This window comes from Sycon ciliatum, chromosome 1 (genome assembly GCF_964019385.1).
Source record: "Sycon ciliatum chromosome 1, ocSycCili1.1, whole genome shotgun sequence".
NCBI lineage: Eukaryota > Metazoa > Porifera > Calcarea > Leucosolenida > Sycettidae > Sycon > Sycon ciliatum.
Window position 1 is genome coordinate 13,292,300 of NC_088643.1, and position 237,500 is coordinate 13,529,799.

General features: G+C 49.0%; 17 protein-coding genes and 3 long non-coding RNA genes across 22 annotated transcripts in view; 10 read left to right on the forward strand and 10 right to left on the reverse strand.

The window, feature by feature from the left end:
* The window catches only part of LOC135814102 (lutropin-choriogonadotropic hormone receptor-like), a 23,305-nt gene extending 6,322 nt beyond the window's left edge, over positions 1 to 16,983 (forward strand). Inside the window, exons 5-12 of the mRNA XM_065327168.1 lie at positions 1,501 to 1,572; positions 2,083 to 2,154; positions 5,634 to 5,705; positions 5,936 to 6,007; positions 8,551 to 8,734; positions 10,098 to 10,274; positions 13,856 to 15,393; positions 15,808 to 16,983. Of these exons, the coding sequence (XP_065183240.1) occupies positions 1,501 to 1,572; positions 2,083 to 2,154; positions 5,634 to 5,705; positions 5,936 to 6,007; positions 8,551 to 8,734; positions 10,098 to 10,274; positions 13,856 to 15,393; positions 15,808 to 16,180 (2,560 nt within the window). The 3' untranslated portion in view covers positions 16,181 to 16,983. The remainder of the gene's footprint in view (positions 1 to 1,500; positions 1,573 to 2,082; positions 2,155 to 5,633; positions 5,706 to 5,935; positions 6,008 to 8,550; positions 8,735 to 10,097; positions 10,275 to 13,855; positions 15,394 to 15,807) is intronic.
* A 27,048-nt stretch (positions 16,984 to 44,031) lies between these two features.
* LOC135814111 (uncharacterized) lies at positions 44,032 to 47,506 on the reverse strand. Its single transcript, XR_010553152.1, has 2 exons — positions 45,807 to 47,506; positions 44,032 to 44,772 (listed from the first exon to the last, which is right to left on the reverse strand). It is a non-coding gene; the product is annotated as an uncharacterized LOC135814111 (long non-coding RNA).
* Positions 47,507 to 50,692: 3,186 nt separating this feature from the next.
* On the reverse strand, positions 50,693 to 57,988 carry LOC135806863 (actin-related protein 2/3 complex subunit 1A-like). The gene is made up of 3 exons (XM_065321037.1): positions 57,721 to 57,988; positions 57,565 to 57,630; positions 50,693 to 51,370 (listed from the first exon to the last, which is right to left on the reverse strand). The coding sequence occupies exons 1-3, from the start codon at positions 57,874 to 57,876 to the stop codon at positions 51,155 to 51,157; spliced, it is 438 nt and encodes a 145-aa protein (XP_065177109.1). The 5' UTR covers positions 57,877 to 57,988; the 3' UTR covers positions 50,693 to 51,154.
* A 265-nt stretch (positions 57,989 to 58,253) lies between these two features.
* Positions 58,254 to 74,671, forward strand: LOC135814129 (uncharacterized). Of its 2 annotated transcripts, XR_010553160.1 has the most exons (3): positions 58,254 to 59,918; positions 66,263 to 66,503; positions 73,987 to 74,671. XR_010553160.1 is itself a non-coding variant. In XM_065327196.1 (2 exons), exons 1-2 carry the CDS (start codon positions 58,438 to 58,440, stop codon positions 66,315 to 66,317), a joined length of 1,536 nt encoding a protein of 511 aa, XP_065183268.1. In that variant the 5' UTR covers positions 58,254 to 58,437; the 3' UTR covers positions 66,318 to 67,930. The 2 variants fall into 2 exon arrangements, 1 of the variants encoding a protein (XP_065183268.1); XM_065327196.1 differs by lacking the exon at positions 73,987 to 74,671 and having other exon boundaries at positions 66,263 to 67,930.
* Positions 74,672 to 79,483: 4,812 nt separating this feature from the next.
* On the forward strand, positions 79,484 to 86,366 carry LOC135814139 (ferrochelatase, mitochondrial-like). Its single transcript, XM_065327211.1, has 11 exons — positions 79,484 to 79,644; positions 79,746 to 79,863; positions 80,716 to 80,835; positions 81,505 to 81,653; positions 82,358 to 82,430; positions 82,670 to 82,835; positions 83,122 to 83,220; positions 83,805 to 83,912; positions 84,322 to 84,486; positions 85,160 to 85,219; positions 85,481 to 86,366. Exons 1-11 carry the CDS (start codon positions 79,632 to 79,634, stop codon positions 85,604 to 85,606), a joined length of 1,197 nt encoding a protein of 398 aa, XP_065183283.1. The 5' UTR covers positions 79,484 to 79,631; the 3' UTR covers positions 85,607 to 86,366.
* Positions 86,367 to 86,727: 361 nt separating this feature from the next.
* Positions 86,728 to 100,788, reverse strand: LOC135814148 (transmembrane protein 42-like). The gene is made up of 3 exons (XM_065327223.1): positions 100,563 to 100,788; positions 87,949 to 88,095; positions 86,728 to 87,179 (listed from the first exon to the last, which is right to left on the reverse strand). The coding sequence occupies exons 1-3, from the start codon at positions 100,761 to 100,763 to the stop codon at positions 87,033 to 87,035; spliced, it is 495 nt and encodes a 164-aa protein (XP_065183295.1). The 5' UTR covers positions 100,764 to 100,788; the 3' UTR covers positions 86,728 to 87,032.
* LOC135814118 (E3 ubiquitin-protein ligase BRE1A-like) lies at positions 94,721 to 97,544 on the forward strand. Its single transcript, XM_065327186.1, has one exon. It carries the CDS (start codon positions 94,840 to 94,842, stop codon positions 97,408 to 97,410), a length of 2,571 nt encoding a protein of 856 aa, XP_065183258.1. The 5' UTR covers positions 94,721 to 94,839; the 3' UTR covers positions 97,411 to 97,544.
* An 800-nt stretch (positions 100,789 to 101,588) lies between the features above and the next one.
* On the reverse strand, positions 101,589 to 117,530 carry LOC135814155 (kinesin-like protein KIF20B). The gene is made up of 10 exons (XM_065327235.1): positions 117,102 to 117,530; positions 115,067 to 115,151; positions 114,473 to 114,641; positions 113,425 to 113,504; positions 112,785 to 112,872; positions 112,196 to 112,287; positions 111,092 to 111,160; positions 107,101 to 107,219; positions 103,659 to 103,746; positions 101,589 to 102,886 (listed from the first exon to the last, which is right to left on the reverse strand). Exons 1-10 carry the CDS (start codon positions 117,224 to 117,226, stop codon positions 102,530 to 102,532), a joined length of 1,272 nt encoding a protein of 423 aa, XP_065183307.1. The 5' UTR covers positions 117,227 to 117,530; the 3' UTR covers positions 101,589 to 102,529.
* Positions 117,531 to 117,928: 398 nt separating this feature from the next.
* LOC135814166 (60S ribosome subunit biogenesis protein NIP7 homolog) lies at positions 117,929 to 121,259 on the forward strand. Its single transcript, XM_065327247.1, has 5 exons — positions 117,929 to 118,123; positions 118,227 to 118,313; positions 119,293 to 119,431; positions 119,961 to 120,101; positions 120,651 to 121,259. Exons 1-5 carry the CDS (start codon positions 118,068 to 118,070, stop codon positions 120,768 to 120,770), a joined length of 543 nt encoding a protein of 180 aa, XP_065183319.1. The 5' UTR covers positions 117,929 to 118,067; the 3' UTR covers positions 120,771 to 121,259.
* A 1,662-nt stretch (positions 121,260 to 122,921) lies between these two features.
* LOC135814184 (grainyhead-like protein 2 homolog) lies at positions 122,922 to 139,272 on the reverse strand. 2 transcript variants are annotated; one of them, XM_065327277.1, is made up of 16 exons: positions 138,732 to 139,272; positions 137,647 to 137,932; positions 136,165 to 136,226; positions 135,029 to 135,105; positions 134,235 to 134,305; positions 133,631 to 133,742; positions 132,895 to 132,983; positions 132,386 to 132,442; positions 131,646 to 131,753; positions 128,390 to 128,465; positions 127,679 to 127,992; positions 126,916 to 127,014; positions 126,417 to 126,495; positions 124,831 to 124,937; positions 124,314 to 124,378; positions 122,922 to 123,928 (listed from the first exon to the last, which is right to left on the reverse strand). In XM_065327277.1, exons 1-16 carry the CDS (start codon positions 138,905 to 138,907, stop codon positions 123,811 to 123,813), a joined length of 1,896 nt encoding a protein of 631 aa, XP_065183349.1. In that variant the 5' UTR covers positions 138,908 to 139,272; the 3' UTR covers positions 122,922 to 123,810. The 2 variants fall into 2 exon arrangements, with proteins under 2 accessions (XP_065183349.1, XP_065183342.1); XM_065327270.1 differs by having other exon boundaries at positions 126,916 to 127,017.
* A 136-nt stretch (positions 139,273 to 139,408) lies between these two features.
* LOC135814217 (uncharacterized) lies at positions 139,409 to 148,273 on the forward strand. The gene is made up of 4 exons (XR_010553164.1): positions 139,409 to 140,175; positions 142,658 to 142,741; positions 146,494 to 146,600; positions 147,723 to 148,273. It is a non-coding gene; the product is annotated as an uncharacterized LOC135814217 (long non-coding RNA).
* Positions 148,274 to 152,059: 3,786 nt separating this feature from the next.
* On the forward strand, positions 152,060 to 159,336 carry LOC135814207 (histone deacetylase complex subunit SAP30L-like). Its single transcript, XM_065327299.1, has 4 exons — positions 152,060 to 152,333; positions 154,267 to 154,330; positions 156,896 to 156,994; positions 158,225 to 159,336. Exons 1-4 carry the CDS (start codon positions 152,269 to 152,271, stop codon positions 158,342 to 158,344), a joined length of 348 nt encoding a protein of 115 aa, XP_065183371.1. The 5' UTR covers positions 152,060 to 152,268; the 3' UTR covers positions 158,345 to 159,336.
* LOC135814200 (high mobility group protein B3-like) lies at positions 152,175 to 153,504 on the reverse strand. Its single transcript, XM_065327289.1, has 2 exons — positions 153,000 to 153,504; positions 152,175 to 152,785 (listed from the first exon to the last, which is right to left on the reverse strand). The coding sequence occupies exons 1-2, from the start codon at positions 153,311 to 153,313 to the stop codon at positions 152,560 to 152,562; spliced, it is 540 nt and encodes a 179-aa protein (XP_065183361.1). The 5' UTR covers positions 153,314 to 153,504; the 3' UTR covers positions 152,175 to 152,559.
* A 176-nt stretch (positions 159,337 to 159,512) lies between the features above and the next one.
* Positions 159,513 to 184,353, reverse strand: LOC135814174 (microtubule-associated protein futsch-like). The gene is made up of 24 exons (XM_065327259.1): positions 183,945 to 184,353; positions 182,216 to 182,276; positions 181,485 to 181,577; positions 180,924 to 180,977; positions 180,389 to 180,468; positions 179,591 to 179,692; positions 178,991 to 179,137; positions 178,311 to 178,387; positions 177,559 to 177,683; positions 176,889 to 176,947; positions 176,480 to 176,542; positions 175,728 to 175,829; positions 174,731 to 174,779; positions 174,211 to 174,351; positions 171,833 to 173,596; positions 168,944 to 169,030; positions 167,703 to 167,858; positions 167,298 to 167,453; positions 166,791 to 166,876; positions 164,164 to 164,284; positions 163,504 to 163,572; positions 162,073 to 162,203; positions 161,355 to 161,495; positions 159,513 to 160,877 (listed from the first exon to the last, which is right to left on the reverse strand). The coding sequence occupies exons 1-24, from the start codon at positions 184,064 to 184,066 to the stop codon at positions 160,817 to 160,819; spliced, it is 4,047 nt and encodes a 1,348-aa protein (XP_065183331.1). The 5' UTR covers positions 184,067 to 184,353; the 3' UTR covers positions 159,513 to 160,816.
* Positions 184,354 to 185,848: 1,495 nt separating this feature from the next.
* Positions 185,849 to 188,189, reverse strand: LOC135814233 (mitotic spindle assembly checkpoint protein MAD2B-like). The gene has a single exon (XM_065327329.1). The coding sequence runs from the start codon at positions 187,782 to 187,784 to the stop codon at positions 187,089 to 187,091; it is 696 nt and encodes a 231-aa protein (XP_065183401.1). The 5' UTR covers positions 187,785 to 188,189; the 3' UTR covers positions 185,849 to 187,088.
* A 92-nt stretch (positions 188,190 to 188,281) lies between these two features.
* On the forward strand, positions 188,282 to 207,992 carry LOC135814224 (histidine--tRNA ligase-like). The gene is made up of 15 exons (XM_065327318.1): positions 188,282 to 188,594; positions 191,233 to 191,319; positions 191,658 to 191,777; positions 192,866 to 192,961; positions 193,828 to 193,953; positions 194,537 to 194,644; positions 195,165 to 195,263; positions 195,892 to 195,985; positions 196,624 to 196,751; positions 197,669 to 197,741; positions 198,234 to 198,404; positions 198,978 to 199,045; positions 200,157 to 200,234; positions 206,350 to 206,628; positions 207,654 to 207,992. Exons 1-15 carry the CDS (start codon positions 188,346 to 188,348, stop codon positions 207,711 to 207,713), a joined length of 1,836 nt encoding a protein of 611 aa, XP_065183390.1. The 5' UTR covers positions 188,282 to 188,345; the 3' UTR covers positions 207,714 to 207,992.
* Positions 207,993 to 209,616: 1,624 nt separating this feature from the next.
* On the forward strand, positions 209,617 to 211,382 carry LOC135814245 (uncharacterized). Its single transcript, XR_010553165.1, has 2 exons — positions 209,617 to 210,177; positions 210,855 to 211,382. It is a non-coding gene; the product is annotated as an uncharacterized LOC135814245 (long non-coding RNA).
* A 3,368-nt stretch (positions 211,383 to 214,750) lies between these two features.
* LOC135814252 (cotranscriptional regulator ARB2A-like) lies at positions 214,751 to 217,251 on the forward strand. The gene has a single exon (XM_065327349.1). The coding sequence runs from the start codon at positions 215,011 to 215,013 to the stop codon at positions 216,862 to 216,864; it is 1,854 nt and encodes a 617-aa protein (XP_065183421.1). The 5' UTR covers positions 214,751 to 215,010; the 3' UTR covers positions 216,865 to 217,251.
* A 1,874-nt stretch (positions 217,252 to 219,125) lies between these two features.
* LOC135814259 (D-aminoacyl-tRNA deacylase-like) lies at positions 219,126 to 226,026 on the reverse strand. Its single transcript, XM_065327361.1, has 6 exons — positions 225,695 to 226,026; positions 223,841 to 223,931; positions 223,305 to 223,407; positions 222,298 to 222,430; positions 221,514 to 221,602; positions 219,126 to 219,868 (listed from the first exon to the last, which is right to left on the reverse strand). Exons 1-6 carry the CDS (start codon positions 225,735 to 225,737, stop codon positions 219,677 to 219,679), a joined length of 651 nt encoding a protein of 216 aa, XP_065183433.1. The 5' UTR covers positions 225,738 to 226,026; the 3' UTR covers positions 219,126 to 219,676.
* A 650-nt stretch (positions 226,027 to 226,676) lies between these two features.
* On the reverse strand, positions 226,677 to 233,209 carry LOC135814269 (uncharacterized). The gene is made up of 4 exons (XM_065327372.1): positions 232,626 to 233,209; positions 229,592 to 229,818; positions 228,941 to 229,039; positions 226,677 to 227,373 (listed from the first exon to the last, which is right to left on the reverse strand). Exons 1-4 carry the CDS (start codon positions 232,801 to 232,803, stop codon positions 227,191 to 227,193), a joined length of 687 nt encoding a protein of 228 aa, XP_065183444.1. The 5' UTR covers positions 232,804 to 233,209; the 3' UTR covers positions 226,677 to 227,190.
* Positions 233,210 to 237,500: the final 4,291 nt, after the last annotated feature.

The window sequence follows — 237,500 nt, forward strand, 5'->3', positions numbered from 1 at the left end:
CGACGGCCGTGAGATGGAATGGAAGCCTCGACTTGCGCTGCCATATCCTTTCCTGAACATTTCGGCTCTCGCCCGAAGCCAAACATTTTCAGTTCAGGCTCTGAGCTTTCAAGCTCGTCTGATACGTTGGAATTGCTCATGGTGAGGACGTCTTCGTCAGAACTATTCCTTTCAAATACTGAAAATAAACCTGTACCTCTGAGCTTTTTTTATTTTTTATTCTAAGCAATACATGGCTGGGGTAGCCAATGACCACTTTGCGTGGCGATTGAAGGGTTTTAAATTAGAGCCAACCACGGCTATAAACAAGGAAAAGAGTAAGAAGTCAAAAAGAAAAGGAAAAGAAGAAAGAAGCAAATAATATTATGGACTAAAATTGTGGTCTACTGGTAAAACAAGGCGTTCCTGAATGCTGTTAACCCTTTGTGGACGCACTGTACGAGTTTCGATCTAATAATAATATTATAATAAGATCGAAACTTGAAACGCGAATTTTTCTGGGCGCACCGCACGTTTTCGGCGATATTTTTTACGCAAATCGAAAGACGAAATCCATATCTTTCCAATGGTGCTAAATTCGCCGGGGTCCCTAGTCAAAATGTTGACCAAATCGGCCGCGCAAGAAAAAAAATTGAGAGCTTGCGCGAGCATGCAGAACTAAAATTTCAGTACGAGTACTGTCATGGCACGACGATGCGGACGATGCCATCGGCATGATTCTGAACTGGAACTCTGACGAGGACAGTTCTGGCGACCCACTTGACGAGTCTGATGACGACGAGTTCGAAGTGGACAGTGATAGTGATGATGATATCCCAGAAATTCAAGAAAACAATTTATCTGATGGATTTGCTGGTACTGCTAGTAGCGAGAGCGGCGGCGAGGATGATGTTGGACAGCTTATCCTATCTACTTTCCGAAAATGTATGGTGTTGTATTGGCTAATGTACACCGATTTCGAGTTATTACTGATTTTCGCATGTGGCTTCTTTCCTGTACAAGTTTGGTAGTCCATAAAGGGTTAAAGTAGAAAGGCCCTTTGTCTCCTGGTGCAGCAAAAGCCAATGCAAATAGCCATTGAAAACGGGGGAGTGTAGCAATGCAGAAGAGCGGGTTAGAGGAAGGGAGAGTTGGTTCCTAGTGGAGCTATCTCGCTTGGCCCAAGCAGGCTAGTCTCAGTGACGTAGAAGGGCGTTTTGGGGTGTGTCGCGGCCGCATGTCGTCATGGCGCGTCCCCCGAAAGCACAATTTCAACCGAAAATATCTCAGGAACGCTTGGTCAGATCGAAGTGGGACCTTCACCATTGGACTCAGCGTCCGATACTCTACGGACCATGAAGTTTTGATTTTTGGGTGAAGTTCCCCTTTAATGTCAAGGGAGTTCGTTAACTTGCAATGTCCATGTTCGTTTACCCTTCGGTCAAAAACCACTTCACCTAACCCACTTTTAAGCGTTTGTGCCATGCGCATGTTTATTCCATTTTGTTTTCTTCGTTTCAGGTCTCTCACAAACACGTATCTGCCTTCACGGCATCTGCCCAATGTGAGCGGGCTTCGGTACCTTCAAGAGCTGTGAGTATACGAGACCCAGACACAGTGCATAGGTTGAGTCTCAGTGCGGTGTTCCCTAGAGGCAGTATGGCTGTCATTCCAGAAGCAGATGAATGAAGATGTGTGCTGGTGGTAGATATTCCAGAAGCAAATGAATGAAGATGTGTGCTGGTGGTAGATATTCCAGAAGCAGATGAATGAAGATGTGTGCTGGTGGTAGATATTCCAGAAGCAAATGAATGAAGATGTGTGCTGGTGGTAGATATTCCAGAAGCAGATGAATGAAGATGTGTGCTGGTGGTAGATATTCCAGAAGCAAATGAATGAAGATGTGTGCTGGTGGTAGATATTCCAGAAGCAGATGAATGAAGACACTGTGCACATGTACTAGTGGTAGATATTCCAGAGGCAGATGAATGAAGATGCTGTGTACTTATGATAGATAAACCAGAACCAGATGAATGAAGATGCTGTAAAAGCCTTGCCTCGTCGTCTGATGCTGTTGGTGCATGTCTTGTTCATTGCATGCAGGGTGGCAACAAATTCTGGCATCACCAAGATTGCGCCGGGAACGTTCCTCAACATGCCCAGCCTGAAGAGAATGTATGTAACAGGTGGAATAGCCTTGATGGTCTGCTGAGAAGGGGAGGAGAACTTGAACTAAAGGGGGGGGGGGCACACATGTCTAGCATATGGTTGAGCGGACTACTGTACCGATGTGCCCTCCCCCCCCCCCCCCCCCCCCCCCCAGTATCCCCTTTCTATGCCCTGGGCTATGCCAGCAGTCCCTTGCCCGCACAACAACCCTGGGTACCGTATTTTCAGGAGTATAAGCCGCACCCAGTTTTTTTCTGCATCATCATCATAATCTCTTACTGTTCTCAGCTTCTATTAAAGGGGAAGTTAAGGCAAAAATTAAAATTTCACCAGTTGTAGTCTTCGGGGTGCTGAGTCGAATGGTCTTGGTCCGAGAAAGCTGAGACGCTCCCTTCCTACTTGAATCCCAATCGAACTCGCGTACTTCCACCGAAACTGGGTGACTGCACCCTACTAGATGGGGATTTGTATGCAAAATGTCACTAAAAGCGCCGTTTAGTTCCTATAAAAGCACGGATGACCGCAGTTGGCCCATATGTTGTAGTCTTTTGGACGCTGAGTCGACTGGTTTTGGTCCGAATAGGCTGCGATGCAGCGTTCCTCCTTTATTCCCAATCGAACATGGTTGAACAAGTGGTCACGTGCTCCTGGGTGCCCAAATCACCTGGTCACCACGCCAGCAGGCGACAACTTTCACACCAAGGTTCAACTCGAGTTCAACTCGAGTGACAGGACTGCACCCAAAAAAGGTCAAACAGGCTAGTAAGTTGTACCCTGCAGGCACGGTGACCAGCTGACTGGTGTACGCAGGCGCACGTGACCGCTTGTTCAACCATGTTCGATTGGGAATAAAGGAGGAACGCTGCATCGCAGCCTTTTCGGACCAAAACCAGTCGACTCAGCGTCCAAAAGACTACAACATAATTATGGGCCAATCGCGGTCATCCGTGCTTTTATAAGAACGAAACGGCGCTTTTAGTGACATTTTGTATACAAATCCCCATCTAGTAGGGCGCAGTCACCCAGTTTCGGTGGAAGTGCGCGAGTTCGATTGGGATTCAAGTAGGAAGGGAGCGTCTCAGCTTTCTTGGACCAAGACCATTCGACTCAGCACCCCGAAGACTACAACTGGTGAAATTTTAATTTTTGCCTGAACTTCCCCTTTAACCCTTTCACTGCCAGCTGACCACTCAAGGTGACAAGGCGCTCCCTGCCAGGCTGTCAGCTGAGCTGTACACCCCCTCCCTGCCAGGCACTTTTTACCTCCAGGTCGAAAAATCGAAAGGCCAACTTCTCATGGATTTTTTGGTACTTTTTGTACGGAATATCGCTTTCTAAAGTATACATCGTAGGTAGACAACTCATAAAGGAAGCAATTGCCGTCGAAAAAAATCGCAAAATCCGAAGTACAAACGTGCTGCGCGCTCTAGCGCCAGCCGCTGTGCAAAAATGCATGTCATGTCATGCGAAAGTGCGCCGTGCGCCGCATGCGCTACATACACTATGTACACGACCGGCCCGGACACTCGCGAAGTAAAGTTAGTTGTTGTTTTGGAGAGAGAAGCAGATCCTTAGGGGCCGTCCGCAAATATCGAACGTTTTTCACCAAACGAATTATTTTAGTTTAGACCCAACCCCTCCCTCCCTCCCCCTCAGAACGTAAAAAAAGTTTGACATATGCATGCATAATACAACAAAAGTTGCAAGTGTGTAACTGCTCCTATGTACATGTACATGTATCAACGTTTTCTGAAACGAAATTGGTCAACCCCCTCCCACCCCATAACGAAATTATTTCGTTTCGTGAAAAAAGTTCGATAATTGTGGACGACCCCTTATTTTTTGTTAGCTGGGATTGAAAGATCTGCCAGTGGACCGGAGAGCTACAACACTGGAAGCAGAAGAGATGGCGTGCGGAATGTTCTCTGTCTTCGTGGCAACAGGACTTCAGTTGCGAGAGACTTTCGTCCTGTTGTTGCGGACGAAATTCTTGTTGCTGCCACCAGAAAACTCGGAGAACGAAACGATCGTAAGTCGTTTGGTGAAGCGGATCGTGTCGGTGAACAGCTGCGGAATGTTCTGCCGCCATGGTGGTCGTTTGTTCTCCCGATTAGCAGCAGTCCGAATACATTTCGACTTCGGAGAGTGAAGCGCTTCCCGGTTCCGTTGACAAGCGCGGCGTTCGCGGGTGTAATGCACTTTCGCATCAGCTTGCAGTAGATCGGCAGGTACTGAGCCAGAGGTAGGTGTCGTTGTAGCTGACATATTGTAGTGTCTCTTGACTGTGCTGGTCGCCATTGTAACGTGGTAGGCCTTAGAAAATTTTAGTTCTGGACTCAGTGAGCGCCGCCAGCGCTGTTTCCGCCAAGTTTGCAGTGAATGCGTTCGTGAGGAATCCGTCGTGTGGTTGTCTCTACCCGTGACTCCAACCGCCTATCGCAATGGATAGCCGCCTGGAGTCTTGGGCAATAGCTAGGCGTCAAGTCTGAACCAAATGTCGTGCTCCTTGCAATGAAAGTTGACGGGAAAGAGAAAAAAACTGGCACCGACTCAGCAAGGTGGAAGTGCGCCCCGTGAGAACCGATTTCTTCCGCGCCGCTCGGCTAAAAATCAGATGCGCATTTTCAACGACGCTGGTTTGATTTTTTTCAAATGGCAACCTATGTTTCTGGCAGCGTATTTCGATGGGTATGGACCTCTTCTAGGGCCTAGTGGCCATCTACCACGGCTAAACATCTCCAATATTCAAAAATAGCGGCCCAAACTGGGTGAAGTCTGCCTGTCGACAAAAGTCGACGGTGGCACTGGGGACTGCATGTTTGCTTGTCGACTTTCGTCGACAGTGGCACTCAGAGTGCATGAATGCGCTGTCGACTTTCGTCGACAGTGGCAGTGAAAGGGTTAAGTACGTTTCTGGGAGATTTGGGATGGTTTGTACGGGGCAGACATTGCCCTTTACCCGACCGTATGAATCTAGCATCTGGACCGCAGAGAAACTCTAATCATGTGAGATCGATAATAGTACAGTCAGACCTCGCTTATCCGGTCCTCTTTTATCCGGATCCCTCGCCATCCGGAAGAAAATAGTTGGTTACATATTTACAGCACACGTGACGCATCCAACTTAAACGGTGTTCGGTTATCCGGTTCCCTCGCCTATCCGGATATTTTTGTGGAATACAGATGTGTGCAATTAAGCGAGGTCTGACTGTAGTCACTTGGGCACTCAGTGGTGAAGGCAACACACCGAGCGAAGTACCCATAGCTCGAAGACCAGAGTTGCGTACGTACGCTTGGGGCTAGGGACTCTTGCTGCTATCTGAATCATTTGTCTGTGGTGAAAGGAATCTCAGCTATGCAAAAAGTGCAGCTATTTGAGGTCATCGGTGCAGGGGGGGGGGGGGGGAGGGGGGGGGGGAGTTATTACATGTGCTGTGTAGCCGTTGTACTGATATGTGGTTTGCTGCCTTTTTGGTCTGTCCCAGTGATCTGTCGGACAATTCCCTCACCCATCTCGACCCGGACGCATTCGAGGGCGCGTGTGATCTTCTGACACTGTAAGTTCGGGGTAACGTAATAGTGACTGTCGTGCGGCGAGGTCTTGCTCGGGTCTGGTGCAGTGTCACTGTGTGCTGCACAGTTAACATCATGTCACTCGTCCCACGGTTCGCTCCAGGGGAATTGCTCAGAGATATATTGAGGCTGCGTCGGATAGAACAATGTCTTCTCTGTCTCACATGCACACACACACACGCACACACACATGCTCTGTTTTCTTGGTCTGCAGGACTCTGAACAATAACCGGATATCATCCATTGACCCGTATGCCTTCGCTCATCTGGATGATCTAGATAGCTTGTAAGTTCAACTTTTTCTTCTTCTTTCTTTTTCCAGTCTTCGCTGGGTTGGACAGCCAGAATTCGTTAGCATTTCGCGCCCCTTACTAGCAAAACTCTGAATAGCAGAGCTGGTTTGGATTTGCAGTGTCTTCTGTAGTATGTGTGTTCACTAACTTCACTTGGGCCGTAGTGTACTTCGATGAATCTGCAAAAAGGCTAAATACATCTCCTGAAATGACAAATCCGTTGATCCCCGAGCTGCAGAGAGTGCTCAATCTCCTGAAATGACAAATCCATTGATCCCCGAGCTGCAGAGAGTGCTCAATCTCCTGAAATGACAAATCCGTTGATCCCCGAGCTGCAGAGAGTGCTCAATCTCCTGAAATGACAAATCCGTTGATCCCCGAGCTGCAGAGAGTGCTCAATCTCCTGAAATGACAAATCCGTTGATCCCCAAGCTGCAGAGAGTGCTCAATCTCCTGAAATGACAAATCCGTTGATCCCCGAGCTGCAGAGAGTGCTCAATCTCCTGAAATGACAAATCCGTTGATCCCCGAGCTGCAGAGAGTGCTCAATCTCCTGAAATGACAAATCCGTTGATCCCCGAGCTGCAGAGAGTGCTCAATCTCCTGAAATGATTAATTGATTGTCATGCACAGCTACATGTAACAAGTTAAATGTCTTCATGGGTTTTTCATTTGACCCGACGAGACCACACGACGCTTGCAGACCACAGCATGAACAGTTCACCAGCCACACTCCACGAAAGCAAGTAGTATTGTAGTATTCAGTGTCTGCTCCAGCGCCGGGTGAGCCGGGTAATCCACCCGGTTGGGCGGCGCTTGGACCCGGTTGAAAATATAGTACCAGGTCACCTGTGACTCGGTTGGTACTTTACACTTTCGAACTTTGAAAGAACTGACCACATGGCTTGTATGTGTCAGATACTTCTTCTTTCGTAGTTTTCTAATTCCTGCCCTCTCTTTTCTAAATGCGGCTTATCCATTCGCCGTTATATCATTGAACCTAGTTCCCGTTTATTGTCCGAATTAAAATAAACCAACCAACCAGTTATGTGCCTCGGCTGGTGAGACAGCGTACATGTGTACCCGGCTACGACCCGGTTGAAATGGTTGCGCCAGGTACACGTGTACCCGGCTGTCCTACAATCCTAGAGCAGACACTGGTATTACTCCTGACAAGTCTTGTTTCGTTCTATAAAGATGACGGGGAACTCATCAGAGGAGAAGCAGTTGTTGAAACAAAGAATTATTAAATGTCTTCCTTGACTATGCCATGGTGGACAGGGAACAGGGTTTTTTTCCCCCCAGACAGGTTGCCTTCGTACCAAGGTCACCGGGATGTTTAAGTATGGTTTGGAGCGTGATGTAACCAGATTCGACACCAGGTGGTCTTTTATAATTATCAGATGTTGGTCATGGAGGCAGGCTTACTGCAAAAAAGTTAAAAACCGATATTTAATAAAGGTTTCTTCTTCAGAGTTTTCCCTTTTTGGTCCCTCAGGCATATGGATATTTAAAAATAAGAATATAAAAAAGCTTTCAAAGGATCAGTCAGGGAAGTGAACTGCCCGAAAAGAGAAAAAAAACGCCAGATCCACCAGGACTCGAACCCGGGACCTTGCTTGTCATGAGCAATGCTCAAACTATCTGAGCTATGGGACCAGACCGAACCTAGAAGGTGCTAACAAGTTTTTCACTCCAAATGCCGCTCACAACACGTGCCACACGTACTGATGGCACATGATCTTGTTCCCTCCCCAGTGGACCAAACGTCGGTCAGTTGCTGGAACGTACTACCAGTGGTGAAAGAAAGTGATTATTGGGAGAACTTCAAATTTCAAAGGATCTCTAAGAAAAGATTTTTTTTCTCTTTTCAGGCGGTTCACTTCCCCAACTGATCCTTTGAAATTTGAAGTTCTCCCAATCCTATAAAAAAAGGTTTTTCTCCTTTGCCAGCAGCTGTGTATTTGCCGTTCATTAGTGGTGAAACGAATATACCGAATATTCGGATATTCGTTCGGTTTGTCACATTCGAACGAATATTTCTCATGGCGAATATTCGCTAACCGGGTATGCAGAGTTTACCAGGCGACTTCAAACTTCCGTAACTTCGCGAATACTTGACCGAACCACTTCATCGAAAGTTCCATCGGCATTAGAAAACTCTCAGCTGTCGTCTCGAAGCAACCCGGACGCGATCCGAGGTCCTGGAATGGAGTTATGGCGGTCGAACGAAAATCACGTCTTGAGCAGTTTTTTGAGCGTGTAAAATGCACTTCAGCTGGGGATTTTGTGAAAATTGACCTAAAAATGATGGAGAAATATGTCCCCGCGTTTGTCATGCCTAATAATAGTGGCAATATCCAATAAAATGACTGAGAGGAGGGTGTGTGATGTCATCCGTGTTAACGAAAGAATATTCGTTCGTTCGTTCGTTAAGCCAAAGAATATTCGGCTACTGGGTTTTGATATTCGTTTCACCACTACCGTTCATACTTCTGTCATGATCTGCTGCTCGTGCTGTTGTTGGTGTGCATAGATTTCTGTCTGGCAACCCGTTCACAGAGCTCCCCGACAGCCTGATCGGGTTTGAAAACTTGCGCATGCTGGAGCTTCGAGAAACGCCGGACCTGAAGGTGCTGCCGAAGAAGCTCTACCAGCTTCGGCACCTCGAAGCAGCGAGTATGTACTACGAGTCGCACTGCTGTCTCTTCAACAAGCCTGTGAGTGTGTGGATAATGTTCTGTGTAGGCCGGCCCGCACAGAGAGTATGTGCATTAGCTGAAGCATTTGCGGCATTGTGCATGTTTCTAAGCTGGGCAAGCAGTATGCCGTGAATATCGAGCGTTGGTGCTTCAGCGAGTCATTCGTCGGATATTTCCATGCTCAAATTCTCATTCCATCCTAGTGTTGACAAGGCAGTCATGCACACGGCAGTGTGGAATGCAAAGCAGCGGAGTTTGTAGCGTGTTTGGGGAACGCTTTGCCGCAGCGTTCTCGAACCAAACCCATTCCATTGCGCTCCCTGAAGACTAAGTTACATTCGATATTTTCTTGCCAGTCACTATCAACCCACCTCAAGTTCATACTGCTAGGTCAGTGTACATTAACAGCAAGCATTCCCGCAGCACTAGGTCTGACTGATAAATTGTCACAACAGCATGGAGTGCACTCGGGTGACCCGCAGTCGGAGTATTACTGCCTCCTTGAGTGGACCACCAGTTTTGGAGAACGTAATTTACAGGGTCTACTGGTATTGAGTAGGGGTGAAACGGTTCCATGTTTTTCATGTTCGGGCACCCGGATGCCAGCATTGTTTCCCACGGTTCGGGTATCGGTTCCATGCACTCTTTTCTCCAGACCGACAACATGCGTTCGCGACAATTATTTTTTAGAAAAAAACATTTTTACGAGCAAGAATGAGACATCGGAGAGTCCAAGTGCGAAGAAGATAATGACCAGAGAACTCTTTGGAAGAGTGGGGATCGTAAGGTAACACACTTTAAATCTTGAGTAGACTTGACATGTACATGTATTTGTACAAGAACGAGATTTTTCGAGTTTCGGTTCGAAATTTGACGGAACGGGTACCCGATTCTTTTCAGCTGGTGGTTCCAAAACCGGTTCCTTACCCGAACCGTTTCACCCCTAGTATTGAGCCTTGGCCCAGGAGCGCTGCGCCATAGCACTTTCCAATGGAATGGTCTTCAATGCATTTGGAATATTATCAGGGCGTAGTGCTGTCAGCACTAGAATGCTGCATGAGTGCAACTGGGGATATTCGCGGAACACTGCATCGGAGCCTGAACTCCATGCCCAGAAATCTGCAAGTTCTGACGTTTCAGCTGATCTGCCAGATGGGTTACTGGCCGTGAACAAGAACGCCTGTTGACGTGCCTTTTTCCGAGTTTATGCTCTCGTTCAGTGTTGATGTGCCCTTTTCTTTATAATTATATAGAAGAAATCACATGGAAACGAGTTATGAAGCAACTATCCACGGCTGTAACAAGATAATAAGCAGTCGGAAAGTGCGATAACAGGGTATTTATTGGCTCCGTATCCTTTTTCTTTGTGCTCTCGTTTCAGTTTGACGAGGAGAACAATGACATCGCCAGGAACCTGACGGCCTACCAAGTATACACTCAGAACGACTGCAGGTCGTACACGCAGACGACCGTTCCGCCGACGGTGGGACGCAACGCCACCGCCGCCACCACCACGGCCGCGGGGCCGGTCACCACCGAGGAAAACCTGTTCTGTCAGGTCAGTCACAAACCCACTACATGCCGTAAAGTACCGCTGATCCGCCCCCTCTCTAATTCCCGCCCCCTTTCGATTTTCTACCTGTGAAGCGACTTCGGCGTATACACCAAAATACGAAGTTGAACCGACGCATGCACTGCTGTACACAATATGTGCCAATTATTATTATTATTATTATACGCATTCCCGCGGCAGCGTCAACCAAGCAGTTATGCTTGATCCACACGTTCGCTTATGCTGGACATTGAAACAAAGCAGATGTAGACAGCTCCTAGAGAATGGGGCTCTACAAAACCAATGATCGAAGTTAGTCCTTCAGTAACATGGAGCGTCATAAAATTGGTCTCATTGGAAAAATGTCATCACTATTGTCTCCTCATGTAGCATCATGGTCAATGGGTGGCCAGATAATTATACGTATGAGTTTGAGTTGCCAGATAATTATTAAAAGATTCAAATAGTAATATTATTATAGAATGGTTGTTATGAGTTTATAAGGGTGCCATGGCTGTTTCTACTTGTGACGAGGGTGTGCACAAACACTCTTCACCAGCGCGTTCCATGCTGTACGGTCCACAGCAATCCGCTCCAGACGGCGCAAGTCCTCAACACTCCGCAGGTGCCCATTGTTCGACTGGGACAGATCGGTGTGGAGCTTTATTGGTAGTGTCACCCTCGGCCTCCCACGGTACCTCCCCTCGGGTGCCTGAAAGTATTGCTCCATGCTCAATCGTGCTGGCGTGTCCTTACCCAGGCGAAGCACATGCCCGAATAAACTCCAGCGTGAATTTCGGATCAAGTCCGACACCGGCTCCACTCCACATCGGGCATACAACGCCAAATTACTAATCTTTTGTGGCCATGTGATGCCGAGAAGTGACCTGAGTTGCCTTCTATGGAAAGCGTCCAGGGAGCGTTCGCTAGCAACCGTCAGGCCCCAGGTGCCTGAATTATAGAGAAGTATCGGCATGATAAAGGCGCAGTACAACCTCATACGCAGAGGCTCTCGGATCAGTCCTCGGCGCTTCCAAAGAGACCACATGGATCGGAAGGCAGCCTCGGCCAATTGCCTGCGACGTGTCACATCCTCAATGTCGCCCAGGAGTGAGCCCAGCTTTCGGGATGTCCTCCAGCGCTCGTCAATTCTGTCTACAGATCGACCCAGCTCTGTCCACTCAGTTTTGGTGTTGTTGACTCTCAGGGCCCACTGCCCGAGAGTGTGGTCTATGACCGGTTCGAGCTCTGTGAGCCATTGACGACTAAGGCTTATGAAATCAGTGTCATCTGCGTAGACAAGCTCAAATGGAATGTTGATGCTTTGATCCATTGGCGGTCTGTTTCGTGCCACCTGGGTGCTCCTCAGATCTCTCAGTGCTGCCTCTAAGTATATAACAAACAACACCGGGGAGAGAGAATCACCCTGCGGGGTGCCAATTGTAGTTTCAAGGGACTCTGATACTGCCCTGCCGATGCGTACCTGCAGAGTTGTGTTGGTCAACAGCACTCTAACCAGCCGAACATCATCCTCCGTCAGGAAAGACTCGAGAACTGTCAACAGTTTGTCACGATGTATACAGTCGAATGCTTTGGACATGTCGATTCCAAGAATGGTCATTTCCCGCCGATAATGCTGACATGTTGCTGCAAACCATCTGTGGCTCCAAACAAGGTCCGCTGTAGATCGGCCTGCTCTGAAACCACTCTGCGTCGGAGACAAGTACTCACCGACTTTCGACGATATTCTTCGCAATGTAATAATGGAGAGCGTTTTGCGTAATGATGTAAGGAGGACAATAGGGCGCAGATTTCCAGGTGGTCCAACCGTCTTTCCTGGTTTCTGCAACGGTACCAGTGTGCCACATCCCAGGTCAAGGTGCTGGTGAGTTGTAAACATGCTGTTGAACAGACAGGCAATGTGAGGTGCTAGGTTTTCTCTTCCATATTTCAAGAGTTCGCCTGGGACTCCATCTGGGCCAGGGGACCTTCCATTATTCAGTTTTTTCAGTGCGTTGGAGACCTCAGCAGATGAGATTTGTCTTTGGAGGCTTCTTGGGCGATCGGTGAATGGCTCGACGCCTGCATCCACATTCCCACGAAACTGGTCATGGAAGTGGCTCCGGACCGCAGATGCCGCCTCCTGGTCATCGGCTATGAAGCGACCCTTCTGGTCATGTACAATGGGCTTTCGGCTTGGCTTTCTGGTCATCAACTGGACTGCTTTGAACATCCGTGCTCCATTCTTCAACCTCTCGACTTCCGCTGCTCTCTCTTGCATAATTTTCTCTGCATTGTCGTGCCAATCCAGGATGAAAGTGTGCACAATCCAGCACACCGAGTCTGATCCTCTACGTTGTTGTACATCGTACTGCACTTGACAGCCTTGATCTAATTCCCGCCCCCTGCCGAAAACCCAGCTGGGAAGCGACATGGCGTGGGGGGGGGGGGGGATCAACGGTGCTTTACGTTACTGCGAATACTGTTAAAAAAAAGTAAATTATCGTTTCCATTCCCCGAAGGGAACTCTAGGCGGTCGCTATTAAAACACCCGGTCAAGCCTACTGCCAATAGTCTGTCCCCGGGGAAAATTGCGGAAAAAAATCGCAAAAAAACACGGGGAAAAACGCGGCATAATATGGCATAATTTGCTGTGAATTTGCGGTAAATATGCGGTAAATATGCGGTGAATGCGGCAATTTTCAGTGAGTATGTAGTGAAATCAATCAGCTACAAGTCTCTGGTGTAATCACTCGTCATATTTGAGTAAAAGGCCGGCACCGTGAGACGTTGCTGACTGAACAGTGCACTGTGTGTACGTGTAATGCAACAAAAAAAGTTCAAAAAACGCGGGAAAATCGCGGAAAACGCGGTCTTTTACAAAATCGCAAAAAAAACGCGGAAAAAAACGCGGCCGCGGAATCGCAATTTTCCCCGGGGACAGAATAGTAGGGGTGAAGCGAACAATACAAAAAGACTTTTAAGTGAATGGGGACCCATCGAAGGCTGGCGTCGTCCAGGTTTTACAGTATTCAGTTGCTACGTTTCTTGAGTTCAATGTCGATGCGTAGCTCCAGACGTTCACCAGGCCCCGTGGTGTGCATAGAATGAACGGAAACTTGAGAGCCTGGGGAGAACACACAGTATGTGTACTTGGCATCACACAGACATGTTGAGGCACTGGGTTCCCTTGATGTTGGAATTCTGTGTTAATCCGGTAACAGTTATCAGTCCAGAAGTGGATGCGCCTCGAACTATACTGTACAAGCAGAAATATTCGTCTGAAATTGAATTTCGTCTTTTTCGTTATCTTCAAAATATCGCTATTTGGTCGTCCACTGGTGGCAAGGAATGTTCAACTTGGGAATCCGAGTCTGTTGCCTATATCTCCAGATACGGGGTATTTTATAGCATTTGCTGCTTGGGAGCTTTTAGTGGTGAAATGTGGGTTCAACGTGGGTTCAGTGTTTGAGATGACTAGCCTCGAACCCCCAGGTCGCTTCCAGAAGAAGTGATTGCTCAGCGCAGGTATTTATTGTAGTTCTGCGTTCTGTGTTCTGTGTGTGTGTTTCTGTTTGCTGGGCTAGCTGGCACCTTTTCACCCTCATTGTCAGAACCTAGGACGACGGCGGAAGCGCAGGGACGCGGACGGCTTTCAGCCGGCGTGTCACGACCGGAACAGCGACGGCGATGACCTGACCGGCCTGCGCGTCGTACTCGACCCGGTGGAGCTGTGCCGGCAGCTGGAGGAGGCGCGCTCCATCCTGGGCGAGATCACCAACAAGACGACGTGGACGCAGGTGTACCAGGCGCTGTTCCCGCCGACGCCCAGCCCACCGCCGGGCAATGTCAGCGACGTCCTGGTGGGCAGAAGGCTGGTCAACTGCACACCGGTGCCCGACGCAGCGTTCACGCCGTGCGACAACCTGATGACCTGGGTGTGGCTGCGCGTGCTGGTCTGGTGCGTGTTCATCTTCGGCTTCGTCGTCAACCTGTTCGTCTTCCTGGTCATCGCTTTCAGCACCAAGCGCTGGGACACGTACCGCGAGCTCACGCTGCACCTGGTGATCGGCGACCTGTGCATCGCTCTCTTCCTGGGCGTGCTGGCCGCTGCCGACCTGTCCACCAAGGACGATTACGCGCAGCAGGCGCTCGGCTGGCAGAAGAGCGCCGGCTGCAAGGTGGCCGGCTTCATGTCCGTCGTCGGCTCGCAGGTCATCATGACCACGCTGATCGTCATCACCTGCGAGCGCTTCTTCAAAATCACGCAGCACCGCAAGCTCAAGCTGCAGTACGTGCGCCTGCTGCTCTACCTGGGCTGGCTGTATGCCGTAGCGTCGGCCACCCTGCCACTGTTCGGCTTCAGCGACTACTCCACCGTGGCGACGTGCATGCCGTTTGAGGCCTCCTCTCTGCGGAGCGAGGTGTTCCTGAGCTTAGTGCTGTCACTGAACGTCATCATGTGCATCGTCATCGTGGTGTTGTATACGAAAGTCACCGTCTCCACGTACCTGAACAGCCGGCGGTTCTTCACGCACACGCGCAACAAGCAGTTCCAGGAGCACCAGTTCCGCACGCTGAAGCGCAGCGCACCGCTGGTGCTGAGCACGCTGACCTGCGTCATCCCCATCGCCGTCATCGGCCTCATGTCCGTCTTCCAGCAGGCGGCGCAGATCGACAACCGCTGGTCCAAGGTCGTGCTCGTCATCATCTACCCCATCAACTGCCTGGCCAATCCGATACTCTACGGCTTTGGCCGCAAGTCCATGTTCTACGACCACATGTTCGATTTCCTGCACCGGCGACTGGGCTTGTGCGGGAAGAAGTTCCACCACCGGCGCTCCATGGTCTTCTTCCACAGCCCGAGCAACAGCCGGCGCGGCAGCATCGACAGCACCACCAGCAGCATGTCGGCACTGCGCCGCGGTCTCAGCATGCCCATGGCCATGATAACACCGCGCACCGCCGGCCTCCCGGCACCGTTCCGACGCTCGTCCTCCGACAGTGCCATACAGCCGCACAGCGCGGCCATAGCTGCACTCCGCGGCGGTCCAGTCCCCGGCCACGGTGCAAGGACACCGGATCGCGATAGTGCCTACAGTAGCAGCAGCGGCAACTCAGACCGGTAGGTTAGGGCCCGTTACAAGTACCGGTAGTGGTGCATTGATTTCTAGGCATTTCCTCCTTCGTGTTGCTGTCCCTCAGGCGTTTCAGATCCTGCATGGGGAGAATTTTCTGGAATTACGAGTGTGTGTGCATGCATGTGTTGAGGTTTGTGTCCGTATACTAGCAGTGTGTGATGTGCACATGTGGGTATAGATTAGATGTGAGGTACATCAGCTAGTAGATCCTAATCAAATCATATGCTGCAGCCAGGCGTAGTGGGATTGTCTAAGACCATGGCTGAGAAACTCAGAAGGTACCGGGTTCAAGTCCTGCTTGGCAGCGGAAGGATTTTCCAACCGTGCTGCGACCCGCAGCTAATTAAATTGGAATCTGTGGCCTGGCATACGCCGTTACTGTTGTTGCTTTCCTGCAGGCTGGGGCGCTGCTTCCCGTGCATAGCGTCACGTGAGCGTCGGCGCTCTACGCGCGAGGAGACGGACCTGGCCGAGCAGTTTGCCATGCAGTTCGCCGCCTCCATGTACGGCGGGGGCGCCCGGCCGTCCACCGACACGCAGCTGACCACGGTGACCAGCCGCAGCGCGCTGCACTACCACAGCAGCACGGGCAGCGCCAGCAGTGACCAGGAGGAGAATGGTGACGTGGGCCATGCCGCTCCCAGTGCTGGTGGTGGTCATGAGTTTGGACGTCAGCTCTCGAGTCCGCCGGTGGAACGGCTGCCTGTCGTAAAAGAGTACGAAGGGTACGTGGTCGATCCAACAGTGCAGCAGATTGAATCTAGCTTATAGCACATGCAACTACTAGAGAGTTTATTGACAAGGCTAGCTGTTAGTATCGTTATTGTCACTAGGCTGTGCTTGACCCAATTAGAAGCTTTTGTTCACTTTTCCCTTTGCCTTTCCCTGAATTGCGGCCTAGTCTACAGGAGTAGTAGTGCAGGTACCGACGCTTCTGCTTCAAGTCAATTGAGCCGATCTATCACCTATCGCTTATCGCAAACTAGTATTGTTTGTCCCTTCCTGTCCTCTATAAGACCATGATTTATATCCGTTACGTTGATGCGCCGATAAACGATTCCTGGCAACAGATAGGCGACCCTGCCCTGCATATATTTTCGAACAGAGTGTTCTTGAGAGATAGCGAATGGATGTAATCTAAAGACTATTGACTATCTAATAGAACTATATCTGTAAGCGCGGATGCTAAGATCCGGGGCTATCGGCGGACTAGCACACCTAGGAATGATAGCGTGGATTGCGCAACTCTTAGGTAACAGCCGCTGTACAATGCGCCCATGGACGCACTGGCCGCGAAGTGCTCGCGCTCCCCAGTTTTCTCTCAATTATCTCTGATTCTTCTGCACTGTTGGTGCAAAGAGCAATCCCTTTCCTCGCCGTACACCCATTCTATTTCCCTTGATATCAACCTGACATCTGCATAGTATAATTATGAGAGAAATATGTTTTTGTACATGTATTTACAGAAAATCTTACATCACTATTTTACCTTCACTATTGAGGAGAAATATTTTTTTCGAATGGAACTACAATGTTGAGAGAGCTCAATGAAAAAATTAGATTGCTTTTTTTTTCGAGAATTGTGCTCTGTCGGCGACGTGTCTTGCGTCGGTGTGGCTGTGGTGTTTGGCTGCGTGAGCTGCTTCCTATGAGACACGTCCATGTACATAATGGTGCTTGACAGTGACGTCAGAAGTCAATAAAATTATACTCCGGCTCTTATCAAGAGTGCATAACCCCCAAGAGTGTGCAACTCCCTGCTGTCCCGACAGAAATTCAAGTTCCAGTTGATGTCATTCTTGTGATGCAGTGCTCCTCGCACAAGTGAGTTACGATGTGTGTACGGGTGTCAAGTTTGTCAACGCATCACACGTGTTTCCTCGAACTAATTTGTACAGGATAAGAATGGTATTCTGTCCCCGGGGAAAATTGCGGAAAAAAATCGCAAAAAAAGCGGGAAAAACGCGGCATAATATGGCATAATTTGCGGTAAATATGCGGTGAATAATATTGATGTGCGGCAATTTTCAGTGAGTATGTAGTGAAATCAATCAGCTACAAGTCTCTGGTGTAAGCACTCGTCATATTTGAGTAAAAACCCGCCACGATGAGACGTTGCTGACCGAACAGTGCACTGTGTGTACGTGTAGTGCAACAAAAAAGTTCAAAAAACGCGGAAAACGCGGTCTTTTAAAAAGTCGCAAAAAACGCCGGAAAAAACGCGGCCGCGGAATCGCAATTTTCCCCGGGGACAGGGTATTTGCCCAAGCACAGGTCCAGAATACGTATGATAATACACGTACAATGCACATTGCATCATAAAAAAAATGTTTTTAAAAATGATGTCAACTATTTGAAATTCTGTGGGGCCAGCACCCATAGTGGAGTTGCACTTTCTTGGCGGTTATGTACTGTAGTACTAGCAATCTTGTGCTCTATTAAAAATAGTCCCGGACTCCGATCGTAGTGATCGAAGACGAAGTATGGCATCTGGTGCCGGGTAGCCGCCACCAGATCATCTGGTGCCGCGTAGCCGCCGGCCTTCATGGCCCATTCCGGGTGTGACTACTGAGTTTCTGTCACTGACTCGCTGTGTGTGACTAGTTGAGCAGCGGGTCCCTAGTTGGCATAGCCGGGCTCAGTCCACATACACGCCAACCTGGAGGCTCGAGTTCCCTGGACAAAAAGGCTAAATTCCCTTGATTTTGACCACTTTCCCTGGGCATCATTTTTTTTAGTGTATCCATCATTAGCAGGACGTACTTTCATCAGTGACTGCTGCTCAAGCAAAAAGAGGATGTCATTGCATTGAGCTGTAACTCAAGTCGCAACTCCTGTTTTGAGTTGTTTTTCTTCTCTCTTTTTCTTTCCCTACTACTGAGCCTTATGCACAGATATACAGCATTCCCTCACTAGTGGGACCATTGTTATTAGGCTAGGGCCTGTTTTGGACTTCCCACTCTAAATAAAGAATACAAACAACAAACAAACAACTGCACAAGTAAAATTTCTGTTGACTACCGGTATACCGGCAATCCGTTGCAGTTCCACAAGGTTTCTTCTGTCTACTACAGTTGCGCTCACTGAAATCCGACCCAACGTGCAAAGCTGGCGCCCTCAACTTCCACGGCCCTTGACGCCCTCGAAATGGAATGAATGCGGCTGGGCGTACACATGTACACAAGTCATACAATGATGTAATCGGAACTGGTCTAGGGCGTCGGATTTCAGTGAGCGCAACTGTACGTGCTGCTACATGTACGTTCTGTGTGTACTTACAACGGATCTACACGTTCAAGGAAACACTGAAAAAGGAGAAAAAACTGTAAACATCGTTTTCAAATGTTCCATCTCAATCCCTGGACTTTTCACAGGATACCCTACAGCCGACCAAGGGTCTCGGCATCACAGCTGCACATGTGCACCAAAGGAAACAAAATGGGGAGTGGAAGGGCGGGGAGGGGAGCAGGAGAGCAAGAACTCTAACTAAGGGTAGGAAAGAGAGGAGGGGGGGGGGGGGGGGGGGGGTAGGAAACCAGGAAACTTGTTATTCCAAGATATGAGTGCAAACTAGTACGCAAACAAGTACAAATATAGCAGTATCAAGATCATGATGCTGAGGCGAAAGTAGAGGCTGATTGCCGTGCACATTTGACGAAAGATTAGAGTGAGAATGGAGGAGAGTTAGAGAGAGATAAAGACAGATGGATTGGGAGTTTGATGAGAAGGGAGTGCTCCGAGAACATTACAGGGTCGTACTGGCAGTAGCCTAGGGGCGATGTCCGTGGCCAATGACCAACCCGACCGTTTCAGGTAGCGGTAGGTCAGACCCTTGAACTGCTGCATCCCTTTGGCAGACGGTGCATCGCGGAGGAGAGTGGCTGGCAGTTCATTCCAGGCTTCGATGAGGCACTCCGGGAAAGAGCGCAGCGCAACATTGCACGATCTAGCAGGTAGGGCTGTCTGGAGTTGAAGCTCGTGCGCAAGGTTGGCTGCCGAGCGGCGACATGTGGCAGGCGCGATGGCGGGTGCGATGGCTCTGGCTGGGCGTGTCGCTGCAAGAGCTGGTGGGCTTGTCGAATGCTCCTGCTATGTCTACAGCCAGCACGCGGACTGCGCCACCACGGTTGACTTCGGAGACCCAGGAGTGGTTGAGAGACGTGAGAAGGTCAGATGTGCTGAGCCCCTGCCGGAAGCCGTACTGGTGGATGGACAGAGCCTTTTCATGCTCAAGATGATTGATTATGGCAGTGTTGACAATCTTCTCCATGACTTTGGAGACAACAGATAACAAGGACACAGGTCGGTAGTTCTTAACAGCAGAATGAGATTGATTCTTGTGGATCGGGACCACACGGGCTACTTTCCAGAGAGAGGGCTGGACATGGCACCGAAAACAGAGTGAGAACAGCTTGGCAAGTGGTGCAGCCAAAACTTTTGAGCACTGCTTCAGAACTCTGGCAGGGATGCCATCGGGTCCGGTAGCCTTGGTTGGATCCAGCTGGCGGAGCTGGCGCTGGACTGTCGCTTCCCGAAATCGGACAGTTGTCAGGGCAGATGTACACCTAGGAGGAAGGTCAGGAAGGTCGGAGTGCTGTAGATCTTGATCACCCAGACTGCATTTGCTCGCAAAGAATTCTCCAAAGCAAGTAGCCTTTTCCTGGTTGGTGACATATTCTCTGCCCTGGGCATTGCGTAGGACAGGGATAGACGAGCTGCGGCCTGAGCCTGCAGCTTGTTTCAGGAGTGACCACCATTGCTTGTTTCGCAGTGATCCATGTTTGAGCCAATCTCGGATGCGGGCAGATTCTGCCTGCTTTGCGAGACGAAGGCAATTGGCAGAGGCTCGGACTTTGGCATTGTAGTCAATGAGTTGCTGGTGGCAGGTGGGGTGTCTCCTGAGACGGTTCCATGCATTCTTCTTTGCCTGGGTAGCGGCTGAGCATTCCGGCGTCCACCAGGATGGATCTGTTGGTTTCGTCGAAAGTTCTTTGTGTGGGATGAAGCGATTCATGCCTTCCATGACAACAGCAGTTACTGATCTGCAGGACGCCTCGGGGTCTTCTGATATATCCCAGTTTGCTGTTGAGTAGAAGTGCCGAAGCCGGCCCCAGTCTGCCTGAGCATACCTCCAAACGCGCCGTTTAGTCGGTGGTTCGCGGAGTGGGGTGGCATCAAAAGTGGCCACAACGGTGGCATGGTCTGATGCTCCAATGGGGTCCAGTACATTTACCACCACTGAGGTCTCCGAGAAGTCGCTGAGTATGAGGTCCAGGGTGTTCTCACCACGTGTCGGTTGAGTAACGTGCTGGTGGAGCCCGTGGAACGCAGAGAGTTCTTCCATGTATTCACCAGCCGGTGTAGTCTTCGTGCTGCATAGCCAGCTTTCATTATGAACATTAAAAATCCCCCGCTATCACGACGCTGTTCCCAAGGGATCGAGCTTGATCCATGACCGAGTCAAGATACTCAAGCAGAGAGACATCTTGTCCAGGGCACGAACCGGGTCGGTACACTGCACATACAACTACTTTCTGGCCATTGTCCAGGTGCAGGCGAAGCCAGATGACCTCATGGCCATGGCAGTTGATGTCACTCAGGTGGTCAAAGGAGAGGGAGTCCCGGACCCAGACTGCAACTCCGCCACCTTGAGCAGATTGGTCAAGTCGGAGGGGTGGGTGGAAGCCCGGCATGGAGGAGTCAGATAGTGAGGCTTTCTCCGGGGTGAATTTAGTCTCTGTTACGATGGCGATGTCAGATCTGCTCCGTGCAACAGCATGCTGGAAGGCTCCAAACTTTGACAGCAGCCCAAACGCATTTGTCAGTAGGAGCTTCGTTACTGGGTATGTCCTTGCGCAGCTGGTGTTCATTGGTGTTTGCGTGGCTGAATCGCTCCAGCTGAGGCAGCCTCTGCCTCACTGTCCCTATCGCCTCTGCTGCCCACGTTGCCGGCGCCAGATGCACCAGATGAGCTGTCACCCTGCGGCCGTTTGCGGTGTCGCCAGGCTCGAGCGTAAAGCGGTCGTGGCCAGAAGTTCGCAGCAGTGACTGTTTCTAAGCCAGTGGCGTCGAGCGTCGGGCTGAGACTTTCCCGTCTTCCGTGGTGTGCATGCTGCACTCATGGACCTTGACGGATTTGGCCACGGCCACAGATCGCTGCTGAGTGAACTCTGTCACTCGCTCCTCTGTGCAATCCGCGTGCAGATTTCCCACATACACGACTGCCTTCCTTGTTTGGTGGGGTTCTTTGGATACTAGTTTCCACGATTCATCAGCGATTGGGTCGAACGATGTTTTCTTGGGCTTGACTGGGGGGCGCCCAACAGTCTGAAAACTTTCGTCTTCCTCGCTCGAGATCTCACGATCACTGCCAGTGTCATCCACGTGTACGCGTTTGAAAGCGCTACGGTGTTCTCCTGCTGCTGCACCAGTGCACTTGGTGACCTGGTCTCTTCGCGTACGGGTACGAGATCCCTTCCGCCTCGCGAAAGGCTAAAGGGACAAGCTTATCTATTTTTGCGGATTTTCTTTCATAAAAAATAAACGTCACAGGCTGCTCTTCGGAGGTGTCCGCGTCCCAGCGGTCCGGGCAAGCGACCGAATCTTAGTGGGACACTTGGCCGTGGCCTTTGTACTGGAATCTGTGGGAGAGCCTTTCCAGGGACTACACACCTGGGTACCCGGGTACCGGGTATGGCTCCTTTTTTGTTCCTTTCCTTTTTTATTATATTTGTTTTTGCTGAGAAAGAAACGTTGCTGGATGGAAAGCTTTCTGTTCCCGCCATGCGCCAGGGCCTTTGCTCTAGTAAAACCTTGCTGGCTGATAATGGTCATTGCTCGTGATGTCAACTTAGAAGGTGACGGGAAGCTGGGTTTCTTGCCATTTTCCTACGACCTGCAGAGATGAGGAGCAAGTGAGGCGTTGGATTAATGCCAATAATGGTGTTTATGGCCCGGACGACGCCAGCGGTTTTCACTTGTCAGGAGGACAGCCAAGTTGGAGCAGGCAGTTGACAGATTATTAACTTTGAGCATTTATAGCAGAGTGGGTGGCTTGCCAAAGAGAATCGTCTCAGTACCTCATGGTTACTAGTATCTGACAAATGTCTCTTATTGCTAGTCTGCACTAGAGCATTAGCAGAATTGATCATGTCACAAGTAGTGTCAAGACTTGATGTCCTACGATTATACTCAGATCATGTTGCTACTTCACAGGAATATTCGTCCTGCCACTGTACACTCTTCCAGAATTGCATGCAGAAGTCACATGCCTGTCACAGTGTGCAAGGGACAACGCGTTTGCACTGCTTACGGATTCAAGCGGATGGAGTGCAGACCAGATAAGAAGACATAATCCGGCTATTCAAATAGCTTGGGCTGCTATTAATTGGCTAGACTCCTGGAAACATGGACAAGAATCTAAACCAGTCCACGGAAACAATATCACGCCACACAGGAAGCTAAATGGCAAACCAATCAAGTTCTTTGGTAATGAAGCCGTTCACCAACATTGTCCGGTTGCATGGCTTGTGTCACTCAAACAAGACCAATGGACCTAAAAGATACGCTGTTGATCAACCACAACTCCAATACCACGGAGCAGTGTCTTCTATACAGATCCAATTAGATATTCAAGTATAATTATGAGTGGAAGTTGCTGGTATAGTCTCTCCTAATGACCGCGTATTTGGCATAATGTTCTCTATACTGCACTCTAGAGCTACTTACCTTTTCCGGCATTGAACTCAGGCAGTGACCACTCACCCGCAGAATGAGCCAATTGACACAGAAGCTAAGTACCATGTGCATCCGTCGCAAGAGAAACATGCAAGGAGCAATGTTCAGATGGTCCAGGCATCTGGCCAATTAATTATGGCAGTCCAAGCTAGTTGAATATCCGGATCACTTTCTCTCATCTGGTCTACACTCCATCCGCTTGCATCCATAAGCAATGCAAACGCGTTGTCCATTGCACACTGTGACAGGCATGTGACTTCTGCATGCAATTCTGGGAGAGCGCACAGTGGCAGGACGAATATTCCCGTGAAGTTGCAACATGATCTGAGCATAATCGTAGGACATCAAGTCTTGTAACTACTTGTGACATGATCAATTCTGCTAATGCTCTAATGCAGACTAGCAATAAGAGGCATTTGTCAGATACTAGTAACCATGAGGTGCTGAGACGATCTGCTATAAATGCTCAAATAATCTGTCATCTGCCTGCTCCAACTTGGCTGTCCTCCTGACAAGTGAAAACTGCTGGCGTCTTCAGGGCCATAAACACCATTATTGGCATTAATCCAACGCCTCCCTAGGCTAGGCCCTTGCTCCTCATCTCTGGAGCTTCTAACTCTGGTCTGGCACAACGAAAAACTAAACTTGATACTTGGAGCTCTTAGTTCAAGCTACATTTTCAGAGTCAGGAAGTTTCAAATGGCAAGAAACCCAGCTTCTCTTCACCATTGGCATCACGAGCAATGACCATTATCAGCCAGCAATGTTACTAGAGCAAATGCCAAAGGCGCTGGCGTGAACAGAAAGCTTTTCATGCAGCAACGTCTCAGCAAAAACAAATTAATAAAAAGGAAAGGAACAAAAAAGGAGCAACACCGGTCACCAGGGATTTGTCCATACCCGGTACCCAGGTGTGTAGTCCCTGGAAAGGCTCTCTCACAGATTCCAGTACAAAGCCAAAGGCCACGGACAAGTGTCCCACTGAGATGCGGTCGCTTGCCCGGACCGCTGGGACGCGGACACCTCCGAAGAGCAGCCTGTGACGTTTATTTTTTATGAAAGAAAATCCGCAAAAATAGATAAGCTTGTCCCTTTCTGTTAAAGGGGAAGTATACCCTAAAATCAAATTTTCACCAGTTGTAGTCTTCGGGGTGCTGAGTCGAATGGTCTTGGTCCGAGGAAGCTGAGACGCTCCCTTCCTACTTGAATCCCAATCGAACTCGCGCACTTCCACCGAAACTGGGTGACTGCGCCCTACTAGATGGGGATTTGTATGCAAAATGTCACTAAAAGCGCCATTTCGTCCTTATAAAAGCACGGATGACCGCGATTGGCCCATATGTTGTAGTCTTTTGGACGCTGAGTCGACTGGTTTTGGTCCGAAAAGGCTGCGATGGAGCGTTCCTCTTTTATTCCCAATCGAACATGGTTGAACAAGCGGTCACGTGCTCCTGCGTACACCAGTCACCTGGTCACCGTGCCTGCAGGGTACAACTTACTAGCCTGTTTGACCTTTTTTGGGTGCAGTCCTGTCACTCGAGTTGAACTCGAGTTGAACCTTGGTGTGAAAGTTGTCGCCTGCTGGCGCGGTGACCAGGTGATTTGGGCACCTAGGAGCACGTGACCACTTGTTCAACCATGTTCGATTGGGAATAAAGGAGGAACGCTGCATCGCAGCCTTTTCGGACCAAAACCAGTCGACTCAGCGTCCAAAAGACTACAACATATGGGCCAATCGCGGTCATCCGTGCTTTTATAAGAACGAAATGGCGCTTTTAGTGACATTTTGCATACAAATCCCCATCTAGTAGGGCGCAGTCACCCAGTTTCGGTGGAAGTGCGCGAGTTCGATTGGGATTCAAGTAGGAAGGGAGCGTCTCAGCTTCCTCGGACCAAGACCATTCGACTCAGCACCCAGAAGACTACAACTGGTGAAAATTTGATTTTAGGGTATACTTCCCCTTTAAGTTTAGTCCTACCCTTCCGCCTCGTCGTACTCTGGGGCTGTTGTTCAGCCGGAGGAGAGGTAACACTTGCGTTGCAATGGCGGACTCCTTCATGGCGACAACCTCCTCTTTCAATCCTGTTATCTGCATGACCAGTTCGTCAATCCGGTTTTGAGACGGACCTCCCGGTTTGCAGATTCCGACACGAGCGCTGACAGCGTCTTGACCATTTCAAAGACGGACGATTCAATTTCAGGGATGGAGCTCAAAAGTTTTATTTCCGATTCCGTCAGGCTGCGAGTGGCAGTTCTGGCCGGCATAGCTACCTGTGTCTACCTACTACAGGTCAGACCTCGCTATAACGTAATCTCTGGGGGATGGGAGAAATTATGTTATAGCGAGGTTTATGTTATAGTGAGTTGGGCACACCAATATGCAATATGTATGTCAGAATGACACTCGAGCACTATGGACTACTACAAAAAACTGTACCAGAAAACAATCACAAAACACGATGCAGGTGTGTCTGTCATGTATCTCTTTATTTGGCTTGGGTGCACACGGGAAACACGTTCCAGTCACTCATACTCGGCCAGTACCGCTGTTCATCCAGCCCTTGCCGCTATCGCGGCGCGGGCTGGATTCCGCGGTACTGCCCTCGTACTCGTGCAGGAACCTGTACTTACGAGCATCGTTTTGAGAACTAGCAATGCTCCAGCATTGTACCCGGATTTGGAGCCAAAACAAGCATTAGGGCCCAAAAGTGTCATTTTCTCACTTCATGAGTGTGCATTAGGCCACCCTTTCTTTTTTCGTTGTTTAACGTCCGCGCCCGCGTACCTTTTTGCCTCAGACCGGAAAAAAAACAAGAAAGTAGTAGTACAGGTCTACTCTCCATATAACGTAATCTCTGGGACCACGCAAACATTATGTTATATCGAGAGGTATGTTATGTAGAAAACCGTGTGTAAAATACAAGATGCATCTCAAAATGAAGGGTATTACAAGGCGGGTTCAACCGTGCATATACATATACACACTGTACCACCATCGACATCAGATACCATCAATGCTGCAGAATATATGCACAATAGGACTAAACTGGCTAGCTATGGCTACAGCTTGATTGTACTGCGCACGTGAATTTACGTTGTATCGAGAGTAGAGTGTACACGTCGGGGACTGCGCCGTAGGGTGCGTTATGCCGAGGTTTACTGAGTACGTTATGTAGGACTACATTTTGTACCCTGGCCTAAAGTTTGCTAGCTACAGCTACCGCTTGATCATACTTTAGAGGGTTTGGAAACGTGCCTCTAATCACGCGTACAGCAGACAATGTTCTTTTAACAATTAACTCCCAGTATCGAGTCAGCGAGAATCGGTATATTGCTCACAGGAAATGGCAAGGAGATAGTCCAACGAAGGAAGAATTCTACGTGCAGAGACAAACCACAAACTACTGCCAGAAGTCCAGAAGTGGAAAAAGCAAGAAGAAGAAAGCCTGAGCCGACTTTCAATGCCCGAGCTAGATCCTCGTAAAGGATACTTGGTGGAACAACAACAAAACACATGTATACAAATATGGTAGAGTACATAAGCATGTAGCAGAGTTCGCAGGAAGTGGTACATCTGCGCAACGTTCCGAGGGTCATGCGTAGCATGGTACTCTACGTAGCCGACAATGGCAACATGATAAAGGCTACATCCTGTAAACAAAATGTTGCCGCGCAGAAGCTTGAGAAATGTACAAAATTACGAAATCGCGGAACGAAAGATAAATCGCAAGAAATCCGTGCAGGCACTACAGATACTCCCCCGCCAGTGTACAAGCAGTAGCGGGACACGATAAGAAAGGGAAAGACACGGAAAAGGAAAAGCCGAGAAAACATTAAACAGAAAAATGAACGCGCCGAACAAATGGTTTAGCAGCAGCAGAAAGGGGAGTGCCAGGAACAGCAATGGAAGAAGCAACCGCAGCACTGAGACTGGCAGCTCCATACGCGGGTTTCACGCGGTCAATGGAGATGGTGTCCTCTCGACCATTCAACTCAACCACCAGAGACTTGGCCGAACGGGAAAGAACACGATGAGGACCGGTATATGGAGCTTGGAGTGGCTGACGGTGTCCATCAACGCGGACGTAAACATGAGTGCATGTGGAGAGGTCAGCACTGACAAAAGGGACCGGTCGGGCCTGAAGGCGAGTGTCAACCTGAGCTGGTCGGATAGAAGACATCGTGTCCCGAAGACGCGCAACATATTCAGCAGTAGGCACCCAGTCGTCGTTGGGAGTGGGAGCGAGGAAGTCGCCTGGGAGACGGAGCGTTGAACCATAAACGAGCTCGGCAGAGCTGCAGCCAAGATCAGTCCGGAGAGATGACCGGATACCGAGGAGAACGAGAGGCAGTGCAGCGACCCACGGGTGCGGCTGTGGTTGCGCTTTGATGGCGGCCTTCAGTTGGCGGTGGAAGCGCTCGACTAAGCCGTTAGCCTGCGGATGATAGGCAGTAGTACGACAGCGATTAGTACCAAGAAGATGCATTAGCTGCTGGAAGAGAGCCGATTCGAAATACGAACCACGGTCAGTCGTGATGACAGACGGCACGCCAAAACGAGCAACCCATGTCGACACGAATGCCATGGCAGTGGTCTCTGCGGTAGCATCGGTAATGGGCACGGCTTCGGACCAACGGGTGAAGCGATCGACACAGGTCAATAAGTAGCGGAAGCCCTTGCAAGCCGGTAGCGGGCCGACCAAATCAATGTGAATATGGGCGAACCGTTGATCCGGAGGAAGGAAACGGGCGAGTGGGCTCCGTGTATGGCGGTGAACCTTGGTCCGTTGGCACTCGGGGCAAGTACGAACCCAGTGCTGGATATCACGCTGCATGTGTGGCCAAATGTAACGCTGAGCAATCAGGCGGCGGCTGGCTTTGATGCCGGGATGTGAGAGCCCATGCAGGGAGTCGAACACCTGGCGACGGAAGGCCACAGGCACGTACGGACGTGGTGTGCCAGTTGAAGTGTCACACACCACTGGACGGCTGGACTCGGGAACGGTGACATCCTGGAATTGCAGAGTGGTATCTGAAGCAGAACGGAGACGCTGTAGGTCAAGGTCCGTGGTTTGCGCAGCAGTGAACGCGTCATAGTCCAGTGGCCGGACGAAGAGGGAGTCCACTGAGATGGAACGGGACAGAGCATCAGCAACACAGTTTTCGGTGCCGGAGATGTGCCGTAGATCAGTGGTGAATTCGCTGATGTAAGCCAAGTGCCGGCATTCGCGGGGTGAGCGCGTTGGCGAATGTACCCGTATCGCATAGATCAAGGGCTTGTGGTCCGTGAGGATGAAGAACTCCCGACCCTCGAGACAATGCCGAAAGTGCCGAACGGCATGATACATCGCGAGCAGCTCACGCCCGAAGGTGCTGTACCGCGTCTCAGCAGGCTGGAGAATACGGCTGGAGAATGCTAGGGGCTGCCATGTGTCGTCTACCTGTTGTTGGAGGACGGCGCCAATGGCAACATCCGATGCGTCAACGGCAAGGCTGAGGGGAGCATCAGCAACGGGATGAATGAGTAGCGTCGCCTGTGCTACAGCGTCCTTGGTGGCCTGAAAGGCGAAGAGTGCCTCAGGAGAGAAGCTGAGTGCAGCGTTGGCGGGCTTGGCCGAGCGAAGTAGCAAGCAGAGAGGTTGAGTCAGCGCTGCGCAGTGTGGGACAAATCGTCTGTAGAAGTTCACAAAGCCGAGGAACCTCCGGAGGACTTGGTCAAGGAAGCGCTGAAAACTCTGTGCCGCATTACGCAGGCCGAATGGCATCCGAAGGTACTCGAACAGGCCGAATGGCGTTGTGATGGCAGTTTTCGCGATGTCGTTAGGATGAACGGGCACTTGATGGTATGCCTTGACCAGGTCGAGCTTGCTGAAGACCGTGCAGCCAGCAAGGTTAGCGGCGAAATCGTGAAGGTGGGGAATCGGGTAGCGATCAGGCTCAGTGACGGCGTTCAGGGCGCGATAATCGCCACAGGGGCGCCAATCTCCGGACTTCTTCTGAACCATGTGCAGAGGAGAAGCCCAAGGACTAGATGACGGCTGGATGATACCCTGTTGGAGCAGAACGTCAAACTCAGCGCGAGCAGCTGTGAGCTAGGGGCTGCCATGTGTCGTCTACCTGTTGTTGGAGGACGGCGCCAATGGCAACATCCGATGCGTCAACGGCAAGGCTGAGGGGAGCATCAGCAACGGGATGAATGAGTAGCGTCGCCTGTGCTACAGCGTCCTTGGTGGCCTGAAAGGCGAAGAGTGCCTCAGGAGAGAAGCTGAGTGCAGCGTTGGCGGGCTTGGCCGAGCGAAGTAGCAAGCAGAGAGGTTGAGTCAGCGCTGCGCAGTGTGGGACAAATCGTCTGTAGAAGTTCACAAAGCCGAGGAACCTCCGGAGTTGACGAACAGAGGTAGGCTGCTCAAATGCTTGAATAGCAGCAACACGATCGGGCAGCGGAGCGATGCCAGCCGGAGAGACATGATGCCCGAGGAAGTTGAGACTCGACTTGGCAAACTCACACTTGTGCGGCTGAATGAACAGGCCGTGCTCTGAGAGACGCTGAAATAGCTTTCGGAGATGAACACGATGTTCGTCGAGAGAATGACTGGCGATTAGGAGATCGTCAATGTAGCCGTAAACGAACGGCAAACCGCGGAGGACTTGGTCAAGGAAGCGCTGAAAACTCTGTGCCGCATTACGCAGGCCGAATGGCATCCGAAGGTACTCGAACAGGCCGAATGGCGTTGTGATGGCAGTTTTCGCGATGTCGTTAGGATGAACGGGCACTTGATGGTATGCCTTGACCAGGTCGAGCTTGCTGAAGACCGTGCAGCCAGCAAGGTTAGCGGCGAAATCGTGAAGGTGGGGAATCGGGTAGCGATCAGGCTCAGTGACGGCGTTCAGGGCGCGATAATCGCCACAGGGGCGCCAATCTCCGGACTTCTTCTGAACCATGTGCAGAGGAGAAGCCCAAGGACTAGATGACGGCTGGATGATACCCTGTTGGAGCAGAACGTCAAACTCAGCGCGAGCAGCTGTGAGCTTGGCTGGTGACAGACGACGGGGGCGAGCAAACTGAGGTGGGCCGTGGGTGGTAATCACATGCTGAATGCTGTGCTTTACGGAGCCCAGAGCAATATTGGCCTGTGGCAGCAACTCAGGAAAGTCACGTAGAACAGCAGTGCCCAGAGAGTCAGTAGCAGGCGTAGCGAGGACAGGACTGATGGCCACAGTAGAGTCAAGGAGACCAGCAGAGGAAAGTTTGGTCCGGGAATCATGCAGACAACGATGCTCCAGGTCGACATGTAGGCCGTGGTGGGCTAGGAAGTCTGTCCCCAGGATAGGCGAGGTGACGTCTGCAACGACGAAAGTCCACGTGAAGTTACGTCGGAGGCCGAGCGTGAGCGAAAGCGAACGTTCACCAAAGGTGCGAATAGGTGTGCCATTAGCAGCCTGGAGCTGCACCACCGATGGCGGGCTGGGCTTGTCACTAGCACGGGGTGGGATGACACTCACTGCCGCACCCGTGTCAATCAGGTACGACAGGGTCGTGGCGGGATCGCGGATGAACAGCAGACGGCCGGGAGCAATGGATGAGCCAGGGGTGATGGCCGCCTTCACTGCCTGGCTTCCCTGTTTTCCGACTGGGAATCCGTCTGCCATGTGCACCCCGGTCTGCAGTTGCGGGCGCGAGTGCCGAACTTGTCATGGTAAAAACACAAGCCGTCCCGTCTTGGGCTACCACTCCGAGATGCAGAGCGCTAGACGACCGCGAACGTGACAGGCGGTCAACGGCGGCAGTGAGCGCAGCAACTTGTGCGCGCAACTCGCTCATATCATCACTAGCCGCGGTGGCAGGCACTGGGGCGGAAGCCGGCATATTGGCAACTGTGGCTGGCCTGACCGAGGGAGGAGACACCTCCATAATGCGGTCCGCCATCTCCGCAACTTGAGCCAGCGGTAGTGTGGCGGTCGAGGAGGCCAACACCATCTGGATGCCGGATGGCAAACGCTGAATGAAGAGCTCCCGAAGTAAGTTTGCATCCATTGGTGCGTTGCTCAACAATTGCTGCATGCGGCGCAGCAGCTGGCTGGGTGTCCGGTCGCCCAGCTCCTCCTGCGTCAGTAGCTGGCGTAGACGCTGCCGCTGGGAGGTCTCCGTGCGACGGATCAGAGTCGCCTTCAACGCGTCGTAGCACTGTTGAGCCGGTGGAGACAGGATGAGGTCACGGACCTCGACAGCGACCTCGGGCTCTAGGGCGCCGACGACATACTCGAACCGGGTGGTTTGCCGTGTAATGGCTCGTGTGGCGAAAACTGCCTCCACCTGTGCGAACCACAGGGCAGGGTCCTTGGACCAGAAAGGCGGCAGCTTGAGGCTCACAGCATTCGTTGGAGCCAGTAGAGCGCTGGCCGTAGGTGGTCGCGATGCAGCACGATGACTGGCAAGTAATGCGGCACTCGACGGAGCGGGGGTCTGCAGGGCCACAGATGGGGCGGCACTAGTGGCAGCAGACGGAGTGTTGCCGGTGGCGGGCGCTGGCTGGAATAACGGCGACGAACTAACGTCCAGCGGTATAGACATTGTGAAACAGACTCGACGAAGGCTCGGGAGACTGAAGAACGTTCAGGGTCACCAATTTAGAGGGTTTGGAAACGTGCCTCTAATCACGCGTACAGCAGACAATGTTCTTTTAACAATTAACTCCCAGTATCGAGTCAGCGAGAATCGGTATATTGCTCACAGGAAATGGCAAGGAGATAGTCCAACGAAGGAAGAATTCTACGTGCAGAGACAAACCACAAACTACTGCCAGAAGTCCAGAAGTGGAAAAAGCAAGAAGAAGAAAGCCTGAGCCGACTTTCAATGCCCGAGCTAGATCCTCGTAAAGGATACTTGGTGGAACAACAACAAAACACATGTATACAAATATGGTAGAGTACATAAGCATGTAGCAGAGTTCGCAGGAAGTGGTACATCTGCGCAACGTTCCGAGGGTCATGCGTAGCATGGTACTCTACGTAGCCGACAATGGCAACATGATAAAGGCTACATCCTGTAAACAAAATGTTGCCGCGCAGAAGCTTGAGAAATGTACAAAATTACGAAATCGCGGAACGAAAGATAAATCGCAAGAAATCCGTGCAGGCACTACAATACCATGCACGTGAATTTATGTTGTATCGAGAGTGTGCACGTCGGGGACCGCAGTAGCGTGTGTTATGTCGAGGTTTATGTTATGTAGGATTATGTTGTGTAGAACAAATTTTGTATGGGAGTGATGCTGTTTCGGCGCGGGATTTGATTTTTTTATGTACTAAGGTTTATGTACAAGTGAGAGTTGTTATATCGAGAGCAGACCTGTACCAATAATTTGCGAAGTTGTAAATACATGATTGTGTAGTTTCACAGTGTGCCGATCATGACCTTAAACTTATAATCTTGCCTCCCGGGCCGCGGGCATGCCTTTGTCTTGTGTTCTTTTTCTTTTTTTTGTTGGCTTTTAAATATCGTACGGTGTGTGTCCTAGTAAAAATCCAGATGTAATGAATTCATGACATGCTAACTCCATGCTATGTACCTGTTTTGTTGGATTCATCAGGCATGTGCTCCAATGTACCATCAAAGAGTGTTGTTCTATGCCTGCAAGTGCCGTTAGACCCAGAAATATTGTATACCACATGCTTTACTGGTCAAAATGTTTGATTGGGGTTTCCAGTTTTTGGAATGGTCTTTTGGTTTTTTTCCGCCCTCCCGCGTACCTTTTCGCGAAAAAAAGGACGTTAAACAATTAACAAAGGGTGGCCTTACTGAATAAAACAGGAGCTCTACAATGTAACGTAGATTCTACACACTGTACTTTGTACGTACCAGCGGCTTTTGGCAGTTTTGCTTTAAAAACGTTAGCCTGCGACTTCGCAACATGCGTCTCTTGTCAACTTGAGTCTTGTTGCGAATCTTAGTGGCAGCTGCTAGGTATAGACGTACCACGTTGATGCCATCATGGGAAACGGAAAGAAACCTTGTCTTTCCTATTCACAGAGTCATGCAGTGCTGGCTTGCTTGCACCATGAGTACATCAAATGGAAATGTGTTGGAAGTCTCTGATTCTTCGGAGGAAGAGAGTGAGGAAGATGAGTACGAGACAGAGGAGGTGTTGTGTATAGACTATCTGTTGTGTTTCATTGGTCTGTGTGGCCGAGTGACTCCCGCTTCTCATTCATGATGTTTGGCCTGTTCTCATCTCAAGTGTAGCTACCCCTTTGCTGTGCGGTTTTATTGGTGATTGTAATATCATGCACGTGCCTGCTCTTTTCAGTTTCCCGCCGTTGTAGGCAGCGCATGCGTAACAGCTGATTTACATTTTTTGCTGTGACTTTTTGTAGGACAGGGAAGCTCTTGTGTTGGGTTTTTGTTGGAACAAGAAGAAGTTTTTGTCTATGTTGAATATTTGTGCGCTCCTTTGATCTTGTGAGAGTTGGGTCATTTTGGGCCATGCACGCAATTCGAAACATTACTGGCACCTCCGACGGGATGCGTGCATTTTGAAGACATGGACGACGAAGAAACCACTACTGTCGCGGGGAGTGGAGAGCTGTCTGGCGAGCATGGGCAGGACACCGAAGCTGACGCTCCGGAGACCAGCTCGCAGGCACCTCCAGCCCAAAGTGTGACTTACGACTATGTAAAGTTTCGTGCCTCCCTGCGGAGAAGACTGACCAACCTGCTGAAGGTATTGAACACGGAGTATGGGAAGTCGTCGCCGAGTGCGAGGTACCTCAAAAAGTACCTGGCTGACGCCGAAGGAATAGTAAAACAAATCGAAGAAGTGGTCGAGGACCACAGGAATCAATTGCGAGACGATGCAGATTTTGAAGGATTGGAGAAGTTGGAAAAGTGGTTTGAGAAGTTGAACGAGGATTGTTCTCCGCTGGCAGAAGTTAGTTCGCTCCTTGAGTCAGGAGTTTTGGAGTCAGCCAGTCAGCCCAGTGGCGATGGTGACTTGTCAGCGCAGCCTCTAGAGGAAGAGCTAGAGGGCGAAGATTTCGCCCACAGCGCGCCACGTAGTGCTGATGACGGAGGAACGGAGTTTTCTGGAGACCCTGGTGTCAGTTCCAGCCTGAGAGCTTGTAGTGATGATGATGCATCAGTAGTGACTATGTATAGTACTGGTATGTATCACAGTGGCGTCACTGACGGATGCAGCACTGCTGTTCCCTGGCAAACGCCTGCTGCCGCTGCTGCTGATCAAAGGGATCATGCCATTCATGGAGCTGCTCAAGATGATGGGACAGTGGGTGATTACCCTGATAGCAGGCTTAGGGCCAGAGGTGCACTAGCACTTAGAGGCAGTCCAGGAATGCAAGGCAGGGGCAGCAGCGCTGATACTAGCTCTGGAACTCGATCCTCGTTGCAACCTCCAGGTCACGCTGTGCATGCAGCTACATTCACAACTGCTAGTGTTACTCAGAGTAGTGTGCTTGTGGGACAGCCTCAACATCATCAACACTCCGCTACTCAAGTGTCTAGTGCTGCCTACGTTGCTAGTGCAGGTAGTGGTACTGGTACACCTGGAGTCGTAGTGAACAGAGTTGTGAGTGGAGCACCCAGTCAAACTCAAGGGCAGGGTGGTGGAGCATTCAGAGCGAGAGCAATGCCTTCTGTACAGCAACGTCCTCACGCCAAGCCTGTTACTGCATTTTCATCTTCAGTTCTTCCACCACTACCCTCAGCTCACGCAGCTAAGACTGCATTTCCATCTCCAAGACGCAGTGTTGCACCAAGAGCTTACCGGCCTTCTGCACAGGCAGCCGCGCCTAGTGCTCACAGTCAATATCAGACTCAGTATGCACAGCCTGCTGCTCCACACATCAGTCCATATGGGCATTCTTGGTTGAAGCCAATAGAAGTGCCGAAGTTCAGTGGAAAAGGGCGCGATTACATCCAATGGCGGCAGAGGTTCTTGCAAGTAGCCGACTCATCTTTGCCTGAGGAGTACCAAATGGCTCGCCTTCGCGAGGCCGTTGCTGGCGGAGAAGCCGCTATCCTCATTGAAGACCTTCTGGACGGCCCCGGAGCATATGACGCCGCGTGGGCGGAGCTGGAGTCTTGGTTTGGTGGCACAGATCGACACTTGGAGCAACAAATCCGAGATCTGCTCAACCATCCCCGAGTCACTAACGAAAGGGACGTGGAGGGTCTGCAGCAGTATGCGGTCAAGCTACGCAGCCTAATCGCCAACATGAAGCTGTGCGGCTCTGAACCGGGCCCTGAGCTGTGCATCATTGCTACCGAAAAGGTGCCGAGGACAACGCTCATCAGGTATTTTGAGAGGCACGGAGACGGTAACACCGACATCAAGGTGTTTGCCACCTGGCTACTAGAAAAGGTGAAGACGGCAAAGTATGCCAATGACCGTACCGAGCAGCCAGACCGTCAACCCTCCCATGGAAAAAGGCATCATGAAGCTGTTCAGCGCCCCGTGCAGCAACGGTCTTTCATAGGCACTGAAGCCACGGCGCCAAAAAGGCCTCAAGAAGCTCCGATCAAGACGTCTGGCCACTCAAAGACACAGCAGCAAGCACGACAGAGGTGCCGCAAGTGTAGTGGTCCGCATCAGCTCGCTAACTGCAATGAGTTCAAGGCACTCTCAACGTCGAGACGTAACGAGCTGGTTCGTCTACTGAATTTGTGTCTCTGCTGCCTAAGGGAAGGTCACTGGGCGCGTGACTGCAATGCTGCTTCCGGTTGCCCTCACTGCCGTGGTAAGCACCACTCGCTTCTGCACGAGTCAAAGCCATCACTGCCCTCCAGTAAGGCAGCTGCGTCCACCAGTCCGGCTGCGAGTGAAAACACGGCGCATGCAACAGCAGCTACAGACGACTCCAATGCTGGGCTAACATCCTTTATGGTCACGCAGGCAGAAGTCAGAGGTGGTACAGCGAAGGCTACAGCCAACGTCCTCCTGGACTCAGGATCCTCGTGCAGCTATGTCTCAGAGCGTCTGGCTAGGCGTCTCCGTCTAGGGGGGAGCAGGAAGAAAGTGTCGGTCGGCGTTATCGGTGGTGGCGCAATTAACGACACTCTCCAAGTGGTGACGCTAGCGGTCCAGCATGATGGTGGTGACAAGGCTACGGAGCTTGAGGCATATGTCCTGCCCAGAGTAACGACGGATCTGCGATTGGTGAACTGGAAGGAGATTCAGGACAACTGGGCACATCTTCGTGACGTATCGTTCAAGACAGCAGGAGACAATCACCTCGACTTGCTGATTGGCTTGAACTCACCAGTGCTTCACCGTGCGGATGAGGAACGTCATGGAGGCGATGGTGACCCTATTGCTCGGAAGACTCCTCTCGGATGGGTCTGTTTTGGGCCAGTACTATGTCCATCCACACCGACGCATTCGACGTTCCATGCGGTGACCACTGCTGGTACCAATTTGGACCACCTGGTGAGTCGTTTCTGGGATCTTGAAGCGGTTGGAATGTTACCAAAGTCAGACCAGTACTTGACTCCGGACGAGCAGCAAGCGGTGACTTCAACTCAGCGAACCCTGAACTACAAGGACGGTCGGTTTGAAGTCGGAATCCCCTGGAAGGACGGCGCCAAGCAGCCTGATGTCACGAGCAACAAGGTGCTGGCTGAGAACCGACTCCGCGCACTCATGCGATCGCTGCAGCGACGGCCAGGTATGCTGCCAAGGTATGCGAAGGTCCTGGAAGACTACCTGCAGAAGTCCTACATCCGGAAACTGACAACTGAGGAAGTTGAACAATGCGGCTCATCACAGTGTTATCTGCCGCATTTCGCTGTTATACGGGAGGATAAGGCAACGACTAAAGTCCGCGTTGTTTTTGATGCTGCCGCCAGAGCAAATAATGTTGCTGTGAACGACTTGATGTTGGCTGGACCGAAACTGCAGGCCGACCTCGTGAAGCTCCTGATTCGCTTCTGCCTTGAGCCTATCGCACTGATGGGCGATGTTTCGGAGATGTTTCTCCAGGTGTCCCTTTCCCCAGAAGACCGAAGATACCACCGGTTCCTATGGCAGCCTGGCGAAACAGTTGAGACGTACGAATTCATGCGGCTGGTCTTCGGGATCAAGGCGTCACCCTATTTAGCTGGACGAGCCTTGCAAGCTACTGCCGAGCGCTTTGGAGACCAGTATGATCCTATTGCCAGCGACATTGTGCGGGACTCCTTCTATGTCGATGATCTTCTCAAGTCGCTACGTGACGTACAGCAGGCGATTCTTGCTCGAGTGGAGACTCAGGCCCTCTTGAAGCGTGGCGGGTTCACGCTACGTAAGTGGCTAAGCAACAGCCCAGAGGTCATGGCGTCTATTCCTGCTGAGGAGCGGGCCGCGGCAGAGTCCAGGTCAATTGCAGAGAGCCCCTCGCATCCTGAGGTGTCCCAGAAAGCCTTAGGTGTGAAGTGGATGGTCAAGGGGGACTACTTCACGTTCCACTACAAGGGATCATCTCCGACAGTGTTTACGAAGCGGTCAGTCTTGAGCCGCATGGCAACATTGTTCGACCCAAGGGGTCAGCTGTCGCCATTCACCATAAGGGCCAAGATAATGTTCCAAGAGTTATGTCTCTCTGGAATCGGCTGGGACGACACGCTGCCAGATGCTCATCTTGCTTCATGGAGCCGGTGGTTTAGTGAGTTCGACACTCTTTCTCACCTCAAGATCCGTCGCTGTTTCAAGGGAGATGATTGGGTCAACGACATCACCGTCCATGTGTTCACGGACGCTTCCGCATTGGCATATGCCGCAGCAGCTTATGTGCGAGTGGCGGAGAGTGATGGCGGAGCACGTGTCACGTTGATCATGGCAAAGGCGCGGCCGGCTCCCATCAAGCGGCGAACGATCCCTCAGCTTGAGCTGCAGGGTGCAGTACTCGGTGCACGCCTGGGTCAGTACGTCAGTGGAGCGGTTGGTGTTGGAACAGATGACGTCAACTATTGGACAGACTCGATGAACGTCCTCTACTGGGTTCGCTCGCTCAGTAGAAAGTTTAAGGTTGACGTCGGCAACCGCATTTCAGAAATCCAGCGTCTTTCGCGTCCTGCGCAGTGGCAGCATGTTCCCGGAAAGGAGAATCCCGCTGATCTTCCTACTCGTGGACTCTCTGCCCAGCAACTCGTGGAACGGGGAACGTGGTGGTCTGGGCCTCGATTCCTCTCCTTCGGTGCTGACCAGTGGCCAAAGAAAATGATTGCCGTGCCCTCCGTCCTTCCATGCATGCAAGTATCCAAGGTAGCTACTGCCATGGTCAGCCTACATGCAGTTGAGTGTCATCCTGCTGAGACTCGACTGGACCCCGGGAACTACTCTGCGTGGCCTCATCTCCTACGTGTAACAGCCTGGTGTCGCCGGTTTATCCACTGCCTCAGGTCAGCCCGCGCTGGAGAACAAGCTTATACCAGCACGGGGGAGGCCCCCGTGGTTGAAGTGGACTTGGGCAGCCAATGTTCTTCTCTTAATGTGCCGGAGCTTTCAGCAGCAGAGGTTGACAGTGCTGAGCAGTATTGGGTGGCGCGATCACAGAGAGACCAGTACCCAGACGTGTACCACACTCTGATGAACGGCAAGGAACTACCATCCTCATCACCTCTTGTCAAGCTGCGGCCGTTCCTGGACAGCAGCGCTGAAGTCCCGGTGTTACGAGTTGGCGGGAGACTGAGGACGGCTCATCATCTGGCCAGTGAGTTTCGGTGTCCCTTGATATTACCTCAGAAGCATCGGGTGACGGAATTGGTCATTGCAGAAGAAGATCGGCAATGCTCACACTCGATTGGTACCAACCACCTGCTATCGAAGCTAGCTGACAAGTTCTGGATCGTAAAGGGGAGACAGACGGTAAAGCGGTATCGTCAGGCCTGTGTCGGCTGTAAACGTTTGTGGAACAAGCCGTACTCACCAGCGATGGGTCCGCTACCCAATTTCAGAACCGAAGGTCAGCTACTCGCCTTCTCCCGTACAGCAGTCGACTTTGCTGGGCCGTTTTACGTAAAACGTGGCCGCGGACGTGTCCAGGAAAAGCGGTATGCAGCGATCTTCACATGCCTGCAAACCAGGGCTTGCCATTTCGAGGTAGTGTACTCCTTAGACACGGACGGTTTTAAAATGGCCCTGGTACGCTTCACCAAGCGCCGTGGAACCCCAACCATGATCCTCTCAGATAATGGGACGAATTTCGTCGGGACAGAGCGGGAGTTGCGTGAAGCTGTACAAAGTCTTGGTACTGGTGATGTCTCAGCAGCGTTGGCAGCCCAAGGGACACAGTGGGTTTTTAACCCCCCGAGGGCGCCTCACACTGGTGGTGTGTTTGAGCGGGTCGTTCGCTCATTGAAACAAGTACTGCAGACAGTCTTGTATAAAGCGGATCTTACCGATGAGGAACTGCATACTGCTCTTGTTCAGGCGGAAGGGTTACTCAACTCTAGGCCACTAACTGCGGTTTCTACTGATGCCGCGGACCCTCAGCCATTGACGCCTCACCATTTTCTGGTGGGACACGCTCGAGTCACGAGTCCACTGGAGGTACAGGCAGAGTTGGCTGAGCGAGCTCATCCTCATCGGCGTTTCGACATCATCCAGCATTTACTGAAGGTAGTTTGGAGGCGCTGGAAGAGAGAGGTTGTCTCACGGTTGAACCTGACTACCAAGTGGCAACGTGCTCAGAGGTCAGCTCAGGTTGGAGATGTTCTGCTATGCCTCGACGACCATCTTCCACGAGCAAAGTGGCCATTGGGAAGAGTGGAAGCCGTCTACCCAGGCAAGGACGGAGCGACACGTGTGGTGGATGTCAACATCCGGGGAAAAGTCTACCGTCGGCATGTTCGCTACCTTGTGCCTCTGGAAGTGGAGCCGTCGAGTGACCGAGTTAACAGCTTGGAGTCGGTCGTGAAGATGCGTGACCTGTGAAGTGAAACTCATCGCCCCGAGCTAAGTACTGAGTAACTGATTCTAATACCGAAGACGTTGGCTGATCAGTGATAATGAAATAAAATATCTGCTAGCCATATTTCATGCTGTGTGGTACTGTTAGAGCTATGGGTGATAGGAATCATGTTATGCGTGTTACAGCACGAGTGGGTTGCAAATGTCTTCGATAGTTTCGGTACTGATGAGCTAATTCTATCGGAGGAAGTACACATTATGCTCTTTTGTTTTTCCTGGCAAGATGCTGGTGTGGCATATACTTGTTTTTGCCTTTTGTTTTTCGTTGTTTTTGTTTTTTTTGCTCTTCTGGGTGTATGTAGTTTTCGCTCCCCTGCTATTTGCATGTTTGCTCAAGGGGGAGGAATGTTGTGTATAGACTATCTGTTGTGTTTCATTGGTCTGTGTGGCCGAGTGACTCCCGCTTCTCATTCATGATGTTTGGCCTGTTCTCATCTCAAGTGTAGCTACCCCTTTGCTGTGCGGTTTTATTGGTGATTGTAATATCATGCACGTGCCTGCTCTTTTCAGTTTCCCGCCGTTGTAGGCAGCGCATGCGTAACAGCTGATTTACATTTTTTGCTGTGACTTTTTGTAGGACAGGGAAGCTCTTGTGTTGGGTTTTTGTTGGAACAAGAAGAAGTTTTTGTCTATGTTGAATATTTGTGCGCTCCTTTGATCTTGTGAGAGTTGGGTCATTTTGGGCCATGCACGCAATTCGAAACAGGAGGATAATAAGAAAGACGAGAACGAGGCAGAGGTGGAGGATGAGCCCGGTGAGGCATCACGACTGCCCAAAGCCAAAGGAGCAAGCATATCGAGGGTTAGATCACTTATATTGTACTTTTTCATACCACACAATATACTAAATTTCCAAAATAGCATTCCGTATGCACCCTCAAAGTACTTTGAAGACTGTCGACGTAGGGTTCTGATTTACTGTTATTCACTGCTAGTTCATGATAGCAACTTCAGTTCCACATCATTTTGAAATAGCATCACCATATAATCTACTTTCAAAGTACTAGGTACTTCCAATAGCAGTATTCCGTGCAGTGTGACTTACATTATGACACAATGCCATATGAGTGGTTCACATTGCCTTTTCAACTAGCATTACAAGTCCAAATTAGCATTCTAACGAGCATTATATGACCGAATAACTAGCAATGCTAAAAGCATTTTGAGCTGAAATAACTAGCATTACCCGCCGAGGCCTACCTACAGCATCGTTCTACCATGTTGAACGGTGTTGGTCGTTTTGCTCTTATTCCACGATCATGGAGAGCACCATACGATGCGATCACACCACGTGGAAAACATGTAGAAAACAGTACATGGGTTCTTTAAAAAATCTGCAACTCCAGCCCGGGCTGGAGCGAGCCAGCCAGCCCGCAGTGAGTTTATATGCGCTGAACACACGCCAGCCCGTTGTGAGTATGCAGCAAACACACTACGACTGTAGTGTGCTGCCCCGGGCTGAAACGCAGGGCTGCAAGCCATACTCAGGTTATAAACCTAAAAACTTTTTTTTCTCACACAATAATCTTCTGCTGATTTCTTTTCGCGCTGTGGCACATGCTTGGTGTGTTGTATCACCTCGTTTCTTATTCCTGTTTTTCACATTTTTAGCTGTCCATATCAAAGTATTTTGCAAGTAGTTCCCCTTCCATTTTAATGTAAATCATGCATGTCGACAAATAAACAGTGCTCACTGCACGTCCTTCTTGTTGCTGTACAAAAAGCTTCATAGATTTTCAAGACAATATCGGGAATCCTCTTTATAACTTCCCTCAAAAGGTAAAAGTACCTATTTTGTAGTGTGAACGCAGTGTCGACACCATAATAATACAACTCTGGCCCGGGCTGGTCTGTTTATATGTGCTTTTTCTGGCCCGCCTAGCCGGGATCCCGGGTGCCTCGAGGCGGGTCCCGCCTCGCCGGGCCAGCCCGCTTGCCATGTTAACGCACCGGTGCACCAAAGGTTTTGTGTGGATTTGTGTACAACCCCGAGATCCCGTTGCAGGCGGGCTGGCCCGCCTGTCGACCAGCCCGGGCTGGAGCTGCACATAATCACCCCCTAAGGCTGTGTTTACATGAGAAATTTCAACCCGGGTCGAGTTCAGCCCGGGTTGAAAGTCTGTACGATAGACAAAAGAGGTGAGCGTTTACATGAAGACAGTTGACCCGGGTCAAATACTGATATGCCGCCAAAAGTCCACTTCTAGAGTCCTGTATGGTCACGTGAATCCGTTCGCGCGAAATTTGCAGTGCTGTTGAAACCTGGCGCGAGATACGCACAGAAGTACGTTTGTACGATTTTCTTGACCCGGGTTGATTTCAACCCTCCCCTTGGGGGGAGGGTTGAAATCAACCCGGGGCGAAATTTCAACCCGGGGCGAAATTTCAACCCGGGTCAAGCGCAGTGCGTCATGTAAACGCGCCATTCACTTTGTGCACATGGGGGGTTGAAATCTGACCCGGGTCGAACTCAACCCGGGTTGAAACGCTTCATGTAAACACAGCCTTAGACAGTCGCAGCCTCGCAGGTACTCCATATCGGGATCTAGTAGAGTACTTGAGGGTACGCTACAGTGCATGACACATCTAGATATGGCATGAATCATCAAAGGGATACCGTAACGGATAGTCTAGATCTATAAAGAGAAGAGTACAAAATTAATAAGAGAACAGGCATGCGCAATGGGTACACACATATACAAGACAACACTACACTCATGTCCGCATATTTCCCCCTTTTTTATTTTCCCAGTACAGTAGATATTGGTTATAACGTGCCCTTCTGATTTTTCACATGTTATCACTATGGCGCGTTCAGACTACCGTGAATCCCGTCAAACCGTGCATGCCGATAAACCGTGAAGGACATTCACACTACCGAACAAACTAACGTTACCGTGAAGTTTTCAGCTCTAACCGCGGCACTGACGGGATTTTCCCTTTTTTCCCAGCGCGCATGCAGCCTGAGCACTTTTTTACTGCCGGTAAAAGTTTACTGCCGCTGCAGCCGCGCCAGTAAAACTTTCCCACCGGTAACGTGCCGGTAATGTCACGTGATCAAATCACCTTGGCGACTTTCCCAATCGGTCACTTTTTATCGGTAGTCTGAACCAGGGAGTAGTACAATACCACTACTCCCTGGTCTTAACGCGCCCTAACCGGTATATCACTACAGGCGATTTTCAACTGCGCTCGTCATACATACACATTATCCATATAAAAATCGCTCTGTGAGCGGTTCTGAAAAACCTTTACTGGTGCTGCCCCGTCGTAAAAGTAAGAAATTAGAACTGGAGCATTTTCCCCCCAAATGCGAACAGATCCACCTAAATCGCGAATGACGGGACCCGAACGCACCAGTAGCACGAGGTCGGGAGGGCACAGGATCACAGCAATTATCATAGGGTGACACCACCACTACTATAGTGCAGTACATTGCACATTGTATCAGTGGCAGTGTATTGCTAGTACACGTACAATTATCGACGACCATGGCCAACGTCCCCATCTTCATCCACAGCTAGGAACCTCGTGCTACTGGTGCGTTCGGGTCCCGTCATTCGCGATTTAGGTGGATCTGTTCGCATTTGGGGGGAAAATGCTCCAGTTCTAATTTCTTACTTTTACGACGGGGCAGCACCAGTAAAGGTTTTTCAGAACCGCTCACAGAGCGATTTTTATATGGATAATTTCAGTTCTTTTTCCGTTCCCTCCCCACCCCAACCCCGAAGGTGAACATGATGAGCACGCGCGCGATGTACTGTATGTAGCCATGCGACTGCAATAACACACTGATACATACCAGCCCTCCCCACCTCGCTACCCCGCACACAGATACACAAACACGCGGGTGCACACGGCACACGCATGTGACCACGCACACATACGCACGTGCACACGACACAAACAGGAAATTCTTCATGTATAATGCCATGCAAAGCAGTGGTCACCGTACTTCAGGAAGTCAGATGTGAAACAAAATAATTCAACTACAGTCAACTTCGATAATAACGACTGCGGATATAACGACAATTCGCGAATAACGACAGAATTTCCATGTCCAGAGCAAAGTCCCATCCAACTGTAATACAATCATATAATGGGACTTCGGGTATAACGACACTTCGCAAATAAGGACACTTTTCTGATGCCCCGCCGAGTGTCGTTATACGTGAAGTTGACTGTACAATGTGTAGACAAGCTGACGGCTAAAGCACAACATAGCAAACATGACATTTGCTCAAGGATTGCAGTTTGCAGACCACGCCATGGAAGCAGCAAATACAGAATGTAATATCATACAAAGTGACAAGCAAGGAAGTGGCCACCATACACCAGAAACTTGCAGAAAGTCACATATCCAACAGATAGAGAAGTGAACAGCAATCTGGTACAGCCCACACAAGACAAAGCTGACCTGATACTCGTCCCAGGATCGTAAGTGGCAGATCCTTTTCAATGCATAACATGCAGGTGTACGTTACACGCATGGACAAAATCTGACCGTGTCGCCAGCACACAATGTCATCACAAGTATACCCCACAACTTACACACATGCACAGTAGAAGCACAATGAAAGCAATGGAAAAGTACGAGTGTGGTTGCTGAAGCATCTTCACACTTCAAATTCAGACTTCAATGTGGTCGTCACAGGATGATATACCTGCAAGATACAAGTGATGCAGAAAGAAAGCAGAAGGTCATGAGGCAGGCTATGAGACACCACAAACGGGTCACCTACATGTATGTTCAGGGCTAGTGCACTCACATGCAGAATTATCATATTCGAGCATTTCCCAAACTGAGAAGTGCAATGAAATCCACTTGCATGCAGAGGAGCAATTTTGCAGTGTGATGCGTAATTTGACACGATCTGCGATGCTGCGTGCGATGCAAACTCGCGCAAAATATCATTCACGGAATGACTGCAAGAGGTCAGTGATGCAACAAGAACCTGCGTTTGTCACCATGGCACTCGCATAGCCGGTACAACTGGTAAAAATGTGCAAGCAATTCATGAGTCTTTCGTCTCGCCTCCTCAGATAACCACTGCAAGGCTGCGACGACAACCTTCGGCCTGACAATGTGCTTCCAGACAATCTTCGCAAGATTTTTAGACAAGGTGCTTCCAGACAATCTTCGCACTGGTTGGTACACAGTTCACTATGATGTTTGTATTGTCAGCACACAAGTCATGCATGAGATGCGGGTTGTCGTCAAATGGCAATGGAAGGTGGAGTATTTTGTTCGTGGCACCTCACTCGCTTTGAATGCGGTCGACTGCCATGCTTTGTGTCTAGCTTGTAACATGTCTGGAAGGGTTCCACTTTTTGAATGAGTAATTTTTCGAATGAATTTAGTCGCGACAAGCACTGGGGTACAGGGTGAAGGTGCAAGTCATTGAGAACGCAAGATGGCGGCATGCTGTCTTTCTTCACGTACAGTTTGCAAACCCTGCAAATGAACATGGCGTCTGTAGCGTGCGACTGTACACCATTAACTATTGGCAAGACATACACACACACCTTAAACGTAACGAACTACAAGAATAGAGTGAGTACAATGCGCTGTCGACCTGATAACGTGTTGGAAGATAACAGGTATACCGTCCCACCGTAGGTCTACCCTTCATCATTCCTCATTCACCATCGCGCGATATCATGGCACACACTGGCAACATATCAAGGGATGCCTTACCGTCGCCTATAGGGGACGTCTTCGCAGCAATGTTTTTCGTCCTGCGCATACAGTCCGCCGACGCGACAGAGTTTACGGGCCCGTTCCAGTTGTAGAAGACATTCGATTCATCGGGCCAGTGCCGCAACAGGGCCGTGGGCACACAGGGGCAGAGGAAAGACATTGTGAGTGGACAATAAATATGCAGTGGCAAGTGCCATGAATGTCAAGTTCTCATTTCTAATTGAGCTATTACTTACAGTCCTGCCATTGCTCGCTCGTCCTGATTCCTCCTCGTTCGTCTGTGTCCACTTCTGCCGTTCTCCTCCCCGTCACAGCGTCAGGCGGACGGGACAGCGTTTACGGGGCCGTTCCAGTTGCAGAAGACATTCATCAATGGCACTTTGCGGTACGGGGGTACCGGAAGGAGTTCGCACCATGTCTCCAAAGGCCTAGAACGGACGTCTCTGCAGCAATATTTTTCGTCCTGCGCATTCAGCCCGCCGACGCGACAGCGTTTACGGGGTCGTTCCACTTGCAAAAGACATTCATCGATCATCAATGGCACTTTGCGGTACGGGGGTGCCGGAAGGAGTTCCCACGATGTCTCCAAAGGCCTAGAGCGGACATCTTTGCAGCAATTATTTTTGCCCTGCGCATTCAGTCCGCCTACGCGACAGCGTTTCCGGGGCGTTCCAGGTGCAGAAGACATTCATCAATGGCACTTTGCGGTACGGGGTACGGAAAGGGGCCTCCTCGTTCCACTTCGTCGACTTCTGCAGTTCTCCTTCCCGTCAGGGGTACCGAAAGGGGCCTCCTCGTTCGTCTTCGTCGACTTCTGCATTGCACATTGGCACAAAGCAGACCGCTGACGGGGTCACGTGTCAACAAAGTAACAACAAAGTATCGACAACGTGTCGACCACGTGTATAGCGGTACACTCAGCGGTACACTAATTCTAGTTTGCTTTAGTTCTGCAGTAGAATTATACTAGGAACTGTTGCTTCTGTACATGCACCCTAGTCCCAGGTCATCACCAGTATCGTTTCCTAACACTTTCCACTCCTGCCACCCATTGCAGTGGGAGCAAGGAGTCTTCTGTAAATCTACTTAGTAAGTTTCGGCCTGTGAAGTACTTCACCTGCTGCTTTCGTCCGTCAGTATCCGCTGCACATTGCCAACGCCTTGATCTCCGCTTCTGGCAACTCTATTTTTATGTATATTTTTTATCTCGTAGTGTGTAGTTCTTTTTGTTGGGCTGATAGAAGGGCTATGCCAGGATCATGGGCTTTTCGGCTACATTCGGCTCTCTTTTTATATCCAACTGTTTTTGTTGCAGCCGACTCCAGTGCATCCCTCACACCTCCGAAACGTGCCTCAGCTGAAACAGTTCCCTGCTGCGTTTGTTGCGTTGCCAGTGATTTGTCTACCTCCTCCTGGAATTGACAACAGACCTGGGGGTTCTGAGTAAACATCGAGGTGTTGAAGCTACGCTTAGTTGTCTGGTTTCCCTTCCGCCAGATTGGAAATAACGCACGAAGCTGCAGTGTGGCAATGACTATTCTGTGATCCGTTGGTGTCTCGCAGCCTGCATAGCTACGTGCATTACACAGCAGTGGCTTGTGTTGCGTACGGCAAAGAACAAAATCGATCTGGTTGTAGACAGGTTGTGGGCCAACTTCTCCACTCCCAGGTCGCCGCCAACCTGTCCATGTAGTGCGGTGGCTCTGGCGGTGTTGAAAAGCTGTGTTGGCCAAGAAGGCATCATTTTCAATTGACCATTCCAACATGTGTTGTCCGTTATCATTTCTGGCGCCTCTGCTGAAGGAGCCTAGCCATTTACTTTCATCAGCTCTCTTACGAATTCCAACTTTGCTGTTGAAGTCTCCAGCGATGAAGCATAGAACTCCGCTTCTCGTTGTATCTTTCCATACAGTCGACAAGGCGCTGTAGAACTCCTCTCTCAGCGATGGGTTCTCTTCACAGGAAACAGCGGTAGGGCCATATGCACTTATGACACGTACCGTGTTGTGAGTTGGTTTACAATTACTATTATTTTTGTTGCAAGGGAAAACAAATTCCGCAACACCAATTCTCTCACCAACGCTCCAGTATCTTGACAGGAACGGGTCAAGACGAGGAGCGACGACAATGCCTACTCCTCGCTGATATCCATGGTCCTGAGCGAACGTTATGAGCCGGTACCCCAGCGGTAACACGGTACAATTTGCTTCACAATTTTTTGTTTCTTGGACTGCACAAACATCAACTCGATACCGCTTCAGGTCTCGTTCGAGCGAGTGCCTCTTCCATGGCGCAGTGAGTCCTCGTACGTTGAACGTAGCGACACTAAACTCATTGTTTAGCCCAAACCGTTGTGCAGACTGTTGTGGAAGATCCGAGCAGGAACCTCCATCCATGGCCGTCACCCCATGGTCCAAAAACACATTAGTGGCAAGGAGTATCCATGCAGCAGCCCTCATTAGTGATAGTAACCAGTACACAATCGTGTAAAGTAAAACTCCAGTACAACATATCCCCAATGAATACGCTATAACATATGTGTGTACGCTATAGTAGAGGTACCATATATCCAAGGGCATATGAGTGGTACAGTCTGATGAAGGATGCCACAAAACAGTGCAATTTATATATCAAGGTATGAAGTATCCAGGATACTTCACCGTTTATACTCAAGTTTCACTGTACTTACCACTAGCACAAAAAATGAAGCTCCCATCCTCTCTACTGTTCTCTAGTGTGGCAGACAGCATTCCTGTTGCGGATTTCTGGAAATCTACAACCAACCTAATGAGGGAGTCAGCCAAAGAGGTTGTTGGACACATGAGACGCTCAAATCGTGGCACTCTGATAAAAGAAAGTGCGGAAATTCAAGAACTATCCCGAGAGCAAAGTCGGCTCAGGGTTCTGATAGACTCTGGGCCAAGCAACGCAGCAGAGCTAAGGAAAGCAAGAAATCAAGTTCTCCATAAAATCAGAAACACCCAGCTTTCAGAAGCCAATGATCGCCTCGACAAAATTGCTGAACAAATCGATAACGCTCCTGATTCGGTGAAGATGTTTCAGGCGGCGAAGGCCCTGAAACGGAAGTCTGCAGATAGTTCGGTGAAGGTTGAGTCTACCGACGGTGAAGTTGTTGCCCAGAGCCAGGAAAAAGCGGACATAATCGCGGCGCACTTTCGACAGCAGTTCTATTCTGCGCTGATATCAACAGCCGAACGCCCAACGCCCCATAAGTTGGAGGTTCCAGTGGCCATTGCTGAGGTGAGCCGAGCCCTTCAGCGGTTGAAGAACCAAAAGGCCTGTGGAGAGGACCTGGTACATGGAGAGCTGCTGAAATATGGCGCAGAATATACCGGTCCTATAGTTGCAGATCTCCTGAATACCAGCATCACCCGAGGCCTAGACTTCTCGAGCGTCGTCGGCCCAGGCGTCCTAATCCCGTTGGCCAAACCAAACAAACCCCGCGGACCACTCACGAGTTTGAGACCGATAGTCCTACTCAATACAATAGGGAAAGTATTCTCACTCGTGATACTGGCACGGATATCAACAGCAGTGTCAGAATTTCTGGGACCCACCTCGTCGGGATTTCGAGCTGCAAGGGGAACGAGTGATGTCGTGTTCACCCAACGTTGGTTATCGGCCAAGTCACAGAGGTACGTGTGGGAGTGTCATGCCTTGGGGCTAGACATGTCAAAGGCATTTGACACCATCAACAGAGCCAAGCTCCTGGATGTTATGAGCTCGTTCCTTGGCCGCGATGAAGTCCACATGATACAGCATCTTCTGTATGGCACCACCATATCTGTTCGTATGTGCAGCTCCACTTCCAAGGCATTCCATACCACCATCGGCACGCCCCAGGGGGACAGTCTAAGTCCCGTGCTGTTCGTCTGTTACCTTGAAGCCGCCCTGCAAGAATGTCGCCCAAGACTCCCACAGCGACCTATAACTGATGGAGGCATCCCTCCAGAAACCGGGTACGCTGATGACATAACGTTCCACTCTACCAGTAAACCTTGGCTCGAGGAATCATTACCCATCATATCCTCGACACTGCAGTCTTGGAACCTAAAAGTAAATGAGCAAAAAACGGAATGGGTGCACTTTACGTCAGGCGATTCATCCTGGCGGAGCATCAGGCAGCTTGGCTCTCTTATGGGGGGCGCTGAGGATATCGACAGGCGGATTTCGCTGGCATCCCAGGCATACGGTAGTATGTTCAGCCTCTGGCTGCGGCGCAAGCATGTGTCAGAAAGGTCCAGGCTCAAGCTGTACAGCTCGCTTGTGCTGCCTGTCCTCCTTTACAACTGTGAGACTTGGGGAGTAACCCAGGCAGTCTTTCAGCGACTGGACTGTTTTCACCGCCGACAGCTCAGAAACCTGGTGGGAGTGCGATATCCAGACAGAATTACGAATGATGATCTGTATTCCAGATGTGACTCGCAGCCACTGTCGGAGCTTGTTGCCAAGCGACGCCGTAGCCTCACTGGCCATGTGCTGAGGATGAGTGAGCAGTCACCCCCTTGCGATGTCCTGCTATTTTCAAGCGGGGTCACGTGGACGAAGGGGCCGTCCCGCGGCTACTCTCCCTACCACCGTCATGAAGGACCTGGCAGGGCACGACATTCCTTTGAAGAATGCCAGCGACCTAGAAGGAGTGCGAGCATTTGCTGCAGACAAGTCGAAATGGAGATCAGACATTGTTTATGGATGAGTTTTTTGTTGACTGAAGACAGAAGCGGACTTGGCTTAATTTCAGTGTATTCTCATGCATTGTTCTTTGGCCTTTGTATGCGTGCTGTGGTATTATTATTATTATTATTATTATTATTATACTACTAGCACCCCCCCCCCCCCCCCCTCTCCATCCACCAACACAACACATCTCATGAAAATCACTGAATAGCATGGGATATGGTCAACAACATACTAAGTACATGTATGGGTGAGTGATTGAGCTACACAGCTATATACAGGCTGCCACCGACACAAAATCCGTAACCATTGAGCCCTGGTGGAAAACACAAAGAGCAGCATTTCGCAATGGCACGATGGTGCTGCTGCTGCTGCTGTGCTTGACCCCGGGAAGTGTGGCCAGACACACAGGAAGTGAGTTTCTAGCTTTCAGAGAACAGGCAGTGCCAGGCGGGCGGCACTCACTCTCCTTTTACAGACGCTGACAGGCTGTTGGATATTGCCATGCACTTGCTTTGCCTGCTGATTTAGTAAGTACATAACTAACCTAAGTAACTACTCTAGCTACTCTAGTGTTCACTCTGCATATCACAGCATCCAAAATACGTTGCATCACTTTGCAACAACTGTGGCTAGCAGTACAAGCATTAGGCTATTTTATCATGATAAGTACACACAGTACCGGTTGAGGGAGTTGAAAAGGGAAGAGACAGTACATGCTCGAAGCATGGTGTCCTGAGCACGCTTTGCTTACCATTTGGTGACCACTTGACACAGGTAGCGGCACGGTTGATACGCAGCAACACCAACATTGGCTTCCAGGTGCCATCGTCCTGCTGGGTCCACACGTAGGCATTACGATCCTGTCGAGGAGGACACAGAGGGAGAAATTGAGGAGTTAGCAAAGAGAGGCTGCCATGCATGTGAAAGAAAGAGAGACCGGCTCCTGTTCATGTCGTATGATGATCATGTACATGTACAAACAGGCTCGTAGTCTTCAATTGAGCACAAATTACCAGGCCGTACCAAGCGGCATTTCCACGGCCACCATCGTCCTTGAGGCCTGGAAAGCTACACCTGCCTGCAACCGAAAATGATTTGCTCACAGTCATACATTTACAGAGGCTTGGGTACTGATATCTTGTAGGCTGCATGCCTCCTGGGTAGTGGGCACATTCTTATGCTCTGTGTGACATCCGTGGGCCAGGAAATCAACTGCTAGTGTGGCCAACACTTGTCTCCGACAAAGCCAGGACACTGAGAGCCCAGTCAGTGACCGCTTCTGCTGCTGGATCAACGAGCGCAGCTCTTCCTGATAAACTGCCACCGGCACGATTGCGGATTGGTAGGTTGAACTTACCACTGAACTCGACTCTCCTAGTACAGCTAACATGTGTCGTTTATGCACTCAGCCATCCATGCTTCCCGACTCGGACGCTGGAAAGTTCGGTTTCACCCTACGCACTTCATGTCTTGAAGTTGAACGGACCGCAACGGCATATTTACAGGTCCGACCAACGAAAGCTCTTCTAAATCTTCTTCACTTCGTCCTCAGTTCGAACGAACTCAGCTCATTGCATACGGCTGTGTAGTGGAATGATGGCAAAGCCCCTGTGACCAGGTGACCCAACCCAAGCGGCCACACAACCAAGACGTTTTATTTAGCTTACATTTGTCACTACAAGGAAAAAAGAGAACTAACCAAAAGCCATGATCTCGGAACTACTAGTAGTAGTAGTACTTCACTTGACCTAAACCGGAACTAAATCGTACTCGCACGGTACGCAGCGCAGACTGCACGTACAGCAGAACATAACCATGATAACGCGACGCAGCTTGGAAAGCCAGCTAGCTAGCTATGTATGAAACAACGGACCGCAAGCATGACAGCGGGAAATGCAAAGGCCAGTCGGCAACAGGACACAATGACGATTTATGCTATTGGGTATCATTCATGGCTAGACCTAACACTGTATGCACGTGACATGTCGCCAAGCTATTGTTCTAACCAGAGGAGTAATTGTCACCTTCAGCAGCATGGATCTAAGAGTAAGACTAAGACTGTATTCATCATCACACCTCCACCAGGTGACAAGTCTCTTTACGAGCAAGGACCGGAATACACTCGAAACGCTGTGAAAGGAAAAACCTATAGTATTTAGGAACACAACCTAGAATAATAGAACCACAGAACAAATGAACTACTGCACACCATCAGCTCCACACTCACGGAGCATACCTCCTTGGGGCTCTCAATGTATCTCGATTCCGGAGGCTTCGTCCAACTGGCTGATCATCTTCAGCAATCGGCAGGTCAAAGGCAATGGGCAGTTCGCCATTGCTGCTAGAACTGGCCTCCACCTGGTCGACTTCCGTTGACTCTGACTCAGCCTCGCCTGGATCCATCTTCAACAGATCAACATTCACGATCTTCGTGCCACCGCGACCGTGCGCAACGACGACCGTTGAGGATGCCACCACTGCCTCGACCACCCAACCACGCTCGTAGGGAGGCTGGCGCTTCTGCCGTCGGTCTTGGCGTCGCAACAGTACTGGATCTCCGGGCTGATAGGGACAGGCGACGCGAGATCTCGATTCATCAATGGAGTCAGCTTGCGATAACTGGCCGTCTAAATAATCCCACACCCGGGCCGTCTGCATCTTCAGCTTGTCCACCCAAGCGCTCTCAGATAGCTCGCTGCCGGACCTCTCCACCACCAGGCGCTTCGGCTTCCAGCCATACATCGCCTCGGCCGGGCTGATACGAGTGACACTATGCGGGCGTACACAGTACTTGAATAGCAGCAGATCAAGAGCCGCTTTCCAATCATCCTCTTCCTCCAACACCTTCCGAATCAAAGTGAGGAGCGTACGATTGAACCGCTCTACCGTGCCTTGACTCTGCGGGTGACGAACTGCACCATGCTGCACTCGAACCCCAAACGCCGCAAACAAAGCCGACACGATAGCGTTGACAAACTCGGTGCCGTTGTCGCAGCGCACAATCTCTGGTGGGCCCCACCGGGCACAGATGGACAGAAAGGCATCAGCAACACTTCGTGCATCGTGCCGGGGCAATGGAACGACTTCAGCCCATTTGGTAAATGCGTCCACACACACCAGGACGCAGTGGAACCTGCCATCACGACTGCCGCCGAGCTCCATGGTGTCGATGAACACGGTGTTCCACGGACCAGATGGCATGGCAGACCTCGTAGCTGGAACACTCTCGCCACGCTGCGGACTGGCAACAGCACAGGCCTGACACTTGCCAACAAAGTCCTGGCACTTTGCTGCCATTGAGGGAAAGAAGCACCGGCATTGCAGAAACCGCCAGGTTCCCTCCCAACCGGCGTGTCCAGTCTGAAGATGGGCTGCGCGCAACACTCTCTCCTCCAGAGACTCTGGGACTACTGGAATGACTTCTTCTTCACCAGTCGGCACCTTGAAGCTCCTCATCAGGACACCGTCGGCAACACAGAGTTGATTCTGGATCTTCTTGTAGCCAGCAGCGACAACTTCCTGTTCAGCTGTCTTCGCTGCAATCACCGCTGTGATGGCCGCATCACCTTCCTGTTCGCTGGCTATCTCTTGGAGCGACACAGGGCCAAGAGCAGATGGATCGATGCAGGCACCAGACACGCCGACGTCGAACTCGCCGACGCCTGACTGACCTTTCCAGTACTGGACGAGCTTCTCGGGAACTCTAGTCAGCTCGTCTGCCTTGTTGCTGGCAGATGGAACCCACTCCAGATCAACGCTGAGGTCAGCCGCTTTGATCAAGTCATCGATGATTTGGAGTCGCCGGTGAACCACCACCTTGTTCAGCCCACTGACTTTGATTCGCTTCAAGTGGCCGAAAAGCGAGCTCAGCCAGCCATGAACGGTCTTGGAGTCGGTCAAGACCTTCACCTTGCGCACATTCCACTCAACCGCCAAACTCAGGCCCTTGATGACCGCCTCGAGCTCTGATAGGTTGATGTGGCGCGTGTCGTTCTTCAGTCTCAGCCAGCATTGGTCCTCTACCACTCGGCCGTCGACTTCCAGGGCCACGCCATAGGCGATACTCGAGGCATCACACCAGATCTTCCAGGAGTGTTCCTCGCCGCTTGGGACGCTCCAAGCACCATGAACTGGGTCTTCCTTCAGCACTCGAGCCATGACGTCACGACACAACACCTGCAACTCTTCTGGAACCGGCTCATCCCATGCATCAGTCAGACAGGCCAAACGACGGAGCCAGCTTGACATCGGCCGCAGCCAGCGACACACAGGATAATGCGCCGTCAGGGCGCCACACCAGCGAAAGATGCTACGCTTCGTCAGCACAGCAGGAATATCAATGGATGTCGGGTCACGACGATCCCATCGCAGCTGGTCTCCCTCAGCATCAATCTTCAGGCCAAGCACGCACGCCTCCTCAAGCTTCACAGGCGGCTTCGTTGGTAGACCATACCGTTGCAGAGAGGCAGCCAGCTCCTTGGTCTGATGGCGTGGTGTCAGGATGTCATCCACATAGTTGTCAGTTGCCGGAAAGTCCTTCGTAACCCACCGGACAATAGCATCCATGACTTTTGGTGCGATTGAAAGGCCGAATCCCATGCACTGCATGACAAACTTCTGACCTTTCCAAGCCACCACCTGAAACCGCTGCAAGGCAGGCTGTACACGCACGTTCAGGAAGGCTTTCCGAATATCCAGGATATCCATAGCATCGCCGCACTGGCGCCATTTCCGAAGCTTCTCTTCACATGCTGGTGCATCCAGGCCCGGATGAGACACAATGAGACTGTTCAGCGCGCGATAATCCAGACAGGGGCGGACCGGAGTGGACACTTTGTGCTCTTGACACACTGCCAGCAGAGGCAAAACACCGCCAATCTCGCCGTGCGAGCCTTCGTCATAAGGAACTAGCCATCCTTGATCAATCCAGTTTTGGACCTCGGTGACGAACTTCACCTCCTGATCATCCGATAATCCTTGGCGGGAATACTCGCCGATGCCTGTACCGATAGGTGAACTTGGAGCAGTTCCGTCGCACCATTTCCAAGTGACTTCCCAGAAGCCTTTCTCGGGGTCGAACATCACTTCACAGTCACTCATCTCCAACGTGACCTTGTCTCCATCCTGTCGGACCTGAACGTGGCGTGGCAAGTGCTCTTCATTGCTGATCATACTCTCGACTGCAGCCACGACTGGCCTCGTTCCGAACACAGCACCAGTTAGCCGGCCGTTACTCTCTGAATACTCCAGAGCAACACCACCGGCCGATGAGATCACATCAAGACCAATCAGCATGTCAGAGCGAACCACGTCCAGAGAATCAACTACCAGAAACTTGGCCTTGATTTTCGGCAGGTACACATTGTTGTCATCACGGGAGACAGTCAGCTCCACAGTGCCAGTGATATCGAGTGAGTTGCCGTTAATAGCCGTGATCATGTCCTCACCCGACGGCTTGCAGACAGGCACAGACAGTGTACGCACCGCAGCAGAAGACACTAGGGAGCGACTCGAGCAAGAGTCAATGGCTGCCTTCAGCCTGGTCTGCTCTCCATTGACCGACACGAAGACTTTCGGCAGGCCACCACGACGCCTGGCAACGAGGGCAAGACATGCATCATCTTCGCACTCTGCAGCAGCGACATCTGGTGATACTGCAAATGCATTGGCACCTGCACCAGGAGTCCTGCCACTCACTTGTCCTTCGGATTTGGCCTCAGGACAGTGCCTCTTGATGTGACCAAATCGCTTACATCTGAAACACTGCACCTTCTTCTTCTTGGGGCAGTCCCTCCTCAGGTGGCCAGTTTCTCCGCACAGGTAGCACACTCTGCTGTCTCCTGGCTCGGGTCCCACGGCAGACGCGCTGACACCAGGCTCATCCGCCACTGCAAGGAGAGCACGTGCTTGCTTCATCAGCTGTGTCATCGTGGGATCCCCACTAGCCGCCGCGCTGAGGCGCAGCTGATTTGCAAATCAACGAGGCAGACCTGACAAGAACTGCTCGACGAGCACCGGGTCTTTTCCATCTGCTGCTTCCTTGTGGCCACTACGCGTCAACAAAAGGCGCAAGTCAGATGCATAAACATCAACAGTTTCATCTTCCCGCTTCCGACGTCGCACAAACTGGGAGTACGCCTCCCTCGACGAGCAGGCGAACGACTCCTCAAGCCGTGCCTTCACCTTATCCTCGTCCTCCTGATCCGCAGTAGCCATTTGTCTCCACACCGTAAAGGCATCGCCAGATAGATACAGAGGCACATGCGCCATTCGCTCCTTGCCTGTGCTCCATTTCTGAATTTTTCCCACGACCTGGAACTTCTGCCAGAACTCTTCCAAGTCCTCCTGGCCACTAAATGCGCGCAACGCGCCTTCTGCTTTCGCCATCCTTAGTTCCTCCCCGCAGTCCCGGGTTTCGGCACCAGAAACTGTAGTGGAATGATGGCAAAGCCCCTGTGACCAGGTGACCCAACCCAAGCGGCCACACAACCAAGACGTTTTATTTAGCTTACATTTGTCACTACAAGGAAAAAAGAGAACTAACCAAAAGCCATGATCTCGGAGCTACTAGTAGTAGTAGTACTTCACTTGACCTAAACCGGAACTAAATCGTACCCGCACGGTACGCAGCGCAGACTGCACGTACAGCAGAACATAACCATGATAACGCGACGCAGCTTGGAAAGCCAGCTAGCTAGCTATGTATAAAACAACGGACCGCAAGCATGACAGCGGGAAATGCAAAGGCCAGTCGGCAACAGGACACAATGACGATTTATGCTATTGGGTATCATTCATGGCTAGACCTAACACTGTATGCACGTGACATGTCGCCAAGCTATTGTTCTAACCAGAGGAGTAATTGTCACCTTCAGCAGCATGGATCTAAGAGTAAGACTAAGACTGTATTCATCATCAGCTTCAATAACTGATCAGATAATGAGCTCTCAAATGTACAACTCCCCAGCAACAACTAGTGTTCCACAAACTGTTCAGATTCAGAAGTCGCCACAAAGGGGAATCCTTTCAAATCTAATCAAGCTCTCATACTTACATCTCCACAGGTGACGATCTGGTTTGACTTGGGTGCCCAATCCACACCACGCACACGCTGTCCGTCCTATACACCAAATACACACGCACAGACGATCAGTCCACTACTACCTCTATTGCATGATACAAACCCAAGGTGAGAACAAGTCCGACTTACTCCCTTCAAAACATGCTTCAGTTCGAAAGTCTTTCCAACCTTCTGATAGATGTTCACCTCAGTAGAATTAGGTGGCAAAGCAATTTGAGTTCTGTCCCCATTCCAGGCGTGGCAGGCGATGGGAACCTGGTCGCAAAGATCCAAAACCTCCGGCATTGTTGCGATTGGAAGTGTCTTGTCGAAAACAACAACACACAAGATCTGACCACTCTGTTCAGCCGATCTGGCAGTCGTCTCTTTTGCGGTGCGGGGCGCGATCGAGAGAGCAACAAAGCTGACTGGAATACAGTGAACCTGTTTCACGTGATTGATACCATAGTTACAACTAATCAGAAGTAAACGCTGATCACCAAATTCGATGTGAGTATTTGAAAAACCTGCGCGTTTTTACAACTCCAGGGCAAGAACGCATGCGCCAAAGCCGTGTTCAGTTGCCACGACAACTGTCATTTTTGAAGGGCCGCTTTTGAACTACTTCGAAGGTATGGCGCCAACGGCTCACGCGATCACAAAGGACGCTTCGTCCACGTTTTGCTGCCCAAGTCAAGAAAACTCAGCGAAAGAATCTCAACCAAGTCAAAGGAATTTGTTGTTCAGAATAGAGTGAGCAGCTTTCATTCGTTTGCTGTCAGGTGTAAATGCACTTGTAACTGACCGAGAAGCTGATGCCGATGTAGTCAGGGCAGAAATGTCGACGATGTCGATTTGCAGCAAAGGATGAGGTTCGATCTCTTGTATGAAATTGGAAAAGGTGGATTTGGTGAAGTATTTGTCGCCCAGGAGGGTCGACGAAAAGTAGTGGTCAAGCGATGCCAGAGAAGCCGTGTTTGCTTCAATGAAGTATCTATTTACCGTTATATTGAGGAGAAAAGAGGACAGAATGCATCACTTGCTGATCGGATCATACAGTTACTGGACGTGCAAGAAGATCGATCCAGTGCTGATGTGAATCATGGATTTGTATATTTATTATTGGAGGAAGCCGAGGGCTGGAGAATAGCGGATCAGATTCACCGTGACTTGTTTAGTTATGTGTCTCATTGTAGTAACATTCACAACGTAGAGGTTAGACAATGGCTGATACAGGTCGTCGATGCTTTGCTCTTTCTACATGGCATTGAGGTGATCCATCGTGACGTCAAGCCACACAACATGCTGCTATGTGCTGGTGGACAGCTGAAACTGTGTGACATGGGTACGGCTGTACGTCTTGATGACCCTGGTCAGGCACGCAGCGGTGGCGGAACACCGAACTATATGGCACCGGAGATATTTAACTCCGACCAACTACCGATGAAAGCGAGCGACTTGTGGTCACTTGGGGCCACGCTGTTCTTCCTGTTGGAGAAGAAAGCTCCATTCCAGGCGAAGGACATTGCCAGCGTACAGCAGAGAGTGTGCTCATGTGATTATGAGCTTGCAAAGACAGTGCCCGCTTGGGCAAAGTCCCTGATCGCTCAGCTCCTGCAGCCAGACCCTGGTCGGCGACTGCCGCTCTCGGCTGTAAAAGAGCAGCTAGAGTCTTGCCTGTCACTGGACAAGTCTAAATCTGACGCCGGTGGCGGCGGCGGTGTTGCCAATGCCAGCGGCTCTGGCCTGTCTGAACAGGTGAACGGAACGTCCAGCAACAAGCCAGCGCGCCTGTCAGCCGAAGGCCTGCGTACAGAGTCACGCGTTAGCAAGACACATCAGTACGAGCTGCGCTCCGATGGATGGGTAACCCTGGTTGATAAAGTCTACAATCGGCGACTGGAGGTATCCCGCGATGGAGGCCAGGTTGTGGAAGTGAACAAGGATGCTAAGAAGATGTACACCTATGATAGCATGCCGCGACGGCTGTTCCACTTCTACGGCCTCCTCCAGAAGTTTGTTGAGCACCTGCGCGCCTGGACGATCAAGGGTCGCTGCTACACGGCCAACTCCTACTCGTCGCTGGTGGAGAGCGGTCGTTTCCGCTTTTGGCTCTGGACCGGTGCTGATGTCACTAAGCTTGGTTTACAGCCGTCCGGTCGTGTGGAGATCACTCTAGCTAATGGTACACGTTCTCAGTTTTCCAGCATGAACAATGCAATCGCCGCTGGTCACAGGGACATCTGTGAGCAGGCGTGGAAAGGGCTGACGGAGCTACGTGAGGATGTTAGAATTGCGGTGGAGAGAGGCCGGCCACTGCCTGTGGTGCACGGGCTGCGTTCAAGCTGGTAAGCTATGATCAGATACGTGTTGGTTACTGTGTGTGTGTGTGTGTGTGTGTGTGTGTGTGTGTGTGTGTGTGTGTGTGTGTGTGCCAGCTAGTTCGGTTGGTGGGTACACTTATGCCAGATAGTGTTGGGCCTGTTGCCAACGGGCTCGGCTGCTTGAAGGTGTATTGTTGTACCTACCACCTTTGTTGGTTTCAGGGTTCATATACTTTCTATTTGAAGTATACATACCTGTTAACCATGGACTGCTTCTGGCTAGATTAACTCTTGTGTAATCAATGGTGCTAGTGAAGCTTATATCAGATCCACTCTGATTTAGCCACCCACACTAGTACCAAGTATTACTTTCACTGGGGGCAGGGGTACCTGCAGTTGGATCCCGGGACGGATACCCTGATGCCGTCAATCCTTTTTCTGCACCTTGTCTTCACCCACTTACTGAGGTGTGGTGAGCCTGTAAGTGGGATCATTTCAAGTCCACCCTAGTTTGGGGATTTCAGGGGGTGTCGGCCGCTGGGTGGTTCAATGGCCAATTGAGTCATCTTTCCAAGATTCCTTTTGAGTCTCTCTCCCCTCTCCCGGGGAGACCCACGTGACCAGTTTTGGCAGTGAGCAAGTACAAGTACAAGTGTGTGTGTGTGTGTGTGTGTGTCTAAATAAATGCGAAATGTAAGATAGGGATTCACTGGCCAGAAAAGCCACTTCAACCAGCTGTGTGGAGTAGACCAAGCTAGAATTATTGGCGGTCAATTCATCAGCCTTGCAAGCTGTTGAATGGTGTAATCCCAGCGCAAGTTGCTATGTCTAAAGGCCGATTCACAATACAACTTCTTGTGACGTGACATGCGACTTGCGACACCTGCAACGAGCTGCGACAGCGACGCACGGTTCACTATCTTTTTCATGTTTGCGACATCCTTGTGCACTATAAGTATAGTAGTACAGTATAGTAGTACTATGCACGTGCACCCAGGATCGAAACTGTACTCCATTTCTGTATGTCGCGTGTCGCATGTTGCAAAAGTTGAACTTTCTTCAACTAATTCTGCGACAGGTGCCTTGCGACAGCTCATGACAGGCAGTTTCTTGTCGCAAATCGCGTGTCACGTCGCAGAATTGTATTGTGAATCAGCCTTTACGTAGCTTGTTCGCTATCATCGCTTCAGCGATGGGCAGGAGTATGAGTGTGTGTGTGTGTGTGTGTGTGTGTGTGTGTGTGTGTGTGTGTGTGTGCGTGTTTGCCAAAGCAGTTACCTATGCATGCACCCTACACTTGCTTGGGTAGCCAGTATAGACAGCGCGCTGCTTTGATAGAAGCAGGCACTAGATGCACTAGTACCTTGAGTGAAATTGGAGTTTCTTTACCAACTAGCCTCGGCAACTGAGTGCTGAGAACCCAGAGCGAACAAACATACCAACATCAGCCATGAAGCTACGTGTATATGGTAGCACACTGGATTGTGAAAAGAATTCGGGTGGACACACCCATTCCCATAGCGCTGCATATCACATCCGAACCAGTTCCGTTATTTTACAACGTTTCGGCACTTGGCCATCATCAGGTAATAACAATGAATACCGTGGAAGCCACACAAGAGCAGTATATACGCAGAGTGTAGCGCCAAAAAAGATGCGAATTATGTCACCTAGTATGACAGAGAGAGAGAAAAGGCGCAACTAGCACATCACGGAGGAGAAGCAGCAGAAGGTAGCGCGCATTGTGCTCTGTGAATGCCATTGCGTTGCGCAGAGTGTAGCCCCAAAAAATAAAATGATGCGAGTTATGTCACCTCTATACAGAGGGGGGGGGGGGGGGAGAGAGAGAGAAGGTGCAACTGTGCACATCACGGAGAAGAAGAGCGCGCCGTTGTGCTCTACGAAGTGAGGGTACATGCCAAATAATTATGGTGTTAATTCTAGCACAGGATCTAGGAGGGGAGCACGGAGCCCCATGAGTCAATGCACTCTGAGGTTAAAACTTCCATGCCAAACTGTTACCACCAGGGACGCGACGAGGCATCAGGAATAGAATGGTTTTGAGTGACCCGCCTCATATTATAATTATTCAGTGATATTGAAGTAGCAGCAGGGGAAGCTGAGAAAATTCACAACAAATCCCATCCGGTGCTTATGAACACAGGAGACATCAGTACTGCCGCCGTCTTCTCTGCGATGCCATCGAAGACAAATGCGCAGAGAAAGATTACCGCGGGAGGCGATACAAGCAGTCTAGAGAGCAACTGTGGACGTTTACACAGTCGGACTACCTATTGATCCGTTCTCTTCAACGTGCAGTGGTTACCGAAGAACGAATAAGTTCCAACGCCAGACTAAATCGGAAGATTTCTGGGCTTCGAGAGGCGGATCAACGTGTGGCGGGAACCAACAGCTCACCCCGCGGCCCAACTCCTGTTGCCGCCGTTGGTGTTGCGTCACCCGGTGGGCATACGACCAATGCTGAGCCAGTCAATGAGCGGGCGTTGGTGGTGGGCGACTGTGTGTCCGACCAGACAAGGCGTCTGCTGGAACATGGACCTAGCTTTGTCCCGTCGACGGGGAGGCTCACCAAGCAAGAACGAACAGATGTTGAGACATCGGTTGAGAGGATGGCGTTCACCCTCCGGTGGCAACAGCCCCAGCCTCAGGGTGTGGACCTCAAAGAGGAGGACCCACCGCCAGAGATCAGACAGGACAAGAAATTGTGGAAGCTGATGAAGCGTGGCTTTAAGCAGCCCCCACAGATGGACGACAAAGACGAAAGGAACATGGCCAACTTCCGCGACGAGGTGTTACGAGCTTACGACAGACACACACCCTCTAAGCCCAATCTGACGCAGGAGGAGCGGGTGGAGCTGAAGCGACTTCGCACAGACCAAGAAACCATCATCAAACCATCGGATAAAAGTAAAAAACTCGTTGCTATGAGACAGGAGCTGTATTTGCAAAAAGCGGAAGACATATTATCGAACATGACCATGTATGAGAAAGTAGATTTGACCATAGAGTCCTACGAGACCAAGACACGAGAAGTAATACTGTCAGAGTGCAAGAACATGGATTCAAAACTCCTAAAGTCAATCCTACCAAGCAGTACGAAGTTCCCCGAGTGGTACGGTCTTCCAAAGGACCATAAGCAGAACTTACCATTGCGACCCGTGGTAGCAGCGTGCGACAGCCCAACGACTGGAGTATCTATTGTATTGGAGCGCATCCTACAGCAGCTCATTCAATTTGTCCCGGCCCACCTGGCTAACACGACGGAAGCAATAACCCACATCTGTGACGCATGTCCGGGATTGAACGCCCCCGATGGCACCATTGTTATGTCCATGGATGTAGTCGGGTTATATCCGAGCATACCTATTCGGGAGGGCGTTCAGGCAGTGGTGGATATGCTGCAGCAGTATTCCCAGCGGATCGACATGTTTGGGCTGAGTGTGAGCGGGGTACGGAATCTGCTGCTGTTTGTTCTCAGCCACAACTATTTCAGATTCGGCCATCAGATCTATCACCAAGTGGACGGGGTTGCAATGGGTAACAATCTTGCACCCCCATTTGCGATTCTATTCATGCATACGGTTGAGGCCAGGCTTCTGCAGGATTCTCCGTTAGTACCGCTCCTCTACAAACGCTACATCGACGATATCCTGCTGCTATGGACCCACGGCAGAGAGAGCTTGATGCGGTCTGTGCAGCATTTCAACTCTGCACACCCAAGTATCAACTTCACATATGAGCTCAGCGAGGTGAGTGGCTCCATAAATTATATGGATATCACAATTATGATCCAGGAAGGCAAGCTGGCATACAAGCTGTACCAGAAGGCATGTGCTAGTGGTCTACTCATTGATTATACTTCGGCAGTTCCCCACCATATCAAATTGGCAGTTGCTTCGTCACAATTCCTAAGAGCTCAGAGGCTCTCATCGAATACCAGAATGCGTGCAGAAAGTGAAGCGATGGTTCATGAGCAATTAAGATTGAACAATTACCCAGAGAAAATCATTGAAGAGGCACGCACTGCCTCCATAAGGCCAAAGCGTCGTCGCCATGCCAACCCATGCTGCGCATTTCTAAAGCTTCCATATAAGTCAGATAAAGTACATCAAGCAGTGAATAAAGCAATCAGAAAGTATAAAATTCCGGTTAGAGTCGTATATGAGCACACTGGTAGCCTGAGGCGCACATTGTGTCGCTCCGCCCTCGTTCCTCCTCTATGTGTCAAGGCTGCAAATCCGCTACAACCGAAAAAGAGAGGTCGCCCAAAGGGGCCATGTATCTCGTGTATATCCGGGGGACAGGATGTATGTATGCAGAAGAATGTTGTATATCAGCTGAAGTGCAAAGAATGTCCGGAACAATATGTTGGTGAGACTGGCCGCTTTCTGGAAACTCGCCTGGAAGAACATAATGGTGAGGCAAGACGCCAGGAACTCGACAAGCCATGGGGCCAACATTTTCGCACCACTCACCCTGGATGTAAGCTTAACTATGGGCAAAGTGCATTCTCTGCAGTTGAAGTAATAGGAAGAGAGCCTGATCGAGCCCGTCGCAAACTGCGCGAGGCGATTGAGATTCGTGATGCCAAGCCCCATGTGAACATAAGCACCGGATGGGATTTGTTGTGAATTTTCTCAGCTTCCCCTGCTGCTACTTCAATATCACTGAATAATTATAATATGAGGCGGGTCACTCAAAACCATTCTATTCCTGATGCCTCGTCGCGTCCCTGGTGGTAACAGTTTGGCATGGAAGTTTTAACCTCATAGTGCATTGACTCATGGGGCTCCGTGCTCCCCTCCTAGATCCTGTGCTAGAATTAACACCATAATTATTTGGCATGTACCCTCACTTCGTAGAGCACAACGGCGCGCTCTTCTTCTCCGTGATGTGCACAGTTGCACCTTCTCTCTCCCCCCCCCCCCCCCCCCCCTCTGTATAGAGGTGACATAACTCGCATCATTTTATTTTTTGGCGCTACACTCTGCGCAACGCAATGGCATTCACAGAGCACAATGCGCGCTACCTTCTGCTGCTTCTCCTCCGTGATGTGCTAGTTGCGCCTTTTCTCTCTCTCTGTCATACTAGGTGACATAATTCGCATCTTTTTTGGCGCTACACTCTGCGTATATACTGCTCTTGTGTGGCTTCCACGGTATTCATTGTTATTACCTGATGATGGCCAAGTGCCGAAACGTTGTAAAATAACGGAACTGGTTCGGATGTGATATGCAGCGCTATGGGAATGGGTGTGTCCACCCGAATTCTTTTCACAGATGAAGCTGCAGGAAGCCTCAGCCCTTCTTCAAACACTGGATTGTGCAGCCGAAATTAGTCCAGCTAACTGTTTCTTCCGAATGCGTTGGCAAAAAGGTAGCCTTCCAACAGGTTGGCCTATTCCAGTGTGCTCCGTGTGGTGTGTACCAGGTGTCCATTAGGGGGTCAATTCACATGGCTTCGCCAGTTGTATGGATTAGGCAGTTATCTGGCGCTAGTCTTGATCTCTTTCATTCAGATCTTGTCCGTTATCGTTGCGTTGCTATAAGAGAAAGTGTGTTAGTGTACCTCCAGTGCATTTGCATTGATCTGCGTGCTTCTCTTCGGACGAGCGTGCATGGTGCATGACAAAAACAAGCTAAACATCACGGCGAACTAAGAATGGTAGCTTTGACAAGATGGTGACGAAAGACTAAAGGCCAATTCACAATACAACTTTCTGCAACGCGACACGCGATTTGCGACAGTTGCGACAAGAAACTGCCTGTCACGAGCTGTCGCAAGGCACCTGTGTAAGTTGAAGAAAGTTCAACTTTTGCGACATGCGACACGCGACATACACAAATGGAGTACAGTTTCGACCCTGGGTGCATGTGCAGTGCACGTGCATAGTACTACTTGTGCATGAGGATGTCGCAAACATGAAAAATATTGTGAACCGTGTGTCGCTGTCGCAGCTCGTCGCATGTGTCGCAAGTCGCATGTCGCGTCTGTTGGTGTTGGACAAACTACGGATATAAACATGTCGGTCCTTTCTTGCAATTTGGATAGATGTTGCTGCATATCCTGAGAGCTCTTCGGTGGAGGTAGATGAATAGCAGATAAAGGAATGAATTCGTTATCTACCTCCACTAAGGAGCTCTCAAAAAGCGAAACAGCAGCTGTATGCAGAATATGCGCAACATCTACCCAAGAACGAATGTCCTCGCTATGGTGTTGAAAATGTGGGCCAAGAGCGCAGCGTGGAGTATTTCAAGTTAGTATTATTCAATGGCCAAGTTCGTCGCAGCTTTTAAGTTTCTATGCTGTTGTTGTTTGTGTTGTTTGTTGTGCTTTGTGGATTGTAGGATGCAAGCTCCGAACACCACAACCAGTATGGCCAGTGGAAGTCTGCTGCACTAACACTTGATCTGTGTCACTCTACTTGCACACCTCCTGTTGTGCCTGCTCCTGTCGCCAATATGTCTTTCTCCATGCTGGGCTGAGCTTCATTGCAACCGGAGCGAGCCTAGTCTCTCGTTGCCGCGGTTCATTTCCCCCATTTTGGTTCAATGTCACGAAATCACAAAACTGGAACATCGAGTACAGGTCAGACCTCGCTATAACGACCCCCGCTATGGGTTATCAAAATGGGTGCCTTATTATTTATTTATTTATTTTTTACTGGTAATTACTTTTTACAGCACTGCAGTTTTGAGCAAAATATCGAGTTTTGGTGGGCTTTTGAATTTGAGAAAATCCAAGGCTTCTCAGGGACTTTCTCAACACAATCAGTCACCAAAGTTGAAAACAAGTACAAAAGTTGGACAAAACAGACTCATAGCCACATTTTTGTAGAAAGTTGAGCGGCAGCAGGAGCTCAATCAAAAATGCCTCGTCATCAGCGACAATTATCGTTGATTTTTCCTTGAAACTCATTTTGTCTCGAGCAAAACCAAAGCAAAATATCGACGGAGAAAGGAAATGCCAAGCAGGATTATCGAAAAGTTTGCGGCAAAATTATGCGGCAAAATATCGATGTGGGCAGAGCAAATTTGGGCCATGACTAGATCACACACACCCGTGGCTCCTTCTTGCTACACTGCTCATCCGCCCCAACAGGGTGTGTCCTCATGCCGTACCTACTCTACTCGCAGGGGGGGGGGGGGGTACGATGGGTCGTGGATCGAGCCATATTGCCAGGCGCCATGTGCCAATGTTGCAAAAGAAGGACCTACGAGTGGGATTCGAACCCAGCACCCCTGTCTTTCCGGGACCGTCAGTCCCTACCGATTAGGCTACCGAGGGTCCCACCCACCCATGATGCCCGGTTTCACTCAGTCGGCAGAGCACGAGGGTACAGTAATGGATAATGGTTATCATACAGAATTGCACACTTATTCAGAGAGAGAGAGAAAGAGTTCTCAGGTAATACACTGTTGTCTAGCATGAAACTAATCCGTAGGAAACTGATCTGCGGAGAGCTGGTCTTAATCGGCAAGAAACTAACCCGTAGGAAACTAGAAAGGCAGCAGCTTTTATAGCGAAGGTAGAGAACTAAGGTTGGTAAGACAAGGATTACGAAATCATCCTTCTACAAGTTCTAGAATAGTGGAGAAGGTAAACCTAGATCATCATTGCTATACATGTAGATGAAAATTAATGAGCATTGCGTAACATTAACATAATGACTAAGCGAGGTGTTCTAGAAGATGAGATATCTATATTATGCAATTTAGTCAGCAACAACTCATCAGGCATATTACTTGGAAGGTATGGAACAGTCCGGAATCAACGACGTGATTGACTAACTAAAAGGAAGTGGTAGAAGTACTAGTTCTAGAAGTGCTGACAACAAGGTTACAAGCATGGGAGATCTAATTATAGCTTATGACGAGGCTTACGTTTACGTGCATGTACTACAGTACTAGTAGTAGTCGCAATCAAGTCATGTACATGTCATAATAATTATAATGTATGCATTTCTACCCTAACAATGCCTTCTTGTTACATGACGACCAGGCACTACGTAACGAAATGGGTGACCATGGTGACGGAGACCGCTCCTAAACGTAAAGGGTGGGAAGCGGGGGGGGGGGGGGGGGGGGGGGGGGGGGGGTGACGGTCTAGATGTTGGCGGATAATGCCGGCATTATATCGAGCATTATACACCACCCGGCCGGAGCATTACGAGCATTATAAAGCATTACGAGGCCAAAAATGGCATTATACGACGTTCTACATGACTGCATAGTAGATCTACACACATCGTCAATTCGTCATGTACAGATTAGTATCGGCTATAGCGTTGGTCATTGATTAATTGGCAACATCTATTACTATACGCGATGTATTAGTATTACTACAAGCGAAAGACCACCGTACACATCATGCATGGTACCAAACAGATCGTGGCACGCAGTGCCATGCAGTAGTGCTAGCTAGCTGTGGTCCAGCACAGTGTGGAAACTCTCGCAGAAACTTCCGATCCCGGAAGTCTATCTTCGGCCAGCAACTGTTACTTTTTGACATGAAGATCCAGGTAACAACGCCGAACCAACGAAACAAATGTGAGCCAGCATGGAACGGTGGAGGTGCGCACACGCACACATTCCAGACCTTACCCGGGTACCGTCCACAATGTTACAAAAAATAGTTTTCATCGAAGCAAGAGTCCATGTCTTTGTCGAAGAGTAACGCTGGACTTTCACCGGACATTGACCATTGTGTAAGACCAGCTAACTAGCAGCCAACGCTGATGGCTGACTCGCCGCGATGCCTTTCTTGGGATTGGGAGGAAGCTGAGCTTTCTCCAGATGAGCTTTTGGCGGAGTCCTCTGATGTAGTGATGATAGTGACGTCCTCGAGTTGGAAAATGCAGATCCTGCCGCGATAGCAAGGAAGCGGTCTTTTCAGAAAACAGCTATTACCAAGTCCGAAAATGTTTCCAAAAGGACGCGAGTAGCTCATAGACAGAGCACTAAAGTGGCCATCAGTGCCGAAACACGGGTGCGGGAGTTCGCAGATGAGCCGCTCAAAAGCGACTGTGGCAAGTAGTTAGTGTGCCTGGCATGCCATACAACATTGTCAGGGAAGGAGAGTATAATCATGTCCCATATTGCTACCGCGAGACACAAACAAGGAAAGGCCCGTTTGGAGAGGGAAACTCAGAGGCAGAAGCTGGTCAAGGAGTCCTTCTTGGCGTATCAGAAACGACTTGGGAAGGCTCTAGCTGGCACCGGTCTTACTGAGGCCGTTAGTTCAGCCGAGTCTCAGCGGCGGATCCAGATTGTGCGTTCTATGTTGCAAGCAGGAATCCCACTCGCAAAGGTTGATTACTTACGACCGCTTTTGGAATCTGACAGAAACGAAAGATTGACTGACTCGAGCCACTTGTCACTCTACGTGCCGTTCCTCCTAGAGGAGGAAGTGAAGCAGCTGAAGGAAGAACTGACAGAGGCCCGGTTTAGTTCCGTAGTATTTGATGGAAGTACTCACCTTGGGGAGGCATTGGTAATAGTGATAAGATATGTGGATTCAAGCTGGTCGCTCCAGCAGCGCCTCATCCGTCTTCACGTCCTGGCAAAGAGCCTCAACGGCTCTCAATTGGCAAGGGAACTCATCACCTGCCTGTCAACGCAATATCAAATTGCCGCCGACATGCTAATAGCCGCAATGCGAGATGGTGCCGCTGTTAACGGAGCTGCCTTGACAAAAGTAAAGGATGTCATGTACCCTGACCTATTGTATGTGTTTGTACCTAGCGTACATGTTTACCTGATATTGTACTACAGTAAAACCGGTCAAGGCGACCACCTGTCCTGGACGACCACTGCAACCAGGACCAAGGGGTGCTATTTCCAGTCAAGTGACCCTGGATAAGGCGACCACCTGGTAACAGAGACCACATTTTGAAGGTCCCTTGAGCGGTCGTGTTAGACAGATTTCACTATATGTGTTTATCATAGCTGCATGGGTGCAATATTATATCGTTTTTCTTAGCCCAATACCGCAAGGTTCAGGTGTTTATATTCCATGCGGCGGAGCATTATCAGCATTATTTGGAGCATTATATGGCCTTTTGTGGAGCGTTCCATTCAGACAGTACTCGAGTATGGGAGCAACTCATTTGCTCACTGCTTGTCAGTAACTCTGCATGACCGTCTAGTCCGTCTTAGTAATAGAGCTCTACGCATTGTGTTCAGTATGCCTCGTTTTTCTGACGTATCCCTTATTAATGCACGCCATCACATTCTCCCTTTTTCTGTGCGCTATCAGTTCAAACTCTATATCTTAGTGTTTCGTGTCCTGAATCAGTTAACTACTACTCTCCTTAGGGACCATCGCAAAAGTTCGCAGAAGCCCCCGAAACGAAGACCGTTAGTTTCGGGCCTGACCCCTCTCCCTCCCCCCCCCCCCCCCCCTCAAACGAAACGACAGTTATAATATGGGCTTCATTATTTCACTTGGATGCTCACACATAATAATTATTATAATATACTACACAAGCATTGTTGTATCAGTGTGTAACAATGTACAGCACTTTATAAATGCAACGATGATATTACCTTGCAGTGGGTGATCTAAGAACGAGAACAGCTAGAGCTATGCAGTTGTATCCTTTGAGCATGCTAATCTATATCAGCTCCTACATGTCGTCAATACTTTTTTGAATTGAAGCCCGGTTTGCGATTTTCGACACCGACTCCCTCCCCCCCCCCCCCCCCCCCAAACGTATGCTCTTCGTTTCAGGGGCTTCTGCGAACTTTTGCGATGGTCCCTTACTGATTGCTTTTGCCTTCGTTCTACTTCTACTCGTACCAATTCCTGCACTCGCTCCCAGGTATCTTCGTCTGTGACTCTACCCAAAGCTAAAACTCGTTTCGGTCTCTTTTCAGTTTCTTTCATCGGTTCCGACCGTTGGAATGCACTCCCCGCTGCAGCCCGCTTATGCTCTTCCCTGCATCTATTCCGTAATTCAGTACTTTCATTTCTAGGGTACCCTGTAAGAAGGCCTTAGGCCTGTGGGTATTGCCCTATAAAAAATTTGATAATAATAATAATTACTGAGAGCATTATATCCCATATTACCAAGCATTATCCGCCAACACCTAGGGGTAGGGTCCAGCGGATAATGCTCCGAAAATGTTCGTATAATGCTAACCACAATGCTCCAAAAACTACCTTATAATGCTGATTATAATGCTTCAGCAAGGGATATAATGCTCTTGGTTTGGGACAAAAATGGAAGAAAGTCTGCACATTGTCAAACTTCCAGGAAATTATGCATATCGTCGATCTGCGTCTGAAGTTGCCACCTTATCTCTCACGAGCTCCACCACTTCTTAGCACTATAAGACATGATCGCTTCTCCATTCCAACTTTGATGCAGGGTTGTGGCAGAATAGTCGGTGTATCAAATCTTTCCCCTAATTATCCATGTAGTGAGAGATGAAACCATTATTGTAGGTAGTCATTCATTGTTGGGATGAAGTTTATCTTGGCAAATAGTATTCCTGCCTGCAGACAAGCTGTCACTGCATCCACTCTGTGAATAATGCCTTCATCTGAAACACCAGACGTGAGGCCGGCTCCTGAGATCCGATCTCAGATGGAGAGCCCTCCCATTTGTGGAAATCTTGAAAACACGTGGTCAGAAGTTATTTTGCCACTCTACATCCTTTACTTGTGCTCTCATCTTCTCCTTGAGATGGTGTGTAGACATATGGCTTGCCACAATACTCTTCCTTTCTAATAGCATTTGACTCTAGGCCTGGCATTACAGCCGTCCACAACTAACTGTACGTGCTTCATCAGGAAAGTAAGACAGGCGCTGCTGAGCAATCGACTTGGTACTGAGTCCATGAGAAATTCTAGTTATTTTCGAGCCTCCTGAACTGGACTCAGCAAAGGCAGTTCTTTTGGAACGAGCTCTTTCTGTTTATAGCCGCTCCTTCATCCTGGTCCAAATTTAGCAATGCATCAGTGTCTACTGCTTTATCGCTAGAGATGCTATCGCCAGAGCCTCTGGCACAACTAGAAAACTCTTCTTCGTCTGTTTGATATGCACTTCGCGTATGTCTCCTCTCCATTATTCTAAAAGAAAAAGAAACCTCGTAAATAATTTCTCCGGATTTGTGTCACTTGAACTGCCTCGGCCTCGGTTGGGAATGCTTCACAAATGTCTTGTATACATTTACCTGACCACATCGCTACAATCATAACGTTTTTATGTAGCAATATTAATGTAGCGTTAGTGCTAAAGGTGTTACGTGTCTACACAATCACAAAGTCATGCGCAGGTACAATGCATAGTGCTCAAATGCCCGGAATGGGAGGAGCGTAGTACGCAAGAGGTAAACAAAAGGAGTACAATAGGGCTGTTTCGTTGTTACTCAGAGTTTCATGGCAAAAACCAATCATCAGACAACATCAGTTCTCATGATCATGATTGTAGCCGATTGTTGCCAAAAACCTGGGATTTCCCGATATTATCCACTATGAAACTCGTTATGCCCGCGGCTCAAATCTCACATAATGCTCGTTTTGTTCCTTTCTAAATTCTAATGCTCCATAATGCTCTGGTGCTCGGATAGTCGTATAATAGGGAGGTTTAGTTCCCACGTAACGGAAACGCGTACGTGGGTGATCCACGTAAAGTGGATGAAGGGCATCCACGTTGCGATGGTGTGTTTAGTCACATGGAACAAACAAAAGCCTGAAGCGAAAGGCCCAAACCTGGTCAAAGACGAAGCTACCCGGGCCTAAGAAGCTCATCGAATATTTTGATTTCGTGCTTCGGAAATTTCTTCAGCTGAGCACCCTCACAGCTCGCAAAATGCGCTCCATTCTGATTTTCACCCACGTTCTGGCGGAACGTGGGTGAGCCTCCATACACGGTATGTCGTGAATCAGAAAACGTCTGTACGTGTACGTGGGTCACTGAGTATCACGTGGTACACACACGTAAAGTACCCACGGATAGGCCTTGACGGATTATGCTAATAATATTTTCGTGAAATTATGCTTTTCGCATTGCTGAAAAAATTGCAGAATTATGCTATTTTTATGCTAAAAGTTATCATATTATGCCGCATTATGCTCACATATGCTGCTAATGTATATGATGGTTCTGTGCAAAATAACAGGGGAATTTTTTATAGGGCATTGTACTGTAGTAGCAAAAGTTCAACGGGGTTAACGCACCGTCCGACCTACAATTGTAGCTACGACCATCACTGATTGTAATGGGCTGAACATGTTATCAAGGGAGTCGTCAACCTACGACTTCCTGGTGTATCTACTTGTACTTGTAGAACATGACTGTACAACTCTATCGAATTTGGTGCGAACAGGCGGATTATTCCATTATTTATGCGATTTGCCTTGAATTATGCGATTATTCGATTTTGGTAGGAATTATGCGAAAAATTATGCTAGCATAATCCGTCAAGGCCTACCCACGGATTACGTGGGACTAAACCTCCCTATTAAATGCCGAATAGCTCGACTTGTCAGGGGTTCTCATTGTAGGGCTGATAATCCCCTGACCCAGGGGATTATTCTTCATAATCCCCTATAACTAGGTGAGGGGAAAGAGCCCAAGACTTTGGACTGCTCTCACTATACCTAGCGAGAGTAGGCCAAAGCAAGCTAGCCAAACAAACCCCAAAGAGCCAGCCTGGAAGCCGCTGTGTGAAATCTCAATCAAATGATCTTATTATAGGAAGGTAATTGAACAAGTGGACATATTTACAAAACTCTTACATGAGCACCGTGAATATGTTTTTGTATTAGATGAACATGGATGTGAACGTGCAATTACAGCTGCTCATGAATAATAATTGGCAACAAGGTACATGTGTCTGCAACGTCAACCACAACGTTGCCATGGGAACTGAACAACAAATGAAAGCAAATACATTGTATTGTATCGTAAATAGGTTTACTATGGAACCTAAACAAGAGAAGTGTTGTTCTTTGTATTTTGAATTCGCAAGAAATCCAACACGCCCGCATTTCATTTTGTATAAATGTTATGTTCGTCCCCTCCTTGAATATGCTGTTCCCGTTTGGATGTTTTCCGTTTCAGCCCGCGGCACCATGTCCACAACCCTTGATAAACTGCAGGCTACTGCTGCTAGAGCATACTTAAATAGTAAACTCAAGCGTCGGCCTGACTGGACGACTTCCAAAGAAGACCTCAATGTTCTGTCCTCTTGGGAATCTTTAGCATGGCGACGGCAGATTCTTGGCCTTGTCTATTTCCGCCATGTATTCTCCCAATACCCCTCCTTGTTGTCTCACTTCCAGCTACCCTCTTCCCAAAGCAGTCGTCACCCTTCATCCATAATTCTTCCTAAACCTGGCACCTTCTTTCGTAAATCAACCCTTTTTTCTTTGAGTGTTGCCTGGAATAAACTTCCTGAAGATATTCGTTCACTCTCTACAACAGCGAAATTTAGTATTGCTGTTCGTCGGTATCATTCGCAATCAATGTTTTCTTTGAAAGGTATTCCTGACTTTTGTGTCTAGGCTAACCACATCTATGATAGTTTCAATAGTTTGTGTATATGTCAGTTATAGTAGTCCGCAATGCTGCTTTTCTAATTCTCATTATGATTAGCATGCAATGTACTACCCGAAGTACTGAATTTACTTCTTCTGTACTCTATATTCTAATGTATCTTCTACCTCTTCTCCCTTACGAACATACTTTCTCATTTTCCATACTTACTTAGGAGACTCCCTTCGATAGGCATCTATTTGCCTCTGGAGGATCCGTGAAATAAAAATCAATCAAAAATCAATCAATCAATTTCGATCTCAACAACAATGTTGCCATGGAAACTGAACACTGGTCATACTGCCCATCAGGCATCACCCTCCCTCCGCCTCCCCCTCAAAAATTAATTGGCTGAGAGAATCGGCACAACATGTGGCGCCTGAACTCCCACCAGAACAAGAAGAAAACCAGGGAGTAGTACAATACTCCCTGAAGAAAACCATAACAGGGTGAGGCAATGTAAAGAGAAAAAAGATCAGGTATTGTTTTTTCATTTGTCAGATTGTGTTTTGTTCCTGTGTCATGTTTCCTTGCCTTTCCTTTTTTTGTTGAGCTTGAAAAAGTACGTACTGAGTACTGTACTCCCTGCATGCTTACAACTAAAAAAGTGTGAAACGCGGCGCGGCGCTGCGCGCCTTGGGGATTATGAAAAAATATTCTCCTCGGATCCGTGCACTATCCTATACATAATGCCGGCATTATCCGCTGGACCCTACCTTGGGGGGTCTGTCAGACAAAATCCCCATGGGTATCTGCAAGAGTACTCTTGGTATCTGTCATATCTATCAAGTATCATTCATGCTCATCGTCTCGTCTCTACCCAGCGGCCCACGTTTAGGAAGTAATAGTTGAAGTTATTTACCCACACTCACATATAACATGTATAATTTTTACCTCGACTGGCTTGATTGAGAGTCTTGTCCGAGCCTTTCTCTTGACTCACGTGAAACTGAGAAGATACAGTCAAACAAGACCAGTTTTCGTCAGACTGGATCTTCTCTGCAGTGGAACCAGGGAGTCGTAGAATACGTGGTATTTTACGACTCCCTGAGTGGAACATAATCATCGCATTTCTCCTCACGCTGCGCCTGGCATTTTGTGCAATGACTGTGACCAAGAGTAGACCCAGGTGCTCGAAGTCCGTACACTTTTACAGTGTGTGTTTGCCGAGCTGAAACTCACACTAGCAATGATCACTTGCCAGAATCCTGCTCGTGGATGGAAGGTATCTTGTCCAAGTTTGTTCTGAGGCCAGGCTCGATTGAACCAGGCCATCTTTCGATCCGATCTGTTTCTCTGGAGTTCGCTGATTTTTCATACATGTATGTGTCGCAGAGGGTACTTTAAAGGGGAAGTGCATCGATTTTTCGAGTAGGGTCCAGAAGAAAGACAATTTGATATCGGTTCGAATGGCATATCTCTTGCTTCCATACGATAAGCCAAACTTGCCAAATCGCCAATTGTATGCTCACGTTGCCATAGCGACCAGCGGAGTGATGACGTACGAAAGGCTTAGCTCCTCCACAGGAGAAGGTCGATCACTGCATAAATTGGTCATTTTCAATTATCTTATTGTATTCACGATGTGAAAGAAGTGCTGTGTTCAATGCTGTTAGTGCCGTGAACTATTTGTCGCCCTTCTCATGTATTTCCCAAGGCTGACTGTGCCTACGAAATGGTTTCCTCCAGGACAAGATGCTTGGAATTCGCCGTCTCTCCTGAGACATTTTCAGCAAACTTTCAAACCTACGACATTATTTCATTCGTCAATCTCCACCACCCGTCGTCTCACCTGGCTTCAGAAGATGTTACGAGAGATAGGAGAGTCGCCAGGAAGCATCACATTCACCTTCAGGAAGTGGAAAGAGCAAACGGCATGGTCCTTGGTTGGGGAAAATGCTGAACGTCTGATTTGTCCCAACCAAGATTTCAGCATTTTGTTCGTCACTATTTTCGCTTGTCTGCTGGTGTCTCCGCGCTCCAGCTTTCTCCTGTCGGTGTCACGTCCCAGTACACAACCGAGAGGACTACTAACAAACAGTTCACTGCACTTACAGCATTGAACACAGCCCTTCTTTCACTTCGTGAATACAATAAACCAATTGAAAATGACCAAATTCTGCAGTGATCGACCTTCTCTGTGGTGGAGCTAAGCCTTTCGTACGTCATCACTGCGCTGGTCGCTATGGCAACGTGAGTATACAATTGGCGATTTGGCAAGTTTGGCTTATCGTATGGAAGCGAAAGATATGCCATTCGAACCGATATCAAATTGTCTTTCTTCTGGACCATACTCGAAAAATCGATGCACTTCCCCTTTAAGTCCGTACTGGTCAGAGATGACTCGAAATACACACATATTTCTGCTAATTGCTAACTTGCAATCCCTCGGTTACGACGAAAGCACCGAAGGGATATGTTTGGCATGTGCCTCCACCAGTATTTCTTGCAAAAGCGTAGTTTGTTGCCGAAATGCAAGCCGTTTTTAGTCGGCTCAGAGAAGAAGCAGCTGCGCTGTGAAAACCGCGGGAAAACAGTGGTGGAGATGCCAGGAGTGTCAACCTTTCTGCAAGGATTGGTGGTTCTCTGTAAATTCTTCTCCTCTGGCCATTGTCAGCTCTAAACTGGCTCTTGATGATTGAGTGAAGGTCTGTTTGACGCTGTGTCCGTTCGAAATCGGTCTTGGCAAAGTTGATTTTTGCATGAAATGTAACCCAAAATTGTATTTCGTATGGACACTCGAAAACCCACTTATTATTTGGTGCACATTAGCGCTACATGGTTTATAATTTCCCTTTTTCTTGATTTTGTATTTAGCGCTTTCGGGTGTTATTATTTATTTTTCTTATTTTCGCACTAAATTATTATTTTTGGCTACCGTTCTGCTTTCGTTTTGCGTGGATATTTGTAAAATTGTTTTATACACTGGAAAAAAAATATATATATTTGAAAAAATGGAGAATACGCGTTCTGCAGAGTTCGCAAAAACCCACTCGCGTGGTATGGGACTTCTGTTTATCGTAGATCCCTGAAAATTGCTACGCGAGGAGAACATACCACACTGTCCCCTCCATAAAATATTTGAGTCGAATACAATAACAGAATTTTTTCTTTTTTTCTTTTTTCTGTTTATTCTTTTTACCAGGCGTGGGCCATCCCCTGGACTATATGGGTGCCTTATTATTTACCTGTACGAGTATTAATAATCTACGTGGAGATAAAAGTTTAATAATAGCAATGAAAAGTATGAATGCCGCAGACATCACCACGCAACATGACAATTTGTTCAAGGTTTGGTTTTGTGTGTTTCCAAAATCGATTTTCACGTTCCGATCATCAGTGGAAATACGGAACTAAAGAGATCAAGGGAAAAACAAAGGTTAAAAATCCAAAGAAGTGTGACACATGACGGGTAACTTGTGGTAAGTTTTACAAAAAGTGAGAACTAAAATAAAGAGTAAGTGTGACAAACGGGCATGAACAGTGCAGAAACAACTCATGAACACGGGGTGCAAACTCACGAAAATAACCTAAGTGCTAAAACATGTTCTTTTTGCTTACACAAATCGGGCTTATGCGTACGAATACAAACAGCTTCAAGGACCTTCAACTGCTGGACATAACGGGCACGACACAGTACAGAGAAGTGGGAATCATCATACACACTCAAACAATCGGGACGAGATAACAAATGCAAATACACAGCTGACTTCTTACGAATTTCACCCTCATCAGCTCCATCACCTTCCCTGCCACCTGACTCCTCCTCGTCCGTTTTATCACCATCACCACCAGCCGTCTCACCGTCATCCGCCTCGTCTTCATCCGCCGCCTCGTCATCACCCGCCTCGTCGTCATCTGTATCCTCGCCGTCATCCGCCTCGTCGTCATCTGTATTCTCGTCATCCGCCGCATCATCACCCAACTCATATTCACCACCAGTCAGTCGTCTGATACCATCCATGTTCTCCTTCCTACGTCTGTCCCGTGTCACTGTCTTTACCTCATCTACGTCCCGAGATTGTGTTCCGTTTTGCCCCCGGCTTCCGGTCTCCTTCGATGCTCCGCGTGGGCCTTGGCCATTCCTAGCATATATTTCGGTTGAATAATTGGCGGTCGACCTCCGTGGTCTCTGGACCCACGGATCAAGCGCCGGAGGGTGCTGCGGTGTCCGCACAGCCGGATACTGTGTCAAAGAAATGGGCTCAATGTCTGTGATTGGCGGTACTGTTGTTGTTGCCGACTCCTCCCAAACCCCAGCCACCAACGGCACTGGTGGTGGCTCCGGTGGCGGCAAGGGCAACGGTGGAGAAGGCACATTCGGTTGGCTTAGTGATCCACCACTCATCCTCTGCACCGTGTGTTCGACTTGCTCTGGTTGTGTCGGTGGTAGAGTTGTTTCTGCACTGTTCATGCCCGTTTGTCACACTTACTCTTTATTTTAGTTCTCACTTTTTGTAAAACTTACCACAAGTTACCCGTCATGTGTCACACTTCTTTGGATTTTTAACCTTTGTTTTTCCCTTGATCTCTTTAGTTCCGTATTTCCACTGATGATCGGAACGTGAAAATCGATTTTGGAAACACACAAAACCAAACCTTGAACAAATTGTCATGTTGCGTGGTGATGTCTGCGGCATTCATACTTTTCATTGTACGAGTATTGATTGCATTTTTAAAATTTCGGCGCGTTTCCGTACGCATGGCGCCCCAAAATTAAAAGCCAGCAAAAAAAAAAAAAAAATACAATAACAGAACATTAACTGGTTTGAGGGAAAGAGACAAACGGGAAAAGTCTGAAGAAAAAATTACAGAACATGACATTATTATGGGCGTACGGACTTCGAGCACCTGGGTCTACATACCCCCCCTGTACTGTGACGACTACACTGGACAGAGAAGGGACTTCCCCAGTTTGAAACTGGCGTCGCCTTCCCGACTTCACCGCAGCTTCTCTTGTGTTTTCGAAGGAAGCAGGGAGCCGGGAGCCGGAGAGAAGTGACTCATCAAAAATTATCTCCACCATGCCAGTTTTCAATGAGATTCCCGTTCACGTTCAAAGTCACGTCCGTCCTCGCACTGAAATGCTTTACCAATAAATAATTAGTGCGTTCCTTATAATTTCTTCAGTCGAGATTCGGAGCAAGTGGAGCCAACAGGGATACCGAAAAATGGCTGGAACGGGTGTGTGATTTTTGGCCTCTTTGAAGATTTTTCTTGAGAATGCACCAACCATGCAGGGTGGGATACTGCGCTTTGTTCGGTATTTTTTCGCTTTCCTTCAGCTTTGAGGCGACTCTTCAGTGCCAGCAGCAGGCCTACTTTGACCTGTGCTGCTGCTACTAGTCAGCAAGCTGTGTTGCTCAGGCACGCCAGTACCTCCTCGACATCTGAGAGTGCGTCGTAAGTCATTCCGGAACTTCCTCACTCCGAAATATATTATTATATACAGTGTTACCTGGCTCAACAAGGCTGGGAGATTTCTTCACCAAGAATAGTAAAATTCACGTGTCAGTACAAAAGATAACGTTTGCATTGGCCCATATTATATGGGGCATTGTGTCACTTTGGTGTGTACCATGACATCATGATGTAATCTTGAACCGGAGACCTGCGTCATCGAATTGCAGCTGAGCATCGACATGGGCCATACTGGTGGTGTGCCTGCTCACATATGGCCAGCAGAGCGTGAATGCATGCAGAAGTAAACCCCCCAACTACCTTAAAATCCCGCCAGAGCGCCCCGTCTCTCCTACGCGCCCCTTCCTGACTTCTTGTCAGGGAAGTGAGAATCCTCATATGACTCTGTGAAGTGTGATGCCGTACCGCACTGCAGACGCATGCTTGACCCGGCTGAAAATGTACGCAACAGTTCGCACCCTCTTGACCAGGGATCGCACAGACCCTGCGTTTTGATGGGTCTGTACGACTCCCTGCTCTTGACCTCTGGTCGATGTACGAGACGCACACACAGTTTTCGTAGGGTGAGTTCTTTTCCATGTAGTACCGAATGCGGCATATAGGACTCGCCCATCCGCCCCTCCCCACCTGGACCCACTCGAAGGGTGGCGGAGGTAGGGGTGCTCTGGCGGGATTTTTCGGTGCTTACAAGTTCATGGTCTTTAGTACGAAATCCCAACGCCTTCACTGAGCAGCACTTGACATGTAATACACGACAATGTCTCCGTCGCATGCGTGTGTGTGTGTACGTGTACTTGCACGTTTGTATGTGCGTGGTTTCTTTTCGACGTGCAGGAAGCCCAAGACAGGAATATTGCTACTGAACCTCGGCGGGCCTGAGAAAGTGGACGATGTCCACGACTTTCTGCTACGTTTATTCCTCGATCGGGATCTGATTCCTCTGCCATTTCAGAGGTAGGTGACTGAATACATTTTCTTTTGAACTTAATGGTTTGCATGCTAGGTGAGACTGTTTGAGTTTCCTTGTGTGTGTTGGTGGTGGTGGTGGGGGGGGGGGGGGGGGTATTCCCGGGATTTGCCATAGGCGTATGTCATCACATAGTGGTGTTGTAAGGCTGGCAGAGCCAGGGTCCAAAGCGGCCTTTTTGTATGGTTGGTTGGTTTTCCTGTTATGGCCCTTGGAGGTACATTATGCTGAAGGTTTGCTGTAACTATCTGTTACTTATTCCCAACACTGCTACCATCACCAGGGTTCTAGCCAAAGGGGCATTGGGGGGGGGGGGGGGGGGGGGGGGGGGCAGCGCCCTGTTTGCCCCCCTCCCCCCCCCCCCCCCCGTGAAAAAGTGCCGCCTCCTACTCATTTTCGTGTTTTTCATGCAATTCAACGAAAATGTAGTCGAAAGTCACTATTAGATAGTTCATAAAGGCACATTTGTCGGGGGCGAAATTGGGGATTCGACCCACACTTTGCATTTAGCGTGGCAAGGCAATATCGGAAAGTGGAAAAATGGGATACGGGTAACTGTTTCCCATGCCCCCTACTATTTTGACCTGGCTAGAACCCTGAAGGCTGATCACAATACGCTTTTTTGTTTTTTTCTGTCCTGCTGTATGTTCCTGAAGCCGACTTGCTCCGCTGATAGCGAAACGCCGAACACCCAAGATCCAAGAGCAGTACAGAGAGATCGGCGGCGGCTCGCCAATCCTGAAATGGACGGAGAAGCAGGCACAGGGCATGATCGACATTCTGAATAAGAATAGCCCTGACACAGGTGAGCAACAGCGCGCGCGCGCGTGTGTGTGTGTGTGTGTGTGTGTGTGTGTGTGTGTGTGTGTGTGTGTGTGCGCAAGTGGTGAGTGGTGCGGGCTAGGATCGGTGTATGGTGCAGTGCCAATCGTACTATATGGAGGAAGTAAAACAGAGAGGTTTCAGACTGTCCAAGAGAGTGCTCAATACCGAGAGGCAGAGCTAGTTCAAACAATAAGAGGATGAAAAAGGTGTTTTACTTCGAGTTTCACGCACTAAGCGACCATCAGAAAACAGTAGTGAGTAAATCTGGATTAATGTTATATATGGAGTAAGTAGCATGTGTGCAAGTGGTGAGCGGTGCGTGCTAGGATTGGTGTATGGAGCAATGCCAATCGTATTACAGTAGAGTATAATATGGAGTAAGTAGCATGTGTGCAAGTGGTGAGTGCCATCTGGAGCGGTAGTCTTTCAAGATTGTACCTAACAGTGCGTTGCAATAGTGAAGCGGCAGCGAAGTTTGTCTTGACTGATTATTCTGTTGTTTGCGTGTTCCGCTAAGACGTTAGTTCGAAGTACATGTACTTTGTATTGTGTTTGTTTGCTAGTGAAGTGGCGGCGAAGTTTGTATCGACTGATTATTCTGTTGTGTGCGTGTCCCCCGTTGGGACTTTAGTCTGAAGTACATGTACATTGTATTGTGTTCGTTTGCTACTCTGTGGTGCCCAGGGCCTCACAAGTACTACGTCGGATTTCGTTATGCTCACCCGCTGACAGAAGATGCCATTGATCGAATGGAAAAGTAGGTGACGTTCTTTTGTTTGTTCCGTTCGTTCATCGCCTGGTGCTGTGCACTGTACACTGCTGGCGTTGTAAGATGTGTTGACCAATGGCGGTTTTCATGCGGTAGTAAGTTGTGGTGTTATATGTGTGTGTGTGCACGTGTGTGTGTGTGTGTGTGTGTGTGTGTGTGTGTGTGCGTGTGTGTGCGTGTGTTTTTGTCTGTGTATGTGTCTATGTACGTGTGTATGTGCTGCACAGGGATGGTATTGAACGTGCTGTGGCCTTCACCCAGTATCCGCAGTACTCATGCTCCACCACAGGCAGCAGTCTGAACGCAATCTTCAGACACGTCGACAGCAAGCCACAGTCCACCATGCAATGGTCCGCTATTGACCGATGGCCAGTTCACCAAGGCCTCGTCAAAGTACGTATGTATGTGTTTGTAGTGTGCTTGCGTGTACTTGTGTGTGTGGGAGGGGGGCTTGGGGGGCTTTAAAAAAAACTGAATTGTAGATTGATGGTCTACTTGTTTTATTATGGAGCAAAGAGGCGACTTTCGTGGATGCTGATGGCTGAGAGTTTGGCTGACTAAAGCTTATGATATGTTCATTTATTGTTAGCACATCACCCTCCCTTTCCTCTTTTCACTGCTTTAGCTTTTCATGATGACTTGAGTGGTCCTTGCTTTCTTCTATGTGTGCATCATGCAGGCTTTTGCCAACAACATCCGTGACGCGCTGGCTAAGTTCCCGGCGGAAAAGCGCGACGAGGTCGTTCTGCTGTTCTCGGCGCATTCGCTTCCAATGCAGGTCAGTATTGTGGCGATGTCTTGTCTGCTGTTGCATCAATGCAGGATTTCCTTTAAAACTCGTAGTGTCCTGAATGAACGGCACTCTTCTTGAAACACATGATCTGCTGCACTTGTGTACTCGTATCTCTCTCCTATGCGGACACGACGTTACGGGCACGTCGGTCTGCCGGGCACCCTGTGGGTGAGTTGTAGTGGAAATATTACTACTCGGTTGCCGATTTCTGTGGACATAGTGCCGTCACATGCCAGACCTCTGACACTTACCTATTGAAACCCATGTGATTCAGAGCTACGGACATTTCGACGTTGTGGGCAGTGCCCGGTCCCGGACCAAGCTATGAGTGTATATGCTCAGTCTGCGGACAGAACAGTTTCGTCCTTTGTGGACTCATCAGCGCAGCGCAGAGAAAATGAGGCCGAACCTGATAGCAATGAAGAACGCATTTTCCAAAGCCATAATATATGAGCGTCTATGTATAGGTGGTGCTCATGTTTTCCCGGTGGTCATCTGCTGAAGTTCCGTTTTGCTCGCCAACTAGATTGAAGAATGTGTGTTCACTGTGCTGCTGTCATGCCTTGCAGGTGGTGGAGCGTGGTGACCCATACCCGCACGAGGTGGCCGCCACCGTCCAGCGTGTCATGGAGGAGCTGAAGTTCTCGCACCCATACCGCCTTGTCTGGCAGTCCAAGGTCAGTTCAGCTGGGTGTTCAAGGCTGCTGGCAACATCCCACCACTTGTATTTTTGTATTTATGGCCATATGTGCACGACGGCTAGCGTCATGTTGTGGTAACAAAATGTTGGACCTTGTGCTAACGTTATTATAAAGACCATGCCATTGAGGTGCCTGACTCCCTATCTACACTGTGCTGAGCATGTACGAGCACACCTCTGTGGATTCAGATCAATTGTTACGGCATGTCGTTGTGCGGTGTACACGTATGCGTTAGCATCATGGCTAATGCGATCTCCAAGGAACTGGTCAGAGATACATGGTGATCATGTGAGATGGACCAATGTGCTCTCTCTCTCTCTCTCTCTCTCTCTCTCTCTCTCTCTCTCTCTGTTATTTTCTGCTTGGTGCCTCGTCTATTATCCAGGTCGGTCCCAAGCAATGGCTGAGCCCGCAGACCGACAAAGCCATTGAGAGCTTGTGTCAGCGCGGCCAGAAGAACCTTCTGCTCGTGCCCATTGCCTTCACGTCTGACCACATCGAGACATTGTTTGAGCTCGATATTGAGTACTCACACGAACTTGGAAAGAAGGTACTACTTGTCAGTGTTTCAGGATTTGCTAGTCGGACTGCTTCAGTCCATTGTGTGTGTGAAATCTTTAATGGCTACGTTTGGGGAGCGGGCATTTGATGCCGTGTTGCAGTCAGAGTACCAAGTACATGTACAATAAAACCTGTCAATGCGACCACTCTGATAAGGCGACCACCTGTCCGAAACGACCACTGCAATTACGACTAAGGGATGTTATTTCCAGTCAAATGACCCTGATCATCTGTACACGAGGACCACATTTTGAAGGTCCCTTGAGCGGTCGGCTTACACAGGTTTCAGTGTACTGTGACATAGTACAGTTGTATTTTAACAATCGGAGAAAAAAACTTGCCAGTTTTGTAAAGGTTCTTCGACAGCTTGAGGCAAGGTGACGGAAGTACTTTGAGATGAAGTACATCTTAACCTCAAGTGCAAGCATGCCAAACAGCTAGATGTGTTTATGTTTCTCTAGTCTGTAGTACATGTATGATACTGAGTCTAGGAAATACACGGCCTGTACAGGTGTCAGCTACCAGTCACCTACTTGGGCACGTGGTGCCCATTGTGTAGTCAAAGGATATACCGGCGGCAGTAGACCAATGCAGTGGTTGTGTCCGGCCAATGTATCTTTTTTTCTCTCCTGCTCTCTCTCTCTCTCCGCCCTTTTTTCTAGTGTGGGGCAGAGAACATCATCCGCGCAGAGAGTCTCAATGACAATCCCATCTTCATTGAGGTAAGCAGAAATTCGAATTGCTGCAAGCCATCACCCAGTTAGGAAAATGAACTCTCTGCTAAGTGCCAGCACCACAGCAGTCGTTGTCTATGAAATCTCTCCGCTTGAATTCTGTAAGACATCGGACAATCTGCGCATTGCTCGATAGTTCTTCAATGCGTTAAAAGCTGTTCATTTTTGAACTGTTCTTCATTGCTCTCCCGTGTGTGTGTGCGTGTGTGTGTGTGTGCGCGCGCGCGCGCGCGTGTATGTGTGTATCAGGCGATGGCTGACATAGTGTCCAAGCATCTCAGGTCGGGTGAGAAGGCGAGTCGCCAGCTGTCACTGCGCTGTCCAATGTGCACCACGGCGACGTGCGGTGCCATGCGAGGCATGTTCTGTAAGTAGACGGGCGATAAGCTTCACCGCTAGCTACACCTCTACTACGTGTGCGCTATCGGCTGTGCATCTCGTTAGCACGAAAAAGGCTCTATCGCCGGAAACCCACTTGCCTATTGTCCGCCACGCACCGTGCCCGCTCTAGTCCTGTTCGCAGATCTCTCTCCTAGGAGACTGCACTCACACACATACATACATACATAGTGCCACCTTGAGCCAGGCGTGATGTCTCCAACGTACACTGCAGTGCAGTGGATAGACAGTGTATGTACTGCAGTGGGCTGCTGCTGCTGCTGCTGCTACAGTACTACATGTACATGATTGTACTAGCTCAATCTACAGGTCCACTGGGTTGTGTTCCAGAGTTCGGTTTTCTAAACACGATAGTAGGGAAATGCTACCGGCACTGCACCTGCAACACCGTAGACTTATCTCAGCTTCTCCAAATCGAACAAACATCTTCTGTACCAGATGCTGTCATCAGAGTGAGAGAGAGAGAGCTTTTTAGCCATGTTTTGGTAGCTTCACTCTTCTGTACCAGATGCTGTCATCAGAGAGAGCTTTTATCCATGTTTTGGTAACGTCACGTACATCGTTCTATTAGCTGGTCAGCGGGCTAGTTTGTTTTAGGATTTTTTTTATTAATGACCTTGTGTTCTTGCACAGCACGTTATTGTGTTTGTAGTTACGATTTTTACCACCTGGTGCTCGGAAACTTGCCAAGCGGTTTTTTCATGTCTCTGTGTATAAATAAATGTGCTAACAACCATTGCGTCAAGAAAGGCCGTGTCTTGCATATTGCAATGACATGCCACAGTTCTCCGTCTGCTATGGAATATAGTCAATATACTGTGTAACATGATTTGGATGCATGTACAGTGGTGATGCAGAACAAAAATGGGGGATAGATCTGTGTCAGAGAAATCAAGAATCAATCAATAGCTTGCGCTGGTACTGGGTGCAGCCTGCAGGACTCGGCATGGCGACCTGTTCACGTACTAACATGCCTTGCTCAGTCAGTGTCTGCAGGACACTTCGCGCAGAGGGGTGGGTGAGCTCATACCGGTCTTGTATCTAAGTATTAGTCACATGCTCACTCAGAAGAAGTGAGTGCTAGAGCAGCACGGGGCGGGATGTGTCAGTGCTCGACAGAGTGGAGCGCTCATAGTCCTAAAGAGAGACTTGTGTATGCACTGCAACCCGTCATCCAGGCGGCGAAAGCCTACCCGCATACACAGACTGGCTATGATGAGGTCAGCATGGAATGGCTTGGCTCGTTGATGAGTAATGTTAGCTTGAGTACCTCACTCGCGGTTGTTCTCTTGACGAGACTAGCGCAGATTTCTCGGTTGACAAGACGCCACACACCGTGGACATTCCACTAGTGCGCCTTGGCAGCGCTGTAACGCTGCAGAAAGTAGCTGAAAGGAACGATCTATTCTGCTTTCGTCTTGGCATCCGCGCCGTCAGGACCGGCAGGCTGGGTGGCCTGGTAGAGTGCTAGGCCAGAGAGCATGCACGCCGCACCAGCCCACCAGAGCAAAGACAGTGTCTCGCCAAACACTAACCAGCCAAGGGCAGCCTGACGGAATCAAAGCACAAACACAGAGCAAAGGCAGAGAAGTATGCAGTCAAGCGGTACATGTACATGTGCTATGCTATTGTAAGACGTGGAAGGAACACCGCAGCATGCATTGAACATGAACAGTGAGTGAATGGTCATGGATTGGGGGGATACAGTTTGGTGTAACAGCATTACACAAGAGAGTTAACACACATACACACACACACACACACACACCTTGGACGCACTGCCATATTCTGGCTATGCGGATCCCATGGGGGATTGAGCAGGTTCGGAACAGTAGGGGCGATGACGGGATAGGTCCTGTGGTCTACTGAAACGCCGGCCGCAATTGCAAACGATGCAGAAGGAGCTACGGTCTGTGTTGGTTGCTCTGGCCGAGCCACGGCGACACAAGTGCTCGCCAGCAACATCACCAGCAGAGGCATCTTCTGACACACTTGAGTCACCGGTTACGAACAATATGTCCTGCGAACGCTACAGCTTCCACTGCGCGCACTGCAACCGCTGTGTGCTATCGCGCCAAAGCATGAAGCGTCACACACATACACACACACACCAAATGGCTCCTCTGCCTATGCCTCTGTTTGCCTCTCTCTCCTTCTCTCTCTCTCTCTCTCTCTCTCTCTCTCTCTCTCTCTCTCTTTCTTTCTCTCTCTCTCTCTCTCTCTCTCTCTCTCTCTCTCTCTCTCTCTCCGCCCCTCCCTTTCTGTCCATCTCTTCACCGCCACTCAACAAGTATCATGGTCACACCTCGCCAACTCACAGAGGAGATGAAGTTAGCAGTCGTGTTGATGACGGTGACCTCTACCGTGCTGGAACTGGCTTCCAGAGCACTGACGAACACCGTCCACATTGCACTGTTCATGAGGAGCACTACGCCGAAGCAGCATGCTGACAGCGACCACGAGACCTGCCACAGCACAACACACGTACAACAATAAATAAACATCAGCCAGCTGCTGGATCAATAGGGAAAGAGGGTGTCAACACACAGATGACGAAGTACGTGTACTGAGGACTCTCTGAAGTAGAGGATAAGGAAGGGGGCAAGTAGACTATAGCTTCTCAGAAGGCTGTAGAGTCATAACAAGTAGCCCATGGACAGACCGCGTGTCCAGAAGGTAAACTTCAGAAATTTCTGACTGAGGTGCCCGAATCACAGTTAGTCCACTGCCAATGCTCGGCAATAGTCTTGCCGAAGAGATGGACGTTGGTTGCTCCTCAACCATAGCATATCAGAAATGCACTGTATAGAGATCGATGCCAGCTAAGTGAACTGACCATCGGCCATCACCGCGGGAGATGGCGAAAGGCAAGAAAGGTACTGTAGGCATGTTGTCTTGACTGACTGTGATGTGGACAGTACTAGCATCCGGAGAAAGAGTAAGTCAGCCCATGATGTGGCATGTGACTGGATTCTCGACCGAAGCCACCCCGGAGAAATGCTCCACTCAGCGGTCAGAAAGTAAGAGTAAAGGTACTGACTGCTGCAGTGCTGGTGCCACTGTGCTCTAGTGTACTAGGAGTATGGGCTAATGTCGCACAGTAGGGCCAAGGGGCCTGCTCTGTTCCAAGACTGGATTGCGAAGCCCCGGCGGTCCGATTGTGCTAGCAGATCAGACAAGCCTCTGGGTTCGGCAGATACTGTAACTTCATACTAACGTCGGTCAAGTTAACCGGCAGTGTTGCTGTGGTATTTAAGATAGAGTCCTGGTGTCTACTGGAGAACTCGTAAAGACCTCTTCGCCGTCCGCTCTTCCGCTTGTGCAGACTGCCAACTATGTCCACCGATCATGTGACTTCCGAGGGCACAGTAAGCACGATTGCGGCCACTGCTGTAGAGTTGGCTGGGTTTTCCAACGAGGCTGATGAATCACCACTGTCTGTAGTAAAGAAAAAAGCCTGCTCCACATTCATCCCATTGCGTACACAAGCCTCGCGTGGGCATCAAGTGGAAAGGTGTAGCGACGCTTGGTTTACACCTTGGGGCCACGGAGTGTATCGCTGCAACTCCCAGCATGCAGTTGGAGATTGCCCCTGAGTTTGCAAGAACACGGTTGGTCTGGTACTTGCAGAGGCAGTCAAGATCAGGATCAAGTTTCTGCTTCAAAGGTATAAGTGCGGCGCAAGCTTTCTAAGGACTGGAAGAGCGTGTGAGCGGTATAAAGATCCACCACCCCTGACTAGAATGAGTCCCGATAACCCCTCACACCCCCTGCCCAATAACCCCTCACATCCCCTTCCCGATAGCCCCTCACATCCTTGTCCAATAAGGCAATAACCCCTAACAACCCTTGCCCAATAACCCCTCACATCCCCTGCCCTGCAGTCCAATAACCCCTAACATCCCTTGCCCAATAACCCCTCACATCCCCTGCCCAATAACCCCTCACATCCCCTTCCCGATAGCCCCTCACATCCTTGTCCAATAAGGCAATGACCCCTAACAACCCTTGCCCAATAACCCCTCACACCCCCTGCCCTCCAGTCCAATAACCCCTAACACCCTTTGCCCAATAACCCCTCACATCCCCGCCCTGCAGTCCAATAACCTCTAACATCCCTTGCCCACTAACCCCTCACATCCCTGCCCACTAACCCCTCACACCCCTTGCCCAATAACCCCTCACATCCCCGCCCTGCAGTCCAATAACCTTTAACATCCCTTGCCCAATAACCCCTCCCATCCCTGCCCACTAACCCCTCACATCCCTTGCCCCTATGACCTTTCACACCAAGTTACTGGCCCCAAACCAAGACAACTAAAATGTATAGTAAAACTTGGACATTGCAGCATCCACGGTATAAATAAATTGCTGGGAACATCATGATTTCCTTATCACCGAATTTTGTACAATGTACATGTAGCTCAATAAGTACAATAATACATGTACTTGTACATGTACGTAACATCAAGAGTACATAACCCCCCCCCCCCCCCCCCCCCCGGGGGGTTATGTACTCTTGGTAACATGTGTGACGATAACATCATATCACGAGGCAGAGGACACACTGCACGAACAGTAATGTTCCTGACTGCTGGGTTCGGCCATAGGGATGGTGGTCCGGGTACTCGCCCTTTTCACGTGCCAAGGACACTGCTCGTTGCTGCGGCCGCGGTAGGCAGTCTTGCATATCGGCAGCTTTTGCTTCCAGTGCTGCGCAGTGGCGAGTCTGCACTGCCGACTTTGTTGCCTGGTCCAGCCTAACGCTCTCGAACAACTCCGATCCGCCGGTGGCGATCTGGGCTGTGAGGTGGGCGGTGCACTCCAAAGACACAGCGTGCTTGCGTGGAGAGTCCTCAACATAGTTGTCAAACGACAAGCCACCATGTCGAGCAGGTAGAACCACCATCTCCATCTCCAAATCTCTCACTTCATGCTTGGTCAGAGCTGGTAGTACATAGTAGATGGCTGCGAATAGCATCCTGTAGAAGCTGCATGTGGTCACCAACAGGCAACAGTGGGCATAGTGCATTGGAGGAATGTCCACCAGTGCTGCAGACCTAAGATGAAAGCAGTAAACGCAGCATGAGGATGAGAGGATGTGTAGCTGCTACGTTGCCAGGGCGCGGTCCATGCTTGAACGTTTGCGTCCAGATAGGTAGAGACAAACTCTTCTGAGCCGATAGCAGCTCCCAGGTGCCCGCTGTTCTGCCTTGTGGGCCAAGATGTCACCCTCACCAGCCATCCTGAAGCCAGACCCTGCAAAGACTCGGTCTGTCTCCGCCCGACTCTCAGGCTTCTGAGAGGTTGGCAGCACACACATACACACATACACACACACACACACACACACACACACACACAAGCATGCACACACGGGTCCTGCCCGGGAATCTCGATTTTTGGTCTCGCGGGTTTCATGCAGGGAGTACTAAATTTGTTAGTACTCCCTTGGTGTTTTTACCAATTGGCAAATCGCACAAGGGTCCGTAGATGTTTCATGTACTCTTGGATACCGGTATCCGGATACGGTGCAGGTGGCTCGCACGTGAGAACTCAAATCAATTATAAAATATGTCCATTTTTCCTGAAAATTCAAAATACAAGTGTATCACCCAAAATGCCTGGGCATAGCAGGTGTACTGTGCTCTTCATGCATAGCATCAAGAGTATAATTCTCCTGATACAGTAGATGTTTTCTATCAACCCCGCTGCTCTGTGCCCCTTCCCTCGCTTTCTCTTGTCTTTACTCTCTCAGTCTAGCTTGCTCAGCTCGGAGCGGCCTGAGCGAATGTTAGGGGTGGGGATACGTATTATCAAGAGTGTATAAACATGTTTGGACTCTTGGTGTTACGATGTCGATTTGTTGATTTTTGTAGTACCACGCCCTGATGCAAAGCAGGCAAATAATACTACAAAATGTAATTGTAATACAGTATGATCCAGAGTAGCATCAACCTTATGTAGTACTCCTGTTAGCAATGCTTGCAGTTGTATACAGTGTCACTGTGGCAAAATTCCAAGAAAACGAAGAAAACAATAATTATTTATGAACAGGCCATTTTTCCTGCTGAGTGTTAACAAAAAACCAGTCCTGAGAGATAGGAATTCAGAGTTCTCGCTTCCCTCTGGACAAGGAAATGAGTCCAGAGTTGATTGGTCTCAGAACCCAAAAGAAATCAGCGATCCTTCTCTACACACTGCGGCCTGCGGGGGAATACTGGAAAACTCGGCGGGGAAAATGAAAATGGTCTTCTTCTTCGACGTCGTTTGCTCTCCATACCAGTCAAAGATGCTGTTGTAACCAGGAAGTAGTGAACTACCGGTATTTTACTACTCCCTGGTTTTTAAATTTTAGTACTGCCCTGCACTGCTGGGCGGATCGTCTTTACTCCAATCCAAACTTAGCACCAGCAACCATCACTTTTGAAAAGAAGGAAAAAAGCAACAGCAAAACGAAGGTACATGTACATGTACATGTATGTAAGCATGAAGTACCCAATTTCCTTCAAAGAAGAAGAACAGAAAGAGAAACAAGTGGATGAAGTCTCACACACTGAAACGCATGAATTAGAAACCACTAAAAAGCGATCAAAGAAACCCTCCTATGCGGCCATGTTTAGGGAGTCGTCAAATACAGCGTACAATCATGTACAATCTACATAGTCATTGTAGTACCTGGTATTCGTGGTATCAAGAGTTCATAACCCATGAACTCTTAATAATAATAACAAGAGTAGATAAACAAGAGTGTGCAACTCGCGGATGGGTTGGCCCACGGCGGAATTTTTGTTGACGTAATCTTTTCGACGACGCACGCGCTCTGAGTCTTTTGGAAAGTTTTCCCTCGTGCACTTGGCCGCATTTGCACTACAAAGTCGGTGCCCAGCACGTGCTCTCACACTGCTATGCAGCAAAATGCGCGTTCTTCTGAAAAAAGGTGACGTCAACAATAAATTCCGCCGTGGGCGGGGGTATCTGCAGATTGTGCAGGAGAGATCCGGAGTTGCACACTCTTGTTTATCTACTCTCAGATAATAATAATAATAATAATAATAATACGAATAGTGGTTGCGACTTCGGCGATGATTTGTAAGAAAGGTTTGCTCCCCACACCGGAGCTCCGGTGTGGGGAGCAAACCTTTCTTACAAATAATAATAATAATATCTTTATTAGGATGACCCAGAGGCTTGTCGCCTATCAAGGGGTTCACCGCTTTGAAGGATGTACATGTACATGTATGAGCCAGGGGCGCAGCACCCGCTACGACTGGTACGACCATGGCCGCACCACTTTTCGAAAAGTGTGGTCCGTCTGGAACGTGCAAAACCGTAATAAAAAAATCAGGATCCATCGATATTTGCATATGCGCATCAGACCTTTTTCTAGACTCGTACTCATAGATCTGTTATGCATCTGCAGTCGTACTGAGTACTGTACTTGACTCGACTGCACACTGCGCCAGAAGTTCCCAGAACGCAGGATTTTGTGTCTTTTTTACAAAATTTCCCGGGGGGGGGGGGCCGGACCCCCTCCAACACGGCCTTCCGCCGCACCGACCTTCGGTCGTACCACTTCCAAAACCCCTCCTACGCCCCTGTATGAGCTAAAGTGAAAGTAGTGACTCTTGATGGTATTTGACGACTCCCAGTCCCGGCCCAGCAGTAGGCAAAGCCCGCTTTTGCCAGTGAAGCTTCGATATTTTTGCCGCAAAAGTTTGCTGGCTGATCGTCGATATTTTGCTTTCATTTTGCCAGGCCACTCGATATTTTGCTCCCTTTTTGCTTCAAAATTTGTGTCACGCGAGGGAAAACTGACCGAAAGTAGGTCACAGTGTTGGCAAAACGAGACGTGTTGGTAAAACCGTGCTAGAATGAATCACGTGCACCGTATAAGTGTAAAATCTCCCAATTATTTCCAGCGAACACACCGATATTTTGCTCCGTTTTGCCAGCAATTTCCCTTTCAAAATTCTTCGATATTTTGCGGCTAGCAGAATTGCTAGCAAAATCGGGCTATGCCTACCATTATACGCCGGGGGGGGGGGCAGAGTGCCGGACCCAGCAGGGCCAGCTCCATATACCGGCGCGGTATGTCGGCCACGTGGCACGTGGATGCTGCATGCTGTAGGGCAGACCCGAATTTGCTAGCAATTCTTCTAGCAAAATATCGAAGAATTTTGAAAGGGAATTTGCTGGCAAAATGGAGCAAAATATCGGTGTGTTGGTTGGGAATTGGGAGATTTTACACATATACGGTGCACATGACTCATTTCGGCACAGTTTTACCAACACGTGACTCACTTTTTCTCATTTTTGCCAACACCTAACCCACTTTCGGTCAGTTTTCTCACACGTGACACAAATTTTGGAGCAAAAAGGGAGCAAAATATCGAGTGGCCTAGCAAAATGAAAGCAAAATTTCGACGATGCACGAGCAAAATTATGCCGCAAAATATCGAGATTCAGCTGGCAAATTCGGGTCAGCCCTAGCATGCTGCCACTGGTAACTAGGCCTCCGCGGAATATGCCGGCATAATTTCGGGAATTATCGGTGTGATTTTTAAAACGGGAATTATTGGCAATTTTTGTGGAATAATCGGTAAAATATGAGCAATGCCCCCCTTTTTTCAATTTTTTTCCATTTTAACACCCTGATTTGTACCAAAAAGCTCATGATCCTGAAGTTGATCGCCCGGTATTTCAAAAAAGAAAGAAAAAAAAGCTTCCAGCGGAGTTTCACGCGAACCGTGATTTTTTTGCCCGTACAAGAGGCAAAAAACCCGTACGCGGTACATTATCTGCAAAAAAGGGAAGAAAAAAAGAATTATTGTGAGAATTGTTGGTGGAATTACGGGAATAATCGGTCGAAATTTTGAGCAATGCTCGAAAGAATTATCGGTAAAAATACGAGCATATTCCGCGGAGGCCTACTGGTAACCACTGGTAACACCAGACGCGTGGGCACGCGACTTTAGTGCGCGCGCGCCCGGGCCGGCTGTCAAGAAGCTGTGACGTCAGACTTCGGCGGCCTATAATTATAAAAAGCCTTTGTTTGAAAAAGAAATTATTATTTTCTCGCAGTGCAGTTTTTGTAGTCTAATCACTCAGACCCATCATGTATTTTCAGTTATGCATTCAGGGGAACATTGTTCCCCGATGGAACAATTTGTTTGCTTTGAGTCTGGACAACTAATCTCTCTGCGAACATGTCGAAGCGGCCGGGCAGCCCCCTGTCTGGCCCGCCAGCAAAGAAGAGCGCGCCGGCCATTGCAAATATCAATTTTGGACCGGTCACTGGCCAGGAAGAGCTAAACCTAAAAACGTTACAGGTTCAGAACAAAATGCTCAGCGAAAAGAATCGGCAGAAGATAGCCCAGGACCACTTGCTTCGGAAACGTCTTGAGTCGCAGGAGGCCGCCAGGGAAGAGCTGGAGAAAAAGGTGGCTGTAGTAATGGGCCATTGGAGTCGACTGGATGAGCAGGTGCAGGCAATGCTCTACCAATGTGGAGCGGTGAGAACTTTGGGAAAACAGCCAGATTGTGCCAGTCTGCCAGTACGTGCGCTCCTCAAGAAGGTGCAACAGGCAGCAGATGAAAGTCTGGCTTCTGATGCGCTACTCGAGCGCTGCAAGTTTACCGTGTCTAGTATCCGCGATCTGACCCGCACACTTGAACACCTGTACCAGCGAGTGAGCGAGGAATGCACCGACGTTGATTTAGGGAAGGAGAATGAGCGGCTTGAAGAGCTGGTGACGGCGTTGCGCGGCCAAGTGTGTGAATCGGGCGCAGCCCACGACAAGATCATTAATCTGGAGGAGCGAGTTAAGATGCTGAAGGCAGAGCTGGAAAGCACGCAGTACGACCTGGGCAAGGCGGTGGAGAAGACGGAGAAGGTGAAAATACGCCTTGAGGACGTGAACCAACTCCTGAGCAACGCCGAGCAGCAGGCGGTGCTGTCGGCCGGCCAAGCTGGCAGCGCGCAGCCACACACTGACCAGACACTACCGCCAGCAGCAGCGTCTCAGAGCGGCAACAGCGTGGGTACAGCCGAGCCGGCCGACAGTAGTGTGTACGAGGACCTGAAGCTGGCGCAGGACCTCTCTGGCAGTCGCCTGAAGGAGATTGAGCAGCTGCAGCAGCGTCTTCAAGAGGCCGTCCTTGACCTGGAGCTTGCGCGCTCGGCGGTCCACCAGGTGTCGGACACCGCCATTCAGCACTCACCACTGTTCCTCTCGCTGCAGTCGCAGTACTCCACGCTGTTCCAGGAACGACAGCAGCTGAAGACGCAGGTGGAGGAGGCGCTGGAGCAACTGAAGGAGTGCAAGGATCAGTACGTGGCTCACCTGGACAAGATCGAGACGGACGAGATGAAGTACCACCGCGCCGCGCAGGAAGACATCAGCCGGTTGAGCGACCGACTAGCGGACTCGCAACGCCAGCTGCAGGCAGTGCGCATGGAGAACGAGCAGAACCGCGTCGCCAGCGACCAGGCCTCCACGCTGAAAGAGCTGCGACGATTCGCCGGTGGCCTGCAGAAGGAGAACAAGCAACTTAAGGCCGAGCTGACACGTTGTAAGCAGACGGTGGATGAGGCCAACCGTCGGCTGGAGAGGCTGCAGGACGGAGTGCCGCTCGCAACCCTGGAGATTCGCGCCATCGAGAAACGTGTTACGGACAAGCCGAAAGAGGTGCAGAGCGGCGAGGCGAAGGACAATGGGACTCTGAAGGAAGAGCTCAAGAAGATGAAGGAGGAGCTGAAGAAGGCTCAGGAGTCTGAAAAGGAGTCGAAAATGCTTCTGGATGCGTACAAAGGTGTCTCGAAGGACCTGCGAGAAAAAGCTGACGTAATGGCAAGTGAAGCTAAGCAGAAGATCAAACTGGAGGAGTTGCAGCAGACACTGGATGCCCAGCGTGAGCGCCTTGCCCGTGACTGTCTGAATGACTCGGAGGCGTCGCAGCGCTGGAAAGAAGCACAGGACACCATCGAGGAGCTTCACAAGTCGCTCGCGTCCAGCGAGCGAAATCACACTGCCTTGCTGAGCGAAATGGAACTAACTGGCGATGCGTTCGAGGACATGCAAGAGCAGAATGCCCGTCTCCTTTCACAGCTGCAGGAGAAAGACGACGCGAACTTCAAGCTCATGTCCGACCGCTACAACGCAAACACATTGCACAGTTTGTTGCGCGAGGAAAAGCAAGCGATTGACGCTCACGCTCAGATGCTTCAGCAGCAGATTGGCACGCAGTCTGAGCTCATTCAGCACCTGCACGAGAAGGAAACTCTGCTGCAGATGGATCTGTCTGGACACGACGACGAGGTAGTTCGTCGTCAGGCTCAGGCTGATAGTCTGAAGCGGAAGGCACTGGAGTGTGCCCAGTCAGCGCAGGATCGCAAGATCCAATCTGAGAAATCGGCCACTGAGGTGAGAGAGTTGCGTCAGAAGCTAGCCGAGCAGCACGTGAAGGTGGAACAAGACCAGCACCAGATGCGCAGGCTCAAGGAAGAAATCACCAGTCTCCAGAAGAAGTTAGACCGCAGTAAACAGCCGCTGCCGTCAGCCAATGCCGATGAGATCCTTCAGGAAGAGGTGAAGATCTACAAAAAAAAGCTTACCTGTCCGTGCTGCGAAGCAAACAAGAAAGACTGCATCCTCATCAAATGTTACCACGTGTTCTGCTTCGATTGCGTACATAAGCGATATGAAAGCAGACAGCGTAAGTGTCCAAAGTGTAATGCAGCATTTGGCGCAAACGATTATCACCGCGTGTACCTCTGAGGATGCGCGCGTGTGTGCGTTCTTTTCGCATAGTCCCGTGCTGCTGTTGCCTTGGCCGCTGGCGTTGTCAATGTCATCAAGCATGGGTGTGTGTGTGTCTCGTGTGTGTGTGCGTGTGGAGTTTGGCTGCGTTCAGCCTCCACTCGTAGCTGTTTCCCGTCGCTGGAGTTTGTGGTGCACAAAGAACGCTCCGAATACCCCGCTATATCCATAACCACCATGTGTACATAGTCCTTGTACAGCTGACCTGTAGTTTTGACAGTGTTCTTTTCTCCCTTACATGTACGTAGTGCAGCGCAACCATTGCTCATGACCTAGTCTGGACGCACGTCGTGCATGGCCACTGTTTGAGTGGCTGTCTCAACCTCGTTGTATTCTTACTTACTTGTTGTTGTTGTGTTTATTGTAATTCCCAAACCAAACGGGCAGATCTGCCCAATGAAAAGGTGGCGAATGCAGATAGAAAGCAGTAATTAATGAAATTGGGGAGGGATCTAACAAGGATAGAGGTGGAGAGAAACTACTTGGAGAGGCGCGGCGGCGCTGGGCATGTACGGTGGCCTGATGCTGTGTTGCTATGTTTGTGTGTGTGCGCGCTCGGCACTACCCCGACTCTGTGGCAAATATTGCCGGCAGAAAAAGTTGGTTGGGGGGGGGGGGGGGAGAGGTACTGGTATGTGTTGTTGTATATTTTATTTCGTCATGCATGTTTGGTATATGGATAAAGAAAAGCAGCAGAGAGAGAGTGCCCAATGTCGTAGACAGAGCTTAGTACATAGTAGGCTGAGCGGAGGATGTTCAGGCCGGTTGTAACTCCGAGTGTTCATGCTGCTAGGCAACCATCAGACAACTAAATTCCTGTAGCTAAGGGTGCGTTCAGACTACCGTGAATCACGTCAAACCGTGAAGGACATTCACACTACTGATAAACTAACTTTACCGGTCCGTAAGTTTTGCAGCTCTCACCGCGGCACAGAGAAAGGATTTTCCCTTTTTCCCAGCCTGAGCACTCTTTTTACTGCCGGAAAAGTTTTCCTGTCGCAGCAGCCGCGGCAGTAAAACATTTCCGCCGGTAACGTGCCAGTAACGTCACGTGATCAAATCACCTAGGAAACTTTCCCATTCCGTCACTTTTTTATCGGTAGTCTGAACGCACCCTTAACAATTCTGTCTTTTATTGAGTACGAAGTACATGTACCGTAAAGTACCGTTGATCCGCCCCCACGCCATGTCGCTTCCCAGCTGGGTTTTCGGCAGGGGGCGGGAATTAGATCAAGGCTGTCAAGTGCAGTACAATGTACAACAACGTAGAGGATCAGTCTCAATGTGCTGGATTGTGCACATTTTGATCCTGGATTGGCAAGTATTGTGTACAGCAATGCATGCGTCGGTTCAACATCGTATTTCGTTGTATACGCCAAAGTCGCTTCACAAGGAGAAAATCGACAGGGGGCGGGAATTAGAGAGGGGCGGATCAACGGTACTTTACGGTATATTGATTCTTGGTTGGAGGGAAAAAAATCCGCACACGAAGCACAGAAACAGAGAGTTGTAAAATACCGACTCCCTGCACAGAAACCATAATAGTTTCGGCTAGGCCTTTTGTACCATTACGTTTCATGTCGAATAACAATGGTGATTATTAACACAGCAGCACGCAAACGTGCCGGTTGTAAGCACTTGCTTGCCGCCATGTTCATCACCATTGTATTCGACTTGAAAAGCAATGGTACGAAAGGCCTAGCCGAAACTACACTGGTTTCTACATGTATGCTTGAGTATTCCTGTAGCTATGCAGAAGACGTCAAGAATAGTAGTGTCCTGCGTGCTAGCCAGGGCACACAGTGTTTTACCGTGAACGCCCGTAACTATTGTAAGGCCCTGGGCAGAAATGTTAGTCAAGATCCAGAACACGGGCGTCAAACTGGGCCTGGGCGCTAATACGGGCCCGGGCGTTATTTCGGATAAGCGAGATCAGACTGATTTTCACATCAACATGTCGTTCTATGTAGAGGGTTTAATAGCACAGTGTACTGTACACAAGATTACCGTATCGTACATGCATGTGGAGCTGTGCATGCACTGTGTACTGGGCCCTGTGCTTTCACCCATGGGCGTTCACACGGAGGTGGGCTAGAAAATGGGACAAGAGTGTTGACACCTGGCACCTGGGCATATACACGGGCAGCGGGCGTTATACTAGGTGGGCGTTAATAGGGACTTTTACGGCATTTTGTGTGTACATGTTTGCGTTCGTAGTCCGTCATCGCATGACAGGCTGGCTGTTGTCACAGTGAGCGAGCTCAGCAAAATGATCACGATGAGGATGAACAAGCATAACGAAGGGCCCTGAGCTAGCTCTCTTGTTTTGCGTGATAAAATTAATACACACGTAGTTGTACAGCAGTTTCCATTTTTCATTCACAGCATGTCTGTTCACGTTTTTGAAAAATGAAGGGACTGTAACGTTAATATGCACGCATGCTTCTTTTTGTTTTGTTTTTGCTTGGTTGTAACATGTGCAAGTGTCTTATTACATGAAGTGTATGTGTACGTGCACTTTGGCTGGCTTGTATCTTTCTTTGTTGTATGTGCACTGTGAACCTCCATTGGTGTTTCCAAGAAGCTCTACAAAAGACGTGAGAGAAAAGAAAGCTGAGAGGATAGTCGGAACGAAAATAACGAACACGAAATCCGTGATTTTGTTAGGCGAGTCAGCGGATTTGCTTATGGGCGCCATGCATGCGGCGTGAGTCGCTAGTGCAAGCGCAGCGCTGTGCCGCGACTCGCCAAAGCACCTCAACTGGTGATGTAATCGCATAACCTATAATAATAATACAGCGTGAGTTGGCTGTTTCACTTGAGCTAGTGCATCGCTGCGCCGCGGCTTTGCAAACGTGACGCATATCAACAGTGCTGATGTTGTCATTGCATAACAACCTCTATAAGCCTACTCGGATCACGTGATAGTATAGGAAATTTCGATCCTGATACGGCTTCACTAAAAAAGGAAGCTTTTCACAGGGAAAGCTAGTATATATCCAGGAACTCAACCTTCAAATGTTACGAAAGACAAAAATCCAGGAGATTTAAATCGGCGCAATGAATTCGTAAAACAGCTATAATGGATTTGTACGTGGTCATTCACTTACGAATTTGCAGAACACCTCAGATCCATCCAAGATCGTGCAGACTTGCTCCGAGATACCACCTATTAGCGGCGAGGATGCCAGCTTGGCCGACAGGGAAGCCAGAGCAGCCAGAAATCCGGAAAGGAAGGCGAGCACAGGGAAGGCCATTGCATTACGTGTTACGAGCCTTGAAAGAATGACAGCCCTATGATTTTGCAACATTCGTGTCTGTGATCGTGACTTGAACCACTTTTGAATTTCGAACACACGCTACACGTGGGAGTAGTAAAACACCGGTATTTTCCTACTTCCTTTTTTTCTTTTTAGCGCTTTCGGGTGTATACGTACCAGGGAGTAGTTATAGTACAATATGGTATTGTACTACTCCCTGATACGTACGTACGTGTGCATTTTCTTTCCTTTTTTTAGCACAAGTTATTATTTATTTATTTTCATTGTGAACACATGATCGATGATGATGCAATGTTGGTCATCGCGTCAGGGAGGAAAAATATGTTTTTAATTTTACTACAAGCCCGTAGTCTTCTCCCTGATTTCAAGGGCCATCATGCACGCCGGTCCAAAAACCATCCGAGGATCAGGACCGCATGATCGGAGCCTCAGTGACGCCGCTTTCGCCACGAGGGTTGGATTTCCTTGGCTACCACCATGCAACAGTAGAATCTACTCCGGTAGCTCTTACGTTTGGTTTTACTGGAATGTAATATTAGGGATCCTCTTCACAACTCCCTGATCTAATGTTGATCTTTTCTGATCCACCCAGGCTCGTTTTATTTGACGCATCCGGATCCGGCTCCAAACGGTAAAAACAAAGTTCTGACATTGGGAACCAGTACTGAGCTGCCTCGAACCGTTCAAACGCGGTTACCATGGTTACCAGTAGCTGGTCTCCATACGGACTTACACAACTTGGGTGGTGCTCTCTCGAGCCGTAGCTGCAAGAGCTGGCCGGCCTGCACACGGTCCAGGGCGGCACTGATGAACTGCCTGGGCCGTATACTATCGCTCACACAAGAAACATCACGCTCCGTGGCCAATACAATTTTATTATCATTCAATAACAAAAACGTACCGCGCACAACTTGATGTGCAGCATGATGACAGTGTTAGATTATGAACTAAACAGACATAGCTATGGGGATGGTGAAATGAATGGCTAGCAGCCTACGAAGGGTCGTGGCCCAGCTCAATAGGAACAGCTAGGGTCATCAAGACTCAGTGCCAGATATGCACGGTGACAATGAGGTAACATGATCAAGTTGGAGGCCATAATGAGGAGAGTCAGTTGCCCAGTAGCTAGTGACCCAGGACACTGAGAAATGCCGGGTAAAGATATCTGCGAGAGAAGGGTGATCAGTGAACATGATTGCTATACTTTGAAGTACATGGACTTGTATGTTGGTGATCAGATAATGCGTTCTATGGTATCCATTGCTTGAACACCAATACGATGATGGGGTTGATAAGTGGTAATGCAAGTGCTAAAATGCTTCAACTATGCCTCAACAAGTTCATTTGTGGACGCACACGGACATCCAAAGCTCAGCACTAAAACCATTTGTTGTATGCCCAGCATGCATGTTTTAGTTGTTCGCCTTACCAAGCATATGTGTTGCAAGTGTTGCATGTGTTGCATGTGTCGCTTAGTGCTGTATTCTGTGTTGTTTTGGCCTGTATGTTTTGCATGCGTTGTCTTGTGTTGTATGGTCCGCAATAATGCATACTACACGAAAGGAAGTACAGGGTTTGTACAGTGGGCATGAATGCGAGGCATGTGTAGCGGCGGGTCGGGTACATGGTGTGGATTGTGGTCCGGGCACATGACATGTGCAGCAGGCCGGGCACAGGTCGTATGTAGTGGGCCGAGTGCAGGGCTTGTAAAGTGGGCCGAGTGCGAAGCATGTGTTGTGGGTCGGGTAGCTCACCGAGCATTTATAGCGGGTCGGGCACAGGGCATGTACGTGCACTCAGGTGGTGCGTGTTCTCTGATGGGCACGTCTGACCTCTGGTAACTTTGTGCCGGTCGCTGCGGCCATGCTCCGCGTTCGGCTACGCGCGCCGAACATCTCCCGCGCCATATCTCGTGTTATCGGCGGCAGACTATACGTGTGCTCCAGTACGCTGCCTCGCCGTGCAAACGTTCCCTCGTCGATGTCCAGCTCTGCCCCGGGCACCGACGGGTTGATGCTGACACCGGGAATCTTCGGAAAGTACGGGTCGTCGTCGGGCTCCGCGGTGCGCTCCTTTCCCTCCGTGATGCTCATCAGCTGGCCACGCACGGCCATGGTGGCTGCGCTGGGTGCTGGAAACGTGGCCGACCTCTCCTGGTGTGGCACAGGCAGACAGCAAATAAGCCACTAGTGAGAACTGGACAGTGATTGTGTATGCCGTGTATTCCGAGGTCAAAGCCACATTGGGGTATAACCAGCACCCCATCCCCAACATCAGGGTATACGCACCCGCTTTCTGGGAGGTGAAGCACCGTATTCTAGTTAACGCACATATTGGAAGTGAATGGTTGGAATGAAAACCGCCGAGGGGCAAATTTGGCATGATTTCCGTGTACATGTACGTGCTGAGTTCTAACCCTGGGAAATATGGTAGAGTTGATCGGGTTTGTTGTTACCCTCTTTGACGCGCTATGTGGTATGGACACAGCAGTTATTGCCCTATCCCCCGTCAGTTGTACTGGCTTTTCAATCCGATGTTCGGCAACTCGCTTAGTACACCGGTGGATTCACATGCGAGGACCTCATGCCTGCGCGCACATAGCCACGTTGTAGTGCTGGTCTATGATGGGCCAGATACCCAGTGGAGTAGGCTGACTGGTTCATAGCATGCCCAGGGGGGGGGGGGGGGGGGAGTATTCTGCCAACCTTGAAACAAAGCAGTATTGTGCTAGTACTGGCTGATACCCGGTCTGCAGAATCTACATAGCCGGGAGCCACTACCCCGAGCTATGCCCCTGATACCGACACACAGACCTGATTGTGGAACAACAACCAAAATAACGACGATGCCGTGATCTGTTGCCGCTTTAAGTCGACGTTGCGCATGCAAGACTGTAGCACCCCTCAGACCAAGTTCATGGCTTACCCGCGGTCTCGTGGCCTTGGTGCGCGGAGAGTCACGGTGCACCGGGCTCAGCACGTCGTCCACGCGGATCCTGTGCGGATAGCGCTCCCTGCGCAGCGGGACGGGCAACAACGCCAATCAGACAGAGGTGCAGCTTGGTTACTCAGTTACCAGTATACATGCATGTGCACACATGTTTAGGGCGCGCACGCTCAAACTTCCCAGTACTAGTATACCTGTGTACCGCCAAGGCGCAAACCAAACGAAAAGCAAGTGGAACAAAAAAAACCATAATACCTCAAATCAGAGTTTCATGCTCAGGAGCAATCATCAGGACACATTACTTTCGTTTTGTTCCACTGGATTTTCGTTCGAACTGAAGCTCTGCGCGTCTCGCACAGAGTAATTGGACCAGTAGTCTAGGTCCTCCTGTGCACTACCAAGGGTCACAAAGAGCAGCACTTTACAGCTGAAGTCCGCTCTATCCCGGGCGAATTAGAAGCATAGGAACAATCATCACACTGTTTAACACACAGCACCGTAAAGTACCGTAAGAGTGCCCCGTCTTGCGATAGCGCCCCACCTTGGTTTTACAGCCAGGGAAAGGAAAATTGTATGGCGGAGTGCAGCGAAGGGTGTGCGATGCGAGGATCTTAGTGTACTAAGGTCACACTCAGCAGGTTTCTCGTTGTGGAACGTTTGTGTCCGCTCGAAGATAAATCGAGTAGGGATTGACTGCACAACGTGCAATGTGTGTGCAAGGTTCATGTCGTATGACCTGCAGACAGGAAACCACCTCCACAATGCGACCACAAAAGGACGAGATGGATGGTGGGGCGCTCTGGCGGTACTTTAGGGTACATGCACATGTACTTATAACCCAACAGCACGTTTTATCTTCAGGATAATGTAAACTTTCCGAGCCTAACCAATGATCTTCTGGGCGCTGAGTCATCCAGCTTCGGTCCATGCTGAAGGCTTGGATAAAGCAATCAGGGGACATTCACAACCGTATGCACCCAGATATGTTCAGACCGTTCGAGTCTTACGGCGTCGATACAGACACTCCAAAGGATGCCTATACAGTAGAACCCGTCAAGCCTGTACACTGTGACAGCGACCACATTTCGAAGGTCTCTCGAGCGGTCGCCTATACAGATTTCACTGTACTGATTAGGTGAAACAAAAGTGAACGTAGATCATGGATGGAAGTTTCACAGTGTGCAGTGTGTCCTGTGCTGCGAGTCAAATGGTTTGGTTCAGAGATGCTGTGCTACAGCATTCCTCGATAGAAAGTGCTCGAAAGTCAGTTATTTCACACCAGGAACACATTGCGTGTTCCCAGTGGCCAACTACTTCGCCGCCATGAGAATATTCCGGGGCGTGGCACCAAGTTTGATCGGAAAGATCTCCCAAACAATGCACTCAGTGTCACCGCCTTGGACCAAGGCCATTCGACTACGCACCCTGTGACTAGAGCCAGGTCCAGGCATCAAGTTTCCTCTGAACTCTTTGTCCTTTGCCCATGCATTTCAAAGCCAGCTGGAACCCACATGGATCATCAGATCCACATGAAAGTTCACATGCTATATAGAGGATGATACACGGGTCACCGGGACTACTTGTCAATTGAAGAAAAAACACTCTGGAAATCAAAGCCGAAGTTTGCCCGCGCTGTAACTTCCAACATGGCAGCACGTAAGCAAGTTGCTTGATGCAGATGAAGCGCTTCAGCGTTTGTTTGGGGATAGCTGGAAAGACTCCAGCAACAATCCTATGTCCTCTGATGAAGAGGACCAACTGGATGAAGCCCTAGTTGATGGTGTTGATCTTGATTTTGATGATGACGTGGACTCTGCTGCGGACATGTCGACGGCTCTCATTTGAGTGCATGATCGGCAGAACACCACCACTCGAGTGGTGAGAAGAGTGTACCACCGCCGTGTCATACCCATCGCAGAGCAGCGGGGCCAGCTAGAGTGTTGCAGCACGCAGAGAGGGAGTGCAGTCCGATCTCCGTCACCTGCGCACCGCCAAACCCGCGGTCGACAGCAACGCGCAGAGCAAGGGGAGCTTCAGATCGGGGCTGAAATGTCGAGCCTGGCACCACTGGCGATCCTCTGGTTTATGCTCCAAAGTCAGAGTGATGATGACCAGTGTCCAGAGCTCCCAGACTTTTGGCCCTGCGCGTGCACCTGGCATTCACCTCCCGAACGACTTCCAACCCAAGAAGGAAGCCGCTTGTTTTAAATTATGTTTCAACCTGTCCCTTGTCACGTTCATTGCACAGTATACAAACGACAATGCGGCCGGCCGGCCACATTTTTCAGAGGAAGTCGTACGCCCAGCAAGATGGATCATGGAGAGAGACAGATCCGAATGAGATGTACAGATTCATCTCTCTGATCATCTACATGGGAATCTGCAAAATGCCGCACGCTGCACACTACTGGAGCAAGGCGACTTTGCTCCACGGCTCTTTGGCACGGACGATGATCCTCACGTGTAACTGAGTTACGCGCTGCAGTCCTCTCTGAAAGTGGTGGATTTAACAGCAGAAGATAAAACCAACGAACTAAGAAAGGTGAGGCTGTTGAACAACCATATGAAAAAGAAGTGTGCTGAATTTCATCAACCTGGCTGCAGGGTTGCAACAGCTGATCGAGGATTACAGTTTTGCGATGGGTGACGTAGATGTCATTGACCCGTTGGCATCTACTTTCCGTGTTCTCCGCAAGGTGAAGAAATATTGGAAATCAATACTTTATGACTTCGTCGAAGTGGCTGTCATCAACTCTGGGGTAACCTAGAACCCGGGGCGCATACCTTGTGGACCGAAATATCATCAGCTCCAGTTCCGACTGAACGTTATTCGGCAGTTGTGCAATATTCCGGAGAACATACCTGTGCCGCTGTGTGGAACCACCTCCATCTCATCTACCCGTATGCAGTGAAGCCAGGAGTTACTGCACAGTTTGCACTCAGCTTCGAGAGACACGCTTCAAGTCTTCCCGGGTGTGCACAGTGTGCAAGAATCGCCAAGCCGGGCAACCCTGGTTCATTCTGCCTGGTCCCAAACCGGAACTGCTTTCACAGGTTTCGTGAGAATCACTAAATATCTTGCGAGTGTTTGCCCTGCATGCCTAGGGTGCTACTCCAGGTCATACTTGCACAAAGTGCACATTATCTACACGTCATAGGAAAACAACTTGAACGTTGATTTCTGCTGATCTGTTTGCCAAAAACATTTTTATACTCTTGTTTAGCCATGCCCGCCTGAGGAATGCAACCCAAACTGCATTCTCAGCTCACAATTATCATATGCTTTCATAAAACATAAAGTGTACATTCAGTGCACATCCGTGACTTTATGCACCCATTCATCGTGTTAGGAAAGGACCTGGTATACACGATTATCGAGAATACCACTCGCTGACAGTGCCGCTGTCGGAGTGCAACTTACAGTTGTGTAGCGGGTACATGCACCAGGTCATACACCTCCTCGGAGAGCCGCAGCGAGCGCGCCTTCAGGTCCGCGATGTCCGCAACTAGCCTCTCCCGGTACTCCTCGTGCCGAGTGACCTGCGAACAGCGGCATACCATGGGATAGAAGAATGTGAAAACAACAATCAATGCTCAGAAGAATGACGACATTGCTTGCCAACGTGTCGGTAAACTGTTTTTTTAAACCGTCTGCATTCCAATCTGGAACACCATGACGTCTGCTATCAACCAGAATAACCCAGCAGAAGATACATGTACCTGACGGCGGGTTGATCTGTAGCCATGAGAAGCACCCAACCAATGGGTATGCTATGCACCTATAGAAAATACAATGGCAGGGCAGTGTCTTCTATCCAGCAGAGATTGCCCAACTCATCACCAATAAAGTATGTAGCGAAATGCGATGTGCTACGCGTCCTTTCCTTGCGGTACTGTGTACGCATGTATACAAGCATGTCTGCTTAATAAAATCAAGGACTATGCGGCGACAACGCGGGGGTGGTTAGAAAATGCGTTTCATATTCATTGATGAAAAAAATGACGCGGCCACATAATCCATGGGGGGGGGGGGGGCAGGTGCGGTCTACAACTCTTAGTAAGGATAATGATTCATGAAGCTTGAAAACGAGTCCTGGTTGATATCGTAGTGCATGCCCATGCCCTCAGTACAATAGTGAGTACAGTATTTGTGTTTCATGGCAGTCACGCAGCTCCAGTAGTACTGGGCATGAGGCAGGCGAACGAGTCGCATGATCAATAGGGAGGTTTAGTCCCACGTAATCCGTGGGTACTTTACGTGTGTGTACCACGTGATACTCAGTGACCCACGTACACGTACAGACGTTTTCTGATTCACGACATACCGTGTACGGAGGCTCACCCACGTTCCGCCAGAACGTGGGTGAAAATCAGAATGGAGCGCATTGTGCGAGCTGTGAGGGTGCTCAGCTGAAGAAGTTTCCGAAGCACGAAATCAAAATATTGGATGAGCTTCTTAGGCCCGGGTAGCTTCGTCTTTGACCAGGTTTGGGCCTTTCGCTTCATGCTTTTGTTTGTTCCGTGTGACTAAACACAACATTGCAACGTGGGTGCCCTTCATCCACTTTACGTGGATCACCCACGTACGCGTTTCCGTTACATGGGAACTAAACCTCCCTAATATCTAATCCTGTGAACCTGCTTCGAAGTGTACATTTCGCCTATGTGTAAGTTTTTTAAAGTAAGACTAGTAGTAAGCTTACGCCAGCATCCCTCAGATGTTGCAGTATAGGATTGGCGGGAGGCAATACGAGGATCAGCATGTGTTTTTTGTTGTAAAATATACCGCTTGAATAGACCAAGCTGACCAGCGTGAGTAAAGAAAAGGTGAAAGAAGTCAACTTCATGCACTGGCCCCGGGATTGAAAGCATGAAGAAAGTGACAACCTGGCTCACCGGGGTTGGGTTAAATACTGGATACTGGAAGTTCGGAAACTTCAGGTAGCTCGCCATCATCCTCCCAGCCCTTCACTGGCTTCAGGTCGGCAGGAGCAGCAGCTAGTCAACTGCGGCCGCCACCTACGCGTCCACCACGCCGAATTCGTCTTACCTCCAAGTACAAACAGTAAGGCCACGACAGCCTGTTGCTTGCGCCAGCTGCCTAAGCAGCTGGCTGGAGATGCTTACGAGTTACCATGTCACGGTCAGTCACGCTCATCAGCTGATTATCGATTCCTGACCTGAGCTGACGGGTCCGGTTGTCAGATTCTCGATCGGAAGTCTCCCTCTTATCTCCATCGTCAACTGCAATATCCGACAGCACGTGGTGCATACGTCTCGAGACGAATTATTTAGCGGATCAACAACGTTTGCTGGAGATAAAGTCTCCTCGGGAGGACCTTCAGTGTCCCTGGAAGGGTACAGAAAACAGGATCCCTCACGACGCTGGGAGAACATAGCGAACAACCTCCTCTTCAATTGAAAATAAATAATTCTCCAAAACGTATGTGCGCTAGGACTCGGACGTATGTGCACTGCATGGTGCATCTTCGCTGACAACAGTGACAAGCTAATCGCACGTCATCACGGACATCACTGCAGCTGTCATCAGAGCTCGTTCGGCAAAATTCAAGACAAAAGTCATCTTGACTCGATCGCTTCTACTTCTACAAGTTCTAGTTCTAGACACTGAACTCAGTGACGTCTTCTCTTTCACCTACCTTCGTCTCCGTGTTGGCGTCGAAACCTTGGCATTGAAAATGAAGCCGGAGTGCATGCCCCTTTTCTAAAAATAATAATTATTGCATTGCATTCTTTATTATTTTGACCTCGCAAAGTCAAACGGGATCATAGCCCAGTGCAGTGCGGTCACTACTAGTAATAATAATGATAGCAAGGCCGAAGCGAAGGCCAAAGAGTGGGGTCTGGATGGGGGGTGTCACCGTGTGTCGCGATTATGGAATCATCATCAATGTGTCCGTCAGTGCGGAGGGATAAAAGAGCAGAAGCAAGGCAAAAAAACTACTTCGAAGTAAACTGAGTAGACTGCTGGGGTATATCACTGTCAGTGCATGTTATGTATGCAAGAAGGGTAAGTACAGTCCTGATCAATAAAATCCAGTCGCAGCATCCCTCAAGTACGCGCCGGGCGTTGCGCAGCCCTAGACCTGCGAACACTGGAATTCAAAATGGTGCACGGTGCAAACTTGAGCCAGTGACGTGACTGGATTTCATTGAGCAGGACTGTAGTACAAGTACATGTATCACAGTAGAGTCGGCCAGGAACTCGGGTTCCGCAGAACAGCACTTGCCACCGTGCGCCGGAATGTGCCGGCGAGAGCAAGGCTTTGCTGGCTGAGACTAGCCCTCCGGTTTGCTGACCACGTGTCTTTCTGTCGGTTGGACGAGAGAAGAGGGCAGCTAGGGAGGGGCTGACCCGTGCTCGAGGTTTGCCTCCGCACAAACACGAGCAGCTTACGCTTGCAGAGTTCCGTGAAGCGGAATAACGGTAGACTGTTCTTGGTCACGAGAGGTTGAATGGCTGCGTGGGGAAGTGTGCGGTGGGTGCCCGCCATGGAGCGTATAGCTCGGTGCTGCAGTGTTCGCAGGCGGTTCAGTTGGCGTCAAAGTACCCTCACAAAGGACGCGTTTGACCCATAAAGCAAGTCAGGCATAATCACCACCAGAATGAACAGGCATCGTGATTTACCCAACAGTGCTCATCAGGTCTGCCTCAGAGCGCCAATCTTGCGGGCAGCCTTGGTGATGTCGGATTTGCTCAATGATTATGTGAGGACCCCACGATAACTTGGCATCTCCAATCACATCGAGATACGCAGCGAAGGTGGCTGAGGAAACCACTGCTCTGTTGTGTGTCCTGGTCTCAGACCGATACACACACCACGCAACACACACTCAGTTTTGATATCGCTACAGCGACGTGTGTACAGTCTCCACTAGAAGCAACTAAATTCATATGAAGGTGCGAAATGGTGCTATAATGTCACAACTCATAAAGCAACAGACAAGCAGTCACCAACCATAACCCATGTGGATAGATCACATTGTAGCCTATCACATGTTATTCAAATAGGCGCTACCTATGTTGCCAGCATGCAACTCACACATACCCGGCTGACCGTATGTTCAATGTACATTCTATCACACGGCTGACTGTATGTACATTCTATCACACGGCTGACTGTATGTACATTCTATCAAATGTCAGACTACTTCTACAGCCTACCTATAATCATAAACCTTAGTAATGTACTGACCTGGCCAAGAACCAGCTGTGTCGTGTGTCTATCATTGTCATTGCGCTTGGGATAAACACCGTGCAGGGAGCTCTGCACAATCACAATGATGTGTAGGGCTCTCTATAGAAAAAAAACAATACCAGGGGCTAGGAGGCAGAAGCCCTTGTCCTGTCTCTTTGGACTAATGTTGCATCATGTGCTAGCTGTTAATACCTTTTCTCGTAGATTCTCGGTTGCATCCGTTTCCTCCCTCATGTCCGGTGGCAGGCTGGAATAGAGCATCTACACGTGACAACAACATGCGTGCGCGTTCACACACATACACACACATACACACAAGCCAATCCGTGCATAGTCACCGCACATTCAAAAGCCGCATGCAAACTTAGAATAATTATACTGATAGCGCATTACCCACATGGGCTTGGATTACACAAAGATAAAGTAGAACAGGCATGTGTTTCATGTTGCACTACACATGCCATAAGTCCACAACTTCTCAGCTCGTTAAAATGTCAGCCTACGGGGCTAAAACACTATTCGGACGCATTAAAAGTTCACCCTGTGCTGCTGCTCCCTGTTTACCCTGTCCGTCTGTTCCTTGCAAGCAAATATTTCAGCCGCAACAAAGTGTTGGCCTTTAAAACCCCCTCAGGCCAAAATAGCTGAAAAATGGGAAAATATATATGTGCAGAATATAATTTTGTTGTATGCATCTAAATCACTGAGTACTATGCATGCAATTCTGGAAAAGTCACGCGGGCGAAAAAAAAAACAGTGGAAAAAGCAAAAAAAAACTCCATTCTATGTGTACTGAGCCATGTTGCACACAGAATATCACTGCTACAACTGTCACATATCCAAAACGACAACAAGTCGCCACAGGAGAGCTGGCAGACTGGGCTGGAGCGATACAATAACAGATTTCATGGATGGCTCCTTCTGCACTTTGACATGAGTCGAGTGGAATTCCGCACCAATCACGATCGTGGAAAATCTCGAAGTCCTTGACGCCTGGAATCTCCGCTCGCTAGGTGAGCAGGCCCTACCGTAAGGCTTGCAAAAATAGATATTTTCATCGCTCGCATCTTCTACGTACCATCGCCTGGAATGCAAGATTATCGAGAAGTCAGTGAAAACCTCTGACCTGCCATACTGGCTAGAGGATGTTCGCCAGAGTGACAGCCATCGATTGGATCGTCTCGTTTCTTTTTTTCTTGTCAACGATTTGAAAAGGTAAGCGCGCGGTGACGCGAAACATAGAAATAACTTGGTGTGGCCTAACCGAACAACGCCAACCGCAAATCCCTGCATTACCTTCTTGGACGACTCCTGGCGACGCACCCGGAATTTCTCCACCCTGTTCTGAGTTTCTTCTCGTACATACTCCAGCCACTCCTCGATTTGCGCTGCAAGACAACAGCATGGGCAGAAAAGGTCACGTAGAAGGATCATCACTACGGAAACGGAGCAACTGAAGGATTCAAACTTTCAATGTAAAACGTAATAAATGACAATGCGGTCAAAAGCCAATTGCCATTTGTATGTGATACCAAAGAAATCTTCTCCGAATCCTGCATCTGATGGCGGTATAGGTTCCGGCCAAATAGCAATAAATCCCGGTCAAACAGGCTGCTGAAGGTGCTGTTCCAATGTAAAATGCACCACAAGAAAAGAGGGTCCGTGTGTTAAGAGACAAACATGACCCTGACACACATACACAGTGGGTCCATAAGCTCGTGTAGTGCCTGTCAAAGGAATGATCTTCACAGCCTCACACATCTGGTATCACGGTTCACGGGGGGGGGTGATGAATTCGTACTTATTTGTACATCGTTCGTCTAAGAACCCACGCGCTCGGGGGTAGAACAAATGCCCCCAACATCGCACCTGGAAACCATTTTACCTGCCAGCTGCTTGGTCTCCTCGCTGGGCACCTTCATCTGACCCGTTAGTTCCTTTATCCTGGCTTCATTCTGTGGCACCGTGTTGTCCTGGGAAGATAATGAGGCGAACACAAGAGCACACAACACATAATGCACAGGACCTGACAGGCGGCCGCGCGTAGCTAGACTGTCAAGGGCGGGGGGGGGGGGGGGGGGGGGGGGAGGGGGTGCATGCCGTATGATATGTACTGTTGTGGACTTTGAAATCCGTGGAGAAGTCAAGCGGCCACGGGGCGCTGGCCTTGCTGCACATGCATATGACGGTATGTCATATGATTGTATGCGCGTACGAGCATACGAATGTACAAAGGCAGAAGAGAACAGTTACAACCGGTAAATTTATAGTGAGTTGTCTGAGGCCCGGATTGCCTTAGCCTTCTTATGTGCATGAAACGCAGTGTTACAATTATTGACGGCAGTGATCTAGCCGGTCGTCACTGTTCTCTTCTGCTTTCGTGGTATTGTACCATCCTTGTGGTGTTGAGCACTCTAGCAATCTGGGGAAATCCCGCTATTGTGTACGTATGTATGGGTGGATGGATGGATGGATTAAAAACAAGAACGAAATGATACTCGGTGTGGTGGCTGCCCTTCTCATACCTTGAAGTCCTGCCACCAAGTAAGCTCAGCTGTGACTTCTGCAATCTCGGCATCAAGGGCACGCACCCTTGCATGCAGTGCTGCCAGCAAGGAATGAAGGAAAACACAACGGCAAAGAAAATACTATTTCAACTCCCTCAACCGTATTATGAATATTTTATCATTTTTTATGCATTGGGGCTCCTCGCGTGCAAGTTTGTGCGTGAAGTGCGTGAGTTACAGTGATGCCGGGCTGCGTTCCAGCAGCCTGTGTGGATTAGATTCACAGGAAGCATGAGTTTTGAAGTCTCTAAAGAAACTGTTGAACGGCCGCCGCTGGGATGACGACTACACCACAACTTATTGGTAGAGCATGGCTGGCCATGCATGAGGGTCCCTGGTTCGAGTCCTAGTGGTGACAGCCACTGTTTTCTTCAGATTTTTCCAATTTCAACTCCCTCAACCAGCTGAGTATAATACTTAAAGGGTCACAAATAAATCGTAGCCTAGAGACTGGCGAAAGAGCACTAGGGGAGGGAGGGGGAGGGGAGTTTGCTACAGACACACTTACAGGCTCACTCAGGTCATTCGTGACGAACACCATCCCTATCTTGTGAGCCATCAACCCCTAAGATCACACTCCTAAGAAGAGTAGGCTACACCGCTCTTGAGCTCTTACTTTGCTGGCCAAACCGTGTGGAGGTGGTAGCGACCAACGGCACACGCGAATATTCAACAACTCGCTCCATACGAGTACAGTCACATGCTGCACATACAGGTGCCGTCGCCGACATCAGCAGACCTGTCCGTTATCGACATGCCGGGATAGCAGGGGTGTCAGAAGATATTCGACATTGGTACGGCCATGAAGAGGTGGGGTTCGGGGGCCCTCCTGGGGAAAAGGTTTGGAGCTGAATTAGGCCCAAATAGCCCGTAACTCTTCGCTTCAAAAATCTCATATACATCATGGTGTGACTTTGGCCGCACCTCAACGCTATCGACATGGGTTCGGGTGTAGGGAGCTGCCTACTACGTCCCTGGCAACATGTAAACACACTGCATCGCTAACCTTCGACTCGATCCTGGCCGTCTCGGTTCGCCTCGAACTTGTCCACAAGTGCCTCATCCACCAGGTCTGTCTCCACCGACGGTTCCTTTCTCTCTGCATCCGTCCTGGCCCGGTACTCAGTCAGCAGCTTGGACAAGTGCTCTTGCTGCTCTTCCTTCAATTTTCGGTTCTGTTATGGCGGTGAGTGAGTGAGAGAGGGAGAGGGAGAGAGAGAGAGAGAGAGAGAGAGAGAGAGAGAGAGAGAGAGAGAGAGAGAGAGAGAGAGAGAGAGAGAGAGAGAGAGAGAGAGAAGAGAAAGAGAGAGAGAGAGAGCAAGGATCCACTGTAGGCACTTTGTACAATACTGACATACTGGCTGGAAAGGGATGACACTGTACATGTACAGTAGCCGGTTCTGTTTACCTGGCTACAACGGGATGTCACCGCTCAGCACTACTTGTTACAATCATGGTATGCACACATACACACACACACACACACACACACACACACACACACACACACACACACACACACACACACACACACACACACACACACACACACACCAACACGCACTCACTCACACCTAGTTTGACACGGGTAGACCCTTACCCTATCGCGCTGTCGATCATTCTTGAACTCTAGTGCTTCCACCTCTTCATTCAGTTCTTCAATATTCCTCTCCTTTACTTTCACCCTGGTGACAGACACATAGAATTCCACTTCAGCAATAGAAATGAAAGAGTTAATTATGAAGGACAGCCTAGGAAGGTGAGGGGGGGGGGGGGGGGGAGCACAACATACGACCTGCACCACAGGCATCCATTTCATCTTTGTCAGCTACGCTAGGCAATTTCGTCGTACATGATGAGCACTGCGCTGATCTCGCCACCCCAATCACTTCCGTGGACGAAACCTGACGATTGCAATGTCTATGGATTGATCCCATCGGATGAGGTATAGGATTGGCACAGAGCGACGTTCCGTTTCCAGCGCACTGAACACCCCGGGGGGCCCCAGGTAGCAGTGTGAGTCAGGGCTGGTTCGCATCAGTCCATGATCGACTGTGACCCACGCTGCCACCTAGTGCCTCACTGCGTGTCTGTCGCGCTGGAAACGGAGCGTCACTGTAAGCGTGTGTCCCTAGCGATGTTTGGGTTGCTTGAGCGCTATATAATGACAATGTAGTGCTCCTGGAGCACAGATTTCAGTAGGCTACTGAAGCTCCACTCGGATGAGGGGTGAATTCCCCGAACTGTGACGCTGTGTATTGCGCAGGGAGTGGTGCTTGCTTGCAGGTTAGAGAAGTGGCAGGTGCGACAGGCTCCTCGTGCGCTCCGCAGTATGGCAGTAGTGAACAAGCTTGGCAGGGAGCATGTGTTCCACGCAGGAGCAATCAACTTCATGAAAGTTTTAATGTAGTGATGCAGTGTCTGCTCCAGCGCCGGGTGAGCCGGGTAATCCACCCGGTTGGGCGGCGCTTGGACCCGGTTGAAAATATAGTACCGGGTCACCTGACCGGGTCACCTGTGACCCAGTTGGTACTTTACACTTTCGAACTTTGAAAGGACTGACTACATGGCTTGTATCGAGAGTACATAACCCGCCGGCCCGGGTTATGTACTCTTGCTTGTATATGTCAGATACTTCTTCTTCTTTCGTAATTTTCTAATTCCTGTCCTCTCTTTTCTAAATGCGGCTTATCCATTCGCCTTTATATCATTGACATTGGGCCTAGTTCCCGTTTAAAGCATGTCACTCGGCTGGTGAGACAGCGCCAGGTACATGTGTACCCGGCTCCGACCCGGTTGGAATTGTAGCGCCAGGTAGGCCTTGGCGGATAATGCCGGCAGAAAAATTGGCAGAATTAAGTACATTTTCTGGTAATTTTATGCATGGTTGGTATGTGGATAAAGAAATGGAGCAGAATTCGAAGAATTGCCCGCCATAAGGTTTGTATGGTTCTGCCAATTTCACTGCTTTTCGAGCATTATCCGCCAAGGCCTAGCGCCAGGTACACGTGTACCCGGCTGTCCTACAATCCTAGAGCAGACACTGATGATTTAACTAATCAAGATCATTCGCCAGATCTTGAACTCATTAACTGCAAACATTATGGACGTATTCAGTATGTACAGTCACCCACCGGTTTTGATAGCCAGAATTCGTTAGCCGTTCACATTGGCGATACAATGTGTGGTCTTACAGGATTCATTATGACCACTGTCTGGCCCAGAGCCGGGTGAGCCGAGTAATCGACCCGGTTGGGCGGCGCTTGGACCCGGTTGAAAATATAGTACCGGGTCACCTGTTTTACACGTTCGAACTTTGAAAGGACTGACTATATGGCTTGTATGCGTGACAGATCATGCAGAGGCATGCGTCGAATACATGTGTACCCGGCACGGCACCGGCCCGGTTGAAATGGTTGCGCCAGGTACACGTGTACCCAGCTGTCCTACAATCCTAGAGCAGACACTGATGACATGAGTCAGATGATTTCAAGCCAGCACTCGTACAGTAGAGGTAATACAGTGCTAGCCTACAGTGCTAGTAACACGTTTGTCCTAGTCTCCGTACCATTCACGGTCCTTCATTATTCTTTTCGAGCTGGGTATGTGAACATAGTGAGAAAAAGAACACTCACTGGACTGCTAGCATTGCCTCTTTCATTGTCACGGCCGCCTCATCTTCTCTCTCCTTTTTCGGCGGCCTCTGTTTGGCGGCGCTAGCGTCCGCTCCTCCCTTCTTCTTCTTCTTTTTCTTCCCCATGACGTGTCACGATGTCCCACAAACTACTCGCGACAGACAGGCGCTAACATTACGAGTTGACCGGCGAATGAAACCACCTGAAACTCCTCCAGAACATCACGGCTACATTGGTCCAGAGCAATGCAGCGTGGGTATACCGGTACTAACCAAAAAAACAAACAAGTCGAACTCAAACTGGTGATTATTCTCAGTCAAAGCGACACAATCAAGTAATTAGTTTACAAGTCTAAACGTCATCAGCTCAGGTAGACCGTCGAGATTCCCTGATCAAGACAATAACAATCATAACCATGAAAACTCCGGCCACATGAAAAAGATTGTGAACCGACCGTGTGTCACTGTGACTGACTCACTGAGTCTGTCGCAGCCAGGGAGTCGTCAAATATTTGACGACTCCCTGGTCGCAGCTAGCTCGTCGACGTCGTAGGTACTACCAAGAGTAGTGTTTATCTACTCTTGGTACTACTAGTACTAGTACTAGGTCACAGTAGGTGTGGCAAGTACATGTACATGATGTAGCATGTCGCATCATAAGAACTCTTGCTGCTATGCGAAAAGCGTGCCTTTTGTTGCTAGGAGAGATCACGGTTGCTATATAGCGCTCCGACTGGGAACGAGCGCCCACCGACTGCGTACTTTTTCGTCATCTTTTTTCACAACAATATCTTCACTCGTCAGTTTTTCCAGACAAAAAAACACGATCGATCAATGCATGTTTGTTTCGAAGCTAGCTGGAGCACTGACTTGTTTACTTGTTCAAAGAGAAAAGAGGTTTCAAGAAGTCTAGTCAGAATCTTTTCAAAACAGACCAGGACAAGAGTAATTTCGTAGTAATAATACAATGCGTCCTTTGACAGATGATGAGGCCTCGAAGGTTTTCGAGAAGCTTGGAAAATAGTACGTGAATGGTTGATGGCTTCCCCCTGATCAGATGTTCAGCTTGTGATGAGTGTAACACCTTTGTATTTATGTGCGGCCTTTCGCCTGTTGATCCCCACAGTATCGGTGACAATATACAAATGCTTCTAGAGCGGGCTGACGGTGCGTATTGTTTTCGCTTACACAAGGACCGCGTGTACTACCTCAGGTAATATAAACTGGAGTCGTGTGTAAAAGTCTTGAATAAGAGCTGAGCAGCCCAGTAGCACGCATGGCTGCAATTCTCTCTCCCTCTCTCTCTCTCTCTCTCTCTCTCTCTCTCTCTCTCTCTCTCTCTCTCTCTCTCTCTCTCTCTCTCTCTCTCTCTCACACACACACACACACACACACACACACACACACACACACACACACACACACACACACACACACACACCTTTGGACCTTTGGATGCCCATTGCTCCGTGCAATGATAGCATCAGGAGTTACAGTATTTCCTGTGGCGAGTTAGATCGTTGGGCCGACGGAAGTCCCTGCCACAGCCGCAAATGAACACTCTAGGCTTTGGCACAGCCGGTCGGGGACGATTGCACATGAGGCGCCAGTCTCGTCTGTCCTGTGCCAAGTCGCACCAGTCACCTGCCACGCACCGAGCACTCAGATCAGCAGCGGCGATGTCCCTCCAACGTTTCTTGGGACCATGTCTGGGCCTTGTGTTGAGTCCCTCGGCAAACAGAACGCGCTCACACACACACACACACACACACACACACACACACATACACACAAACGCACACACACACACACACACAAATCTACAAATGCACTGGATGTGCACCCACAGATTCTCTCTTATAGCAGCAATAGCGAACAAGATCTGAATGAGACAGATCAAGACTAGCGCTAGATAATTGTCCAATCCACACACACACACACACACACACATACATACGTGCGCATGTGTATATCACCACTACCACAACATTCATGTGAATGTGGTCTGTTGTAAGATTTGTGAGGTCAAAATCGAGCCCGCTGTTCATATCTTTGACTTCTGAACTCTTGTCTACTAGTAGGTGATTGTGTGTGTGTGTTTGTGTGTGTGTGTTTGTGTGTGCATGTGTGTGTATGTGTGTGTGTGCATGTGTGTCTGTGTGGTACATGGTGTTCTGTGTTTATTTTCCCAGTGAGTCTTGTGTTCGACACTCGATCAACATAGCACGCAGTAACCTCGTCTCAGCTGGATCTTGCTTTGGCAAGTTCACCAAGAGTGGAACGTTTCGCTTGCAAATCACCGCTCTCGATCATGTCGCTCAGTACGCTAAGGTAGGCACTCAATTATGTGCCATTTCTACCGGTAGAATTGTGCAGGATTGCTTTATGGCTGGAACTATTCATTCTATGAACCCCATCTCCATGAAAATAGTGGACAGCCCAGTGCATCATGGAATGCACCCTCAGTCGCAATCGCCCTGGTAGTGAAAGTTTGCCAGTCACGTGGAGTTGAACGGCTGTGGACTGTGGTCTGGATATCATGGAGCTCAAGTCAAACTGCTATTTGTCAATGTGCATTTTGTTGGTGACGTGTGAACTGCCTCGGGTTTTAAATTACATCTCTGTCTTACTTTGGTCCCTACTCTTTCACTAAAATGTTGTGATTAGTGTTGCTCGTGAATCATTGATCCGCGTTTCGAAATGTTGAGTAATTTCTAATTGCTGCATGTTACTTGCGGAAGGTACAGGGATTATGGTGATGGCTGTTGGGCCGGTCTGTGACTGTCATGGCATCTTCAATTCAGTGTGTGTGTGTGTGTGTGTGTGTGTGTGTGTGTGTGTGTGTGTGTTGTTTATTTAGTTCAAGATCTGGCTGAAGCCCGGTGCTGAGCAGTCATTTCTGTACGGAAATCATGTTCTCAAGTCCGGCCTGGGTCGCATCACAGACAACACACCTCAGTACCAGGGAATCATCGTCTACTCCATGTCAGATACGCCACTGGTGAGTGCTGGCAGCATGGACACCATTTCAGCTTGCTCTCTCTTGTCCGTCCTAGCTGAGATGGCTGCTAAAGTGCTGCATGCATGTGTATGTTGCTTTCACGTGTGTGTGTGTGTGGTATGTGTGTGTGTGCGTGTGCGCGTGTTATGGGGCTCACTGCAGTGCACTGTGCTCCTGGTCAACTCACACGGAGTCAGCCTGTGAACAGTGTTGGAGACCGTAGTTGAGCTATCTATTCAGTGTGAAATTATCTTGCTGGACACTTCAGCTTGTGCATTCCCTTCAACTCTCTGCTCTGACTGGCATTATCAGGATGGCACATTTGACAAACATATCCTGAGCGTGTGAAAAGTCTATTAATTTATTTCCATAATTTTCACTACACCTCCAACTCACAACACACCAAGTCCTCGGCTACACCACGTACAACGACTGTTTCCAATTGTTCTACAGGAGGACATCATCAGTATTTGCAGTACGTTGATAAAGTATGCGTGTGTTTGTTTGCCCGCTCGTTCTTCTGTTGTGTGCACCTGTGTGTGTGTATAGGGATTCGGAGTAGCGGCCAAGTCAACGCAGGAGTGCAGGCGAGCGGATCCCGGCACGATCGTGGCCTTCCACCAGGCCGACATTGGAGAGTACCTGCGATCAGAAGACACTCTGACGTGAGCGCTGCTCAATGCCAGTAACAGGACATGGAAGCCGAGTGTAATGCCTAGTTCACACCAGGCCGATTTCCCGGCCGACATGGACTCGTACGAAAAACCCTCAAGATCGGGGCGAAAATTGCCTGGTGTGGACAGTGTTGTCGTACAGGTTTCCGACAGATCATGCGGCGATTTTCTTGTCGTACTTGTGTTCGGCCAAGTATCGACTGGTAATATTTAGCCGAAAAGCCAGCCGATTTTTAGTGCTTGCACGTAATGGAGCAGGCATCGGACCAATCACTCTAGGCTTTTCACCATGACAGCGGAGAGTGTCGGTGCAGACCGTGAATTGGCTGCACTGAATTGCTACTAGATTCTAGCCTTTTCACGCCTTTGGCCTTGTAGCTCGTGTAAAACTATTTCATTTCCGTTGTCTAGCGTCTACTACGGTCTAGTGCGGCTGTGTACCGCGTGTACATGTGTAACAGACAAGCTTACAACTATAGTGCAAGCGAAATTGCCCACCGTTCTGTGTGAACAGCTAGTGCGACTCATCCGACACAGTCGGTCGATTTCTTGTCGGAGTCAATGTGGGAGCGTCGGTCGGAAAATCGGCCTAGTGTGACCCAGGCTTAACTAACAGTGCAACTCGCTACAGTAGAGTCGTGGAGCCCAAGAACGTCCAGCCTGAAATTCTAAGAACGGCACAGCCTAAAGCTAAGAACGGCGGTGTTGGTTTTCTAGCAGCTTGTGGGTTACATAATTATGATCCAGTACGGATTGTTTCTAAGAAATGTGCGATAAGAACGCAGCCAGATTGCTGAAAAATAAGAACGCCCCAGGCTAACCCCTTGGAAACAACGTTCTTGGGCGCGCGACTCTACTGTATGAGCAGCCTCCAGGCAAATATACTACTGGTGGGGGCTGCTCAATGCCAGTGACAGGATGTGGAAGCCGAGTGCAATTTGCAGTGCAACTCCCTATGAGCAGCCACCGGGCAGATATGCTACTGGTTTATTATCCCCCCCCCCCCCCCCCCAACGAATGATGTTCGGACGACAAAAAAACTTTTGCAACGACCCCTTATGGGCGCTGTGTATGCAGCACGAGTTGCTAGTGCAAGTGCAGCGCTGTGTCGAGACTTCGCCAAGCATCTCAACTGGTGATGTAATCACTTAATCTCTATATTGTTATCTCTACGAACGTAAAGTACGCCAAGACTCAAGAGAGCCCAAGAGATAGGTTTCTAGTGGGGAATAGATGATGCATCAGGCTGCCGAGCACAATTTCTATTATCACCATGCATCCATCTGTGAAACAAGGGTTGTGCAGCTTCTGAATTTTGCTGCATGGGTGTCCTGTCATGACCAAATTCCTGGGTTACATCGTGGTAGGTGCAGGTTAGGGAGCCCAACACACACTGCACATACCGTATGTGCAGGGCTCCGAGTCCCATGGTGCAGATCTGCACCAACCATGATGTAATCGACTTCCGGTCGCATAACATTATATGCGGTGGGAAGTGGCGCATCATCACTAACATCATGCTATCCTGGAATTTTGCCGGCCTGGAACAGCAACCTATTTGTACTGCGCACCCTCGGTATTCTTGATGTTTATACACACCTATGTTATACCAAGAGTACATAACCCCCCAGAGTGTGCAACTCCCACATACCCTGCTGTCCCGACAGAATTTCAAGTTGACGTCATTATTTATGACGCAATGCTCCTTGCACCAGTGATTTACAACATGTGTACGGGTGTCAACGCATCACACGTTTTTCTTTGCAATAATTTGTACAGGATCAATCAGCTTCGGTCAACCACAGGTTCCGGATTCGTGTGATAATCCGTGTACAGTGCGCATTGCATCATCAAAATGACGTCAACTTGAAATTCTGTCGGGACAGCACCCATAGTGGAGTTGCACACTCTGGGGGGTTATGTACTCTTGGTTATACCAGTACGAGTACAGACCGGCTGCGGAAACTACAAACCAGGGAGTCATAAAGATACCACTTCTTGAGCCAAGATACAGCAACCGGTGTGCTTCAAGAACTAAATATTGCGACAGAGCTTTCGGCCATATTTTCAATTCATCGCATTCCCAACTCATCACAACCAGGCGCTCTTCAGCCGAACAATGCAGACACCAGCAAGGACACTTCCGTTGAGAGATAATAGGTGTGCTTCAAGAATAAAATTAAAAAATAAACACACTGGGCAGAAAGCTCACCTATAGGCTATAGCTATGCATCATTGCAGAGAAGTTATTATCGCTGCGTGCACGCCAGGCAGCAGCCAGAGTAGCGAAAAGAAAACACAGGCGACAGCGCATGTACGCGTATATACAGCAGGGCGGGCGGAGGCGGATGATTAGCTGGAGATCGATTGATCAAAAGTTTTCAAAACGCACGCACACACAGGTATCAAGGCGCTAGGCGCGGGACTACAAAGCAAGGATTCCGCATGCGGATCAGCAGTCGGCCTGAACACAACCAGGCTCAAATGTAGCACAATTGCCCAGACTAAAATGGAACTGGGGGCAGCATACTGGCTTGCTGCCAGTGCGATTTTTAAGGAGAGAATCCAAGTCAAAGCAATCTATGTACAGTCGACTGATTTCTTTGCTGGAATGTCAAAAAAAAATGGAACCAGGACCATCAGGGTAACGTCCAGAAGCGGGGAATATTAAAAATAAGACTAAAAACAGCATGGGGTTGTGGAACACCTCCATTAGCTGTATGTGGTGATTTCTAGCATAGTTGCGAATAATAAAACTGACTACCTAAGCGAACAGAACAGGACAAAATCAGCACTTCAAGACAAGGACCATTCCAGCTCACCACTGAAAGCTACGACAAGATTGAAAGAAATCTTACCGAGGTCAAGCACAGCAGAACAGACTCAAGCGTAGATCAACACTGCGTTTCGCGACGCAGTGCGCGCGTGTACGTGTGCGCGTATGTGTGTAAGCGTGTGTGTTTGTAAGTGCGTGCGTGAGCGAGCGTGTACGTGTTTGTAGCGTGCGCTGCGGAGGGCACGTCTCCGCGCAGCTTTCAGTAACTCAAATACAGCGTGTATCCCCCGGCGGCTTTGTCTTGCTCAAAGCGAACAACAAGGTCGTCCTCGTTCTCAAAGCACTCCACCATGCGATTCTCCATATTCACAAGAATCCTGAATGCCACAAGAAGCACAAGAAGCAGCAGCACAAGCCATTCAGGGACTCTTCCTGCACACGCCGCCACACAAAAGTGGGCGACTTTCACGTTGCCTACTTACTGTTAATGAATGCTCAGAGTGAAATTCAGAGATGTAGGCATTCATGTCAACTTCTGGTGGTGCGCGTGGATAAAAAGAACTCCGGGCTGGAATAATTGTGTTCACTGTCCAGTCCCTGCAATACATGATCTGAACGACTGGAAAAATATGCTCTGTCTCCCTTGACAAAAGAGGCATTACTGATCCAGGCAATCAGCCCCCCCCCCCCACACACACACGGACATGCTGCATGGCATCATTTTCACACCGTCTGACACGACCCAGTCACGCTGGCACATACCCTTTCTTCGTGTGCTTGTACACGGCCTTGATGAGGGCAGAGTTGATGTGATAACGCTTACTGATCTGTATTGAACACACACACACACACACACGCATACACACACGATTATCTACAGCACTTTGACTATATTCAACATCTGACAGGATATACTAAGCTGAATCTCTGCTCAAATTGTTTTAGACTAATGCCAGGCAAGTAGCATTTACACAGCTACAGATTGGGTCCGGGACACACATCAGGAGTTATGGGCCTGCGTTGATATACAGAAACCGTCAAAAACACTCTAACTGCACCACGGTACACACACAGACAGCATCTGGTGAAGTAAAATAAAAACAAACAAACGGTCTCTGCTGGGAAGACAGCTACAACATAGCTCAGAGGATAGAGCATCGCTGGCTACAAGCGAGGGTCCCTGGTTCGAGTCCTGGTGGTGGTGACAGTCAATTTTTTCTTCAGACTTTTCCCGTTTGCATCATTCCTTGAAATAAACGAAAGCCCAACAGCAACTCACATTTTCGGCCACTTCCTGCACCGTCAGAGAGTAGAGCATGACCGCGTTGTAGATGGTCTCCTCCGACTTGCGGACGTAGATGGTGAGCGGGTGAGAGAGCTTCACGCCTGAACGCCAACAACAACAGCAACAACAACAACGACGACCACAACAACAACAACAACAATCATTAACCCCTAGGCTCTGCCCACCAATTCTTCCTCACTCTTTCTCCTTTCTTACACTATTATCTCTTATTGGCCACTGGCTATCGTGAGAATAAAGATTTGAAACAACACAAATCAACGACAGGCATCAGCAGAAGTAGCGACACGTAAATCAGTCCAACAGTAGGGAAAGAGTCCACACGGGTACAAGCAGCAAGAACGCTTGGTGCGACAAGCCGGCCATATGACAACCAGCCATATTGCGTGTCATCTCGGCTGCAGCACTGAAAGCACGCTTGTGCATGTGTAGCTTGGTGAAAATGGTGAAACGCTACAGGCTACAGGCAACCAGAGGGTGGCCGTCTTGCCAACGCCAAATGATTTACGTGCATAGCGTACGGTTTTGCATAAAAGCAGTGGCTTGATTGCATGTTTTGGTAGAACGTCACAGGCTTTTTTTATGAGACAGGCGTTTAAGCAGTATGTAGGTCATCTGTAACACAAGACGATGTGACAGAGCAAATACTCTAATTTCAGAAATTTTAGGTGCTCAATATTTTCGGTATGAGGGCACAAGGCCAGGTTAGGTGAACAGAAATTTTAGGTGCAGAGAAGCAGTTCCCTATTGGATTATGTGTGTTAGTGTTAGTATTGTAATTTTAGGTATGAAACAGACGCACCGAAAGTACACCGAAAATTTGTGAAATTATAGTATACTTTAACCCTTTACCTTCTGACCATAATTCGCAGGCAGTTCCAAATACGATATTTCTCACCTCATTCTGAGAATATCTTTGGTTATAATCAACCGATTTTCACACTTTTGGGCATTCTGGAAAGCTCTCCACGAGCTGCGTACAATGAGCTCAAACTGGACACTACTGAGATCACATATCCAACGCCAGGGTGCTTCAAATACTCCCCATCGCTGGGTATCCGAGAAAATTCTCTCCTCGTCTGCCATTTCTCACTCTTTCATCGTAAACATTTCAAATTTGTTGTCCTGGGTTTCTTTTTATGCTGCCCACGCGCTCAAAACATGCACAGGTGACTCAGCATGTCAGGAGAGGGAAAATCCCCAGCTCAAGGCCAGTCACTCAGAAAAAAAATCGACTTTTGCCGTAACTGAAATGTAGAGCGCGATATCTTTGGAATGCGGCATCGCAGCTCTTCGCCGATTGTTGCAATGAACAGCTGGGCTCTTCGGCTTCTTCCCATATATTTAGTTTTTGAGATTCCGTCGAGAATTGATCGAGTTACGAATGTTTTAGTGCATGCATGTCCATCGACCAAATTCGGTCGATTCATGTACACACAGAAGGTAAAGGGTTAAAGCATAGTTCCATGGTTAGACAGCTGGTAGAGAAGGAGCAGTTCTGCTCGAAACGTTCTTCTCCATGTATAAAACTCAGTGACTGCTTCCGATGCACGTCCACCTACCAGGATCGTCTTCCACGCGCGCCGTCTTGACCTGCGGTGGTGCACTGGCTGCACTCATGTCCAGGTCGTCGAGACCATCCTGTGTGCAGAGCATGCACCACACACCACACCACACACCATGTACACACATACCATGTACACACACACACACACCACACCACACACACACACACACACACACACACCACACCACACACCATGTACACACACACACACACACACACACACACACACACACACACACACACACACACACACACACACATACACACGCACACACGCATAGCAAACAAAACCATCAGACGTGTTTGCTGCTGATTGTATCACCATTGTACCGACTTTGAACAGTAATGGTACGAAAAGCCACGTCGAGATTTCAACTGGCTTCTGTGCTTCTTGTGCTAGTTTGTTACCCAAGTTCCGAGGCTTGAAAGCTGGTAGCACAAGCACCCCCCCCCCCGTCATCTCTCCTAACTTGAATGCGTGCATGTCGACTTACAGCTGCCTTGAGCAGGACATCCTTGAAAGTTCGCTTGGCCTCTCCAGCACGGACGGTAGACATGAGGAGCTCCGAAGCGGCCTTGTTGTCAAACAGAGACTGCTAAGTCGCACAGAAATCAGGATGGAAGACGCGACAAAAAAAGAAGAAGAATTACTAAAAGTAGCACAGTGATGGTCCAGTGCTCCAGTACACAAAGAGCCAGACTCCACTGGCCACAACTATACTGCAGAATAAGCTGAATAACTATCACATAGCCTAACCAGTGGTCGCTATCAACACAACCTGGGGCGAAACTACAGTAGAGGTGGACAACAGATCGTCAGGAAATGCCTGGGCAGTCTTGGCGTGCCAGGCAACGGGGCATTTAAAGTTCTACCCGCAAGTGGCTATTTCGTATGTGGGCGTACGCTTGCGTTCTGCTCACAGATGACAACACGATCCCGCACTACAGGGCGAAGAATTCACCGCTACAAAAGTGCCCATTTCACCGCTACAAAAGTGCCCATGGAAGGGCACATCACAGATTATCACAGAGCCTAGCAAAATAGCCACTAGTTTGCGGGGATGAAAAGGCAAATAGCGTTACTCCGTTCCCTCACTTGACCATGCACTGGCGTTGTTCCACTGTGATGGCCAGTGAAACCCTCCCTTATCTATACGATGGCGCTGGACACTGCACAGACCAAACACTACAAACACGGCACTGGTACACCGGGGTGGGGGCATTGGCCTGCACTTTAGAATGCGGGCCGCAACTTACCATACCGGGCGTGCGCGCGACAAACGCCACAGGCTTACGGCTCAGCGTGCTCGTCGGCGTCAGGTGCGTCACCTTGCTGGCCGCCTGAAAGTAGCTGGACTTGGTGGAGCAGGTGTCGCCCGAACTGGACTTGCAGAGAGCGCCACCACTACTGGCGCTGGCCCCGCCACTGGCACAGGCATCGCTGCTGCTGACCATGTTGGGCGGTAGCGGCGGTGCTGGCGGTATGGTGCCCGGCGTGACCCACACCACCTGGTCGTCGCCGGCCGGAACGGACGTCGCGCCCGTGGCGCCGTCGCGCGGCCTCTTGCGTGCTAGCACGGGCAGAGATTGGGAACAGCGCGGGCACACATGCACGAGTGCGCGTGTACACACATATACACACATACAGACACACACACAAACACACAAGCACACACAGCACGGATACAATGAGGCCTGAAGGATGAAATTCCAAAAGCACCACGTAAACCACAGTCATTGTAGACTCAAGGCGATCATTCTTCATCTGTTCTTAGGGAGCATTGCAGACTAGGCTTTGAAAATGACAATGTTACAAGCAGAGACTAAACACATACACAGACACCCACCCACATTCGATAAGGTACAGCCAGTATAAACACGGAGCATATGTAACAACAGAGTGCGTAAGGCAACAGACGTCGCGACACCAGTCCTGAACTGACGGAAGGATGCGTGCTGTGAGCATACCGGATTGCTGTTTAAGGATCTTCGCCATGCGCCTGTCGGCACTCTTCGACTCGTCCTTGTTCTTGCGTTCGGCTCCCTGAACGGCAACGCGAGTGGCAGACAGATGGATTTTATAACACTTTATAACACTTTATAACACTTTATAACACACACACACACACACACACACACACACACACACACACACACACAAACCACACACACACCACACACACACCACACACACACCACACACACACCACACACACACCACACACACACCACACACACACCACACACACACCACACACACACCACACACACACCACACACACACCACACACACACCACACACACACCACACACACACCACACACACACCACACACACACCACACACACACCACACACACACCACACACACACCACACACACACCACACACACACCACACACACACCACACACACACCACACACACACCACACACACACCACACACACACCACACACACACCACACACACACCACACACACACCACACACACACCACACACACACCACACACACACCACACACACACCACACACACACCACACACACACCACACACACACCACACACACACCACACACACACCACACACACACCACACACACACCACACACACACCACACACACACCACACACACACCACACACACACCACACACACACCACACACACACCACACACACACCACACACACACCACACACACACCACACACACACCACACACACACCACACACACACCACACACACACCACACACACACCACACACACACCACACACACACCACACACACACCACACACACACCACACACACACCACACACACACCACACACACACCACACACACACCACACACACACCACACACACACACACACACACACACACACACACACACACACACACACACACACACACACACACACACACACACACACACACACACACACACACACACACACACACACACCACACACACACCACACACACACCACACACACACCACACACACACCACACACACACCACACACACACCACACACACACCACACACACACCACACACACACCACACACACACCACACACACACCACACACACACCACACACACACCACACACACACCACACACACACCACACACACACCACACACACACCACACACACACCACACACACACCACACACACACCACACACACACCACACACACACCACACACACACCACACACACACCACACACACACCACACACACACCACACACACACCACACACACACCACACACACACCACACACACACCACACACACACCACACACACACCACACACACACCACACACACACCACACACACACCACACACACACCACACACACACCACACACACACCACACACACACCACACACACACCACACACACACCACACACACACCACACACACACCACACACACACCACACACACACCACACACACACCACACACACACCACACACACACCACACACACACCACACACACACCACACACACACCACACACACACCACACACACACCACACACACACCACACACACACCACACACACACCACACACACACCACACACACACCACACACACACCACACACACACCACACACACACCACACACACACCACACACACACCACACACACACCACACACACACCACACACACACCACACACACACCACACACACACCACACACACACCACACACACACCACACACACACCACACACACACCACACACACACCACACACACACCACACACACACCACACACACACCACACACACACCACACACACACCACACACACACCACACACACACCACACACACACCACACACACACCACACACACACCACACACACACCACACACACACCACACACACACCACACACACACCACACACACACCACACACACACCACACACACACCACACACACACCACACACACACCACACACACACCACACACACACCACACACACACCACACACACACCACACACACACCACACACACACCACACACACACCACACACACACCACACACACACCACACACACACCACACACACACCACACACACACCACACACACACCACACACACACCACACACACACCACACACACACCACACACACACCACACACACACCACACACACACCACACACACACCACACACACACCACACACACACCACACACACACCACACACACACCACACACACACCACACACACACCACACACACACCACACACACACCACACACACACCACACACACACCACACACACACCACACACACACCACACACACACCACACACACACCACACACACACCACACACACACCACACACACACCACACACACACCACACACACACCACACACACACACCACACACACACACACACACACACACACACACACACACACACACACACACACACACACACACACACACACACACACACACACACACACACACACACACACACACACACACACACACACACACACACACACACACACACACACACACACACACACACACACACACACACACACACACACACACACACACACACACACACACACACACACACACACACACACACACACACACACACACACACACACACACACACACACACACACACACACACACACACACACACACACACACACACACACACACACACACACACAGATAGGGCTTGAAAGTGATGACGTCAGAAGTCAACAAATAACGACGAATAACAACCTATGGGCCAACTATTATTGGATCCACTCTGCCCACAGTGAAGCACGGTATGGGTAGGTAGGCCCCTCGTGTAGCACACAGGCGTGAATGTTTTCCTGTACCAGGAGTGAGGCCCCGAACGACCGGGAGTACCCAGTCTAGTCACTGCTGGCGGATGTGTCACCCTGCTGTGAAGGAAAACCACCCGAACATATTTGGATCCAAAAGTCAGCACTGGCTGTGACATAGCACTTTCAAGCCCTATAGGCTATTCCAGTTCCACCCTGGCAGTCTTGGACAGCAACAATGCAACACCAAGCACCCCGTGAACACAGAGTTAAACACCCGCTCCAGTTTTGATGCCCATTTCTGCAAGAACCAAGAACAACAATACACAGGACATCCAGGACCAGAAAGGCCTGATCTGGAAGGACGCCGAGTCCGGGAGGGTTATCTCACCTTGTCGCGGAACACCTTCACTTTGCAGTAGCAGCGGTGGGCTGGCTCAGACTCCATGGATGCATTCACATCTTCGTACGTGTCCATCATCAAGAACAGCGGAATGCCCTGCGTAATCAGACAGGGCAAAGGACAGGAGAAGAAAGAGGCGGCAGGAAAAAATTGACTCATTCGACATCGCTATTAGCCGATCGCAAACAAATTGCAGAAAGAACTACCGACGTGGAGACAAGAGCAAAGCGAAACGATGAATAAAATAGGCCTTATGCACGTTGTACAGATGCACGAAATCCCGTAGAATCCCGTAGACCCGGTTGGGTGTTGAATGTGCAGGACCCTATTGTGTTTATTGCTATTTCCACAGCGAAATGGGCCCTGAAGGCATTTCATACGAACACTTTTTCGACAGTGATCTAGCGAGTCGTTAGTTCAATCCCAAAGTGAAGAAGCTGGAAAAGTGATTGTTCGCCGCGAATTATGAGGCTAAATGGGTCAAACACGCATGTATAGCACACAATGAACACCCAACCGGGTATGTACACACCTACGGCCCTAGTACAGAACTTCGTACATCTGTACAATGTGCATAAGGACTATTAGCGAAGCAGACGTGGAACGTCATAAACGCAACACTGCCAGAAACGAGTCGTGAATTTCTGAATCGATTCTCAAGAGACTATAATTTCGTAAATCGGGCACCAGTACCCTGAGCTGGCTAGTTCCTTGGATGCATGTCCTACCTTGACACCCTTCTGTGTAGAGAACTCTGTGCTGAGACAGTTCACTCGGACCACCACCTAAAGCAACAGGAATAGAGGAGAGAGCATGGTAAATCAAAAAGCAGCAAGGAAATGTTTTAGGAACACGCTGCAGCAGAGAGGAACATGCAGCATCCTTGGTAGTTGGCAGCATAAGTCACAGGTCGAGTCATGATAAAGCACATAGATGTACATAGATAGCCTCCAGAACAAGACATAAACGCCACGTGCATTACATGATCTTCCGCACAGCCTTTTGTACAATTCACGGCACATTGCATACATCCGACAGGGACCTGAGCCCCTCTACTCATTATCAAGTAAAGTAGGGGCGTATTATCTAAACAAGACCTGCATTGTTATACACCACGCCCCCCCCCCCCCCCAAAGACCTGCATTGGCTGAGATTTTTCAAAATTCTTTCACAATGCTTGGGTAAACCCCGGAACAAAGTGGAGAGTGCCAGAAGGCACAGAAGTGTGCACACATACCCTTGCTGTTTCTGCCGGATTCCACTTGAACGAGTAGGCATTGTTGGCGATTGTATCCACTTCCTGGATGTTGCGGAACGAACGCTGGTCTGAGTTGCATGGAAAAGCAAAGACCAGAATTGCGACGGAGAGTCAGGAACCATTACAAACAGAAAAAATACATTTTTCATCTCTAAGTACATGCACGTCGCAGTCACAAAGCTCCAGATACATCATCTAGCACCACTGACTAGCATGAGGTTAAACAGCAACGCTGCAGCATGCACAGTCAAACAGCTCTGAATAGCACTTCAGGCCAATGATGCTGCTGGCTGATCTCGCCGTTACGTAAGACGCTCCTGCGACATCCGTTTAACATCTTTGCTTCTTCCATATTCCGTACTGGTAGGTTCGTGGTGTCAATTTCCTTGTAGAGTTGGCGAAGAGTGTACCTATTCGTGAGTGTGTTGTAGTTATAGTATCCACCAGCACATGTCCTCACCAAGTGAATAGGAGTGGACACATGAAAAATTAATGATAGCGTTCTCTGTCTCTCCTTGTCTCTCTCTCTCTCTCTCTCTCTCTCTCTCTCTCTCTCTCTCTCCTTGTCTCTCTCTCTCCTTGTCTCTCTCTCTCCTTGTCTCTCTCTCTCTCTCTCTCTCTCTCTCTCTCTCTCTCTCTCTCTCTCTCTCTCTCTCTCTCTCTCTCTCTGTCTCTCTCTGTCTCTCTCTGCTACCTGTCACATGGCTGCACTTACCAATCTCGAGGCCGCGCTGGTTGGGGTTGGCCTGCTGACTGTGCCAATAATCCCAGTAGCCGAGCTCACTCTGCGCATCCTTCTCCTCACGGAACACCAGATACACTTCCGACTGGATGCACAACAATGCACAAATAGACGGCATACGAAACAGATCTTAGAAATCGGCACGAAACCTGACATCAGGCTGGCCTATCAGAGACCTAAGACAGGGTACTAGTACTACAAGTCGTAGATGCAAGCCGAACACGTACATACTACACTGGTCACAGTGCGACTGCAAGGGTCAGAAAGCTGCTATAACTACAGGGCCCTGGCCACTAGTCGACACTGCTAGGATGAATGTAGTAGGATACCAATATAGATGCACAGCATGTACGCGTCCTCGTACAGCCACGTAACAGATGAGCTTTTAAAGTGATGCACCCAGGAACATACTCTCAATCTCGGCAAATGTTCTTTTGTAAGCACACGTACATGTGTATGTGACAAGAAGTACAGACACCAGGCCGGTCGAGGCAGCTCGAAAGAGCGCTCAATCCAAGAGTGAAAAGAACTCTTTAAAGAAGTAGTTCTAGTGATGCCGGCACTCCTCCACACTCACCCTGACCAGCGCTGGCAGCTCCCCGTCGGTGTCGGCGTGGTTGTACGACGAGTGGATGGCATAGAACTGACCTGTATACGCGCAACACAAACAATTTAAAATACACATTCCTGTTCAGAGCATGCTACTGCCGCAGGCAGAAAAACAGCATCTCTTACATCTCTCCCAATCTCTCCAAATCCTTCAAATGCTTTCCAAATTATTGCCCAAGAGGGCATCTTTAATAAGGGATATCTCATTCAGATATACCCATGGTTGTGTATAGGACCAAGAATCGACAAAACAAGTTTACCGCGAAATTGTTTCCATAACAGAACCCCATGCCAAACGGCAGCTGAGATTCGTTTGCGAAGTCCATTCCATGAAGTGGACCACTAGGCGGCTAGATATTCTGCCAAATTTCCCACAATCAGGAAGGCGTAGCATTGATCAATGTTTCGACTGGTAGATCCAATATCCACTTCTTACCGAAGTGCAATGAAATTAGTGTTTTTTGGTCTAAATTAAAAAAAAGGCCCAGGCACAACAAGTTTCGAAAGGACTGCAACTGTCATCCATTGACCCACAACGATGGCACTCAGTTGGTTGAGCAATCCAATTGCACCAAAAAAAGACAAGCCGAGTCTGAATCCAGCCTCCACAAATAACAGACACCGCCATATCCCTCCTCAACAGCAAAATCGAGTCAATACACACCCTAATATCATGTCGCAGCACTCATCTCAGCAAGAGAAAGTCACCCATAACACGTAGTTACTTGTTGTGCGGTGCATGTTCTAGTTGGTCTTCCTCACCTTTGTTGAGGTAGGTGACGGTGTCTTCGCCTCGAGGTGTCATCATGGACGTTGGCGCTTCCAGAACATGTTCGAATCTGCGGAGAAGACCAGGAAGAGCAGAATTCAAGCACCGCATTGCACTGGCTGCTTTCAGGTTGGTACCTGCACCCAATGGCCTACCGTAAAATTCCGTAAATAAGTACATTTTTTACTCTTGAATTTAGTGGCCACGCCCGTACTAACTTTCGGGCGGGTACTGACTTTCGGGCACGAACTTACTTTCGGACCTAACTTGTGTGTAGTGGAGAAGTCATTTCATGGATATGTACATGTTACATGCTGCATGTGCGCACCGTACCTGTACTTATCTCGGGTAGTATGTCTATCAGGCTTGACTTGACTTCAACAGACAGATTCAAAAGAATGAAGGGGGTATTTATTTCGGGCAGGTACTTATTCACGGACTGTTACGGCATTGTATTCACTGTGACATTTCTCCGAGGCATGATTCGTGTGAGTGCGATGAAGGCTGTTAGAAATTTTCCTATCGCACTTTTCTGGTTGTAGGTCGACCGTTATGACCTATTACACAACCAGATAAAAAAGCGGTAGCTGACGTACAACCGTAGTTTATCAAACATACAGAACTGTGGCCAGCGTCTGTACACCACCAACTACATACACACGAGTCTGGCTACTACAGTTGCGCTCGGTGAAATCCGACCGGAAGTGCATATTCGGCGCCCTGAAGTTGCATGGCCCTTGACACCCTGGAAGTGGTGCGAATGATGCTGGACGTACGCATGTGCACGTTCAGTAGTGTAATCGATATGGGTGCAGGGCGCCAGTTGTGCACTTTTAGGTCGGATTTCAGCGAGCACAACTGTAGATGGTGTACATACTATACGAGAAACAGAGAAAAGAAAAAGGGAAGGATAGCATACTGTACAGGCAGAAAATTTCGTCGGTCAATAATTTCGTCCCACTCCAAAGAAAGGGAGTTTGTCCGGTTGTAAATTTCGTCCATGGATCGTAAGAGTGCATTGAAAAGCTGGACAAACCGACTTTAGTCTGGCATTTAATTTAGTCCAAAAGCTTATTGGACGAAAAAGACGAAATTAAATTCCAGACGAATGTTTCTACTGATACAGTACCTTTCCTGCGATTCAAATATACGTGAGCACTGCGCAGAGCTTTCCTCCTCCTGTGACAAGACCTGTGACAGACAAGCAAACACAACATAAAAATGTGTGCATAAACAAGCAAACACAAAAAAACACACACAGACAAACACACAGGCAGACAGAAAAAACACATACACACCTCAGACCTGCCGCTCGCGGAAGCGATGATAGCGAACAGCTACGTTAGACATACATGTAGCTAATACTTGTGCTGGGATTACACCATTCAACAGGTTGCAAGGCTGATGAATTGACCGCCATTAATTTTTAGCCTGGTATCCACCACACAGCTGATTGAAGTGGCACACCATTGGACCATTGGACGCCCATCGCCAGAGGCGATGATAGCGATGCTACAGCAGAAGCCATAGCAGCTAAGTGGCACACACACACACACACACACACACACACACACACACACACACACACACACACACTACTACTACTACTACTACAGTCCGTATCGCCTATAAGGTTGGCGGCTATAGTAATATACCGGATATAGTGATCAATTTCTCAAATTCATTTTCATTTGTCATAACTAAGTATACACAGTTATCGCGTATAGTAATAATCGTCTATAGTAATATATCGCCTATAGTGATCAAATTCATATTTCAAAAGATGTTTATTACACTATTTTTGCATCGGTTATAGTGATTGATGTGAAATCAAGCGATGTCAGAGGAGAACAGGGTGTTACTTCTTCGTGAAGAACTTGTCCAGTGAGTGTTGTTTGGTGAGTTTTGCTTGTACAAGTTGCCAAAATATGCCTCCATCATGAGGAAATCCTGATTTTGTGTGTCCGGAGCTACAGCCAGCTACATGACATTGTACATGTATGTAGTGCGTATGTGCACGGCGCGCTGAGTCGTTTGACACCCCACTCGCATACATTGCATGCAGTATCGGTCATAGTAATATATCGCTTATAGTGATAAAATGCTCAAAATCAAACACCAACGCTATAGGCGATACTGACTGTACTACTACTACTACTACTACTACTACTACTACTACTACTACTACTACTACTACTACTACTACTATTACTACTACTACTACTACTACTACTACTACTACTACTACTACTACTACTACTATTGACAGCTGCCAGAATTGGCCACGCCGCTCCCAGATGGGAGGTACTGTCAGAGAGGTTAGGGGGGGGGGGGGGGGGGGACACACACACACACACACACACACACACACACACACACACACACACACACGCACGCACACCAACTACAAAAAGAGTCCTTGGGAACATGGTCACACAAAGAAACAAGTTAAAATTCAAATACCTGACCGGCTTCTGCTAAGTATCGTTGTTTCATCAGATGAACAGGTCCTATAGCATACACGTGTGTTAATGTGGCTCAGATACATGTATGCAGAGAGAACACCACCGCCAGTACAACAGTTGCATACGCGTACACATATACACCGTACCTCTTCTGATAACACATTGCGCTTCAGTGACCGTCCCGACGTGTGGCTCGTTGCCGATGCAGCGGTCGCGCCAGCGTCCTCCAGAGCGGCAGCAAAGGATGTGGCCGGCGCCTGGGACGACGGGGAGGTGACCGGCCGCAGCGGCAATGGCGGTGGGGGCGGCGGCGTAATGGAGGTGGTCGTCTGCACCGTCGCTGAGGCCGACGATCCTGCCACCGTCGTCGGGCTGCTGAGCAGCGGCGTCGGCGAGCTGGACAGCAACAGCGATGCTATCGACCCTGTTGCGCTGCAATCACAACGCAATGCGTGCAGAACACGGGTGCGTCGACGCGCACACACACATGCACACACACACACACACACACATACGTATGGGTGAACGAGTCAGCACTGAAGCTAACGCCAGCTCTGGAGCATACTTATCTCCTCTTCGACACCCGACCCCGTTTTAATTTGCAAAGCTAATATGCATGTTGACCTGTGTTGAAGGACCACCTGTCTACAAAAACCAACTTTCGGTACAGCATGGGGTACTGCTAGCTAAACACAGGCTAAACTGTGCAGGGTGCTGTGTGTTGAACATGGCGCCTCTGCTGGTGCTGGACATACGGCGCTGTCACAGGACAAATTGAAGTAAACCCAAGGCAATTATTCTAGATTAGGTGCAGTCTTTCTGCAATGTGCAGGAGCTGCAGTTTGTGAGAATGTTTGAAAAGTCGGAGGCCGACTGAACGACACCAGAGTAGCATAGTGCTGATATACAAAGTAGCATCAACATGTGTGCATGATGGGCAACACTGAATGCTGTATAAATTGTTGAAAACACAACAAATTACTAAAACTGTCACTTTGCTCAAGGATTTGCTTGTCTATTTGCCACTGATTATGCTTTGAAGTAGTATTGGACTACCGACCCAGAATACCAGTACGCTGTGCAGAGAGTACGGATACAAACTCTGGGATGTCATGTCGTATGCTGGAGTTCTCACCAACATGCACTGAATCTTACTGATCTTGATGACAGCAACACGCAATGTCATGTCGCCATTGTTCACAACTATTATGTTTACAAGCTGAAAACTTACTTGGGTGGGTATGCCAGCAAGCTCTGGGTTGGAAGCAGGTCATACAGAAAGGACAAGTCTGGATTCATGCTTGTGCTGGCCACGTTCTGCAGCTGATTTATGCGATGCTTGCTCTCCTCTGGGGAATGGCGCTTCTCGACCTGTTGCGCACTACGGTTCTGGCTTCTGTGAGCCATTTGTGACGCTCAAGAAAACATCTCATTTTGAAAATTAAATATTTCCATCACTGGACCAGCGATCTCCTGAACGCTCTTCTTCTAGATCCACCGGCGACCTACGCCCCACGTACGTCTACGTTACCAAGGGTCGACCCGCATCTCTGCTCTGCCTTTCCTTCGCGAGAAATTGCACAACACCAACGCAACAGCAATCAATGTTGCAGCCACACTCTTGCCCAAAACACTGGGAGAAATCAGATGTGTTGAACCTTTTGAGCTGAGTTGAGGTCATTGAGATTTTCTCGTAGTTCTACGTTACGTGAGTGCACTCATGAGGCCAAAAGGTAGTAAAGTAAGTGCTCCTTTGAACCGCGTACCGTTCGCTGTGATATGTAGCAAAATACCGCAGCGGAGTCGAGTGGGGCCCACTGGAAATCCATTGGAGGAAATCAATGAGACGTCGATGTGTCCCAGTGGCAGTGCAGTGTGAGTGCAGTGCATGGCATCACGCGCGCACGGATACCGGTACTTGACTTCGTGTGTTGTTTTGTCTGTCCATACCATAGCCTAGCGACTGTCATTATCACAACTCATGCACTTGCAAGTACATGTAACAGCTTAGTTGCATAGTGCGTCGGCAGAAAAGGAGGTGACGCGTCGACGAAGGATCTGTTGCTTGCATGCCATATTCATCTCCATCTATATCTCCGATGATTCGGCCGGCTCGATTTTAGTTCCCAACACGCCGAGTTCCGTTGGTAGAATTGTGGACTGTACTAGTCTGTAGTGGAATGATGCTGAGCAGTATGGACGGTGGATTCTACTTGCTAGGAATCACACCAGACTCCACACGATGCTAATGGCGCTGACGGGTATTGTTCAATCATCGCCCAAGTGCAAATCCGACTGTCGACGGATCGCAGTCTCCGACTAACGACTAGTACACAGTCACCATGGTCACTGTAAAGTAAAATGCGGAGGTCGTGCCTCAAAACATCGGTTTTGACAAGCAAGCCCTGGTATCTACGGAGATTCGACGTGGCGCCATGGTGTGTGTGACCTGCTCGAGTTCATCAGAGAGGGGAGGACCGCACGGATGTTCAGCCCTAGGCCAGGGTATAATGGTTATCATGTCAACAATGGTCAACGTCCACTCAGCATTGACAACCTGGCCTTACACGCAGCCGACAGCCTGTGTCAACGAGTCATGTGGGACGTCAGTCCGGTCGCCATCTGCGTCTACGTGGGTGGACAAAATACCAAGATCAGTACGGACTTCAGTAGCGGTACGTGATGTCCAGAACTACATGATTGTACATCATTCTAATCTATCATGTCTAGTCTGTCTACTGGAATCTGTCCTGTTTGTAGATCTACAATACCACATGACTGTACAGTCATGCTGCCCTGGGGCGACAACGCACTAGCAGTATAGCAGCGGTGGTGGACCCCGTTCCAGCAGGCATTGCACTGACTGTGAACTGACTGAGTCTGTGCATGAGCATGTGTGCGGTGGGCCATGCATGGTGACGTGATAAGATTCATTATGATAATAATAATAATTATAAATTGTCATTTTTAAATAACATGGAGCATTGCCAAGTCAACTCGAGTGTCTACAACAAACTACGACTGCCACTAATGCTACAGTCAGACCTCGCTTATTCGATCCTCTTTTATCCAGATCCCTCGCCGTCCGGAAGAAAAGAGCTGCCGGATTACATTTTTACAGCATACGTGATGCATCCAGCATAAACGACGTTCGCCTATCCGGTTCCCTTGCCTATCCGGATATTTTTTTGTGGAAAACGGATGTGTGTGATTAACCCCCATCAAAAATTTGATAATAATAATAATAATTGAATCGTTTGCAGGCAACCTGCCTACACTCAAGAGAGCACTGCATTTCACACAAATCCATTGGTATCGTTACAACGTTTCGGTCTTTATGACCATCATCAGGAATGAAGTGGACATGGAAAGAACAGCAGTATAAAAGAAGGAGGCAAGCAAGCAAAGCGCGGTACATAGTGACAGCGCGCGTAGAGAAGTGCAAAGCACGCCATGGCGGGTGTGCATTACTACATGTACATGACAACACAAGCACAAACGGCGAGGAAAGTAGATACTGCGCTACAGCAGTGATACACGCCCAGTTCCAGTCTCACACCACCAGTGAGGTGTGTAGAGCCCCGCGCCACTCGCAGTAAATAACAGCTGTATTCAATGCCGGCAAAGCGCACAGGTCAGTACAACAACATCCCATGCATGATGCTAAAGGTAGCTGAGCAAGAAAGAATAGATGATTGCAGACCATGGTAGAATGTGGAAGAGCATACTCCATAAAAGGTGGTAGCCAAGCTCTTCCACATTCTACCATGGTCTGCAATCATCTATTCTTTCTTGCTCAGCTACCTTTAGCATCATGCATGGGATGTTGTTGTACTGACCTGTGCGCTTTGCCGGCATTGAATACAGCTGTTATTTACTGCGAGTGGCGCGGGGCTCTACACACCTCACTGGTGGTGTGAGACTGGAACTGGGCTTGTATCACTGCTGTAGCGCAGTATCTACTTTCCTCGCCGTTTGTGCTTGTGTTGTCATGTACATGTAGTAATGCACACCCGCCATGACGTGCTTTGCACTTCTCTACGCGCGCTGTTACTATGTACCGCGCTTTGCTTGCTTGCCTCCTTCTTTTATACTGCTGTTCTTTCCATGTCCACTTCATTCCTGATGATGGTCATAAAGACCGAAACGTTGTAACGATACCAATGGATTCGTGTGAAATGCAGTGCTCTCTTGAGTGTAGGCAGGTTGCCTGCAAACGATTCAAGTATAATGAAGCTGCGTGAAGTGTCCTTTAAAATTTTGAAATAATAATAATAATAATAATAAAAGTAAGGTCTGGCTGCAATTGGTAACCATGGGAACAACCCAACATTAATGCTACTAGTACCGTCAAGTACCGCCAGAGCGCCCCACCATCTCGTCCTTTCGTGGTTGTATTGTGGAGGTGATCTCCTGCCTGTAGGTCACACGACACGAACCCTGTACACATATTACACATTCTGCAGTAAATCCGTACTCCATTTACCTTCAAGCGGCCACGAACTCCACACAAAAACCGGCCAAGTGTGACCTTAGCTTAGCAGGTTCTCATGCTGTACAAACTTCGTTGCACTCTGCCACACGCCATGATTTTCCTTTCCTTGGCTGTAAAATCAAGGTGGGGGCGCTCTGACGGGGCTTTACGGTAATACAGTCGTCCCTCTCTAATCCGGCACTTTATAAACCAGCACCCTCTATAAACCAGCACAATTTTCAGTAGCCAAAATAATGTCCTCTTCATGCACATTGCAGCAGTAGATCAGATTTGTTAATCCAGCACCCTCCCTAATCCAGCAGATTTCCGTGGCACAAATGGTGCCGGATTATAGAGGGACCACTGTATTACTATGTGTGGTCTGTAAGATCTACTAGCACTACCAGCCCATACCGTGGGAACAATAATTGTATTATTACAAGAACCAGTTGGCGGCATTCATCCAGTATGCTGGTGCTGTGTGGATGACAATGACGGTGACTGATGCTCTGCTGCATGCACTGCCTGCAACTACGGCCACTCCGCTCCATGGCTGCTGTCCATGCTGCTGTGTATGTACCGTATGATGTGCTATGTGCTCTTGCATGGTGTTGTTGTTGTTATTTATAGTGTTGTTGTTTTTGTTGTTGTTGCTGTTGCTGCTGCTCTTCCATTCTATGTAGGCGTGTGCACTTTCATTTATAAAAATACGTAGGTGCGAGCAAGACTGAGACTCCAGGAAGCTGCGGACAAGGCTACACAGTAAAGTAAGACATTGCCGGTGTTTGGATAGTGCGTGACGGTGTGTGTGTGTGTGTATGTGTGTGTGTGTGTACATGTGTATGTGTGTGTGTGTGTCCACAAGTACGTACGTGGACTACCCACTCATATTGTGGCCGAAGACCTTTACTTGCCATGTGTACAGCTCGTAGTGGTGTGAGGTCTTGCCAGAGCCCTCAGTATGTACATGGTAACAGTTATTTGATAAGCCTTGTTTCGTTGAAAACACATTGTTTGGTTGACAGCATGTAACATGGGGAGGATGCACTGTGTTCGGAAACAATGGCCCTTACTACAACCTCCACGGTTGGCAGAGTCCCCGTATTGCATGGGACTATTTGAACCGTATGGGGATTAGCCCTGGGTCTGACCCTCATATTACTAGGGAGTTGTTTGAGTATTCTTGTTTTTGCTATTGTACTGTCTGTCGTGTATTCTTCGCTCGTTCTTGGATGTCACCTCCACGGTTGGCAGAGTACCGGTATTGCATGGGACTATTTGAACCGTATGGGGATTACTGCGGCCCTGGTTCTGACCCTCATATTACTAGGGAGTTGTTTGAGTCTTCTTGTTTTTGCTAGTGTACTGTCAGTCGTGTATTCTTCGCTCGTTCTTGGATGTCAGTCATGCGTAAATCCTCTTGATACTTAGCCCTTTTCGCGTCGGGACATCACCGACCTCGTCTACAGAGAGCACCTTCTTACGACAGTGTCCTGGTGGTGACAGTGACTGTTGTCAGCTGACGAACTGAGAGAAGGACGCCATGGGCAGAAGTTGGAGAAATAAAGAAAAGGGTATAAAAGAAAAGAAAGCCCAGGATCTTCCACTTTCCCGACGACCGTCCTGGTCACCCTATTTCTGTAGCGCCCCATCATAAACACCTTGGCATTGTCATAGATTTCGCCCTCTCCTGGTCTTACCATGCTGACCATGTGTCCACACGCGTATGCCGATCTGTCGGCATAATGACAAGTCACTTCTCCCATTTGCACCACAATTGCCAGATTAATTTTTATAAATTATACATTCTCCCCCTCTTCACATGTGGCTTCCCTGCTTGGTCCACCATTAACAAAACCCAAATCGCAAAATTAGAAGTTCTTTATCGCCGTATACCGTGCATAATATTTTCGTACTGATCGTTACATCTTAAATCCAGACTTGTATGCTGCTGCATCCACTACCACCTTGCAACGCTACCTTGCCAATGATGCTTCCAAGTGCACCCTGGTTCATTGCATTTTTCTTGACCAGCACCCTCAGCTCATTTTCAGTCACTTAATTGGTTTAAGTCGGGTGGTACCAACCCGAAGCCGCGTCCGTCTCCCCCTAGCTAGATCTACCCTATTCCGTAAATTCCCCTTTCGTTTCCTCCAACTCCACGTGGCTCCAACTGCCTCCCAGTGTTAGGCAAGCTCCAGACATACCCAAATTCCGTACCCTCGTCAGACAGCACTTCAGTATCTTCCAGTAAACAAAATCATAGTCACCACTTCGGCTGCATAGCTCGCTGGGCATCCCATTGCTTTGTAACTTGCGAATCCCTACCCCTTTGCATACGTGCCATTCTTTTCTCTTTTTTCTCTTCTTCCGTGGTTGGTCTCACCCTCTCTTCAATTCAATTGGCTGTCTTGACATGCTACGAGTTGCAGAAATAAATAAATCAATAAATAAATAAGAAGAGCAAACATAACAGAAACAATAAAGAACCAACGCTGAAAGGTTAAAAAGGATTTTTTTAAAGTATCAAGAGTATTTACGCAGGACTAACATCCAAGAACGAGCAAAGAATATACGACTGACAGTACTAAAAACAAAACAAGAAGACTCAAACAACTCCCTAATATAATGAGGGTCAGAACCAGGGCTAACCCCCATACGGTTCACATGGTCCCAATACCGGGACTCTGCCAACCGTGGAGGATGTAGTTTGGTTTCCGAACACAGTGCGTCCTCCGCCTTGTAACACATTTACATGCTGTCAACCAAACATGTATGCACATGTATGACCACACATGGCACAGACAACAGAGGTGCTTAGCAGCTACTTCGAAGTAGCTACATTGGTATGTGATGGCCAGGGGGGAGGGGGGGGGGGGGGGGCAATACCTGTATTTCAGGGGAGGGGGTACATGTACCGGCGCTGAGTGTCTTGATCTGTGGAGGAACTGGGATATAATGCCAGAGAATCAAGAGACAATTGCGATATTTCTTCGTTGTGTTTTAGTTCAAATCCATAATCCAAGAGCGTCCTAAAACGGCCACTGACTTCCAACTACCAATGTGTTAGGTGCCTCCTCCCGTACAATCTTACCTACAACCTTTCCTAAGCTGGCCGGCCTGCATGCACCCGTACTACATCATACTCACCTTTCGTTTCGTTGGCCTGGGTAGCTACTTGCGCGCCCATGTTTGCCATAGCTACCCAGGCCCTTTATATTATGTTGTTTCTCAGTCGAGCTCTCTCACCAATAATCTCGCTCTCCTCAACGTAGTCGTTCGTTCGTCTTGGTCTCTTGTCTGGTCGTCTATAATAAATGTCGCTCCCAATAACTTGTTCCCGTTGTCCGTTTTAATGTCTGGAGAAGGTGTCGTCAGTCATCCTTCTTCGGACTCAACAAATGGAAAAGCAAGCCCTTGTCTTCCAAGGACAAAACAGCAAAAGGGGCCCGCCAGCCAGAAAAGGATACGGGAAATAAATGTGGAATACTACCGTACTGCGCAGTAGAGCGCAGGAGAACCGCACGTGCGGGTACGTGACATTATGCCACCAAAAAGGAAGTGTGAGCATGACTAAAGTACGATTTATGCTAAAGTTCAAGGTGACAGAACACGTGCAGCGCTACACCGTAGCCGTGTACCATGTGGAAGCAAACAGAAATAGAGGAGACACGTGATAGCAGACATGAACTCAGGGTCAAACTGATAAGCGCATAACGTGAATGCTCGTGTTGTACAGTCGTCCCTCTCTAATCCGGCACTTTATAATCCAGCACCCTCGATAAACCAGCACAATTTTCAGTAGCCAAATGTCCTCTTCATGCACATTGCAGCAGTAGATCAGATTTGTTAATCCAGCACCCTCCCTAATCCAGCAGATTTCCGTGGCACAAATGGTGCCGGATTATAGAGGGACCACTGTAGTTGTAAGTCTAACATTACTTCTCCATCACTGCATCAGCTCAACCGCCACCACTGGACTGCCTTTTTACACTCTTTTTATTGACGAGTAACCAAGAACACGGAAAACGACTACATCTTGACAAGACGACAGACCAAAGACTAGCTCACACAGTTTCGCGCATGCGCACAACACCACCAACCAATGACACGTGTCCACAGCGACCAAGACGAAACAAACACGTGACACCAAATCTACCACACTCGTATTATGGAGACAAGAGAAAGACACAGAGCTCAGTGTGTACCAAGTACTACACACTATACCCGTAGTACACTTGAATGTCACGACGACACTGGCTATGGTCATGTTGACATTGATCTGAAATCTCCCTTAGTCCTGCGCTCGGGCTCACTTTCATGCCGTGAAATGTCTCAGCTCTCTGCATGGCAGTTTTGTGCTAAATTGCGCGCGTCTGACGGTTCATTAACTCGTAACTTGGACCCACATGTTCATCTTAACACAGGTCTACTCTTATTTTGTTTTAAATCATTGGACGGCATGTACTTCAAATTCAGAATCCCCTTATTCTGGCAACTTGTGTGTGCTGATCTGCAGATACTGTTGTAATCTCCAAGTGGCAGTTACTGATGGCAACGCTAAAGTTAATGCGGCATCCCAACAACCGGGCTGATACATCACTCGGTACTGGTGCTGCACACAATGTGAGGAACATGTAGAACACGACAGTACATGCGTTCTAAAAGGGGAAGTTAAGCCTAAAATCAAATGTTCACCAGTTGTAGTCTTCGGGCTGCTGAATCGATTGGTCTTGGTCCGAGGAAGCTGAGACGCTCCCTTCCTCCTTTATTCCCAATCGAACTCGCACACTTCAACCGAAACCGGGCTGGGCGACTGTGCCCTACTAGATGGGGATTTGTATGCCGCACAATGTCACTAAAAGTGCCATTTCGTTCTCATAAAAGCACGGATGACCGTAAGTGGCCTATATGTTGCGATTGGCCCATATGTTGTAGACTTTTGGACGCTGAGTCGACTGGTTTTGGTCCGAAAAGGCTGCGATGCAGTGTTCGGGCCTTATTCCCAATCGAACATGGTTGAACAAGCGATCACATGCTCCTGTGTACACCAGCCACCTGGTCATCGCACCAGTCCTGCAGTGCAGGGTACAACTTACAGCCTGTTTGGGTGCATTCCTGTCACTCGAGTTAAACCTTGGTGTGAAAGTAAGTTGTCGCCTGCTAGCGCGGTGACCAGGTGACTGGTGTACGCAGGAGCACGTGACCGCTTGTTCAACCATGTTCGATTGGGAATAAGGCCCGAACGCTGCATCGCAGCCTTTTCGGACCAAAACCAGTCGACTCAGCGTCCAAAAGACTTCAACGTATGGGCCAATCGCGGTCATCCGTGCTTTTATAAGAACAAATTGGCTCTTTTAGTGACATTTCGCATACAAATCCCCACCTAGTAGGGCGCAGTCACCCAGTTTCGGTTGAAGTGCACGAGCTCGAGTGGGAATAAAGGAGGAAGGGTGCGTCTCAGCTACCTAGGACCGAGACCATTCGACTCGGCACCCGGAAGACAACAACTGGTGAACATTTGATTTTAGGCTTAACTTCCCCTTTAAATCTGGAAATCTAGCCTGGATTGTTCTAAATTTTGTGCTAATTTCCAGCCTATGTGTTCCTTGGCGAAGTGTTCTTTGGCGCCAGATCTTACTGTAGGCTTTTAATTTGTATTAAGTTTGTATATGTACAGTCGACCTACCCTTATAACGATAACCTCTATAACGATATTACCCTTATAACGATATTTTTCTGCCGCAGACATCGGCTGCTCTGGCTGGGCCATGTTGTTCGCGAAGGACGTAACTCAGCGTCCTACCAAGCACTGGAGATGGCAATTAATACCCGGGACATCAAGCGCCCACGTGGCCGACCCCATCTCAGATGGATTGACAATATTAAAAATGATCTAAAGCACGCCAATATTGATATTTCTGACTGTCAAAAGTTTGAACTGGCTCTAGACAAGAAAAAATGGCTGATGCTTGTGGAAAAATGTGCTGCGTTTGCGTAGTTGTTCTTACTGCGATACGTTCTAACAATAATGAGATGCCTTTTGTTGGCTCTTCTGCCTGGATTTCGTTGACAGATGCGTTAAAGCCCATGGATCCTTCCATGAGTGACATGCGAACTGTAACTATTATTATTATTCTGCCAAACCTAATCACTCCATTGACTTTTGTATACAGTGGCTTACCGGTACCTATATATAATAGGGCTTGAAAGTGCTACGTCACAGCATAGCAACAATTTCAAAAATTCAAAAATTGGATCCACTTGGATCCAGTTTTTGTATGGATCCAAGCACATTTCAAGCCGTCTTACTCACAGCAAGGTGATGTAACCAGTGAAACTGACTGATTTGGCTACTGGGGGCGGGGTTACAACTGGTGGCGAAGTAAAAGTCACCCGTGCATACGACATGAGTGGGTTGCTATGCACCCACATACTGAGGCAATAGCAAAGTCACACCTTAGTGGATCCAAAATAGAAATCTGATGTCAACTTAGTACTCCCTGGCCGTTTTTGACGTCATCACTTTCAAGCCCTATAACAATATTGCTATAACGATATAAAATGGGCTGACCAATCGACATTTTTATAACAACATCTAGCAGGGAATATACATGTACACTGTACATGTATGTATAGAGCCCACTATCCAGGTAGGGCAAGCTTCACTTGATAAGTCGCTGGGACATGTTGAAACACAATGGTGGGCACCTTGCTGTGTATAAAAAATAAAAATTATACTGCGCATATACATGTACGTCAGTTTTTTATTCTATAAAGAGTGTAAAAAATGAACAAAACCATGCATTATGTGACGTACATGTACATGTACATGTATGTGTGTGAAATGAACCAGTTATTACGGCATACATGGGCATGCATTGCATGGTACCTGACCTTTGTCGGCTTTGACGCCCATCGCCGGAGGCGATGATAGCAATGCTACGGCAGAAGCCATAGCAACTTGTGCTGGGATTACACCATTCAACAGCTTGCAAGGCTGCAGAATTGACCGCATGGTACACCATGGTACACGTACACTGACACTGTCGACATGACTGTCATGGCTTTTTGTAAACTGTCTACCATGCATGGTCTAGCTACGTAGCCTAGGTCTGTATCTTGTTGCGCCGTATACCTGCAGAAGGCATGATCGGGTTGCGCCGCCGCGCAGATCGCGTTGTCCGATCGATCAGGCAGGACTGTGTAGTCTGTACTGTACTGTCTGTAGTGTTACTAGTGTACGTGTATGCAGTATGGACGCGTGCACCGCGTACCGGTGGCGGACCACAGCCGGCCATGGCCCATGCCACCTAGCCAGCCTGCTCAATGAAATCCGATCTAGTGAGTCAGCGCCCTCACTACTACTACGACATGACCTGATGACTGTATGTAGTCTTGTACATGTACTTGTAGATCTGCCTCGCAGGTCTGCCATGCCCATCGGCTGTAGCGCTAAAGTGCACCGTGTGCGTGTATCAGGTGTATGTGACTTTCGCAATCGGATTTCATTTCGCAGGTGCTAGCGCTGGGCAGTCAGTTTCAGTAAAATAGCGTGGCGGCGAGTGGTGGTGCGATGTATGCGCGATGTATGCGAAGGACTGTCTGTCAGTGTGGCTCTGTACTACATGTACGTCGTTACGTCTGTAGCGGACAAGGAAATCCAGTTGATTGACCGGGGACAGCGCCCTCACTACGCTGCGTGCAGTGCACATGTTGATCCGATCCGACCAGCGCACTGCAGCGCATAAATGCATGTGCGTACCGCTTATCCACGGCTGCATGACCAGCGCCCTGGGGCCGCTAGACGTGCGACCGGATTTCCATGTCCACGACATGTCGACAGTAGATCTAGCATGTGTATGTATGTAGGTATGTAGGTATGCTACATCATACATGTACATGACATACGGTTGCTATCGACGTCATTCGACTGGCGCTGTCGATGTCTAGCTAGCTAGGTCTGGCGACAGCCTACAGGCTGTCTTCCACTTGCGACCTAGTGCAGTATGACGTACTACTACTACTGCTAGTGTGGTATGCAGTGGTACATGGTAGTGCAGCCTCCTCAGTCCTCACTCCTCACTCCCTGTACAGACTCACTCAGTCCACATGATCGTGCCTAGCCTAGGCACGATCGCCTTCACTTCTCAGCATTACGTAGCAGTGGGCTCAGGTCAGGCGTAGGTCGATCTACGCGTCGAGGTGGCTCTATCTACACGGTCACTACTGAGTACTACTAGTACTAGTACTGTCTGCAGTATCCCAGGGCCAGGCCCACTGTACCATATACTGTAGGATGGCAGTGCTAGCGGTATCTAGTGCCGTAGATGTAGTGCCATCAAGTACGAGTGGTCACTGGTAGATCTACATGGTAGTAGATCCGTCAAAAACGATGGCTATGTACACTGCCTGTCTGTTGCAGTCCGGCGAGGGCCGCAAACACTCAACGCTACTGACAACACAGACTCGGTTCGCCACTGCAACACTAACAACAGGATACACAGCCTACAGTACTGTCAGTAGGCTACACTACAGGGGTACAGTCATCATAGATCTACGCTGTATACTGTACATGTACCGACTACGCAGTCGCTAGCACTCGTCAGCAGCCGGATGTGTGCTGAGGCATGCCATGCCAGCCACAGATACTGATTCTGTACAAGTCTGCACAGACTACCGGTAGCTGCTGAGCGGGTCCACTCTGTACAGTACAGACTAACACAGTCCACAGCTTGTCACAGCTGGTCACATAATCATTACTAGTACTACTAATTATTTATAGTGTACATAGCAGATCCCGTTGATCCCCGATCGAGCTGCAGAGAGTGCTCAATGACTATGACAGAGACAGAGCTTAGTACATTTTACTACATGTAGTGCGGCACTCCTGTACTGACACTGAGTGTACAGTCTGTAGAGTGTAGTGTAGCCTGTAGTGTAGGCTGTACTGACTGTGCAAGCATGCAGTGAAGCATGCAGTGCACTGACAGTGCCATGCCAGTGCAGTGCGCGCCTACCTGGTCATGGTGTGAGTGAGTGGCTAGGCTGGCCGCATGCATGCACAGCCGGCCAGCCAGCCTTTCACAAGTCAGTGCGGCTGTACGTCTGCAGTCTGTGGCAGCCACTCAGTGCGCGTGGTGGTACGGTGGCTTCTGACTGGGGCCCAGTCCTGTGCATGAAGCCCATCCAGGCCTCAGTCGTGCCTGAGCCCTGCTACCGGCTACACTGAATGAGAGCGGAGAGCAAGCTGTGCAAGTCAAGACCAAGCTAGCACTCTACAGTACAGAGTAGGAGCCAGTCTGGACTGGAGTCAAGACTACATGCACGTCTTCTATACTTGCACACTGTGAGTGTGGACTGTACGATCAAGTCAAGGACAGGCGGAGGCTGAGTGAAGCCTTCACTTGCAGCGCAGCATGAATATGAACGCTGCTTGTACAGAGAGTGGCCTGCGTACCTACACTTCACTGCAGAGCCCTGATCATGCCGTGCTTGTGTGCGTGCGCTCCCTTAGCGTGATGCAGTGCACTATCATGGCATGCACATGCACAGGTTCTGAACGAAGACAAGCTGACCATTATTTTGTCATAGACCGAACCTCTACTGCTCTAGAGCTTCACAAAGACACCATGAACAGCACTAGCCACGGTGAAATGCTTTGGTCAGACTCAAAGTCCGTTCGGACCAAAATCGACCTTCCACACATGCGGAGTGAACTAGAACATGCTTTGCAGGGGTTGTCCGCGCTCTGTCCACTGTTAGGATCTAGTCACGACTAGTGCACTAGTGTTGACTGAGCGTGAGGTGGTGGTGGTGGCGATGTGTGTTGCGCGTGTATGTACTGCACAGTCTACATCAGTGTAGACTGCAAAAAGCACAGCATACTGGCATTACTGCCACTAGATCATGAACTGGACAGTAGTAGTGAGTGTAGCCGCCACACAGACTCAGTCAGTGGCCTAGCTTGTAGTCTTTTGAGATGCAGGCAACGCAACGGTGGCAGTACATGCGCTCGATCTAGCTCTGGCTGCCTACTGAGTCAGTGATGTAGCCTACACTCTAGTCTCTACTGGAGGCCCGAGTCTAATGTCAATGCCTCCACTGCCACTCATACACAACTTTCCATTGCTGCATGATGTGCAGTTGCGAGTTGGGGTGCTCTTCCAATCATGCCCCCGAACAGCTAACAACAAGAAGTCTTTCTTCTTCGTTTCTTCTTCAACTGTTATAGTTACTGCTAGTTTCAGTGGTGAGATACTTGTCTGTACACATTCGTGGAGTATCAGTGGAAATGGCAGCGAATAAAGAGCGAGGCTGGAATGACCAAGCGACGAACAAAGAGATAATTCCAACCAGGTGAGTTACGCTATAGGTAGTCTCAATGAAAAGAGATAATAAAAAAACTGGCGCGAGTACGCTCCAAGAAGAAACTAGGACAAGAAGTTAGTCTGCTGCTTGTAATACGGATGGATAATGACGAACAAGAAATACATCGCGATTCGGCGTTGACTGTAACATTGGAAAAAGATTGTTTTCATCACATCTGGTATAACCCCCCAGCAATCATCAGCTTTAGCCCGAATTAGTAATCTGCGTCTCGCCACGATCCTCCCTTCTTGTAGCACGCCATTTGATGTTGGTATCTCTCCTTGTCGGCGGTGGCCTTCTTGAGGTATGGCTCTTTCTGGGCGTCGGTAAACGCTCTCCACTCGTCGCCTAGAGCTCGGGACAGGTCGCTCATTCCCCACTCGGGGTTCGCTGCTTTCAGCACTGGACGGCGGTCGCTGCAGTAGAAGAGAAATCCAGACCTGAGCAGGAATAGAAGGCACGCCGGGAGAGAGAGAGAAAGACAAACAGCAACAACTTAGCGAGAAATTTCGAGACAAAATTTCCGAACTAGCACCAATTCAGAAAACAATTTCAATTTCTATCTGCAGCTCCAGATTACCCATGAAATTGCGCAATGCTTACAATGCTTATCGCTTCTAAAACACAGCAGAATGCGCTGCTTTTTCTACTTACATTCCCCGCTTTGGAGCGTTAGGGTCCTTCGTCTTCTTTCCTTTCTTCTTTCCTGAGCCATCATCCTGAGGTACATATGACGCCATTTCCCTGTCGTAGCGCACTTTGTCTGCTTGCGCGAGAGCCTCGTATTTTAGCTTGTCTTTCTCCTCAATTTTCTTCCAGTCTGTCGAGCAGCAACGAGAGAACTCTTTGAAATCGACATTCTTCTCCGGCTGTGTCTTTTTCAAATGATCTCGCTGCGCTTGCACGAAGAAGGCATAGGCCGTCATGCGGCCCTTTGGTCGGGCTGGGTCTTTGTCTGATCGAGGCATTGCTGAAAGTACACTAAATTGTTGAGCTCTTCTACAATTCCAGTATTTTTTTATCTGCAGTTAGCTAACAGGTAGGTTCAGTCGGCAGTACTAAAAGGCACACAGGAAAGAGTCTTCCAAACTTGCTCTGCTCAGCACGTACAAAAAGCACGCTACACTATCTAGGTACACAGTGAACTGTTGCTTGCACGCGGCGCTTGCATAGCATTATGTACACGGTGCATCTAGTAGTGATTCTTGCTAGGCTAGCTTTGTAGCGCGCCAACTCACTGGAGTTTTGTAGGCCGTGCCTTGGCTTCTACATACACTACTAGGGCCTCACGTGCGCTATTTTTCCAGCAGCCTTGTGAGCTCATGAGTGCACCGAAGAAAACGCGCGAAGCTGCTACTGAACATGTTTGAATGCTCTCCCTTCCCCTTTCTGCAGCTCTGATTGGCGGTGTAGTTGGGATTATGTTCTCATGCTGGCACATCATGCATGGCACATAGCTGCTACTCTTGCGGTGGTCGGTGTTGACTATCACTAGTGCACTGTATCACTATCAGTGTCTCGTAACGTTATAACGCACAGCGGGCATTCATGCCTAGCCCAGTCGCGCGCTAGTCTGGAAATGGCGCGCACTATGAGTACGCATCACGTGCGTTAGCTTTTGATTTCGTCACTGCATATCGGCGCACGCCGCACGTACTGACTGCATGCTGCCATGCATCCCTACAAAAAATCTCGGCCTCAGCTCAGTGCAGCCCTGACGAAAATCAAACTCTCTTTGTTTGTGTTTGTGTTTGTGCTTTCTCGTCGAGCAGCGAGTGCCGTGTTGTACATGTAGTTGTGAATCTTGCTTGTCCTGAGTTGGGCAACTGATTTTTCTCGAGGTTGAACTTTAATTTCAGTCCCGGTTGTGTGCACTCCTGTCTCAGTTAGGTCAGTGTATTCTTGTTGGAACTATTTTCAGGATGCAGAACCCACGCCATAAGCGCAAACGCAAAGAATCGGACGACGAAGGTGACTTTCCCGAGGTAAGTTTACGTTCTTGTTTGTCGAGCTGTTCATGATACGCTTCGCAGAATGCTCTTATTAATTTTGTTTCGCGCCAGCACCGAAATAGCTGAAATAAGTCTGCAGGCAATTGCGCACTGAGTATGTAATTATTAAAATAATGGTTTAGTGCCCTCCATTAATTTCTTCATTCCACGTGTAGTTACTTCTGTGTTCGTTCGCTGATAATGTCGTCATGGTTTGTCAAAAAAATTCTCCTCTTCAAACCATGTTGTTGCGGATAGAGATCAGCACTTCTGGTCGCTTTTTATTCTCTTTTGGCACTGCCTGCCTGTGTGACTATGCGCTCATGCCGACTTGTTCCTGTCAGTAGAAGGCTAGGCAGTACTACAGTCCATTTCAAAACTATAGACGCGTAGGGTTTTTGAAATATTTCAAATTTGGCTGGAGCTTTTTGAGAATAGTTTTCGGAATATTGCTCAGGTCCGCTCCACAATTACTCATAATTATAGTTTCTAAACGATTGGACGCCCAATTTGGAAAATTTTATGCACAAAGTGATCACAGATTTTATGTGGTATAGATGCTGGCATAACGGTTTTTGCCTAGGTACGCGTCTATAGTTTTGAAATGGACTATGTGTACCTCACAGTCGTTGAAGTCTGGTGAGCCAGGTGGTTGTACAAGGCTTGAGTATTATAGTAATACTTTTTAGTAGAATTTGTGAAAACTTTCCAACTAACGTTCAACCCGCAACACACAAACAGTCCTTGGCGACACCACGTGACTCACTTTTCGTAGAATTTTCACCCAGGACTGGGGCGCATCTTGAAGGATAGGGAGAGGATACAAAGATAGCAAATATAAGCTAATACAAGACAGCGTGGGGACAGAATTCACACTACTAGTATGGAACAAGTCACAAGCTAGCACAAAGACATGGTGCAAGTGAGTATTCTACCATGTTGAGATGTTATACAAGTAATAGCCAGGAGAATGCTAAGTTGATACAGTGTGCGTGTGTGTGTGTGTGTGTGTGTATGTGAAAGGGCTGATAGAAGTGCACAGGCGTAAATCTACCCCTTTCAGTGGATCATTGACACAAAGTGCGTACATCACCCCTCTTGTACATGTGGAGTATCGACTTCAAAGTCTGTGTGGTATACAGCAGGCTGAATGATGGTGGTCAATTCTTCGGCCTTGCAAGCTGTTGTATGGTGCAATCTCAGCACAAGTTCCTATGGTTTCTGCTGTAGCATCGCTGTCATCGCCTCCGGCAATGGGCGTCACGGAGTGTGTGTGTGTGTATGCTACGTCCGTACAGCAATGAGTACTACCCGCTGAGCATGTACAAACAGTTGACTTTAGCTCTCTCTCTCTCTCTCTCTCTCTCTCTCTCTCTCTCTCTCTCTCTCTCTCTCTCTCTCTCTCTCTCTCTCTCTCTCTCTCTCTCTCTCTCTCTCTCTCTCTCTCTCTCTCTCTCTCTCTCTCTCTCTCTCTCTCTCTGGGGCCCCTGTGGCAGTAACTGCTGGTATGAGCTAATGGAAATGTACATGGTAGATAATCAGATTGTGACATGGATTGTATGGGGAAACACCAGTGCTGAGGCAGTGAGGGCTGGGAAGTTTTCCTATATTGAACTGTTTTGACCTGCCGCGGTGCTGATCCCATGCCAAGGCAGTGTGTGTGTGTGTGTGTGTGTGTGTGTGTGTGTGTGTGTGTGTGTGTGTGTGTGTGTGTGCCGGTGGCCAACGGGGAATACTCTGTTTCCAGGCATGGTGAACTCGGATCACGTGCTGCTGAAGATCATGTAGTACCTGGGGTGTGTTGTAACTTGTAAGCTTTGCAATCTTTGCTAGCTCGTTACCATTTTGATCCAGTGCGATAATGGGAACATCATCCTTGTGTCATTGCGTATCCATAGTGCTCTTCACGTGGCGGCGCGGTGCATACGTGATGAAACCGAAGTGCAGGGCTGGAGTGGGGAGAGTCTGTGCCCCTTTGGTGGTTTGTCTAACAAGAGAAAAACATGCCGTGCCCCTCAAACCATGTGGCCTAGCCTACTGTTGATGCACGTAGCATTGGTATACTCAATGTACACAAAGCTAGCTGTGCTGCACGGGTATACTCAATCTACACATAGCTAGCTGTGCAGCACTGCTATACTCGATTTACACATAGCTAGCTGTGTTGTACTGGTACGCTCGATCTACACATAGCTAGCTGTGTTGTACTGGTACGCTCGATCTACACATAGCTAGCTGTGTTGTACTGGTACGCTCGATCTCACTGCTGGCTTGTGCTAGCATGGCTGTATCCATGCCTACAGCTGCACGCCATTTCTAAATCCGGAAATTTCAGGCACGTCAGGGTGGCCGCTTATCCTCGACTTTACGGCAGTGGCATTAGACAGTGTTGAAGCCGTATAGATCCTAAACCACTACTGTTGTGCGATGCACACGCGCTCACACCCCGTCCACCGCCACTTGTTTGAGTCGCGGTTGTGCACGTTTCGCTGCCTACGAGTACGTTGAGCCTGGACCAGAGACATGCGTATTGTGTTGTTGCGTTTGGTTTGGTTGCAGGTCGACCTGAGCCAGCTGCAGGTGAACACCCTGCGCCGCTATAAGCGTCACTTCAAGCTGCAGGTTCGGCCTGGCCTCAACAAGGCACAGCTTGTCGAGGTGAGTGGGGCATGTGTCAGAATCTCTTACATTGGCGCGGGGGGGGGGGGGGGACAAAGTCACGAACCGTGTTCTGTGAAGGACTGGGCAAATGTTCGGGTAGTACCTGTTGCAAAAGAAGGATCCACAAGCGGGATTCGAACCCAGCACCCCTGTCTTTCCGGGACAGTGCCCTGCCGATTAGGCTACCGCCGATCACACACATTCATGGGTCCCTCTTGCTACGTACCTGAATACCTGAACATAAAATGCTAAGGAATTGTGCATTTCCAGCATCATTTTTATGCGTTGCAGGCAGGCATAGTGGGATGGTCTAAGACCGTGATTGAGAAACAGAGGGTACCAGGTTCAAGTTCTGCTTGGAAGCGGAGGGATTTTTTTCCAGCCGTGCTGCGACCCACAGTTAATTCGGAACTCGTGGCCTGGCACGAGGGAAGCATGGATTGCAGCGAATGGGATTTTCGGTCTTTGACCACTTGGTGGTGGGTCTGATCTACTCACCTCCCACCACTTGGGAGCTGCATGTGCGCCTTGATCCTAACAGTTAGAGGGTGCGGAAAACTCAGCCTCCAGCCTACTCTCATGCGAACCGTGAATTTGTTTGTTGTGCGTTGCAGAACCTACTCTTATGTTAATACTAATAGACCCATTGCGCAATGACGTAAAACACCCTTCACAGCCAAATATGGAATGCATGAATAATGCTTGTGAGTATGCTGGGATCAGGAGTGCACTGTTCAACACCCCAGACGACCCCCCCTAGGTGGCTGTGAAGGGTGTTTATGGTACAAATTACGTCATTGCGCAATGGGTCCATTGCCCCAGGGTACTACAGTCGACTCCTGATATAACGAACACCATTGTGCAGGAGAACTTGTTCTTTATAGCCAAAGTTCGTTGTAACAGAAATGCACTCATACCATACAAGCAGCAAGTCCTGATTGGCAAGTGGTCCATGACAGTATGAATGCACTTGATTTGGTTCGTTCTAAACGAAAACGGTTCGCTATAAAGGGTCAATTTTGTATGGGTTCAGACACGGACAAGGGTTCACTATATGCGAGTTCGTTACAAGTGGAGTCGACTGTATCGTGTGTCTTGGCTGGTGTGCTGGGTTTAATCCTGCTGATAAGATGTGTTCATTTGTTGCAAAGCGGCGTCTGTGCTGATGATACGTGTTGTTTGTTTTTGTGTGGGTATGTGCGGGGTGTCTTTTCACATTCCTCATAGGTTGTGTCTCGGCATTTCTCTAGCATCCCTGTGTCATCTGAGCGAGAGATCTTAGCATACTTCATCTTCATGGCCAAGAGCCATAAGAGCAAGCTGGACCATCAGAAGGTTGACTTATAGTATCGGCAAGCCGTTGTGTACACCTACGCAACGCTACATGAAGACTATTACGTTTGTACATCTACTGATATATACACAACTACCACGGCGAGAGGCGTGCTGCTTCTATCTTCGAGAATGGCCCGCTACCTGTTGTCTTGTAAATATACTCGCCCCATATGGGCTTTTTTGTTTTTGTCTGCTGTACATACCGCTTGCCATGCTTGGGTGGCTGACCCTGTACAAATTGCTGCCCTTGCGCTAGTTTAGGTAGCTGCACTATGTTGTGTGTTTGCGTTCAGTGGCTGCTTTCCGACCCTTGTTCTCTTGTATGGTCCCGGCAGAGCTTGTACATATGTCAATCTTAGGCATTTCTGCTCATGTCCTCGAGCTTAGCATGTCCATGTAATGTTACATTCCCGTTGCTCTTACACTCCCTCCACATACCTGACATTGACATCCCATGCCGTGCTGGCGTCGTTTTTAATTATTTATTATTCATTCTGGCCATTGTGGTTTTATCGGTGTTGTTGATTCCGCCGCTAGCGCTAGCATAGGCTCTAGTTCCATGTACTTCCATGGATTATCGTTACTTTGTTGATCTCTCGTTTTAGTCGTGAGGCCGTGCACTGTCATGGATGTACTTCCAAGTAGTTACTGTTTTGGTCTCTCGTTTTCGTCTGAGGTAACTGAGTGCTCGCTCACTACATTGTATTCTTGTCCGCTGGTGATCCGTCTTAGCTCGACTGTACAATCATGTACCATCCTGAGGCGTGGCGTGCAATAATTTTGATTCTTTTGAATTTTGGCTTGGTGCAACTCTTTGTTATTTCTCACCGCACGCCTGGAGTATCCTGTTTGCTGCTACTGAAGCCTTGAATGTCACTGTGCATGGAGAGTGTGCTCTGGAATCATACTGGTACATTGCATGCCACTTCACGTGGTGCTACTGCTAGCTGGTCATTTGCTCTAGAACTGAATTGATAATGATATCCTACATAGACAACTTTCAAGAGTGCGTGTGATAAAGCGGTAGGAGTGGATTGGTGATTTGGCGCATGCTCTTGGTGCGCATAACAATGTATGGATGGTGCGTGCCATCATCTGCTGTGGTCAGTGAAGATAAAACACTTGTACTGTACTGCTGCTAGCACACTTGCTCAATCATACAGGCACCCAGACTGACCTGCAAAGTGCCAGAGGAAGAATAACATAGAAATGTCCCAGGACAGGGAGTCGTCATGTGTTCAATTTCAAAGGTAGGAAATATAATTTCAAAAACATTATTACACATGCAGAAAAAGAGACTCTGGGTAAATACGGAGTTTGATATCCGCTTGAAAGAGATTTGAAGGAAATGGTTGTTGAAAATGGAGCAAACAAGATCATCGGGTATTGGAAATCCAATCACAATAGTCAATAGTGAATAGAATGTACATGACTACATCGGGGAGTCGTAAAATACCGGTATTTTACGACTCCCTGATCTACATGTACTGAGGCTGATCGGCAAGTCAAAATCTACAAGAACAGATCATCTGCAGCAGCGATCAAGGAGGAATTCTGCATGAGAAAATAAAGTGCCAGGACTCTGCAAAGTAGTAATTGAGTATACCATAGTCAGAGTCTCCATGTGAGACAGCAAATTCATTGTAGTGCTATGTACATGGTGAACGGATGAATATGCAGCCAGGCCGCAGTCATGCAGTTACACGTCATCAAGAGTAATAATAACCTGTACAGAACGTTTACCATGTACAATTGGTAACATCCAGGGTACCCATTTTGGGCAGAGTACGCAGCACTCATATAGAGATCCTGGAAAAGGGATTTTCCCTTGAGGGCTTCCCCCTTGAGTGGTACCAAGAGGCAAGAGTCCATAACCCCCAGAGTTATGGGCTCTTGCCACTTCTTGGTGGTACTGTTGAATAACAGAACGCTGCACACTATGAAAGAACATGCTGATTGCTCTACAACCAGTCCATAACAATGATAAGAATATACCGCTAAAATGATGCCAATGCACGCCGGAAACAGTCAGGGTTGGGAAGGCCGGTGGCTAGTGCCAGTATTGTAAACGGTAGGGCAATCCAGCGAACAGGCTTGTCATGGCTTTGTGTGCCGCACATCCGTTACCAACCATGCCGTGATCACTGCCCTACAAGCATGAGAGCACACGGCCACATTGCCGGGCGAAAGCCGTGGCACAGCGGACGGGCCAGAAGCAACAGCCGGCTAGCTGCTGCGAGTCCTGGCGTTATCTGCGCTCGCACTCAGCCTTGACTAGACCGACTGAGAGACACTCGGACATGAACGTGCACTGCTGATAGATAAATCTCTGCGTAAAAACGAATCTCAGTGAACCTCTTTGGAGCACAGCTCTGTGCAGTCAATAGAATCTAGTTCGAAATGGTAATGGAATCAACTTAGGTGTGCAATGGCAGTCATGCCTGTGCTAGAGCACTGCACAGCAGTGACACCAAGCACAGGCACTCAGCCCTTCTTGCTCTTGGACTTCAGCATGCTGTGGTATGTATCTAGGGCATTGATCCACCTGCAGAAAGGGAACAGAGGAAAGCCGGAAAGAGAGAGAGACAGAGAGAAGGAGAAAGAGAGAGAGAGAGAGAGAGAGAGAGAGAGAGAGAGAGAGAGAGAGAGAGAGAGAGAGAGAGAGAGAGAGAGAGAGAGAGAGAGAGAGAGAGAGAGAGAGAGAGACAGACAGACAGACATAGAGGAATTTCAAACAGAGACAGAATCCAGTCAGTAAAATGGTAATAAAAGCAGCAAGCACATAGCTGCGACAACCATGCAGCAGTTTATGAGCCATCCTCGAGCCTCTTCAGCAGTGTCCACTCACAGGGGTGTAGCTTGCATATCTGTGGTGTGGTGACCCTGTGCTAGCACTTATCTGTGGTGTGGTGTCCATGTACCTCACATTCGCCATATTTTACCTATTTTCACTATGCTAGCCATTTGCAGGTGTGCTGACCGGACTACGCTGACTATCATACGGGCTCCTCGCCTGACTCACCGGTTCATGGTGGCTCGATCCCTGGCCATCAGCTCGTACGTTCTGGACTGGGTTACGAGCTTGAAGACGGCGGCCTCCGCGTCCACCTGATGCTCGGGCATCTGTTCCTGAACGCCGGACATTGTGTTCAGGTCTATCGTGCTGTGTGACCGGGTATAGGAGACAGAACAACTGGATTTTAGGCTACCGTAAGACCAGTAATGTTAACGGACATTTAATTCTAACGATTTAACGAATTTAAAAAATTAGTCGACATTCGAAGTCGTTACGTACAAAACGATATGTACATGTGCAGTCATTTGCCGGTTTTGAGACGGAATTCGTTAGAACTTCATCTCGCTTACCCACAAATATCCGGAGATCATTAACTTTAATTGAAGTTAAAATATCTGGTCTTACAGTATATAAAGGTATAGATCACACGGAGCGAAACTAGTTCATGTGACCACATTGCTGGGTGTATGTTACAGTACACCATAGGGGTTACGCGGTGCACTGTGCATTTTTCAGCCAGATGCATTCTAAAATAAAATAAAAGACCAGTTCACCTGTTCACCGGTGAGCAGTGTTGCTCTGTACGCCATAGGGTGAGAGCAAGAGTGCATGAACTGTACGCTTGGTGATAATAACTGGAAGTAACATAGCTGCCCGATCTGGTCATATGATACTGGTAAGGTGCAACATAGCTATACAAAAGGATGGTATCCACTTTACCTACCCTTTCGGATTAACGTCATCGGTCTCTCTGTAATAATTCAAAATGCCCTCTGATCCGAGCTCGAAGTAGCGCCGCCTGAAGACGTTCTTCGTCGGCCCTACGGCACCTCGCTTGGACAGCCAGCCTTTGAGCTATGCACAACACACGACAGAGGCGGACACACAGCATACATGTATGGATGAACAGTATTACTATTGCAATTTGCTGCACATACACAAACCCATGATTGCCACGGTATGCATACTAGTACAATGCTGCTCAATGAAATCCAGTCGCGTCACTCAAGTACGCCATGCCGGGCGTTGCGCAGCTCTAGACCTGTGAACACTGGGCTGGGAAATGGTGCAGGGCACAAACTGGACTCACGGGACCGGATTTCATTGAACAGCACTGTGACTAGTAGTCTAGTACCCGCACAAAACTCAGAGCCTTTCCAGGTACAGTCCTGGTACAGACAGTACTTTCCCGATGGATGCAGGCTGGACACGCGATAACACACAGCATGTGTATGTTATGTTAAAACACAACCACAGCGCAAACAGCACGCCTTGGCCTTTCAAACGGCAGTTTTGCGTACGAAAGATGAAGATGAACTGTTCAGTGTGCATGCATGCACATGTACATTTACCAAACATGGCAATAGTGCTAACCACTCAGTTGAGTATGCACCACACACTAACGCAGGACAGTCAATTTGATTTTGCACGCTTGCGGTACCATGCAGCTTGTCAGAAGCTACCGGCTCTCTAAAACATACAGGTGTGATCCGCCATGTTACTGTGTTCATTCACGTCTTTCTGGGCACCGACCTGGCTCTACGTCATGGCTGTTGAAACGTGATCAGATAATCTGGTCTCTGAAAGTTAGAATGCAGGCCCGGCGGAACCGGTCCGGTTGGTCAGGCCATGGCCGGACCAACCCTTTGGCCACTGACGTGTGTTTACTGCTGAGGAGGTCACGTATGCCATGGTACTGTATAGCAGGAAATTTTCGGACGGAAATATTTTCGGACAAAGCCGAATTTCGACCTTTCGTACGGATTTTATTTTCGTACAGTGCTGCATGCTAAATGCACGTGTTCGCAAGCAGTACCCATGTACAGTGCACATAAAGTCACATGAACAAATTTTAGTACGGGATTAATTTTAGTACAAAAAGGCCGTGTACGAAATCGTACGAAAATATATCCCGTCCGAATATTTCCTGCTATACAGTATCCTCCATATCGTACACAGAGTATGACAGGCTAGGGTATGCCGGGCCGGACCAATCAAAAACTGCTTCCGCCGTTGCTAGTTCAAAGCAGCTATTGCATCACATCAGCGGTGTGTACAAGTACACTGGGGCAAGCATGGAGGAGAACACAATGACTGCATCATACACTGAGCATGCAGTATAGCGGCACAGTCTGCAGAGGCCTGGACAACTCACAGACAGCTGGACGTTGAGCTCGGTGATCTGCTTCTCCAGCTTGGATTTCTCCGCTTCCGCGATCTCCGCCTGCGGCACGCAGATAGAAGAACATTTACCGGTTCAACGCCATAATATCATACTGGTGTGTTGCAGACGTATGTCCGTATTGTACCGTGCCGCGAGAGCGCCCCACCTTGGTTTTACGGCCAGGAAAAGGAACATCGTATGGCAGAGTGCAACAAAGTGTGTACGGTGTGAAAACCTTTGTGTACTACTGCAGGCGCGTGCCCCGTATGGGTTCCTGGGTGCCCGGACCCCCCCCCCCCTTTTTCGCTCAAAATGCAGGATTTTGCTTCATTTTTTGAAATTTTCCCCGGGGGAGGCCCCCGAACCCCCTTCAAGGGCACCAGCGCACGCGCCTGTACTACTGTACTGCTGTCACGCTTAGCATGTTCTTGTGTGAAGCTCCAAGGTGAATCGAGTACGGATTGACATCACAGAGTGCGATGCGTGTACTCGGCACGTGTTGTATGACCTACAGGCGGGACACCACCTCCACAGCACGACCACGAACGGACCAGTTGGTGGGGTGCTCTGGCGGTACTTTACGGCAATACTGAACTAATTGAAATAGCTCACTAAATGTACTAGTTCTGCGCTGAGAACTGTGCCACAAACCTCTTGTCTCAAGTCCTGGACCAGCATCTGTAGCTCATCGATCCTATCCACCTGCGTCTGGTTCTCCTCAATCAGGTCTTCGTTCTCCTCCTTCAGCTGTCTGTTCTCCTCCAGTAGTGCCCTGGTGCCGGAGCGAGGGTAAAGCAAAACATGCACACATGCATGAACACACACACGCACACACACACACACACACACACACACACACACACACACACACACACACACACACACACGCGCATGCACAAATTCACACATGCATACACACACACATACACACACACACACACACACACACACACACACACATGCACACACACACACATTGCTTGTGCCATCAAAGGGAGGGATATTTGTTAGCCTGCATGCACTTCACGGTGCAGGGACTGGCCCCAACGCAGGTGATCCTTCGACACGCATTCAAACACATGAAGAACAGGGTTCGGTAAAGTACCAAAACTGACCGATCGCCCCAGGTAGGTGACCTCGGCTGCATCCGGTTGTTCTTCTATTTGTTCATGCATGACAGAGCATCGCCCCAGGTAGGTGACCTCGGCTGCATCCGGTTGTTCTTCTATTTGTTCATGCATGACAGAGCATCGCCCCAGGTAGGTGACCTCAGCAGCATCCGGTTGTTCTTCTATTTGTTCATGCATGACAGAGCATCGCCCCAGGTAGGTGACCTCGGCAGCATCCGGTTGTTCTTCTATTTGTTCATGCATGACAGAGAGCACTTGATCAGGGAGTGCAGGATGTATGTATGGTGAGCATACGCATGCTCCATGGTAGGTGAAGGGGCAGGAGGAGTGCTGGGGCAGGGGTCTAGTCCCAGGACAGGTATACGAGCAGGGAGGGGGGGGGGGGGGGAGGGTCTAGTCCCAGGGCGGTATCATTGTTTGCATGGGGGCTGGGGTCTCAGTCCCGGGGGGTATTGTTGCGTGGGGTGGTGGTGGTGGTGGTGGTGGGGCAGTGACGGATCCGGGGGGGGGGGGGGGGGGGGGTTCCGGGGTTCCATGAAACCCCTTAAATTTTGAAAAGTGTACTGCTGAGAAAAATATCATGTGTGCACAAAAGGACGTCCGTCCGATCACAGTGCAGTCACTGAGTCAAGGAGTAGAGTCAGTGCACTGCATGCGGTAGATCGATACTGCACGTAGTCTGTACTGGTGTTCACGTCCGTGATTTACAAACGTTAAACGAACACTGTAGACAACATTGGGTGGTTGTTTCCTTTTTGATCTTTCAAAACGATCCAAACTTACCTCCATTGGCGCTGTCATTCACTGCTGCTCTGGATGGGTGCGGTCAGTATTCCATGGGCAAGTTTTTTTCCGGAAGAGAAAGGATGTTCCGATTGATGACACTCTTCAACGAACTTCGAATCGTACACGTAGAGTTCAAGCTCCTCAGAAGATGAGGGCTCCGACATCCAAGCAAAGTCAGTAATCTCTACCTGCTGCAGCATGCAGTAGTGACTAGTTGTTCCTCCGCAGCAACGGAGTGCTGCGCCAGCGATGTGTTTTAGATGACATTGGAAGGATTGTCGACACTGTTCCACTGTTGTTGTTTCTGTCAAGTGAAGACAATGCTCCTGTGATTACTAGTATAGAGCATTTCCCATCGTAAAAATGCTAAAAATTTCCGCAAGGACAAATGGACAGGGAAAGTTGTCATTTCGGCATTGCTGGCTCTCAACGTACCCATGGCTTGCATATTCGATCTTTACAAGAAGTTGAAAGGGTCTTCAATCCCTCACTGAACCGGTGTGCCAGTCGATTGCATACATGTATATGATTATGTGTCCGTACTAAATAATGTACAATGTATGGTAAGCAGCAGCATTTGGCCCTGTACAGGCTTTCCATCGTCCACCACACCACAACTGTGCGCTCCAGCGCTGGTGGTGTGCTGTGGCAACGTGTCGAGACCGGCTGGAGAGCGCAGTTGTCGTGTGGTCGATGATGGAAGAATGTGTCCGTAGTGTGTGTTTAAAAGCATGCGATTCCAACTAACAAAATCGGATTGTCGTAATTAAAACCGCACAACTTCAATACAATCTGATTCCATAAGTGGGTATACCCAGGTTTCAACAGTGCTCAACACCACAATGGCGGAGCGTAACCACAAAGGTCAAAAAGAATTTAATGGTTCCACCAATTATATATACATACGTTGTAACGCTGCGTTTCATGCACGTAGCTAAATGCTAAGGCAATGTTGTCTGATGATTGCCTTAGCATTTAGCTACGTGCATGAGACACAGCGTTACAACGTATGTATATATAATTGGTGGAACCATTCTTTTTGACCTTCGTGCAATCTGATTCCATAATATTTTGGCTGTTCAATTTTGGTTGAATCGGAACCCCCTGTAGAGATCTCTGGATCCGCCCCTGTGGGGGGGGGGGGGGGGGGGGAGGGGGGAGTATAACACAATAGCATGCTGTGTAACCGGCTCACTAGTCACTAGCTTAGCTCTGTGGAACATACGGCAACTCTGTAGGGCAGGAGGAGTACTACTGGGGCAGGGTCTAGTTCCAGAGGGGATAGTGCATGAAGCGTGCTCTGTTCCTTCATTGGGCACTAGATCTGTTGAAGCTACAGCAACTTGGCAGGATGTGACTTACTCCATTTGCGTGTTGGTGATCTTCAAACGGTCTAGCAGCCCCTTCTTATCCTTGGCGTGACCACTGTTAGTTGCCGCGGCCATGGGCTGAACAAGAAGAATGGCAGAAATGGAGGAGAGAGAGTGTGTGCGAGTGTGTGTATGCATGTATGAGTGTGTGCATGTGTGTGTGTGTGTGTGTGTGTGTGTGTGTGTGTGTGTGTGTGTGTGTGTGTGTGTGTGTGTGTGTGTGTGTGTGTGTGTGTGTGTGTGTGTGTGTGTGTGTGTGTGTGTGTGTGTGTGTGTGTGTGTGTGCACTTAGAGGTACAGCCGGAATCAAGTAAGGAGGAGAATATACTGTCTTACACAATACTATTATGTATGTGACCATCCCAACTTGCAGGAGCATGCTCTTTTAAAAATGAACTGGCCACGACACACTTTGTACAGACTACCGTACACTGCAACCAGTATGCTTCAGAGCGAATGCGCTGGGAATGCTCCGCTGGGCACGTGCGTGTTAACATACCCCGGCTGATACCATTGACGCTTCGCTTTGAGAGTGATGTAAGGCGGGTGACTTGGCAGTCTTCTCTGCTTTCTTTTCTTCCTTCTTTTCCGCCTTCTTCTCCGCCTTCTTTTCCGCTTTCTTCTCCGCTTTCTGTTCTTCCTTATGTTCCTTATCCTAGGCAACAGACGAAGAAGAAGAAAATACACCAGTCAGAAGTTTCAACGAGACACCACTTCAGTACGCCTTGAGTGTGTTCAAAGCGTACCTTATGGTTATCCGGTATGCCTCAACTTGCAGGAGCATGCTCTTTTAAAAATGAACTGGCCACGACACACTTTGTACAGACTACCGTACACTGCAACCAGTATGCTTCAGAGCGAATGCGCTGGGAATGCTCCGCTGGGCACGTGCGTGTTAACATACCCCGGCTGATACCATTGACGCTTCGCTTTGAGAGTGATGTAAGGCGGGTGACTTGGCAGTCTTCTCTGCTTTCTTTTCTTCCTTCTTTTCCGCCTTCTTCTCCGCCTTCTTTTCCGCTTTCTTCTCCGCTTTCTGTTCTTCCTTATGTTCCTTATCCTAGGCAACAGACGAAGAAGAAGAAAATACACCAGTCAGAAGTTTCAACGAGACACCACTTCAGTACGCCTTGAGTGTGTTCAAAGCGTACCTTATGGTTATCCGGTATGCCTTGAGTATGTCTCGAACATGCCATGTACATATACATGTCTTGGGCTGCATGCTGCCCGCCTTTTAAGGGTGTCTCATTTGAGCATACCATGCATTCATTGACAAAAAAGGAAGGAGTGTAGATGGAACTCGAGCTTTACGCCATAATTCCAAAGTTTTTTTTTTTAAAGCGTTTCCATCCCAATTGGCAGGGATCGTTCCATATTATGAACAGTCTGGGGTGAGCAGTCGGGCACGGTGTGCCATGCAGTGGGTCGTCCACCTAGCACAGTGCTATCAACGTCATACCTGCTAAAGCCACGTGCAAGGCCAAGGTATACAATCATGTACAGTGGAACTCTGATAATACATACTCTGATAATACGTACAATCATGTACTCTGATAATGCATACAATTATGTACTCTGATAATACTGTACATACTCTGATAATTCCTACTGATTATACATACGATTATGTACTCTGATAATACATACTCTGATAATACATACTCTGACAATGCCTCGGTTTGTGTACTAGTGAATATTCGCCCATATTCACTCCGGCTTCAGGTAATATTATTATACATATAACGTACTACTTACAATCGAGCGTGACTTACTACTGAAGTCAATATATCAAATCAATATTGCTCAAACCTGAAAACGGGGGTGCGACTTATAATCGGGGAATACGGTACGCAGGGCACGCTACGCAGCCCTCTAGACCTGCGAGCACAAGACTGTGAGCTGGTGCACTGGTGCAGGGTGGCCGCGGCAACCTTAAAACTCAAAGGCAATGATCAGATTTCATTGAGCAGCCCAGCACATGTATTAGCAGCCCAGTGTCCTTGCTGTGCTGCTGCTGGTGTGTGTTTATGCTTTGTGCAGTGGTTCAGCTGGGAGCGCATGGTGGTAACGCGGGGTACCGGGTGGAGGATCTAGCACAAAAGCCCAGCAATAATGCATTATTGTAGTTTGTCGATCGATGCTTACCTGCCGCTTCACAATACTCTTCACGCCCTGCAAGAGGCCGCCTTTCTTCGGTGACGTGACGTCCTCCGCCGCAGCCGAGCCATTAGCCTGCGGGAGGGCACGGCGAGAAGCGCAATACAAGTCATTGGAAAGCTGACGGTGGAAAGGCCAGCTTACAGTCACTATGCGTCTTGTAGTCATGTTGCCCCCCCCCTCCCCCCCCCCCGCCCACCCCCATCTCCCCACCCCCCCATTCCCCATGTCCCTCCCCTGGTTACAGTTAAGGACATGCAGTACAATCAGTCATGAACATGGAAGCTTCAGTGAGCTATAGTGTCAGTACATCGTGATCCTGCAGTGTTATGCACAAGCAACTTCAGGCATTAGCAATAGATTGTGCACAGAAGATGCCTGCTCTAGTCAGGCTACCAGTGAGACATAATAGCATACTACAGTGCTGGCAACTGAAATCCGAGTCCCCCCCCCCCCCCCCCCCCCCCCCCCCCCAGTGTCTCGTACGAATCGCTAACGCGGTTAGCGCACCGCTAGGGGGGGGGGGGGGGGGGGGTGGATTTCAGTTGCCAGTACTGTACATGCATGGCACCGGCAAGCGAACCCAAGCAGGAGCATGCACACACAGACATACATGTGTTAACATGCACGTGCGCACACACACACACACACACACACACACACACACACATACACACACACACACACACACATACACATGCACCTTTAATATTGAAAAAGAACATTAGTTATATACACCTGGCAGAGGATGATGGTAACATTAATAACAAACCATGCCTTGAAAGTAGGCATGGCAACTAGCTTGTGCTGGAACATAATGCATGGGTTTTCCAGCAGAAGTACACAACCACACACACACACACACACACACACACACACACACGCACGCATGCACGCACGCACACACACACACACACACACACACACACATGAACACACGCACACACACAGTGCCACTGCAACATGCATGCCACCGAGGAGGTGCTGAGCGCCAACTTTTTAAGACTTTGTCTCAGCACACAGACTGGAAAAAAAATGGAAAGCGTAGGACCAGGTTTATTAGTGGTTTAGACAGGCATCTCATTTAAACAATATACATGTGTGTTTGCATTGACTCTTTATTTCAAGGCCCATGATCCAAAGAATTCAACGATTCTTTGAGGACAAATGCATGCCTAACACAAGGAGTCTCCTAAAAAATTCAGCCTGAGAATCCTTTCACACTATCTTATGATGAAAGTGCGACAAGAGTGCGGGTAGAATATTTGTTTGTTGTCCAGGTTAGGATTCATACGAGCTCTGTACAGACATGTATACATGTGCAAGCAGACTCCTTCATGCGCCGGCTTCTCCGAGTGCGATCCATGTCAGCGTGCTCGTTTCGTCGCCGCTTGAAAAAGCACAAGGAAATTTAGCAATGCAGAGCAATATTAAATGATACAGTTACACATCGGACAACAGCTGACCAACGTTGTTGGCTCAACCGTCCCGAGGGTTCCTGCACTTGTCCCAGTCATCACTGCCGTCATAGAAACACGGGTCGTGTCAGGTGCGTGAAGAGCGCATAGCCCTGGTGCAACCGGCCGCCAGGATTATCACCATCAATAATATGATTACAATGTCAATGATGGCCAAAGCTCAAATATTACACTGGCACAAAGCCGAAGCAGGGCAAGTGGCAAAGCAGAAGAACACCACAGTGACAAGATCAATCAGTTAGCGGCGATGACAAAACGACACAAAGCATTACAATTATAATTATACATGTAATTCATAGTAAAGAACAAAGGACCAAGTCCATACATGTAATCAAGCGAGTTTTAAAGGATAGGGAGAACTTCGAAATTCAAAGGGTCAGTCGGGGAAGTGAACTGCCTGAAAAAGAGTAAAGTCCTGGGTTAGAGTCCAGGTGGAGTTGGAATTTTATTTCTCTTTTCAGATCTTTCAATTGAAGTGCCGGAACGTGAACGGTTGGATGACAGGTCCAGTGAAGTGCACTTGGAAACGTTAGCAACATAATGCAGTCGGCTACTGTAGCCGCCGTGTATATCGTGTCCGATCCAGTTGTCTGAGGATTGCCTCAGGCTTGCTATGTGCGTGAAACACAGTGTTACAACTTGTTACATTGGTGACATGTGCAATTCATGATAATCATGTGCAATTCATGATAATTATGTGCAATTCATGATAATTAAGTGCAATTCATGATAATTATGTGCAATTCATTTTGCCCATACAAGAGACTTTGTTATCATTGCATTTTAACCGATTATCACCGTCCTCTTCTGCCTTTGTCATGTCTGCTTGGGTACTTTAGAACAACAGCACGCTCAGGCTGCGATTTCAAATAGGTTTGCCACAGCTAGGTTACCCGGCGTGTGTCATGAAGTACAGTACACGATGTAGCAATACCGATGGAAGGCAGTGTGATGAGGAAAAGGAGGGCATACTATGCTGACAGGCTATGTGAAATGAGCAGCTCAGCTGCATGCCATGGTCCTCTCCTGCTTGCTGGGTCGGTTATAGCCGCATTGAGAATTTAAAAAAATGCTTTGCCCCATGGCCTGCGGGCGCTTTGAAAAAAGAGAGAGAGAGTAAAGAAACGAGTAGAATGGATGACTGGCAAGGAAAGTGAGCACCGCCCTGTGAACGGACACGTTGTAGGCTCCGCAAGTCCTGTCATGAACACAGACTTGCGACCGACCCAGCAAGCAAGGGCGAGGACAATGGGCAGCAGCAGCAGCGAGCGTATTTTTTGCATGGCAAAACCAGCTGGATAGAAGGCCGATGTGACAAACACACACAGAGGAATGCGTGCTTCTTCTCATGGCTGCATATTGGGTCTAGTCCACAAGGAAAGCATCTACGTGTACTCACTGTCTCCTCCTCGCCTGTATAGTCATCATCCTCCTCGTCATCGTCATCATAGTCAACATTGCTGTCATCGCCCTCATCATCCTCGTCGTATCCGCTAACACCACCGCCGCACGGCTCAGTGTTCTCCGCTTCGTCCTCGCTGTGCCGGGCAACGTCGATGTCGTCATTGGCGATGCAAGTGGCAAGTGCCTCCGCTTGCTCCGACATGGATTCGGCCACGATGGCAATCTCAGCCACGGCGGACGCTGCAGCAGCTGCGGCCGCGACTGCGTTGGAAGCCGCATCTTCGGCCGAGCACGGCGGTGCGTTGTCCTCGGGCTTGGATTCTGCCTGGGGTTGTGGCCCTTCTGCGTGCATTGGCTCGGCAACTGCCTCCGCAGTAGGAGCTGATGTAGCCGTGGTGGATGCTTGCATTGCGTTGCTGGCTTCCTGACTAGCCGCTGGTGGTTGTTCGGCTGCCTGTCCTGCTGTATCATCGGACTGTGCAGTTGGGGCTGTTTCCGTCACTCTGTTCTCACCATCCGTAGACGCCTTCGTAGCATCGTCATCTTTCTCTGTGTCTGCTGCCGGGTCTGCAGTGGTTTCTGGCTCATTCTGCATGGCAGCTGCAGACTCTACAGTGGCTGCAGACTCTACAGTGGATGTAGTGACTACAGGGGCTGCAGACTCTACAGTGGATGTAGTGACTACAGGGGCTAAAGACTCTATAGTGGATGTAGTGACTACAGGGGCTGAAGCAACTACAGGGGCTACAGTCTGACGGGGCTCTTCCTCAACAACTGGAGCAGCTTGAGATACAACAGCCGCAAGATCCAATGTAGTCGCAGCTGTGCTCTCCTCACTCCCACCAGCACCACCACCACTCTCTTCCTCGTCGCTGAGTCCGGTGATGTCGTCAACAGCAGCGAGCGCATCGGCCTGCTCTGACATGGACTCGGCCATAGCGGCTATCTCAGCTACTGCAGCTGCTGCTGCAGCCGCAGCAACGGCAGCACTGCGGGCGGCATCTGCCGCTGAGCGTGTTGAAATGTCTTCTTTGGGTTCCTCCGCCACTGGTTCAGGGGCAGGAGGGCTCGCCTCAGCTTCTGTCGTTTTCAGTGCACTGCTCTGCTCAGGGGCTGGAGTTGCGTTGCTGGAGGCCGCCTGCACCACAGGCTGCGGTGCAGAAGCTGTGTTCGCTTCCTGTGTTGTGTTACTCGGTTCAGGCGCATTCTTCTTGGCAACATCCTCTTGTTCTGGAGCAGTTTGTGGTGTGGAAATAGTGGATTCGTGCTGTTGGTCCATTGCTGGCGTAGCACTGGCGTCCGGTGCAGCGGGTGATGGAGCAGCAGCCGCAACAACTTTGTCGGTGGACACGGGTTCTTTGCTCTCGGTGATCTCTACTGGGTCCGGCTGTTCCACACGGTCAACAATACCCTCATCTGGACCCAGGGCAGAATGGCCCGTGCCGTCGAGAGCCTCCATGGAGTCATAGCTATGCGCTGCCTCGCGCCCTGTCATTGCTGCTGCAGTGTTTGCGTCCGAGTCGTGCAGCGGTGAGTCATGATCCACGCTGGTTGCAGCGGCCAGAAGAGCCCCTGCTGCTGTGAGGCTATCCTCGGGTTTGATGTTGCACGACGCCGACGTGTCCTCCGCCGTGTGCTTATCTGCAGCAACGGTGGCCGGGTCCGATGCAGCTGTGGTCGGTGGTGGTGGAGGACTGCGGCTTCGCTCGATGACTTCCGTTCCCCAGACGGGCAGGGTCACGTTCGGCTTGCCACCATCCTGCCGCGTCATGGCAGCGAGGACGAGGAGTTGGAGACACACAATACCATACACTCATCACACGTTGTTAAAACGCAAACTACATAATTTTTGGTTCACGCCAATAAACCTGATCTCATGTCGCCTCAATGTATGACAGTCGGGGGGGGGGGGGGGGGGGTAGTGCAGGGGAATACAATCGAGGCGGGAAACAGAAACCAACTGCTAACAAAACACCTTTCACAGCAATATTTCCAGCAGAAATACTTTGTCATTTGCTAAGCTATTCAATTACCATTCTTTGGAAGGAGCCCATTGTATCACAGACACCTCTTCAGGGGTTAAACTTGAAAGTCACATCTGGCCAACAGAGTCATGGAGACGTTGGATATGACTTTGGGATCCTCGAATGCGTGGACACACAGTCGAAGCAGTTTTACTCCCTTTGCATTAGGGCGACATCTGCTCGTAATGACTTGTCTGGGTCCTGGGGGGGGGGGGGGGGGGGGGGGGGAGAGAGAGAAGGTACACTGCCGGTAGAGAAAAGCGTTACCAGTACAATGGAGCTCGCTTAAATACATATTCCGCACCTACGCGGCATTGCAACGCGCTGTGGCACAGTAAGCTGGACTTACAGTAGCCTCCGGCGACTCGAGTGGCTTGGCGCCGGTCAGCATGGCGCTGCTGGAGACCTTTGAGAGCAGGAGATTGTAGCAGCTCCACTCCGTACCGGCTTCCACCGCTTTCTCCACGGCCTGGCGACCATGATGCTCAATCTGCATACATGCACAAACCAGAGCATGAACTGCATGCAGTATAACAGCTGAATTACCTGGCAGTAAGAAACTTTGGATATGGAACAGTCCAGAAACGGGGCCTATACTAGTTGTAGTGTATAATGTTTGTCACAGCATTGTCTCTCTCCGTACTGTCTCTCTCCCATCTGTCTTATGATGCGTATGCTCAATGTAAATAAATCAGGCCTTGTCTTGTTCCGCAACGGATTCCTGCAAGGCTTGCAATCCAAACACATCAGTAGTGGCATGCATACTAATGGATGTAAAGCATGGTGTTCACAGCGAAGTGCCCAATGCTGCACATGTAACGGCATTCTAGTATTCTACCTAATACTACTATCTTGGAGTGTTGACTTGCCTTGTTTCCCACCGCGTCCACAAAACACAGCGTTGGAATGGAGTTAACCCTGGGGAAGGGAAGACGCAGACAGACAGACACACACAATTGCACGGTGAATGCGTTTTGTTACCACCACCACCACCAGTTTAGCACTTCGGATTGGATTTCAGTGAGCGCAACAGTAGTATGTTATAGATTTCATGTCACCACCATGCTGGTCAATGGAATACGTCCGCTAGATCGAGTAAAAGAAGGAAGAAACGCCTTGGACCTGGGTACTTGTACTACTACTGCCCATTTGCCAACTGTGTACTTTTCACTCACATAGCAACCGGGTTGTACATGGGGTAGTGGTCTACCAGAATGTACTCCACGCTACACGAGGAATACAAGACCGCGATGACAGGTGGGGGAGAGTTGCGCAGTGGAAGAGCAGCAGTGCACGACAGAAAAATGGTGGGTGAAAAATACGGTTTTTTTACACTCTTTCGCTACGCTCAGCCGTGAAAAACAACACTTTTCACATGTATGGACAGCATGTGGACGTTACCATTCACAATGTCGATCTCCGATGAAAGGACACCATCCGCATACATGCAACTTTGCAACTGACCGGTGTCAGGGAGACACCCACGAGCACTTTCAATAATCGAAGGCCGGGCCCACTATTATTATACTCAGACAACTCAATCCTTGTGCAGCTATCTGCTGCAAACGTTTTAGGTCTCCCCAACAAACCAGAGTGGTTGACAAGCCCGTCACAATGAAGTCCAGTGAACACAAAAAAATTACTTGGCAGCTACGTTTGACTGGGCGTACCAGACAAGTAGTGTTGTTCAACGTCCAGCGTCCTATGCATTTGTGCCTGTAACATGTTCCTCGGTGCGCACAAGAACATTTTATTCATTCGCTATCGGGCAGGGGTGCCCCGTCAAGGTCGGTGCATAGAATTCAACAAAAGAATATGTGTTACAATTCCTTGACATGAATCCCGGATCCCACAGTCAGCACTCACTCATAGGAGTCGCGTAGTTCAGTCCCAAGCTGGTGGTCGTACTGAAGGATCAGGAAAGGCATTTCCATGGTGCGTGCGTAGCGCTGCATGGCTTGATCGCTCCTGAAAACGACATGGCAGCAGCAGCAGCAAACACAATGAAGCGGCGGCACAGTTGTGGACTTTGAAATCTTTTGAGAAATCAAGCGGCCATGGGGTGCTGGCCTTGCAGCCGCGAGTACTGCTGCCTGCTGGTTCATTTTACAGTGTGTAGGTACACTACAGTGTGTGTACGCGCTAAGCCAGTAAGGGCGCCGGCCCCGATCATTCCACCGGATTCCAATATCTACAACAGTGCATTTTCGCGAACAGAACACGGGCACGTTGCTTTTCCATCCGTTTCCGCACACTGACTGCTGCGTACCGACAACCACCCAGTCAACCTCATGGACGTGCAGCGCAAAGGTTTGCTGACAGCTCGCTGCGGCAGGCTGATCAAGCAGGCCCGGTGTAATCGGCGATAAGTTGGACCATGCAGATGATGGTCGGACCAACATTCTCGCTATCAAAGTACTAGCACAGTCATTTCTCCACTGAGCAAGTAAGGTGCCTAAGATGGCCACTGTACAATACACAATGCGAGAAGAGTTAGCATATGGCCTCTGAACCAGTCGATACCCGTTTCCTGTCCCGTCGAAGGAGGCACAGAAACACTATTGTGTTCTGAAGCTGAAGTCTGTCCATGAGCCAGTAGCACTTCAATGCTCACTTACTTGTCACTGGACACCCAGAGCAGCTCAAAACTCGCTCCCTTCTCCTTCAGTGATGTGTAGAACCTGCAACAGCAGGGGAGAGAGAGAGAAGAGAGGGGGGGGGGGGGGGGGCAAGGAGCATTGAAAGAGGAGGAGAGTAGAATGAGTCCTTGGCTTCATTCACCGAAATCAACCAAATCCGGCAATTCGGATGGTGAGTTAATAGTATCCATGTATACAATGAAGTAGTTACTATCCGACTGTATAGTGTTACCTTGGTAGACTGATAGTCATAACTCGTAACGCCGGTTTGGGTCCTTCTTCTTATACATAAATCCGACAAAGCCAGTTTTAAAACACTGGGCACATGATAAACACTGATGAGAGCAGCTGACAGCAAAGAGGAGCAGCGCGCAACTCCACGGCTTACGTTTTCAGCTTGGGCACGAACTCCCGACACGGCGGACACCATTCGGCCGAAAAGTAGACCTGTCAGGCACAGAAACACCAAGCGGCGATATGACGTTACATGCACTGCAGTCAATCTTGCAATAACCACCCTTGATTGGGCACTGTGCACTCTATCAACAGACGAAGAATTCTGTCTAGCATATTAATTATAGTAAGTATCCAACACATGGAAGATGAAACCACTCAGAATTAGACTGCAAGGTAGTATTGTTATTCATCAGTTGTTGCTAATAGATCAACTTGTGTTACCCAAGGCTGATATTTTTTACAACAACAAAAAAATCACGGTTCGCGTGAGACTCGGCCAAAGGCCCAGTTTTCCGCATCTTTTTTTACAAGGTTGACTTCAATGGCCTAGAATGCATCTCGCTGTTGTCTCTTGGGTCTTGCGCAAACCACTCAGAATTACACTGCAGCTCCGAAGAACGACCAGGCTAGGATTTCACCAAGCACAGCATACCAATGTATACACCATGACTCAACTGTGCATAGACTTAAGTACATGAAATAAGAATTGCCTAGGCTAGGAGGCTGCCTCCCCCCCCCCCCCCCCCCCCCCCCCCCAGTTCTTCCGTGCCCGACAATACTGCAGTGCATTTATAAAGCGTGTTCGCCCAGCCAACACTTACACCGATCACTGCCGACTTGAGCAGTCGCTGTACCGGCTCGACCTCGCCGTCGCGGTTGATCAGCGAGGCATCGGCAAACCTGGAGTCGGCCTCCAGCATTGCGTCAATACTGCCACTACCAGCCTCTACAGTAGCAGAACAGGATTTAAAAAGAAAGGAATGATTTGTTCTAAAACGAAACAGTTAGACTTGTTGAAAAAATTATAAATAAAAGTTTCGGCACATGTCAGAGCCAGTCCAAACAGGACTTGACTAGACTTGGCTATGCTCTGATGAATTCTTAGCGTTACTATGCCAATGAGCAAACATGTAACCTTGCACTCGATTCGTTCCATTGTTTCTCATGGCAAAGAGGTGACACCGAGAAGTGATGTGACTCGCACCCCCCCCCCCCCCCCCCCCACACACACACACAACCAAAAGGGTGCACCAAACAAAACATCATGATGCCAATGAGACCAGCGTGCTGTGTACTCAACTGCGGTGCTGTGGTGCTGCATAACTCATGGTGGTGAACTTCACAATCAGAATCACTGCTGCAGGCCAACATGCACACGGTAAAACCTGTCAAGGCGACCACTCGGATAAGGCGACCACCTGTCCTAGAAGACCACTGAAACTAGGACCAAGGGATGCTATTTCCACTTTTCCAGTCAAATGACCCTGGATTAGGAGACCACCTGGTAACAGAGACCACGTTTTGAAGGTCCCTTGAGCGGTCGTCTTAGACAGGCTTCACTGTACTTAAGTACCTGGTGTAACGCCGAGCCAGTCGGCTACCGCTGACTTCTTTGCTTCGGGATTATCATTCTGCTCGTTCGACAGGTGCCTAAGGGAAAGGTGAAACAGAAGAACAGACAGCAAATGTACTGTCTCACCTAATACGATGGGGGCAAGTACTTACAGTGTTGCTCACTGAATTAAATCCAGTCACGTCCCTCAAGTATACGCCGGGCGTTGCGCAGCCCTAGACCTGCCAACACTGGGCTGCGAAATGATGCAAGGCGCAAACTTGAGTCACGTGACTGGATTTCATTTAGCAGCACTGTACTACACAGGAGTAGTAAATGAAATCTATAGCCTGCTACAGCTAGCTTAATGTCTGTGGTGCCTCCTTTGCACCTATTTAGCTCGTAGCTGTACTGATGAGGCCTTATGGCCGAAACAGCTCGCTGTCTACAGCATTGGGAAACATGCTACAGTTGCGCTCACTGAAATCCAATCTGAAGTACAAACACAGTCAGCAGTACGGATAGGGTCATGAATAAACTTAACCAATAAGCCCCCCCCCCCCCCCCCCCCCCCCACACACACACAAATACAGACTCCTGCACTATATCATGCGTAGAATGTTCTAGCAGTCCAGCACGTGCGAGTGCCGATACACACAAGCACATGAACCGGTTGTCATCTGTCCAGTATGTGCACTCACGCCAGCGTCTTCTTCATCTCCTTGTCCTCTGCCTTGGAGATCTTGGGCCTGTCCGGCTCGTCAAGCTCATCCTCAGGCAGGTCTTCATCCAAGTCCCGAATGTTGCTCTGGCTGAGGCGACTCGCCGTGCTCTGCATGTCTTCATCACTGCATGCATGAATAGAACAGGGATGTCAAAGCAGACAGGATAACAGCAATATGAGGCACACACTCGCCTCCGAGTCCGTTCAACCCTTCAAATGTAACGGTACAGTGACATCGAGCGCTGGAGAACGGGCAGACGAAGCGTATCCAGGCTAGAAAGTCACCAAATGTACTATTACACCAGGCTGGAAGCAGAGGTTTAGGAACCCCAGTGGGTGTTTTCAATCAAAACTAGATGCACAGTTCACCTGGTCTTCGCTGCCCGATGCATGCGTATTTAGATGCATTCTTTAAAAGCCTCTTACCCAGCCTTGCTCTCTCTCTCTCTCTCTCTCTCTCTCTCTCTCTCTCTCTCTCTCTCTCTCTCTCTCTCTCTCTCTCTCTCTCTCTCTCTCTCTCTCTCTCTCTCTCTCTCTCTCTCTCTCTCTCTCTGCCTAGGTATGGCACTGCTCTTACCCAGCCTTGCCCTTCTTGACCAGGCGAGACTTGATGGTGATATCCAGCGTGGCACTGGCAATCTTCACCGAGGACGGCTTGAAGCTCACACTCAGCACACTCCTGCAGTGGAGCAGTGAGCAACCGGATAACAGTGATTGCCAGTAAGTAACAGTGAACACTGGAAAATCCCACACACGGCCTCCCCGCTCCCGTGACCAATGTGTACGGATAGACAGGAGCAATCAGCAGAAAGGAAAAGCCAGTGCAACGAGTTGTAAACTAAACTCATCCTGCAATGCGACTGTGATTAACCCGTGTACACGTCCATGGATCGTCAAGACTATACTGGTCACCGCTAACATTGTCAATGAAGACTCTTGGCGTTTACGAAATCAATTGCGGAAGTGGTGGCAATGCTAACTTGCTACAGAAAACAACTTGTACAATAGTCACACACATAATCACACCGCAATGACACGGACCAAGTCCTTTCCAGCTTGTAAATATTGTTGTGTCTTGTATTACAGCCTGTCTTGAATAGAAGCCTGATTTTCAAGATACACTGTCGGCCCATAAGCCTGGTTTTAGTGTTGACATACATAGAAATACCTGTCTTGTATAGAAGCGTGTCTCATATAGAAGCCTGCAACATTTCCCCCAAAAAGTCATAAGCCGCGGCTTTTGTACACGACTTTACGGTAACTAAAATATGTATTGGATAGGTGGTATGGGGTGGCGCCGGCTGGGGCACGGCGTGTGCCCTAGCCCAGCCAACACACGGTGGTTACTACAGCTATTGCAGCCTGCTAGCCTTACTCGGATTCGTCCTCCTTGACGTACTGCGCCATGTCGGCATAGAACACTGCCAACAGTTTGGCATCACCATTCTTGCCGATCTGCAAGCACATAGAAAACAAGGCCAGTGCGTTTCAAATCTTTAATCTCACGATGGCCTGTGGCCAATAAGACATTGTTTAGAGAGTGTTAAGTATGACATCGTATCATGGTATCATCTGATTACAGTGACATCATTTGAAGGATAGTGACATCATTACATTACGTCATACAGTAATCGATGGTAGTGATTGGTAAGGACGCACAGCCTGGTGATGTGGAGCTCCTGCCTTGTCACATCACTATCTGTACTAGCAACATACAAAGTAGCCGGCAAGGGTATCCACGCCAAGAGTGATACGCTTTCACAGGCGGATTTAGACGCATAGAATTAGGCACACTCTGCTGACGTTCGCACCACTAGGACATCCACAGATGGACCGGGCACAACTTGCAAACGGCAGACTCAATATTTCTCAATCTCCCTGAGAGAAGCATGCACCTGCCCATCACTTACGTTCACAATTTCAAACTTGTACTCTTTCTCGTCAAATTTCACTGTATCTGGAGTCTAGAAACATTAGCACGCAGGCAAGTGGGCACACACGTACATGCGTGAACACGCATACACGTACACACACAAACGCATGTACTGGTACACATGTACATGCACACACACACACACACACACACACACGCACACACACGCACACACTGACACACACACACACACACACACACACACACACACACACACACACACACACACACAAACAAACACACACACACATTGTTTCTTCAATACTGTTCCTTTCCAGTCAGGTACCCTTTTATGGCCCTCATGGGCATATCCAGAGATCTCTACAGGGGGTTCTAGCTTAGCCAAAACTGAATAGTTGATCCATGTACATGTAGACGCATATGGATTCCAGTAAAGAAGTACATTTGTGAAATTTAGGGGGTTCTGTGCCTCCCCCCCCCCCCCCCCCCCTGGATCCGCCCCTGGCCATGCAGTGAAACAATATGGATTAGTTTAGAATAGGTGCCGTCCAAATCGCATTGCAGGACTCGCACTTACCCGATAGAGCGTGACAAGCAGTGTGAGCTCTGACGGCGGATTCCACGATGCGTTGCCTTCCTGACCAGACTCAATGATAGACTTGAAAAACACCTATGATGTAGAACCACCGCCACCGCCACCACCACATCAAGAGAGTAGCAGAAGCAGCAGCAGCAGGAGCAGCAAATACAAGATGTATGAGACGGGAGTATTGCATGCTGTTAGCTAGACTTCCATCTCTGACTAACTTTTAGTGAAACCGGTGCACTAGAACTTGATTCAACGACGAACTAAAGACACCCCCACATTTTGGATATGCACTGTATTTTCTATTACAAGAAGACAAAGCAGCATGTCCATCATTGACCCTCTAACATGGCATGTCTCCAATAAAGGCATGCTGCATGTGTCTATGGAAAGCAATATGGGTGAGGATCTCCAGTAAAGAAACACCCGTCTATGGGTTTGTGTTCAAGGTTCAAGGTTCAAATGGTGTGTGTATGTGTGTATGTGTGTGTGTGTGTGTGTGTGTGTGTGTATGTGTGTGTGTGTGTGTGTGTGTGTGTGTAGGTATGTGTGCATGTGTGCATGTGTGTGTGTGTGTGTGTGTGTGTGTGTGTGTGTGTGTGTGTGTGTGTGTATGTGTGTGTGTGTGTTTGTGTGTGCCTGTGTAAGCTGTGTGAGTATCCGTGTGCATCTGTGTGCGTGTGTGCCGTACAGAAGCACTGACAACTTTCAAAATGCCTTACGGGTGGTGTTTCCACTCGGCGGTGAGCTCGCGAGAACGTCACCAGTAGCTTGTACGGTGACCTGTCGAACAAACCAGGAGAGAAACGTTAAACAATACACGCGTGTTTAGGTAATTGCATGTCAGTCTATGCTGCCTTGAAGTAACAGTGCTCTAGTCTTTGCACATCACGCTGCTGGGGCACTCTCAGTTATCCATGCATCTGTCATATGCTAGTATGCTGTTCCTGATCATGTTTGCTTGTGCTTTTTGTTTTGTTTTTCTTCCATGCCATGGTAGTAGCGAGAATTGCCCCGGCACCACTCGGAATCAGCTTAGGCAATGTGTGAGCGGAATAAATAAATAAATAAATATATGACTGCACAGACCATGCAGTCACCACCTGCAGCACGGCCGGGCCTGTATTCCAAGTACACTGTGCTTCATCACCGGCAATCATGCCAGTTCGGTGTGGTCTGTAGTTGCCGCTGCTAATCGGCCCGGGGCTGGTACGGTTTTTAAATCAGAGTGAAGCGAATTTAAGTCCAAATGGAAGTGGCAAAGCTGCTCACACTTTCTGCATTATAAAGCTACTCAAACTGAAAAGAACACAGGCTGGTGCAGACTGAGGCCTCCACGAAACCGGCTGGGGGATTTCCCCTGTCTGACGAGCTGTTACTCGTCGTTACAGTAGGCTACTTACAAGCCCAACAACAGTTTCTGGAAGTTTCAAAATAACATGTACCGTATTTCTCCGATTATAAGTCGCACCCCCATTTTCAGGTTTGAGCAATATTGATTTGATATAATCAGTCATGCTCGATTGTAAGTCGCACCCCCTTTTTTATCCTTGGGTTTTAGTGTACAAGGGTGCGACTTATATTCGGGGAAATACGGTAAACGCTGGTGCGTGGGGCAACTCCAGTCCAAACTGCTCGACCCACTGCACTTTGATGCATGAAAGTGTGTCCGGTCGACACAGGGCTCCGCTTGGTACAGGGTCCGGGAAACACAGGTTTTACTGTAGTTGAACCTTGGCAAGTCCGCCACACGGCGCAAAGGCAGCCGTGGGAAAGCCTTTGACGCGTCACCACGTCACAGGTAAGTTCTTGTCTGCATGGCTGGTAAAACTGCCCGTCGAGGCCAGTACTGTAGTGGGGGTGGGGTGGATCAAAGTAGGTTGGGATGTGAAGAGTTTGAATAACCTAGATTCTGAGATTTTTTCCACTTGTCTCCTACTTTGGTGTGCTGCCTCCAAGCACTGGCAATTCGAGGGGACGGATACTTCGCCTAGCAATTCACATGATTTACTGCACTTTGTCTAATTATTTGTTATTGGACTGGCCATGTCGCATAAGTGTTCGTATTATCAACAACACAGCCTCACAAGCCGCTGCCAGCGACTGCATCATGAGCGTCATGGCTTCACTGCGAGAGCCTGCCGATCGGGTCCGCTGCTGGCTTTTTGCACTTCTGTTCACTGGAGTTCGAAGGGTTACAGCGCCACGCCGCCCCATCACTTGAAGTTAGTTACTTCACAGTAAGATTCTGAGTCGGAATTATTTCACTGTTCCGGTGACCTCTACATACAACTAGACAACAGTGCAGTGCAGGCCTTCCGCCAGTGCACTGATCGGAAAGCAAAATAAGAGGCGGCGTTAGCTCAGGCATTTTCCGGAACGCGTGGGAACACTGCATGATGTAGTGACAGTGGCTCGCTAGTTGTAAACAGGGCGAACAGCAGCGCTTACCATTTCTTGACTTCGGGCTTTAGCTGCAGCTCCAACTGCTCGCATAGGGCTGTAAACTCGAATTTGTAAGCGTCCTTTCCTGTTCGCCGCAGCCTCCTGCCCACCTTAGCGACGACCGCCATCGCAGCAGCAGCTTGAATGAGAGAACACTATTCGCTAGAATCCGAAAGAATCGGAAAGGGTTGCCACGTTGTGGAAGTGACTGGAAAAGAAGTTCGTGAAGAGAAAACAGACCAACTGCACTGGGCTGTCTGCGACCCAAAGCATTTTGTCAGGTCCTTATCAAAACAAAAATGTTTTGTCAGGACATCCTCGAGCAGCAGTACAGACTATCGTGATCGTGGCAGGCTGAGGCATCGCAGGGGCATGTATCGGACCAACCTCTTCTCGATCTACGTTTTCTAGTTTTTGTCAGCGAAGTCCCCTTGGCTTGACGTTACGTCGGAGTACGAGTCCATCCAAAACACACACCACAGGCGCTGTACTGAATGATTATGTAGATTGTAGGAGGGGCTCGTGCTCATAGTCCGAGCCCCATCAAAGGGCCCATGGCCCATATCAGCTCGAGTCCAGTGTCGTCTTCCAGTTCTGTAGTAGAGACTGTACTCAAAACTCAAAAGTAGCTCGTGCTCATCATTCTCATCTTTCCTCTCAGTTCAGTGTTCTGAGAGAGGTTTCCTCTGTCTCCGCCTCTGCCTGTCTGTTTCTGATGCTCTCACGCCATATCCCCGCCCCTGTGCGTCTTCCAACACCGCGTTTCGCTGATGCAGTACCGCTGTACTGTGTGCAGGGGCGGATCCAGGGGTGGGGTCACACAAGTTGAACCGTTCCGGGGGTTCTGCGTAACCCCCTAAATTTCGCAATTGTGCTACCGGAAACCACAGTTTTGGCTCAACTGGAACCTCTGGCCTGTGGAGACCTGTGCATCTGCCCCCATACTACCCATAGGTCTACGTACCATGCACACCATGCTCTACTAGCCTCTAGCTTGTTGAGAGATCTTTCACTGGATACAACTTACAAGTGTGTTGCGAAACACAAGCACCAGCTTAGAGAAGTCTCATGTAACTGTACTAGTATTACCCAGGATGTAAACATACTAGTATGATACTACAGTACTGTCGGGCGCCAAAGACAGGCAAGGCTAGAACAAAAGTCTAAAGAACAAGTAACTTAGTTCACCCAGCACGGCATACCAATATGTATACGCGGTAACCAGTCAAAATTTTAATGTGCATAGACTGTAGTACATGGGAATAAGAACGGCCTAGGCTAGGAGGCTGACCCCTAGCTCTTCGGCGATCCGATATGGAGGAGTACCCCGACTAAAAAGTACTGGTACAGGTTTTATGTAACGACCGCCTTCGGAAATGTAATACAGTGGTCCCTCTATAATCCGGCACCATTTGTGCCACGAAAATCTGCTGGATTAGGGAGGGTGCTGGATTAACAAATCTGATTTACTGCTGCAGTGTGCATGAAGAGGACATTTTGGCTACTGAAAATTGTGCTGGTTTATCGAGGGTGCTGGATTATAAAGTGCCGGATTAGAGAGGGACGACTGTACACCGTACTGAATTGAAGTGTCACCGTAGTTTCTTCATTCCTCGAATACATACCAGGACCGCCGCCGGAAGCAGTTTTTGATTGGTCCGGTAGTATCATGGCCGTTCATACAGTTTGTGTATGGTATGGCTGGTACGCCTGGCCTCCACAGTAGGAAACATGTGTTGGTGGCCGAAAAGTTGCGAGGCGGGCCTGCATACATTACGACATGTGGGTACACTGTACTTGGCCACGCAGAGCAAAATCCTTCGGGATTCGAGATCAGGGTGATGTTGGCTAGCCGCGTACCGCTACTGCCCTAGTCCCCAGCAGCTGTATGCCACAATACAGGCAGTCGGTGACTTCTACTGCTCAAACAGTGCTCAATAGTCAATACCCAGGGGCGGGCAAGGCCATCTAAAGCAGAATTCAGAACGGTGCCACTGAGAATATGACCGTGTTAAAAAAAGACATACAGCGTACATGAAATTAAACATGCTATTATAAAGGCGAAATCAGCAGCAAACTATCGTGGCCATCATTCTAGTCTGCAATATCTGTGTACTGAGAAGCCAGGCCACGAAAACACTTGAAAGGCAGTACGAAAACCCAGTTCTAGTACTCCCTGGATGAAAGTAAGTCAGCTACGTGGAGTACAATGTACACAGTTACATGTAGTCTTGACTCCACTATTGAGTGCGTAACACTGTACTGATACCCTACCCTAGTATATTAAAGTCATGTACATGACTGTAAATGTACATGTAGCATACAATTTCAATCACTGAGACATGATGGGACTTTCAGTTCAAGCAATGCTCCAACTCAGTAGGGACATTCGGCAGTGACGATACTCCAGCCAGTCACCCCGGTAGAGTCTCAATTCCTCAGGAAAATACCAGCGCAGCTGCATAGTCATAATTCAAGCTGCGCACAGACTCCAAACCTTCAAATGAAGGCTGCTCATCACACCAATGAGACTGACAGTTGGCTGCAGTATTTCCCACCCTCGTTTTCCCATCAGAAAACCAGAGGCCATGGCAATAGCCCACCGGAGCTCGGAGAGCAGTTTGCGGGCCAAAGCCGTGCATACCTTCTGGGTGATTTTGATGACGTCACCGGAGTAAAAGACACAAGCCGGAGAAGAACTTCACAGTTCACACCAGCAAAGCGAGGATCCTAGCCGGGGTAGGATTCACTCTGATTTCGTGACCGTGCCTGTGTGCACTAATACCGGCGTGAACCTTCAACGTGGCACCGCGAAGCTCCGCATTTCTCCAGGTTCCTATGGCCCGAAAGCTATCAGCAAGCACAGCACAAATACGAGCATGCATCCAGGATAATACTTCGGCACCGGTAGTAGCTGAGTGAGCACGGCTCTCGGTCTGCAGCGGCACATGTGTCACCGTGGCAACAGTCTACTGCATGACCAGTAACCATAGGGATTGCTACCGCCGCCTGCTCGAAGTCCGTGTAGATGTGTCGCTGGAGAAGGTTTGATACCGTAAGCGTCATTGTTGTAAGCAATGAAACACCTCAAGCAGATAAGAGCCAACTTGAATAGTGCTGGATAGTCAAACGAGCCAATGATGATGTCGCTCACCAGTCGAGGCTCGGCTTGCGTGGTGTCGTCGGCGACTTGGACAACGTCTGAACGAACACCTGCAGCTTGACGTGCTCCGACGAGAACGAGTTGATGGGATGCAGGTCGTTGGGCGCTGCTATCGTCTCACTGCCACCATCGCCATCGCCACCGCCGCCGCTGCTACAGTTCGCCTCCAACCAGTGCATGGGCTGCACCTGCGCTGCCGACTGCACTGCCAGCCTCTCGGCGGCATCACGCCGGGTCTTCACCAGCACTGCAAACGTCACGCCATCCCCGTGCAAGCTGCCCAATCCACCAGCACAGGTCGTCAGTCGGAGCAGTGCAGCCCGCAGCGACGCCTCCACCTCCAGCAGGTAGCGGTCTTCAAACTCGTCTGGATCGCGCCGCTCAGGCACGGCCGCCTCGAATACGTACTGCTCGACAACGAGTCCGGCCTGGTTGCGCACCACCAGCACGATCGTCTCGACGTCGCCGCGCACCAAGCAGCCGCGTATGGCCTCCAGGCTCTGCGCGATGTACTGATTCACGTCGGGGTGAAGGCACATGCGCACGGAGGTGCCGTACATGCGTCTGCGCCCGAACACAGACGCCGGGTACACGTCGCGCAGGAACAGGATCTGGTGCCAGGCCACTTCCAGAAACTCGCACACGATGTCGGCTCCAACAAGGGGTTTGGATTTCTTTGACATGGCCGGGCAAATGGAACACACAAATCTTCTGACTAAGGCTGCTGTCTCTTTGCCTGAATAATGTTGAGAGGAGTGCAAAATGCCAAGCTTGTGTATCAGGGTGGATGTTCATCAAGACCAAACTACTTCACGTTGTGCTTGAATTAACAAAAAGTATGAGTGTCAGAAACTTAGCTGGACGTTTTCGAGCGTTCTTAGCGCGGTCCTTGTATAAGACTCCATCTTTTCCAGCAGCAACGCCAAAAAGCTCAGCCAGCAGTTGTCGCTTTTGCCGTCTTGATCTTATGTCCGACTTCTCCTACAGCTCTGCAGTAGATGACTATAAAACCAGAAAGCAAAAGGTTGCAGCTTCCATGCATCGACGCGACTGGACAAGTATGTACCATGTAGATCTACCAGTCGGTTTTCAAAAACGCACACATAATATCCCGAACTGTCTAGCGTCTTCATCTTCATCCCAAAAGAAGACAGAAAAATCGTGCACATTTTCTGGCTTGTTGCATCATTTGCGACCAATGAAGATATAGAAATGTTCTCTCATTTTAGTGCATGTAATTTGAAATGATAAGGACAGTATTCCAAGCTGGTAAGAACTTCGTGGCTTTTCATCGCCTTCCCGCGGACATTAGTGCTCGCTCATTAGTGCACTACAATTTAGGTGCAGCGAGAAAACGCTTCCACGCTGAGAGTCAGTCCGAACACAGAATGGCGGAAGCAAAGAAGGCTGGAGCCGCGATTGGGGCAGAGCTTGAGGCAGCAAAGGCAGAGATCGCTCGGTTGAAGAGTGATCCAGATACTCCCAAAGAGCAGGTAATATCTGAGCACCGGGTCCCTTTTCTTATAATCTGTTTAGACAATTTTTTGTTTCTGTCGAGGTTGGAAAACAATAGAAAATAATTCTGAATTTTTTTACCAACAAACTTTTATGTTTGTGGACATTTTTGCTTCACTGGAAAGGCCGAAATCCTTGACTTTTTCTTGCAACATTACAATCCAGTGCCAGTGGTTGCAAGCTCAAGTCATTGCCAAATTTTGATTCGTTGTGGAAAATCAACTCGACGTCCTATAATGCCACATCAATACACGGCGGTAGCGCAGTTGGGGCGGGTATACATGTAACCCCCTCCCCCCAGCATAGGGGACAGGACTGCATTTCGCCCCCCCCCCCCCCTCCCCCCAGCATAGGGGACAGGACTGCATTCCGCCCCCCCCCCCCCCCCAGCATAGGGGACAGGACCGCATTCCGGCCCAAGCATGGAGCTGCAGTCTACATGCTGTAGTACCGGCACCAGCACTGTCTTGTTCTCTGGCACAAGTCGTGTCCTGCCCGGGCGCCTACTCTGGACGGTGGGCAGATCTCATTGGCCCCGGATTGTACAAGTCATTGCGCAAGAGCACCAGAAACCGTGTTACGGAACGGGGCATAGCGCCTTCTTGTGCCGTCCACCATTGTGTTGGGGTTTACCGTACTTCCCCGGATGTAAGTCACTCCTATTACACTTAACGTGCCGGGCAAGGAAGAGGGTGCGACTTACAATCGGGTGTGACATCCTACTTGCGTAAATCTATTTATAAACAATATGGCTTAAACCGGAAACGGGACGCGATTTATGATCGAGTGTGGCTTATCGGGGAAATACGGTACAGTGATGTTGCTGATTACATTTCTTTGTTAGTGGTCAGTGAATCCAAGCTGTGCACACACACACACACACACACACACACACACACACACACACACACACACACACACACACACGGCAGTGCAAACATCTGACTGCAGCAGCCATACCGTAAAGGTCCGTGTTTACGCCCACTCGAAATAACGCCCATGCCCGAAAACCACCCAGGGTGATGCTGTCCCTGTGTATGCGTATGCGTGCAAAATGTTATGCATGCTTATGAAAACGCAAGCGATGCAATATGCACCTTGTATAGACCCAGCCCTGAAATAACGCCCATGCCCAAGTATAGCCCAGTTTTCAGACCCTTGTTCTGTATTCGCCCGGGGCTTACTTACAGAACTTTACGGTTCATCCAGTACGCATATAGCCGTGTCAATATTCCATCACGTATAGAGACCGTAACACGTAACCGATAGGAAGAGTGTGGTGTTTTCACTCGCAGAACTGGGAATATATGGAAGCAAAAGAGAAAGAAAAATGCTAAGCGAAGAGACTCGGAAGAAGACTAGGTAGAGAAGCGGCTCAGAAACTTACGATGGCCACGTATAAGAGAAAGGCGCCTAGCTACAGTTCTAGCTAATGGCCTACGAGTGACAGCAAAGGACAATGGCACTCTTGCACGACAAGTCCCTTTTATTAGGGAGGTTTCGCTCTACGGAATTACGTATGAAAATAACGTATGAACTGCACGGAACTTTCATACGTAAAAATCAGAGCTGTTGGGTTTCGCTCTACGTGATTTCTCCACCACTGCTCAACATGCGTTGTTGCTTTGGAGACGCGTTGGCTGCATGCGCCCACCCCATGCACCATGAACCGAAACCGCGTTTTCCATGATATTTTGCACGTGGTGTACGGTGTGTGTACCTTGTGTTTCGCGCGGCTTGAATGTTGCCATGGACAAATGCGGAAAATGCGAAAAAAATATTTCAAAAAGTCCTACGGAGGACCCAACGTAGGAAAGAGCTTTCCTACGGAAATCCGTAGAGAGATTTACGTATGAAAGTTGCCCTCGCTCCCCGGCGCGTACGACATACGGATTTTCATACGTAATTACGTAGAGCGAAACCTCCCTATTTTCTTGGGCAGATAAATGCAGATACCGGTACATGTACATGCTCTATCTGCTGCAACAGGGGAGCTAATAATTTGGTCATGTCTCTTTTTCTTTGATTTAGTTCCCCGGTTCAATACGAGGACTTCGTGCCATTTCAAGAGTAGAAAGTTGCACTGTTGGCTCCCGCACACTAGCATGTGAGTCACCATGGTTACCGTGGTTACAGCAGGGTCTGCTTCCCGCCGGCCTGTGTAGCATCGCAGGAAGAGCGGCTACGACGGCAAAGTACTGCTGTGGACATTGAAATCCAGTGGAATGACCGGGGCCGGCGCCCTTACTGCCTTAGCGCGTTCACGCAATGTAGTCCACGTACGCACTCCAGAAAATTGACCGGCAGTGCTCACGGCCGGCTGCAACTCCAGCGCCCGTGGCCACTTGACTTCTCAACGAATTTCAATGTCCACACGAGTAAGAGCTTAGCGTTGATTGCAACAATGCCAACGCTCACTGGGTTCAGCATACTGCTTACGCTTGCCAGAGGCGAACGTCCGTAGCTCAACTCCTGGTGGCTGTGGCCAGGTTGCTGAACTTTATTTAACGCCGCAGCGCCAACAGGCGGTGGTGCTTTTTTTCTTCCACGCGAGCGACGCATTTTCTCTTTGTCCCTGGTGCTTATCAACAAGTGATTGTTTGCCGATTATTACAGATTGCAGCACTATCGAAGAAAATCAAGTATCTTCAGAAGGAGCAAGTGGAGAGAGAAAAGTCACAATTTGTTGTGAAAACAGCCAAGGTAACCAGATCATAACCTTTTCGGATATATGTGTTGTTGACAGACGGAAGTGCATGTGGCTGTGTTTTGATTTCAAACCTCTGCGTGTGTGTGTATACGTGTATGTATACGTGTGTGTGTGTCCGCACACATGTGTGTGTACGTATGTGTGTATCGATGTGCGTGTCCATGTGTGTCTATGTCTGTGCAAACATGTTGCTAAAGTGTGAGCTGTTCAGGGGTCTGGGCTTTACCAGCTCAATGATGACACAAAGTAGAAACCTTGAGTACCTTGGCAAGAATGTTGCAGTCTTTCTTGGCATTGTTGAAATGGACACATTTTTTTTGCTGTTGCATAGGGCACGCGTGACTATGGCCCAGTTCAGATGGCAATCCGGCAGAAGGTGTTTGGAAAAATCGAGAGCGTGTTCAAAGCTCACGGTGCAGTTACGATTGACACGCCGACATTTGAACTCCGGGTAAGTACTCAGGAACATATGGATGGAGAGATTTTGAATTTTGAAATTTTGTGAAACTTTGGAAAATTCTGTGCGAAAGATGACCTGTTTCCGAAATTAAGTTTCGAATCATGGATCTCCCCGTCACGGCAGTTCACACGTATCCAACTAATAACATGGCAGTTGTAATGTGTCGGTATCTGGTTTACCTGCCCGTTTCATGAATTCAAGTACAGGTGCGCTTGGTGAAATCCCACCCAGAGTGCACATTTGGCGCCCTCAATTTGCACGGCCCTTGATGCCTTGGAAGTGGCGCGAATGCGGCTGGACGTACACATGTACAAATGCAATGATGTAATCAGAACTGGTACTAGTACCAGGCGCCAGTTTTGCACTTTGGGTCGGATTTCACCGAGCGACGGCTCAGATGTCCGAAGGAATGGAGGCGTGTGTGCGCAGAGATAGGTGACCGGATAAGACTGCTGTAGTGCATTGCGTTGCGGATTTTGCCGCCTACAGCTGACAAGCCTTGTGAAGTCCTCTCCCAGTGACTGTAGAGATTGGGGAGTTCTGTTGTTCTCGTCCTGCTCGTTCCTGGATAAGTCCACTGCTTTCTTTGTGCAGTGGAAATGCGGACATGGTTGTACTGCCGGTCTGAAACTCGTAGTCTCCGAACAAGTAGAAGTAAAGCCGCTTGACATTTCAATCCCCGCTTTGAGGTCAGCAAAGTCCTGTATAAGCAGAAATATTCGTCTGGAATTTAATTTCGTCTTTTTCGTCCGAGGAGCTTTTGGACTAAATTAAATGCCGGACTAATGTCGATTTGTCCAGCTTTTCAATACACACTTATGATCCATGGACGAAATTTTCAACCGGACGAACTCCCTTCCTTTGGAGTTGGACGAAATTATTGACCGACGAAATTTTCTTCCTCTACAGTACGCCGTTTTCATGCAGGAAAAGTGTGTACGGATTGCATCATATTGAGTTATTTACTATTGTGCACATGGTCAATGCACAGAAGAATTGCCCTTGTGTGGGTTGTTCGTGTGTACTCAATGCTGAACTGTACGTTTATTCTGTTGCTTTCTTGTTCTTGTCCATGGCAGGATATCCTGTGTGGCAAGTATGGAGAAGACTCCAAGCTGATCTACGACTTAGCCGACCAAGGTGGCGAGCTGTGCTCTCTACGCTACGACTTGACAGTATCCTCCAGTGCATGCCTTCTGCACTTTGCTTCAGCACTTATGATCTCTCGCGTTGCTCTCTTTCTCTTCCTCCTGCTGTCTCTCTCTCTCTCTCTCTCTCTCTCTCTCTCTCTCTCTCTCTCTCTCTCTCTCTCTCTCTCTCTCTCTCTCTCTCTCGCTCTCTCTCCCTCTCTCTCTCTCTCTATTGGTCTCTCTCTATTGGTCTCTCTCTCTCCCCCCCCCCCCCCCCCCCCTTCTCCCCCAGCAGCATGGCATGAGGATGACAAAAAGGCCGAGGTTAAAGCGACTGTGCTTGTGCCAGCGTGGTGTCCCGGCTGTTCCTGCTTCCTTCGCCGCGGCCATGCGTGTGCGTGCGCGCGCGCGCGTGTGTGAGAGTGTGTGTTTGGCGCTGGTCGTGGCACGGGGTGCGGGTACTACCGGGTTATCACAATCTGCTGGTCGGGCCAGGAGCACTGTTCACAATGCCGAAGCGAGACTGAATGCCTGCAGGGGGAGATTCTATCTCACACTGCTTAGAGTGGAGAAAGTGTGATACTCACACTGCTTAGAGTGGAGAAAGTGTGATACTCACACTGCTTAGAGTGGAGTAAGTGTGATACTCACACTGCTTAGAGTGGAGTAAGTGTGATACTCACACTGCTTGCCTGCTGTAGATTCTGCTTGCCCCACAGGAACTTTAAATATCTAGTCTCTTCCATCCAGACAGCAATAGTTGTTGCACACCTACTCTTCACCTTGTGTGTTCATGCTCAATCTATCCGGCAAATGCACACGAATGGAGGAATGCTGATATTTGTACAAACACACAACAGAAGCCTACTACGAGTATCTGTTGGTTTCCTTCACCAGAGCAACCTGTCCAGGTCCCGTTCGCACGCTACGTCGCCCTGACCTCCGGCACCAAGATCAAGCGCTACCAGATTGCCAAGGTGTATCGCCGTGACCAGCCGCGCATGACCAAGGGCCGCTATCGCGAGTTCTACCAGTGTGTGAGTATATGTACTACACTCACTGGCTTTGCTCTCTGACTCTGTGTGTGTGTGTGTGTGTGTGTGTGTGCGTGTGTGTGTGTGTGTGTGTGTGCGTGTGTGTGTGTGTGTGCGTGTGTGTGCGTGTGTGTGTGCGTGTGTGTGTGTGTGTGTGTGTCCCATATGGTGCAGTGGTATGTGCAGTCGATTTCCAATCGAGAGGTTGCGGGTTCAATTCCCGACGATTATGGTCGCACACATCTTTCTTCTCTTTCTCGGACTCTTCCTGACTTTTCTTTCATTCTCCTGGGTGGTTACCAACAGCCAGTGTATGCCGGAGTATGTGGTGTGGTGTGTGTGTAGAAAAAAATGGAAAAATGAAAAATAGGGATTCACTGGCCAGAAAAAGTCACTTCAAACAGCTGTGTGGTGGATACCAGGCTAAAAATAGTGACGGTCAACTCATCAGCCTTGCAAGCTTTTGAATTGTGTAATCCCAGCACAAGTTGCTATGTCTAACATAGCTGTTCGCTATCATCGCTTCCGCGATGGGCATGTCTGAGGTGTGTGTGTGTGTGTGTGTGTGTGTGTGTGCTTGAAACAGGATTTTGACATTGCCGGCGACTACGATCCCATGATCCCCGACACAGAAGTACTGCGCGTCGTGTATGAAATCATCGGTGGCCTGGATCTCGGCGATTTTGTCATCAAGGTATGCTCGCCTGAGACAACAGCCTCTCTCTTTCTCTCTCTCTCTCTCTCTCCCTCTCTCTCTCTCTCTCTCTCTCTCTCTCTCTCACTCACACACACACACACACACACACACACACACACACACACACACACACACACACACACACACACACGTGTGTTCAAAGCGTGTTGTGTGTTTGCCGATAATGATTCCCTGCAGGAAGCATTGCTGCTGAGAACATAGTACATGACATTGTGGTCTGTCAAGACCGGTATGAGTTCTTGTCAATCAGGTCTGCAGGTTCATTGTCCCAGGGTGCAATCTTGACTTGCTCTATGAAAGTTTTAAATCAGCCAACTCTTTGAACAACTATCAACGTATGCACGCTCGCACACACCACCACCACCGCCACCACCACAATTGCACTCTTGGGCCAACATCCTCACTTTTCCATCATCTCACTTGAACACTGTAACCAACTACGATATGATGTCATATGTACAATGTTTTTTGATCTTTCCTGGTGTTGTTGGTCTAGATTAATCACAGAAAGGTTCTTGATGGCATGTTGGAGGTGTGTGGTGTGCAGAAGAAGAAAATCCGCGGTACCTGCTCTTGTATCGACAAGCTGGATAAGGTATGACGTGTGTGTGTGTGTGTGTGTGTGTGTGTGTGTGTGTGAATGTGTGTGTGTGTGTGTGAATGTGTGTGTGTGTGTGTGTGTGTGTGTGCGTGCGTGCGTGTGTGTGCCAGTGTGTCTGTGTGTCTGTGTCGGTGTCTGTGTGCACATGTATCTGTATGTGTGTGTGTGTGTGGGGGGGGGGGGGGGGGGGGGGAGGGGGGTGTTTGTGCACATGTGTGTATGTGTATTTTGTGTGTGTATGCTTGTGTGTGTGTGTTTGTGTGTGTATTTGTGCTTTGCTGCTGTGTGCATGCACATGGTTGAGCCTACTGCAGTGGACTTGCAGTACAGTATGTGTGAAGTAGTTAAACTTGCCGTAAGGGTGTACTGTGGAACTCACATAGTACCGCTGACACCCTTGCTTAGTACAGGTATTGTCCGGGGTAGAGGTGTATTGATCATCTGCACTGAAGTTGGTTAGGATAAGAAGTACCTCGGATGCCGCTACGAACACTTTTCTGCTGCCCATGGGGGGGGGGGGGGGGGGGGTATGTCTTACAAGGGTTCCACTGGAGTTCTATCGTTGTTGTTGAACACTCGACTCTGCCTCTGCATATGTCATTCTTCTCTATATGTCGGGTAGGCTCCTTGGGAAGAGGTTCGCAAGGAGATGATCGAGGAGAAGGGCCTAGCGCCCGAGGTAGCAGATCGTATCGGCGAATATGTACAGTTAAAAGGTATGGACACCGTCTCTTCTCATTCCTTTCCTCCTCGCCCAGGCCCTCCTGAAGACCCTGGCCGGCCTGTGCCCTTTGTTTTATCTGAAGTGATAGCTCAGCATTTTGTTTTTCTTCACTCTGACAGCAGGTGCATTGCAATGTGATAGGCTAGGCTATTGTCTAGCAACGGTAAACCTGCCATGTTCTGCATATGCATGCCTGTCGAGAGCTGCAGCAGAGTCTTCAATCACTAATATTGTTTATACCGAGTCCCCGTTCCACTGTTCACGAGCCAAGCAAGCCCTGGATACAGTAGTAGATGAAGAAGAGAGAGAGAGAGATGACGGCAGCAAAGCATCAGTCTGCTATCCGATAAGCTGCTAATCAGATGAACTGGCAAGTCCCGTATGCGAGGGCTCCGTGCAAAGTGGTTACGTCATTACAAGTCTACCCTCGATAGTGGATAACCCGGGGGGGGGGGGGGGGGTATTATCTACTATCCGATGTGAATGTACGCGTTTCAGGCGTCAGGGGATTTCGAATCCTTGTCTACTAATGAGGTTTTGTCTTGCAACCGATGTCGTACTAACCAGGGTAGACCTGTATAAGCAAAATCTCTCCTTGACTAAGGCACTGCTGGTTATTCTCTGCTGCAGGTGGTGACGACCTCCTGGCCAGGCTAAAGAGCGACGAGAAACTCTCCAAGAACAAGTCGGCTCGCCAAGGCCTACAGGACATGGAGCTGCTCTTTGGCTACATCAAGGACTTTGGAATCATGCACAGAGTGAGTGTGCAGCGGCAGCAACAGCAGCAGCAACCACTGCAGCGAGATTTCTGTGTTGACCGCACCCGCGTAGGCCGTAAACATCATTTTGATGCAGGGGCTCTGCAGGGAATGGACTCAGCTGCAGAGCCAGGGAAATATAATTTAAAAATATATAGATTCAACTGCGGTAACGTTTAGTGCTGAAACGAGTACTCTATAAGCTATCGAGCGAGTGCTGTCACTATCGAGTCGAGTATCGAGTACTCTATAAGCACACATGCGCATATAATGTCAGTACCACATACCCAATTTTTGCACACCATTTACATTTCACAAATTAATTACACGTCGCCTGGTCCTTGGCGGCATTGGGAGCGAAGTGCTTCCACACGTCGGAGCGCGGAGATCTCTGAAACGGAGAATCCGTAAATGCCTCAATACAGACATCTACCCTGTGTATCACTAGTCATTAGCCCATCATAGTATACTAGTAAGCCACACTGACTGGGGGGGGGGGGGGGAGGAATTACAAATGTTTTAATTGCAGCTCATGCTCCTGAAATACGGTACTCATCAATGTGACGACTACATTGCATTGCGTATTGTATGCATCAGGTGGTCAGGCTGCAGGTCTTGTCCTTTTTCTCCGCTTTCGTCATTCCATGCACAATCATGCCCGTGCTGTTTTCTCAGAGAACGGTCGCTCGTTCTCGGAGAATGCACCGCGGAAACCCCTTGAAACGACCCTGGAAATCCCCTGAAACTATGTGTATATATGTTATTGCAACTGACCACATACATAGTGACCATGTATAGTGGTCTCTGAACAATTAGGCCTTATATAGAGCAATGACCATATATAGAGGATTGCTGGGCTACTGAGTCCTACATATATTTTGCCTACTAACCCTGCGAATCTCTGTGTACGTGTGCAGATTTCGTTCGACATGAGCTTAGCGCGTGGTCTCGATTACTACACCGGCCTCATCTACGAGTGCATTCTAGTCGGTAAGGAATCCGAAACACGCGCTCAAACTCACAAGATCCTTGATGTATGTACTGGTTGATTCAGGGGTGGCCTTGTGTGCTGTTCTGTCTTGCTGGTGGAGGAGAGCTGTTTTCGTCATTGTCCCAACGTCCTCACCGTGGAGAAAAGTAGACCGTGTGTATGTGTGTGTGTGTGTGTGTGTGTGTGTGTGCCAGCGGCAGAATGTCTTCCTCCCACGTTGTGTGTTGCCGCATTCTGTGGTAGACCCAGACGCAGAGCCAGCAGCTGAATGTATTTGCACTACTCACCACACCCACTGTTGGGGCTCTTGGAGAGTAAAGACTATGTTTTACGCTATCAGTCGGGAGCATACAACACTGCACATGCTTTCTTGTGGCTGTCGGAGCATGGGCCTCGCCCGGCCTACTATTCAACTAGCTGTTTCATAATGTGTGTGTATGTGTGTGTGCTTGTGTGTGCATGCGTGTGTATGCTGTGTGTGCTGTGGATAGGCGAGCAGGCTCTTCTGACAGATGTTCCAGAGCTGGACGCCGGGGTTGGCCCCAGTGCCGATGCAGCAACAGCAGCAGCTGCGCCAGCTGCTGACGCAGCGGCCACACCAGCTGCCGACGCAACAGCTGCACCAGCTGCAAGCGAGGATGCTAGCGAAGAAGGCATGCCAGGTGAGTACAGTGTACTGTTGGGTGCCGAAGAACTGGGGAGTCAGAGTCGTAGCCTACGCCGTTCTTATTTTGTCTATGGACGGTCGAGTCACCTTGTATATATCGGTATGCTGTGCTGGGTAAAGTCCCGACCTTTGTGTTCTTGGTCGCTCCGTTCTTCGGCGCCCCACATAGCAGCAGTGTACTGTAGTGTTAGTGCAAGTAGCCACACCGGTGGAGCTATGTGCCATGGGGAGCGGCTAATCTTATCTTGTTGTAAAGCCTGAAATGTTTTAAACAATTCCCGCCAAGATAGGATGTTTTCAGAACTTGGAAGCTCCATTGTCGCCTTGTCATATTTTCACTACACCTCCAACTCGCAACTCCCCAAGTCCTCAGCTACGGTACAAGGATTGTTTCCAAATATTCACCCAGGAGGGCTTCATCAGGGATATAGGACATTTGGAAACAATGGCTGTACTTGGTGTAGCCGAGGACGTTGTTGATTGTTAGCACTTGCTGCGCTGTTCGCTCGTGCTGTATGTGACTGGTTGTGTACTTGATGTATGATTTCTCATGTTGTTGTTGTTGCAGTTGGTGTGGGCTCCATTTCCGGTGGTGGTCGCTACGACAACCTTGTTGGACTGTATTCTGGCTCTCAGGTATGCCTCTGGTCTGGGTAGCATTCTGGTGCTGAGCACTACACCCCCCCCCCCCCCATACACACACACACGCATGCACACACACATGCACACACACACACACGCGCGCGCGCACACACACGCACACACCGTTGTTCCTAACTCATAAGTCCTCTCCCAGGAATTTCTTTCCTGTTTAACTAAGGCCATCATTTTGTATAGCTATGTTTCGCGTCGTCCGCACGCATACGTTTTGATTTTTTTCGGAAAAAAATAAAAAATCGAACATGCACAGTGAGTGTACGATCGTGCGAGTCATCAGTGTGGACAAGTTGCATACGGCGAAGCTGGGATTCAGAAATGGCCTCTAGCAGGCCAGCGTAGGTAAATCGTTTGTTCGGCATCTGGGAGAAATATTCTATGAGCTTACGCCAGACCGCATTGATCGCCTAAGCTGAGAAGATGCGTCGTTCCGGAGCTCTTTGCAACGCTGCTGAAGTCTGAGTACAATATTCCAGCGAAGCATAGGCACCAACGGTTGCCTCCTCTGTCCAAAGTGAATATTTACTCATGCTGATAACCCAGATGTTATGCTTCGATGTACGATTTTTCTTTCGAATGTACACCATGCACGAGCTATTGTGCTATGTACAGTGCATATAATTATACCTCTGATGAGCCTTTTTTTTTTTTTTGCAACTTTTTATTTTTTCCGCCTCTTGCATATGATTTTGGAAGTTGAACTGACGCGAAACATAGATATAAAAAATGATGGCCTAAAGCTTCTTATGCGAGCAAGTATACCTCAAACGAATGATGGGTAGTACAAATGAATCTTTAAAGTAAGAAAATGAATTGGATCCAACATAGCACATGCAAAGAAGTCAACAATTGAGGACAACACCGCAAACAGAAGTAGATATTAGACATGTTTCTCTTGTAGAGAAACCAGTAAATATTGAGGCTGAGTACTATGTGGCGTTGGTGGTGGTGCGTATGCGTGTATTTGTGTGCATGTGTGTGTGTGTGTGTGTGTGTGTGTGTGTGTGTGTGTGTGTGTGTGTGTGTGTGTGTGTGCGTGTGCATGTGTGTGTGTGTGTGCGTGTGCATGTGTGTCTATGCACGTCTGCAGGTCCCCTGCGTCGGTGTCAGTATCGGCATTGAGCGCGTCTTCTCTATCTTGGAAGCCAAGGAGCATGCCAAGCTGCAGGTTAGCAGCATCAGCCGCACTCTGTTATTATCACTCTACAGGACTTGTTATACTGTAGAGGCAGAACATTTCGTCGGTCAATAATTTCGTCCAACTCCAAAGATAAGGAGTTCTTCCGGTTGACAATTCCGTCCATAGATCATAAGAGTGTATAGAAACGCTGGACAAATCGATATTCGTCCTACATTTAATTTAGTCCAAAAGCTCCTTGGACGAAAAAGACGAAATTAAATTCCAGACGAATATTTCTGCTTATACAGTACATGATTGTGTACAACCTAGTAGTTAGTAGTAGTTTTTAAAATTTTACTAGGGGAGTCCCAGCAGGCTACTGCCTTTTTACTGGGAACCCTAGGTGAAGTTTAAGAACAGAGCAAGAGACTAAGCAAACGAAAATATGGTGGAACAAAAAAGTGATTTTACAAATGTCTCTACTCACGAGTTTCATGCTGAAAGTCAATCATCAGGAGCCCGGGGCTATAGTCGGGGTTGTGTGGTCTTATTCACTATAGGTGTTGTCCCATGACAGGTATGCAATTCTAGTGACTGTGTACGCTATAACGTTAGATTTTACTAGTTTGAGGGGAAGACACAAACGGGAAAAGTCTGAAGAAAAAATTGACTGTCACCACCAGGACTCGAACCAGGGACCCTCGCTTGTAGCTAGCGATGCTCTAACCACTGAGCTATGGCGTAGTCGTCATCCCAGCAGAGACCGTTCAACATTTTCTTCAGACTTCGTAACTCACACTTCCTATAACGTTAGAACTTAAAGGATATATGCCACCTGCCGCTGTGCAGCATCTGATGGTACTGTGGTATTCAGTAAAAAAATAAAAAAATAAAATATGCAATACACTTACATGGTACGTTTGCCACTCAAAAGTTCTTCTAGTAATCTATATGGACTCGGATGGAGAGCCAAGTATTGGTTTTTCGTTGGTGCGCATCCAAGGTGTGTTAGAGCTGTTAGCCAGTTAGTTGTAGAACGTCAGTACCGTCGGTCAGTGTCGTGCAATGTGATCGCATGAGCTGGTTGTTTAGTAACTGGTGGTGTTAGTGGACATAGTGTAACTTGTAGTTCCTTGGTCATTTTTTATTTTCTATCAAGCCATCTACTGTAAAACACGATATTTTCGGTGTAACTTTAATTTCGGTGATTTCGGCAGAGAAAACAAGCACCTAAATTTAGATTGCACCTAAAAGGCACCAGAGTATATGCACTGTATGTGCAGGGAATGCTGGTCACCTAATTCTAAATTACACCTGAAACCTGGCAGGTCCCTGACACCGAAATTTTAATCCACCTAAAATTACATGTTTTACAGTATATGGGATCTCTTTTAAAATAACTTTTATACGCACTTAAGCCATAAATGGGCATCTTGCCACTCGGCTAGCCCCCGTATATAAGGCGGATTTGACGTCGTTTAGAGATTAATTTTCGCTATTTCAGCGACCATCACACATTCGCGAATATAAATCACCGCAAACTGCTCTATACATTGATCGTATGCAGTAAGGTCCAGCTGAAAAGGTACAATCGCGAAAGCTTCTCCTCGTGAATCAGCCCAATTCATGAAAATGCGAAATGTGTGCGCCGCGAAAGTTTATCGCTTTACAGTATTCCTTATTTTGGCGTGCGCAATGGGCGTACTCTTGGTTCTGCTGTGACCGCTCGCCATGATCATTTCCTATTGCCGTCTGGCATTGCAGGCGGAAAGCTTGGTCTAACTCCGTACAGTTCTAAAGACCACCTGGTTTTAACGACCGCTTTTGCTTGCACCGTGGGGTGGTCGACTGAACCTCTCAGTCTGGCCATTGGTCTGTGGGTGGTAGGCACTAGTTAGCCTGCGTTCCACGCCACACAGCTGATGTAGGTGACCGAGCGTGTAGAGTTCACAAACTCTGAACCCCGATCACTCAGCTGCACCTTGCAGCAGCCATGGCGGCAAAAGAGGCGGTACAAAAACTCCGCACCGCCACGGGCTGTCTTATCTGGAAGAGCACCAGCTTCCGGCCACTTGGAGAAGGCATCAGTCACCGAGATGATATACTTGTTGCCTCTCGAGGTCTCTTGGAGTGGACCAATAAGATCCACACCGATGCGAGATCACACTTCAGGTTCAACTGGAATGGGTCGAAGAATGGACGTCTTCTTCAATGTCCTGTCCAATTTTTGGCAGACGAGACACTCACGGACATAATTGTCCACATCTGAGCCAATACCGCTCCAATAGTTTCTCTCACAGACCTTCCTCCTCGTCTTATCACGGCCAAGGTGACCAGACATATCATGCAAGTGGCATGCATGCAAGATCTCCTTTTGTTGGCCGTCGTCTGTGATCCATTGTCGTAGGCCTTCATCAGTTTGGCGAAAAAGGACCCCACGATCCAAGACGAAGTTGACTGCAAAGCGTTTTATTGCTTTACGCCTCTCCAATAGTACCTCTCACAGACCTTCCTCCTCGTCTTATCACGGCCAAGGTGACCAGACATATCATGCGAGTGGCATGCATGCAAGATCTCCTTTTGTTGGCCGTCGTCTGTGATCCATTGTCGTAGGCCTTCATCAGTTTGGCGAAAAAGGACCCCACGATCCAAGACAAAGTTGACTGCAAAGTGTTGTATTGCTTTGCGCCTCTCCAATAGTACCTCTCACAGACCTTCCTCCTCGTCTTATCACGGCCAAGGTGACCAGACGTATCATGCGAGTGGCATGCATGAAAGATCTCCTTTTGTTGGCCGTCGTCTGTGATCCATTGTCGTAGGCCTTCATCAGTTTGGCGAAAAAGGACCCCACGATCCAAGACGAAGTTGACTGCAAAGCGTTTTATTGCTTTACGCCTCTCCAATAGTACCTCTCACAGACCTTCCTCCTCGTCTTATCACGGCCAAGGTGACCAGACATATCATGCGAGTGGCATGCATGCAAGATCTCCTTTTGTTGGCCGTCGTCTGTGATCCATTGTCGTAGGCCTTCATCAGTTTGGCGAAAAAGGACCCCACGATCCAAGACAAAGTTGACTGCAAAGTGTTGTATTGCTTTGCGCCTCTCCAATAGTACCTCTCACAGACCTTCCTCCTCGTCTTATCACGGCCAAGGTGACCAGACGTATCATGCGAGTGGCATGCATGAAAGATCTCCTTTTGTTGGCCGTCGTCTGTGATCCATTGTCGTAGGCCTTCATCAGTTTGGCGAAAAAGGACCCCACGATCCAAGACGAAGTTGACTGCAAAGCGTTTTATTGCTTTACGCCTCTCCAATAGTACCTCTCACAGACCTTCCTCCTCGTCTTATCACGGCCAAGGTGACCAGACGTATCATGCGAGTGGCATGCATGCAAGATCTCCTTTTGTTGGCCGTCGTCTGTGATCCATTGTCGTAGGCCTTCATCAGTTTGGCGAAAAAGGACCCCACGATCCAAGACGAAGTTGACTGCAAAGCGTTTTATTGCTTCCCGCCTCTCCAATAGTACCTCTCACAGACCTTCCTCCTTGTCTTATCACGACCAAGGTGACCAGACATATCATGCGAGTGGCATGCATGCAAGATCTCCTTTTGTTGGCCGTCGTCTGTGATCCATCGTCGTAGGCCTTCATCAGTTTGGCGAAAAAGGACCCCACGATCCAAGACGAAGTTGACTGCAAAGCGGTTTATTGCTTTCCGCCTCTCCAATAGTACCTCTCACAGACCTTCCTCCTTGTCTTATCACGGCCAAGGTGACCAGACATATCATGCGAGTGGCATGCATGCAAGATCTCCTTTTGTTGGCCGTCGTCTGTGATCCATTGTCGTAGGCCTTCATCAGTTTGGCGAAAAAGGACCCCACGATCCAAGACGAAGTTGACTGCAAAGCGTTTTATTGCTTTCCGCCTCTCCAATAGTACCTCTCACAGACCTTCCTCCTTGTCTTATCACGGCCAAAGTGACCAGACATATCATGCGAGTGGCATGCATGCAATATCTCCTTTTGTTGGCCGTCGTCTGTGATCCGTTGTCGTAGGCCTTCATCAGTTTGGCGAAAAAGGACCCCACGATCCAAGACGAAGTTGACTGCAAAGCGTTTTATTGCTTTACACCTCTTCGTGTCCGCAGGAAACGAGGCAGGCGTTTGCAACGCTTGCAAGACTTCGTCATAACACACCCGAGTACCACCAAGAGAAGCCTCTTCGCGTTCGCAGGAAACGAGGCAGGCGTTTGCAACGCTTGCAAGACTTCGTCATAACACACCCGAGTACCACCAAGAAAAAGACATCTTCAGGATGTTTTGAAGAAAAAAACACCGAAAGCACAACTCACGATAGAACTCGAACTCTGGAAAAGAGGAATGGATCGGAGCCAATACTTTCCAGGTTGGGTGCAGGCACTCAACCACGGGAGATCGCCAGTTCCTTGGGCATGCCCAAGTCTGGTTTGTCAGGTGGAAGTGTATTGCTTCCACCAAGCTCCTCGAGTGGGCAGGCCTGCTCGAGTGATGCTGATTTGAACGACACCACGAGTGGGCAGGTACCCTCGTGTGTGGACGTGAGCACGGACGACCCGGAGCATGCTCCGGTGTCCTCAGATATAAAACAGTTCCTTCAGACTCGCTTCAGGAAGCCCTTGAAGGGCAAGGAGCACAGGGACCTAGTAGAGCAGTTTTCCCGACCAGAGGTGGACACACCTAAGCTAGACCATGAGGTCCTGAATTTACCTGGTGTAAGGCAGTCATTCAAGAGGTCGCGGGACGACACGTTGTACTCCCTACAGAGCAGCGTATTGGATTGTTTGGGTCCTCTCTCTGCCCTGATGATGGAGGCCAAGGCAGCGCAGGACGCTGGTGCAGGTCTGGACCTGCAAGCTGTATTGGGCATGGCGCCGGCTGGCTTGTCTCTGCTGGGCAATGCCAACAGTAACCTCTCGGTGCTGAGGCGCCAGGAGTTCCTAGAACACCTTGATAAGAGCCTGGTACCCATGGCGGAAGAGCCATTTGATAAAGCGGGCACGGCCCTATTCGGCCCAGAACTATTTGAGTGCATCCAGTCCAAGGCAGAGTCTCAGGAGGCGCTGGGCTTGGTTGTAAAACAATACAAGGACGCTCGAGCTCCTCCGCAGTCGAGCGACAGCAAGTCTGGCTCTGGAGGGGCGGCAGCGGGTGAACGCCAGTTTTTTTCGAGGTACTGGGGTCAGCAGGTACGGCGGTGGCTCCCGGTACGAGCCTTACACCAGCCCGTACAACCAGACTCGATATAGCCGAGCCAGTCGTGGCTATGCTAACCGAAGCCGGATGCTTCTCCCGTCAGAGCAACAGGACGGTCAAGGACCGGACACCAGCTACGCAGCATAGCTGGGACGTTCCTGGCAGTGTGGATGTTAGTGCCAGAGGAGGTCTGGACTGGCGGATGCTGCTCGCCGTATCGGCTCTCAAGACTGGGCTTTGCCTCTCTAGCAAGTGTGTTTCGCACCTTTTCTAGTACCGGAGCTCTGCTCGGTACAACATGTGTTGGCGTAGGTTTCGTGCTCCGCATCGTGGCGTACGGCGGACAGCACGTAGCCGTCCCTCTTAGGGTCATTCCGGGGGGGGGGGGGCTGGCATCAGCAGCCACTTACTGTGCAGCCGTTCTCAGCTCCGGGGTTTAGGCTATAGCCGGACCTGCTGCTATCAGGACACTTAGGTGCCTGTTCCGTGACTCTATTGTTATCCATACGTGGGAATGAATATGTTTCTCCGACGTGTGTTTTATGTGTCTTGTGCGCTTTGAAGTATACACTGTTATATCGAAGCTTGAAGCTCCGATGCGCAATTTCCCCTTTCGCTAGCAATGGTACATTGTGACTTGTGACGGGAAGTGGGAGTTGTGCTAGGAGCTGAGAGCGAGATATAACAGTGTCCCACCCGCCCTCCCATTACGTGTTGGTGGATATTTTGGGAATGATTCATTTTTTCCTGTCACATATGCGTAGTCTCGCTTCACTAAAAAAAGGCAACTGTAGTGATGTGGTTTTATTTTTCCATGCTGTGAAGTTCCAGTTGGATATTTATGACGTCACAGAGCAACTGTTCACTACATGGGGCAGTGGTCTACCAGAGCAATCACACTGATATTTTATTATTTTTTCATTTTGCTGCAGGAGGCCAAGGCGAAGGGCGAGCGCTACATCATCCGCAAGCGCGAGACCGAGGTGTACGTGGCGTCGGCCGAGAAGAACATGACCGGCGAGCGCACCAAGCTCTGCTGCACGCTCTGGGACGCCGGCATCAAGGCCGAGCTGGCCTATAGGAAGAACCCGAGGATGCTCGACCAGATGCAGTACTGCGAGGCCGAAGGCATTCCGCTGGCTCTGATCATCGGCTCACGGGAGCTGGAAAACGACGAGGTGTCGCTCAGAGTGGTCGACACGCGCGAGCAGGTATGTGTTGAATGAGACCCGGTGGGTGTGACCCCCGCACCTCACCCATCCAAGAGTGTACATGCCTTTGGCAGTGTGCAGTTCAGCACTGAATGTATGCTTTGTTGTGTGAAGTTAACGTGTACTCTGCTGCGGGCAGAACCTGAGGTGAAACAGTTACATGAGCTGCAATCATGGACTCTTGGTGAAGGCCCTGAACCACTGGTCTGAAGGTCGTGCATTGCTTGTCACTGGCATCGTGGACAGGGTTGCCTTAACTGGCAGCGTGTGTATGTGTGTGTGTGTGTGTGTGCGTGCATACGTGCGTGTAATGAATTAGTTTTCCAGGGTTGTGGGTTTTTTCTATACAGTAGAGTGTCGATTATCCGCACCCCTCGGGGCGCGGGCTGTCTCCAGGGGATTCGAATGAGAAGATTGTTCGGATAAGGGAGCAGTCACACATCTATCTTAAAACCTGCATATTTAATACCACATGTTTTCATTTGTCTTTCTCTTAGGCAGTAGAAGAGGAACTAGGCGCACTCCAGCTCCTCAAAATGGCACTATCGTTATACATTTTGACTCCAACCTGTTGTAATACATTTTGTGCATCGCTTGAATGGTGCTCTGCGCAGGGAAAATCAGCAAAAACTAATTTTTCTACCCCTCAATTCAATGCAAGCGAGCATTTCGGATAATTGATCGTTCGGACAATCGGCATTCTACTATTCACGTGCATGGCAAGCTACTCGTACAGCAGCACCACTATAGCCAGGGCTGTTGGACACGGTACGGTTACTATGGTATTGACCGCACCACTATTTGCCCCAGGTACCCCGTGAATCAATAAAATACACTGATCTGGGGTCTAAATTTCCAAAATGTTCTGCTCAGCCACCACTCCCCCACGAGTAAATTGTACTTCTTCAGATGGCTGACCGTACCACACTAAAAATACCGTCCGACGCCCCTGATAGCGGATGCGAGCCATTCTGGACATGTGCATGTGCTGTGTCTTCTCCTATCCACCCGTGCCCACTGTGCAGATTGCTGTGAAGCGTGGCGACCTACTGGACGAAGTGCGCAAACAGCTGGCCAGGCTGTGAACATGGTGCAACACATGTCCCACCAACTCCACCGCCACCATCACCAGTGTTGAGGAATCTGAAGTACGGCGCTCACACTATACCGTCAATATTTCTCTATAATTTTTGGCACGTTTTCCACTGGTTATGGTCGTGACTAACAAAATACATGCAGGCGAATATTTATTGCCCGTGCCAAAAACGCCAGCAGGATTCATAAAATATTAGAAACATTTTCTTACCATCATGCAGCACATGTAGGTCGATGTTGTGTAGTTGAAAGAGAATTGCCGTGTGGAATACTGTGGTGACATTGTGTGTCTAGTTTGGGCTGGAAGAAGGTGCCGTTGCGGCGGGTTGTTTTCCGGTCCGCGGGGAGCGGCTGTGTATGTGTCCGACTATCGGTCTTGCGGAGTGCAAACATTTGGGAAACGAGGGGGGGGGCATTGTGAGGTATGTGTGTGAAGCTCTGAGCTTCTTTTAGTCTAAAGGGATGTCACCTCCACAACAATTATGCTGTTGTTGGTGGTGCTGCTGTTGTTGTTGTTTCAAATCTTTATTCTCACGATAGCCAGTGGCCAATAAGAGATAACAGTGTAAGAAAGGAGAAAGAGTGAGGAAGAATTGGGTGGGCAGGGCGTAGGGGTTAATGACTACTTAAGTGTACGGGCAGGGGTGGTCGCTACACGAGCATACAGAGTTGTGCAACAGCCGGGATATCTGGGATTTGAAGGGAGTACGAGAAGGGATTTCGCGAAGCTGGGTGGGCAAGCAATTAAAGTAATGAAGGGCCTTGTACAGGGGAGAATGGAGACAGCGGTCAGTCCGCAGAGTTGGCAAGTGCCAAGTACGAGAGCGACGTAAGTTATACGAAGGTTGCAGGTTGCTAGCAGTATGCATCGAGAGTATGTGGAGGGGCATAATTGTGGCGCAGAGAATGCGCGAAGAGTATAATTATGTTATTAAAGCGTGAAAATAATGTTGGCCATTTGATGCGATGCAAAAGGTGGGAGTGTTCTAAGTGTGTGTAATGGGGAAGGTGGAGACATATTCTGGCGGCTTTCCGCTGGAGTCGTTCGTTGTTGTTGTTTACAAATCAATGAATTTTTCCATACACATGCTCGGGCCGGGCGGGCCGGAAAGTGATTCCCAGATCCTAGTTGGTCTTGTACTCGTACTTGTAGCAAGAGAAAAATTTAATAAATGATAATCACCATGGTAGAAGCCAATCACGATGCATTTAGCAGGGCACGCGTGTGTGTTCTCGGCCCTGAGAAGCGCTTGGCGAGCAGATATCCGTGATATCTACCCTCCAGGCCAGGGAGTTGTAAATGGTATTTTACTAGGGCTGAAACGATCTTGGATTTTCACGTATCTATTACTCTTTAGCTTAACGATCGAGTAATCGACTATGATCGTTAGCAAATAGAGTCATAATTCTGTGCAAACATTACTTTGTGTTCCACAAACTATGCCTTCATAATACCAACAAATCTGCATTAGTGAAAGGGTAGCTCCGAAACATGGCAGTTTTGAAGTCAATTTAACCTCAGAACATGAACCATACCCCTGGCAACTGCATACTCCCAACGGAAACTGATTCAAACTCCACAAAAAGGGAACCCCAGCGACCCAAGCATCCAAGCATCAACAGCACTCCAGAAAGCAGACTTACTTGCTCGGCATTTTGCCACACAGTGTACCGCACCAACATCAGCCAACAGCACCGCAGCAACTTTTGCTAACCCTGTAGCCCAACCATTAGTCTGTTTTACTTGTAAGTTACCCAGATTTACCCCGGGACAAGTTTACCATGACCTTGTCCATCTTTCGTCCCGGAAGGCGACTTCAGCCAACTATTTAGTCTCGATATTTAAAGGGGCACTCCGGCTTCATTTTCGACGCCGAGTTTTCGATGCCAAGACGAAGGTAGGTGAAAGAGAAGACCCCTCGAACAAGAACGAGTCTCCAGAAGCGATCGAGTCGAGCAGGAAGACGACTTTTGAATTTCGCCGAGTGAGCGCTGATGACGTAATGAGGGATTAGCTTGCCAGTGGAAATGCATCTGCGCACATACATTTCACATACTTTTTGGCCAATTTTCAATCGAAGAGGAGGTTGTTTTCTATGTTCTCTCAACGTCGTGAGCGATCCCGTCTTCTATACCCTTCCAGGTACCCTGAAGGTCCTCCAGAGGAGAATTTATCTCCAGCGAAGCGTTGTTGATCCGCTAAATTCGTCTCGAAACATATTCACCCAGTGCAGTGCTGATAAATGTAGAATGTTGAATCTGTGATAATTGTTGACGATGGAGAGAGAGGCTGATAGCCGCTGTCGCAGGGAAAGTGAAGCTGCTGGAAGTCACGACGGGGAGCCCGTTTGTATCACCTGAACAACCAGACTTCAAAGCAGCTTGACCAAATCGGAGGGTGCCTCGTTGCTTATCGTCAATATTACACCGACATGAATTACTACAAGTACACTGGTGAGTTTTTATCTTGTTTTGTTCGTATGCTAGTACCCTGGCCTGGAGTTCTCGTTAGCAAATTCCTATTCCCTGGCGTTTTCTAAACATTCCGTGTAGTACTGAATACGTGATCAAGTATTCCGACTTGGGTAGATGTGGAATTTGGACATGTATTTTTTAAAAAAATTCTATTTTCCCAATAGAGCGTTTGTAGTGAAATGGTTGCCCAAATACAACGAAATTGATTCTGCAGTTCTACAACTTGTACTGAAATCCAGTCAAAGTAAAAATGATTCTTCATGACAGTTGGGGTCAATGAAATCTGATCCAGGCATAACGAATAGTGACGCCTGCCACCCCGAGAACGAATGCCCATTTGGTGGGGGATACCAAAGTACTCGAAAGTGGTGCGTGTTTCAATGTGGCATGGAAGTTTTATAATAATATGATCTCTGGTCAATGCAGCATACGATAGCCATCATGAATTGCAGGCCTCGAATGCAACTCAGACCAGAATTGGCAGTTCCCTAAGTTTATAATTCCATGGCCCCAGCTGTGGTTATAGAAGTTTGTTTGCACATTATTCTTATAGTCGATAGGTTTATACTGATGGCCACAAACAACGGCAGTTCAAACTTCACTGACGTGTTCATGAGCTTAGAGATTTCCCTCCACTATTTCTGTTGTGCATACAGGTCTGTCCAATATGCATTGACGGTATTGGGTATGGTATCTGCTCTGAGAAGGGAATCGCTGGAGCCACAGTCCAATTATACAGGCTTTCAAGAAACAGAGAGGAGCCATCTTTCCAAGCTGATACCTGATGTGTACCGACGGAATTCTCACGAGATACCTTACGGACTACTTGTGGTGTGTACTTCATAGTACTCCTTCGACTACTATCTAGAATCAAGTCGACTGAAACAAGTTCGAACAACTCTGGCTTCAAACGAGCCGTCGATTAGACAAACAAAACATTCTCTCATATACTGGAGCACTCTGACAACTCACGACCTATTCCTAACGATTGCCACCGCTTATAAAATATGTAGAGTGCTGATTGGAATGTGCTCACAATCTCAACAATTCAGTGCTATAATTATTTGAACAATGTGTTAGAAATGATTCCACTTTTCCTTCCATAAATGTTGTATCCACAGTGCTCCAAAGTTTCTTTGCTCTCTAGCCGCCTGCGAATCCAACAGTGAAATTGTTAGTTCATATTTATAATGTGGGTATGTGGGAGGGGGTTGAACATATTTTTATATAAGGGACCTGCAACTGTAATACCACAGTACAGTAGCCGGCAAATATGTAGAAAACAGAAATGCATGTTCCCATCATTGTACATGGACGGGCGCAGCAGGCCGAAGCTATCAGCCAGAACAGGATTTACAATCACTTAGAGATACTGGAGCTATTCCAGTATTCTCCGTGAGCTGTCCCATTCCACAATGGTTCATGCCACCATTATTTCTGGTAGTATCCATGTGCATAGTTCCAAGACCATCTCGGATTCTTCAGCAATTTGTGCCACGGCAAAAGACAATGCTTGACTCGGTCACTGGGGCAGTCAAACTTCCCATCACAAATGAACTTCAATTTCCCATCTGTTTCAAGTATATGTACTGCCATGACTTGACCATGCTTCATCCACAGCTGGGCGAAAATTGTGGCATCGAATTCCATAGCGCACCTTCTTGTTGCCATGCAGGAGTATGTTGAGAGAAGTGAACATATTTTTACTAAAAAGCAACAGCCACTGAAGAGGATAGCAATAGCCTTGGGTGAATTTCCTGCAGGTACACGTTGTTGGTAGGTCTACTGGTCGGTCTCCATATCGTCAAGTTCAGAAATCACCTGTACTACACATCTTGTAGAAGGGATCCTGATCGAATAATTTTCTGGTCATAAAATTCACTAAACTTGAGGGCGAGACAAATAGTCAGTACTCCCCGATTCCGTCAAGGTGCTTTGAAGTCTGGATGCACATGTGATGCTAACAAGCTCCCCGTCGTGACTTCCAGCAGCTTCACTTTCCCTGCGACAGCGGCTATCAACCTCTCTCTCCATCGTCGACAATTATCACAGATTCAACATTCTACATTTATCAGCACTGCACTGGGTGAATATGTTTCGAGACGAATTTAGCGGATCAACAACGCTTCGCTGGAGATAAATTCTCCTCTGGAGGACCTTCAGGGTACCTGGAAGGGTATAGAAGACGGGATCGCTCACGACGTTGAGAGAACATAGAAAACAACCTCCTCTTCGATTGAAAATTGGCCAAAAAGTATGTGAAATGTATGTGCGCAGATGCATTTCCACTGGCAAGCTAATCCCTCATTACGTCATCAGCGCTCGCTCGGCGAAATTCAAAAAGTCGTCTTCCTGCTCGACTCGATCGCTTCTGGAGACTCGTTCTTGTTCGAGGGGTCTTCTCTTTCACCTACCTTCGTCTTGGCATCGAAAACTCGGCGTCGAAAATGAAGCCGGAGTGCCCCTTTAAGAGCATGCCGGACTTACTGTGCGAGTCGCTTTCATACCTATTCAACAAGAGTCTGTCAATGTCTTCCTTCCCATCAGCTTGGAAATCTGCTACTGTAAAACCCATGTATAAACGTAGAGGTAGTGCCCACCTACCTACCAACTATCGACCCATCTCCCTTCTTCACCCCATTAGCCGCATCTTTGAACATCGTATCGCCTTATGCCTAAGTAATTTTCTAGCCCAAAACAACATCTTATCTACATGCCAGTTCGCATACGTTCCCGAAAGATCTGCCACTGACCAACTACTTCTCCTAACTCATCAGATGGCACGCGTCGCAGATAAAAACATGAAGTTTGATTGTGTATTCTTGGACTTCACCAAGGCGTTTGATAAAATCCACCACGCTAGCCTGATCAGCAATCTGAGCGATTTCGTGGAACAGGAAGCAATTCCCTGGTTTGAGAGCTATCTATGCAACAGAAGCCTATCAGTACGCCTAGAGGACGCAGTATCTGAACTCTATGAGTTGTCCTGTGGAGTCCCTCAAGGGTCCCTTCTAGCACCCCTTCTCTTCCTTATATATATATCAACTCTCTCCCTAAAATTGTAAAGCATACTTCCCCCTATCTGTTTGCAGATGATGTCACCCTCCTCAACGTTCACACACGTACTGATTCCCTGGCTGGTAACTTAGCCAACGTCCAAGCCGATTTAGCGAGCTGCCAACAGTGGGCAAGAAACGTCCACGGAACGTCCTCTGCAGACAAGACAAGTATAATGTCCAATTACGACCTTCCTCCTGGACACTCTGTGCAGATGGACAATGTAGACTTAAACTTCAAGCAGGATTGTAAACATTTAGGAGTGCAGCTCAGCAGTAATCTTAAGTTCGATAATCATTTCAATACCATATCCAAGAAATTTCAGCAAAGAGTAAATCTATTGTGCTATATGGGTCGCTATCTACCTTACCCCAACATTGCCTTGCTCTACAAATCATATGTACGCCCCACAATAGAATATGCCACCCCAATCTGGAGCCTCACCCTAACTACTGCACAGCTAGCTATGTTTGATGTCCTGCAGGCTAAGGTGTGTAGACGGTTACTAAGATCAGCCAAGATAGAATTTGACAGATATGAATCAAAAGATAGTTTAAATAGTATGTGTAACTTAGAATCCCTCCATTTCAGACGTACCCTCATCGCTATTACAATTCTTTTCAAATACATCCACTTTCAACCTCATATCTTAAATCTTTTTGATATCAATATTTCTCGTAGTGAACGCAGACCGAACAAGCTTGTTTTCAACTCTCATGGGAAACTTTCATCTTCCATTTTCTTACATAAAATCCGCAAATTATGGAATTGCCTTCCACCCAAGATTACCGCTTTAGATTCTGTTTCAGAATTTCGGACACAATTTCGCGCTCATTATAAACGGCATATATTTGCCTGCACAAGTCGCTTCACTAGTATATAAATCAATGATCATTTTCACTGTTAGGAGATCCCCCCGATATAGGCTATGCCTTTGGGAAATCCCGAATATATAAATATTAAAAACGAGGGTTTACACTGAGTACTTTCTGGACACAACCATACCCCTGGCAACTGCATACTCAGCGAAAACTCATTCAAACTTCAGAAAAAAAAAACAGGAGTCACTCTTTCAGTACCTTTTGGACTCAAATCTCTAACGAGTCATCGTTTCAGCTGCAACCAAAACATTCGTAGAGTCTACTCAGTGATCGGCGCCAGGCGCGACCAGCCAAGCTTCGCTCGCCGGTATGGCCTTCGTAGATGATTGATTCCGTCTTGTAGACTGAAACTGGTCTTGAAAGTAGTTGTAGTGACAGTACAGACTGGCAGACAGTAGTTGTAGAGTTCGCGATCCTGCAACGGGCCAGTCCAAGGCGAGCAGTTGGCCGTTTTACTGGTTTGTTTAGTTCAGGTGGAGCGGGTGAAAGTTTCTGTTTGTTGTCTGTCATATTCAATGGCATAAGTACAGCTGCAGTGGTGTCTTCAACTTCATTGTCTGTCAACAAGTCACGGAAATCATTACAATGATGAACGCAATTATTATTTCAGTACTATCTCTTCAGAGCTCCATTTGTCTAGAAACTCGAGGCGCTTCCTCCTTTGCGGCAGCGAAGCTTGAGTATATCAGATGCGCAAGAAGACGTTGATCAGCCATTCGAGCGTCTTCTATCGAGTCCGGCTTTATTTTTGCGCACTCTCCACCGCTTGAGTCCGTTGCAGCGATTGCACAAGCAAGTATTAGTTCTCCGAGGCTCTAAATTTCCAAAAGTTTCGGGTCAGCAACCCCTCCCCCACGAGTAAATTGTACCTCAGATGGCTGACCGTACCACATTAAAATACCTTCCGACGCCCCTGGTTCTTCTCGAAGAAGGAAGCATGAGCAAGGAAAGTTTCCCAACCACACTAGCTGGATTCGGCCTCGAGTTCAGTCCCGACGGCGGACGGCTCCTGGATCGCGACGGCGAAGCGTTCGTCTTCGATGAGCGCCCTGGCGACAAAGCGTACAATCAGGCGCGCTACGAGGCGCTGGGAAGATGCGTAACGGAGCACATCTACTCGCTCATGGTGGCCCAGTGTGGCATGCAACGGGCAATTGTGCCCATCGATTCGGTCAGGGAGGGCGACCCAACGACCTGCCTGTTTCACACCCGTGATCTGCTCTCGAACGAGTTCAAACTGATGGTTCTGATCCAGGGCTCTGGGGCCGTGAGAGCAGGCCAGTGGGCACGGAGCCTCATCATCAACGACAGCTTGGAGTCCGGCAGTCAAATACCGTTCATCCAGCAAGCCCAGGAGCACAACTATGCAGTGATCGTCCTGAATCCGAATGATAACTACGGACTGGACCTTTCCGGCAAGCGGGTTCCCATCGAGGGAAGCGAGACACCCGAAGCGCACACCGAGTATGCGTTTGACCACTTTGTGAAGCGCTCGCCGGCCAGAGTCGTGAACATCGTGGGCCACAGCTATGGCGGGCACATCGTCAACGCGCTGGCGAAGAAGTCGGCCGTTTTCCGCGAGCGTGTGACGCAGATCGCACTGACCGACTCCACCGGATCGCTGCGCGGCTGTGACGAAGCGACCCAGAGTTGGCTGAGCGAGCGCACCGTCAACTGGGCATCATCGGCGGAGAGCATCGGCACAGCCATCAAAGAAGCCTCCGGAACGCAGGTGAGATCCGTGTCCGCTGGCGTAGCGGTTCACGAGCGAACCTCCTCAGCTGCCATGGACTCCATCTTTGCTCACTTTGCCGAAGAAGGAAGCATGAGCAAGGAAAGTTTCCCAACCACACTAGCTGGATTCGGCCTCGAGTTCAGTCCCGACGGCGGACGGCTCCTGGATCGCGACGGCGAAGCGTTCGTCTTCGATGAGCGCCCTGGCGACAAAGCGTACAATCAGGCGCGCTACGAGGCGCTGGGAAGATGCGTAACGGAGCACATCTACTCGCTCATGGTGGCCCAGTGTGGCATGCAACGGGCAATTGTGCCCATCGATTCGGTCAGGGAGGGCGACCCAACGACCTGCCTGTTTCACACCCGTGATCTGCTCTCGAACGAGTTCAAACTGATGGTTCTGATCCAGGGCTCTGGGGCCGTGAGAGCAGGCCAGTGGGCACGGAGCCTCATCATCAACGACAGCTTGGAGTCCGGCAGTCAAATACCGTTCATCCAGCAAGCCCAGGAGCACAACTATGCAGTGATCGTCCTGAATCCGAATGATAACTACGGACTGGACCTTTCCGGCAAGCGGGTTCCCATCGAGGGAAGCGAGACACCCGAAGCGCACACCGAGTATGCGTTTGACCACTTTGTGAAGCGCTCGCCGGCCAGAGTCGTGAACATCGTGGGCCACAGCTATGGCGGGCACATCGTCAACGCGCTGGCGCAGAAGTCGGCCGTTTTCCGCGAGCGCGTGACGCAGATCGCACTGACCGACTCTACCGGATCGCTGCGCGGCTGTGACGAAGCGACCCAGAGTTGGCTGAGCGAGCACACCGTCAACTGGGCATCATCGGAGGAGAGCATCGGCACAGCCATCCAAGAAGCCTCCGGCACGCAGGTGAGATCCGTGTCCGCTGGCGTAGCGGTTCACGAGCGAACCACCTCAGCTGCCATGGACTCCATCTTTGCTCACTTTGCCGATACCGGTAATCATACTAGTGAGTAGTACTGGTTCACCCTGCATGATCGATGGCCAGGTCAAGGAATGAATCCAGTGCATGTAACTCTGAGTCTGAGTTGATGAATTGATGATGCAGAAATCACCCGAGGACTGATAGTTATCTGCTACAATTTTTATTAGTACAATAGTCATGTAGCTTGTGCACATCTACTTGTGAAGTACTTGTCCTATAGATCATTCTCATCTAACTTTTATTCTTGCTCTCCATGCTCAGCCTTTTTATATGCACACATATTGTTTCTAGTGAAAACTTTCGAGATGTTGTTCAAGAGCCCGCTGAATTGACGTGTGTCCTTCTTCTCAGTATCATTGTTGATTTTGATTCTGGGAGCTTATTTTCTCTTGATGTTACTCGTACAGTAACCATGGTAACACCCTGGGACAGTGTCTGTAGGAGGATAGGAGGATAGCCATGGCATTAGTCATAATACACAGGGCCAGGGGTGGCATGTTGCACTTGATCCTGCACTCCGAACAGGCTCGGTACAGTTTGCAACGTGCCTTGAGACTTGCGCTATGCCCATGGATGTGGAGGGGCCAGGTTTCCGGACAACCTCAAAATACACATGCCTGAAACTCCTATACGGGGCCCTAGGGTTGAAATTTGTGGAATCCCTAATAATATAAGTAATTTTAGAGATCGCCGCTACCACGCTCCTACAGCTACAGAGCTAGAGGGGCTATGCTCCCACCGCCCCTACTGAGGATGGCCTAAACCTCAAACTTTGGAACCCCTGTATACCCGCCCACCTATGCAATTGGACTATTCAGCACTCTGAGTTTGGCTAGCCATGCAGATGATTCATCTTGGTAATGAGAGGAGTTACAACAGAGAGGTTCCAGGCTGTCCAATAGAGTGCTCAATACCGAAACAAAGGCAGAGCTAGTTCAAACAATAATAAGAGGATGAAAAAAGTGTTTTTACTCCGTTTTACTCTTATCTGTTTTTACTCTGTTTTCTGAGGATCGCTAAAATTAAAATAATAATACGCGGCTTAGTGCGTGAAACTCGGAGTAAAAACACGTTTTCATCCTCTTAATATTGTTCAATGTGAGGACGGTTATACAGTAGGTTTAGTCCTCTGCTCACAAAGTGCTCGATGCACAAAGGACAGAGCTTCCTTACAAACAAGCCACACACGGGAACAAAGTTTTGCTGCTGCAACTCCGAGTATTGCATGGCTTGATCTGTTCACTGATAATAATTATTATTATGATCTCCTTTCCTTGTACACACACTGGCATAGCTAACCGAATCCCCATGTTGCCTGATGATAGCCGATTGAGCATGAAACTCTCAGGGTTGCAACGGACCACCAGCCTTGGGTTGTGACTTGTAACCACTGGTGCAATGACTATGTGTGCCTTCGCAACATCCGAGCACTCCTGCTGTGACATCCCAATTACCTCAATGGTACACTAGTCTACCACTACTAGGGCATCCACTTGGTCTTGGCATTCTGTATCACGATTTGTGGTTTTCCCAAAAAAAAAGAGCTTTACCACTACTAACTACACAGTGTAAATATTTTTTTGTGTTTTTCTTTCTTTCTTTTTCTTGTGTTTTTCCTGTTCTTTTTGATGCTGCTGTCTTATGACACACATGACGCCCCTACGACCAGGATGGTTGTGGGTTACAGGGTTATACATACACACATACTACTACTACTAGGGCTTGGGCAGTTGTGTTCACTACAGTGGGTTGTTGGTGTTGGTGTTGGGGGCGGCTACAGGTCGAAATCACAAAACATTCTCAGAACAATAGGGGCGCGTTTGGTTGGTACGAACTAGAACAGGATTCACCAGAACAGCGCGTTTGTTTGGGACTGCACCTGTTCTGGGTCGGCCAGAACATGTTCTGCTTGCTCCGGCCTCCAGGCCGGAGCAGACCGAGCAGTTTCACTTTTTCACAGTGAAACCTGGCGGGAACATCGATTTTGGTCCCAAATGATCACGTGCATACGCTTTTGGGTTGGACTCGTTGTACCGTACAAAGTGACCATGGTGACCCATACACATTTTGAAGAATGCACCAAGTTTGGCACATTTTTCCACAAAAATGTGCTCTGTTTCTGGAGTACCGTTTGGTTGGCATGAGGCTGCTCCATGTGCACCAGCTGTTCGATCCTGTTCCAGATCGTACCAACCAAATGCACCCTAGGTCAGAAGACTTCAAGTTGAGTTTTAAATTGAAAATACAACTTGCGTCTCACTCGCACACGCTCAGCCAACTGACATTGTACGGGCCAAAGTGGGAAGAGAAATATTTACAAATAAAGTTAAAGGGCAGAAGGACCGCAATACAGAGCAGCACGGTTTCAATAATATTATTGAGGAGCAGGCATGTATTAAAGACAGCAGGCACGGGTTACATCGTCTTTAAAAGCGCATGTATGCAAAGGACACACACTAGACTAACTGATTTCGGTATTATAATATTACAACTTTACTACTTGGCAAGATGCTCAAACAGCTGTTAGGTTTAAGGGTGGTATCTGCTCTCTCTCCCCACAGTTACAACATAGTCTTAAAGCTGGAGCTGACAGGACAACAAGGGGAGATGTCCGGAGGATATCGGCATGCCCGATTCCACTTGTGGCATTCTTAGCCTAGATGCACCTCGCACCAGGCTCACATCTCACCATTCGGCACATACCAAGCATGACACAGTGGTCCCTCTACATGCCCTTTATGGTTGACGTACTCGATCGAGCATTCCCAGCACTGATAGTTCAGCCATAGGCATGCTTTAAAACTGTTTCCAATGCTTGACGTCCGGTGATTGCCGCGCAACGAGCTACTCTGCAGACGAGGCAGTAGCGGCAGCAGCATCGTCCGTCGGTCCCAGTGTGCTTGCTGCCAGGTCTTCTGTCACTTCTGCTGTGACATCAGCGGTGGCGCAGGCTGCTGCTGCTGCTGCTCCCTCCTGTGGCTCGGCATCTGCGGTCTTTTTCGACTTGTTTTTCGGAGGACCCTGCGGCTTCCGCTCCTAACCAACAATAGATAAATGTGAAGACCCCAATGCAGCATCACATAACTATTATGATGATAATACGATTGTCATGTAGTAGAGAAATGGTGGTTAAACACACACCTGGCGGAATGGCGCCATACATTGACCAGGCACCATGTGTAAACAGATGATGATGGTGAGAGAAGGAGACCCCTTTGCCAGAATTTTGCAGCTTAGAGAGCGCTGCGTGGGCAGGCGTGTATTTACTGCAATTTGCCAGGTGTGTTACAACCAGCATTGCTCTATAAACCAACAATACACGAGGCTAAGCCAACGAATACCGACCATGCCCAAGATGCGCTAACCATCCGAGCTATGGAACCAGAGCACTGCTCGCGACAAGCAATGCCCCAGGCTCGAGTCCTGGTGCAGCTGGCATCGTTTTGCTTTTCTGACAGTTTGCTTCCCCGATTGTTGCCTTGAATTTGAAGCATCTCCCATTCCCACTCCACTAATCCTAAGACCTTCATACATAATTATATTCAATAGTTGAGGGAACACATGTATCCTCTTTCCTTCTACAGTCGCACCTCGCATAACCGCACACATCCGTTTTCCATAAAAAATATCCGGATAGGCGAGGGAACCGGATAATCGAACACACATACCGTGTGTAAGCATGGCATATGCTGTAAATCGGTAACCGACGATTTTCTTCCGGATGGCGAGGGATCCGGATAAACGAGGACCGGATAAGCGAGGTCTGACTGTACCTCAACTATAATCTTGCCCCGGGCCGCGGGGATGCCTTTGAAAGGCATTGATTTCTCTAATTTCACTGCGGATACTCTAATTTCAGTGCGGATACTCTAATTTCACTGCGGATACTCTAATTTCACTGCGGATATTCTAATTTCACTGCGGATACTCTAATTTCACTGCGGATACTCTAATTTCACTGCGGATACTCTAATTTCACTGCGGATACTCTAATTTCACTGCGGATACTCTAATTTCACTGCGGATACTCTAATTTCACTGCGGATACTCTAATTTCACTGCGGATACTCTAATTTCACTGCGGATACTCTAATTTCACTGCGGATACTCTAATTTCACTGCGGATACTCTAATTTCACTGCGGATACTCTAATTTCACTGCGGATACTCTAATTTCACTGCGGATACTCTAATTTCACTGCGGATACTCTAATTTCACTGCGGATACTCTAATTTCACTGCGGATACTAGTAAACGTTCAAATAAAACAGACTGTAAAGGAAACAAAGAAGGTAGCTGCTCCCAACGTTGGAGCTTGCACTTCCTCTCAACCGACTGACACTTGACAGACTGGCGGCTGCCATCTGCAGCACACGAAAGCATTCTGAACCTTCCACTCAGCTAGCCTGCAAGAGAGCACCACTTCCTGCTCAACACAAAGTGTTTCGGGGATTGTAAGCGGCAGCCATCTTCTTCTACAACTACTGCGTGATTAATAAAAGCGTGTAACGAACCAAGCAATGTGAAGGTACTCAGATGTGCGCCCAGAGACTCAATATCCAAACAAGAAAAAGGCAGCTCTGTCCACTCCCCCCCCCCCCCTCAGCACTGGTAGTTTACAAGTGCTTGGTAACGTGTTTAATTTAAAGCCAGCTTCTGTAATAAGCCGGTGCTGACTGACCTTGGGCGGTGGAAGGCTGGGCTCAATCATCAGTGTAACCGGGCCGTCGTTTTGTATGCGCACCTGCATGTCGGCACCAAACACACCATCTGCAGACAAGCACACGTGTACACACACGTATGCATGCGCGCGCACGCGCGTGCACACACCCACCCACAGAGTTCAGGACACAGGCTAAATCCACTGCCCTTACATGTGTGCAGATGCCACGAAATACAAACAACGCTGTGCAGAAAGGCTTCTCTGCCAAGATAGCCCATTGAATAACAATTCTCTCGCACCTGCGTAAAGTATAACACAGAGTGACAATTACGATGACGACAACAGCACCACGATCCAGAAAAGGAGCAGCAGAAGCAGCAGCAAAACGACAAAGAAAATGTCTCCGTCCTCTGTAGTCCATTACTGGATTACTGGATGGTTTGAATGGATTTGAAACAGATACAGTGGTCCCTTTATAATCCACCAACATTTGTGCTACGGAAATTCTGCTGGATTAGGGAGGGTGCTGGATTAGGGAGGGTGCTGGATTAGGGAGGGTGCTGGATTAGGGAGGGTGCTGGATTAGGGAGGGTGCTGGATTGACAAAATCTGATTTACTGCGGCAATGTACATGAAAAGGACATTTTGGTTGCTCAAAATTATGCTGGTTTATAGAGGGTGCTGGTTTGTGAAGTGCTGGATTAAAGAGGGGCGACTGTACATGATATTTTGAAGTACAATCACCGGCAATGCAGATGCTGTGCAAGCAAACAGTGACAGAACCCCATCCCGACCCACGCACCTTTCACAAGTTCTGGCTTGTACGCTTTCCGCAGCTCGCTTACAAACTGTTCATAGAACACTTTGGACTTCTCGTGCGTGAGCGCGTTGTGAAAGTCAGGTTTATTCCCCTTCAGTATGCCATACAGTGTGAACTGTAGATGAAGGAGTACAAGGCACAAGAATGCTCAGGGGTTAATGCTCACCCTCAGCAACAGTACGACTCATACAATAAATACAATGTGATCAAGTAGTTTGCTCCACTGCTCAAAGAGTGCTGAACGCGCGCAGAGGGCAGAGATTTCCACACACACACACACACACACACACACACACACACACACACACACACACACACATACACACATACACACACACACACACACACACACACACACGAGAGAGAGAGAGAGAGAGAGAGAGAGAGAGAGAGAGAGAGAGAGAGAGAGAGAGAGAGAGAGAGAGAGAGAGAGAGAGAGAGAGAGAGAGAGAGAGAGAGAGAGAGAGAGAGAGAGAGAGAGAGAGAGAGAGAGAGAGAGAGAGAGAGAGAGAGAGAGAGAGAGCAAGCATAGCCCACGAGCATCATGGGACCATATGGCAAGAAGGAAACCTTGAACATTAAAGGGCTGCCTGCTAGTTTGCCAAAAATGATTCACAACTCACTCCTATTACTGTAAAAGCCGTTATTCTAACGAGGCGCATATATAACGATTTCCCAAAATTCACTAGTTTACGTGTACCAAAGGTAACGATTCTCACTCATTCTCAGCGCTCAATAGGACAGTATACGTATCGATTTCTGTATAACGATTTCTATTTTAACGACAGATTTCTCCTCGTTTACTCGTTAGAGTTAGCACTTTGTTATATATATGGCTTTTACAGTAACCAATATCAGTAGAAAAACCTTACACCAGCAGCCATTCTAATAGTGGCCAGGACTACATTACACATGTGGCTGGATAGGCTGCACGCGTGCTTGCTTCACAGTGGACACACGGGGCATTACAACGCCGCACAGAACCTCACCTGGCTGACGCAGAGAATCTCGAGGTTGAGATCCGATACGCTCTTACACCATCCGGCACCGCTCTTGTCTTCGAACAAGCGCAGATTAAGCAGCTTCCGAACCCTGTCACAGTGTGAATTGAGCAGGATAGCAAAAAGGTACACTCCAAAACCAAAGACGCTGCAGGAATTTCTAGGCACATGGATCAAGATTGTATTGGCTAGGGTTTATTCAGAAAAACCATCAAGTGAATCGTGCCACCTTTAATATTGGGAACCTGCCCAACATGAACTGAACACCAATGCTACGATATCATGGCTAGTGGTTCCGTAACCAGCAGGTTTGGCGGAGGCAGTTTTTGATTGGTTTGGCGATACCATAGTCTTTCATACATCGTGTTTGCTATGGCGAATACTAGTAGTACACAAGACCTCGTCAGCAGTGAAGAGGCGTTGGTAGTCAAAGAGTTGGTCCGGTCATGACCTGAGCAACCGCACCGGGTCCGCCGCCCCCGGACCATGCATTGCACGTGCCAGGCAACTTCACGCCAACTCACATCCACTCACGGTCCTGACGATGATCCACCTGCGTAATGCCAATCAGAACGCAGATCCCGCGTTCAATCGAGCTCACGACAACGCCATCAACTGCACACCAAGACACAGGCAGACAGGCACACAGACAGGCAGGGAGAAGAAAACACTGCCATCATTACGTAATTTGCCTGCAGCACGCCCTGCGCCCATGCACTCAAACCTGTGATCTCTCGCGATCACACAAGCAGTCCCGTTTTGCTTGATCCGTTCGGAGCAAGGCGCCATCCCTAGGTTGTGAGTGCTTGAACTCACAACTTTGAACCACAGGGAAAGGACGGCTTTTGATATATTGCACTTCACGGATGATGCTATATGATGCTATGATGAACTTAGTATTTGGTATGAAGGCACTGCGCCATGCGGCTTGCCCATAATAGAAGAGATCACAGTTCCATACTCTTGGCCATGAGCTCCTGGTACTAGTATCAGTTATCGTGCTGTCATTCCATAAAAGAAGCATAATTTACACCATCTCTTGACTGTTTCATCGGCCCATTATTCAGGATTGGGGTATGTATATGTACGCAGATTGAGTACCGTAAAGTCGCGGATAAAAGCCGGGTTTGCATACAAGCACATCGCAGATAGAAGCCTGAAAATCAAACGGGTCAAATGCACATACAGTCAACTTCGCTAATAACGACTGCGGATATAACGACAATTCGCGAATAACGACCGAATTTCCATGCCCAGAGCAAAGTCCCATCTAACTGTATACATTCAACTTCGGATATAACGACTATCTGAATAACGACAATTCGCGTATAGCGACATGCTTTTAGTGCCCCGAGATCATATTCACTGCTTGAATAACGACTTTCTGGGCTTTTGACAGCTATTTCAAGTACCTGTCAGTCAAGTACATGTACATGTACCTGTCATGAACCAGAACCTATGGTGATGGATATTATTATTAATATAAAGGCACACATGCAAGAAAATGCAGCCAAGAGGGGGGGGGGGGGCTTTTCTTCCTTTTTTATGTTGGCTTCAAAATTGTTGGATTTACCAGCACACCTATACATGTATGTTTACAATGTACAGTAGTTGTACATGATTGTACAGTAATCATCATGCATGTACATGTACATGTCTCTGGCCCTGTAGATGGCTCAAAAAGGCATATTATTTTTCAATTGATTTCCCTGAATTTCTAGTTCCTTTCAACTGCAATATGAAAATAAAGTACACATTGACATAGAGCAAGAAAAGAGCTTGATTTTGATATGCATGTCATACTATACAAAATATGGGTTCACATACATTCAAATGGGACTTCGGTTATAAGGACACTTCGCGAATAAGGACACTTCGCGAATAAGGACACTTTTCTGATGCCCCGCCGAATGTCGTTATTGGCGAAGTTGACTGTAAGCCTGTCGCGCATAGAAGCCTGGCTTCTATGCAAGCGCGGATCGGGTGGGTCAAGAGTGCATGCGCTATGTACGGTGCATAGTAAAAGAGCCGCCAGACCGGTAGTCAGTGGTAGATCTACGCATGTCGCGCGTAGAAGCCTGGCATACAAGTCTGGCAAAAGTATCAGTGGTGCATATAAGCATGGTTTGCATACAAGCCTGGTTTGCATTAAAGCCTGATGCAGAAAGCGGCTTATGTGCTTATAAGCCCGGCTTTTATCCGCGACTTTACGGTATGTATTATGTATGTAGCGCTGCAGGGCCTTCTTTTTCTTCTATCAACATTTCCCTCACAAATGTGACATGTTCAATGATTGTAATGTTCATTCAATTGATGCTGTTTGGTTCTAAACACGACGGTCGCAATCGCCATCAGGGAAAATACGTTAACAAACGTACCTTCCACACTAGCCGACATCACACGCTGAATAAGGCCACGCATTGTTCCAATAATACCCAGCACCACTGGTGTATAAATAAAACTACACAATGATTGTGTACACAACTAACTTGCGAATGCAACTAAATTTCCGGCTTCTGTGCAGAGAGAAGCCAGCCACCTGTATGCTATGGATAATCAGGCACCGTTCCGAGTCTAGAGCGCGTACGGACAAGGCCTGAGCTCTATTGATCGACAACACCCAGCAGAAAAGGTATGAGGAAGAACTCAATGCAAGTAACAGTTCGGCACCCGATCAACAAAAACTTCGATTCAATCAAGATTTTCTACACATTCAAACATAGTGGGCGTCGTCATCCTTTACATCGACCGGTTCGGAAACACTTGCCGACTTCGGCGCGTTTTGTCTGTTTCTTCGACAGAGCAATCTGTCTGATTCCGAGTTTGCTTATTCTTAATTAACTCGCTAAACTTTCAAGTGACACGTGACTTGTACATATATAAATATAGGCAAAACGGCTATTTTTTGCGGGAAAAGCTTATGGTTGGTTCCACCGCGGCTCAACGGCGCTGCTATATCCTCAGTTGTGGCGAATTCGCGAAATGCATGCCGCAGTATCAGTGACACACCATCAGCGGCTAAACACACGACGGGCCGGTCGACGGCCCCAAGCAGGCCGTGACTAGCCACAGCACCAACACCACCGGGCAACAATCACTACCCGGCAGTCACCAGGCACACCACCGCTGACTGTCGCCATGGTCACCACCACTAACAGCAGCCCGAGCAGCAACTTCAGCAGCTGCTACCGACTCCATCACTGTGACATCAACTCAAGCATGGCCGGGACTGTCCAGTATCACACGAAATATAAACCAGATAGCGTATGACCCCCCCCCCCCCCCCCCCCCTCAACGGAAAACATCACGATCGCCAAGATGTTTCACCTCGTGGAGCTCTAGACACCGTGCCACAAATCGTACTGTCTGTGCTTTCATCTTCATGTACTCCGCTGTTGATAACCGGTCAGCCGCGAGAGGGAAATTGCCAAAGAAGTGCACTGATACAGAGACGGGAGTAAAGACCGTTATCTGCCGGCCAGGTCTATACATCAGATCATACTGGGAATGCTGGCTGGTTGCTCATAATCAAGAGGAGTATAAAAGCCTGGGTATATACATGTACATTGTATTTGTGCTAGGACTTGAAGAACAGCAATGCCATAACAGAATATCAAGTTTAAATACCACGAGGGTGCTGCATGAGCGTGACAAAGCAATTGAAACCAGATGATCAACTGTCAAATCCAGTGCTCAAGACTTCGACTGTGCAGTCTGGATCATGTACCTATCCGTATCAGCAAGAGTACATAATTATGGACTCTTGGTGTCAGCCAATACCAGCATACTGATGAATACTAGCACTCAAAGCCCGTTCAATCATTCGTGGAGCTCTGATAATACTACTCAGCGCAGGGATCAGTCTGGCCGCAGCTTAGTACGGATCACACGTCGCCAGGTCGGTTTGCTCGTAGCGAAGTTGGTCGCCGCTACCATAGCGACTCCGCCGCCACAGGAACTCCACGCCTGCCGGAACTTCGCGATCGGCAGCATTACGATGGTAGATGCAGACCTCTGGACCCCGGCCGACCAGCTGCCTGATATTTTCAGATACGAACTGTTCAGAAACACACATACCGGCACAGGTGTACATTAATTTCAAAGTGCCCCTGTGGCTTATAATCAGAACATGCAATCCCATACAGCAAAGTGCAGGTGTGCTCGGATTGGCGAAATCCTACCCCGAAAAGTGTATATCACTTGGTACCCCAGACCTGCACGCAGCTCTTGACGTCATACATGGAAGTGGAGCAAATGTCGTTTGTCGAACACATGCCAAAAACACAGCAATGTAACGGAAACTTGCAATACGCTTTCCAGCGTTGCACGATGGGTTGGATCTCGCCTAGCACAGCTGAACAGACTGGAATGCGCCCAGGACAGTGTCTGTACTACAGGGCCGGAGGCAGGTTCCGCGGAGTGGTGCGGCTGAAGGGCCATCTTTAATTAAAGGGGAAGTTAAGGCAAAAATTAAAATTTCACCAGTTGTAGTCTTCGGGGTGCTGAGTCGAATGGTCGTGGTCCGAGAAAGCTGAGACGCTCCCTTCCTACTTGAATCCCAATCGAACTCGCGCACTTCCACCGAAACTGGGTGACTGCGCCCTACTAGATGGGGATTTGTATGCAAAATGTCACTAAAAGCGCCATTTCGTTCTTATAAAAGCACGGATGACCGCGATTGGCCCATATGTTGTAGTCTTTTGGACGCTGAGTCGATTGGTCTTGGTCCAAAAGGGCTGCGATGCAGCGTTCCTCCTTTATTCCCAATCGAACATGGTTGAACAAGCGGTCACGTGCTCCTGCGTACGCCAGTCACCTGGTCACCGTGCCTGCAGGGTACAACTTACTAGCCTGTTTGACCTTTTTTGGGTGCAGTCCTGTCACTCGAGTTGAACTCGAGTTGAACCTTGGTGTGAAAGTTGTCGCCTGCTGGCGTGGTGACCAGGTGATTTGGGCACCCAGGACCACGTGACCGCTTCTTCAACCATGTTCGATTGGGAATAAAGGAGGAACGCTGCATCGCAGCCTTTTCGGACCAAAACCAGTCGACTCAGCGTCCAAAAGACTACAACATATGGGCCAATCGCGGTCATCTGTGCTTTTATAAGAATGAAATGGCGCTTTTAGTGACATTTTGCATACAAATCCCCATCTCGTAGGGCGCAGTCACCCAGTTTCGGTGGAAGTGCGCGAGTTCGATTGGGATTCAAGTAGGAAGGGAGTGTCTCAGCTTCCTCGGACCACGACCATTCGACTCAGCACCCCGAAGACTACAACTGGTGAAATTTTAATTTTTGCCTTAACTTCCCCTTTAAGGGGGGTTTGGGGGTGTCCCCCAGAAAATATTTGGAATTTAGACGGCAAATCCTGCACTCTGGGCGACTCCCTGTACAAAATCAGACATCGAAACTTTTTCTCCCCGGTTTTGGACGTTCCATGTGGACCGACTTTTTGGGTAGGTTTTTTTTTTTTTTTTTTTTTTTTGGTACGGCCATGGCCGTACCGGTCGTACCAGTGGCGCCGGCCCTGTACTACACAGGCGTATGCCTTATCAGGAGTGCGCACTAACATACAGGTGTCGGTTACACTGTACAACAAATCACATGATGCGAGCCACGGCTGACCTTGATATCATCCCAGTTGCGCATTCCCATGCGAACCAACGCCGTCGTGTCCACCAGAGCTAGTCTCCGGCCAGTGACAAGGTTATCCACAAAACATGGCTGCAGAGTGGAGTAAATAAAAACGAAGCAAGCACAGCCCATGGTCACCTTGCAATACGCGTAGTGCACAGAATGCTCCTACAGTGTGTGCATGATACTAGCGGTGCAGTGCATACTCCCTCCTCATACAATCTGACCCCCCCCCCCCCTCACCTCCTTCCACACAGGCATTATCAGCTGAATAGCGTTAGCACTTCACCCATGCATTCTTGACTTGCTTCTCACAGTACCGGCAAAGCCAAGAATTATGCTTCTGCTGCCTCTAAACATAGAACAGTGGGTGGTAGCGTTTCACAATGTCCATCAACTTGGCACTGCACTCTCATCGTATAGCCTGAAGAGCCAAAAATAATATGATCAGATAAGAACCCAACCCACCATGACGGAAATAGGATCTGCAGGCAAAATTTAGCTCAGGGCAAATTGACTTTTGCCATTTTCCTGCTACCCCCCCCCCCCCCTCGTACTGACACGACTGCATAATATATAGGCAGCATCGGAGCGATTGAAAAACAAATAGCGTAATATGACTATTGGAATAGAAGGACTCACAGCATACTGGGGAAGTTTCAGCTCAGTCGACATCCATTCACCGACTTCCTCTGCGCTCCAGCTTACAAACGGTGGCTCCACGTACGTGTACGTCTTCTTGCCCTTCAGGCGGGCCATGAAGTCGGCACTGGCTCGCCGCTGTGTGTTGCCGCCGCCGCTACTGTCAATGTCATCGGCTGCTGTCAGTGCAAACTCAATCTCGCCTTCCTCCACCGCTCTCCTTCTTCCTGCCATGTTGGAAAAGAGAGGATTTAAATTTTTATATTTTTGTACAATGCACTCAGACCAAACTGGTCCTTGGGTGTTCTTGAATAGCCAAGGTCAACTGGACTGTTTTAAGGACATTTTCTGGCACCTGTAAATCTCTTCAGAGTGGTGATGCATTCTTACCACACCAGTCTATTATCTGAAAATCAAAGATGATTATAAATAGGGAGTTTCGGCACGGTGTCACAGTCAGGGAAGGTTTTAAGCATCACAGCGTACAAACGCACTACTAGTCCAAAACCTACACTATGGCCAAGTCAAAGCAGCGTTTGAGGTTGAATTACCGAACTTTCAATCTCCCAGGCCCAGCTTCTTCTGCCATCAGCACTCAACAGGAAGTAACAAAATGCCGGTATTCTACTACTCTCTGGCTCTGAATGGACTGTGACGCCACAACGGCGTGTCCGGAAAAGGTATTGGCACGTCGATGGCAAACCAGCCTAAAGCGATGTCATCTAACGATATCGCAACTTCGACACATCAGCCTAAAGTGATGTAATCAAACGTATTGCAATGGCAAACCAGCCTAAAGCGACATCTCCAAGTGGCATTGCAATGGCAAACCTGACTAAGATCAGGAAAAATGGCATCCACTGGAAAGATGCCCAGAGAGCTTGTCCCAAAGTGCATGAGTGTGGATGCAAAGAAGAGGAGGTCTCCGTTTACATCTGGATAGTCGGATCCATAATATGTCTTAGGGCACCTCAACTCGAACTTTCCAGGTTAGGTCTCCTCAGCAGAGCTCAGAGTTACTGGACAAACCAACCGCAATGCCGTCTTGTAGTGAACAACCGAGCATGTTTATACCGGCTCAAAGCATCAAAGTCAGAGTGCTCTAACTGCCATAAACACAGCCTATTCGGCACGAGGGCAGGTAGCTTTGACACTAACCAGAACTAAGAGTGCACAGCCAAGCCAGGGAGAGAGAGGGTGATACCCAGGTAAAATTTCATGCTCAGTAAAACTTGTGACTAACGACCACTCCTTGGGCCCAGAGAAAGCGGTTTTTAGTGGCAGGTGGTCCTTAGTCACAGGTTTGCGCCGCACAGCTGTATATGAATGTGAGACCGTCCGTGCCTGGCAAAGTGGTCTGTAGTAGCAGGCTGGTCGCTAGTCACGGTGGTCTTTAGATACAGGTTTTACTGTAGTAGCAGGCTGGTCGCTAGTCACGGTGGTCTTTAGTTACAGGTTTTACTGTAGTAGCAGGCTGGTCGCTAGTCACGGTGGTCTTTAGTTACAGGTTTTACTGTAGTAGCAGGCTGGTCGCTAGTCACGGTGGTCTTTAGTTACAGGTTTTACTGTAGTAGCAGGCTGGTCGCTAGTCACGGTGGTCTTTAGTTACAGGTTTTACTGTAGTAGCAGGCTGGTCGCTAGTCACGGTGGTCTTTAGTTACAGGTTTTACTGTAGTAGCAGGCTGGTCGCTAGTCACGGTGGTCTTTAGTTACAGGTTTTACTGTAGTAGCAGGCTGGTCGCTAGTCACGGTGGTCTTTAGTTACAGGTTTTACTGTAGTAGCAGGCTGGTCGCTAGTCACGGTGGTCTTTAGTTACAGGTTTTACTGTAGTAGCAGGCTGGTCGCTAGTCACGGTGGTCTTTAGATACAGGTTTTACTGTAGTAGCAGGCTGGTCGCTAGTCACGGTGGTCTTTAGTTACAGGTTTTACTGTAGTAGCAGGCTGGTCGCTAGTCACGGTGGTCTTTAGTTACAGGTTTTACTGTAGTAGCAGGCTGGTCGCTAGTCACGGTGGTCTTTAGTTACAGGTTTTACTGTAGTAGCAGGCTGGTCGCTAGTCACGGTGGTCTTTAGTTACAGGTTTTACTGTAGTAGCAGGCTGGTCGCTAGTCACGGTGGTCTTTAGTTACAGGTTTTACTGTAGTAGCAGGCTGGTCGCTAGTCACGGTGGTCTGTAGTAGCAGGTGTTACTATACATGTATGTGTACTGAGCCAGGGAGTCGTTGTACACCTAGGGAGACGACACGAACAGCTGGACTGTGCAGTGACGTGGGCATCGCTCCTGGGCTGCCTGTTCCAGTTGCCATTGAGTCACTCAGGGCCGGTCTATACACGCTCGCGCATGACCTCGCTTGCCTGACTGCGCTCAGTTGAGGTAATATTGTATTACTTCACCAAAATGTACAGGTGTGTTATGCCTTCTCACCGGGTTACAGTCAGGCCTCGCTTAACCACACACATCCGTTTTCCAGAAAAATATCCGGATAGGCGAGGGAACCGGATAATCGAACACACATACTGTATGTATCCATGACATGTGCTGCAAATTGGTAACCAGCGATTTTCTTCCAGATGCCGAGGGATCCGGATAAACGAGGACCGGATAAACGAGGACCGGATAAACGAGGACCGGATAAACGAGGACCGGATAAACGAGGTCTGACTGTAGTAGGTCAAGATGCGAGTTTCACTGGCCACCGATCATGTAGAACTTCCAAATCAGGGGTCGAAACGCCGTATCGTTCCAGGTACATGTGCTATGATCCCATGTTCTCGCTATATGCTACGAGTCGTCCCTGCTGTGAACCAGCATGACTTATCCATGGGTGCTCGCAAACTAAATAACTTTTCTTGTTTTCAAAATGCAGTACCGGTAACTTAAGTACAAAGGTGACCCTGGAGAGTCATGTGGCGCCGGTTTGTGAATGAATAATTATTTACTGGCAAACGTAGCGTGATTATTGTGTAAAATACAGCACAAATTATTGACATGAGTTGACAGACTAGACAGGCATGATGAGTTCAGTGTCCTTACCGGCACCGTACACTTGCTCGTGGTGGCATGCATAGCATCTTCTCGCTCGGTCCTGCTCGCTAGTACTACTAGTAGTAGTAGTACCGGCCTTGCTGCTGGCCTCGCTACCGTCTACGGCACCCATGGTGCGCATCTGCTGTCGCGGATCAGCACCGCCTGGAAACGCTGCCTCTTCCATTCCCTCTGACTCGGAGTCTCATCCAGGGGTTTGCTGAGATTGAGATTAATTATTTTCACGATCAGTGGCAGCGAAAACACACTTTGAAAGAACCCTGGTGCGATCGCCTCTAAGCATAGTTTGTGGAAACTATGGTCACCTGTAGACCTGCCTCTAAGCAAGCGCTGTGTTAGTGACTGTTACGGAGCGAGGCTGGCTAGTAGATGCAGAGACAGGTGCAGGGCCAGCCGCAGGGGCAGTCACCGCAGAGTTTGCAAACTATTAGAGAAGTAACAACAACTGAGTGGCCGACGTGGACGTCGATTACTTGTAAGGGCCAAGGCCAGGCATGCAGTAGCTGAGTTAGTGAGTAGGTCGATGACTCGGTAGTTGTGTCTCTCATTCGTTCTACTTCTACTTCTAGGGTCCAACTGCAGTCATCTGGTCATGATCCACTGGAGACTAGTCATTGACCATGTTTAGTTGACACCGTCTTGTTAGCAGGACTGGTATGGTGTAGATTCTACCATGGTGTAGGTCTACCGGTAGGTCCATCGCATCGGCATCGATCGCTCGACTCGATCGATCTATCATGATCTATCGTCGAGCACAGTGCTACAGGTGACCATGGTGACAGGACTCGAGTCTCGAGTGCATGCATGCAGGCTGCAGCGCGCGTCAAGCACGCACAGACAAAGCCAGTTCGTCGTCATAGTGACTGCATCTTTTTGGCATCACGCCATCACGGCATCAGCGACCATCGACAAAAAATCAAGGATGCCGTAGACTAGATTTATGACTATGGCGATTACCGGTATACAAAGTCATGTAGATGACTTGTAATACTAGTAATCAGGTAATAGACTTTAGTAATACTAATAGATCTACCACATACATCTCGCACGAGCCAGTCTCCGTTCTAAATCTAAGCCAATAAGGCAAGGCCACATCTTTCGGGTCACTTCACTCATCCGTACCACTACCAGGCCTGCAGCCTGCATGCAGGGTCGGTCGGTCGGGATTTATTTTTATTTTGGTTAGTGCCATGTACCAGATGTACTGTCTGTATATGACTGATTGTGCATATCGAATAGCTTTTGTCCATCAAGCCAGTCGATCAAATCTGACTGTATGTAGTCGTGTAGACGATCCAGCGCAGTCATCATGGTCATTGTCCCATCAGATCCAGGTCCCCTCCACTCCAGGACCAGATCTTGGCCTCCCTGGCAAACGAGTCTGAGGAGCAGCTCCCACCTTGAAAACGTCTGTCAAAGAGCGACGCGATGGCGGAACTGATGCTGTTTCAGGACCGATTGCGGATCTGGTTACTCAGTTGTAGTAGTAGTAGTAGTAGTAGTAGTTGTACATGTAGTATTAAATTTTACTTGGGCAATCCCCACAGACTGTGCGTCTTTTTTAGGGCTGAAACGATCGTGGATTTTCAAGTATCGATTACTCTTTAGCTTAACGATCGAGTAATCGATTATAATCGTTTGCAAATAGAGTCATAATTCTGTGCAAACATTACTGTTTCCACAAACTATGCCTTCATAATACCAACAAATCTGCATTAGTGAAAGGGTAGCTCCGAAACATGGCAGTTTTGAAGTCAATTTAACCTCAGCCACATGAACCATACCCCTGGCAACTGCATACTCCCTGCGGAAACTGATTCAAACTTCACAAAACGAGGGTTTACAGTACTTTCTTGACACAAATTTAAAAAACGAAAAATAATCGTAATCGGTAATCTAAACGATTGCTCGATCGTTAGAGTTATCAGAGTACCGTATTATCTCTAATACAGTCGTCCCTCTCTAATTAGGCCTTGGCGGATAATGCCGGCAGAAAAATTGGCAGAATTCGGTACTTTTCCTGGTAAGTTTCATGCATGTTTGGAATGTGGATAAAGAAATGGAGCAGAATTCGAGGAATTGCCCGCCATAAGGTTTGTATGGTTCTGCCAATTTCACTGCTTTTCGAGCAGAATCTGCCACCTTTTCGAGCATTATCCGCCAAGGCCTATCTCTAATCCGGCACTTGTTTATCCAGCACCCTTGCAAACCAGCACACTTTCTGGCAAAACGGATTTTTCAGTTAATTTTCTACGCTTTTATCCGGCACTTGAATTCCGCCTCCAGCAGCGATTTCCTGGAACAAATCACTCAAACGGTACATAATTCGATTTTCTAATCCAGCAGTTGTACATCGCACACTGTCAGGGAGCATTGTAACATACACAATACAAGTACATGTAACATACACTTGGGAATATCCTATACCAGTGGCAGTGCAAGGGATATTACCAAGTGTATGTTAAGGGAAAAGGGAAGCTTTGCGAAAACGAATTGTACAAGCCGAAGTTGGAAGGCTGTCGGTTAGCGCTACGGAGATGTGTTAAAGTTAGGTGTCAGGACGTCGAATGTCTCAGTACTCTGTCAGTTTTGTGCCTAGTTATTGCACTTTCTGACTGTATATAGTATCATGTTACAGTGATGGAGAGTTACTCTAAACTCGTATCCATATGTCCTTTTCTCTTTTACATTTATTTATGGCTCAACATCCGAGTTTCAAATTGCACACCTGATGAGCCGTCACGAACCATACGGCGAAACGTACGTCGTGTGAAACAACTTGTTTTGTAGTCAACTAGTCCATCACAATGTCATGCATGAGGAGTACTGTAGGAGTTTGGCTTTCGGCTTGTACAATTCGTTTTCGCAAAGCTTCCCTTTCTTTACTTATCTTTGATATTTATGACCCACCCAAGTTGGGTGGTGTGCTGCTTTGCTGCTTCGAATTGTAGTTAGACCGCTTTGTCAAATATCGTACTGGTCTCGTCATCGTCCAGTAACAATCGACATTCTTTGTTCCGTTGGGACTGTAGCTTTTGCTCGTTTTCGTTGCGCTTGCCTTCCCCTCTTTGGTCTTTCCATAACCTTGAACCTTCCAAGTTGGAAGGCTGTCGGTTAGCGCTACGGAGATGTGTTAAAGTTAGGTGTCAGGACGTCGAATGTCTCAGTACTCTGTCAGTTTTGTGCCTAGTTATTGCACTTTCTGACTGTATATAGTATCATGTTACAGTGATGGAGAGTTACTCTAAACTCGTATCCATATGTCCTTTTCTCTTTTACATTTATTTATGGCTCAACATCCGAGTTTCAAATTATTAATATTATTATTATTTTATTTATTTTACTAGGGAGTAGGGTGTTTCCCACAGACCTATGGTCTTCTTACGGGAGCCCCTAGAAAGGTTAAGCATGAACGAACACATGGGCGATAATCTGTACAAGAGCGAACAGTGGAAGGCAGCATATTCCACCGATCAGAACCTACATGTACATGTACAATGTATGTAGCCAAGACGAGAAAAACCAGCTTTAGTGTGGGCAGAAGGCAAGGCCAGAGAAAAAGAGATTTGGGACCTAGTGACGGCAGTACCGTACTGGCAATATATGTTGCCGCGTAACGCAGGGGGGTGCGGCGTAACGCGCGACCAGGCTAGTGCGACAAATTTTCGTTGAGTTCGTAACGCGCGACCGGCGGGGTGCGGCGATCTTTTCATTGCAGTTTGCACTGCAAAAAAAGGCTGAAAACTGTGAAAGCACGTGTACCGCGTGGTGAAAAGTAGTTTTTTGAGGAAGCGCTCTTCCCCTATGTCACTTTCCTTTTGATGATCTTTTTGTGAACAGATCACTCTGATAGTTAAAATAATTATACAGTCTTCTATTGATATCGTTGTCGCCCTTTGCCGTCGGGTTTGTAACAGTTGGTTAGCAACTGAATTTCTGTGCCTTCAATGTGGATGAAAAGAAAAAATGATGCGGCAAAAGCAAAAAAATGATGCGGCAATAGCAAAAAAGTGATGCGGCAATAGCAAAAAAAGGACTGCGGCAATATAGAAACCTGTGTAACGGCTCCTGTGCGACTTTGCATGTAACGCCCTGCGTGCGGCAAACATGTGCCAATGTAACGCTTCATGGCCTCACTGCGACCATATATATTGCCAGTACGGTAGTATGTGCACTGGAGGAGCGAGTATGGAAAATTTCTTTTAGGAGAGAGCTACAGTACATGTGCCGCTATGGACAGAGCGAAATACAAGAATAAAAAGCTTCAAATTGACTCGGACGGAAATGTGAGAGAGATTGCATAGGCTAAGAATACAATCTCTCTCACATTTCCGTCCGAGTAATGGAACAGTCTCCAATAAAGGAACGTCTCCATTAATACTAGCACGGGGTGGAGGTACATTGAAAAAATAAAGGACCGTGCTTATATTAGAGATAATACGGTACTCGATTATTCGGTATAATCGTTTCAGCCCTAGTCTTTTTACAGGGTACATGTCTCTACCTGCTGACATTCGCCTTTGCACATCTCTGTTTCTCGCTTCCGTTACCTTGTATTGGCACATTTAGGGTACCCTGTAAGAAGGCCTTAGGCCTGTGGGGATTGCCCTATCAAAAATTTAATAATAATAATAATAATAATAATAATGTACGCATGATACCGGTAATCGACGTGTACAATTACACGCACATGACATTGTGTGTAACAAGACGTGGGTGTGGCAGTACATGACTGTTTTCTTACTAAGTGAGTAAGTCTTTACTGTTGCATGGTTTGCTTGCGTTTCTGTTATCGCCTACTCATCCGAGTCATCGACTCCTTGCATTGTACGAACTACTTCGAAGTAAAAGATGATGTTTTTG

Bases quoted from the DNA above. Each gene is read 5' to 3' on its own strand.
- LOC135814207 (XM_065327299.1), top strand. From the start codon at position 152,269: ATGGCAGCGAATAAAGAGCGAGGCTGGAATGACCAAGCGACGAACAAA. The intron at 152,334-154,266 runs GTGAGTTACGCT...AACTATTTTCAG, and splicing joins AAAGAGATAATTCCAACCAG to GATGCAGAACCCACGCCATA. The intron at 154,331-156,895 runs GTAAGTTTACGT...GTTTGGTTGCAG, and splicing joins ACGAAGGTGACTTTCCCGAG to GTCGACCTGAGCCAGCTGCA.
- LOC135814118 (XM_065327186.1), top strand. From the start codon at position 94,840: ATGTCGAAGCGGCCGGGCAGCCCCCTGTCTGGCCCGCCAGCAAAGAAG.
- LOC135814184 (XM_065327270.1), bottom strand. From the start codon at position 138,907: ATGGCTCACAGAAGCCAGAACCGTAGTGCGCAACAGGTCGAGAAGCGC. The intron at 132,443-132,894 runs GTATGTGTGCAC...CTGTTGCTTTAG, and splicing joins ATCCGGCAGAAACAGCAAGG to GTGGTGGTCCGAGTGAACTG. The intron at 131,754-132,385 runs GTAGGACATGCA...CTGATTACGCAG, and splicing joins CTACACAGAAGGGTGTCAAG to GGCATTCCGCTGTTCTTGAT.
- LOC135814166 (XM_065327247.1), top strand. From the start codon at position 118,068: ATGCGTCCTTTGACAGATGATGAGGCCTCGAAGGTTTTCGAGAAGCTT. The intron at 118,124-118,226 runs GTACGTGAATGG...TGATCCCCACAG, and splicing joins TTCGAGAAGCTTGGAAAATA to TATCGGTGACAATATACAAA. The intron at 118,314-119,292 runs GTAATATAAACT...TTATTTTCCCAG, and splicing joins GACCGCGTGTACTACCTCAG to TGAGTCTTGTGTTCGACACT.
- LOC135814252 (XM_065327349.1), top strand. From the start codon at position 215,011: ATGGCTGACCGTACCACATTAAAATACCTTCCGACGCCCCTGGTTCTT.
- LOC135814259 (XM_065327361.1), bottom strand. From the start codon at position 225,737: ATGCGTGGCCTTATTCAGCGTGTGATGTCGGCTAGTGTGGAAG. The intron at 223,408-223,840 runs GTGAGTTGGCGT...ACACTGTGACAG, and splicing joins CGTCAGGACCGTGAGTGGAT to GGTTCGGAAGCTGCTTAATC. The intron at 221,603-222,297 runs GTGCGTGGGTCG...GCTTGTCTGCAG, and splicing joins CAAGCCAGAACTTGTGAAAG to ATGGTGTGTTTGGTGCCGAC.
- LOC135814129 (XM_065327196.1), top strand. From the start codon at position 58,438: ATGAGGTTCGATCTCTTGTATGAAATTGGAAAAGGTGGATTTGGTGAA. The intron at 59,919-66,262 runs GTAAGCTATGAT...TGTGGATTGTAG, and splicing joins CACGGGCTGCGTTCAAGCTG to GATGCAAGCTCCGAACACCA.
- LOC135814233 (XM_065327329.1), bottom strand. From the start codon at position 187,784: ATGTCAAAGAAATCCAAACCCCTTGTTGGAGCCGACATCGTGTGCGAG.
- LOC135814174 (XM_065327259.1), bottom strand. From the start codon at position 184,066: ATGGCGGTCGTCGCTAAGGTGGGCAGGAGGCTGCGGCGAACAGGAAAG. The intron at 176,543-176,888 runs GTAAGCCGTGGA...CTGCTGTTGCAG, and splicing joins TTCGTGCCCAAGCTGAAAAC to GTTCTACACATCACTGAAGG. The intron at 169,031-171,832 runs GTGAGTACACGT...GCCCTCCCGCAG, and splicing joins ATACAGGCGAGGAGGAGACA to GCTAATGGCTCGGCTGCGGC.
- LOC135814224 (XM_065327318.1), top strand. From the start codon at position 188,346: ATGATAAGGACAGTATTCCAAGCTGGTAAGAACTTCGTGGCTTTTCAT. The intron at 195,264-195,891 runs GTATGACGTGTG...TATGTCGGGTAG, and splicing joins GTATCGACAAGCTGGATAAG to GCTCCTTGGGAAGAGGTTCG. The intron at 206,629-207,653 runs GTATGTGTTGAA...CCCACTGTGCAG, and splicing joins TGGTCGACACGCGCGAGCAG to ATTGCTGTGAAGCGTGGCGA.
- LOC135814269 (XM_065327372.1), bottom strand. From the start codon at position 232,803: ATGGAAGAGGCAGCGTTTCCAGGCGGTGCTGATCCGCGACAGCAGATG. The intron at 229,819-232,625 runs GTAAGGACACTG...CCAACATGGCAG, and splicing joins CGAGCAAGTGTACGGTGCCG to GAAGAAGGAGAGCGGTGGAG. The intron at 229,040-229,591 runs GTGAGTCCTTCT...TCCACTCTGCAG, and splicing joins TGAAACTTCCCCAGTATGCT to CCATGTTTTGTGGATAACCT.
- LOC135814148 (XM_065327223.1), bottom strand. From the start codon at position 100,763: ATGTTGCAAAATCATAGGGCTGTCATTCTTTCAAGGCTCGTAACACGT. The intron at 88,096-100,562 runs GTAAGTGAATGA...GTGCTGTGGCAG, and splicing joins CTGAGGTGTTCTGCAAATTC to GTCTCGTGGTCGCTGTCAGC. The intron at 87,180-87,948 runs GTGAGTTGGCGA...TGATTCCGTCAG, and splicing joins CTGCTAACTTCATCTCCTCT to GCTGCCCTTGGCTGGTTAGT.
- LOC135814155 (XM_065327235.1), bottom strand. From the start codon at position 117,226: ATGGGGAAGAAAAAGAAGAAGAAGAAGGGAGGAGCGGACGCTAGCGCC. The intron at 114,642-115,066 runs GTAAGGGTCTAC...CCGCCATAACAG, and splicing joins ATGATCGACAGCGCGATAGG to AACCGAAAATTGAAGGAAGA. The intron at 112,288-112,784 runs GTAAAATGGTTT...GTTGTCTTGCAG, and splicing joins GGAGACCAAGCAGCTGGCAG to CGCAAATCGAGGAGTGGCTG.
- LOC135814139 (XM_065327211.1), top strand. The intron at 81,654-82,357 runs GTGAGCAACAGC...TGTGGTGCCCAG, and splicing joins TAAGAATAGCCCTGACACAG to GGCCTCACAAGTACTACGTC. The intron at 83,221-83,804 runs GTCAGTATTGTG...CATGCCTTGCAG, and splicing joins CGCATTCGCTTCCAATGCAG to GTGGTGGAGCGTGGTGACCC.
- LOC135814200 (XM_065327289.1), bottom strand. From the start codon at position 153,313: ATGCCTCGATCAGACAAAGACCCAGCCCGACCAAAGGGCCGCATGACG. The intron at 152,786-152,999 runs GTAAGTAGAAAA...ATTCCTGCTCAG, and splicing joins AACGCTCCAAAGCGGGGAAT to GTCTGGATTTCTCTTCTACT.
- LOC135806863 (XM_065321037.1), bottom strand. From the start codon at position 57,876: ATGCCGGAGGTTTTGGATCTTTGCGACCAGGTTCCCATCGCCTGCCAC. The intron at 57,631-57,720 runs GTAAGTCGGACT...TTTGGTGTATAG, and splicing joins TGAAGCATGTTTTGAAGGGA to GACGGACAGCGTGTGCGTGG. The intron at 51,371-57,564 runs GTAAGTATGAGA...CCTCCTCGACAG, and splicing joins AGATCGTCACCTGTGGAGAT to GATCGTAATGCCTACGTGTG.